This window comes from Moschus berezovskii, chromosome 27 (assembly GCF_049115385.1).
Source record: "Moschus berezovskii isolate FMDL1 chromosome 27, NW_MosBer_1.0, whole genome shotgun sequence".
Lineage (NCBI taxonomy): Eukaryota > Metazoa > Chordata > Mammalia > Artiodactyla > Moschidae > Moschus > Moschus berezovskii.
Window position 1 is genome coordinate 3,513,145 of NC_142486.1, and position 244,597 is coordinate 3,757,741.

The 244,597-nt window shown below is 49.8% G+C and overlaps 5 protein-coding genes, 2 long non-coding RNA genes and 3 pseudogenes across 10 annotated transcripts; 4 read left to right on the forward strand and 6 right to left on the reverse strand.

The window, feature by feature from the left end:
• Window positions 1-3,361: 3,361 nt before the first annotated feature.
• ACTB (actin beta) lies at window positions 3,362-6,808 on the reverse strand. Its single transcript, XM_055410376.2, has 6 exons — window positions 6,657-6,808; window positions 5,819-5,947; window positions 5,415-5,654; window positions 4,530-4,968; window positions 4,259-4,440; window positions 3,362-4,122 (listed from the first exon to the last, which is right to left on the reverse strand). The coding sequence occupies exons 2-6, from the start codon at window positions 5,939-5,941 to the stop codon at window positions 3,979-3,981; spliced, it is 1,128 nt and encodes a 375-aa protein (XP_055266351.1). The 5' UTR covers window positions 5,942-5,947; window positions 6,657-6,808; the 3' UTR covers window positions 3,362-3,978.
• Window positions 6,809-32,169: 25,361 nt separating this feature from the next.
• LOC129545771 (uncharacterized) lies at window positions 32,170-51,768 on the reverse strand. 2 transcript variants are annotated; one of them, XR_016036570.1, is made up of 4 exons: window positions 51,491-51,768; window positions 51,084-51,300; window positions 34,174-34,270; window positions 32,170-33,625 (listed from the first exon to the last, which is right to left on the reverse strand). It is a non-coding gene; the product is annotated as an uncharacterized LOC129545771 (long non-coding RNA). The 2 variants fall into 2 exon arrangements; XR_016036571.1 differs by having other exon boundaries at window positions 32,170-33,909.
• Window positions 48,455-57,861, forward strand: FSCN1 (fascin actin-bundling protein 1). Its single transcript, XM_055410375.2, has 5 exons — window positions 48,455-49,420; window positions 55,468-55,624; window positions 55,715-55,836; window positions 56,107-56,274; window positions 56,575-57,861. The coding sequence occupies exons 1-5, from the start codon at window positions 48,589-48,591 to the stop codon at window positions 56,775-56,777; spliced, it is 1,482 nt and encodes a 493-aa protein (XP_055266350.1). The 5' UTR covers window positions 48,455-48,588; the 3' UTR covers window positions 56,778-57,861.
• An 11,018-nt stretch (window positions 57,862-68,879) lies between these two features.
• RNF216 (ring finger protein 216) lies at window positions 68,880-190,676 on the reverse strand. Of its 2 annotated transcripts, none has more exons than XM_055410373.2 (17): window positions 190,527-190,676; window positions 181,047-181,168; window positions 176,391-176,524; window positions 172,295-172,978; window positions 171,291-171,367; window positions 165,013-165,115; window positions 162,974-163,138; window positions 157,521-157,635; window positions 153,644-153,783; window positions 150,110-150,160; window positions 149,053-149,190; window positions 147,583-147,731; window positions 147,009-147,087; window positions 93,214-93,311; window positions 86,536-86,758; window positions 72,519-72,588; window positions 68,880-71,820 (listed from the first exon to the last, which is right to left on the reverse strand). In XM_055410373.2, exons 2-17 carry the CDS (start codon window positions 181,111-181,113, stop codon window positions 71,498-71,500), a joined length of 2,616 nt encoding a protein of 871 aa, XP_055266348.2. In that variant the 5' UTR covers window positions 181,114-181,168; window positions 190,527-190,676; the 3' UTR covers window positions 68,880-71,497. The 2 variants fall into 2 exon arrangements, with proteins under 2 accessions (XP_055266348.2, XP_055266346.2); XM_055410371.2 differs by having other exon boundaries at window positions 172,295-173,149.
• On the forward strand, window positions 120,032-126,836 carry LOC148773606 (uncharacterized). Its single transcript, XR_016036580.1, has 3 exons — window positions 120,032-120,120; window positions 126,286-126,332; window positions 126,725-126,836. It is a non-coding gene; the product is annotated as an uncharacterized LOC148773606 (long non-coding RNA).
• On the reverse strand, window positions 165,132-171,280 carry LOC148773607 (small integral membrane protein 30). Its single transcript, XM_088832934.1, has one exon. It carries the CDS (start codon window positions 169,507-169,509, stop codon window positions 169,330-169,332), a length of 180 nt encoding a protein of 59 aa, XP_088689060.1. The 5' UTR covers window positions 169,510-171,280; the 3' UTR covers window positions 165,132-169,329.
• Window positions 190,677-197,265: 6,589 nt separating the features above from the next.
• Window positions 197,266-197,661, reverse strand: LOC148773608 (ATPase inhibitor, mitochondrial pseudogene; annotated as a pseudogene).
• Window positions 197,662-206,132: 8,471 nt separating this feature from the next.
• On the forward strand, window positions 206,133-206,562 carry LOC129545159 (large ribosomal subunit protein eL27 pseudogene; annotated as a pseudogene).
• An 11,540-nt stretch (window positions 206,563-218,102) lies between these two features.
• On the forward strand, window positions 218,103-227,797 carry LOC129545768 (uncharacterized; annotated as a pseudogene). The gene is made up of 5 exons (XR_016036552.1): window positions 218,103-218,660; window positions 219,659-219,701; window positions 222,988-223,114; window positions 223,533-223,628; window positions 224,754-227,797. The product of XR_016036552.1 is annotated as an uncharacterized LOC129545768 (transcript).
• A 3,670-nt stretch (window positions 227,798-231,467) lies between these two features.
• On the reverse strand, window positions 231,468-233,241 carry LOC129545041 (olfactory receptor 10AC1-like). Its single transcript, XM_055408839.2, has one exon. It carries the CDS (start codon window positions 232,712-232,714, stop codon window positions 231,668-231,670), a length of 1,047 nt encoding a protein of 348 aa, XP_055264814.2. The 5' UTR covers window positions 232,715-233,241; the 3' UTR covers window positions 231,468-231,667.
• Window positions 233,242-244,597: the final 11,356 nt, after the last annotated feature.

The window sequence follows — 244,597 nt, forward strand, 5'->3', positions numbered from 1 at the left end:
TGTCCTCCCAGCAGGCCAGTGCCATCCACTAGAACTTTCTGGAAGGAGGAGAATGTTCCACAGCTGTGCTGACCAGTGGGCGCTTGAGCTGTCACTTGTACAACTGATAAACTGAGTTCTTGATTGTAATTTTGTTGTTGTTCAGTCGCTAAGTCACGTCCAACTCTTTGCCAACCCATGGACTGCAGCATGTCGGGCTTCCCTGTCTGTGGGATTCTCCAGGTAACAATACTGCAGAGGGTTGCCATTTCCTTCTCCAGGGGATCTTTCTGGACCAGGATCAAACCCACATCTCCTGCATTGGGCAGGTGGATTCTTTACCACTGAGCCACCAGGTAAGCCCACAATTGTAATTTGTTTAAATGTAAATAGCGACCTGTGGCCCTAGGCCCCCTCGGGGACAGTGGGGCAAGACTGGAAGCCCTCTGAGGGCAGGGACAATGTCAGGATATCACTGCTGAACACCCCTTCCTCCGGAACTGTGTCAGTGCTCAAAATACAAGTTGAATGATCAATAAGGCGAAGCAGTGAATGAAGGCATCAGCCGCCGGCTGGGACCCTGAATAATCCCAGTCCCTGGGTCCCTTGGGTGACTCAAACCACCTGCCACTGGCCCCCTAGAGCTGCCCACAGCATCAGTTCCCCCCGAGGGAGATGCCTGGCCTCCAACAATGTCACCAGGGGCATGTGAGCCTCCCTCACCGCTGGGCTCCAGGAAGGCACATCGGGACGAAGGCAGTGACCTGAGGTTCTGAGCCCCTGCACTTGCCAAGACTCCCCTCCCCGCAGGACACCTGCTGGGGTGCAGTTCCCTCCAGGCAGAGGGTGCTTCTGAGAGGAGGGACGTTCTGGGCACAAGAGATGGTTTCGGTTCCTTAAGAAGGTGAAGCTCCGGTGTTCAGAGTGGCCTCACGGGGGAGCCAGCCACCTGGGAAAGCAGGGAGGAGACTCCAGGGTCAGAGCGAAGCCCAAGATCTGTACAAGAAGACAGCCATTTGGGGGCTGAACCTTGCCTTGTCTGGCCTGTTGATCTCTCAGGCTTCCCAGATGTCAAGGTCAAGTTCCAGTGTCCTCACTCATAAGGTGGATGACCTGGAGCCGGTGTACCTGGCCTCGCTGAGACTCAGTTTTCTAATCTGTAGAATGGGTATAGGAGGAAGGTGGGAGGCAATCAGCACCCTCTGGCTTAACCGGGATATCAGCCCAGCAGTAGGCCCTGGAAGGAAGGGATGGCACCTGCAGGGTCAAACGTGTGTCTCCTTTCAAAGACACCTGCTCACAAGCACCCTTCCTGCTATTACTGACGTTCCCATTTCTCAGATGGACATGTAGACAGTAACACGATTTTCCAGGGTCACATAGAAAAGACACGTGGCCCCAACCACCCTCCCATTCATCCCAGGCGTCTGTCCTCACTCAGGGCCACTGCCTGAGACGTGCACACCCACCCTCCACCTCCCCAGGTGACTCCTCGCCAGCTCACACACCCCTCCCACAAGAAGCCATCTGAAGAAACCTCCTACTCAAGAGCCATGCTACTCCCACCCCCCATCAACCAGGTTTATGGTCCTATTACTTTATTTGTTGTTGGGAAAAGGCAAAATGATGACTGCTGCATTTTTTGGTTACCTGTATTATTATTATTATTTTTTTTTAGCTTTGATGAGCTTGGATATATGGACGTGATGAATGGCCCCCATCTTCTCTGATCGACCCTGTGGTCTTCATCGCTCTCAGCCTCTGCAGTGTTTTCTTCTCGTTGCCACTGGGCGTGTACGTTCCTATTTATTCTATCTTCCCCAGTGAACAGGGCGCCTCATGAGGGTAGGAAACACAGCTGGTTTCTTCCCCACTGCAGCCCATTGTGGGGCACAAATAGTGCTTGGAAGGAGGAAAGAAGGAAGGGAGGAAGAAAAGGAGGGAGGGGGGAAGAGAGGAATGTCCAGACTGACAGCTCCTCCAGGACTGGGTCTGTGTGCAAGGCAGCAGCATACAGTAGGTGCCCAACTCTTACCTAAGGAATGAATAAGCAGTCCAAGATGGAAACTTAACTTGTAAGAGTCCAGGACTCACTACCACCCCAGAATTAGACCAGAAGAACTAAGTAGAACTGACCCGACCCGGGAGGGACTTCCCTTCTCAGCCCCTGCTTTCTGAGTCTGTCCTTGGCACCCTGCTCTTCCTCTGGACCAGGTGAAAGAGGCGGTTGGGGATGCCCTGGAGAACAGGACCCCTTCCGGATGGCACGCTCTGCACCCACCTACTGTTTCATGTGCTGACCCAGGAAAACCTGCCCGGCGAGCCCAGGACTGTGGGCTTCTGTTTGGTTTTGGAAGCCATCAGGAGGTCAGTCAGTCCCTTTCCCAGCTCAAAGATAACCACCTTGCACTCACATTTCTCCTGCTCCTCCAGACCTGGAGCTGACCACACACCCTCCAGATGCTGGGCAAAAGTACCTTCCTGAGGGTCTGCACTGTTTCTCCCCAAGACGGGAGGTGGTGGGTCGTCCTGCCCCCAGGGGCCGCAACTCCTCGTGGAATGGAGGGACCCCCAGGTTCACGGAGGGCCCCCCTCAAGGCTGCCTATCTGGATTGACTAGGGGGTCCGTTTCTGTGCCTCTGACTCCCTCTGAAGTTGGGGGGGCTCATTCCTCATAGGGGAACCTCACCCCTTTCCCTCCGTGTCAATTGCAGCTTCTAGCAGAGGGGAGGCCAGCCAGGATTGGAGAAGAGCCCCAGCCTGACCTGAGGTGCCAGGCAGACCCCGCCCTCCAGGAGTCAGGAATCAGGAGCTGGGAGGCAGGCTGTGGCCCCCATACAGGGTCTTGGGGGAACTGGGGCAACCTGCACTTGAAGTTGGGGACCCTCCAGTCCTAAAGATGGATCCAGACCTTGGCCGAGTTTCCCCAGAGCCATCTCTGCCAACCCCACAGCCCCTCACTCACAGGTTGGGGTGGGTGACCCACAGACCTATAGGAAGATCCTGTTCTGTGGGGGTCACTCCAGGTGAACGGGCAGCTGTTACCCTTGGGCTCAGCCTCAGAGCCCCTGGCCCGCCTCAGGTTCTGAAGGCCCCGCCCCCATTCCAAGAAGATAGTCACAAAGGTCCCCACCCAATCGCAGGAGGTGGGTAATGAAGACCCCAACTCTGGGGCTCCTCACTCTTCAAGCGTCTCAATATCCGAACTAGTGAAAAATGAGGATACCAGGGCCAGGCCAGGGAATTTATCTCAAAAAAATAGAAGAGGTTAGAATCCTTAACTCCTCCCACATGACCCTCCAAGAACCCCCAGGAAAAGAGGTGTCTCAGAGAGGACCCCGCTGCCCCACCTTTGTCCCCAACACCAACCAACCACAAGCTGTGTGTTTAAGGTGTGCACTTTATTGAACTGGTCTCAAGTCAGTGTACAGGAAAGCCCTGGCTGCCTCCGCACCTCAGCCCACTCCCGGGGGTGACCAAAAGCCTTCATACATCTCAAGTTGGGGGACCAAAAAAGGGGGCCATGATGGCTGACCATCCAAAATAAAACAAACAAAAAGAACAAGTATTAAGGCGAAGATTAAAAACAAAATTTTTTTGGGGTACATAATTTACACAAAAGCGATGCTATCACCTGCCCTGTGTGGACTCGGGCGAGGACTGGCCCCGTCTCCTTAGAGAGAAGCAGGGTGGCTTATTGGGAAGGCAAAGGACTTCCTGTAACAATGCATCTCACGGTATTTGGAATGACTATTTAAAAAAAAAAAATGTACAATCAAAGTCCTCAGCCACATTGTAGAACTTTGGGGATGCTCGATCCAACCGACTGCTGTCACCTTCACCGTTCCAGTTTTTAAATCCTGAGTCAAGCGCCAAAAAAAAAAAAAAAAATCAAAAAAGACAAAAAAAACCAAATAAAGCCATGCCAATCTCATCTCGTTTTCTGCGCAAGTTAGGTTTTGTCAAGAGAAAAAGGGTGTCACGCAACTAACAGTCCGCCTAGAAGCATTTGCGGTGGACGATGGAGGGACCGGACTCGTCGTATTCCTGCTTGCTGATCCACATCTGCTGGAAGGTGGACAGCGAGGCCAGGATGGAGCCGCCAATCCACACGGAGTACTTGCGCTCAGGGGGCGCGATGATCTGGAGGGAGAGAAGGGGGCAGGCAGTGAGGGCCCTGGCATCATCTCCCCGGTAGATGCGGACCCCGAGCAAGGCAGCTGCCTTGACAACCACCAGTGCCCATCTGCACCCCGTCCAGCTGTGGCCAGGCGCTCACCTTGATCTTCATCGTGCTGGGTGCCAGGGCAGTGATCTCCTTCTGCATCCTGTCCGCGATGCCGGGGTACATGGTGGTCCCGCCAGACAGCACCGTGTTGGCGTAGAGGTCCTTGCGGATGTCAACATCACACTTCATGATGGAATTGAAGGTAGTTTCGTGAATGCCGCAGGATTCCATGCCTGGGGAGAGAGAGAAGGCAGACTTAGCTTTCAGTGTGGCCACAGGGTGACCATTGTGTGGGGCGAGCAGGGCGGGCCTTCTCACTCACCCAGGAAAGAAGGCTGGAAGAGAGCCTCAGGACAGCGGAACCGCTCATTGCCGATAGTGATGACCTGCCCGTCCGGCAGCTCATAGCTCTTCTCCAGGGAGGAGCTGGAGGCCGCGGTGGCCATCTCCTGCTCGAAGTCCAGGGCGACGTAGCAGAGCTTCTCCTTGATGTCACGGACGATTTCCCGCTCGGCCGTGGTAGTGAAGCTGTAGCCACGCTCGGTGAGGATCTTCATGAGGTAGTCCGTCAGGTCCCGGCCAGCCAGGTCCAGACGCAGGATGGCGTGGGGGAGGGCGTACCCCTCGTAGATGGGCACCGTGTGGGTGACCCCGTCACCGGAGTCCATCACGATGCCAGTGGTGCGGCCAGAGGCATACAGGGACAGCACAGCCTGGATGGCCACGTACATGGCAGGGGTGTTGAAGGTTTCGAACATGATCTGTGGGGAGAGACGGGCCACGTCGTACTTGGGACGCCACAAGGGGCAGTCAGGCCAGACCGGGGACATGCAGAAAAGTGCAAGGAACACGGCTAAGTGTGCTGGGGATCCCAGGATGGGGATTCACTTCAGAATGTATTGTGCACCTACTGAATACACACTCCAAGGCCGCTTGGCAGCAGCCTCAGTTGGCTTTTGTCACACAAGCCAGGGTTAGTACCTACACCCACAGCACTTTATGCTCTCAACACCTAGTCAGAAAGGCAAACACCAGAAAAAGATTCCATCTGGGGAAAAGCAAATAGAACCTGCAGAGTTCCAAAGGAGACTCAGCTCAGAGAAGAAAGTCCTAGGAAAATGGCAGAAGAGAGAATAAGTGAGAAAGGGCACGGCAAAGAAGGGCAAGAAAGGACGAGCGCTGAGGCAAGGCCAGGCAGCCCACTGACCTGGGTCATCTTCTCACGGTTGGCCTTGGGGTTCAGGGGGGCCTCGGTCAGCAGCACGGGGTGCTCCTCAGGGGCAACACGCAGCTCGTTGTAGAAGGTGTGATGCCAGATTTTCTCCATGTCGTCCCAGTTGGTAACGATGCCGTGCTCGATGGGGTACTTGAGGGTCAGGATGCCTCTCTTGCTCTGAGCCTCATCCCCCACGTAGGAGTCCTTCTGGCCCATGCCCACCATCACACCCTGCGGAGAGAGGAGCGAGGAGGCGCCTTCAGCTTTGGCCAACTCCCACCGGACCCCCGCCCCGACCCAGAAAGCCAAAAAGGCCTCCTCCCATCCTCCTCCCCGCCAGCTCCGACGAGCGCAGGACCCACCCACCAAGCCAGACTTCCAGGCTGGCGCTATACCTGGTGCCGGGGGCGCCCCACGATGGAGGGAAAGACGGCCCGGGGAGCATCGTCGCCCGCGAAGCCGGCCTTGCACATGCCGGAGCCATTGTCGACCACGAGCGCAGCAATATCATCATCCATGGCGAACTGCGGGGGCAACCGGGGGGTGAGCCGGGGTGCCGGGCGCGGCCGCCCCCGCCCTACCCACTTCCGGCGCAGCGCGCCTTCGAGCCGCTAGGGGGCGCCGGCGCGCGCGCCCAGATTAGGGACAAAGGAAGCCGGCCGGCCGCGTTATTACCATAAAAGGCAAACGCGGGTTGGAGGCGGCCCCCGAGGCGCGCGGCAGGAAGCCAGGCCTCCGCCCCCTCCCCACCTGGCGCCAGGCCCGCCCCGCCCCGCCAGCACCACCCAGCCGGCGCGCGGCGGCGGCCCCGCCCGCCAGGCGGTCGGCGGCGCGGGGAGAACGTGCGCGCAGGCGCTCTCGCGCCGCGGCGGCCCCGCCCCTTCCGGCCGGCCGCCCCGCCCTCGCTTCCCGAGCCTAGCGCGCACGCGCACGCGCAGGAGCGCCCCCAGCCCCCACCCCGCCGGGCCGCGCCGCCGCGCCCGCCCTCCCTCCCCGCCGCCGCCCCGGGACCAGCACGGCCGCCCGCTCGCGGACGGAGATCCAGGGCGTCCCCAGTCGCGATGGAGCGCGCCTTGAGCGCAGCTCCGGCCCCGAGCGAGAGGAGCGCAGGAGCCCGCTCTCTGCAGCCCGGCGGCCGTCCACGGGGGCCAGGGAGCTGGGGGACCCTCCTGCCCGGAGGAGGCGCCGGCCCCCCGGCGCAGCAGCGGCCCGGCCGGCGCGGGGGCCTCTTACCTGGTTGCGGTGTCGACCGGCGGCGAAGGCGGAGCGGCGAAGGCGAGAGGCCTGTGCTGGCGGGGCGGACGCGGTCTCGGCGGTGGCTGCGCCTCGCGCCGCCGGGTTATATAGGGCGCCGCCGCGGCCGCTCGAGCCATAAAAGGCAACTTTCGAAACGGCGGGCGCTGATTGGCCCCGCGCCGCTCACTCACCGGCCTCGCCGCACAGTGCAGCATTTTTTTTTTTTACCCCCCTCTCCTCTCCTTTTGCAAAAAAAAGAAAGAGATGGACTGGGAGAGAGCGAGAGCGAGATTGAGGAAGACGAGGGAGAGAGTTTTGGCGTTGGCCGCCCTGGGGTGCTGGGCGGCCCACGGGCGGGGGTTGCGAGCCCGGGCCGCCGCCCCACCGAGCAGCTGCCCCGGGTCCGGCCCCGCGTGGCCAGGCCCGCACCCAGCCTGCCTGTGTCTCTGCGGGACCCCCCCCCCAGCCCCCCGACCTCAGGCACCTCCGGGTGTGGATGCCCCAGGGCAGTGAGCGCCCTGGTGGGCAAGGGTCAGCACGGATGTCAGAGTCCCTGGTCGCTGTGGGTGCATGCTTAGGGAACAGATGTGGGGGGAAGGGGTGGGCAGAGAACCCCCCACCCTTACCAACATTAGGTCAACTGTCCAGAAAGCCTGGGTTACAGGAAGGTCTCTGACTGGGAGTGCTCCGCTTGCTAAGTGGGTGTTCTCAGTGTGCTAAGGGGGCCATTACTACTCGGACCTGGGGCTCAGAGCTGTGTTGACACCGGAGACTCGGGACTTGTGGCTATTTAGCAGGGGCTTCAGGACCCCGGTTCCCAGGGACAGGGCAGCCCTCCCCCCACCCACCCACCCAGGGACCAACAGCTGGCCAAGCCTTCCCTGCTGCAGGACTGGACAGGGGTGGGATCTGTAGAATGGAGGAACAGTTTCCATGGAGCTGGGCTGCCTCTGAGAACTGCCTGGTCACACCCAGCCAAGGCCAACCCTGGGCCGTTAACCCGGGCAGCTGCCAAGCTCTACTGGGTGCAGGCAGGCCGGGCCATTCAGCACAGCCCTGGGGCCCGGGCCCCATCGTCCATCGTCTGCGTGTCACGTGCAGCTGAATTGCCCTGGACCATCTGGAGGCCGCCAAGCACTGGGGAAGGACACTCAGCGTGCCAGCGAGGAGTGAGCGAGCTGGGGCGGCAGTGACAGTCCCTGAAGACCAGCTGCCCTCAGCCAAGACCAGCACACCTACGCCTGCCCTGGGCCTCCCTCCAAACACTGGGCCAGACCTGGGTGCCCCGCAGTGTTCTGGGTGGTTCCCTGATCTGAACCCCAGCCAGTCTAGCAGGGAGAGCTTGCCCCCTCCCTGCAGAGGGTGGACAGTGGTGGTCAGCGTTAGGCAGAGACACCCAAGAGGCCGTAGAATCCCAGAGGGGCGCCTGGCCCAGCCTGGGGGAACACACAGCTTCTCAGAGGTGGTGACACGCTGAGTTCTCACGCAGAGGAAAGGGTGGTCCGGGTGGGGGCCCTGCCTGTCCCCAGGGGTCTGTCTGCAGGCGCCCCAGGCCTGCCGAGGGCTTTGCTACACACAGTAGGTGCTCACTGAGCGCGTGCTGAAACCAGCGAAAGATTAGTCCATATATGGACGTGGAATCTGGCCAGGGAAGAGGCAGCTTGGTCCAGCCCACTGCAGGCCAGTGGCTGGGCCTTTGAAGGTTGCCGAGGCCACAAACAGGTAGGAAGAGTGACCGGCTCTCACCACACAGCAGAGCCCCGGGGGCTTAGAGCTGCAGGCTGGCATTCCCAGGGAACTGCTCTCGACAGCTCCCCCAGCACCACCCCAGGCCTGGGTGAATGTTTCCAATCTGTCCACTCCCTGCCTCCCAGGGACCAGTCTGCCCTGCCCCTGGCCTTGTGTCTCAGTTACGGGCATCTGGCCAGCCACCCTGGGACCTGCCAGCCCTGTGATTCAGGAGCTGTGGTGGGGATCAGGGAAGGTGGGGAGTGAAGCCTCTTTGCTGCCTGTTGACAAAGGCTGTTCACTGAGCCTGGTGGGGTGCCGGACAGACTGGAATCGGGGCCATGGGGCAATGCGTGGGAGACTCGGGTGGCCCCTGGCAGCTCTGTGGGCTGGAGATCAAGGCCAGTCCCTGAGATGCAGGGCCTGGGCTGCCATCGCTCCTGTTCTCGAGGGGGCCCCACCCACCCACTGCGGGCTGGAGTACTCCTGGCCGCCTCTGTCTGCAGCAGCCTGGTGGTCTCTTATGCATCCTTCAAGGCCCATCCCAGAAGGCCCCTCCCTTGAGGGAGTCCTTTGGGATATGCAGCATACACCTCTGTCCCACCAAAGACCACTGCACAGGGCTGACAGAGGCGAATCCTTCCAGGTCTCTGTCCGGCGTCCACCTTCTCCCACCGAACCCACCCCTACCAGGGCTCTGGTCTCAGTGCATTAGTGACCCCCTCTGGGTGTCCTTAGCCTTGAGAAAGGACCCTGGGAAGATGGAGGGTTGGGGGGGCAGTTGGGTCGCCAGCCTGGGGGGCGGGGAGGAGCTGAAGAGAGAAAGGCAGCAGGAGGGAAAGAGGAAGTGGAGCGGCCGGAGGAAGAGGGAGGAGGCTCGCAGGAGGGGAAGTGAGCAGGTTCGCCACTCGCTCGCGGGAACTTTGCCCTTGCAGGGAGTTTTCCGAGCTGTCACTGGGGCAGGCCAGCACCCAGCCCCCGGGGCCCTTAGGCGGCTCAGCCAATGGGGACGGCACTTGCGTTTCTGGTGCTATTTTTTTTTCTTCTTCTTTCCCTCTTGCGGTTCCCCTCCCCGAGAGGCCTCCAGGCCAGTGGACCTTTACAGCCCATACCAGAGGACCACTCCCCGCCTTCCTCCAGAGCCAGCCCCCACACTGCCGCCCTGCCCTGGGGGACCCCAGGCTCCATGTTTCAGAGGGAGAAACTGCAGGAGACAGAGGGGAGGAGAACTCTCAGACTGTTGGCTCCTGGAGGGTGGTGACCCTGTGCACCATGGGTTCCCCAGACTGGTGAACCAGGGGCAACATTCCAGCAAGCACAGCCCTTGTTACGGATGAGGATGAGGCGACTGAGGCCCAGAGTCTAGTGTGAAGGGCTGTAGGTGTAGGGCCTGCAGGCCACTCACTGCCCCTCCCTGGGTAACAATGTCCCCAGGGACAGGGATCAAAGGCTGCTCCACAGTGTGAATTCCTGGGTCCCAACCCCCTCCTCAGCGCTTATCTCCCAAGACCTGGAGAAAACAGACAGTGGGTCCTCGGCCCCCAAGCCTGCTCTTTCCCTGCCACATCTCCTGCTCCCGGGATGGTCTCGAGAGGCGATTCTGGACCTCGGGTTTCTGAGGTCCTGGAAGGGCCTGGGCTTAAGGTTCCTTTTGTCTCCTGCCCAACTTTTTCCCTCAACCTTCAGGGCTAGCTCTTAGGCTGCCTGCCCCCTCCAGGAAGCCTCCCGTGACTGCCTCCCTCCTCTGCCATAACAGCAGAAGCTCTCCTGCTCAAGAGAGGGGAAGTGACCCAGTCAGGATTCCACAGCAAGAGCACAGACAGGTGTACAGCCTCCTGGATCACGCCACTCCTGAATCCCGCACACTGGCACCAACCAGCCAGGCGTGTTTCCAGGGACAAACAGCCCCAGACAACACCCCGAATAAAGCAGGTGTGATCCCTGAGGCAGGTCTCACAAAAGATGAGCAGTGTTGATGCCCCAGATGGAAGGAGAGAGGCAAGTCCCTCGGAGGAGGTGCCCAGCCGGCCAAAGGGGAGCCTGGGGGCGGGAGGGCTGGGTTGAGCCCTGTGCTCTTGGGCCTCAGCCAGGCCTTGGTCCCCACCCCGGCCAGGCCTCTAGCCAGAGTCTCTCCCAGGGCCGGTGCCGGGCGGCCTCCAGCGCCTCAGCCCGCTCTGGGCCTCCCCACCTCCCTGACGCTCGTCTACCCAAGGGGGATCCCTGCCCCGGAGAAACCGGGAACTTCTGACCCTCCTTGGGAGTGTTGTTAAAAAATCCTTCAAAACCACCCTCTCTCTTCCTGTCCCCCAGAGCAACCAGAGAACAGCCGCCCTCCTGGGAAGTTCCCAGCCTGGCTTATTTGGTTGAATTTTTTCAGAAACAGGAGGTTCCGTTGGCCTTCCCCCCTACACACAGGCAGCTGAGCCCCTACTGATCCCTTGGCCCTTCTGCCGGGAGGCCCAGTTGCCCCCCTCCCCAAGAAGCGGAGGTGAGACGAGGAGCCCCTGAGGGGGTCTGACAGCTGTCCCAGGCAGATCGGGGTCATCCTGGTCTCAGGTGCCCTCCCCGGGTGGTGTGGAGGCCTTTGAGGACCTGGCTCCACGTCCGCCCACCGGGAGTGGCTGGTGACCTGCCCCCGGTCACCTGAGTCAGTGCCCGGCAGCCTGGCGTCCCCTGGTTTTCCAGCCAGCGGCCTGAGAAGCCAGACGACCAGGTTGAACCAAGTGGGGTGGGGTCAGCAGCAACTTCAGGGCCAAGCGGGGTCCTTGGGCCTCAGGACCCAAAGTGTGGGCAGACTTGCCCAGGGGAAAGGCACAGACAGGAGGCCACAAGGGCCCCCTGCTCCTGGGGCCCCTGACCCTGGGCTGCAGAAAGAGGCTGGGGGTGGGGGGCTTCTGGCCCCAGGGGACTAGGGGCAGTCAGTGACCTGAACTGACGTGGGAGCTCAGGTCCCGGGCACCCAGCGACATGGTCAATGTTGGGGGCTCAGCCCCTCCCTGGCTGGGTGGCCTGTTCTCCACTGGGGGAGCGGAGGTAGGAGGGGATGTCCCCCCAGGCTGGAGGGGCCCGAGGAAGTGAAAGGGGAACAGGAAGGGGGACAGGAGCCGTTGGGAAAGTGCAGGCGGGAAGGGCAGGGGTGACTCACGAGCCACAGGCTCACCCACCTTGGGGTGCAGGCCGGCCCCGGCATCCACAGGGGGACAGGGCTGCAGAGGGCCTGCAGCCGGCAGAGGCAAGCCCTGCCTGGGCGCACATAGAAAGCTCAACGCACCCCTGCCGGCCAAACTGGAATCTCCCCATTTCTCAGAGGAGCAAACTGAGGCCAGTGAGAGAGGAGAGTCCATCACCAGAAGGTCCTGGCACACAGGACTCCGGGGCCAGGCTCCAAGGGGCCCCGTTCATCCGGGGGCCTCCGGACAGTTGCTGATCCCTGTGTTCCAGGAGGGCAAACCGAGGCCCAGAGTGACCAGTGGGCAGCGCCTCTCATCACTGGGGCGTGGGGTGCCCTCCTCAGCTGGCGCCGGCTCCTCCAGGCTTGGGGCCCATCCAGGTGGAAACCTGATCAGCTGGGCCACGCCACTGGGTAACCAGGCCCTCCTCAGCCAGAAATCTCAGCTGCCGGCTGGGCTGGTCAGGAACGCGAGCTTCCTGTGATACGGGGGACCACCCCTCCCTGGCCTGCCCTGTCCACTGAGGGACACGGTCTGTCTGGATCCGATGAGACTGATTCTGTGTGAGCCCGCAGCAGGCCCACATCTCAGACCTGGGTTTGATGGGCCAGGCGGGGAAGGGGCTTCCCCTGGCACAGTGGCCTCTGTTGGCCTCTGGGGCAGCAAGCAGGGCTCCCTCCGACCCAGAGGCCCTGCTCCCTCCACTTCCCAGGCCCCCAGGGAATAATCTGGCTGAGTCACCTGAGCCGTGGAGACCGGCAGCACTGGGGCACACAGCTGTGACCAGGTAGTGGCCAGGCTGGGGGGTCAGCCTGGACCCAGGTAGGATGCAGCAGTAAACCCGCTGTGCCCAGGGCCAGGGGGCTACGCGCCGTGCCCTCTTAGTCAAGCAGAGTGAAGGGAGCCCCAGAGCAGGTGGGTACCCCCGGAAAGAGTGGGCACCCTCCCCCTGCCCCGCCGCCCGCACTGTGAGGCCCCGAAGGAGCGGGCCGTGTCTTTTGGAGACCCTGGTCTCTCTTCTGATTCAATTTCAGGCGCTCTATTGAGTGGCTCTCGGTTCCGTCGCTCACCCTGGATGTCCTTGGAAAGGGACTCGGCACCTCTGAGCCTAGCAGGGTCAGCAAGACCCAGTGCAGACAGCGCCATCCGGGTGGGCTTTCTGGACCTTTCAGGGGCTTGTCACAGACAGTCTGGAAGCCAACCGTCACCTGCTTACTTACCAAAGGGGAAACCAAGGCCCTGAGATGGGCAGAGGCTCACCCATCGTCACACAGCGCTTGGTGCAAGCCAGAGGAGCCCAGGTCTGGAGGGCTGGGGCTTTGCATTCTGTGTGCCTGCAGGATGACAAGGAGGAGGACCAGCTTTCTGTTGGCAGAGCCAGGCTGGTCTGTCCAGGATGCATGCAGGGCCCTGCACCCCTCGGCCAAGGTGGCTCTAAACAGCCTGAGCAGGCCGATCTGCTGGGACAACCCTGGGCCACGTGGCGCCTGCCCCTTCAGGTGGACACGCACACCAGCCTGGCAGCCCTGGTCTGGCTGGACCCAGCCCTGCGGGACTGACGGCCTCGTCCCTCATCCGTCCCTTGGTCAGCTGCCTCCGGGGCCCTTGTGGGGCCTGGCTCAGGGGCCTCCTGCTGGCCCCACGTTGCTCCCTCTCTGCGGATGTGGGGACCCTGGAGGGCAGGGCCCACACTGGGCCATCCTGGTTCTTGGACACACAGGTCAGGGGACGGCGGGAGGGGGTGGGAAGTTATGTGTCCAGCCCTGCAACCTCCCCTCCTGGGGACACAGCTGAGCTGTGTTGGTGGCCTTGGCCTTGGCCACCTCGCTTCGCTACATTGCAGAGCTGCGGGAGGGGACAGGAGTGCGACAGACACGCCAGAGCTGGGCCTTGCTCAGAGTGGCCGTGGCTGGCCACTTGGGCCGGGCACACTGCTTGACTGGCCACATACCGCACTGTGTCCTGGGTCTGCCGGGGGGCTGCAGGAAAGGCGGGGGCTCCAACAGGGGCCTCGTCCACGCGTGCGCAGTGGTGTGTCTCTCCCTGGTCTGCGGGCATCCAGTCTGGCAGGGGTGGGAGGTGGGGACAACCTCGCTCTTCTTCATCTCCCACTGATTATTCTTCCACCAGAGAATACTGGCTGGCCTTTGGGCAAGAAAGAGAGGGGAAAGGCAGGGAGGGGAATGAGAAACAGACCAGGAGGGGCATTTTATTTATTTATTTATCATTACTATTGGCTGCACCGCACAATTTGCGGGAGCCTCCAAAATCACTGCAGATGCTGATTGCAGCCAGGACATTACAAGACGCTTACTCCTTGGAAGGAAAGTTATGACCAACCTAGATAGCATATTAAAAAGCAGAGACATTACTTTGCCAACAAAGGTCCGTCTAGTCAAGGCTATGGTTTTTCCCGTGTTCATGTATGGATGTGAGAGTTGGACTGTGAAGAAAGCTGATCGCTGAAGAATTGATGCTTTTGAACTGTGGTGTTGGAGAAGACTCTTGAGAGTCCCTTGAACTGCAAAGAGATCCAACCAGTCCATTCTAAAGGAGATCAATCCTGGGTGTTCATTGGAAGGACTGATGCTAAAGCTAAAACTCCAATACTTTGGCCACCTCATGCGAAGAGTTGACTCACTGGAAAAGACTCTGATGCTAGGAAGGATTGGGGGTGGGAGGAGACAGGGACGACAGAGAATGAGATGGCTGGATGGCATCACCGACTCGATGGACATGAGTTTGAGTGAACTCCGGGAGTTGGTGATGGACAGGGAGGCCTGGCGTGCTGTGATTCATGGGATCGCAAAGAGTCAGACACGACTGAGTGAATGAACTGAACTGAACTGAACTGAACTGAACTGAAGGCAATGGCAAGCCACTCCAGTACTCTTGCCTGGAAAATCCCATGGACGGAGGAGCCTGGTGGGCTGCCGTCTATGGGGTCACACAGAGTCGGGCACGACTGAAGTGACTTAGCAGCAGCAGCAGCAGCAAGTTCCCCAACCAGGGATCAAACCCGTGCGCCCTTTAATGGAGGCGAGAGTCTTGATCACTGGACTGCCAAGGAAGGCCCTGAAGAGGCTTTTTATTCCTGTTTTTTTTTGGCTGGACTGGGTCTTCTGTACTGTGCACAAGTTTTTCGCTGGTTGTGGCGAGCGGGGGCTACTCTGGTCGAGGAGTCGGGGCTTCTCATTACGGTGGCTCCTCCTGTCGTGGAGCTCAGGCTCCAGGGTATACGGGCTTCAGAAGTTGGGACTCGAGGACTTGGTCGTTTGGCTCCTCGGCCCTAGAGCACAGGCTCAGTAGTCACGGCGCATGGGCTTAGTTGTTCCAAGGCAAGTGGGATCTTCCTGGATCGGGGATCGAACCCACGTGTCCTGCCTTGGCAAGCAGTTCCGTTACCACTCAGCCACCAGGGAAGCCCCTGAAGGGGCATTTTAAACAAAAGTCCACCCAAATCTCCACATCACCAGGAAAGATAAGAAGAGACTTGACATCACGGGTCATCCGGGAAATGCAAATGCAAACCACAGTGAGCTCTCACTTCACATGCAAGAAGGGATGCTCTCTGATCCGTTTTTGTAGAGTTTAAAGACGGGGAGCCAGTCTATGTGCAGAAGACAGGACAGCGGTGCCCTATGCGGAGGACCACTAGAAAGGGCGTGATGGACGCTTCTGGAACCTAGGCCTGTCTGTCGATCTGGGTGCTGGGAACCTGTGAGTGTTAAGCTTGTGGCAATTCAAGGAGCTGCACATTGACAATGCTAGTTTGGGAGTGTGGCTCACCCCACCCTCATGCCCCTCCAGCCTTACTCTATGTTCCCAGACACTCTGCCCTCTAATCCTTAGAACGCCAAACTTCTATCTGCCTCAGGGCCTTTGCCCTTGCTCTGTCTGTAACGGACTCTGATCCACACACGCATCCTTTCTGCTTCTTTAAGTTCTGCTTCTCCTTTAGGGTTTGGTGTACACATCACCTCTTCCAGGAAGCCCCCCTGGATTCCCAGACAAGGGCAAGGTTCTCGTGGCCCCTGCACTTCTTCCTCAGGCTCATCACAGCCAATTACTGGATGTAACTGTGTGATCATGCTCTCTTCCTCCATGCTCCACTGGCAGAGACCATGTCTGTTTTGATCACTGTAGGGTCCCCCTCTCAGGGTGTAAGTGCAGTTTTGAGCTTCTGTCTTCAGACGGAAGGAAGGAGGAGAGGAAGGGAGGGGAAGATGAATGGATCCAGTTCTCCGCAGCGGGGACAGAGGTTACAGGAGTCGATGTGCTGTCTCTCCAAGGTGTGAGCGCTCTGTCCCAGGAGGGTGTGTACACAGCCCTGGCAGGGATAATGTCCTAGGACTGCCAAAGCTGATGAGGAGTAGGCCTGAGGAGGAAGGGGTTGGGCCAGCTCGGGGCTCACACCTTCCAGCGGATGTTGACGGGGAATATAGGAGGGTAGGTGTCACAGGAAGTCCTTGGGTCTCTGGGCTGCAGCTGAGTCACCTGGTGTTTGATAGCACTCATGGATCGGGCTTGAACGTTGTTCTCCAGGGGTCCCTGGGGAAAACAACTGTCTGATATCCTGTGAGGCGCAGAAATGGAGGAGGAGCATCCCAGTCCGAGGATCAAGCAAGGCTTTCTATAGGATGGGGCTTTGGGGGCTGGACTTTGACATGTGAACAGGAGTTCACAAAAGAGCCAACTGAACTGACAGAAGGGTATGTTGGGAGAACTGCAAACATTTGATGTGGCTGGGCCCTTTGGAGTCCATAGAAACCTCAGTACGGAGGTCAGGGCTCAACAGCATTTCTTCTCTGGTCAGCTCTCAGCAGACTACATGGACAGCCCAACTGGGAAAGACCCCAACTGGGCAAGCAGGGTTGGGGTGGGCGAGGGCTTGGGGGAGCCCTCTTAGCACAGCTCAGAGGGGGCTGTGTGTCCTTACCCCTTGAAAGGAATGTGCTGGGCCTTGAATTCAGGTCCATGTGTACAGGTGGGGAGATTGAGGTAGGCAGAGTCTGAGCGAGGCTCGCAGAGCTGGGTTAAGCTCAGGTTCTAGAGCCCATAGGAGCAAGAGACAGGCCCTCTTGGGAGTTGGACACAAGCTTACCAGGCCAGCCTCTGGTGCTCAGCGCTGGGGGTCCTGTGACACCCATCAAAGAACCAGCTGGAGACTAGGGACAAGAACTCTGCAGCAGGCGGCAGCTGCAGGGCCTCTGGGTTTTCCTCCCCCAGCGCGGCCAGGCACCCCTTCCTCTCCTCATCAGTCTCCACCTTGGCCCAGAGAAGGAAACAAGCTGCAGGGTCACAGAGCAAGAATGTCTCCTTGGAATTCAGCCAGGAGGTGGAAAGTGCTTCCTAGGCCTGGAGATTAGCTGGCGCCCAGGATGCCTGGGGCGGGTGTGTTCTCAGAGGACTGGGGCATAAACTCAGGAGCTGAGACTTTGTCAGCAACGGTAATGGGGAGCCATAGAGGGTGTGGGAGCAGGAGAGGGGTAGGGCCACGTCCAATGTTTCGGCAGCTGGCTCTACATTGTGAAAGGGCCCAGGAGGTTCCAAAGCAAACTGTAGCCTCAGATGTCAGATTTCTCTCTGCTTCTAGCCAAATAGAAGTTCGTGTTAGAAATAGTAGGGCTACACAAATACTGATAATAATAGTCATGAGAATGATTACTTGTCTGTGATACGCTCACTTTTCTGATGTTCTATAATTTGTCTCTGTCCCCATGGCAATGCCACGAGGCAGGAAGGGGCATACCTGTCATCTCTGTGATTCTGGGCAAGTCCCTTTACCTGGAAAGGGCCTCAGTTTTCTCACCTGTGAAATAGGGGTGAAAACTGTGTGGGACTGCTGGAAGGATGAAATCAGAGTGTGAGTCAAGCGGTCAAAAAGCATGGAGTGGCTGGGCTGTGGTCACTTCTGCTCTTTTTCCCAGGAAAGAATTGGGGACCAGTGGCCCCTCTGTGGTGCCTGCCCACAGTTGGTTTAGGAGGAGCGGGTTGGGGGTGTAGGGAGGAGGAGAAAGGTGGTCATGGATCAACTGATAAGCTAAGCTTCCTGCCTCTGCCCTAGCCCATTCCCAGGGTCCCTGTGAACAGAGCGCAAAGGGCCAAGGGCAGGGGCTGGAATCCGTCCTCTCCCTGTCATCAGGGGCACTTGTGGGCCTATCTAGACTTAATCATGACAGTGACCTTTCCCCAGGGTGTACTGGGTGTGGTGCCAGCCTTCCAACTCAGGAATCTGCAAGTCTACATGTGTTACCCCCCACCTGTCCCCACCCTCCACGGAACTGTCACCTCAGGCCTGGGGTTGGGGGCAGGTATCTGTTACAGGCCTGGAGACCTTAGCAGCCCCCACACCTAGGAAGGACGGGGCCAGGTCTTGCTGACCCGGGGGGAGGGAGGGGGCTGTGTGAGTGTCACAGGGTGTTCGCAGATGGGCTGGACCAGAGTCCTCGGGCCCTGCCACACCCCCTCTCTGTCACTCAGCTCCTTAGGCCTGTGAAGTCCCTTCAAGGCCGGGGGATCTCAGAGGGGAAAATGACATGGCACTCCTGAGGACTCTCTTTGGGCATACCCAGGCCAGCACTCCAAGACCCTCCGGTCTGGGTTCCCCTGGCCACAGGGCACATGAGCAGAGCCTCGGAACCACCCCGAGCCACGCCCTGCTCTGTCTTGGCCTCAGTGTGTCCATCTGCAAAATGGAGCCCAATGGCCTGGGACCAGCCTCCCAGGGTCCCAGCTGGACCCTGGACCACACGGATCAAGCGGAATGCTGGGTTCTCAGAACTCTATAGCCCATCCTGGCCCTCCTCCCGCAAAGCGGCCCGGGCTGGGGGTGAAGGCCTTCGAAGGTAGAGGAGAGCTTTCTCTGTTGGGAGTCTGGGCGGGGACACTGAGCTGCGGGACAGAGGCCCTGACTCTCCCAAGTCAGGGGAAGGGGGGGTGTCTAAGTCAAATCAGAGGGTGGAGGGTCCACCCGGATACCCCAGGTAAGCCGTTGTCTGGGGTCCCAAGGTGAGCGTTCTCAAGCCCATCCCCCGGGAGGCTGGAGCTGGGGTGGGCCGGCTACGCAGCCGGGGCACAGCCCCGCCTCCCCGGGCTCGGCGCTCGCGGCTCGGGTGGGGAGGTCATTATCTGGCGCTCCCAGGCCCGCGCGGCTCACGTGGCCGCGGCTCAGAGCCTCCCGGGTCCCAGGGACGCTCAGCTCGCGAGGAGATAAGCCCCGGCGCCCCCAGTGCGTGTCCGGCGCGGGCCGGCCGGGGCCGCAGGCCCCCACCCCGCCCCTCGGGCCGGCCCGGCCCACTTGGCCCAGCTTCCTCTCCATAAAAGGCGAGGTTTGGGAGCGCCCGGGGAGGGGGTGCCGGCCCCACAGGCCCGGCCGGAGAGGGTGGCCGGAGCTGCCCACCCCCTGGCCGCTCCCCGCAGAGAGCCGCCGCGGGCCTGGGGGGCTCAGCGCCCGAATTTTCTAAATCGCTGCCTCTCTCTTCCCAGACTGCCACCCCGAGCGGGCTCCTCGCTCCAAACCCGGCCCCCTGGCGTCCCTCCGTTGTGCTTGTGAACACGGGGAGGCCCGCAGCGTGGCAGGGTCGGGGGCGGGGCGGAAGAACAGCTGGAAACGCCGGCGAGGCCCAGGGCCGCGCTGCGACGCAGGTGCCCACAGAGATCTAGTTCCCGCCGGGCCTCTGTGCGTTCTGATACCCCTAGGATTGGGGTACCCGCTCCCAGACGTCCGCCTTGCCACTTAGCTCCCCAGACCCGAGCCTCACAGCCTCAGTTTCCCATCTGTCAAATGGGGAGATGGTTTTCATCTCCTGAGCTTGTGTAGATGTTAAGTACAACAGCCAGCCGGCGCAGGTGAGGGGGGAGGGAGAGGGGAGCTGCTTCCGTCCCCCCATTCCCATCCCCACCCGGCCCCCGAGAGGGCCCTGGGGTTCGCGGACCCAAACCCGCACTCAAAGGGCTGCGGGGAGGCCGGGAGACAAACAGTGAGTGCTCAATAAATGCAGCTCCGCGCCCTTAGAGGTGTGAGTCATGCCGTCCTGGCACTGGGCTGGGAAACAGCGCCTTTGGGTGTCATCGGGCGCCACCCCGCCGCGGTGCGAGGTGACCCCGGCGGGAAGCCACCCCTCCCCGGCCTCAGTTTCCCTCTGGGTGAATGGCGGGGCCGGGCCGGGCCAGCTGGAGGTGGGGAGGGGGAAGCGGGCCAGAGGACGGGCGGCCTTCCGGGGAAGTGCGCGAAGCTGACCCCCCGCCTCCGCCGCCGGCCGCCCCCTCCCAGCGGTGCCCGCAGCCCGTCGGCCGGGGGGCCCGGGCGGCCACGTCCGCCGCCGGCGAGTGCGCCATAAAAGGCAACCGGCGGCGCGGCGCGCGGCCAAACTTAGTCATCCGGCCCGCGGGCCGCGCGGCGCTCGCAGCGCTCAGCTTCCTCCCCGAACTTCCCGTGTTCCGCGGGGCCCCGGAGGGCTCCGAGGTGGGGCTGCGCCTTCCGACGCGTCCCCGCTTCTCCGAAGGGCCGGCCGCGGCTGGGCCCTGGCGGGTGGCACCCTCGGGGAGGCTGCGGGGAGGGGGCTTGGCCCGGGGGGTCTCGGGCTGGGGACCCGCCGCGGACACCCGTGGCCCGTAGCCTGGCCCCTCAGGCCGGCGTGCGGGCACTTTAACCCCAGAGCTGCCTGACAGCCTGTCGCCAGGGCGCCCTCCAGAAGATGCCTGCAAAGGAGGCCGGGGTCTGCGCTTAGATCAACCCCATCAAGCCTCGGGGAGAAAAGTACAAGGCGGTCAGGTCCGGTTTGCAAAATGTAAAAAATACTTTGTGAAACCACCCAATACCGGCCTGCAGGGGCGGAGATGCGACCTACGTGCAGGGTCAGGAGCGGCCTTAGGCCGCAGGGCTCAGGGTCCCCTTACAGCCAAAGCCAGCCAAGGATGACAGCAGTCAGGATGGTGGTCGTCTGGGGTGGGGGTGTGGGGGAACCTGCCTGGGACAGAAAAGGCCTGTGTGCTAATTAGGGTGGTGGTCCTAGGGCCTTCCACTCAGGACCCAGCTGTACAGTCAGGGCTGGTGACCTCTGCTATAGATTAAACTGCACCGAAACCAAACTGTAAAAAGGAGCGGGTGCACAGGACACTCCCATTTATCGTTCAGGGGCATCTAAACAGATGGCAAGGGGCCACCAGGGCTTCAGGGTGGAGGTGGCAGGGGGCGTGGAAGGGTGGAGCATCCATTGATTCTGATACCTTGTATTTCTTCAAGAAAACAGAGCTGAATACGGTGAAATAATGAGCAGATCTGGGGGTGAACTACATTCTTCTCTAGACTTCTCTGTATACTTGGAATATTTCACATTTTTCAAAAAGGAACGAGTGAAGCACGGAGCTGGGAGTTGCGCACGGCGGTTAACCTCTCTGACCCTCAGTTTCTTGTTCTGTTTGATGGGCCAGCATCATCCCTCGGGCAGGTGTGTTAGAACCATATGGAGGGGTGCATGCCACGTGCTGAGCCTGAGCCCGAGGCACCCAGTGGGTGCCCCACAAAGAGGAAGGGTATCAGGCCCCCTTTATCCTCAGTGCTTCCGGGAGAGAGCAGGACTTGCTGGGGTGGGGAAGGTCTTTAAGCCGTAGGCTAAACGGCCTATGATGGCTGGGTCCTGGGGCAGCTAAGGACATGCCTCTTGCCGGATGCTTTCCCATGGCCACTACTTGTCCAGCAAGGCCTGGGGGAGGCTGGGCAAAGGGGTGCCATGGACAGGGTTGCCTATGAAGGTGTCTGAGCTGTACAGGAGTGGCTAATGGCCTGGCCTGGCCTGGCCTGGAAAGGCTTGTGTTTCTGACAAACGGGGCCAGCCAAGCCGGGCCCTGCTGTCCTGTCCTGGCTGCCCTGTCCCTGGGGTGAGGGTCACTCCAGGTGAGTCTCGGGGCCGGCACGTTCAACAGGACACAGGCCTGCAGGTCGTCTGGCCTCGGACTCCAGGTGGCCGGGTCCATAGGCAGCTTCCGTGGGCAGCGAGGACACACTGGATGGTGCGTGCCACCCGGTCAGTCCTAGAGCCCTGCCTGCAGAGCTCAGTGCAGGGGGCTCCAGAGGGCCAGCTAAACCAGCAGGGAGGAAACGGGGGAGGGTGTGGGGTCAAGAAAGGGCCTTTGGGAAGGGAGAGGAAGAGAAAGTAAAACGAGAGTGCTTTTCCTCCCAAGACTTAGGGGCCCTCACAGGTGGGCGCCGCACCCGGGCGCTCTAATGAAAGCCACCATGACCCTGATGGGGAAGGAAGACCCCCAAAGGCAGCAAGGTTAAGTGACTAGGTCCAGGCTGACCCAGCTAAGAAGAAGTGTGAGCAAGAGAGAACTGTCAGAAGCGTGGCCAGGGACCACCTAGTAGGAAGGGGCCAGGAAGCAGACCAAGTTGAAGGGGAGGCCCTCGGAGTAGCAAGAAGGAGCAGGGGGTCCGGGAGAGGGTAGTGGTCCCGGGCAGAGAGAAGTGCAGGCCAGCCAGATGGGGCCAGCCTGGAGGCAGGACCAGTGGAAAGACACTGCTCTTGGGTGCCCTCTAGTGGGCACAGTCTTCCCTGGTGAGGTGACGTCCCCACAGGATGCACTGGGGACCAGCTGCATTCTCCCTGTACCAAGCCCAGAGTTTCATAGGCACCCCCCGTTCATGGCACCCCTTTCTTAACCAACCCTCACCCCCACAGGCCCTACCTCCCCCACGCCTTGCTGGATAAGAAGCGGCCGTGGGAAAGCATCCAGCAAGAGGAGCATCCTTAGCTGCCCCAGGGCCCAGCCATTATCCACCCGCTGAGCTCTCCAGCGGTAGCCTCCCAGCCACCCTACTGGGGTGAACATTTCTCTGCCCCTTTTCCGGGTGAGGAAGCTGAGGTCTGGGGAGTACCAGGAACGCCCACCTCTCATGCCCATGAATGCACCATGAAACTGGACGCCGAGTCTGGACACCAGGGTAGATGCAGATGAAGCTGAGAATCTGGGTTTATTAGTCTCCCCGCTGGTGAAAGCAGCCCCTCCGCCAGCATCTGATGAATCCAGCCTTCTCTGGGTGGAAGGTGCTCCAACGCCCTCACCTGAAGGGACCCATGTTACAGGCTTTAGCTCCACCATCCCTGGGGCCTTCAGCCCCAGAACTAGGGTCTGATTTCAGCATGTCCCAGGGGCTCAGTGGTCAAAGTTGACCCCAGAGGAAACAGTTTATACTCCAAGGGAAAGACAGATGTTGCTAATTTCCATCAACAGGAACCTTGGGCTCCATGGAGATGGGCTCTACCAGTGTCAGGTCCGCGGGGGTGACACAGGGGCACAGTGCTAGCGGACTAGGCTGGATTTGCAGATGTGAGCGTGCATCCCGGAGTCAGGATGTAACACATCAGCTGGCGCAGCTGAAAGGGCCTCCAATAATTCGCTTGGTCTGTTGTCTGAAGTTACATCCCATCCCATCAGTGGCCAACATTCACTGAGGCAGGCATGAAAGAACGTCCCAGGCATGATTGGAGGGAGAATCAGAGTGATTTAGCGTGTGTGACCTGCATGCCTCTGAGAAATATATCAGCAAGGCAATGCCAGCGTCCCCGGGCACCAGCAACCATCCTCTCTGGGCTGCTGTGAGGGGGCGGTGCTCTACTGCCATGGGCTTCTGATCCCAGGGGGCTGATGCCATCCTGAAGGGCAGAGGCCAAGCACCGACCCTTAAGTGCTAGAGTCAAGGTGGGCAAATTACACAGAGATGGGGCTATTTCCAGAAAGTTCTGGCCTGCAGGAATTTTGGATGGCAGCTAATGGATCATGCTGTTCTTAGGAATGAAGTAGATTTGCCACATACTAACTGATCACTTGAGTTATAAAATCAGAAAACTGGCGATCTGTTGGGCAGAAATCCCACTGGAGTCCACACACCCTGGAGTTTCCAGGGTCGGGGCATCAATTCAACGTATAATAAAGAAATACTTCTGTCGGTCCCTGTATCACACATTTGCGCTTTCAGCTTGTGCTTGCCGGTGCTAAGTCATTCAGTCGTGTCCGACTCTGTGCGACCCTATGGCCTGTAGCCCGCCAGGCTCCTCAGTCCATGGGATTCTCCAGAGAAGGATACTGGAGTGCGTTGCCATGCCCTCCTCCAGAGGGTCTTCCCAACCTAGCAATTGAACCTGTGTCCCGTATATCTCCTGAGTTGTCAGGGAGGCTCTTTACCACCAGCGCCACCTGGGAAGCCCCTCAACTTGTTGACAACTGCCATTGTTGCTGCTGCTGCTGCTGCTGCTAAGACGCTTCAGTCATGTCTGACTCTTAGCAACCCCACCAGCCTCCTCCGTCCATGGGATTTTCCAGGCAAGAGTACTGGAGTGGGGTGCCATTGCCTTCTCCAACTGCCATTGCTACAGAATCCTTTTGTAATTCCTTTGTAACTCTATGTGTTTTATTTTATTCACTGAAAGGCATGATTCTTATTGTCTGTGAATGGATGAGCGGCTCAACAAGATGGGTGTGGTGTGTAAATATAAGATAGAATATGATTCGGCTTTTTAAAAGGAAAGAAATTCTAACATACTCCACAAGGCCAATGAACCTTGAGGACATTATGCCAAGTCACAAAACAGTCACAAAAAGACAAGTACTGTACGATTCCACTGACCTGAAACAGCTACAGTCACACAGAAACAGAAAGTAGAAGCGTGGTTGCCAGGGTCTGGGCTCTGGGGCCAGGGTGAAAAGGGGAATTTGGGTACAGTTTCAGGTTTGCAAAACGAAGAACTTCTGGAAAGTTGTTTTGCAAGGGTGAATGTCTTACTGCTAGGAAGCTGCAGTTAAAATGGGCTCAGTCAGTTCAAATACTCAGTCGTGTCCGACTCTTTGCAACCCCATGGACGGCAGCACGCCAGGCCTCCCTGTCTATCACCAACTCCTGGAATTTACTCAAGCTCATGTCCATTGAGTTGGTGATGCCATCCAACCATCTCATCCTCTGTCGTCCCCTTCTCCTCCTGCCTTCAATCTTTCCCAGCATCAGGGTCTTTTCAAATGAGTCAGCTCTTCGCATGAGGTGGCCAAAGTATTGAAGTTTCAGCTTCAACATCAGTCCTTCCAATGAATATTCAGGACTGATTTCCTTTAGAATGGACTGGTTGGATCTCCTTGCAGTCCAAGGGACTCTCAAGAGTCTTGACCAACACCACAGTTCAAAAGCATCAATTCTTTGGCGCTCAGCTTTCTTTAGTCCAACTCTCACATCCATACATGACCACTGGAAAAAAACATAGCCTTGACTAGACGGGCCTTTGCTGGCAAAGTAATGTCTCTGCTTTTTAATATGCAGTCTAGGTTGGTCATAACTTTCCTTCCAAGGAATAAGCGTCTTTTAGTTTCATGGCTGCAGTCACCATCAGGAGTGATTTTGGAGCCCCCCAAAATGAAGTCGGCCACTGTTTCCACTGTTGGAAATGGGCTAGGAAAAGGCAAATGTTATGTGTATATTACCAGTTTAAAAAACACAGGATGCAATAAACACAACAGGAACACTTAAAATATTTGCTTTTTTTTTTTTTTTAAAGCATGATTCTGAGAAGGATCGCCTCAGTATCCTCAGATGCTAACGGCATCCGCGTGGGTGAAAGGTTAAGAGCTCCCGTGCCTCCAATTGGAGGATCCCGACAGGAATTCCGGAGCAACCAGGGATTCTGGGAATGGTAGTTCACAGCCCCCAGCAGGAGCCTCGCGGAGAAGAGCGGGCTTGGAGCTGGGAGACAAAAGCTCCGAGAGCGACATCGGGTGGGCGGGGGGTTCGCGGGATGCACGCTCGGCGCGCCCGGCCCCCACGCTGCCCGCCGGTCTCACACGTTCCCACGCGCACACACACCTGTGCACTTGTGCCGTGCGGCACGCGGCGCTCCCGGGTTGCATTCGCACATCTTTTCCAATACAGGTGCCCATCCGAACGTGTGCGGGGCAGGCTCGCAGATGCTTCCTCGTTCTTCCCGGAGACATCCCTGCTGGAGCAGGGGCCTCGGCAGTGACCGGGAAGGGCCCGGGGCTTGGGGGGTGATGCGCAGGAAGAGTGTGCCAGGCAGAGGGCACAGAGAGTGCAAAGGCCCTGAGGCGGGAGGCTGCGTGGCCAGCGGGATGGCTGGGGGAGAACGGCAGGGGACGAGGGAGGCCCGGCCTCGTCGGCCAAGGAGGGGCGTTTCGACAGGCCGGAGGCCGGGTCTCGCAGGTGAGCGCCGGGCCGCTGCCTAGTGAATTGAATGACACTTATTGTTCTCCGCGTGGGCGCTGCGGCGGCCTCCGAAGTGACTCAGCGGAATTCCTGGGCGCTGGGGGTGGGCGGCAGGGATGCTCCGAATAGGCTGGGGAGGGGGTGTTGCCCGCACAAAGGCCCCACCCCCGAGCTCTGGCCGCACCCACCCTGCAGTTCTCCACCCGCCCCCCACCCACACCCCAGCTTTGGGCTTCCGGAGGGACCCGCGGGAGCCGAGGAAACGGGGGTAGCGGTGGGGGTACAGCCCGAGGGTTCAGGGAGAGAGGGAGGGAGCGGGGAGCCCGGGGGGGCCTTCTCCGCATCCTCGGGGACGCCTCATCCTTGAGCCCAGACTTGGGTGGAGGTTGGGCTTCCTGGAAGGAACTGGGGTGTGGGGGGGAGACGGCTCTTTTTTCAGTCCCGGAGGCCCAGGCCTTTGGCGGGGAGCTGAGCTGGCCCAGTCCGGACTCCCTGAGTGACTCAGCTGGATCAGGGCCTCCCTGGGACTAACTTCTTCCCCTAAATAAAGGGAACCATTCAGTAAGCACGCTCATGCTGGTGCTAGGTCGCTAAGTCTCATTCAATCATAAAGTCGCACTTGGCATTTGGGTGGGTGCGGGGAGGGGGCCAGGGCAGGCTGAGATAAGAAGGTCTGAGCACTGGATTGGGGGCCCTGGTGCAAATATTCTAAGAACTGAGCCTCAGTTTTCCGATGCATAAAATGGGTATATATAACACCCCCAAGAATGAGACTTGCTGGAGGAAGCTGCACACACACGGTCCACGACCCGGGGTGGCCGGACTGAGAAGGTGAATAAGTGTACTTCATGACCCAGCTCCAACCTGCCCTCCTTAGAGAAGGCTACCACCACCACCAAGACAAAATGTACGGCCTGTTCCCTCCTAGGGACCGTACCCCCCCAGCCCCCAAGGACCCCATTGCCCTCTCCACTGCCCGACCGGGCTGCGGGCCGCCTGGCGGCCTCCAGGTGGCGCTGGAGACGCGCCTGCCACGCCAAGCTGGGAGGGGCTGGACGTGTCCTTGGGAAGAGGGGTGCTGGGGAGGCCACCCCAGGCACACGGAGAAGCCCTTTGGATACCCACCCTCTGCCCCCGCCAGAAGTACTGCGTTCAAAAAATGCAAAGTACGAGTAAATACACATATGTATTTATGTGGTCAAGTTACAACAGAACAGGCCTCATCCTGAATTGGGGTCTGGAGTCGGTGACAGATAACTGATTAGGATACTTATCGGAGCACGGCGGTTTAAACAGGGCCTGGAAAGATGAGTAGGATGTGGAGCGGAAGGGAGGGGGAATTCTAGGCTGGAAGGTGGGACTGGTTCCAACAAGTACAGAATTTTTACAGGAGTTCATTTCCCGGGTAAGAGGATGGAATTTCGCAAGTGGAGTCTAATAGGGGTGGGTGATGGCCTAACCTCACCCAGCTTGGGACTGGCCACGGTTTGTCTCAGAGTGGCCTCAGGGACATGGAAGGTGGTGATCCATCAGTGTGGTATCCTGGCCCCACTGGCATTGCACTCTGATGAAGAGATACTGAGAAGTCACCCTGGGGATACAGCCGGCTGGCCTGTCTTCCCCCAACCTGACATCATCCATAGCTCTCCAGGGCCCTTGAGACAAAATCTGGGGCCTCAGCTTGAACCTGCCTGCCAACGGCCACGGGACATTTCCTGGCAGATGGAGACCAGGAACTGTGTCTGTGGGGTGCTGGACCAGGGGCAGCCTCCCAGCTTCTTGGGTCAGAAAGGCATAGAAAGGGACTTCCCTGGTAGTCCAGTGGCTAAGACTCCGTGCCCTCTCAATGCAGAGGCCCGAGGTTCAATCTCTGTTGGGGAACTGGATCCCACATGCTGCAACTAAGAGTTCGCATGCGAACTAAAAGGTCCTGCATGCCGAAACTAAGAATTAAAGCGGCCATGAGAGAGAGACAGGCATAGATGAGGAGGTCTTAGCGCAGGTGCTCGGGTGGGCCGGCAGTGACTCTGGCCTTGGGGTAGTGTGTGTAGTGGGGTGGTGAGCACTGAGGAAGAGCGAGGCCTTGATTCCCCCACCACCACCTCGTGCAGACTTGATCAAGGTCAGGAGGTAGAAAGGCCCTGTGCTGGGAGGCAGGTGTCAAAGTATGATTTTCAAAAACTTAAGATCATGACTTTCATACGATTAGAAAATGAACATTCGTGAAAGATTTCATTCAACTCACTAATGAGGGAACAGTGAAATGGTAACATTGACACAAAGAGCATTTGTGGACCTGGGGTTTATATAGTCAGTTCAAAAATACTAGGAGGAGATTCCTAAATTCCTGGCTTCCCTAGTGGCTCAGTGGTAAAGAATCGGCCTGCCAGTATCGGCAGGGGACAAGGGCTCGATCCCTGGTCTGGGAGGATTCCACATGCCCCGGAGCAGCTAGCCTCGTAGGTACCAGTATTGAGCCCGGGCCGTAGAGCCCAGAAGGGCAGCTACTGATGGCTGTGCTCCTAGAGTCTGTGCTCTGCGAAGAGAAGCCACCATAATGGGCAGGTCAGGCCCTGCAAACTAGAGAGTAGTCCCCACTCTCTGCAACTAAAGAAAAGCCCGTGCAAAAATAAGCAAATAAATAAGTTTTTAAAAAAGATTCCTAAATTTGATTTCACAAACCACCAAAACTTGACTAGTATCCTGAGTAACCTTTGGTGTTATCTTTTGTCTTAGACACAAATCTACAAGTTAACCTGTAACTTCACCAAGTTTGAATCCTTAATTAAATGTAAATAAGCAAGGCTCCTTACACACAATGTAGTCCTGCTCCAGGCCTCATTTCTAGGTCTCAGATAATCTTTCTGACACAGGAGAGATGGGTACTCAGCTGGGCCCTGGCACATGCCAAGACTGGGAACAGTTTTCACTCTTTCTTGCCTCAATTTCCTTAACCAAAGGATTGGACCATATCTTCTTGCTCTGACAATCTCCTCCATCCCCCAAGATTGATTTTGCCTTCCAAATATATACCCAAGACCCCCAGTCCAGTCCATTCCCACCCATACAGTAGCCGCAGTTCAATTCAGTTCAGTCGCTCACATGTCCAACTCTTTGTGACCCCCATGGACTGAAGCACTTCCTTGTCCATCACCAACTCTCGGAGCTTGCTCAAACTCATGTCCATCGAGTCGGTGACGCCAACCAACCATCTCATCCTCTATCGTCCCCTTCTTCTCCTGTCTTCAGTCTTTCCCAGCATCAGGGTCTTTTCAGTCAGATCTTCACATCAGGTGGCCAAAGTATTGGAGTTTCAGCTTCAGCATCAGTCCTTTCAATGAATATTCAGTACTGATTTCCTTTAGGATGGACTGGTTGGATCTCCCTGCAGTCCAAGGGACTCTCAAGAGCTAAATAGCCCCACTCTTGTCCAAATGTCTTAGGGACCCCTGGGAAGCTAGTGACGACTGGGTTCAGAAGGACTTGAAGCAGTCACAGTCTCCAGCTCCTCCAAGGTGCTGTGTGATTTCAGGGAAATTTGGCCCCTCTCTGGGCTTCCAAGTTTCCAGTGGGGCAGAGGGCAGGCCTGCTGTTGGGAATTTGGGAATCCCCCTCCCCAACCCATCTCCCCCCTTTCAATTGGATGCCATTCAACTGAAATGGATTCAGCCCCTGGGGAAGAAAGAACTGATAAGCAACTAGTGGTCAAGAGCTCGGAAAGGACTTGTGATCTAAGAGAATGAGATTCCCAGGCGGCTCATTGGGAAAGAATCTGCCTGCCAGTGAAGGAGATACGGATTCAGTGGGTTCAATCCTTGGATAGGGAAGATCCCCTGGAGGAGGAAATGGCAACCCTCTCCAGTATTACACACATCTAGCACAAACAATGCTCAGAAAGGATCCAGGAAAGCCCCGCTTCTGGTCCCAGTTCTGCCAGTGCTCTCCTGAGTGAACTGAAGGTGTTAGCCACTGTGGCCCTCAGTCTTCCTACCTGTGAAATGAGAATGAATTATCTCCCCAGGGTTGATGGGCTAACATGTCAGTGAACGTCTTCACATTGCAAGAAATGGAAAATCCCAATGCATCTTTTCTAGAACAGCAAATACGGCTTCCGTAGCTGTCTAGAGGTAATGGGATGTCAGGGATGGTATGATCGGGGCTCTGGCTTAACTTCTGACTCTCTAAGCATTGTCTTCTCCCCCATGGGTCAGCTCTGCCTACAGGATGGCCAAATGCTTGCTGCAGGTCACATCCATAGGGCACATCCATAGCGCACGGTGACTTGGGGCAGAGGCAGTGCTCTGGGCCAGGGTGCCAAGCATGCCCTGGGATTGCTCCATAGGTTAAAGCATCTGCCTCCAATGCGAGAGACCCGGGTTCGATCCCTGGGTCGGGAAGATCCCCTGGAGAAGGAAATGGTAACCCACTCCAGTATTCTTGCCTGGAGAATCCCATGGACGGAGAAGCCTGGTAGGCTACAGTCCACGGGATCGCAAAGAGTCGGACACGACTGAGCGACTGAACGGAACGGAACGGAGGTCGGGCCCATTCCTGAAGCAATGACTGTGGACAGGGAGGTCAGGGTGTGGCCCCAGGCTCAGGAGTCCAGGGGAAGAGCACAGAGTGGAAAGAAAACCTGTGTGCGGTGCATGCATGCTTAGTCCTGTCACGGACTGTAGCCCGCCAGGCTTCACTTTCCATGGGATGATCCTGACAAGAATCCTGGAGTAGGTTGCCATTTCCTTTTCTGGGAGATCTTCCGGACTCAGGGATCTACCCGGGTCTCCTGCATTGCAGGCAGATTCTTTACCATCTGAGCCACCAAGAAAAACCTCAGCTGTCCTTAAAAAGAAGGGGAGGGTTGGATGTGGGGTAGGAGCCCTGGGAAGCATAGTGGAGGTGGAAAGGAGAGACTGACAAGGAAATCCTTCAGGCGGGTTGGGGATGCGGCCATCACCCAGCCTTGGGGTCTGTCTGGCTGGGAAGGGTCTGCAGTAGCTGAGGTGTGGAGGACGGAAGGGGCTCCGGATGAGTGTGCTGCTGGGGGGGGGACTCCGGAAACCACGCCCAGAAGGAAGGCAGTCAGGCCCTGCCAGGAGCCTCCAAGCTCGCCGCACCTCCAGCTGCGCGAACTGCCGCCTCCGCCAGCAGGAAGCGAGCGGGGGAGGGGAGGCTGCTCGCGGAAGGGGCCGGGAAGGGCCGTCCCGGGACTCGGCCGGGGCGGGAAGCGATCTGGAAGCGGGAGCTGCCAAGGGAGGAAGGACACGGGGGCGGACGGGGTGAGGGACGCGGGGTCCCCTGGGCCTGGCAGAGCGTGTCCGCGCAGTACCTCGCGGACCCGGGGGCGCCCCCTTCCTAGTCGCGCCGAGTCGGGGGCTCCCCCATCGCCGGCGGCGGCGCCTCTGCTCGCCCTGATCCCACCGCTGGATCCCAGGCCCCGTTCCCCCCCGCACTGCCCCCTCCCCTGGACCCTCCTTTTCCCCGGGGGCGCCCCGCGGCCTCAGCAGGACCCCCAAAGGACCCTCAACTGCGGCCCCAGGCAGGAGCCCCGCCCCGTCTCCCTCCTGGCCACGCCCACGCCCCGGCCACGGCCTCGCCATTGGCTTCGCAGAGCTGCGGCCTCCCCGGATTGGTCCGTCTTCGCTAGGCCACGCCCCCTCCCGCACAAAGATGGGGGCCGGCTCAGCCCATCCCCACCGCAAGACCCCAAGGAATTTGGGGGCCTGGTCCCCAGGCTGCGAGCCCAGCCTCATCCTGATCTCGGCGGCCCGCATGAGTCACAACCTAGGGGTTTTAATAATAACTGCGGTCGAGGTTGTTGTGAACCTCAGATGTGCAGACTTGGGGCTTCCACCTTGGGGAAAACCTGGGTCTCCTTACCCAGACCTCGCAGCCCCTACCTGGCTCCGTTCCCGCCTAGGCGCTTACCCTCCAGGCCCCGTCCTTCTGCTGTTTCGCCTCCCTGCCCCTCCCGTTGTGCTGGGGTGGGAATGGCTGGACTCAGTGATTACCGGTTACTTGATTATGAAGCTGATACTATTGAAGAAACGGAAGTTCAGAGAGGGTAGGTAACCTGCCTCAAGTCACACAGCAGTCAAGAGTAGCCAGGAAATAATAATGAGGTGTGGGAAGAAAGGTAGAAGCCTGTGGATGGTGTGATCATCTGTGCCTCCTCCCCACACACCTAAGACTCAGCAGTTAAGTCACCAGAAGGGTCTTCTGGGTGAGACAAGGATGACCCCAGCCAGGCAGTCAGCCTGCAGGCTGGAGGAGCCAGTTATATTTTATTTGCTTTTTAGGGTCAGAACATGAGCCATTTTAATGCAGCTCTGAAGAACTCAAGGTTCTTTGTACACAACTTTCTTTTCTTTTTGTTGGCTGGGCCAATGCAGCCTATGGGGTCTTAGTTCCCCTCTCCCCATGGGTCAAATCCACGCCTTCTGCAGTGGGAGCACGGCGTCGGAACCACTGGACTGCCAGGGAAGTCCTAGAATTTTATTTTTTTATCAGTGATTTACTTGCTCCCAAGGAATAGCACCATCCAACTGATACATAACACAAGCCATAAATGCAAATCACACATGTAATTTTAGATTTTCTTGTCTGGAGGAGGGGATTTTAAAAAGGAAACTTGGCGGTGGTGTCTAAAGAGCGTGTACAGGCTTTGTTCCCACCTCTACCTCCCAGGCAAGTTTGATCTCCTTGAAACTTGCCTTATCTGTAAAATGGGATGATAAGCTGTGAGGATGAGAAGAGACCCTGCCCGGTGCCAGGGACACTCTCGGGGCTGGATGTGCAGTACCTCTGGGACTGTGAAGAGTGAGGGGCTGAAGTCCACAAAACATCAGTGGGACCTGGAGGAGCAGCTGCCTCCGGCTCAAGGGTTCCAAGGGAGCAGCTGATGGGGCCTGTGGGTCTCGGGCTATGGGACCGCCAGAGCCTGGAGGGCAGGGCGGGGTGAATGTCCAGGCTGTCCCAGGAAGGATGGGTGTGTGGGGACATTCAGGGCGTGCCAGGCAGGGGCAGACAGGGATAGAGCCTCCCTGTGCCCAGCAGGGACCAGCAGAGGTGTGGGTGGGCGTCAGGCCCTCAGACTTACTGAAAGCACCTTAAACTCTTTCAGAGCGGCAGGTGCTTCTGTAGTTCTGGGCCAGGGTGGGGCGGGTGGTGGGAACACTGGCCAGGACCCCTGGGTTCAGGCTGGAGGCATGTGGCATATCTCCAGGGGAGGGGTCAGGGCTGTCCCTGTGTCCCCAGCCCGTGGGTGGCCTTGTCCTCCTGGAGGGACCCTCCTCCTGTTTTCTCTGCTTCCCTGGCTTGTCTCCGGGGCCTCTCCATGCTCTGTCCTGAACACGAAAATCCAACCCCCCCTGGCACCTCCACAGTCAGTGCAGGGCATAGCCACCACCCTCTGCCGCCCGGCTTCGGGCCCCCACTCCTGCGCACCCCGCATGGGAGCAGTGGAAGCCCACCGTCTCCGCCGCGGCCAGTGGCTTTAGGACTTCATTGTTCCAGAAGGGAAATGAAAGAAGGGCCAAAGGGGAGAGGAAGGAAGATGTCTTCTCTGTTTCTCGCTGTATCTGAAAAACTCCTTGGTGTGCACTTTTTAAAAATTGTTATTTATTATTGCTGCCCAGGGTCTTCATTTCTGCCCAGGCGTTTCTCTAGTTGTAGCAAGCGTGGGCTACTCGCTAGCTGAGGTGTGTGGGCTGCTCCTTGCGGGGGCTTCTCTTGTTGCCGAGCATGGGCTCTAGGGTGCACAGGCTTCAGTATTTGCGGCCATCTCTGTAGTTGGGGCTCACAGGCTTAGCTTCTCTGTGGCAGGTGGGATCCTTCCGGACCAGGGATCGAACCTGTGTCTCCTGCGTTGGCAGGTGGATTCTTTACCAGTGTGCTACCAGGGAAGCCCCAAGTGTGCACTTTTTAAGGGACACAATTCCTTTCTGTGTAACGTGAGGCAGAGTCCTCCCCGCTCATCGCCAGGTGGACCCACTGCCCTGGGAGGGGGCCTAGGGCTTCCAGGAGCAGGTTTGGGTCAGAGACTGGTGGGGAAGCTGGACAGGGACTTGGAGGAGGGTGGTGGGAGGGGGAGGGCGATGGCAGGGGCCTCTGGGCGTCTCCTCTTCCTTTTCTTCCAGGACAATGGCTGCCAGCAGAGGGAGATAAGGGGCTTGATTGGGTCCCGGTGGAATCATAGCCTCCTGCTGCTGCCGGGAGGAGGAGAGCTTCCCGGAGGATGCCCCGCCCCCAGCCTCCAGGGCCTCTGATCCCCACCACTCTGCACCTTCATGGAAGGGCCCTGTCCTGACTCCAGGACTCAGTCACTCAAGGACGATGTCTTTCTGTCTCTTTCCTTCCATCTTCCCCCACCCCCTTTCTCTGTCTTTCTTCAAATGCAGAGTGCACCTACCTTCAGTCTGCATCTGTGGAGAAGTTTGTCTGGCCAGGATGGGTGGGGGTCGTCTAGGTGAGGCTCAGCCAAGCGGAGGTGGGCCAGATGGCTTAGTCTGGAGGGGAAAGAGAACCTGAACTTTCTCAGTAACTCTTATATTAATTATATATTGAAATGGTCTTATTTGGGGCATGCTGCTGCTGCTGCTGCTGAGTCACTTCAGTCGTGTCTGACTCTGCGTGACCCCATAGATGGAAGCCCACCAGGCTCCCCCGTCCCTGGGATTCTCCAGGCAAGAACACTGGAGTGGGTTGCCATTTCCTTCTCCAATGTGTGAAAGTGAAAAGTGAAAGTGAAGTCGCTCAGTCGTGTCCAACCCTTAGCGACCCCACGGACTGCAGCCTACCAGGCTCCTCCATCCATGGGATTTTCTAGGCAAGAGTACTGGAGTGGCTTGCCATTGCCTTCTCCGTATTTGGGGCATACTCATGGCTTAAATGGGGCTTCCCTGGTGGCTCAGCTGGTAAAGAATCTGCCTGCATTGCGGGAGACCAGGGTTCAACCCTGGGTTGGAAGGATACCCTGGAGAAAGGAAAGGCCCCACTCCAGTATTCTGGCCTGGAGAATTCCATGGACTGTATGGTCCATGGGGTCACAGAGTCGGACGCTATTAATATACATATTAATATAGTCGGACACTATAAATAAAACACTATTAAAATTGATTTCCTGGGTTTATTTTTACCATTTTAAGGAGGCTGCTGGAACATTTAAACTTACATCTGTGACTGATAAAGAACATTTCCAGCTCCCGGAAGCCTCCTGGAGTCCCCCCTGGCCAGCACTTCCCCAACTACTTTGACTGTTCTTGAACTTCATAAAAGGACTCACTCCTTCCTATCTGTGGGGTCTTCCGTGGGCTACCCAAGTGGTGCTAGTGGTTAAGAACCCACCTACCAATGCAGGAGACGTTAAGATGTGGGTTCGATCCCTGAGTTGGGAAGATCCCCTGGAGGAAGCATCCCACTCCAGTATTCTTGTCTGGAGAATTCCATGGACAGAGGAGCCTGGCAGGCTACAGACCATGGGGTCACAGAAAGGCAAAGAGTCGGACACCACTGAAGATACTAAGCACACATGCACGCACGGGGAATTGAACAAACCAGACTCTGGACAGGGTCACCACAACAGCTGGGCCCTTGCCTTGGGCACCTCGCAGATGGTGGGAATGATGCCAGGGAGTCCAGTCCAAGGGGCTGCACCTGAGCGAGGCCCACATGTGGACTGGGCTGAATCAAACTGTGACCCTTGCCTGCAAATTCATGTCAACCTGGAACCGCAGATTGTGACCTTGTGTGCAAGTAGGGTCTTTGCAGGAGTCATTAGTTAAGGAGCTCGATTGAGATGATCCTGGGATGTGGGTGTTTTTATACAAGAAAGGAAAGGGAGGGGATGTCCCTGGTGGTCCAGTGGCTAAGACTCCACGCTCCCAGTGCAGGGGGCCTGGGTTCAGTCCCTGGTTGGGGAACTAGATCTCACATGGCTGCAACTAAGAGTTCACCACAACTAAAGATCCTGCCTGTCTCAACTAAGACCCAGTACAGCCAAATAAATCTGTATACAAATAGATATTAAAAAGAGAAAGGAGAGGGAGATGAGACTGTGGGACCCAGAGAGACACCAGGAAGGAGGTCCTGTGAAGACAGAGGCCAAAGATGCCTGGGGCCACCAGGGGCCAGAAAAAGCAGGGAGAAATGTTGCCTGGAGCCTCTGCACAACCCTGCAGGCACCTCTATTTCTGCTGTTTCAAGCCAGCTACAGTCCCAGGAAACCCTGCACGGAGCCTGTGGGAGCCCTTGGAGCAGCTTTTGGGAACAGAGGGGAAACTGAGGCTCGGGGAGGGCAAGCAAGTGAGGCCTCCTCACAGAACACAGGTTTGGGACCCACCCCAACTAGCTGGGCATCAAGTCCCTGCCCCTCTCTGAGCCCCAGCATCCTTCTCCTTGAAGGGCTCTGCTGAAGGTGGACAGACACCCTCCTGTGCAGGGCTGGGGGGCACCGGGGATGGCAGGGGGTTCCCCTGTGAGCTCGACTCCTCAGCGACACGGATGCTGCAAGCATCCGCCATCAGCAGCGCCCCAGGTGCCGGAGGCAGCGGTTTCTAAGGCATTCCTTGGTCAGAATTTTTGCCTTGCACAAGTTTTATCAGAAAATCCGTAACGAGGCCAGAGATCAGGCTGGGGACACTGCAGTCCTCTGGTCACCGCAGGATGTGGCCAGAGCTGCCGAAAGGGAAGTGGACCCTGCGGGCATTTCCCCGCCTCTGCACCCCACACCCCACCTTCCCTTCAGCTGCCTTCCGGTCTCCCGGGGTAGGGGTTGGGAGGGGTGGGAGTCCAGGACAGGGGAGGGGGCAGTGGGAAGAATTGTGGGGTCTCCTCCAGCGTGGAGAGGCTGGGCTGGGGGAGCCTGGATCTGAGGGGTTTGTGACTCCACCAAGGGCCTGCCTGGGCCTGCCGGTGCTGTACCCTCCCAGCCCCTCAGATGGTGGCAAAGTTCTTCCCCCCCAAGACAGAAACTGCTTTCTGAGTGCATCTGCTCAGTCCTCGTGATCCTCAGGATGTGGGGCTCCTGGGCCCCCACCCCCATCTTGCTGACTCACCCTCCTGCATGCGGTACCTCCTCCCCCATCTCAGCACCCCCCTCATTGTTCCTTCCCTCCATCTTCCCCCAGGCGTCAACAGAAACACTCCCACTCGAACCTTCCATGGCACCCGAGTGCCCTCAGGATAAACCCTGAGCACCTACCTGCAGGGGCCAGCCTCTCCCATACCCTATCCCTCCCCTGCACCCCAGACTGAGCCCCAGCTGGACCCTGAACTCCTCTTTCCCTGCTGCCTCCCGTGGATGTTTATCTTTTTAAGAACATTCCCTGATAACCCTGTGAGGTGGGTGGTATTGCACCCATTTCACAGAGGACAATACTGAGGCTCCAGCGGGAAAGGAAGTTAGAGGATGAGTGTGGGCCTGCATCCCAGCAGCTGCAGCTGCCCCGGCCCCACTTGGATGCTGTTGCCCCAGCTGTGTGCCAACCTCTAGCTCTTTCTTTGGCTGCCTGTGGAATGTTAGTTCCCCTTGCTCAGCTGCTAAGTCGTGTCTGACTCTGTGACCCCGTGGACTGCAGCACGCCAGGTTCCCCTGTCCCTCACTGTCTCCCAGAGTTTGCTCAAACTCATGTGCGTTGAGTCGGTCATGCCATCTAACCATCGCCACCTCTGCCGCTTCCTTCTCCTCCTGCCCTCAACCTTTCCCTACCTGAACCCACACTCCCCGCAGTAGAAGCGTGGAGTCTTAACCACTGGACTGCCAGGCAAGTCCCAAGTATCCGAATTTCATTCCCTTTTAAGGATGAATCATATTTCATTGTAAGGATGAGCCACACTGTGTTTACCTACTCAAGTGTCAGTGAACACCTGGCTTCCTTCCACTTTTTGGCTACTATGAATAAATGCTGCTGTGAACACAGGTGTGCAAATGTCTGTTCAGGGCCCTGCCTTCAGTTCTTCCGGACTTTTACCCCGAAGTTGAATTGCTGGACTGAATGGTCTTTCTCTCCCAGTGGAGTGGATTTGGAGAGAAATGTCAGCTTGGCTAAGAGAAACGAAGGAGGGTCTGCAGGAGGGCTTAGGAAAAGGTTTCTTCCATTTACACAAGCAGCCCTCCACCTGGAGCTGCTGGAGTCAGGGAGTCTGGAGTCTGTGAATGTGGATGAGAACACAATCACGTCCTGATGGTCAGTGACTGAATTCAGCATTTACCTCCTTTATGGGTGTGAGCAACAAACCCCAGGAGGCCCTCTGGGTTTGCCACCTAGGATTTTAGAACATACTACATCTATGGCAGAAATTCTAGAATGTCATTTGGACTCAGATAATGGTATTCTAAAGTCTACCACTAGTTATTATTTAATGTATTAAAAGGAAGCACATATTAACACTTCACCATTAAACAACAGGGTTGACAATATAATGCAATTGGTTTCCTTTGTAATCCCATGTATTTTGTCTCATGTGCTTAAAAACATGACACTAAGAAGGGGTTTGTCGAAAACCTGGCTTAGATAACTCTGGGGAAATGTGATGTCTGGAGCCCTGGTAGCCATTCTGTGACTCTGAGGGGCTCAACCTGAGGGTAAAGCTGACTTAGTTAGGATGGCAGTGTGAGGACGAGGGTAAGTTCCAGGGTCCTTTCCCAGCTATTATCAGGATTAAGATACCCAGGAAACTCCCCTCTTCAGGGCTTCTTATTTCTTGCCATTAACTACTGGCCTTGTTATTTAGCCAGTTGACTCCTTTTTTTTTCCTTTTTTGACTGTGCCATGGTGGCTTGTGGGAGCTAAGTTCCCCAACCAGCAATTCAACCCGGGCCACAGCAGTGAAAGCCCAGAATCCTAACCACTAGACCACTGGGAAATTCCCAGTTTTCTTTTCTTCTTCTTTTTTTTTGCCTTGATGATTTCATGACTGAAGAGGGTTGTGTCCTAAAGGGTCCTGGAAAGGCCTAGGGAAAACTGGGCCTGCATAGAGCCCTGTGTGAATTAGAAGGAGCTGCTCCTCTAGGGGGATAAACCGTACCCTGACCGGGGGCTGTGACCTCTGGCAAAGAGAAAAACCTCTTTTCCTTCAGGCTGACACAGCCCTGCAGCCTGGACACAGGGCTTGAGCTGGCTGGCCCCCCACCTCAGCCTTTTATACAGCTGTACATGAAGGCCCTGGGAGAAGACCCCAGTGGTAGAGAGCCAGTAGGTTTCGTGGAGGGCAGCGCCTGCAGAATTCAGACACCCAGGCACTCGAGGGGGAGCCTCAGGCCGCATCCCTGCTGTCAACTCCCCGCCCCTGCCCTTCTCTTCCTGCAAACTGCCCTGCAGTGTGCTCCTTGCTCAGGCCCCAAGACTGCCCTTGTCCCCATCCCAGGACCCCCACCAATGCCCCAGACCCTTGTAAAGGGTCCTGGACAGGCACTGAATTGGGCAGAGAGGGGCTGTTAGGACCTCTGAGCTGGACAGGTAGTGGAAGATTCCCCCCTCCTCGTAGGAGGGTTCAGAATTCCCCAGACGTCCTAAAAGGCCATGTAGACCCCACTCCAGCTCTTTCTGGGAAGAAGTGGGAGGGCCAGGGGCAGGGTGCCCACTTACGGAACCTTTGGGGTCTGGAGTCTGGGACGGTCTGTGGGCCAGGGGAGGACTGAGCTGGGAAAGGCCCGGCCCCTGGGAGAGTGAGCAAGGGTGCAGTCCGTGATCTAGGCCTCCAGTCCTCCTGCTTCTGTGTCCCTCCGTGTTGCCCGGGGCTGCCTGGCAGCTGGCGGGTCTCAGGGGTGCATTTGTCAGGGGTGTGTGCAGGGCCTGAGGAGGGCACCACAGCCATGGCACTGGGGAGGGCATGGGGGGCAGACACGGCCCTGCCCGCCAGCGGGGGACGAGGGCGGAAGAGCCAAGGCACCCCGACCACTGGCCGAGGTGCTGGACGCCTGCCGCCTCGTCTGCTGACCCCTGGGACATCACTCCAAGCCCCAGGTTCTGTTCTGGCTTCCCAGGAGGGCTGCCCCGGAAGTGCCCAGACCTGCCTTTTTGACATGTAGACGAAGCACAGTGAAGCAATATGCAAGGTTCCTCGGTGACCAGAGCCTCAGGCTCCCTTATCAGACAGAGCAGATTCCAGAACACTTCCTTCGCTGCCAAAGATGCCTGCCCTGACCCCTGGGATGCCTGGACCTGTGTGAACAGTGTCAGAGTTCCTCTCCACCCCTGGGCGCTCAGAGGAGCCAGGAACCTCCCCAGAGGAGGTGGGGGACGTTTGAGGTGTGTCTTTTGCATAAGCAGGGGGCTCAGCAGGTGGAGAAGAGAGACAGGAGGAGAAGGAGCAGGAGACTTGAACAGAGAGGTGGGCCCCCCGAGGGGTCCAAGCACTGGGAGCGGAGACGGCCAACTTCGCCCTGGAGGCAACGGGGGTGGGGATCAAGGCTGCTGTCCCTGTGGAGGTGCTTGTTGCTCTTTCTCTCCCCAGCAGCAGAAAGCAATCAGAGTGCTTCCCTGGTGACTCAGTGGATAAGAGTCCATCTGCCAACGCAGGAGACACAGGTTCGATTCCCTGTCTCGGAAGATCCCACATGCCGGGGGGCAACTAAGCTCACGGCCACAACTATTGAATCTGTGCGATCTAGGGCCTGTGCTCTGCAAGGGAAGCCACCGCAATGAAGAGCCCACTCACTACAAGAGAGTAGTCCCCTCTCACTGCAACTAGAGAAAAATCCACGTAGCAAGGAAGACCCAGCTTACCCGGAAAAGAAAAATAGCATCGCGCTCAGAGCCCACTGGGAGAGGGAGGCGAGGGGACCGTGATGCCCCTGGACTTATGGACGCGGTGTAGCAGGGGTTCCATGCAGGCTCGGGGAGGACAGATGACCTGGCCACTCAGCAGACGGGCCTGAGGCCAGGTTTCAGGGGCGCCAGGAGAGGGGTGGGGGGATCCCTGGAGGGTGGGCACAGGCTGTCGGAAGCAGGAGTGGGGCAGTGGCCAGGCTAGGGGGGAGGCTGAGGCCTGGCGCGGCTGGGGAAGCGGTCCTGCTCCTGGCAAGGACGTCTTGGCAGGAGACAGCTTCTGCCCAGGATGCTAATGCCCTCTTAATTAGCCGGGCCCTTGCCAAGCGCACTCCACCACAGCCTCACTTTGCAAAGCACACTCGGGCCTCAGAGCCGGTCCAGCACCTGCCATACTGTCGGACGGATGGGCCAGGTGCGGCCTCTGAGCTACCCGCTGAGGCCAGTCCAGGCCTTCCCCTCGGGGCATCATCGCCCAGATGACAGAACTAGAAATGCTTTGCAGGGACACGTGTTCAGAAAGACATAGGGAGGTCAGCCTGTGTACCTTTGCTCCAGCTGACCTGGCTCCACTCTGCTGAATTCCTATTCTCCCAGCCTGGTCACTGCTTCCTCCTGGAGGTCCTCCTGGGGGCCCTCCTGGATTTCACGGTGACCTCTGAGATTCCCCGCTCCCCAGGACAGTGCACCGCATGGGTCAGGTCCTGAGCAGCCCACCCCGGGTTTGGTTCCTGACTTACATGGCTTACAGCTTAGGACCAGGAAGCGGGTATTGCAAACCTCTTGGTACATCCGACAAGATCATGATGTAGGGCAGAAACCAACACCCTATTGTAAAGCAAGTATCCTTCAGTTAATAATAAATTAAAAAAAAAATCTGACAAGAGTCACGGCCTGGACCCCTGAGAACTGCGTGTCCCTGCTAAAATTGACACCGAGCCTCCCTGTCCTGCCCAGTCCAGGCCTCCGTTTGCCGACTGGTAACGTGAGGGCCCTGAGCCCAGGCCGGCAGAGTCGTTCCTGCAGACGGGGTGATGGGGTGACAGTTGGTCCTGCCCTCCTCGGCTCTGACCCAACGGTGCTGGGGGTGTAGCCCGTGGCCCTGGAAGGCACAGCTGTCCGAGTCCCGCCCCGGGATCGCTTCCTCCCACTGAGGGCGCCCGAGAGGGAGGCAGGCCGTACCAGGCTGACTCGAGGGGCCACAAGGGCGAATGACAAAGACGCCATTCATGGGCTTGGGTCCCAAGGCTGGGCGTGCACACAGGCTGGGCCATGGACATCTGTGCGTCTGCAATGTGGACGGCACTGCTGGGCCCAGGGTCCCACTCACCTTGTTCAGAGAGAAGGGAGGGTGAGGCTCGGAGAGGACGGGGACCCCCCCCCCTCCGGCAACCCTGAATGATGCTGGCAGGAAACTCCCAGGACGTCACACCCTGGCCTTTTGCTGATGCGGAACTGAAGCTTCAAGGGGCTGTGATCTGCCCAGTGCTGCCCCCGAGACCTCCATCCCTGGCCCCTGGACAATAGTCAGGACCTCGGGTAGGGCCCAGGCCTCGAAAGCCGGCAACACCCTGGGCAGGCGTGATGGGCTGTTTCTAGCATCTCGTGGGGATCCCGGGAAGCAAGGAGAGGGTGTGAGACTGTAGAGCTGGTGTGAAAGTGGGAGCCCCAGGAAGGAAGGAGGTGCAGGGTAGGGACAGCCTGAGGCCCTAAGTGACCCCTCCCAGCTTCGTGATTCTGTGTGCTTTGTTCCCCGCTAAGACAGATTGATTTTTTAAAACGGAGGTAAAGATTACATAACATAAAATTAACTTCCCTGGTGCTCCAGTGGCTAAGACTCTGTGCTTCCACTCCAGAGGCCGTGGATTTGATCCCTGGTCGGGGAACTAAGATCCCACATACTGCGAAGCGCAGCCAATAAATAAATAAAAATTTTAAAATTGCAATAATGAAAAAAAGCATACAGTCTCTGTGGCCTTTTGTCGTTGTTGTTGAGGTTGAGTCATGTCCGACTCTTTTGCAAACCCTGTGGACTGTAGCCCTCCAGGTTTGTCCGTCCATGGGAGTGAGTTGCTGTTTCCTTCTCCAGGGGATCTTCACCACTCAGGGATCGAACCCGTGTCTTCTGCATTGCCAGGTGGATTCTTTACCACTGAGCCACCAGGGAAGCCCCTATGTGGCCTTTGGTGCAATCAAAATCTCATGCACCCGCCATCTCTACTTAGTTCCAAAACACTGTGGTCTCCCATGAAGCAGTCACTCCCCATCCTACACTGGCAGAGGTGTAATGCCTGCCCCCTCACCAGATATTATACTTACTCTTAGCCAAAAAGCGGAGAAGCCAGTCAGTCTTAAAGGAAATCAACCCTGAATACTCATTGGAAGGACTGAGGCTGAAGCTGAAGCTCCAATACTTTGGCCACCTGATGCGAAGAGCTGACTCACCGGAAAAGACCCTGATGCTGGGAAAGACTGAAGGCAGGAGGAGAAGGGGATGACAGAGGATGAGATGGTGGGATGGCATCACTGACTCGATGGACATGAGTTTGAGCAAACTCTGGGAGATGGTGAAGGACAGGGAAGTCTGGTGTGTTGCAGTCCAAGGGGTCACAGAATCGGACACAACGGAGCCACCGAATGACAACAACTCCCACCAGAAACCAGCACCAGGGGCCTCAGGAGTGCTGGGCGCCAGGGCCCAGGTCTCCAGCCGGGTCTTGGGAGATGTGGGGCTTGGCACGATTTCCTCAAGGAGAAGCTATGGGGAGCCCAAGGTGCTGGAGGCCCCCGGGCAGCACAGCGCAGCCCTGGCCCAGGTGAGAAGGCCCAGCGCTGTGACAGGTTGGGGCCCAGCCCGTCCAGGGAGGCATTCGCCCCGGGGATCAAGCCTGAAGCCTCAGGCCTGGTAGAAATCTGAGGCCCTTCCGCACGCCAGAGAGAACGGGTGGACAAAGCCCTGAGGGTGGAGGGGGTGGTGCGCCGAGAGAAGAAACACCTCCTATCTACACATCTACCTGTTGGCGCTCCATCGCTACCTACAGAGCACATTTCTGAACAAACTAGAGAGAGGACCGGCAGGGTGAGTTTCAAACGTGACGCAACGGCACACGCAGGACAGGGACTAAGGCAGAGGCGAAGATCCAGGATCAGAATGTCCGGGCCCATTGCTGCAGCAGAAGCGTTCAGGCGGACCTAAGATTTGTAGCAGGGCATCCCTTCTGCAGCCTCCCCGCCGGCACAATCAGGATATCCTCTCTATCCCCCCTCCACCACCACGATTTTTTGGGAGAGGGGATGAAGAGAGGGGTATTTTATTTTTATTCTTAGTGTGCCTGTCTAAAATTTTAATTTTGGGGTTTCTTTGGCTGCGCTGGGTTTTTGCGGCCCCGCGCGGGCTTTCTCGAGTTGGTGGCGAGAGGGGCCCACAGCTTGTTTTGGTGTGCACGCTTCTCCTGGCGGTGGTTTTTCTTGTTGCAGAGCATGGGCTGTAGACGCAAGGACGTCGGTAGCTGGGGCTCCCGGGCTCTGGAGCACAGGCTCAGTAACTGGCGCATGCGCTTTGTTGCTCCACGGCATCCGGGATCCTCCCAGACCGGGGATCGAACCCGCGTCACCTGCATTGGCAGGCGGATTCTTATCCACTGCACCACCAGGGAAGCCCTGTCTAAAACTTTTTATTATGGGAATGTCCAAACATTTATTCAAGTAGAGACTCGGGACTTCCCTGGAGGGTCCAATGTTTGGGACTCTCCGCTTGCCCTGCCGAGGACCTGGGTTTGATCCCCGGTCAGAGCCAGGCTGAGTGGGCCAAAAATAAAAAGAGAGAGACTCACATAAGTCATCCCCACGTACCCACCACCCTGTCTGGAAGAGTTTAAGGCAAAACCCAGGCAGCGTGTCATTTCAGAGGGAATGTTTTGTCGCGGTTTGTGGGATCTTACTTCCCTGACCAGGGGTCGAACCCAGGCCCTCAGTGACAGAATCACCGAGTCCCGACCACTGGACTATCAGGGAAGTCCCTTCTCCTGTGACTTCTGTGAGGGGGGATGCACCGGGGATGGGACAGCCCCCGCCCTTCCATGGTGGGTAGGCACAGAAATTCTCTGAGGCTGTCGGGTGGGGAGGAGTCCGAGTCTCTGTGACTCGGGGACCTGGGCTCAGGCCGGGCCGAGCAGCCCCTCCTGGTGGCCTCGTTTCCCTCCCCAGACCAGGCAGGAGGGCGCCCGGTGGCCAGCCTGGGAGCGGCTCAGGCCCGGCCCCAGCCAAAGCACGTCCGTTCTCCCCAGGCCATGCCCTCGTTCCGGGCAGCTCAGGTGGCACCTGGGTTCCCGGGGGGCCCAGGGACACAGAGTCCGTGTTCCTGTCCTTCCCCTGAGGGACCCGAGGTGGTGCCTGCGGACAGGACCGTGTGGCTGCACTGGACACAGAGGTTCCCATTGTAACCGACACTCGGGGAAGGCGAGAGGAGGAAATGTGGGTGCAGAGCAGACAAGCAGTTTTGAAAATGTTCTTCAGCTAAACTGACCTAAGATTGTCTCGGTACATTGACATTTCAGCAATAACTAATAATAATTTTTTAAAAACCCAACTGATTCATGTTCCTCTACAGAGGAAAGTAACACCACATTGTAAAGCAATTATCCTTCAATTAAAAAAATCCTGCGATAAACCATAATGGAAAAGAATGTTAAGAAAAGAAAGTACATATATGTATGACCCAATCACTGCTGTAAATCAGGGACTAACAACACTGTAAACCAATTAAAAAAACAAAAACCCTGCGATGCTTCCCTTTCTCCTCATTTAAGGGGCTTCCTTGGTGGCTCAGTGGTAAAGAACCTGCCTGCAATGTAGGAAACACAGGTTCGATCCCTGGGTCAGGAAGATCCCCTGGAGAAGGGCATGGCAACCCACTCCAGTATTCTTCCCTGGAGAATCCCATGGATGGAGGAGCCTGGTGGGCTGCAGTCCGTGGGGTCACAAAAGAGTCGGACACGACTGAGCAACTAAACACAACAACAAATAGGCTTGGGACCCACTGGAGTGTGGGTTTACACAATTTTGTAAAGCTATTATCCTCCAATTTAAAAATATTCTGGGTTTGCTTGTCTTTGAAGTTCAAGGAGAGGAAAACAGTCTAATAGCAGTTATGCAGGTAGTGGGGTGGGAGTGGAGAGCAGTGGAGGACAAAGGCCTTTTTAGGTTTGGGGATATTTGAACTATGTGAACGTATTGTCTATTCAGAAAAATTAAATAATAATCACTTAGCTCCACATCTGTTGAAATTAACCTCAGTTCTTCATATATTGACACCTCCTTCCACACCCCTGGTCTCAGGACTAACTAACCTGATTCCCCAATGCCTCAGTCTCTATTCTGTTCATTTCACCTGCCTGCCCTCCTCCATGGGGAAATCGAAGGTTCCCTTTCCATGTCCCATCCTCCGCATTGCTCTATCTGAATTTAATTTATTCAGCAAATTGGCACAAGGCTTGCCCTCCTGGCCAAGTGATCCTAAAGCTGTGCTCCACCATCGCTCTGACTATACAACTAGGGTCCTGCGAATTCCTGGGGACTTTAGGGGGCTGGAGGGTGTCTGGCCCGTTGTGTCCCCGGGACCAGCTGGCGTTTATGGGCACTGACCACGTGCCAGGCACTGTCATCTAGGTGCCCGGTGTGTGGAGTCACCAACCTGTCCCCATCTGCCCAAGACCTTCCTGGTTCGAAAACTGAGTGCCACGTCCCAGGAACCCCTTGGTCCCATTTACGTGTGTGGGCTCCTGTCCTCTCAGCTTCTTTCCCGGGACAGATGTTATCATGATGCCCATTTTAGAGATGGAAAAACTGAGGACCAGGATGTGCATTCGACTGAAGGAAGCCCAGTGCAAGAAGCCAGGGCTACCACCCAGCTCTCGTCTTTGCACCCGTCAAAAGCATAACCTGGGGAGGCCTGGACCTGCTCCCACCCCGGCCTGACTGAGAGGCAGGAGCCCCCAACTCCAGCCCCACAGCAGGCGTGTCTCAGCAGGACCCAGCCCTCACTGTCAGCACAGGACTGCTGCCCCCAGCCTTTAGTTATTCAGCATCCTCTCCTATGAGCCGTGATAGTTGGCCAGAGAGTTGGCCCTAACTAGAGATTCTTGGGGATAGCAATGGGTTCTGAGGGTGGCCAGGGACAGGGTCTGAGCTCCAAGTCCTCAGGGAACTTCAGACCGCCCTGAGATGGGGGATATGCATCTCTTCTACAAAAGGTGAAACAGGCTTAAAGAGGTTAGCTAACTTGACTACAGTCACACAGCCAGGGAGACCCTGGGTTTCAAGCCTATTTGTCCTTGCTTAGTCACTAAAAGTCGTACCCGACTCTTTGCGACCTCATGGACTGTAGCCTGCCAGGCTCCCCTGTCCATGGGATTCTCCAGGCAAGAATACTGGAGTGGGTTGCCACTTCCTCCTCCAGGGGATCTTCCCGACCCAGGGGTCGAACCCACAGATTCAGGTTCGCCTGCATTGGCAGGTGGGTCCATTATCACCGAGCCACCAGGGAAGCACCTATCAGATGACTTCAAAATGAGAAACTTGGTTTCTCAGTTCTCCAGAGCTTTGTGGGAGGGGGTGCTATGGGCAGTGGCCGTCTGGGGCTCAAGGCCCTGCCAGTTAACCTATCTGACCTACAATAACAGGAAGGTAACACAGAATTACCCTGGAAGATAAAAGCCCCTGGAGGAGGCTGCCTGTGGGGAGGTAGCGGCGCAGACCAACCAGCCCGGGAGCTAGTTCAGTGCCCTCTGCCTTTAGCCTCGAGACCTTGTGGGCAGTCTGTGGTCACGCTGGCATTCCAGGGGCTTGCCTGGCATGTGGGGAATGTCCCAGCAAAAGTCTTGGCCTTTGGAGATGCTCAGAAAAGGGAAGTGCTCCTCTTCAGGGTGGGGGTGGGGTTGGGCATCTGTAGGAAATATCCCCTCCTGGGTACCAGGCTCAGAGTCCAGTGCAGTGGGACCTGGGGGTGGGTACAGAGTGGGAGGCGGGCTGGCCCCTGGGGCTGTGCTTCCTGAGTCCTAGTACATCTCTCACCTGATCCATAAAAGGGCTCACTACTCACTCTATAGCGAAGAACAGGGATGTCTGGCGTGCTGCAGCCTATGGGGTCGCAACGAGTTGGACACGACCCAGCGATGGAACGGCAACTCACTCTATGCCTGTGAACCTCACCAGAACCCTGTGACCTCTGCAGCCTCGGGATGGGAACGCCCTCACTACCCCAGAGACCGATTTGGCCAGGGGGGCTGGGTGCCTGGATCCCCGGGAGGGAAGGTGCCTTTCCGCGCGGTGTTCCGGGAGGGACGCTTCGGGGAACCACAGACCCCGCTTTGGAGGCTGCAGAGCCTGGGTTGGGTGAGTTGGGGTCGGTAGACCCCTTCCCAGCTCCTGGCCTGCGCCCACCCTTCCGACCACAGGCACTTGGAGGGTCCCCTCTCTGCCCCTTCAAGGCTCTGCGCTAAGTCCACCTCCTCCAGGAGCCTCCGGAGCGCTCCGTTAGTACTGATGAGCTCCGTGGTTTCCGAGGTCTCTAATCCACAACCTCTAATCTGCCTCGGGCCTTCCTCCCGACTGGGCTTGGGGTTGGGGGGGCCTCCGAGGGGTCCCCTGCTCTGGGCGAGCCCTCAGGCCGCGGCGCCGCGAGGGTGGGGCTTTGGTATTTTGGGTAAGGGGGCAGTGGCCCCACGTGGGGGGGACTGCAGAGGCCGGCGGTGCAGAAGGAGGGGCCGCTGCGAGCGCAGCCGCCGCCCGCGCCCCTCCGGGCCCCCCGCGCCACTCGCTGGCTCGGCCGCGCGCCCCCCGCTCGGCGAGCCCCGAGGCGGGGCGGGGCGGGGGCGGGGCCTGGCGGCGTGACGTCACCCCGCCTATAAAGGGGCTCGGGCGCCGCGAGCCGGCTTTGTAAAGCCGCTGCTGAGGGTGCGCGCACGGCCGCGGCTGCCGCCGAACAAAGGAGCTGGGCCCCGCCGCCGGGACCCGCCACCGACCGCCCGGGCCGCGCCGGCCCGCCGCCAGCCGCCACTATGACCGCCAACGGCACGGCCGAGGCCCTGCAGATCCAGTTCGGGCTCATCAACTGCAGCAACAAGTACCTGACGGCCGAGACGTTCGGGTTCAAGGTGAACGCCTCGGCCAGCAGCCTGAAGAAGAAGCAGATCTGGACGCTGGAGCAGCCGCCCGATGAGGCGGGCAGCGCCGCCGTGTGCCTCCGCAGCCACCTGGGCCGCTACCTGGCGGCCGACAAGGACGGCAACGTGACCTGCGAGCACGAGGCGCCGGGCGCCGACTGCCGCTTCCTCATCGTGGCGCACGACGACGGCCGCTGGTCGCTGCAATCCGAGGCGCACCGGCGCTATTTCGGCGGCACCGAGGACCGCCTGTCGTGCTTCGCTCAGACCGTGTCGCCGGCCGAGAAGTGGAGCGTGCACATCGCTATGCACCCGCAGGTCAACATCTACAGCCTGGCCCGCAAGCGCTACGCGCATCTGGGCGCGCGGCCGGCCGACGAGATCTCGGTGGACCGCGACGTGCCCTGGGGCGTCGACTCGCTCATCACGCTGGCCTTCCAGGATCAGCGCTACAGCTTGCAGACGGCCGACCACCGCTTCTTGCGCCACGACGGGCGCCTGGTGACGCACCCTGAGCCCGCCACCGGCTACACGCTGGAGTTCCGCTCCGGCAAGGTGGCCTTCCGCGACTGCGAGGGCCGCTACCTGGCGCCGTCGGGGCCCAGCGGCACGCTCAAGGCGGGCAAGGCCACCAAGGTGGGGAAGGACGAGCTCTTCGCCCTGGAGCAGAGCTGCGCCCAGGTCGTGCTGCAGGCGGCCAACGAGAGGAACGTGTCCACGCGCCAGGGTGAGTGGGGACTCCGTCCCTCGCCTCTTCCGGGCTTTGCACAAAGCGCACCCCACCCCACCCCCGTCCCCACCGCCTCCCGCCCTTCCTCGCCCGCGGCAATCCCGAGCGACGCCCGGTGCGCCCCCGCTGGGCGCGCAGGCCACTCTACCCGGCCGCTGGGCGTGCGCTCCGACCCCGAGAAAGGGGCGAAGGGTGGGGCTTTGCCCATCCTTGGGGGCCGTGGCGCGGCCCCCACGCCACCTTGGGCTTGGGGCTCCCTAGGCCGCGCTTAGGCCCCGCCCCGAGTGCCACCCTCGCACCCCTTGCCCAATCTGGGTCTTCCCGACTCGTGCGGATCCCTGGGCTCCGTGGGCCCAGCCCTGGGGGAGGGGACGCCCCTCGCCTGGTGCCTCATGCCCTTCCCCCCGTTTATGGGTCTTCAGTTCCAGGGCGGAGCGAGGGGTCGCACCCGCGCAGGGCGCGCCGGCGCTCCCTAAAGGCCGCCTTTCGCGGGCGGGATGGGGGTCCTTTGGTCTCCGCAGGGTGCGCGTCCATCTCCCCCGGGGCTGGGCCTCTCCCCACCCGCTCTGGCTGCTGGAAGGGGTTGGCCTCTGCTGGAGGGGGGCGCCCCGAGTGTCTGCCCTTCCCCCCCAGCCCCTCCTCCTGCGTCCGCCCCGCGCTTAGGGCCGCGGCCTTTGTGAGCAGGGGGCGGGCTCCTCGGCAGGGCCCTCCCTCGCCCCCTTTGTCCTGCTCGGTCTCTGCGGATGAGAAAACCAGATGAGGCTGGGCGGGGAGGGAGTCAGCTTTCTGCGGGTCGCCCCTGCTGGGAACCCCCCGCGCAGCGCCCCGCGGGCCGGGTGCTCCGTCTGAAGCCGCCCCAGGAGGTGGCCTCCCTGCTCGCGCCCAGGTCCAGAGCGGCGTGGCGGGGATGGCTGCCCGCCAGGCACCCCGCCCTGCGGCTCCCAGCCGGTGCGCTCTCCTCCGCGGGTGCCCGAGAGCGGTCCCAGCGTGAGCCGGGAGACCCCAGCCCGGCACCCTCGGAAAGCGCCCCCACCTCGAGTAAACCCACCCCCTAAGACTCCCGCATGGAACAGCTGGCTGCAACTCGCCGCGTCCTTTCCCGGGGCCTCCTGCTGGCCTGGTCATTTCCTACCGGCCTGCGCGCCAGAATAAGCCCCCTCCTGCCCCGCTCACATTCTCCCCCAGGCGGCTTCTCTTCCTTCTGGCACCCTCGCCCTTCTTTTGGCCCAGAAGGCAGTCTGTTCCTTCCCCCTGGGGGAACCTCTGGGCGTCTTGTTCCCCCCAGACAGGAAGTTGGACCCTGGCCTCTGGAGATAGCTGGGTGGGAACCCCAGGTAATGGCCCCCCTTTCTCCTGATGACCACCCGTCGGAGGTCCACACTCTGCCCAGGAGGTTGCAGCCCCATGGCAGCTCCCGCCGGAGGTTGCAGGCTGCGGACTGAAGTGGGCCAAGCTTCTTCCATCCTGCAGATGGACGGGTTTAGGCCCAGAGAGGAGAAGCCCCATGCCCAAGGTCACACAGCAAGTATGCAGCAGGCAGAACTGGGTTTGAGTCCAGAAAGGATCCTCATCTGGACCCCCTAATGCCTCCCAGCCTCTGGGGACCACAGGGTCTCCCCTGTCCAGTCTCACACAGCACTAGGTGGGGAGGACTCCTCACCTGCTCCTCAGACACGGGGCCCCTAGCGAGTGAGGCATGCTGAGGCCTGAGTGGTGAGCAAGTGGGCGCGCCCGGAGCCTTCCCTGCTGGGCGCTGTGTCCTCGTTGGGACATGAGCCACATCTTGGGCAGCAGAGGTGTCCGGGACTCCAGGCGGTCCACGAGGGCCTCAGGTTAGATGGGAGAGGTCCCTTTCCGGGGAGGACATTTGACCTGACCTGGGGGTGAACAGAAGGTGGGCTATATCAGGCGTGTGGGCCAGTGTTGCGGACACAGAGCACAGCTTGTGCAAAGGCCCCGAGGCAGAGAGGAGCAGAAAGCCCAGTGCTGGCCGAGAAGCAGCTTGTGAGGTTGGTCCATGGGACTGGATCAGCCAGCAGGGCTGCAGGACCCGGAGTGGGTGCTTACCAGTGACGGATGCTCCGTGCTTGCCAGCTGCATCCCGCCCCTTCCCTGGGAAAGATGTGGCAGGAGCCCCCTGGGGCCAGGAAGGGGCAGAGAGAGCCTGGGGTATTTTTGGCAGGTACCAGGCGGTGAGCCTGGATAGACACCCTCTCCTCTGAGTGAGGCTCGCTGGGGGTGTCATGCTGTGATTCAGGTCGATGGGGCAGGGACAGGAGGAGACGGGGCGGGAGGAGCCGCCGGAAATTGCAGCAGGAGAGCCACAGGCTCATCTGTGTGTTTAAAGGGGAGGGAGTTTTGGGGGCCAAGATTGGGGCTGCCTTGGCTTCAGGTTCTGGCGGCCTTTCTGACGTCGGGTCTCCCTGGAGGGATGGAGGGTGACGGGGTGGGGGGTCCCGGGGCTGCGCAGGGTTGGGGGGCGTGCCTGCAGAGGCCATTTTGGACAGGCCTGCGTGGCAGGGAGGCGGGGGCGGCTCCTCCAGACACATGTTGGGAAACGCAGGCCAGGAAGGAGGAGCCTCCTGGGTTTTGCCGGCGGGGGATGTGAGTCATCCCAGCAGCCAGGGCCCGGTGCGGGTGGGGTGCTTCCTGCTGAAGCTGCAAGCTGCTCTCCGGCCTCAGTCTCCCCACCTGTAAAGGGCTCCACCTTGGCACGTTCTTTGTGGCCAGACCGTATTTCTGGGAGGAGGTCATCGCAGCCGCCATTAGAGGCAGGGTCGGCTACCAGGGTGTGGGGGTCCCGAGAGCTGCTGTGACAAGGCAGATGGCATACATCCACCCCAGGTCCTGGGAAGTGGGGTCACCATGACCACACAGGCGGGGCTGCTGAGTGAGCCGTATTCAAGCTCCTTTGGCGCCTACCTGCCCTGGGCTCTGCTTCCCTGGTGGCTCAGGTGGTAAGGTATCCGCCTGCAGTGTGGGAGACGGGTTTGATCCCTGGGTTAGGAAGGTCCTCTGGAGAAGGGCATGGCAACCCCCTCCAGTATTCTTCCCTGGAGAATCCCATGGACAGGAGCCTGGCGGGCTGCAGTCCATGGTGGGTTGCAAAGAGTTCGACATGACTGAGTGACTAACACCTCCACACACTGCCCTGGGCTCCAGCCAGACCCTGGGTGGAGCCTCAGCACAGTTCCCACCAGATCTCACAGCCCCTTTGCCTCTGGCCAGCTGTGCCCTGGGGTCTCCGTGCTCAGGAAGTGCCCAGCCCCAGCGCTTGAAGGTGAGGCTGGCTGGTTGGACAAGCTGGGCTTTGTATGATGTGTGAGAGTCCTGTTGATAAGGCAGGTTGTGTTGGCCCCAGGGCACAGCGAAGGATGGAGTAGGGATTTAAGGTGGCCAGGTAGTGGCAAGAGGTGATAGCAAGGAGAAGTGAGGTGAGGCCACAGAAGCTTCTGGGCTCCCTCCCTTAAACTGAATGGGAGTGGTGGAGAGCGCCCGATTTTTGACCATCCAGAGGATTTGGGGACTGCCAAGGCTGCGGGGGGATGAGACCATGGGGTGTGCTGCAGGCGGGTCTGTGCAGGGTGGCCTGGGGCTGGAGACTGGGAAAGCCCTGATGGGCGGGGAGGGGCCTGTGGCTCTGGCCGCACCCCCTCCTCGCTCCAGCTTCAGTGGGCCTGTGGTTCTCGCTTTCTCTGCTGCTGTTGACGAAAAGAAAAATCCCAAAGAAAACCCTGTTCCCATAGTAACCCAGCTCTAATTAGACTCCCAAGGCCGAGTGGGGCCTTTCCCATCGGGGCAGGGCCTTGCAGCCAGGAGGGGCCCCCTGGATGGAGCAGACACTCCCCCCAGCCCCTCCTGTTGGGGGCAGAATACCCAGTGTCTCCTTGGCATCGGGCCCCTCCATGCTTTCAATCTCCTGGCAGGACGGAGAGACACCGAGCCAGGTTGACAGGGAAACTGAGGCTGGGGGGTGTGGAGTTCACGCAAGGCGCCTGGCCCCCACTCTGAGTACCTTGCTCGCTGGCCTAGGCCTGTTGATCACACCAGTTCCAGGACTGGACACAGCCAGGCTGGACGGGGTCTGAGTGACTGAGCAGACGGCGGTGGTCGTCATGTGGCCTGGGACAGGGACCCACTCTGCAGAATCTTGCTTTGTCCCCCCAGGGGTGGGACGGGAGTTGCTGGGAGGAGCAGGGGCGCAGGGCTGGCTGAGCGCTCGGGACCTGAAGTCTCCTGGAGAAGGGCCCCCGGGCGTGTCTGGCCTGAGCCTGGTGCACGTCTTGTGTGCCAGCAGGTAGGCTGGCAAGCGCGGGAGGGCTGACTGCCCCCTTGGCCCTTCTCCCTGGGGAGCCCCCTCTGCCTTTACTATTGCCGAGGTGTGCCTGGTGGGGTTTCTCCCGTTCTTTCCTGGCCATCAGCCAGCCTCCCATGCGTGGGGCGCTTGGTGCCCTGTGGCTGGAAGGTGGGGTGGGGCGGGCTGGCTGAGCCAGGAGGGACCCCAGCCCCGCGTGCTGGGTGTGGCCCCAGGACGGCCCACCTCTTGGGGACTGGGCGCCCCAGCAGGCCCAGCCCTTGCTGCTCCTCGCCTGGTGCTCCGCGGGGGATGTCGTGGTGGATGGCGCTCACCCCCACCCCAGGGCCCGAGTAGACAGCTGATCCCTGACACGGGCTCAAGGGACCCCGGCGGGCTGGGGTGTCGAGCCCAGCAGTGGTGAGGGTCTGTCCAGGGTGACCCTTGGAGGCCGCGGCCACCAGTCCAGAGGGGGAGGGAGGGTGGGGGGACAGGGCTTGGCACGAGGCCGGAGTTTGCCCCCTTCTCTCGAGAGCCCGGGGCCCCCTCGCCTTCTCTGGGTGACCTTGGGCAAGGGGACTGTTTCTCTGTCTCCCTGTCTCTCGTGAGGCAGGGTGGCGGTGACACAGGACTCGAGACCTGGTCAGCACAGGGCTGACACCTGTCAGGCCCTCTGGGTGGTGCCTGGAGAACCAGGAAGGAGTCCTGGGCCGGGGGAGCGGCGCCCGGCCCCCAGGCTTTGCCACCCGCCAGCCTCCTCTCATCTGAAGGGGCGCCTGCCACCGCCCCCGGCTTCCTAAACGCCTGGAGGCCCACCTCACCCGACAGCGAGGCTCTTAGACCCACGGTGCTTGGGGACCTGAACTTGTGGTTGTGACCAAAGGTCGCATTGCAGGTTTTAGCTGGAGGAGTCCACACGGGTGTGCAAAGCGATGGGGCTGCCGCTTGTGGGAACAAAACCCCGGAAGCCACCCCCTTCACAGACGATTGCAGGACGTGGACACGTGTGATGGTGTTAGGCAGGTCGTGTGCAAATCACCATCTGCTGCCTGCATGCACTTGAACACAGGGGAAACGGTTAGGAGGCTGTGGTCGCCCAGCGTTCACAGAGGCTCTCCGGGGGTGCAGTGGGCATGGGGGTGTGTGTGACTGCACTTTTAGAGGAGTTTTCTAGATTTCCTGAAAGGAACGTGTGCAATTGCTCTTTGAACTTTTACACGTACACAGAAGCAGGAGAGAACAATGAACTGCTCTGTATCAATATCCTGGCTGCCATACCAGCTCCCTGGGCCTCCATTCATTGTTTTTGGTTGTACTTCCTGTAGAACCCAGACATCCGGGCATTTCATCTGGAAATCTTTGCCTGTATCTCTATAAACAGCAAGGCATCCTCTTACCTACTGACAACATGATTATCAGTAATTAACCCTTCTCCTCTAACCCCGGGCCACGTTCAGATTCTCCCCGTTGGCTCTACAGTATCTTCTTGCATCTGGTTTGTTGCAGTTTTACTCTGTAAAACCAGGAGAGTGATGTGTAAGTGGACCTGGGAGACTTTGGTCCCTAACTGGTCCGGCCCGGGGTCCTGGGTTCTCCCTCTGATGTGGAGGCCGAGGGGTCTGAGCCGTGCGGTGGGTTCTCAGTAGCCCCCCCGCCCCCCACTGTACTGGTGTGTGAGGGCAGGGCTGAGGGTCAGCCAGAGCTGGGGGGTGCGGGGGTCCCTGGTCCTAGCTGGAGGCTCTCCCCACAGGTATGGACCTGTCGGCCAATCAGGACGAAGAGACTGATCAAGAGACCTTCCAACTGGAGATTGACCGCGACACCAAAAAATGCGCCTTCCGTACCCACTCGGGCAAGTACTGGACGCTGACGACCACCGGGGGTGTGCAGTCCACCGCCTCCACCAAGTGAGTGCTTGCTGCCCGCGCTCACCCAGGCCGGCCCTTCCTGGGGAGGGGCGCCTCTCCTGACCCTATCTGCCCCAACCCCTGCCCCAGGGACGCTAGATGCTACTTTGACATCGAGTGGCGTGATCGGAGGATTATTCTGCGTGCGTCCAATGGCAAGTTCGTGACGGCCAAGAAGAATGGCCAGCTGGCGGCGTCTGTGGAGACGGCAGGTAGCCACCTCGGGCACACCTCAAGCCGCAGTTCCCTGGGGTGGGGTCTCACTATGTCCTGGTCACCTACCAACCCCTCTGGAAGCCTGCTCTGTGCCGGGCGTCCTCCCAGACCGCCCCCACCCCGCCTCCCCCAGGGCTAGTGTGCTGTGTGATCCCGGGCTCCTGCTGTCCCTCTCTGAGCCACACATACCCTGGGCGTTGCACCTCCCCCTCCCCCCCACCCCGACCCCCCCTGAGGCTCACTGCCTTTCCCACCTCCTGGGCCAGGGGACTCGGAGCTCTTCCTCATGAAACTGATCAACCGGCCCATCATCGTGTTCCGCGGGGAGCATGGCTTCATCGGCTGCCGCAAGGTCACGGGCACCCTGGATGCCAACCGCTCCAACTATGATGTCTTCCAACTGGAGTTCCGAGACGGTGCCTACAACATCAAAGGCAGGTGCCCCTGTGGGCGGGACTGGGCAGGGCACCCCCCCTGTGCCCCACTTGACCCTCTGACATGGCTTGGGCCATTCCAGGCCCCACGTGGGAGCTCAAGCTGGTGGGGAGCCCCTTCCTTCCGCTCTCATGGGTACAGGAGGGAGACCACGCCAGACAGAGGGCTTCCAGAAGGGCTCCATCCATCCATGTGGGTGGATAGGGCAGACCCCAGCCGCACTCTGGGAGCTGTGATTGGAGGGTAGGGGGGCAGAGCCCGAGGCAGGGCCTGATCGGGTTCCCCCTGTGCCTCTGCAGACTCCACGGGAAAGTACTGGATGGTGGGCAATGACTCGTCGGTGACCAGCAGCAGCGACACCCCGGTGGACTTCTTCCTGGAGTTCTGCGACTACAACAAGGTGGCCATCAAGGTGGGCGGGCACTACCTGAAGGGGGACCACGCGGGGGTCCTGAAGGCCTGCGCCGACACCATCGACCCCACCACGCTGTGGGAGTACTAGGCCCCGCGCCCGCGGCCCCCTCCCTGCTCTGCCCCCCGCCCCCCCGCTAATTCTCTTCTCCTGGGGGGCTCCGCTGCGGGTGGCGAGCCCCTTGCCTTTCAAACTGGAAACCCAGAGCAAACGGTGCCCTCACTGGTCGTCCCCTGGGCAGGTTGGCGCTCTGACCTGGCCCTTGGCGGGCTGTCCCGGCCCTCTGCCCTCTCCTCTGCACCCTGGGCGAGGCTGGAACTTCTCTCTCCTGACCTCAGACAACTCTGAGCCTTATTTCCCCAAAGAGGCCAAGGAGGAGCGGGGGCTCTGGGAGGCCTTCCCGCGCCCCCGGCCCCCCGGAATGGCGGGGTGCATAACTGGAATCTCCTGTCCCCTCCTGAGCCTCCCGCCCCCAGGAGCCACACTCTTGCCCCAGGCCTGTCGGTGGCCCCACTTGCATCTGGACGGGTGGGGGCTGGCTCCTGCCTCTGCACACCCTGCTGTGATCCGGGGACCCTGCCCCTGTCTCTCTTTGCTTTCCCTCTGGCCTGACTGGAAGCAGAAAACGACCAAATCAGTATTTTTGTTTTTAATGAAATGTTATTGCTGGAGGAGCCCCAGGCAAGCCTGGTTGTAGCCATGAGTGGGCTTGAGGGGGTCTTGAGACAGTTGGCCTCTGCGCCCTCTCCTCCCACTAGCGGTGGGGCATGCGGGGTGCCTCCCTGAATCCAAACTCCCGCACCTTCCCACGGGGTTTTCCATCCCTGCCCTCCCGAGTGCCCACCCCAGGCCCGGCCCTCACCTGGTGGTGCTGGGCCCCTCACCGCCTCAGCCAGGGCCCCGTGTGGTCGGTGCTCCTTGTCTGACCAGACTCCCGGTCTCCGCGGGAGGAAACTGGGCGTCGCCCTCAGCCGGGACCCCCTGGAAGCCCCCTCCCCGGCCCCTGGCTCCCAGCCCCGCCCCTGCCGGCTCCCCTCCCGGTTAGTGTCCACCATGCATCTCACTCTGGGTGTCTTGGTCTTTTATTTTTTGTAAGTGTCATTTGTATAACTCTAAACGCCCATGATAGTAGCTTCAGACTGGAAAGAGCAAAATAAAATAACGCAAGTCTGCAGCCCTGAGGCTGTGTGTGTGTGTGCGCGCGCGCTGGGATGAAGGCAGACGCGAGGGGTGGGCCCGGGAACCCGACTGCTGCATGTTTAGGGGTTAGAGGTCAAGCCCACACAAACCAGCACACCTGGGCAGGTGTGCCTTGATTAGAGCGTGGAGGCCTGGGCTGCCCCCCTTTGCATACTGAAGAGGCCTCCAGTGCGTCCATCCACACCCCCAGACCGCAGGCTCCCACGGAGGTGGGGACCGGCCCTCAGAGGAGTCAGCTGGGTGGACTAGGCTTGTGGTCCAGGGTGGGTGCCTGGATCAGAAGACGCCCGCGCCCAGCTTTCGGAGGGACAGAGCCACTTCTCTGGCAGATAAGAAGCCCAGGAAGTTTCCAGCCTCGAGGGGTCACCTGGGTCCTGAGTTCACCCTGCCCTTCTTGGTCCCTGGCAGACCACGTGGCCAGCCCTGCGGGGACCTCCAGAGAGACAGGCGCTGGGTGGGCCCTCCTGTGCAGTCCGTCGTGTTACCCAGAGCCCGCCTGTTCCCATCTTACAGAGGGGCAGATTGAGGCTCAGAGCAGCAAGGCGCAGCCTTGGGGGTGGAATGGGTGCCCCACGGGTGTCCAACAGGCTGGCGGCGACCGAAGACGGACTTGGGCCTGCGGCCCTCTCGCGGGGGCAGAGGGGGCCCGAGCGGTCAGCAGAAGTGCTGATTGGCTGCCGATGACGAAACTGGGATGCCTGCGCTGTGATTGGTGGTCCCTGGGGGCGGGAGTCTCGAGATTGACAAGGACAGATGGCAGCCACAAAGGGATGGTGAGCTCCCAGCCGGGTCCTGGCGACCAACCCCCACCGCTGTTCAAGCCAGGCTGGAAGCCAGAAAAGTCTCAGTGACGTGGAAGGAACAGATGAGGATTCCGGAGCCAAGCGCTTACAGACCGCTGGGGGCGGGGGTCCCCAGTTGAGCAGTGGAGCGAGGTGGAGGTGTTCCCCGCGGTGCCCGGGTAGGGGGCTGCCCAGGAGCGGAATGACTTGTCCTGGAGAGATTTCAGGGGCCCCTGTCCGCATCCTCTGAGCCAGGCTTAAGGGCTGATTCTAAATTCCATGCATTCTGCAAAAATGAGCACCGGCTGTGCGCGTTCCAGGGGCTGTTCCCTCCCCCCCCACACACACCCCCCCGCCCCCGCCCCGGTCTTCTCTGCAAACGAGGAGCAAAGTCTGGTGGCAGAGGCGATCACACCTGGGGAGGAGGGGGGCCTAATCCAGAACCTGGGACGGGAAGAGCAGCCAGGCCAGGGAACCACCGCCCACGCAAAGGTCAGGAGTTGTGGCTGAGACCCGGCTGGGTACCGAGGAGTGGATCTGCTCAAGTGAGGCCTCTGTCTCCAGGCCCCGTGGAGGCAATAGGATGCTGCGGGAAGGAGGCAGACACTCCTGTGGCGCACAGGAGCACGGTGGGGACCTCCAGGTTCACTCCTCCGCCCCGGGGCTGCCCATGTGCTGACCGGAAAGTGTGCCCAACCCCCACCTCCCTATCCCGCCTCCTTCCCCGATCAGACCTGGCTCTGGGGCCCCACGTCATATTCCGGGGTGCAGTTCTTCCCCAACCAGAAGCATGTTTGCCTCCTCAGCGATTTCCAGTTCACAGGTCCCCGACCGCAGGACCCTGCACACACAGGCACACAGGCCTGTGTACACGAGTGAGTGTGTGCACACAGGAACACATGCAGGCACGTACAAGAGCCTAGTGCACACAGCACAGGTGCACACAGACCAGCCCCCACTCAGCCCACAGGCTGCCACCCTCTGTCCCTGGGGACTCCTTGCCCCTGCGTTCTCCTAGATCCTGACTGGCAGCTCCTCCCACCTCCAGCTGGGTGGGGGGCCAGCAGGGCCCCACAGTTCTGAGGGTGGGTTCCCCCCAAGCCTGCCGTGGAGGATGAGCAGGAGTCCAGCCTCCTATTGCTCAGATGGGGAAACAGAGGCCTAGAGGGTGCCCAGCAAGTCTGGGTAGGTGTAGCCAGTGCTCCAAGCTACTCCACTGGGGTTGATTGTGAGCCCAAATGAAGAACATGCAGTTGAACTTGTAAGGAAGGAAGAAGCAAGGAGAGACAAGCTTTCCTCCCTTCCATGAGTCCTTCCCTGGCAGGGGCAGGACTGCTGGAGACCAGGAGGGGAAGCTGGGGGCAGCTATGGTCCCCAAGATGCAGCCCGGCCAGAAAAAAGCGGGACTTTTTTTCACAGATGGCCATTCACATCCTTTTGGGGTGGGACTTCCAGCCCCACTGGGGGCTCCAGCCCCGGGAGGACCCAGGTGGGTCCCTCAGAGCTTCCCAGGGCCATCTCCACAGGACACTTCAAGCTCAGGCCCCCTGCACTCCCCAGCTTAGGCTCTTCCCCTGTTCTTCCCCGGGGAGAGCGCATTGGAGGACACCCCAGACCTAGCTGGGCCCCTATTCCTCCAGGGACACAGCGGCTTCTGCCAGAATCGGGGAGGTGGCCAAAACGCACTGAAGTATAAGGTGGGTGACGCTACACAGAGACCCCCACCCCTCTGGACTCCCTGGGGACCCTCTGGCCTCAGTTTCCCTCCTTCCAGGGACAGCAAGACTGACGGGGGAGGGGCTCTGAGACCCCTGGGGCAGCAAGAGGAGAAGGGGACAGATGGGGGCTCCTGGCAGAAGGAGGCTCAGAGAAGGGGCCCCAGCCCGCCCAGCAGGGGTGGGGCGGGGCTGAGCAATTGGCCTGGAGCCCCAGCCGGTTCCTGTGGGCCCCTGAGCTCAGCCAAGAGGAGGCTGAGCCTCCCTGAGGTGTGAATAATTAAGACCAAAGCTGCAGGAGATGGGGGAGGGGACCCTGCACCCCTCTCCTTGCCCCCACCCCCACCAAACAGGGATGAGCCCCAGAAGGGGAGGGAGACACACCTGCCAGGAACCTGGGACTGCGCAGGCTGCTCGAAAGAGCTACGATCCCCATCACAATTGTTGCTTTAAGAACTAAGAGGAGCCAGCAAGCAAGGGAATCTGGTGGTTTGTTCTCACTTCCCCTTGCCGCAGCAGTGCTCCAGTAAAGAAAATCTTGCCTGAAAAAAAAGAATTAAGAGAATAGGGGCTTCCCTGGTGATCCAGTGGCCAAGACTCTGCGCTCCCAGGATAGGGGGCCAGGTTTCAATCCTTGGTCAGAGAACTAGATTCTGCACGCTGCAAATTAAGAGTTTGCATGCCGTGCTAATAGATCCTGAAGGCCAAAATGAAGATCAAAATTCCCACATGCCCGTGCAGCCAAAGAAATAAATACTAAACAAAACAACAAAACAAAAACAAAACGTTATGCAATGGAATACTGCTCAGTCATAAAAAGGAATCAAATCTTGCCTTTTGTGACAACATGGCTGGATCTAGAGGGTATGTTGCTAAGTGAAATAAGTCAAATATTGTAGTAACAAGACAAAAACAGACTCACAGACACAAAGAACAAACAGGTGGTTGGCAGAGTGGAGGACTTGGGGGGATGAGTGAGTGAAATCGGTGAAGGGCACTTAGAGACACAGACATCCGGTTACAAAAGGAATCATTCTCCAGGATGCAATGCCCGACATAGGGGGTGTAGTTCACACTGTGACAGCTCGTATGGTGGGTGACACATGGTAACTAGACTTGCGCTGGTAGTGACTGTAACATGCAGTGCCTCTCTGTGTGACACACACTATGTACGTGTGTAGCCTACACTATGCTGTGCATCTGAAACCAGCGCAACAGTGTAAGTCAGTGATGCCTCAGTAGAGAACCACCCAACCTAACAGGTATGTCCAGGTACTGAAAGTCATGTGATCTGTTTCCCCAGAAACAAGCGGACATGGGCGTCCATGGGGAGGGGAGGGGATGAGAAGGAAGGCAATGCAGCGCCGTGGGCGCCGGGCTCCGAGCCCCGCTGGGCAGTTCAGGAGACCAGGGCAGCGCACTGCAGGCAGAGTCGTCCCCGACAAGCAGCGGCGCGGGCCTGTCACCCCTGCGCCTCCCCATCCTGGTGGGCTGCTTTCCAGAGCTGAGGTTCACAGGCAGCCCCGCTGTGACGGGGGAGCCGAGGGGATGTTATGCCCTGATTATCATGACCCCTCACTGTATTTATTTTATGCCAATTAATTAACCAAATAACTTTTAATTGTGATAAAATACATTAGCATAAAGGGGGCTTCCCTGGTGGCTTGGGGGTAAAGAATCTGCCTGCTAATGCAGGCGATATAGGTTTGACCCCTGGGTTGGGAAGATCCCCTGGAGGAGGAAATGGCAACCCACTCCAGTATCCTTGCCTGGAGAAATCCCATGGACAGAGGAGCCCGGTGGGCTACAGTCCATGGGGTTGCCGAAGAGTCAGACAGGAGCGTGAAATCTACAGTCTTAACCGTTCCTGATGGCTCAGCAGTGTGATCTTTATCCACATTTTTGGACCATCATCAAATCACCACCACCATCTCCAGAACTCTCTCCACCTTGTAAAACGGACACTTTGTCCCCATTGAACACTGACTCCCAGTCTCCCAGGCCCTGGCCCCCACCCTTATAGAGTCTGTCTCCATGAGTGTGACACTCAGGACCTCATCTGAGTGGAGCCCTACAGTGCTCATCCTTTTGGGGTGAGCTTATTTCACTTAGCATAGTGGTCCCAAGGTTCGCCCACGCGGTAGCAAGTGCCAGAATTTCTTTTTTAAGGCTGAATACAGGGGCTTCCCTGGTGGTCCAGTGGTTAAGAATTTGCCTTGTAACGCAATGGACATGGGTCCCTTGGTCTGGGAAGATCAATCCCTGGTCCGGGAAGATCCCACATGCTGCGGCGGAGCGACTCAGTCTGATGCTACCTTAACTAAAGAGGAGCCCCTGCTCGCTGCACCTAGAGAAAAGCCCAGTCCGAGCAGCAGTGAACTCAGCACAGCCAAAGAAAAAGAGACTGAACCCGTTCGGTTGTATTGATATGCCACATCCATCCATGGGCGTTTTGGCGGCTTCAGTTTATTAGCTGTTGCGAATAATGCTGCTGTGAACACAAGTGTACAAGGCCCTGCTTTCTGTTCTTTTGGGTACAGACCCAGAAGTGGACCAGCTGGGTCATGTGGCCATTACAACTTTAAGGTTTTGCAAAGCTGCCATAATGTCTCCCACGGCAGCTGCACCATTTTCACCCCCAGCAAGGCTGGACGTGGGCTGTGTTTTATTTTCCGACACACAGAGCATTGGACGTGTCCACTGCCCCCTCCACTCACTGTCCCCTAACAGATGCGTTTTCCTTATCTGCGAAGACAGCCCTCCCTCTGTCCTGTCACGCAGCCTCGCCACGTCCCGTCTTATCTGCCTCGGCCCCTGCTCCCCGAGCCTCACACCCTATCTCGTGTGTCCTGACTGGCACAGGCACTGCTGAATGGAACAACAGTGGCAGGAGCCTGTTTACAAGTCCCTGGGGTAGATTCCTGGAAGGATAATTCCTAGGTCACTTGACATTCTGATCGATGTGGTCTGATGGCCTCCCCTTAAGACCCTCTGCCCAGCCCCTGGCCGGCAGAGGGTGAGTGTTTCTTTACACCACCCCACCCCCCAACCTGGATGGAATCGCTCTTGAAGCTTCTGGCCAATCGGAGAGGTGGGGAGCAGGGCACAGTGTGCCCTGGGGAGTCTGGGCTCACCGGAAGCGCAGGGGTCTGCCCTGGGAGCTCCTGCTTGCTGGGTTTCCTTCTTCCTCGAAACACCACTGGCCGATTTGAGGGCTATAAGTAAAAGCCTCCTGCACCTCCCAGGGCTCCAGATGATGTCTCATCCAAGCACTGGTAACCAGGGAGGCCCTGGGTCCCTGCGGCTCCTGAAGTGCCCGTGGGGGCTCAGAAGCGGCTGGGGCACAGCTAGTTCCCCCGACTCATCCGGCCCGAGGCCCTCCTCACAAAAGCCGTCATCCCTGAGGGTGTAGGCGGCCCCCAGCTGGCCCACTTCCTCTTTTCTCTTGGGTTTCTTTGTTCGGGATAGTTTCTGTTGTTGTCTTCAAGTTCAGTAACATATTTTTTTTGACGCCCTGTAGCATCTAATCTGTTATGATTTCACCCGAGGTATTTTTAAAAAGATAAAACATTGCAGAGTTTCATCTTTATTAATTTTTAAAATTAATCTGTTTTGGGGGGCTGTGCTGGGTCTTCGTTGCTGTGCGGGCTTTTCTCTAGTTGCGGCGAGAGGGGGCTGTTCTATGCCGTGGTGCTCAGGCTTTGCATTGCGGTGGCTTCTCTTGTTGTGGGGCCCAGGCTCCAGGGCGCGGGCTCAGCAGCTGCGGCTCACGGGCTTAACTGCCCCACGGCCTGTGGGATCTGCCCGGACCAGGGATTGAACCCGTGTCTCTTGGACCTCCTGCACTGGCAGGCGAGTCTGCCACGTTATCATGAGCACCACCTGGGAAGCCCTTCTTCCTTTAGGACCAGATACTATCCTGTCTGGATAGACCCCATTTTGTTTGCCCCTTCATCGGACGGTGGACATTTGATTTGGATGGTTTTCACTTTTTGGCTATTTATGAATAATACTAAATTATTGTTGTGTGAAATTCTAGGCAAACATCTCTGTAAACTTATAACTCCAGCTTTTGATACCTGGGCCATTAGGACACCTGTAAAACCCCAGCCCTTTAGAGTGGGGAGGGCTTTTCAGGCTACCCAGCCAACCTCTCACCCGCACCCCTCCCCAGCCCCCGTCCCAGAGTTTACAGATGGGGAAACTGACACTCCAGCTGGCAGATGATTTGCCCACCATTCCAGTTCAAAGAACACTCACTCACAAACCAGTCAATCCTAAAGGAAATCAGCCCTGAATATTCATTGGAGGGACTGATGCTGAAGCTCCAATACTTTGACCATCTGATGCGAAGAACCGATTCATGGGAAAAGACCCTGATGCTGGGAAAGATTGAGGGCAGGAGAAGGGAGTGACAGAGGATGAGATGGTTGGATGGTATCACTGGTTCAATAGACATGAGTCTGAGTGAACTCGGGGGCATGGTGAAGGACAGGGAAGCCTGGTGTGCTGCAGTCCATGGGGTGGCAGAGTCAGACATGACTTGGCGACTGAACTGCCACAAAGAACAATGAAGGTAAACTTTGTGTGGCTCCTGTGGGTCAGAGTGCATCTTCACACACGCTGTCTCATTGGATGTCCCACCTCCCCCTTCTGAGGTGGGTCTTTTTATCCTCATTTCACAGATTTCTTCTTCCAGCAGTTATTTCCTGAACACTCCAGACTGTGAACCATGCTGGAGACGGTGAGCTGGGCAGAACGGTGCTCCTAGGATCTCAGGGAGGCAGGAGCTACAGAAAATCTTCCAAAGGTAGGGAATGAATCAAGACGGCCAGTGCCTCAGAAGCAGAGAGGTCTACGTCCCAGAGGCAGGAAACAGCGGAGATGGGTAGGAACGCCCTGCTTCGAGGTCGCCCTGGGCTTCCTTTTTGGCCTTTCTCCCCATCAGGAGGGAGAGAAAGGAGATGTCTGTGGGGGTGCCCCCGAGGGCTGAGGCTGGGAGCGGGCTGGGCCCCCAGGATGCCTGGGACAGGGCAGCAGGACTTCAGCAGGTCGCAGAGAAGTGCCTCTGCCTGCAGAGCGTCTTTCCCTTGAGCTGTGGGCACGTCTCCACCTTCCAGACACACTGACCCTCCTAACTCTTGCGTGTCCACCCGTGAGGTCAAGCTGCCTTTGACGATAAGGGCAGGGACACCTGGTGGAGATGCGTTTCAGAGCCCTAACTCTGGGCTGTGCTGGTGGTCACTTCACTTGCGTTCCAATTTGTATTTTCCATTTGTTTTTATATCATGTGTGTTTTGGGTAATTTGAGATCACTCAGTTGTGTCCGACTCTTTGCGACCCCATGGACTTAACAGTCCGTGGAATTCTCCAGGCCAGAATACTGGAGTACGGGTAGCCTTTCCCTTCTCCAGGGGATCTTCCCGACCTAGGGACTGAACCCAGATCTCCAGCATCGCAGGTGGATTCTTAACCAGCTGAGCCACCAGGGACGCCTGAATTTGGAGTAAGCCGCCTTCAACTTGGTAGAAAGGAGGAAAGCGGGAGAGACAGAGACAAAGAGGGTAACAGAGGGGACCAGACTCGGGGCCGACACAGGGAGGACGGCCAGGGAGGCCGCGGCCACGGTGCCCCGAGGCGCCTCTGGCAGCTGAGGGGGCGGGGACGAGGCTTGTTTTGGGGTGCCTGGGGCGAGGTGGTTATGTGCACTGGGCCCTGGAGAGCCTTTCACAGCCCCCACCTGCCGTGCTGGGGGGAAGCGGGGACCGCGGGGCCCAGGGGGCCACCTCGGGGCTGCCGGCTCAGCCAAACCGCAGGCGGACTCAGAGCTGTCCCTGGGCCGGCAGCGCGCACGGGGCGAGGAGCCCTGTGCGGTGGTTTCCAGCCGCGGTGCTGGTCGCTTCGTTCGCTGCTCCGGGCGGTTTCCTGTGGCTGCTGCGGCGGGGGCAGCTGGTCCGGGGCTGGGAGGAGCTCGGCTGGGCCCTGCTCGGGGGCTTGGAGGGAAGGGGCAGGGACAGCCCCCAGGAACCAGAGGCCAGAGATGGGGCTCGGCCCGGAGCTCCTCCCTTTCCCCATCCTCCCCCGTCGCCACTCCCCTTGATTTCCTCGGGCTTCCAGGCTGCCCTCCGCCGCCCGCCTTGCAAGATAGCCCCCCTGGTCCCCAGCCTCAGTCCTTCTGGACGCGTCCGCAAGAGAGCCTCCCGGACAACGCTGGGTGCCGGGCAGCACACCTCTCCCGTCTTGGCCAGTTACCCCAACCCTGCATGTCTAACCCCCGCCCTGCGCCAGGTCCCTTAGGACCCTCTTCCCACACGTGCTGCGGCCTCCACTAGTCCCCACACTGATGAGCAGATTGAGAATAGAGCCCCTGTGGACCAGCCCCCGCTCCCGTGATGCATAAGAGGGGCCAGCCCGGGGGCTTCTGTGGCCTCTTGCCTGGAGGCCCTGCCCCGTCACCTCCCCAGTCCCTGGCGGCTCCTGCTGTGCCCCTCGTTCCCACGGTCTGGTATTTTAGTGGCACGTCTTCTGTCACCCGTGCTGGGGAGCCTCACAGACCAAGCCCATCCAGTTGGGTGGCACCTTCCTGAAGCTCTGCCCAGGCCTGTCCCGCGTTAGTGGTGTACGCACAGGTGCCCACTGGGTGCAGGGCCTAGGGCATGGCCTCCATGCCACAATGGTTTTAACTGGCACCTTCTAAGGCCAAGCCCAGCCCAGCCCAGCCCAGCCAGGGATCAGTCTTTGCCAAAAATGTGCTGATCCCGACCAAGAGGGATGACACAGATGGGGTTTAGACATGATCATTACCCACCAGGGGTCATGGGAACAGAGGGCCAGCCAGCTGGGCACGACCAGCTTCCGGGAGAGAGACTTGAATAAGTCCAAAGAGAACCCGAACAGAGCCTGCGGCAGGAGGTTATACAAGAGTGAGCTAATTAAAAGCCACCTTCAGGAAGTCTTCGCTCATACCTGTTCCTGCTCCTGGTAGATGGAAAATTTGCACGTCTGGTTTACTAGTTTTGTGAAATACACTATGTATATCATAGGAAAAAACACACTGGGAGGAAACACATCAAAACTAACACAATACTGCAAATCAATAGACTCCAATACCGAACCCCATCGCCCACCCCCAGCCCCAACCTGGATTCACAGCTCAGCTGCTAGAAACGCGTCCACTGTGACATCAAAGGGAGTGTCCACTGAGGTGGTCTGCGCAGGACATGGAAAGCGCCCAGATTTCCCTTAACGGGGGAATGGCTGGATCACTCGTGGAAAATCCACACACAGAAATACCACAGAAGGCATCAAAGGCACAGGTTAGAGCTACCTGGACCCACAGACCTGGAGGGCACGGCACGATGGTGAAGAAAGTGAACTGCAGCCAGAGGCATGAAACCACTTCTGCAATGACAAAGGCCTGGAGCGCGGATAAGCAGGTGCCTGCGGAGACGGAGACGTGCTGGAGGGTGAGGAGGGGGGAACGCGGCTCTGGTGGACTGCAGGGAGGACAGGAGAGAGAGAACTGCGGACTGGGAGAGCACACAGGACGTGTCTACCGACGGCAGCTGGAGAGCAGTCTAGGTTAGTGCTGTGAACGTGTAAATACAGAACGTGTACAGGAGCGAGAGCTAGACGGCCTAGGTAAACGAAACAAGACACCGACTCAGAAACTGGGAATGCAGATTCAGTTTTGTCTAGGATTTACTTCAGTACGCCTTTTCCAGATGTGCAAAGAAAAAAAGACCATTCAGTAAAAAGTTGTGAATGGAGACGAGGACAGCGTGGTCTATCGATGTTCCGAACTGGATTTGAGCCCGAGCGTGCGGTGTCCGCCTGTGACCCAGGGGCCTCCAGGCCTGGCAAACGTGGCAAGCATAAGGAAGGGGCCGTACCCGCGGCTCCTCTGTCTTCTCAAGACTGGCCTCCTCTCTGAGTGAGGTTTCTCCCTTCTGCACCCAATTCCCAGGCTGAGTCAGCAGCCTGCCTGCAGAGACCTGGAAGAGGGACTGACCACGCTTTGTCAAAGGCGATTCTGTGCTGAGAAACACAGCGACTTCCCTGGTGGTCCAGTGGCTAAGGCCCTATGCTCGCTCCCAATGCAGGAGGCCTGGGTCTGATCCCTGGTCAGGGAACTGGATCCCACAGGCCTCAACTAGGGGTTTGCATGCCACAACCGAGCCCCAGGGCAACCAAATAAACAGTAAAACCGGACAAGAGTACCCCCTGTGCCCACCTGACCTGGGCAGCTCCCCAGGCAGGGTGAGCGGGATGGGTTGCCAGACCTCCCTCTTGGGCAGGCCTGGCCCCTTGGGCAGCTCTGGAATCAGATCCTGCAGCTCCTGGGCAGCCTACCGACCTCTGCTCTGGGAGAACAGTTAGGTGAGGTTCTATCTGTCCTGGGAACCCGCGGGCTTTCTGTCCAAGCAGCCCTGGTCACTTCATGGGGGTTGTGGGGCCGGCCTGGTCGTGCCGTGCGCAGAGAAAAGAAACCAGAGAGCAGTCTGCACAAACGTCTATTTACAAAAAAAAACAAGTTACATATGATACAGGCTTTTTACACACAGTAGTTCAAACAATTATGTATTTTTACTACCAGAGAGAAAAAAAATGTAATAAACTAATCATTTTTGCTGCTTTTATACAATGTGACTGGTCATGCACGCGTGTTTTAAAACCTTTCGCTAAGTGCAAATACTAGATTCCTCTCTCCAGTTTTAAGGCAAGAACAGGACTGCCACTGGGCAGTCTTTCGCTCCAGGGAGCAAGCCCAGCAGCCCGGAGGGGAAGGTGCCGGCTGCCTGCAGGACTGCTGTACCCAGACGGGGGCTCATCTCTGCAGGTGTCCTGGTGTTAGTGTCTTGAGGCCACTGACTGTCTTGTCAGATGAGGATGTCCCACTTCTCCCCCCACCCCATCACCAGGACAGACCACTTCTCCAGGAGACCGAGACCCAGGTGCTGCTTCCAGGACACAGGGCCATGCACAGGCTCATTTCGCAGATGCGCAGGGACTTAAACTTGGTGACGGTGCTATGTCCACTGACCTGCCAGCCACTCCACACCCTGGCTGGAGGAGGAACACTGGAAATTGGGTGCCCTTGGCTCAGAGAGGAAGGAGTGGTTCCCTAGCTGCCCTGTGCGGCTAAGAACCGCCAGAACTCGTCTCAGAAGACGAGCCTTCGGATTGGCCTTGAGGGAACCATCATTCTGGTCTCCCTGTGCCGGGTGACTTCTACATGCCAGGTCCTAGGGCAGTCGCCGGACCAGTGTCAGGCACATGACACCTGCCTGAGGTCTGTCCTTGCCATTGCCCCAGGCCCTCTGTGGAGCCACGTACCCTGGTTCGCAGGGCTGATGTGGAACCTGGCTCCCTCGTTGGATGATGAATTGGGTCAGAGACCTAGAAGGTTCTGGTGGGCTAGGGTGAGACTGTCACCAGTTGGGCAGGCAGACAGCACCTGGGGTTGCCCTGCCCGTCTGGTAGGACATCTGTGGGCAGTTCATGGCTCTCAGAGACCCTCCTGTGGGGAAGCAGGGGGAACGTGCCCTCCAGGTATGGGAGGAAACCCTGCGGCTGCACCCCGAGGGGCAGGGGCAGGGATGGGGGGGGGGTCGGGCAGGGAGGGCCTCCTGGCAGCAGAGGGTTGGTGTGGCCTCTCCTCAGGCACCCCCCCCCCTCAAGCCCAGGAATCCCCGATCTGCAAAGCCCAAACCTGGAGAAAAGAGCAAGAACGGGCAACTCAGCCTCATCTCCTCTCTAGTTTAATCTCTGAAAAACAGCTGAGGCTGGTGGCAGAGGGCGCCCAGACATGGAGCGTGTCCCCTGCACCAAGGTCTGTGTGTGTGAGCTTCGGGAGCCCACAGCCATCGGAGCGTCACCCAGAGAACAGAGGCTAACACTGGGGCCAGGCAGGTTCATCCCCACGGTGGCCGCGGCTCCGCACGCGGACTGGAGTGTGGTGACGTGCCGCCAAGTGCATGCTGGCTGAGGCTGGACAGCCAAAGGCCACGGATGGCATGGGGGGAGGCTCCCAAACGAGTCCTGACTTCAGGACAGGTCCGCTGGCCCTGGGGCAGCCAGTGCCCCCGCCACGCCTTCGGGGAGAACCTGGGAGTGGCGAATGCAGCTCCAAGGAGAGCCACCAGGCTGTCGCAGTTGCCTCAGAAAGGCCTTGTGTTTGACGAAGACTTTGGGATCCCCCACCGTCGGCTGCCAGGCATGGGGTAGGTAATAGGGACTGAGGGAAACTCGAGTAGGCCACGGAAAACTGGAAAAGTGAAAACTGAGTGAACAGCAAACATTTCTTCAGATAAACCACAAACATCCCACTGCACGAAGTGGCTCCCTGCGGTCTCACCCAAGAGGGCCAAGAGGGGAGACCCTGGAACCCCCGTGGCAGTAGGGGCCTGGGGGACACAGTCCACAGCTTCCCCCCAAGTGGTGCTCCCAGGCTTGTGGACATTGCTCAGTCACCCCCTCACTGGGAGCAACTGGTCAGGGCGGCGGGGCGCACCTCACGCTGGGCAGGCCTTGGAGCGGGGGACGGAGAACCAGGCCTGCCAGACCTGGGCCCAGTCTCGCACCTCTTCAAACTGCGCTGTTACTTCACTTTATTACGGGTCACACTGCTGCGGTGAGGAAGGCTTACATGGTTTTTAACTGAGAGACTTCTGTTGTCTGCCAGGGGCTAGGACTGGAGGCAAACATTTCCCTGCATCTACTCCTGCAGGGATATGAGTGACAGACGGGTTCCCTGTGGCCAGGGCCCCCACCTGGCAGCTAGAACGGCAGGACTCTTCAGGAAGAGGGCTTTGCTACCCCTGATCTCTGCCCAGCAAGTGCCAGACCAACCCTCATGGGCACCCACAGGGCACCACCACCTGCTGGTCGCTCTTGAACGGGCGGTGGCCCTTGCCAGGAAGAAATTCCGCCCACCCTCCCAGGAGCCAAGTCCACCACCCCTACTTGGCAGGTCGGGCACAGCCATCGGCCTGGGCCGGGGTGGGAGGGACCATCTGCGTCCAGCCTCCGCTGCCAGGCGCTCGGCAGGGCTCCCTGGAGGGGCAGGGCCCCCTGGAGGGGCAGGGCCCCCTGGAGGGGCGGGGCCTAGGTGTCAGAAGCGATGCCGAGGCTGGGGGCCAAAGTGCATGGGCAGGTTGTGCTCCAGGGGCACGTGGACAGGAGCAAATTCGTAGTTGACGCGCATGTTGGGCAGGGGTGGCACGTAGGGTGCCGGGATGGGGCCCATGTTGAGGGGGAAGTTGTTGAACACGGGCCGGACGGGTGGCAGGGGGAAGGGTGGGTGCACGAAGGCATAGGGTGGTGGTATCTGCGGCTGGTGCAGGTTCTGGGGCACGGGCCTCGGCAGGGCCTCGGTCCTCTGAACTTTCTCGGGGGGCTTTTCCAAGGGGGGCCCGATGCGCTTGAAGGTGTTCTCTGAAAAGGAGGCGGGATTTAGTCAAGAGAAGGGTTAACCCCACTGTGTGCAGACCTGCTGGGGACCCAGCAGAACTGCTGAAGGTCAGGCCAGGCACTGCCGACCTGTCTTCTTCCCAATGGATACAGGAGGGGTGGCCAGGCCAGACTAAGGCCTACTGAAGTCCCCATGGCAGCATGCACGCACGGGTGCAGCGCCCCACCCCCCACCAAGGACAAAAGCACACGTTCCCGCGAGCATCACAGCCCACAGGGGTCTCCTTAGGGGAAGGAGCCTCAGATCAGCTTAGAATGGGTGGAGTGGGTGTGGGAGCATCTCTTAGAGCCAGGGCCTGGCTGGCCGCTGACAGGAGTGCCATCATGTCCCTCCAACCTCAGAGGGGCCTCCTGCCTTTTTCAATTGGCTGTGGCTCCTGTCTGCTTCCTAAGTTCAATCTCACCAGCTGGGACCTGCCTCCCCGCCTTCATGGAGTGAATACTGCCTCTAAACTCTCAGGACCTTTCCCAAAGGGGGCTGGACTTGTGGGTGAGGTAGCCTGGGGCCTGCCTGAGGGACAGCCCTCCCTGAGGGACAGCCCTCCCTGGGGGTCCCTGGCAGGTAGGGGGCCGGGATTCCCACAGAGGCAAGCAGTGGGCGTCCTTTCCTCCCTGTGGATACGGACTGCCTGGGTGCAGGGCCTGTCCTGGGGAGAACTTGCCTCCATTCTTTCTTTTCTGTTCCTCTTCGGCCTCCTTCTGGATTTCCTCAATTAGCTTCTCGTCATCTTCCTGGAAGAAAAGCAAATGATGACAAGTTTGCTCTCAGCCAGCTCCACGCAGGGCTCAGGCCCTGCTGGGACATACGGGAGGCCGTGGGTCTGCACACCCATCATTCCCAGGTCTCCAAGAACCTTCTTCCTTCAGCACCAGATGGTGGTCCCGTGAGGCTGGGGCAGAGAGCGGGCCTGTGCAAGGCGGGTGGCCGTCTAGGGGCCAGGTTGAGAGCCTGCTCCGTTCACTCAGCTCAGGGTTAAGAACTTCCTGGCAGAGGGCTACCCAAGGGCTTGGGATGGGCTGAGTCTGGAGCGGGCAGGGCCCGAGGAGCTTTAGATCTTGAGTCTACAAGCTCTGAGCACAGAAACCCTTCTGCGTAGAGCCTGCAAGTCTTGCCGACTCCCTGAACCGGGCTGGACAAATGACCGTGTTGGCCCACTGACCCTGAAGCTGGTGGTGGGTGACAGACGGAGCAACATCCTGCCCACAGAGCACTGGCTGGGCCCCGAGGAAGGCACAGCAGTTTAGGAATAGCTTCCGGCAGACCCACGCTCGGGAGGCCTGCTTCGCTAAGGGGCGACGCAGATGTGGATGTTCCCAGCCTGGGGACAGGCACCGAAGAGGGCTCTGGGCACAGGCAGCCATGCGGGCTTCACCAGGGACGCTTCGGGGTCCCTGCCATGTACGGTTCCCCCACCTCCACCTGGCACAGGCCTGTCCTATGCAACGTGCTGGGGTTCGACCCGCTCCTCAGTGGGCCTACAGAAAGGCTGGGGACCCAGAGGACACTCACCGGACTGAAGACCCATCAATATGGTGCACGTCTTTGCTGCCAGCCACAGGGCTGCTGCTGCACTGGCATGGCCACGGAGGGCACAGGACTCAAGCCCACCCTGGGAACTGGGGCTGGATGAGGAGCAGAGTGGATGCGGCAGTCACAACCTGACCAAACCGAGTGACAGGCAGGTGTGCTCTGTCTCCTGGGGTCCAGCAGCAGCCTCTCCAAGAGTCCAGGGCAGTCAGGCTGGGCAGGAGTAAGGAGAAGGGCAGGGGTGCCCAATATGGGGGCGGAGAAGTCTGCTGGACTCGAGTGCTGCCCCAGACGAGGCATGAGGCAAGGCCTGGTGTGGTCTGGGCTGGAAAACTGTCAGTGATAACTGGATTTTTCATACCGACTGGACGCTGCCTGGCTGACATCACCCGTAGAACCCCTGGACCAGAGGAGAGCTTGGCAGTCTCAGTGTGGAGCCGGGCCGTGGGCAGTTACTAAGATCACAGCCAAGATGGTCACCTGTGACTTCAGACAGTGACGGCCCTGCCGTGATACTGGAGTTGTGAGGGTCACTCTCTTGGTGTGCATCAGACACCTACTCTACAAAAATCCTAAGACGTGGTCACCCAGCCTCTTTGCGAACACCCCAGGTGAGGCAACTTACTGCCCTGGAGTATAATCGCTCAGGCAATCAACACAAAGAGCTCCAGGAACACAGGAGGTGTTGGTGGACGCAGACTGAAGGTCTTCATGTGAAGGTCAAGATAAATTCTACTTATTGAGGCTAGGAGCTGGCCAACACCTGCATTTTGTTGCCAGCGGCCAGCCTAGGAAGAAACGTTAAGAAAAGAGTGATCTCGAATGGAACGTGGGAGAGCTGCTGCCCTGCCCTGAGAGACGTGGGCCTGCACATTCCTGAACACCTGAGTCTCTGCATCTCTTCTGTGAAATGGGCTGCTGTAAGGACTGCACCAGATGGTCAACACCGAAATCAGATTGATTATATTCTTTGCAGCCAAAGATGGAGAACCTCTATACAGTTAGCAAAAACAAGACCAGGAGCTGACTGTGGCTCAGATCATGAACTCCTTATTGCCAAATTCTGACTGAAATTGAAGAAAGTAGGGAAAACCACTAGACCATTCAGATATGACCTCAATCAAATCCCTTATGATTATACAGTGGAAGTGAGGAATAGATTTAAGGGACTAGATCTGATAGATAGAGTGCCTGATGAACAATGGACGGAGGTTCGTGACATTGTACAGGAGACAGGGACCAAGACCATCCCCATGGAAAAGAAATGCAAAAAAGCAAAATGGCTGCCTGAGGAGGCCTTACAAATAGCTGTGAAAAGAAGAGAAGCGAAAAGCAAAGGAGGAAAGGAAAGATATAAGCATCTGAATGCAGAGTTCCAAAGAATAGCAAGGAGAGATAAGAAAGCCTTCCTCAGCGATCAATGCAAAGAAATAGAGGAAAACAACAGAATAGGAAAAACAAGAGATCTCTTCAAGAAAACTAGAGATACCAAAGGAACATTTCACGCAAAGATGGGCTCGATAAAGGACACAAATGGTGTGGACCTAACAGAAGCAGAAGATATTAAGAATAGGTGGCAAGAATACACAGAAGAACTGTACAAAAAAGATCTTCACAACCAAGATAATCACAATGGCGTGATCACTGACCTAGAGCCAGACATCTTGGAATGTGAACTCAAGTGGGCCTTAGAAAGCATCACTACGAACAAAGCTAGTGGAGGTGATGGAATTCCAGTTGAGCTATTTCAAATCCTGAAAGATGATGCTGTGAAGTGCTGCACTCAATATGCCAGCAAATTTGGAAAACTCAGCAGTGGCCACAGGACTGGAAAAGTCAGTCTTCATCCCAATCCCAAAGAAAGGCAATGCCAAAGAATGCTCAAACTACTGCACAATTGCACTCATCTCACACGCTAGCAAAGTCATGCTCAAAATTCTCCAAGCCAGGCTTCAGCAATATGTGAACCGTGAACTTCCAGATGTTCAAGCAGGTTTTAGAAAAGGCACAGGCACCAGAGATCAAATTGCCAACATCCGCTGGATCATGGAGAAAGCAAGAGAGTTCCAGAAAAACATCTATTTCTGCTTCATCAACTATGCCAAAGCCTTTGACTGTGTGGATCACAATAAACTGTGGAAAATTCTGAAAGAGATGGGAATACCAGACCACCTGACCTGCCTCTTGAGAAACCTGTATGCAGGTCAGGAAGCAACAGTTAGAACTGGACATGGAACAACAGACTGGTTCCAGATAGGAAAAGGAGTACGTCAAGGTTGTATATTGTCACCCTGCTTATTTAACTTATATGCAGAGTACATGATGAGGAACGCTGGGCTAGAAGAAGCACAAGCTGGAATCAAGATTGCCGGGAGAAATATCAATAACCTCAGATAGGCAGATGACACTACCCTTATGGCAGAAAGTGAAGAGGAACTCAAAGGCCTCTTGATGAAAGTGAAAGAGGAGAGTGAAAAGGTTGGCTTGAAGCTCAACATTCAGAAAACGAAGATCATGGCATCTGGTCCCTAGGTGGGGAAACAGTGTAAACAGTGTCAGACTTTGTTTTTTTGGGCTCCAAAATCACTGCAGATGGTGATTGCAGCCATGAAATTAAAAGACGCTTACTCCTTGGAAGGAAAGTTATGACCAACCTAGATAGTATATTAAAAAGCAGAGACATCGCTTTGCCAACAAAGGTCCATCTAGTCAAGGCTATGGTTTTTCCAGTGGTCAGGTATGGATGTCAGAGTTGGACTGGGAAGAAAGCTGATCGCTGAAGAATTGATGCTTTTGAACTGTGGTGCTGGAGAAGACTCTTGAGAGTCCCTTGGACTGCAAGGAGATCCAACCAATCCATTCTAAAGGAGATCGATCCTGGGTGTTCATTGGAAGGACTGATGCTGAAGCTGAAACTCCCAATACTTTGGCCACCTCATGTGAAGAGTTGACTCACTGGAAAAGACTCTGATGCTGGGAAGGATTGGGGGTGGGAGGAAAAGGGGACGACAGAGAATGAGATGGCTGGATGGCATCACCGACTTGATGGACATGAGTTTGAGTGAAATCTGGGAGTTGGTGATGGACAGGGAGGCCTGGCGTGCTGTGATTCATGGGGCTGCAAAGAGTTGGACATGACTGAGCGACTGAACTGAACTGAAGGACTGCACGGGCTCAGTGTATAAAAGACCCAGCAGAGTGCAAGCACGCCTCACTAACAGGACGAAACTGGCCAAAACGCCAGGGATCAAGATTTCAGAAAGATGGAAAGTTTCAGAAAAGCCCCAGAGATCTGCTTTGATGGTTTCCTGTCCCTGATGTCTGACTTGAGAACGTGGCGGGTGTAGGAATTCTTTCAGTCAGGAATGTGTACTGAGTGTGCTGGATGCACGACTCAGAATCAGGGAGACCTGGCCCCTTCCCCAGGGAGTGTATACGGTTGTGCTGCAAACAGTTCCAGCTGGCCTTCCACTGTGGTATCTCCGTGGGCTTAAAGAGGACTTGCACAGCCTGAGGACCAACCCCTGACCCCCGCCCCTTCTTCCTCCTCAGAGTCTCCTTTGTCAGGGTGAAGAATGAAGGGTGAGGGGTGCTTTGTGAGCAGAGACTCCAGGTCTCTTACAGCACTGTAAATGGTATGGACGAGCAGGGCACCTGCCACATTTTTATCAACACCAAGTATCCTGTGATGAATCCGAATGGTAAAAGTTCGCCCCTGAATAAACAAGTGAGTAGGAGGCACTCGCACAGCAAGTGTGAGCGTCCTGAGCCAGGTCTGCCAGCTCCAGAAGACACAGCGGCTCGGGCGGACACTGAGCTCCTCGGGAGGGCGGGGCCAGGAGGAGCCCACCGGCTGAGCGCGGCATCGTCTGGGAGCAGCTGTGCCCACTCCCTTCCTACCTTTGTGCCAGTAACTGTCCTGATTGCTCAGTGGACTCAGGACCACCTGTCCTCAAGTTCTGGCATTCCCTGCTTCGGCAGTGCTCTTAAGAGTCTAAATACAGCCTGCATATCACCAGAAAATGTCAGCACTCAACTATTTTGAGCAGTGATTGTTACCATAAATAATAAGTGAATTTTTAGTTATACCTGGAATATGGGTTAGGACATTCAGATTCCAACTTTCTCCAACTGGCTGGAGTCACAGGGCACTATGCCTAGAAACTAAGAACTCAAACACTTTTCAGTATTTTCTTTTTAAAGAAAAAAATTACGTTTTCAGCCAAGTATGTTAGATTCTAAGGGGGAAGATTTTTTACTTTATCTGAGGTGGAATTCCCTTCCACAAGCAGTTTCCCTTGAACCCTTAAAATTCCTCAAGAGTGAAGGCAGGCTGAATCGTATACTTTAAAAACGTACTTTACACATATTTTACCACAACTTAAAAAATTAATAATGTTAAAGAAGAGAGAAGGCAGGTTCGGGGTTGACTCTGAGATAACATGTGAAGCCTGGCCCTCATCAGAACACTCCTGGGTTTGGGTAAGCGGCACGTGAGGCTGAAGTTTTTCTGGAGGTGAGCTCCCTTGGGAAACACTCAAGGCGCCCCAAGTGTCATCATTCACCGTGATCAAGGACACTGGTGAAGAAGGCTTGACATTCTGCAAAGCTGGGACACACTGAGGTTGCTGGGAACTGGGAACAATGGGAGGAAAAAAGATGCTGAGAGGGCCGGTGGTGCGTGGGCTGGACCACAGAATGAGCTGCCCTCCAGCTCCACACAGGGGCTGAGTCACTTACAGGAAATCCAGGTGGATGGAGGGCTCACTTGCTCGCTCACCTCCTCCCCCCCAACCCAACTAGGGAATTTTATCTCCCAACAGCACTGGCTTCCTAACAGAAAAGCAGCTGGCACAACGGAAGAACTCCAGCTTCGAGTCTCCACACACCATGGCCTGGGGACCCTCTGATAGACCGAGCACGACCCAGGAGGGGGTCTAATCATTTCCATAGCAGGCTTACTGTGAGAAGTTACGGCCTCACCTTTATAAAGTGCCAAGCACAGTGACATAAGGGCATTAGTACTGACTGAGCGCTTACTGTGTGTCAGCTCCTATTCTAAGCACTTCATGAATATTTCTTAACACCAGAAGTTTGGTACTACTGAGTAATCCCCATACTACAAATAAGGAAACTGAGGCACACACAGTTTTGAATCCAGGCCTTGCAATCTCAAAGCCTGAGCTCTCAAGCACTTAAACCACCCATGTTTGAACAGAAGCTTCTGGAACACTGTGACTGGAGGCAGTGTGACTGCCTGCCCTAAGAACTGTCAGAGGTGACTATTTTTAGGCCCTGCTTTGTTCTACAAAGAGTATCTCTTGCCCTCTTTGAAATATAAGAGAGTTCCTTCTCTTTGGGATGGACATAACTCTGAAATCTTCTTTCTCTACAAAATAAAAGAAGGGAACAGGGTAAAATAAAATACCTCTATTCAAGGAGGTGAACAGCCAGTACAGCAGAGAGGGAGACCCTTCCCTGAAAATTCTGATTTTTCCTAAGGTCCGCTCACCCAGGAGTGCATGTGACACCACTTGAAACATCAGGTCTCTGACTGGCCTCTGAGACCCTCTCACCCACAGCAGGAGCTGGGAGCTCAGGGAGCCCACAAGCCAGGAACTGAATGTACAGGCCAGGCTCCATCACCAAGGCCACAGGACTCACTGGCTCAAGGTAACGGAGTTGCTTACTGCTCCTGACTGGGGTGCTGTTCCAGGCCATCTCCGCATGTCCTTGCCTTGCTGACACGGTTCCTCTTGAGGCCACCAAGTTACCTGTATACCTTGGGGTCCCATGGGATTTTCTCCTTATGCCACAAAAGGCCAGGGTTTTGATTCTTATACACATTAAGGCAATCTTGGGAAAAAGAGTTTAAAAAAACACAAGTAAATCTCACCAAGTTATCTCAGCGGAGAGAACTCCTAGGAAGATTTTGGCCTAATTCCCGCTGGCTGTTTCTGTATCCACATCTCACTTGCAAACCCGAGGTTTCCTTCTAGAAAGCCTCGTGCTGCACACTCAGGTCCCACTCGCCTGTGTGTGCGCTGCTCTCACTCACACACGCCTGCACGCCACGTGTCTCTCCCGACCACGAGGAAACAGGCTCTGCAATGCAGTTACAGGCTGAAGGTCCCCGCGCGCGTGGTGAGGAGTGAGACTGGGACCAGGGCAGGGCTTCCTGTCCCCAGGGCCCCGGCAGACCCAGACTCTGCAGGCAGGCAGGAGCTGCAGCCTTGTGAGTGAGCAGTCTGCGCTGCTCTGCCCCCAGTGGGGGTGGAGGCTGAACCGTGCCCCCTGGAGACCTGAGTGCCCCTCCATACCCTGACTGCCTCCGTCACTGGGCAACTGCAGGAGGAACAGACTGCTCTGCCCACATGACCACACTGGACACCATGATAGGCCCTGGTGAGTGGCGATCCAAGGCAACATGCCCACCCCAGTATTCCTCTCTGTGGCCTTTGGCTCACAGACTAAGATGGACCCTGTTGGCCTTCTCTATTTTCTTTCTGCCCCCTCCTAAGCTTGGTGAACCCTTTCAAACAGATCCACAGAATGGGCACGTAAGCAAGTCTCAGACTGAGTGTAACGAAACAGCAGGCTTGAGAAGTGACTCTACAGTACTTCCATCACTACTTGTGGCCACATTGGGAGGGGAGCCCAGACGCCTCCTCCACCCGCCGGCCCGCGTGCCATGAGGACAAAGGGTCAAAGCAGAGAGGGACACGGCATCTCACCGCCCAGCAGATCTGGAAGAACACTTTATATGAAGAAACGAGCGGCTGCATCTTAACAGGGGGAGCGTTTTGTTTCCTTCCACTGAATTCCTCTGAGCTCAGCAAGATACAGAAACGCTGGCCTACCCCGGAAAACTCTGACACGCCTGCCTCACATGGTGGGTGGGGAGTGAGGCGAGCCAGAGCATTCGGGGGCTGGCAGTGGGCGGCCTCTCCCAGTACCAACTCAGCATGCCGGCAGAAGTGAGGGAGAAAACCACAGAGGCTTTCATGAAGAAAAACCACCCCAAAGCCCAACTCCTTAAAATGTATCCCCCAACAATGAAGCCCCACAGCTCTGCCCATGGAGCAGGGTCTGGATGGGAGAAGATGAAGAGAAATCGCAACTGATTAAAGGGAAGAAGAGAAAGTTTCCACCCATCAGATACTGACAACAATCGCCAGCACAGGCTGAAGGTTCATAAAATAGATGTCTGAGCACTCAGTGTGCAGCTGTTCTTGTGAAGCTTTTAAACATCCTTTTGAGCCTTTTCCTTCAACATGTCTGGGCACCAGGGCTGGCCACCCGCTTGCCTGCTGCCAGCCTCCTGTGACCACGAAGAGAGGGTGGTGACTTTTCTTCTTCACTTTTTTCCCCCTTAAAGAGGGGATTGAGAATTACAAGTCAACTGCTGCTCCCCTCCTGCCATTTTGGGAGTGGGGTTGAGGCTGGGATCCAGGTCATGTGTGGCCACAGCTGTTGTTAATAAACTTGCAATGATTTCATAAAAGGCTTCCAAAGAGCTGAGGATTTAGTTTCAAATTATTCCCAGATCGGCTGCAGATCGCCAAGCAACACCAGACCCTAACCCCCCAGCGCCAGCTGTCCCCCTGCAACAGGAAATTGGGGGGAGGAGGGTGCACTGCGGCCGGGGCTGCACGTGCTGTGCAGCTGGGGTCTAGAGAGGCAGGGAGGGGGCACGGAGGAGGCCTGGACAGAGTGCCGGGGAGGGGCGCAGGCTGCAAGGCTTGCAGCGGGTTCTGCGCAGACCTCCTTGGGGCACAGGGGCCTGGAACCCAAACATTCTGTCGACGCTCCCTGGCTGGAACCTGGAGGTGCATGGAAGGTGGCCATGCTGTGACTCCTGTCAGGCTCAAGGATGCAGCCTGGGGCCCACTGGCGTGTGCTGAATGTGACACAGGCCCACAGGCCGTGTCAAATGGACTGAGCCACACTGCTTGCCTCCTTGGTGCCGTCCTCGAGTCACATCTAAACTGACTGGGCACACTGTCGAGGCCCCTTTCTGCATCTGCGACTTGCTTGGTGAGGGCCCACCCCTCTATGGAGGCCTGCCTCTTCACTGGGCTCAGGGACCTGCGAGCGGCTCCCGGCCAGCTCCTGTATTTGTGACCTCATTTGGGAGCGTGGGGACTTTGGGACTGCAAGGAGCTAACATCTGCCTGAAAACCTGGGCTTGCATCCTGGTTTTCCCGAATCCTGTTTCTCAACTGTAGGATAAGAAAGGGGTCCCGCCCCCATGCTGTAACAGCAACAATAGTACTTAGACATGAGGCTCACCTTACCATCTTGTTTCTTCTACAGAATGTACATTTTAAAAGTTAAGGAAGAAAACACTGATACTAACAATCAGTTACCGACCTGAAGTCTGGAGTATCTTTCTGAAGATGCTCCCTAAAAGGGTCTCCACCTTTTGCTCCCAATCCTCTCTAAAGTACTTTTACCTCCTCTTCTTTTCCCAGGCCACTCAAACAAGAGTCTCAAAGAAGCCCAGTGCCCTCAGTGCCCCTGACCCATCAGGAAGACAGATGCTGGTCCAGGCTGGGCGGTGCTGGAGCCAACTGAGGGCAGAGGGCCGGTGGGCAGCTTTGTTTAAGATATGGAGAGAATAGAAGAGCTGCGATCAACATGGGCCACTTTTGTCTTTTAAGTCTGGCTGCACTACGCAGCTTCCAAGATCTTCGTTCCCCAACCAGGGAGTGAAGCCAGGCCCTTGGCAGTGGGAGTATGGAGCGCTAACCATCGGGGTTCCCCATGCCACATTTTACTGACTACAATCTTCTGCAAGTTTCTACATTTATACAACTGGGATGATACAGCTGCCTTAGAGCATAGTCACAGAATTAAATATATTAACACATATTAATGTCAGGTTCAATTCACTGCAGGTTTAGGAAAAATAAATAAGTCTCCTGACCAAATGGCTAGGCGATAATGGTACCAAATTGTAAACTGGCTGTAAAGGCCCTAGGGTTTTATTTGAACTGAACATGCCTCAAATTCTTATATTTAAAAAACAAAGAAGTTGTAGAGAACAATTCTGCGCAGTTTCTGGTAGCCAAAACCCAAGATAAAACCAACTTTGTTTTGTATTTAAAGAGAAAATGCTCTTATGAATTTTGTCCCACTTCTAGAATCCAGCCTGCCAGGTGACTGCTCTGAAGACAGCTTCTAACAACAGTAAGGTGTAACTCGTTAACCCCATTAGGTTACTACTCTTCTGGACAAGAAAATAGCACATTTGGGTCCAGTAAAGTCCCAGGGCAACCCATCCCCCACTGCAAAATAATGTCTTTTCATTTACAGGTTGTGATTTGTCTGTGCATTCTGACCCCTAAACTAGAAAACTGTGGTTTGTTGTGACTGGCTTGCCTCTGTTACTTTTTTCCTTCCTAAAAAGACATCCTGTTTTACGAGACTCTTGGTTGAATATTTTGAGCTTATTTTCAACAACTAACAGATAACTGACAGCTCTCTAATATGGAGTTAGTTCAGTTCCCAAGCAATCCGTAGTCATTAAGGACAGAAACTCAACTTCCCTCCAAACCACGAAGGGATAACTCCCTCACGGACAAATGAGAGATTCTTCCTGGCCTTGCTGGTTAATTAAGCCAGAGAGAAGGGTGGAGACAGGGCACGCTTTGTTTCCCTGGACTTCTGAATGGCTTTGTGTTCCCAGAAGCCCCAGCAGATGCGGGGTTGGAATTCAATCGGTCTCCTGGTGAGAATCAAGGAGACGGGGCTGATCCCAATTTTGATGGGAACAGGACAAGTGGAACAAAATCTCTGGCTGTGGCTGCCTGAGGAAATCGCAGGGATTTGTGTTGGCCTGACCTTCCTTTCGAACTTTAGTTTGAGCAAATACAGAACCTTTCTCAGAGTAGAAGACGACAGTTCAACAAGAAAACACAGGGCAGTTGCATGCTGTGGCGCCCAAACAAGGTAACAGAAGGAAACCTTTATAATCAACTCCACGTGTGGGAAGAAAAGAGGTGGCGGGAGAAGGAAGAAGGAGAAGGAGCAAAGAGGGAAGCCGGGCTGAGAGGAGGCCAGACTGCCTGCCGCTCACCCTCCTGCACGTGGCCACTCCCATGCTACTCTTTGTTTCCAGAGAGGAGAGCAGCCTAGGAAATGCTTCCTAGGAGCTCCAGCTGAAGAAAAAGACCCCATTTCTTCACCAAGTTCCTAGAGATGGGCAGGCACCCAGCTGCTGGCTGGCTGGGACCCAGGAAGCGAGTCAGCAAACGGCCAGGTCTGGGGTGGGGAGTTTTGCTACAAGGCAGCGTGGGGTACCGGGGAGAGCACATCCCACTGTGCCTGCACCTCCCCCTGCTCAACCAGCAACAGGAGGGTGACTGTCTAGCTACAAAGTCACCACTTAAGTCGATTACTTCCTCAGCAACAGGAGGGTAGGCTTGCTAAGGGTCTTGCTGGGTCACAGGGCCGTGGAGTAAGAGTGGTTCCTGGGTTCCTCAGCCTGGTTTTCCACCTGGAAGGGAGACTATTCTTGCCGTGTGGATACGGGATTTTCAAGAGTACTCAGTGCTTTTCTGAACCTGTGGGGAGCTCTGAGGATGAGGCCGCCTGCCTGGTCTGCCGTGGCTTCCAAAAGGGGCTGGCCCAACACCCCAGCACCTTTTCTTATTAGAGATGCTGGAGATGTTCCACACCAGGGTAAAGACTGGCGGCTAACAAATCTTATCTTTGACTTATAAAGTCCTAGGCTAGGACTCAGTGTTTTAGATTTGGATTAATGGTCAATCTTTAAAAACTGGAAGATTTCACATTAAAATACAGATCTCTAACCTCTCTGGGGAAACGGAAGCCATGGTAACACTGAGCAGTCTCATCTGGCAATGAACTACGGGGGCCAAGTAGCAGCCCCAAAGATGGTGTCCATCTCTCCGTGTGCCCCAGTCCCCACATCCTGCCGTCCCGCAGTCCTGGCCTACTCAACATTCACCATTGTTCATGTACTTGCCCCTGGGCTAACTGGGGTCTGTGACCCCATCTCCTTGCTATCTGTGTGAGTGTGAGTCTTTCCACGGTTTTCTTTTCCCCTCTCTCCGTGTTGGTATACACAGATACACAGCATCGCTTTTTACAGCTATATGCCGTATTGGGCTGTCCACCACTGTACTTAGACAGGAGGGAAAGAGAAACGTCTGTCATGTCTAAGCCACTGTTATTTCTGGGCTTTCTCTTACCCACATCCAAACTGATCCTTATTACTATAGGGATATTTACTGATTTCTAACTCAGTCATATTACTCTTTACATATTAACAATACATGTATCTACATAATTTATGTGTGACAACTATTTCCTCCAGTTTTTCATTTACCTTTACCTTTGTTTAATGGTGTCTTTTGCCAAAGAGGATTTATGTTTCTCAGTCTGGCTGAGGCAGCACTAAGAAGGACCATGCCTTCTCCAAGACTGTAAAAGTCATCTCTCCTTTGTGTTCTCGAAGCATTTTCAGATGGCTTGCCCAGTGCCCTCCAAACAGCTACTGGATATTTCCCTCTCCACAGAGCAGCCAGCATGACCTTTACAACTTGAACCAGGCTGAGGCACTTGTGTCCTTCGGGCCTGCAACGGCTCCCGCCAGCCACTTGGCGAGGCCCGCTCTCACCCCCGTCCCCTCGTGCGCCACCTGCAAGCCACACTGGCCGTTTCTGCTCCACACACAGGCTGAACCTGTTTGACTTCTCTGGCCTGCGTGCAGGTCTCACTGCAGACGCTACCTCTCAGAAAGGTCTGCCGAGATGACTTCCCACTCCACCACATCGCTCTGACTCTTCCTGCACTGCACCAACCACGGAAAAGGGTTTTGTTTTAAACTTAATAAGACTGTAAACTCCATGAAGACTAGTCCTAGCAACACTGAGTAGTTACAAATGGAAGAATGGATGAATCATTTCTCTAGGGATCTGAATGAAAATTTTATCACTTCAAATTGCCATGGGGCTGTTCCTGTCTCAGCTGTCTCCCTTTGATCTATCTGCCTATTCCTGCATTAGTCTACATGACTTTGATTAGTGCAGCTTCATAGTAAAAATTAAGTCTCATTTTAAAAATTATATGTAATTATTTGATTAAAAAAAATCCTACTGAATTTACACAAGAATTGCAGTAAACTTCTAGGTGACTTTAGACACAAGTGTGAAGTGAAAGTCGCTCAGTCGTGTCTGACTCTTTGCAACCCCATGGACTATACAGTCCATGGAATTCTCCAGGTCAGAATACTGGAGTGAGTAGACTTTCCCTTCTCCAGGGGACCTTTCCAACTCAGGGATTGAACCCAGGTCTCCGCATTGCAGGCAGATTCTTCACTAGCTAAGCCAAAAGGGAAGCCCAAGTATACTAGAGTGGGTATCCTATCCCTTCTCCAGCAGATCTTCCAAACCCAGGAACTGAACCAGGGTCTCCTGCATTACAGGTGAATTCTTTACCAACTGAGCTATCAGGGAAGCTCGTTATACAAGCCAAATGCTATACAGTTGCTGGCATGTGGCAAATTCAAGTTTTGCTTTTTGGAACTTTCTGGAAATGTTTTTTCCTTGAATATTTCTGATACATGGTTGGTTGAATCCACAGATGCAGAACATGAAGATATGAAGGGCTGACTGCATTTGTCTTTTTATCGCCCAAAGGTATCACAGAGTAAACTATTACGAATAGCTATTGATACTGAACCATTTCTGAACATCTGGAACAATCTTTCCTAGTCATGGTTTCCATTTGGTGATATTTTATTTACATCCATAAGTGAGATAAATCTGTAGCTTTCTTTTTCAGGGTTACCTCAGAGGTTTCGGGATCAACATTTGGCTGGCTTTATACAAATACATGTAAGACATCCCTTACTTTTCTTTGCTCAAAAATATTTTGATTGGCATACAAAATTTTATTCCTAAATGATTAAAAGAACTCGCTTATAAACTATAGGGGAATGCTGCTTTCTGCGGAGTGGCTTTTAGCTACTTTTTCAGTTTTCGGGTATTGTTATCAGTCTGTGCAGTTCCTTATCTTTTCAGGGGTCAAAATGCACTAGCTATGTGTAAGACCTCTTTTTGTTGTATCACAGTATGGATACTTGCCCCCTACAGAGCGACAGGCAGCCAGTATTCACTTACAGTGGGGTCGGTCCAGAGAGAGCATCGGGAACACTCCTGGCAGGGGGCTCCTGGGGAGCGAGGGTGCTGGCAGAAGTGGTCGTAGCCATTGATAGACACGCGGCAGAGGTAGCACATCTGGGCACCGCAGCGGCAGGACATGCGGTTGCAGCCTTCGGATTTGATGAGGCCGGTCCCACACTTGTGGCATTTCCTAATGCGGGCGGCAGTCATTTTTTCTTCACTTAAAAAAAAAAAAGGAAAGAAAACATGATTGGAGAGGGCAGCAAAGATGAAAGAAAAATATTATGGCTGTTAAAGTATTTCTTTTCACAGATAATGACTGTTTGGCTCTTCTGGTGACATGCAAAGGGTGAAAAGAAGCTATGTTTTGAAGTCTTAGAACTGGCTTCGCTTTTTCAGCTGGATGACCCTGCGTAAATTATTTAACTGACTGGAGACTCAGTTTCCTCGTTTTCATAGTGTTTTAAAAGAGGATTACAGATAAGAAACAAAGCATCCTGGGGCACAGTGCCTAGCACTAGGTGTTTAGAAAATGATTATTCTATTTGTTATAGGAGTCCCTAACAGGCTTAAAATATAGAGGAAAAAAAACTCAGGGTCTTCCTAAAGAATGTTTTTTATATACACAAAGCTGGATAATGGAGAGCCAGTAAACTTTAGTTATACACACCTTGTATTTTTAAATACCTGACAATAGGGCCAGGGTAGACACACCTGGGGCCAGTCAATAGCCACTTTATGACTTTTTCCTGTTGGCACAGCCCGCTTCCTCTGACAAACTGGCATGTTGGAATACTATATTCCCAGGTTCCTTGCAGCTAGGTGATGGGCAGGCATATGACTCAATCCTGGCCAATGGGAAGCTTGCAGGGAGGCTACTTGCTTCCAGAGGCACTTTAACTGATATCTACAGTCAAAATGACAGGTCTTGGCTCTTTTTCAATGGCCGGCACTGCTGAATTAGTTACTTCTAACGGTGCAGATGCTGATTGCAGCCATGAAATTAAAAGACGCTTACTCCTTGGAAGGAAAGTTATGACCAACCTTGATAGTATATTAAAAAGCAGAGACATTACTTTGCCAACAAAGGTCCGTCTAGTCAAGGCTATGGTTTTTCCCATGGTCATGTACGGATGTGAGAGTTGGACTGTGAAGAAAGCTGATCGCCGAAGAATTGATGCTTTTGAACTGTGGTGTTGGAGAAGACTCTTGAGAGTCCCTTGGACTGCAAGGAGATCCAACCAGTCCATTCTAAAGGAGATCAATCCTGGGTGTTCGTTGGAAGGACTGATGCTAAAGCTGAAACTGCAATACTTTGGCCACCTCATGTGACGAGTTGACTCACTGGAAAAGACTCTGATGCTGGGAAAGGTTGGGGGCGGGAGGAGACGGGGACGACAGAGAATGAGATGGCTGGATGGCATCACTGACTCTGTGGACATGAGTTTGAATGAACTCCGGGAGTTGGTGATGGACAGGGAGGCCCGGCGTGCTGTGATTCATGGGGTCGCAGAGAGTCGGACATGACTGAGCGACTGAACTGAACTGAACTGAACGGTGCTGTTCCTAACTAAAATAACATGTGCCAACTTTGCCTGTAATGCTCATGTGTCTGTCTTCCTCTGCTGTGCTGAATTCCTGAAGGTAGAGGGCAGAGGCTGTGCTGCCTGTACCCAGCTGGCATGAAGAACTATGGTCCTGATGGGAAGGAGCCAAAGGTGTTCCTGCTGAGACCAAGAAGAGCATGAAGGAGCCCAAGGGTGCACAGCCCTGAAGGCCTCATCCCGCTGCTCGAGCGCATCTCTCCTCTCCAAGTACGAACCCAGAGTGGTAACCAGGGAACTGCCTCAGTGTAAGGACTGCAACTGTCTGGGGATGAGCTCTGATCCACTCTCTCCCTCCTGGAGCTGAGATAATGCAGCCTGCTTCCTTCCACCACTCCCCATTTTTCTGCTAATAAGGAGGAGTAGCCAGGCGAGTGTGGGGCAGGCAAGTGTTTTTAAACACTGATGTTCAGAAGACTATTGTGGTATGCTCCTCAAAAGCCAGATCATAACAGACAAAATGCATTAGGAAATTGGCTGCTATTCACTGAGGTCTAATTCCTGAATGGTCCAAAATGAAGGTAGAACTCTGGCTTGAAAGAATTTAAATCCAGTTCAAGTTACAGAAGAACAAATGAGTTCTCAGTTTTGCTGAATAGGAAACAAGGTCAAGGAGACAAGGTTTTAAAAAAGTGAATTTATTACTGTCAACACTGTATACGTGTTCACAATTTCAGTGAGCTCAGCAGCTGTGAACACATTTCTCAATCCTCCATGGTAAGACTCACAAGGTTCTGATGAAAAGGTTTGCCATCTGAAAAGCTGTGACCACAACAAAACTGCAGTTTTCTACATAGCAGGAGCTTTCTGTGTAAGCACACCCTGGAGACTGAGGGCTGGCCTTAAGCCGCTGTGCTCCAGTGGCCTGGGACTGGCTTACTTCTTACCTGGGCAGCTCCTCAGGCTGTAGTGTGGGAGAGCAGTGGCTTCCTTTCTAGGAAGAAAGCACAGGCCTGCTCTGTTCACCCAGCTGTGAGTCGTCACTGTGAAATAACACTGGCTGTGGAGGGGGGAAGTCGAGGCAGTTCTAAATGGATGGAGGAATATAAAGAACCCAGACAACATCGTGGGGATGTTCAAACAGCTGTTCACACTGTGGGAACATCTATTCAAATCTGTTTCTGCAAAACAATAGTACTAGATGCGATTGGAATGACCTTGTCCCAAAAAAGGACTGCTCTTAAGGGGTGTCGTGACCACCTATCCAGTAATGTGAAAGTGCAAAATGGCACTGGGGAGAAATCATAGTTGGCTTTTTTGGGAGGAGGATGATTTGGCGAGTCAATTCTAAGCTAGGCAGGAAGCAAACAGGCCCACAGGATGTGATCGTTTGCAGGAAAGGAAGTAAGGCCTGAGCTGCAGCTGTGTGTGCTGACCTTGTGTTCAAACAGGAAGGCCCACTGCCTCCCTCTACACAACCAATCAAGAGTCTGTGATCCCTTGCTTATCTGTTCTCACCACTACTGAAGTGCGTTGGAAGCCCCTTCTGGGCACTGTCTGTTTCTTGTGGCACATGCTGTTTGAAATCTTAAATGGTTTTCCTTCATGAGCATGTGTATGTATATTTTTGGTGATGACATGACACAAAAAATTGACCATTTTATCCAGTTTAAGGCATACAATTCAGGGACATCCAGTATACTCCCAGTGTTGTACACCCATCACCCTTATTTGGTTCCAGAACACTTTCATCATCCCCCAAGGAAGCTTGGGACCTACGGAGCAGTCCCTCTCCCCTTTCCACTGCAACCGTTAATGTGCTTTCTGTCTCTAGTGGGTGTGCCTATTCTGCACACAGGCAAACATTCATATGCCTATGAGTACTTTTATATACATGGAATCATGTAAGATGTGGCCTGAGACTGACTTCTTCCACTTAGCCTGTTTTAAAAGCTCATCCATGGTGTAGCCAAGTATCTTCACTCCCTTTCTACAGCTGAGTAATACTCTACTCTACGGCTATAATACACTTTGTTGACTGTTCATCAGTTGGACATCAGGGCTGTTTCCTTCATCTGGCTAACACAAATAGTGCTGCTACCAACATTTTTGTACAAGTTTTGCTGGAACACCTGCCTCATCTCATACCACTTATTATGCTGCATCTTATGATTCAGCAATAAATTACTCGTTATGCCCTGTGTGTACCCCGCTGTTTCTTACTTCTGATAGTAGGCGACTGGGGGTTCCTGGGCTCTCTGGTCCCTGACGTAACGGCTATGGGGGGCAGGCGGCAGAGAAGTAGTAGAAACCCCTGGAGCACCCTCTCCCCACAAAAAGTGACACCAGCTTCCTGTGACCATCTTTGAGACTGGCGCCACCAACAAATGCTTCAAAGACGCAGGGCTGTTGATTCCCAACATATCTTCTTTACTCCTCTGACTGGCCTGTACCAAGGAATGGGTCCTGGAGAACACCACACCCCTAGAGGCCTGATCAGGTGCTAGCTCTCACTGCAGCTGCTGTTCCAGATGTCACCAGAGCAAACAAACAGAACCTCTGGCAACTGGTATGCAGCTATTGATCTGGAAAATGCTTTTATTTTCTGTCCAATAAGCCGAGAACACCAGAAGCAGTTGGCAAGGACCTGGATCATCTGTCACCCAACAGATAGCACACTGGACCACCATTCTAATGACACGCAACTAGCACCCAGGGAACAGCAAGCAGCAGGCACCCTAGCATACATTAGTGTGGTGTATGCATGCCAGAAGGTGGGGGACAAATCCCTTAAAAATACACGTGTCTCTAATTTCTATGAATCTCTGGTGGTCTGGAGGTCAGGTGTGTATATATATCAGGCTATTATTCCTCCCAAAGCTAACCACACATTGCTGTATTTTGTATTCCTACCATGAAGAAAGAAGTCAGACATCTGGGAGACCTTTCTGCGTTTTGGAATTAACATGTATCACATCTGGATATGTGGCTCTGATCCATTTACTGCTGAGACAAAAGGCCAGGTTTAAGCAGTGCTTAAACCAAGAGAACCCTTCCAAGCTATGTTCCAAGTGTCTATAACACACTAACATGCTGAATGGAGCTGGTAGCAGCAACTGACAGGAAAGTCAGAATGGGGGCTATGCTTTCAAAACGTAACCAACTCTGGGAATTCTCTGCTGGTCCAGAGGTTAGGACTTGGTACTTTTACTGCGGGAGCCTGGGTGATCACTGGTTGGGGAACTAAGATTCTGAAAGCCACACAGTGGGACCAAAAAAAAAAGTAACCAACTCTTCCAAGAAACATCTCTGGGTCTGTGACTGAGTCTTGGAGTAGCCCAAATGCCCAATCAGGGGGCCATCAAGAACCAGTTTATTGAGCTGGGCAAAACTCCATCACCAAGTGCAAGCAGAATACATACGACCAGGGCTGAGCAGGCCTTGAATGCAAGAAGTTGTCTGTTTATGTGCTTTGTCACATTTATAAATCAGGGCCTTCTACTTAAAAAACAACAACAAAGAGCTAATACTTACGGAAAACATCATGTGGCAAGAACCATCATGGATGCTTTAATCTGCACAACTCTACAAGTAGATATGATTACTCTATACCTCACAGATAAGAAAATTTTTAAACTTAATTTATTTTAATTGGAGAATAATTATTTTACAATATTGTGGTGGTTTTAGCCACTCATCAACATGAATTGGCCACAGGTATACACGTGTCCCCCAAACCTGAACTCCCTCCCCACCTCCCTCTCCACCCCATCTGGGTTGTCCCAGAGCACTGGCTTTGGGTGCTACCTTCATGCATCGAACTTGCACTGTCAACAGATAAGGAAATTTTTAGGCACATAAAGATTAAAAAATTTGCTCCAGGCTCTTAACTACAGGTAACCCCAATCTGATCACATGACTCCTTAAGAGCAGAGTAAGCTTATCTCTGGTCAGACAAAGATGGACAAAAGAATCAGAGAGACATGAGAAGAATTCCACCACTCTTGGCTGGCTTCGAAGACAGAGGAAGAAGGCCACGAATCAAGGAATGTGAGAGCTTCCAGAAGCAGAGAATAACTTTCTATTCACTGCTGCTGAGAAAATGGGAACCTCAGTCCTATAACCTCAAAGAACTGTATACGGTCACCTGGATAATTCAGGATAATCTTCTCAATTTCAAGTTCAATAACCTTACATTTGGAAAGTCCCTTTTGCCATGTAAGGTGACATATCCACAGGTTTACAGATTCCACCAATTAGGGAGACATGGGACACTCCTGAGGAACATTATTCTACACACTAAACCTGTGGCAGACAGCAAAGCCAGGGGGCGCCTCGCCTGGGCCCCAGCGCCTGCTCTGCCGAGCGCTGCTGCATAAGCGTGTTTACTTGGGCTCTGTGCCTCCGCTGCTGCCATCCGTAAGACGAGGGTAACAGCACCCATCTCTGGTGGAGACTTGGAGACTGTGAACCGCCCTAAACAGCCATTTCCCACTTCATCTTCTTGGTTACAAAACCCACTCCTTACCCTTCAAATTTAAGCTGGACCAAAAAATCAGCCAGCTAGAGACTACATATGGAGTCTGCCTTGGGGCCCGACTGTGAGCATGTGGCTCAGTGTAGACCAATAGGGTACGAGCAGAAATAATGTCTCTGTCTCTCTCCTCTCCTACGGACTGGAGTGCAAATATGGTTGCAACCTAGTCACAACCACGGAGGTAAGAACACTCCTCTAGGGAATGACCAAGTGATGAGATAAAGAGAACAAGGTTTTCGAATGACCTCATAGGACAGATGTGCCCTATCTGCCTGGCAGGGCTGGACTATTATGAGAGAGAAATAGACGTCTGTATTACGCAAGTCAATGCATTTAGAAAGTTAGTATCTGTAAAGTGCCCAGATACATAAGGAGCGCTATGCAGTGATGGTGATGGTTCTGACTGACGGCATTATGTTGCATTCCAGAGGTTGTAGTGGGGTTAGGTTGCTTCCTTGAGCTTATTCTGGACTGAAGTAGCTTGAGAGCTTGTTTTTTCACACAGCATTTACTGCCCACCATGCCCCGCCCAAAAGACAGGTTAATGGGGGAGTTGAAAATCAGTCAGTAGGCTCCCCGAACCATGTTACTCACACAGACGTTCGGTACTTGATGTCATCTTTTTCAGCCAGCTCCTCACAAGTGAGGCCATTGTGCTCTTTCCAGAGTCCTTGACACTTCCTACAGGTTTCCTGCGGATAAAGGAGAGACACAAAGACAGCTCTCGGTGAAGAGATACCATATAAGTTTCCGTTCAACAACAGGGAATGTGAAACAAGCTTCACTTGGCTTGAATTCTTTTGGAGGATTGCTCTCCCTTTCAGCAGGGATATTTTTTTAGACATCTCTCAACAGAAGAAGTAAGAATCATTAGAAGGAACCATGGGGAAATTTTTTGCTCTTTAGATCAAAATAAAGCACTGCTCCCATCACCCAATTTGTGTAAGGCTTTCTAAAAATTCCAAGAGTCATCTGAAAAAACCAGAGGATAGATTTATGTGGTCTTAGGCTTTTAAAATTAAAATGCTGTGAGCTGTTTCAGGGCTGGTTCCACCCACTATTCTAGCATTGGTCTGGCAGAGACCACTTGTGTTAAACTGAACCAAAGGACAGTCTAGATTAGGATCACTAGGGGTTGTTAAGGGAGATGTCCCCTCAGCCACCCCTCACTCAAAAAACATGGCTATCATCTTTCACAGCTTAACTTCATTTATAAATATAAATTTTAAAAAGTATTACTTTTATTCTAGGACCCTTCACAGTTTACAAAATATTCTCATGTATGCTGGAAACCATCTCACATCAACAATAAGAATTTAAAGAAACATGAATCCAATGTAATTTCCATAAAAGGAAATCGCCACCCTAATAAGTACGATGAAGGAAAAGATGGTGTCATCAGCTTTGTTTGGCCTGGGGGCCAGTGAAGGCTTGAGGAAGTGGAGTCTGAGATTAGGAAGATGAGTCAAAGAAAGCAAAAGGAGAACAGCATTCCAGACAGAGGAACAGTAAGAGAGAGACGCTGGCAGAGGAAGCCGGGTAAGTTTGGTCCCTGTGGCTGGACTGCAGACACTGAAAACAGGCCTGGCGAGGCCCACGGAAGCCTGTTCGTGTGAGGCTTTGTCAGTTCAGTTCAGTCGCGCAGTCGTGTCCGACTCTCCGCGACCCCATGAATCGCAGCACGCCAGGCCTCCCTGTCCATCACCAACTCCCGGAGTTCACTCAGACTCATGTCCATTGAGTCGGTAATGCCATCCAGCCATCTCATTCTCTGTCGTCCCCTTCTCCTCCTGCCCCTAATCCCTCCCAGCATCAGGGTCTTTTCCAATGAGTCAACTCTTCGCATGAGGTGGCCAAAGTACTGGAGTTTCCCCTTTAGCATCAGTCCTTCCAATGAACACCCAGGATCGATCTCCTTTAGAATGGACTGGTTGGATCTCCTTGCGGTACAAGGGACTCTCAAGAGTGTTCTCCAGCACCACAGTTCAAAAGCATCAATTCTTTGGCGATCAGCTTTCTTCACAGTCCAACTCTCACATCCATAAATGACCACTGGAAAAACCATAGCCTTGACTAGATGGACCTTTGTTGGCAAAGTAATGTTTGCTTTTTAATATGCTGTCTAGGTTAGTCATAACTTTCCTTCCAAGGAGTAAGCGTCTTTTAAGCTCATGGCTGCAATCACCACCTGCAGTGATTTTGGAGCCATAAAGTCTGACACTGTTTCCACTGTTTCCCATCTATTTCCCATGAAGTGATGGGACCAGATGCCATGATCTTAACTTTTCTGAATGTTGAGCTTCAAGCCAACTTTTTCACTCTCCTCTTTCATTTTCATCAAGAGGCTTTTTAGTTCCTCTTCATTTTCTGTCATAAGGGTGGTGTCATCTGCATATCTGAGGTTATTGATATTTCTCCCGGCAATCTTGATTCCAGCTTCTGCTTCTTCCGGGCCAGCGTTTCTCACGATGGACTCTGTGTATAAGTTAAATAAGCAGGGTGACAATGTACAGCCTTGACGGACTCCTTTTCCTATCTGGAACCAGTCTGTTGTTCCATGTCCAGTTCTAACTGTTGCTTCCTGACCTGCATATAGGTTTCTCAAGAGGCAGGTTAGGTGGTCTCGTATTCCCATCTCTTTCAGAATTTTCCACAGTTTATTGTGATCCACATAGTCAAAGGCTTTAGCATAGTCAATAAAGCAGAAATAGATGTTTTTCTGGAACTCTCTTGCTTTTTCGCTGATCCAGCGGATGCTGGCAATTTGATCTCTGGTTCCTCTGCCTTTTCGGAAACCAGCTTGAACATCTGGAAGTTCACGGTTCACATATTGCTGAAGCCTGGCTTGGATAATTTTGGGCATTACCTTACTAGTGTGTGAGATGATTGAAACTGTGCAATAGTCTGACCATTCTTTGGCATTGCCTTTCTTTGGGATTGGAATGAAAACTAACCTTTTCCAGTCCTGTGGCCACTGCTGAGTTTTCTGAATTTGCTGGCATATTGAGTGCAGCACTTTCACAGCATCATCTTTCAGGATTTGAAACAGTTCACCTGGAATTCCATCACCTCCACTAGCTTTGTTCGTAGTGATGCTTTTGCCTTTTCATACTGAACAGTATGAAAAGGCAAAATGATAGGACACTGAAAGAGGAACTCCCCGGGTCAGTAGGTGCCCAATATGCTAGTGGAAATCAGTGGAGAAATAACTCCAGAAAGGATGAAGGGATGGAGCCAAAGCAAAAACAATACCCAGCTGTGGATGTGACTGGTGATAGAAGCAAAGTCCGATGCTGTAAAGAGCAAAACTGCACAGGAACCTGGAATGTTAGGTCCATGAATCAAGGCAAATTGGAAGTGGTCAAACAGGAGATGGCAAGAGTGAACGTTGACATTCTAGGAATCAGTGAACTAAAATGGACTGGAATGGGTGAATTTAACTCGGATGACCATTATATCTACTACTGTGGGCAGGAACCCCTTAGAAGAAATGGAGTAGCCATCATGGTCCACAAAAGAGTCCGAAATGCAGTACCTGGATGTAATCTCAAAAACAACAGAATTATCTCTGTTCGTTTCCAAGGCAAACCATTCAATATCACGGTAATCCAAGCCTATGCCCCAACCAGTAATGCTGAAGAAGCTGAAGCTGAGCGGTTCTATGAAGACCTACATGACCTTTTAGAACTAACACCCAAAAAAGATGTCGTTTTCATTATAGGGGACTGGAATGCAAAAGTAGGAAGCCAAGAAACACCTGGAGTAACAGGCAAATTTGGCCTTGGAGTACAGAATGAAGCAGGGCAAAGGCTAATAGAGTTTTGCCAAGAGAACGCACTGGTCATAGCAAACACCCTCTTCCAACAGCACATGAGAAGACTATACATGGATATCACCAGATGGTCAACACCGAAATCAGATTGATTATATTCTTTGCAGCCAAAGATGGAGAAGCTCTATACAGTCAGCAAAAACAAGACTGGGAGCTAATTGTGGCTCAGATCATGAACTCCTTATCGCCAAATTCAGACTTAAATTGAAGAAAGTAGAGAAAACCACTAGACCATTAAGGAATGACTTAAATCAAATCCCTTATGATTATATAGTGGAAGTGAGGAATAGATTTAAGGGACTAGATCTGATACAGTGCCTGATGAACTATGGACGGAGGTTCGTGACATTGTACAGGAGACAGGGATCAAGACCATCCCCATGGAAAAGAAATGCAAAAAAGAAAAATGGCTGTCTGAGGAGGCCTTACAAATAACTGTGAAAAGAAGAGAAGCAAAAAGCAAAGGAGAAAAGGAAAGATATACCCATTTGAATGCACAGTTCCAAAGAATAGCAAGGAGATAAGAAAGCCTTCCTTGATGATCAATGCAAAGAAATAGAGGAAAACAACAGAATGGGAAAGACTAGAGATCTCAAGAAAATTAGAGATACCAAGGGAACATTTCATGCAAAGATGGGCTCGATAAAGGACAGAAATGGTAGGGACCTAACAGAAGCAGAAGATATTAAGAAGAGGTGGCAAGAATACACAGAGAACTGTACAAAAAAGAGCTTCATGACCCAGATAATCACGATGGCGTGATCCCTCACCTAGAGCCAGACATCCTGGAATGTGAAGTCAAGTGAGGCTTTCTAAGACATGATTACTGGTCTGACTTTTATACTAAGAGTGCTAGGAGGCATCACAAGGTGTCAAGCATGGAAGTAACATGAGCAGGTTGCTGATTTTAAAAGATGATCCTGTGTAGTAGCATTTCTATATCAAAAAAGGTGGTGGTGGGAGAATACGGTGATATACAAAAATCAACCTGAAAGGATACCCAAGAATTGGTAGTACTGATTATCCTGAGTGGCTGGAAAGAGGGCTGTGGGCTCCTTGTATCATACATTACATAAATGCACTAATTAAAATATAAAATTTTAAAAGAGAAACAGGATGGACTGCATGAAGAACTGAGAACCTGCATAGCTCTTTCTCATAAAAAGGCTTCAATCCACGGGATGGGGTGGGGTGGGGTTGAGAGGAGCTGGTCAGAGATTGTCTGTTAAACGGTGCTGCTTCCAAAAGGTCCTGATGCTGTCTGGTGTACACCTGTCAGCAAATAGACGCTAAGTCAGTGGTGACTTCATTACTATACACCCAAACGTAAAACAGCACAGAACCCATTGTTAGAAGACCTTGTGTCTGACTATTCTGGGAAACTGGGGGAAGAACAGCAGCTGGAGAGCAGAGGAGGTGGTGTCTAGACCCCGCCCTTCAAAACAAGAGCAGCCTAGCTGCCCGCCAGGAGTGAGAGGCCGCAGACAATGCAGAGCACTGAGAGAGCTTTCCGGCACTCCCGGTGGCCCAGTCAGTGATTCGTGGGGCCTTCTCCATAGGGGAGCACCCAGCCTCTAGGCGAGGCACAGGTCCGCAACAGTAAGGTGACCCGCCAAGCCAAGTCAGCTGTGAGCGAGGGGCCACTGTGAAGCCACCACTCGCGTCCAACGCCACAGTGGCTCTCCTGTGGGTCCACGTGTGGATTTTCAGGCATGGTCTTCTCGTTGAAGGGATCGGGGCCCCAACAAATAAAGTGAAATGTCTTTTGAAGAGACTCAGTTCAGTTCAGTTCAGTCGCTCAGTCGTGTCCGACTCTCCGCGACCCCATGAATCACAGCACGCCAGGCCTCCCTGTCCATCACCAACTCCCGGAGTACACTCAAACTCATGTCCACAGAGTCGGTGATGCCATCCAGCCATCTCATTCTCCGTCGTCCCTTTCTCCTCCCGCCCGCAACCTTTCCCAGCATCAGAGTCTTTTCCAGTGAGTCAACTCGTCTCATGAGGTGGCCAAAGTATTGGAGTTTCAGCTTTAGCATCAGTCCCTCCAATGAACATCCAGGATTGATCTCCTTTAGAATGGACTGGTTGGATCTCCTTGCAGTATAAGGGACTCTCAAGAGTCTTCTCCAACACCACAGTTCAAAAGCATCGATTCTTCGGCGATCAGCTTTCTTCACAGTCCAACTCTCACATCCATACATGACCACGGGAAAAACCATTGCCTGGACTAGACGGACCTTGGTCGGCAAAGTAATGTCTCTGCTTTTTAATATACTATCAAGGTTGGTCATAACTTTCCTTCCAAGGAGCAAGCGTCTTTTAATTTCATGGCTGCAATCAGCATCTGCAGTGATTTTGGAGCCCAAAAAAACAAAGTCTGACACTGTTTCCACTGTTTTTCCATCTATTTCCCATGAAGTGATGGGACCAGATGCCATGATCTTTGTTTTCTGAATGTTGAGCTTCAAGCCAACCTTTTCACTCTCCTCTTTCACTTTCATCAAGAGGCTTTTGAGTTCCTCTTCACTTGAGACTAGAAACCCACAATTAAAACACGACAAGCAAATAGCAGGCTGGGTGGATTTCACATTTGGAGCTTTCTCTGTGTTTTTTCTTCACAAGATACTCTCTCTTCCAAGCACAGTGTGCATTTTACTAAGAGGTAATCCTCTCCTCTCAAGTACAGCTCGGCTTTGTTCCTAATTGCAATGAATGCTTAAACAGTATTAGAAGGAATGTTCTGGAACACTTCTAACATGAAGATAGTCAATTCTTCAAAGTAGGGTTAATGAAAGTCCCAAGGACCATTTGTAAGGCAGAGTACACAGGTGACAAGGAACTTCAAAACACGTGGGACGTGCACACCCTGGCTCTCAAGTCTCATCAGGGAGGCTCTCCATCACCCTTGAGCATTTTCAGATCAGGAGGAAGCAGCTGAATTCATCACCATCACAAATACTCGCAGAAGTCGGCTCCTTCCTTTTTGATGAGGAAGGCGTGCACAGACTGGTTACCTCATTAAGGAGCAGCTACCAGTCCGTGTTCCTCACGGTATCAGAGAGATTTCTGGTTAAGTTTTTACGCTGCCCTTTAGCGCTCAAGATGCCTCAAGGTGCTCTGCCTATTCATTAAGGTCTTAACTTTGCATTATAAAGAAAGCACTTGATGGCTTCTCTTCATCCATGTTCTGCTGTTTAAATGTTTAATGGGTAAGGCAGAAGATCACGTTTAGTTTCAGATGATCCTGTCAGGGAGCTGACATTTCTTCACAGAAACAGCTTCCTCAAAGGCTAGTGGACGGGGTCCCGGCTCATCATCTGCACACAGCAGGGCCTCCTGCTGCTGCAAAGAGCCTGAGAGAGGAGACCAAGGGTGCCCTGGCCCTGTCACCAGACTCTGCTCTGTGCTCGTCCTGCCCCCAGGCCTGCTCTGAAGGCGATGTCCCTGTGAACTCTGCATCTTACCTGCCTGGCTCCAGCTTTCTCTCAGAAGCGGAAGAGCATAAGCTGCTCCTTGACTTCTGAATCGTTCTTCCAGGGAAACTTTCAGACTTACTCTCCTCGGGAGAGATGTCACAGGCCTGAGATATGGGGCATGGGGTTGTGGCCAGTTCAAACAGAATCTCTGAATGCCAGGTCTCTGCTCTGCCATCTCAGGTGCTCACAGAACAACGGGGCTGTAAACCCTGAGAACTCTCACATGAAAGATGAGGCCCGGGCATGTGACCACTCACAAATGCTTAGCATACTCTAGAAGCCATAGGGCTGTGGGCATCCAGACCACATGTGTCTTCCAGTTGCCAAAGTCACTGGTACTCCCCACCTCAAGACCCAAATGACACACGGATACGAGCCAAATCCAGTAAGGGTTTCATAGTAAGACAGAAAAGCAGACAGTGAGATGGATGAACCCCTGGGAATCAATAAAGCTTGGCAGAGTCAAAGTTCAGGCACAGTCACTGGGCTTTCCTTCCTGTCAGGAAGGGAATGTGAGAAGTTCTGTTTTCCCCATGGTAAGGATGCCGAGGAAGTTAGACACACGAGCACACACACGTGCACACACATGCACACACACACGAGCACAGCACAGTGGAGGTAAGTGTAACAGTGTACACAAGTGTGTGTGCGCGCACACAGGCACCCGGGAGACAGGAGGGCGGGGGAGCGGCGAGGCCAGACAAGGACTCTCTGAGGTGCTGGCGTCTTCACGGGACTGAACAAACCAGTATCATGAGTGATGACAACACACAGGCAACCAATATCCTATTTGGATTGACATCTTTTAGTGAAGCGCCTTTCCCAGCTACAACAGCCTGAAGTATGTAAAATGTGTGAACCGGGACTTCCCTGGTGGGCCAGTGGTTAGGACCCCATGCTTTCACTTTTGAGGCCATGGGTTCAATCTCTGTTCAGGGAACTGAGATCCCATAAGCTGCATGGCATGGCCAAAAAAAAAAAAAAAAGAAAGTAGAACCAGACTCTCAAGCATTTCAACTATCAAACATATTCAATGTGCTAATATTTTAGAAAGCTTTTCATATCATTAAATAAAAAAATGTTTTAAACTAAAATTATTTAAAAGTATTTATTTCATCCTACCCTTTAAAACTTTCTATATTTTGCAGTGTATGTTACAACAGTAGTACAAACACATAACTTACAAATAAATAAACACACACCCTGGGGGGAATTCTGTTGTGTACATTTTTTTCCTCCAATAGAGAGAGCAATCACAAATTCGTACATCTACTGCTCTAGAGATCGGACAGTCATGGAAGAAGGGAACTAGACAGGGCAGCAGTCTGCCTGGGCTTGCATTTCCAAAAGCTCTGATGGACTGAAAAGTCTGAGACAAGAGGCAGGAAGACAGTTAAGCAGAAACTGGAAGAGTCTGCGGGACTGGGCTGCTGGAAACATGGACTTGGATCAAGTGTTGCAGAAGGAGAAGCAGATCTGAGTGAGGGTGGGAAGCAGAGGTGAGAACACAACTTTAATTTTAGACTAGCTTATTTATTCACTCTCAATATTTGCTGAATTTTTATCATTTGTCAAGGGCTATATCAGATGCTGGGGATATAGCAATAAGCAAGTCAGACTTCTTGGGGTTAATGTTCTGGTGAAGAGAACATTAAACCAACAGGATATATAGCTACAACTGTGGTGGGAACATTTCAGAGGAAAAGCACTGGGTGCTATAAAGCAGCAGAGTTAAGAATCAGCCCAGGGACTAGGAAAGCCTCTCTGAGGATATGGTGTTGAAGCTGAGCCCTCAGGGATGAGCAGAGTGAGCCGGATTTGGGGGAAGGGTGCTCTAGGCAGAGGGAGGAGCAGGGGTGAGGGCTCTGGCATGGGGGCGGGGGATGGCCTGTCTCATCTGCGGGGCAGAGGAAGCTGGTATTAGCTGGAGCCCAAGGGGGAGAGCTGAGAGTGGACAGTGGTCAATCCTGGTGCAGCCGCTGAAGCAGGAGGGAGGCATTTGGAAAGCCAGGCTGATGGTTGGGAAGCGCAATGATCTAATTTACATTTTTAAAAGACCATTCTGGCTGATCATGGTGGAGGGAGGGATGCCTTGCTAGGAGGCAGGATCTTTCAGGGACCCCACCCCTCCCCAACACACACAGAACAAAGGCCCTATACACAACTTGGAGAACAAGCCCTAGAGTCTGGATTCAGTTCTGGGCCTAATTTTTTCCACTGCTGCTGCTGAGTTGCTTCAGTCATGACCAACTCTGTGCGACCCCATAGACGGCGGCACCCGGCTCCCCCGTCCCTGGGATTCTCCAGGCAAGAACACTGGAGTGGGTTGCCAAGTCCTTCTCCAATGTAGGAAAGTGAAAGTGAAGTCGCTCAGTCATGTCCGACTCTTAGCGACCCCATGGACTGCAGCCCACCAGGCTCCTCCGTCCATGGGATTTTCTAGGCAAGAGTACTGGAGTGGCTTGCCATTGCCTTCTCCGAACTTCACAGCCCTCCGCAACTTTGTTCCTTAACCCAGCGGGGCCAGCGATGAGCCGGCAGCAGTGAGGCTGATCTGTGACTGGCAAATGGCTACATGCTTATCATTTCTGGTCAGGAATAAGAGGGCCAGTTTCCCTACATGATTTCAGAAAGGGACTTTACAAAGGAGACTGTTTTTTCAGCTTTGGCTCTTTAGATGAGTTTCTCATTGAAATGTCATCTGCATGGTAGGGACCATCTTTAAAAAGCGTTTGGAACTCAGCTATCCCACTCCAGGCTTCCCTGGCTCAAGGTTTCAGACTTAGACGTTTTCTGGTACAGGGTGTCCCCATACACATCTATTCAGTCTTCACAGCAATACTACTTGGCCAGTATCCCCACCCCACCCGCTTTTTTTTGGTTAGGTAAATGAGAAAAGGAAAGCTCAGAGAGGCAAATAAACTTGTTTCTAAGGTTACAGAGCTATGGACTCAAGTCTGCTCAAATCCATGTATACTTTCCACTCTATTCTCACTGCTTCCCGGCATGGTGTTGCGAGCAAGAACAGGTCATTGTTCACTGGAAACCCAAGGGCATGAGGGTATGAGACAAGCTCTGAGGTTACAATGGGCATCTTATGTAGGGGAAACCACAGAGGAAGGGTCAGCGAGGTCATGTAGAACCCTGGCATCAGGGCACCGAGGTGTGGACACCCAGCTGCAGCTGCACAGGATGCCTGCGTGCCCCGTTTCCTGGAGAGCTGGGAAGGAACCATGAAGAGGCAGGATGGACTAGGAGTAAACCTGAGGACACGGTTTCTTAATAATAATGATAGGAATCTGCGAACCACAGAACAATCCCGGACTGGACACATGTGAGGAAGTAGCTGTTCCTGCCGCTTTCCGCCAGTTGCATCTCTGAAAGTGTGTCTTTAAAGTCCTATTAGATGTACACACGTGAGCCTTCCACACCAGAACCAATTACCAATGACCTGGTCCTTCCCTCAACTAGCCCCAGGCCTTTCCTTGCAAATATTTGCCACTCACTTCCCCAGAGGCGGCCGGGACCAGGATACGTGAAGACCTGCTGGTGACAACGGCTGAGACCATGCCCATCACAGCGCTGCCCTGGAGCAGCCTGCACTGAGAGGGGCAAGGACGCCTCCCCGCTCCCTCCCTCACCTGAGACCTGCCACGTGGACCAGGCAGGTTCTCAGCAGCCCACCGGTGAACAACGAAGGCCCTGCCCTCCTAGAGTCTACATGCTGGGGGTGGGGTGGGAGTGGCTGGACCACCAAACAGATAAAATGTCCACTCTGTCAGAAGACAAGGAACATCTGGGGAACTAAAGCCAGCTGAGGGGCAGGAGTGCGGGGAGGTGTGCAGAGGTGGCACTGCAGCTCACAGCTGAAGGACATCTGCTGGAGGAGGGGGAGCAGGACGGTGCAGGAGAGATGCTTCGACAAGCAGCTGTCCAGGGCGCGCCCGTTCTGAGCCAGCACTCAGGCTAGCACGCTGGCCTCCTGCCAGGGCTCCACGCCTGACACTTCACAGTCTCGCAAAGCTCTGCCGAGGTGTCCTTTCTCTGCTGGCAACACCTACCCATCAGCTCTCATTTCAAATACTAGGGGTTCCGGGAAACCCAACTGACTTGGTCAGAAGCTGGTACTTTTTCTCTGCACTCCCCGAGCCCTTGGCTCCAACGCTATTACAGCACCTTTAATAGTGCCTCGTGATTATCTGATTACACCACATCTCCAAGGGGTCGGGTACTCCTTGAAGGCATAGTCTATGCCCTGCTACTCACTATAGACAGGTTTGGAGTGGAGGGTCCACGTATTCAAAACATGTCATCCCCTGAGTGCCTGCTATGTGCCACACGGGGATCCACTGGTGACTAGGTCAGCAAAGATTCCTGATTGAAAGGAGCCTGTAATCTTCCATACTATGTCTCAATTATCCTCGGATTAATAGGGCCTTGTGTTAGGTCTGACACACGCAAGGGGCTGAATGGATGAAAAATCACAGAGATGATGGCTGGCGAGACAAAGTACACTCCTCTCCATAAAGAGTTACAAATGTAGCCAGCCCTACCCTGGGGGCTTCTGCATGTAACGCAGGAAAAGGCACACGAAACCTCCAGATCAATTGATCCCTTCCCCAAAGAACCCTATCACATCTTTTTCTTTAAAATTACACAAAAGGTGGCGATGGTTTTACAACAAAGTCAAGTTACGTGTGGGACAACTTCAAGTTAGTCCATTAAAGTTTATGCCTTGAGGATATGGGTTATGCCTTTTCCACTGCATTCCTTTCTTTGCTCCTTAAAACCCTTCCCCAACCTAATGCACAAAACTTACAGATAGCTTATTACCAAGAAGTTAATGGCAAAATGCCTGCAGAAGGTGCTTGAGAAAGTACTGCATGTATTTAAAATAAGATATTCTTGGTCAATTTTCTCCTATAGCTTCAATATGTGGAAATGGATCTCTCTTCACTTCCAACAAAAGGAGGTTCACCAAGTACACTGCCTGTGAGAGCCTCTAGTTTAGAGGGATTAGGACGCAAATCATAGTCAGTCAGGCTCTTCCCAGGGGGTCGGGAAGGTCAGTGACCACCTGAGGTCAGACCATAGGTTCCTCCTACCCAACCCTCACCCCAACAAGACAAGTCCAGCCTGCTTGGGCCTACTTTTCTTAATGATGAAGAAAATTCAAACATTAATTCTTCTGGTGATGTCTTGTAGTTACTGGATTACATCATGCCTCCTAAGAAGCCAAGGTGATTTCTCTCTATCCTTCAAATTAAATAATCTCTCTGAAACAGAAGACCCTTTTGATTTTTGAATGCAGAAATTAAAATCTGGGTGTGGCCAGGCAACAGCTCTGGGCAACATTACTGCAGAATGGGCTTCTCTGGGGAAGGTTCCATAGTGTTCCTTTCTTTTGATGGACAAACACACACAGAACTATTGGAATTTAAAAAAATGTGTGCACTGGAAGTACACCCTACCACTTCTATGCACACAAGGAGATTCTGAGAAAAGAAATCTCCAAATCTCATTCCTGTAGCATAGAAGGAAGCCAAACACCCCTTTTCTTCGGATTCACCAAGATCAGGTGACAAATCAGAACAGGCGGTTCATATCTGGTTTCTGTGCTGCTGCTGCCCCCTAGGGACAGGAGGCTATAAAGGCACGGAGACTTACAGAGCTGGGCTGCCTGGGAGAGCTCCCCGGGTGCTCAGCTGGGTCCGACTCTGCAACCCCATGGATGGTAATCCACCAAGCTCCTCTGTTTGTGGAATTTTCCAGGCAAGAATACTGGAGTGGGGTTGCCAATTCCTTCTCCAGGGGATCTTCCCTAGGAGAGGGTAACACTGAAACACTGACTGGGAAAGGCCATGGCTGCCTGTTTTTTACTACACTACGTGGCCAGGACGTCTAAAAAACAGTGGGATGTAATGTAAATGTAAATTATCCCCGGGGGTCCAGGAATAATAGAAGTCCAATTTTACCTTTATTGAAATAACCACAAAAATACCAATTTCCTCATAGTATTAAATAGGACTTTCTCTAGAATGTCCACTTGACAGAACCATGGGGACAATATGAGCAACACCCTTGGCAATGCCAGCTGCTGCTGCTAAGTCACTTCAGTCGTGTCCGACTCTGTGTGACCCCATAGAGGGAAGCCCACCAGGCTCCCCCGTCCCTGGGATTCTCCAGCATGCGCACGCTAATGCACTCTGGTGGCTGCCCTGGGTGATGGGGAATAAAATGGACAAATACACATCGCCCACCTTCCCAGAAGCTACTGAGGGAAAGGCCACCATATGTCATATAAGCAAAACACACAGGGAGACGAGATTATAGGTGCTCAGGAGGAAAATACAGCGCCGGGCTGCAGAGAGGCCTACTGTTCATAATTTGAAAGTGGGTGGTGGGGGAAGGCTTCTCTGAGAAGGTGTATTTAAGCAAAGACCTAAGAGAGAAGAGAAAGTAGGCTCTGTGATGTGTGGGGGAAGGAATTCCCGGCCATGGGAACAGCAAGGAGGGAGCTGGAAAGGCCAGTGAGCTGAAAGAAGGGAGGGGTGTGTGGGGCCTGTGAGACAGTGAAAAGGACTCTGGCATGCACCCAGAGTAAACAGGTTAAAGAGGGTTCTCTGAAAAAGGACTTAAGTGAGTGAAGTCCTCAAACCCCCTCCACTGGCAAGCTCACAGGTCTTGGAGCCACACCTCTACCTGGGCCCCCGGTGTCTCAGGCCTCGTGCTGTGCTCATAGCTTTGAAAGGGCAGGAGGGCAGAGGCTGTGACTAAGCCCTGCCCAAAGGGCTCTGCTCACAGTAGACGTGAAGCACAAGGCAAGTCTGGGGAATCAGCTCCTTACAGCTGTGAGTCATACAACTACGGACTAGAATCCACTGGTGGGTTATGAAATTATTGTAGTAAAATACAGTAAGTGGATTTTAAAAAACAAAAACCAGAACAGAAAAGATATGAGAGTGCATTCCATATGCCAGGTATTTATTTCGTAAAACTACTGCTTGGGTTATACATATACGTGTTTATGTATGCACTGATTTTATGGTTAAAATATATTCCTACTATACGTCACAGTCAAAACAATCTGAAAGCCATCAACTTAGGATTCAGTCAGTCATTCATCCATTCAAACACGAAAAAGCTTCTCTACAGGATGACTTACAGATGCACTGTAAGCCAGAAAAGCAGAGAAACCAGGCTCTGCCACGCAGGCCTGAAGGCCACCTGGGCACCTCTCCCCCGTGACCGGTCCAGCAGCAGGCGGGGAGGTGTACGCAGCTGGGCGTTGAGACCAGGCAGAGGCAGTGCTGGAAGGTCTGTGCACAGGAGGAAGGAGGGGCCTTAGGCCCAGGCCGCTCAGTGGAAGGGCCGAGTCTAAGGTGGGTGTGGTTCCAGGGGGCACCCTGTACACCTGGCAGTGGTCCCAGCACCAGAGGCAGGACTCAGGATTCACAACACCCTTGGTGGACACTGGACAGGATGGCTCCAAAAGTCTTTGACCCTGGCCTTCCGCCTGAGGAGCAAAAGTTTCCAAAGAGGGAGGCCCTGCAGGCCCCTCGCAGTGGCCTGTGTCTCCCGAAGGCGGCTTGGCTGCTCCCTGAGCCTGTACCGCCCCCTCCTTCCCACGCCACAGAGGTTCACACCCTAGCAGAGGAGCCCATGAGCTGAATATAACTGTAATAAATAACTGTGCTGCACAGGTCAGTCAGGCCCTCTAAGACAGGGAAGGCGTTGACTAGAAGCCACACCCTCTCAGATGTTAAACCTAATAGAAGAAAATGCAGACAAATACATGCTCTTTTGTGAGGAGAGGGTTTCTTAAACACATCCCCCAAAGTGCACACTACAAAGGCAAACGGAGTGAACGGAGTAGTTTCATCCTAAGGAAGACACCGCAGACAGGGTAACAGATGCCTGATTGACTAGGAGAAGACATCTGGACACTTGAAACTGAAAGCAGATTGACATCTACAGCGCACAGAGAATCGGCAAAAGCTGGGAAGTAAAAAAAACAAATCTGATATAAAAATGGGCTAAAGATATGAGAAGGGAGAAGTGCGACTTTAAAAGTTACCAAAGATAGATGACCGACAGGCACATGAAAAGATGTTCAACATCACTATTAGAGAAATGCAGATTAAAACTACCATGAGGTATCACCTCACACCGGTCACGATGACCACCATCAAAATGTCTACAAATAATAAATGGTGGAGACGGTGTGGACAAAAGGGAACCTTCTTACACTGTTGGAGGGAAGGCAAATTGATACAGTCTCTATGGAGAACAGAATGGGGGTTTCTCAAAAAACTAAAAAAACAGTTATTGCATGATCCAACAATCTCACTCTTGGGCATATATCCAGAAAAGACAGAAACTTTTAATTTGAAAAGATCCATGCGCCCCCAAGGTTCACAGCAGCACGATTCACAAAAGCCAAGGCATGGAAGCGACCGAAGTGTCCGCTGGCAGGTGGGCGGGTAAAGAAGAAGTGGTGCACACACACACACACACACACGATGGAGCACTGCTCTGCATGACAAGAAAGAGACAACGCCACCTGCAGCAGCAGGGATGAACAGTGCCACTTTGACGGTTCAACCATTCGGGTGAACTTGACAGTGAAGAGGATGCAGCTCACCCTTTTGTTGGCAACTCGCACTATGGTCTCAGTGTATGCCAGTCGCTCTGAGCTGTTACCAGCAAAGCCACAGGCGTCCACCACGGCCGTCCCTACCCTACCCGAGGGCTGCTAGGCCCTTGGAGTCCTCATGTTTGTTTTGGCCAGATGGTTTTTTTCCTTACTGTTTCTATGACTGCCCCCACATACTCCTCCTTTTCCCCCTTCTATGGTTAGGGAGTTGAAGACTAGATAACGAAGCATTTTAGCATGGGTCTCACATACAAATAGACTGATCTGAAGGTCGATCTCCAGGGTGAGCCCTGGAGGACAGAGCACCGCAGGCTAGGATGCTCACCGTCTTGGAGGCTTCAAAGGCTATTCTGATGAGCTCCTGCCACTATTTCAGCATGGAAGATGAAAAAAGGCAGCTGTGGGAAATTCTTCTCAAAAATGGTAATTATGAAATCTGCCCTGGCTTGACCGCCGGCCCTTTGCCAGCCAGACAGCCCTTGCCTACTGGGCTAACCCTGTATGGCGAGTGGTGCCCTCTGCCCCCAGAGACAGGTGCGAGGGGCTACAGGGACACCAGGTCAACCCCCAACTCTGTGTTCAGTTTCCCTGAGGGTGCAGCCTCCAGCCTATACAGACCAACACCGGTCTTTAGATATCAGGGTGAAGGAGAAAAGCTCCCACGTCTTCTCGTTTTACCAGATGACAAGCTTCTCTGACCAGGACATCTTTAGTCAGTTCTCATTAACAGGCTTTCTCACAAAGCCCAACCCATGAGATTAGTGCAGTTGGAGAACAGGCATGTCACAGTCTTTTCAGATCTGGCACGCAGGGCTCATCATACTCATCTGAGAATTTCAGGATCCATGGTTCATGAGAAGTTGTCAGTGTACTCTTATGAAAGCCCTGTTGAGAAAACAAGACCTAAAAAGAAAGACATTACAGAGACGTAGTATCTGCACCTGTAATAGCAAATGATGCTTCCTGATAGGATTAATCAAGTGGAGTCTGGATTTATCTATATTCCCATATTTGACGAACTAGAAAATGGGGACATTATTGTAATCATGCTGTTTTTCCCTCAGGACTCAAGAAGAATGGAGTTATTCATTGAAGAAAACGGAACAGATTTAGATTTTACGTGGTGGATTTGGGGAGTTCTTGGCGGTGTGGTTTGAACTTGTTAGGCTAGGAGTTTGGGGAGAGCTGGGGCTGGAATCCAGATGTGGAAGGCTCTGGCACGCAGAAGGAATTTAAGACAGCCTGAATGAGGTCACCCCGGGCAAGTGGGGACAAACACTAAGGGGCACAGGTCAGAGTCCTGGGGTGCTCCAGGGGTGGCGTACCGGGCAGAGACGGGGGAAATAGGAAGCTTCTGAGTGGTGCGGCCTTTAAGGTAACTAGACTGGGTTTCTTCAATGGAAACATGGCAGATGAAAGAGTGGGTAAGACTGCTGCGCTTGAGGGGCTGGCTGACAGCATCACAGCCAGCGCTCTCCGCCGGAGTATCGACACACATCCTACTTGCATTTCTCTCTGGTGAAGTCTTGCACAATTCATGACAGAATTTCTGGCATTCTGTAGTCCTACGGGGATAGGAATCCAAAGTCCTGTAGTGTCAGGCTTCCTGGAACCAAGACCTGGCTCAACTCGGAGCCCCATTCACCACTAGATAACACTCAGATAATTCCTGGCTCACATTTTGTTCATTACTGATGGCTTAGCACTGCACCGTTCACATAACCTGAGACCCCCGTTGGTAGCAGCGTCCTGGCACTACGAACTTTAGCTCCAGTTTACAGCAAAGGGCTCCTCATGGATGCCCACTGTGGTGTACCAGCACCACCTCCGGGCACAGCTGGGCTGGAGGCTGGCAGTCAGGCCTCGGAGAGGACGAGGAAGGAGAAGCAGCCGCCACACAGCTGTTAAACTGGCAGTTACAGCTCCTATGACCGTTTCTGATAACGAGATTGGTGATGATTTCTGGAAGACCTGGGAGGAGAACAGGTTCCTGGAGGGGTGGGAACGGCCAGAGTGCATCCAAGCAGGACAGGGAGCGACATCCTGTGCTGACTCCTTCCGGGGGCCGCCGCCTCCCCGCATGCCTGCATGGGCTCTGCACGTCAGCATCTTTCCACTTTCTTGCTCACCTCTCTGCTGACCCGTCAATCCCACTCTTTCTCCAGTGACGCTCACTTCCCCTTGCAGAAGTGGACTTTTATAAGGAAGCAGAGGTCACGGGTGAGCCTTCCCCTGTGGAGGCTACTGCCCCCTTGAATGTGGCCCCCACTCACTCGTTTTTGGACCCCTCGGGACAATGAAGTCTCTCTAATTTCCTTTTTCTTCCTCTTCCCTGAGACAGACACACAGACTTGCTCTACTGGAGAGATTTTATGGCTTACCATGCTGGGTGGACAGACTGGAGAGAAAAAATGACATACAGGAAGTTATTTCAGAAACTCCGGTAAAAAAGAAAATGGTGTGGTTTTCGGGTATACTTCCCGGCTGGTAACCAGAAAGTCCCATGGAGTTTCCTACACTTTTAAAGCTCAAGGCCCGCCCCACCTGTCGCCCCAGGTGAAAGGGACAACAGTGTAGCAAAAGGTCCGGAGAAGAAAAGGAAGCCTTTGTTGCTATTTACTGCTATGGGCAGTCTCTTCTCCAAGATGACCACTCTTCAGATCTCCCTGGAGGAGCACAAGGACTCACAAGCAAATGCAGCACCTCCGGTGGGTGCCTGGCCTGTGCAGGTTCTCCTCGGGCTGACCCCCAGTGGGGCTCCACTTCTCCCTGCTCCTCTCCCCTCTGCCATGTGTGTTTCTAAGTCCCTGGTGATTAGAGAGCACCAGCGCAGCCGGATGCTCCTCGGGGCTTGTTTTCTACACCAGCACATAGTCAGTCAGCACAGTTCAGGCGCTCAGTCGTGTCTGGACCTTTGCGACCCCATGGACTGCAGCAAGCCAGGCTTCCCTGTCCATCACCAACTCCCGGAGTTTACTAAAACTCATGTCCGTTGAGTCGGTGATGCCATCCCACCATCTCATCCTCTGTCATCCCCTTCTCCTCCTGCCTTCAATCTTTCCCAGCATCAGGGTCTTTTCCAGTGAGTCAGTTCTTCGCATCAAGTGGCCAAAGTACTGGAGCTTCAGCTTCAGCTCAGTCCTTCCAATGAATATTCAGGACTGATTTCCTTTAGGATGGACTGGTTGGGTCTCCTTGCTGCCTAAGGGACTCTCAAGAGTCATCTCCCAACACCACAGTTCAAAAATATCAATTCTCTGGCACTCAGTTTTCTTTATAGTCCAACTCTCACATCCATACATGACCAGTGGAAAAACCATAGCTTTGACTGGATGGACCTTTGTTGGCAAAGTATTGTCTCTGCTTTTTAATATGCTGTCTTGGTTGGTCACAGCTTTTCTTCCAAGGAGCAAGCGCCTTTTAATTTCATGGCTGTAGTCACCATCGGCAGTGATTGTGGAGCCCAAAGTCACAGCACATAGTGCCCTGTGGGTATGTCTCTCTCTTTTTCCGCTCCTAAGGTTTGCAAGGCAGATTCTATGCTGACATCATCCACTTAAACAATTTACTAAGTGCCCCCTGGGGGCCCAGCACCATCAGCAGCGCTTGCCGTTGCCACACTCTGGGCCTCAACCCTCCTCTGTGGACCCTGCAGTACTCTGCCTCCTGCGTGACACCTGACCACAAAGCTCTTTCCTTTAGTGCTTGGGGCCTTTCTTCTTCACTGCCCAGAGAGAGGATGGCCATTTATAAACATCTCGTGTGCCCACAGCCATACAGTCAGCTCCTGGAAGAGGGACAGGAATCAACGGCACCACACACTCGCAAAGGTGTTTGGAATGACTTTCCTCCAAAGAACTCAGAGTTTTCCCGAACTCTGTACATCCAAAAGAGACAGAAGGCTCACTGTTTTCCTGAAAAGGAAGGAGCAAACAGTGGTAAACAAATGAAAGAGCACTGTCACCTCTGGTCTTCACGGGCCCTTCCGCATTCCCTCTTCCTGTTCTGCTATCAACCAGGGGTGCGATCAGGGCTGCTTGATTTGGATGAAGCAGGTGTAGAAAGCCCAAGGGGACATGGCGTGCTGATGTGCTACCGGTGCCGGAAGGAAGGCTCTCTCCTCAGACTCGGCTGGGGGCAGTCACCCCGCCCTCCTTTACTGGTTCACACTGCAGGCCTGCACGGAGGGTCTGCTGCCGAGCTAGGCGCTTCTCACACTCTCATTAAAAACAACCAAACAAACCCCTCCTCAGAGGAAACAGCTCTGGTGGGCTTTCAACCTTTACCTCCTTGCTCCTAAGTGTGACAGGAAGGAAGGCCTCTCTTGGGCTCAAGCAACATGACTGAATACAAGCATCAGAAAAAGGAGGAAGAAACGTCACTTAACACGAGGTCATGGTGAAAAATGCACGTGGAAAAGTTCCAGCTTGCAAGGCGCGGGAACAGGAAAACGAGACCTGTCTCAAGGCAGAAACAACCAGCGCCGTCTCCCTCCCAATGCTGCACGCCCTCCACACCCCCACTTCACATGCTTTGGCCACTCCAGTGATGGTGTGAATTCTTTCAGATACTTCTGTTACAGCAAACAGTAAAACACTATGCATTTGGTTAGCACACTCACCATCTAATGTCTCCAGGCACTATTATCCTTAGACCCCTACTGCCATGCCCACATGGCTCTTTATCCAACTGAAAACTAGTCCTCTCCCTTAGAAACAAGAGCAGTTTAGTCAATGATTTTTAGTTCTGTGGGACACAATACTATAAAGGACATCAGAGAACACTTTAATGCAGACGAGTGGCTATAGATGGCTTCCTCAGGGGATGGTTACCTAGTTACTTGCTCCTCAGAGGAGCAGCAGCACTGTCTTTCCCAGGAGTGTGTCAGAAACGCAGAACGTCAGGCTCCACTGCACACCTACTAAGCAGATCTGAGTTTTGACAGGATTACTAAGTGATGAGAATACACAGTAAAGCTTGAGAAGTTTACACAGGTCTTGGTTTTGCTGATTCTTTTGATACTTCTGCTCAGACAAGAAAGTATCAGGTAATCTGAGTTCTTTAGGAGATCAGTTTTCACCACTGGCAATTTTTAGGGAAGCTGACTATATACATTATCCATTCTTTTCGACATGGCTATGGAGAGTAGCAGAGTATACTCAATGCTCATGAAATTATCACTTCGTCTTGCTTCAAGTGAAAGGCCATCAAAACATTTAATAGCGGGGGACAAAGAAGCATGAGAGAGTGAGGTGAGAGAAGGGACCAACAGTGTGATCTACAATTCTTTATGTCTGTAAATCAAGGTCTAAAATTTTCAGATTTGCTAAATATTCTGTTGAAAACAAGATGGTGAGCAGTGCATTTTGGGAAGCACCGTGCAAACACACAACGCTGGTGCAGGGTCCCCGGGGCCGCATAGAAACCATCCGCACCGAGCTCACACTCGCCTGACCACAAAGGCTAGAGCAGAGAAGGACCCAGCCAGCGGGCAGGCAGGGCTCACCTGACGCCATGTCGAGGAAGCCGCTCAGAAGAGACATTCAGAACCACGGGAGAGTGCGGAGCTGACTGGGACGAAGACAAACGGCCTTTTATTTTCTTGCCTACTTATTTTTGGACTAAAATGTTCAGCGCAGTTCGTCACTGAAGTATAAAACAAACCTTAGGATGCCACTATCTGAAGCACCATGAAAAAGGGTCTGATCAGGGAGAAGTTAATCAATGATGTGTCCCCACCAGCTGCCCCCGAAGCACGCTTAACCACCATCCCCGCTTTTTCATTCTTTTTCTTCGTGTTCAAAAATCCAAAGGTGACCTCTGCAAGGAAAAGTGCAACTAAGGTGTCGAAATGGGTCTCGTTGTAACACAGGACGTTGCAAATGCGATTTCCCTCTCAATGTTTTCAAGCTGTCTTTAGATTTCATCCATGGCCCCAGCTCTCAGTTCCAGTTATGCGGCATACCGAGGGGGAACCTGTACTGCTGGCCATATAAGGAGCCTGTCCACAGCCTTCCCTGACGGCAAGACGAGCCCAGCCCAGGGAGGGATAGTGGAAGATCACCCAGTAGGAACCATGTCCCTCACCCCGCTTTACGCCCCTTCCCTAGAGAGGCTAGCGATTGTGTGAACACCTGGCCCTGCAGAGAGCTGCCAGAGTGGTAGCCTGCACTGCTGTTGCCAGTATCTTTGTTTTTCATCCTTAATTCCTTCTGTACAGCAACTACTCAAAACAACAACAGATGGACAACAGGATAAAACTTCACCAGAAGCCATTTGCCTTTTGTCGGACTTCCCAAGCTCCGCTCCGCTTGGGCTCAGCAGCACCTGCCCTGTGTGCCTGGATAAAGGCTGGACAACCTGAAAATACTGAGGGCACGTCTGCTGAAGCTCTGACAGACCTGTCTGTGACTTACTGGGAGCCCAGTTATAACCACTCCAGTTTTATATGGCTTGCTCAACTGAATCGCACAGCCTAGAAAAGACACATTTTGGGGGGGCAGCTATTATGGACTGAATTCTGTTTCCTCCTACATTCAGATGTTGAAGTCCTGACTCCCAGTAGCGCAGAATCTATCTAGAGGGGCCTTCAGAGTGGGGATCGGGCTGAAATGAGGCCCTCAGGGCCGACCCTCAGCCAGTCTGACTGGAGTGCTCACTGGAGAAGGGTGTGTGGACACAGGGACACCAGCGATGTATCCACAGTGGAAAGGCCCTGTGACGACAGACGAGGTGGCGGCACCTGCAAGCCAAGGAGAGGCCGTGAAGAAACCAAACGTGCCAACACCTCGATCCTGATCTTTTGTTATGGCAACCCTTGCCAATTAATAGAGTGGCTTTCAATGGTGATCAAACATTAGATTGCAGTGGATCCAGAGAGGTTCTGACCTTTGTGCACACACTGCTGCCCTTCGACCTTCTTCATACATGCTGAGACTCTAAGTCTTGCTTTTGGGGGGACAGAAGGGAACAGGCTATGGAGACTGTGACTAAGTCCCAGAAAACTGAGAGTGCCACCAATTTATTTTCCATTCGGATGAACACGTGGCTTCCCAGAAGTGGGGCCTCTAAGTACATGTTGGCTTTGGGGGAGTAACAACCCTTTTTTTTTTTGGTTATGCTGTGTGGCTTGAATGACCTCAGTTCCCCAACGAGGGACTGAAGCTGAGTGGCAGCCTGCTCTGGGGCTGTCAGTATCTTTTTCATTCTTAATTCCTTCCTTATAGTAACCACTCATAACACTCAAGGGCCCCCTCAGTGACAGCACCGAGTCCCAGCCAGAGCACCACAGGGAAGCCCCAACAATCTTGCAGTTGTGTCAGTTACTTCTGTCCTTACTAATGAGCTCACTTCCCAAAATGGTTGAGTTGAAGAGTTATGTTTGCTGCACTTAGTAAGAAGCAGCAAAGCAACCAGCCTCAGAATACACTACCCCCCAGGGCAACGTATGAGGAGAGCGCTTGTGCTACTGACCGATTTCAACAGAAGAGAGCCGGGTGAGGCCACCCTGAGCCAGGGCCATTCACGGAAGGCTTCCTAAGGTGCATCCGAAGAGCCACGGGGACTGTGGAAGTTTTACACAGGGAGACCCCATGACCAAGTTTGTTCGGTATGATGATCACTCCAGTGCAGGTGCGGAGCATGAGACCAGAAGCAGAGCCTCGTGGGGAGGCTGCTGTGCTGACCTAGGCAACAGCGCAGGATGGAGGAGAGCAGTGGAGAGAGCTCTGTGACAGGCTGCAAGGAGGGCTGGGGAGGCAGTCTAGATGGGAGGTGAGAGGACCTCTGTGCTTGAGCTTTTCTCTCTGGATTCCATCTGACCTCTGGGGATCTTTTGGTCAGAAAATCGACAGCACAGCTGAGACTTCCTGGGCCTCAGCTCAAGCAGCTGCATTTATGGGTCTGTTCTGTCTTAAGAGAGACATGGTGTGTGGGGGTACTTATCGGCCTCCACCCACTTGCAGTGGGATGGGGACATGCATGCACAGTGTGGGTGTCTGCTCTGCTCTGCGTGGGCTCCCTGAGACCAGTCTCCTGAACACTCTGTGCTGAGAGAGATGCCTTCTCGCCAACACCAAACTCCACCTGTGGGCAGCACTGCACTGGGGGCCAGCCTTACTTGAGTGGGGGAAGCAGGCTGAAGTCAGAGAGGTTACTGAGATTCTCCTGTGGAGCTCCAGAGTATGTAAGGGCCTCTGCCTGCCTACCTGCCTGACTATATATGGTAATCCCTGTGGAAAGGATCCACACGGCAGGGTGGACTGGAGAGGACTTTGTGGAGACAGCAGGACAAGAAGGGGAGAGAATGGTCCAGGGGGAGGTTCAGGTAAAGGCATGGTATGAACAGAGGCAGGCAGGTGGGGGACCTGGTCTGGCTTGTGAGAAATCAGGAGGGAGAGGCTGGAAAAACCTGGGCTCCAGAAGCGCTGCACACTCGAACTGGGTGACCTGAGCAACAGCAAGGCTGACAACATTATAAGGCAGACTGGGAGGAGGAAGTGTCAGGGGCTGAGTGCAGGAGGCCAAGGCTGCATCCCAGAGACGGGTCCAGACCAAGTGAACTGGGGGCAGAAAAGATTCTGAAGACGTTCTTCATATGGCGAGGTTTAGAGCAAAGAAAAAAGAACCCCAAACCCAAATAACGCTAAGTCATCACAGGCTACGAGAAAAATCTGCCCGACAAGGAATCCTTGGGAAGACTGTTCAAAGAAGGCTGACACCCACTTGCAGGAGCACAAAGAAGGGAGCCTTGAACGCAGTGTGCACGTAAGATGTCTCATGTCTGAACATGGTAGCTTCACATGTAACAGAACTCCCACAATTTAACTGAAAGGTGAGAATTTTAAAATCACAGCGCCTCTCGAACACTTGGCTGCGGCACTGCTTATGAAGCAGCTGCTACGGGCTAGCCACCGCACTGGGTGCTTCCTGCCCATCAGCCTGTCAGCCCCGGGCCCTGCAGACGGGAGGGGGTCACAGACAAGGAGCCAAGGCTCCTGTGAGCGGAGCGGCTTTTCTGGGCTCTGCCTCCGCAGGTGGAGGAGAGAAGCAGGCCCGCACGGATCATAAAGCGCACTGCACCACCTCAAAGAAATTCCTTTTCCCCCAGTTTCATACCTTAAAAACTTATGGAAACTTAAACACAGAACAAAGCTGACAGGAAAAGTGTTGACAGCAGGTGCAAAAAAATGAGTACGACTCCAAGACAAGATGAGCCCTCAGGACCTCCCCATAGCGCCTTCAGCAGAGCCAGTGATTGCGTCCCGGCAGCCTTCGCGTCTGTGGAACAAATCTCAGTCTGCGCCAAGTCTTCGGCCCCTGTCCTGTCTGCCTGTCTGCACGGCCACCACAGCGTCAACGGTGCGCTGGGACCCCAAAGAGCGCCCCGGACACCCTGAGAGGGCACAAAAGGGGACAGGTGCATAGTTGGCACAAACAGGCTCATGCCGGAAAAAGCTGGTCTAATCTAAGTCCTTATTCTTATGGAAGAAGGGCCCTTGAGGCCTAACAACTAGGGGAGAAATAAAAGACGCACAACAGTGTGCTGTGAGAGCCTGGCTGGGCAGAAGAGCCTCCAGCCTGCCTTGTGCTCTGGTTCACAGTCCTTCCCCTCCCGCTGTTGTCCTGTGCTATTATCCCAGGCTGGCCGTGGTCTTCAGCAGGGGTGCACCCAGCTGGGACGCTCCAGAGTGGACCAGTAAATGCTGGATATGCTCTCATCTGAGGCCCCTGTGTCCAGGGGGAGGGATCATTGTTTCTTAAAGACAAAGCCAGGCAAAAGCAAGCCGAAACAAACCAGACCCTGCGCAAAGATCTTCCCAAGAAAACCTAACCAGTAGCCAAGTCTAAATCAAACAGACACCTCTCTCTCTCATATACATACATGCGTGGAGCCGGCCTGCCCAAGTTTCACGGCACTCTGATGTTACCTAGATGGTGTAAAAAGCTAAAAACGGTCGTATTTTGTATTGGTATTATTTCCTAACTGTCGGGTGTTCATTTCAGGGCAAACATATATTATTTAGAGACATACTATTAATCTGGCTCGGGGGTGAGGGAAGGAATGAAATATAAGATCCAGGCTACGATTCAAAGGTCCACATACAAGCAATTCCCTGGCAGTCCAGTGGAACACCCTGCTCTCACTGCCAAGGGCTCAGGTTCGATCCCATCAGTGAACTAAGATCCCACATGCTGTGTGGCATGTCTGGAAAAAAAAAAAAGGTCCATATACAACTTTTGGTAGATTATAGCAACAACAAGCACTTATAAAGACATTATTCTAAGCGGTTTCCACTACACCTACCACCAGGATCCAATAACCAGTCTGGAATCTGGCCACTCAATCACTCACACTGAGGGTTAAGAGCCAAACAGCTTCACCCTCTGCCGGGTGTGTCTGGTCACTGCACTCTGCACCCACTGTCCTGGACAGCCATTCAGGACTTTCCAGGAAAAGGGTCAGCCCAGAGGGCCGGCCACACATGCAGAGGCCATGCAGGTTAGTGCAGCAGAAACCAACACAAATGAGGGCAGGGGGAAGCCACGCTGTGAAGGGGTTAGATAACCGCTTCCTTTCCCTTCCCGGTTCCCGCAGAAGCCAGTGGGTTTCTCTTTTACACACACAATAGCACACCACACAACCCTCTGCCCCACCCGCAGAGCAAGACTACCCGTGTTCCCGACTATCAGGTCACCGGATTCTGCATGGTCCTTCTGAAATTACTGGCTCTATCTTGATACCAAAGCTGCTGGAGTTTCCTCCCAAGTTCAGAGATGGGTCCGCCAGTCTGGGCTGGCCTCCGGGAGGCCCGAATCTAGGCTTTATCTGTGAGGTTCGGTGGCCCTCTGCTGGCTGCCTGCTGTAATTGTTAGTTTCTCACCAGACCAGTGAGAAAACGGCCCTCTAAAACCTTCTCATTTCATTGCCATCTACAAGGCTTTAGATTTACTGAAAACATCCACATGCACAAAAAATACGCAATACAACTTTTTGTCATCTGAACTTGTGCAGCGTAAATATTGTTATCCACATTTCATAAGCAGGATCTACAGAACATTAAGGCTTGGGCTCAGGAAAGGAATGCATTTGTGGCCGAGGATCTGCCCGAGAGGCCCTCTGAGCAACACTGCAGGCCTCACCGAGGCATACAGTTCATCCCCTTCTGCAGCTGAGCGACGGGAGAAGCACACAGGCTCCCCACACAGCCTGCTGGTCAAGAGACTGGCTCTGGGCAGATCTGGGTGGTCTGCCCAGGCCATTCACTCAGTGGTGACAGCAGGCTAGTGGCTCACCTCCCAGCTTTAGTCTCCTCGTCCATAAAGGGGCAGAACAGAGTTGCAGGCAGCACCCAACGTTGACTAATTGATGCGTCAGCTGCTTCCTGGCCATCACTAACGTCATATCTGTCACAGCCCGGCCTCCAGGCCTCCTGCCCTCCCAGCACAGCTTCAGGAAAACCCTGGCTCCTACCAGGAGTTGGAGAGGCCCCTCAGAGAAGGTGCAGAGCCTACTGCTGGTCACCAGGTTACAGGTGAGAGCTGGCTTCCCTCACTGGAAAGGTAAAGGGAAACGGGAGGACAGAGTCAGGAGTACATACGTGGAGTGGAACTGAGGTCTGCAGCCACTGTTGAGGCAGATGAGGATGCCAGTGAGCAGAGGATGAGCCCCTGGAGACGACAGGGGTGGTGTGGTTGGTTTCCAGTTACTTTCCAGTAACCATGACCAGAATTGGAATGGCCCTTGGAAAAGCAACAGGGAAATTTACGGGAGCCACAAGTATAGCATATTGAAAAGATTAGCGAGTAAAGTCGCCAAATCTAAGAGGAGGGGAACTGAGGAACCGTGCAATGAATAATAGTAACAGCTAACATTCATTGAGAGCCTATGGACTAACTAAACACCTTACTTACATCAAGTCACTCAGTCCTTACAGCCAATCTCCTGGGGGGGCTATTCTCCTCCCTATTCTTCACAGTAGGGGAAACTGAGGCCAAGGGTGTGGCGGGCTGCGTAAGGCCACAGACTAGTTAGTGGAGGGGCTGGGATGATCCAGCTGCCCCGATGAAGAGCTCTAAACTAACAGCCTGCTTTGCCACTGTCTAGTGGCTGTGGGCAAATTCTTTAGGCCCAGATTGGACGGCACAGAGAATATACTACATAAACACCGAAGAAACGTATTTGCTGGAACAGACCGTCGGGAAGCCAGAACCTGGGTGAGGCCTCCCAGTACTGGAGAGCCCCTGGACAGACCAAAGTGCCTCCTGTTCCCAGGACCCAACATCTTCACAGTTATCTGATAAGGTTTAGCTCCAGGCGCTGGGGCAACAGACCACAGAATCAAACCACTGAAGTCAAGCAAGTGAAAGAACATTCCTGTCCTGGAATCTGCAGTGGAATGTGCTGCTGCAGGATACAATTAAAAAAAAAAAAAAAAAGAAAGGAGGAAAGCCACTGAGAGAATCAAGAGTATTTGTGAGAGTGAGTGCATTTTCAACAACCCATCTCAGGGGACTAGGAATAGGCGTGTATTTAGAACAGCCTGGGGTAGGACAGAATCTGAGCAGCTAGACCACCTCATGAAGAGCCAGCCCCCTCATGACACTGGGGTCTGCAAAGCCAGAACCCCCAATGCCCACACGGCGGGCTGGCCCACTCACAGCCTGCGCCCCGGGCAGGGAGTGCGGAAGCCCCACCGTCACCCGAAGACGACAGCAGCTGCTCAGACTGCACCGTGCCATCCCCTACTGCCCGCTGACTTCAATCATTTCTCACCTGCATGTCTTTTTTCAAACTGCTGCCAGAATAATCTTCTGAAAAACGTGATTTGATCACATCACCCTCAGTTCCCGCCCTGGATGGACCTCCTACTGTCACCAGGAAGAGGCCCACACTCTCCACAGGGACTTCCCCTCCCCAGCTGGCTCCTCACCTGCCACCGCCTCACTCCTCCCTCAGAAACACACCTCAAATACCCTGCGTCCTCTGCTGGGAGGTCTCTCCCCACCCCTCTGCCCTCGCTCCCCAGCAGCCTTCCAGGTGCAATCCTGAAGTCCCTTCTAGAACGGCTGCTCTACTCCCCCCGCTCACCCCTCCCCCTGCAGCCCACAGGCTCTGAGGCTCCCCTGAGGCAGACAGAGTTGGGCAGGACCCGCAGGAAGGCTCCGTGGGGCCTGGCTCTACCGGGGCTCTACCGGGGCTCTGATGGCTTCTCTAGGCAACAGGCCTAGGTATGCGCCATTTCCACCTGGAGGTCTAAAAGGCATCACAGACAAGCCTGAAACACGAATTGTGACCCCCCGTCTCCCCAGAGCCACGCTTAGCCCCTTCTGTATAGCCGAGGGACCCCGCCACCCATGGGCTGCTCAAGGAAAAACCCTGGACCCTTTCTCCCCACCCCGACACTCACGCCACCTGCCAGTCCTCCCTCTTGTGTGTCCAGAGTCACCGCCAGCCTGGCCCATGGAAGGAGCTTGGATTCCCCACAGGCCCCGAGGATCCCAGCCTGCCCACCCACCACATACACAAGCCTCACTGCTCTGCCTCTCCCCGACTCCTCTAACCGCTCCCCGTACCTCAGTTTGGCCGGTTCTCCCCAGCCCTCTGCTCCCCAGGTTGGGCACTCTCCTGCTAGAACATGGGGACTGTAACCAAAGTGTGTGCGACCACCCTGGGACACGGAGAGCCAGCTCAGCCATGACCAGCACTCTAGATGTTTACTGTTACCACCCCTAAAGCAGACCCTATCTTTGCTGTTTATGAGATCTACTATTATCTGAATTCTAATCCTGTTTTATCTTCTCCTGTTTATCTAGGGTATTTTAGGAAAAAACAAACTATTGTTAGCTTAATTCTGAAACAGAAAGGCTTCAAACAAGTGTCACATCTCATAGCTCAGATCACCATGTCCAATGGCTTCCCTGGTGGCTCAGACAGTGAAGAATGTGCCCGAAAGAGGGAGACCCAGGTTCAATCCCTGGGTCAGGAAGATCCCCTGGAGAAGGAAATGGCTATCCACTCCAGGATCCTTGTCTGGAGACAGAGGAGCCTGGCGGGCTACAGTCCCTGGGGCTGTGAAGAACTGGACGCGATTGAGCCACTGACACTTTCAATTTCACAGCGGCTCTTAAGCTTTGGACAGGAACACCGCCAGCCCTGCTCCAGTGCGCATGTCTCTTTTACTGGCCAGGAAGCAGCCTCAGCACCGAGGGCAGGTGTCCTCCTCCCTCCTCCTCAAGCCCCCAGCTGACCGCGTCCAGGGCCGTTCTATCCTTCCACTCAGAAAGCATCAGGGACAAACCCTGCGAGTTGATCTGGGTCAGTCTTCTGTCTGGCGCACGGGTCCAGGCCTCACTGGTCACAAGTGACATTTGCCACAGACAGCACTGCCCAGCTCTGGCCCGTGTCCCCCAGCCCCGGCACCCAGTCCGAGGCCACCACCCCATCCTGATTTTACAACTGGGCAACAGATCTAGGACAGGACAGGACAATACCAACCTCACAAGCGAGTTCAGTGCCGAGACAGAGTACGTGTGGCCTCAAAGGGCCGCGGCCCGGGATTCTTCTAAAGGATGCCACTGAGGAGACCAAGGGAGACAAACTTCCCGAGACAAGAGCAGCCACGAGGGAACATGTTCGCCCGCCCTCATGGTGACAGCTGCAGAGGCACACCCCTGTGTCGTGGCTCCTCTCTGGCTGCTTCTTTACCGCAGCAGCTGCTCTACTCATGGCAGGACAATCAAGAAATGCCTGCACTAAAATGCTGGCACAACTGTCCACTCAGAGAAGGACACTGTAACCGGAGTGGGCGCCAGGCTGCCAGGAGAGGTGTGCGTGCGTGTGCGCACCCCCTGCTTTCCTAAGCTGTGAAGGTGGTGGATTCTGTGCCTATGTGCTGGCCCACACTTGCTTCTGCTCAAATCTGGACTCCCCAAATTCCTGTTCTGTCTCAAAATCCTCGGGATGTCAAGTGAAATCCCCCACTGAAACCCAGGGCCTGTGCTCTGGCTGCGGAGCATAAGCGGAGGGAGGGGCACTAGTGGTATCTTAACAGCTATTCCAATGGGCTCCCAAGCAGCCTGTGTGCAAACGGTACCTCACAAACAGGAAGGAAAAACAGAGCTTTTACTTTTGTAGCATCCCTCCTTTAACAAATAGAATGATGTGCCTCATTATTATTACTTTTTGAGGTGGATAAAGAAGGAAAAGTGGGGGCTTTCCATCCATAGACTCTAGCTGCCTGGGGCCGGCCCTCACCCCACAGCCTGCGCACCAGGCGGCCAGGCTGCTGAGGTGAGCCCGCCCCGGGTGAAGCCAGCCTCAGCCGGCCAGGCCTCTGCCAGCCCTCCACTGGGCCACCAGGTGCTCATGCCACACTCTGCTGCTTTCAGGAGGAACCAGACAGAGCAGAAAGAGAGGCGCGGCTTTGGGGGCCGGGCTCTGGGTTCAGGCACCACGGATGCTCCTCCGATCGTCCCCCACCGTAGATGTGCAGACTAGAGGAGAGGGGGTGGGAAGGGGGCCCACTGGCAGAGGTGGCCCGAGAGGGAAAGGATACAGTGCGCTAGAACAGCTGCCCCCGTTCTGTGCCCCGCTGGGTCCCGGACGTCCTCTGCCTCCAGAACTAGAAGGATAAATGCAGTGAAGTTAGGAGAGCGCGACCCCCTCTCACTGATCCCTGTCTCTTCTGTGGGCCTGGGCCTGCTCTTCTCCTTCAGGCAGGCCACCAAGGTTGGAGGAACCAGGGTGCAAGAGAGGATGTTTAAGTCTGGGAGAGCAGGGCTGCAGAAACTGTTCTGTTACTGCATTTTCCTGGACACAAGGGAGGCATGTTAAACACTATTACTTTGAAAATGCAGCCAGATACAAGATGAATCTCATACAGGCAAACTCTACCACTTTTCCTCTTTCCACCCAAATGAAAAGGACAAAGCAATGAGCTGAAAACGAGAGGGAAGGGTGTACAGTGGGAGGGAAGTAAAAGCCAAACGCTGAACCTGACAGAGGTCATGGCTGAGCCACTCTCCCCTCACAGTCACATCCAAATGGCAAATCACCAAGGCTGCAAACGTCTATCTCAGGAGCAATTAAATCAGATTAATCTCAGAAAAAGAGCTTTAAATGTTCAAAGCCCCATTAATTCTCATGCCTTGTAATTAAATATGTACGTTAAGAAGGCTTGGACAAAAGCAAAACATTTTCAAATGTGAATTCTTTATGTTCATAGATGGCATTATAATGCATTCTAATTACTGATCTTGCAGAAAACTATGTAAAAAATTTAGTGAAGCACACACTGTAAAACCATGGCACAAAGAATGCAGATATCATCTCAGTCCATACTGAGCTGTAGAAAAATGTGTCTTGATAAACATCTTCACTTTTAAGGCTCCACACAAGTTATTCAATGATAATCTCCACTTGGCTTTTAAACTCTCCCTGATCCTTGCCCCCTCTGCTCCTGAGGCGCGGCCCTCAAATGCATCTTGGAAAAGTCCTTGGCTTCTGCTGCACTGGGATCTACTTTATTTCCTTGTTCGTGTCAATCTCTCAGGGTTAACCTTCTCTTAGATCATCAACCATGAAAGAGCCAGGTCACCCCGACATGCTGTGTGTCTTGAAGGGAAGGTATCAAATCCTGCATTTCTAAAATGGGGAGTACTCGTCAAAAATCTCAAGAACACTACTGCTGCCACGTGGCCTCTTGACCGCTCTTGACGCTCCTTTGTCAAAGTGCTCTTGCCTCGCAGAACTTTGCTTGCTTCTCACAACCTCCGTACTTCAAAGGAGGAGGGAAAGGAATTACTTGTCCATGTTTCTGATGAGAAGAGTCAGAGTAAATGATCTGCTGACAGACAGTAAGCAGTTTAGAGTCTGAATGTTATCAGTTTTCTGATTATGTGCTACTGGTCAGGATCGCCAGTGCCTCCAGTTAAGGCTGTCACAAGGCAGACCATACACCCACAAAAAACTCTGCTCCCACGATTTGTCTATACTGCGTGGTTCTGTTGGTACTGGAGTTATCAATTATTTTTTTTAAAAGCAATGTGAGTTGGTGTTATGGACTGAATGTTTGTGTGACCCCAAGTAATTCACACATTGCAATCCTAATTCCAACGTGATGGCATTAGGAGGTAAGACCTTTGGAGGCCTTGAGGGTGGGGCGCTCATGGATGGGATTCACTACAAGAAGAGGCAGGGGAACCTGCCCCTTCTGCTCTTCCTCATGTCATGATATATAGAGAAGAGGGCCCTCATTTGAACTCAACCTGCCAGGGCCTCGATCTTAAGACTTTCCAGCCTCCAGAACTATGTGAAGTAAACGTCTATTGTTTAAGCCACCCAGTCTGTGCTTATGTGTTGGAGCAGCCTGAGCGAAGACGGCCGAGTTTGGAAAATTTATTGACAAAGTTTTTAAAGACAGGGATGTTTGTGCTTAAGGAATTTTAACTACAGAAGATCTTAAAAGATAAAAGCAGAAGCCCTGATGATTCTAACTGGATCCATGACCATGGTCAACTGAATGTATTTGTCAGGACTATCAGGTTCCAAATCAAAACCGAGAAATTAAAGGAAGAGGCAGAGCATTCAGACACAAAGGAAAGGATATACTCATATCTAAGTTTTGGACAAAGATAATGTTGAAAGACTGTTATATTGACACCAGTGGATCTAACTGACATTTTTAAGTTTCTTCTAGGTCCAAAAGTCTGTGTGAAGCTCCTCTGCTGCTTGAAAGATTCTGAGGTAAGTAGATCTCATTCCAGGAGAAATCCAAGTGATTCAGCAATACCATTTCAGAGAAAAATGAAGTAAAGAAATCAAATGCCCCAAATAAGGAAGAATTCGTAACAGTAAAAACCTTGTCTTTTATTTATTTCCTAAGTCTGAGGGGAGGGAGAAGATAATTGAACCTACCTACATTATCAAGATTAAGGGTGCTGTCTCAGAATTTTATTAATATTCCTTCCTTCGATCCTCAGATAGCCCAGAGTGTCATCATATCCACTCACATATGAGGAAACCAAGTCACTAAGAGAATGAAGGACCTGTCTAGATCACCTAGGTTATGACCAGAATTCTCACTATATTTAATATTACATTTAACTTACTATCATACTCTTTCCCCTGTTTTCTAGCAAGAAAAAAAACAACAAAAAACACAACAGCTGTTCTGACCATTTTACTTATGTCTGATGAAAGGTGCTGGCTTTTGGAAATGAAACCAAAGAGATGATTGGAGCAGTAAATAGATGATTGGAGCAGTAAATAAACATCAGAAGAACAGGTCTGTTCAATAACAAAAGTCTTTGTATTCTGTGTATTGACTGTGTTCCCTGAGAAAACTTAAAACATTTAATGTCAGAAGTTTTTGACTAATGAATTTCACGTACTTCTACCAGCGAAGACCAGATACAACTCGAGGTCTACCAGATGGAGGAAGCACTTCAGTTCAGATGAAGAAGATGGCATTTTACTATCTAAACGGCACAAAGCCCTGCCAGGTTTTCCCAGAGGAGCCACGGAAGTAAGCAGAAGGCACTCCCTCTCTGAGTCCTGGATTCCTCCAGCTGACCTGTGAGGACATCAGGCTTTCTATTCTGCTGTTAAAGTACAGAACTGTGTAAAACCAAAATAATTCAACAAAGATTGTCTTCTTTCAATTATTTTTATCATCTATTGAGAGAACAAGCAGAATAAGAAGGTATGAAAAGTACAAGCAGACAGTAAACACAGTAGGGTAAACACCGTATGTAATGCAACCCATTAATATATTCAGAAATAAAGAAAGAGAAGCGGAGTTAGCTGACTGGTTCATTCCAAACTAACTGAAGATCAGGGGAAAAAATGTTCAGCTAAAACTCAGAATTCCATCCTGGAGTAGTTTTTGTTTTTTAAATCTCTGTGGAGTTAAAGAAAGAAAAAAACACGTACACGCTGAGAAACACGAAAAGGCATGAGTGAAAGCCTGAGTTTCAGCCCAGAAAAAAAGCTAAAACTGAACCCAAAAAGTACCTTGCTTTTTGTACTTGACAGTACAAAATCTCCTGGAGAGATTTCCTGATCCGTACTAACAGGCCTTTCCGTATTTTAATTTTCTGGAATGGGTTGCACAATTTTGTTGCTCACTCTTTCTAGGGGTGGGCCCATTCTCAATTTATCTATCTTCCTTTATTATCAACAAAAGGGCTGCTTTTGATAAAGTATGACTCAGGCTCCTAAATGAAGATAACAGCCAACATTACTATGCAGATCACCGCCTTTTAATCTTTTTTTTCCCCCCTGCTCTGCAAGGCTGGCAGGATCTTAGTTCCTTGACCAGGGACTAAACTCAGGCCCTGGCAGTAAAAGTGCTAAGTCCTAATCACTGGACCGCCAGGGAACTCCCAGATCACTGTTTCTTAAAGTAAAAATTGAAGAAACTCCAAAATCAAGAGTTGACTGAGAGAAGAGAAAAACAAGTGAAAACATTTTAAGAACTGGATTAAAGAAACAACACTTCTTCCTCAAGTGGGTCTGCCGTGGCTCCGTCCTTCATGAAAGCACAGAAGTCAAGACCTTAGGACAAAACGAGCTCCTAGGAGGCAGCACCGCCGCCAGGAGCCCAAGGGCCCACTGGGGGAGCCAGGGCCGGGGAGGGGAAGGGGTGCCCGCCCTCCCATTCGGCCCTGCTGCAGCACCGTGCTGGTGTGCGTGGAAGGGAAAAGCGACGGGACTCACTTTCAGTTTTGAGAATCATGACTCACTCTCCCTCCATTCCCTCAACTCTGGCCGTTATCGATAGAAATATAAAAGAAAAGAGAAGCAGCCCATGAGGCAGGGGACATAGAAGCCCACATCCTTTCAGCTCTACCGTCAAATGATTAATAATTCCTCCCCTTCTTGAAGCAGTTTTCTTTTCAGGAAAAGTATAAGCTTTGTGTCCTCTCAAAATAGTTTTTCAACAATTAAAAAATATTATTTCAAAGCAGTTTCTCTTTTCCCCTGGGCTCAGCTCAGGGCTGTGATTCCACAATAGCACTCTTCAGTAAAATAATTTAGATGTAAAGAGCTCAAGAAAATGACAGGGCAGGTAACCCGTGTTTGCAGAGTTCAACCGCATCACAGCTGACTCGCATCTGTAAAGTCCCTTTCTACTTCCTGTCCCAAGAGGACACGGTCAGTGTTCTTCAGGAGAGGGATGGGCTTCTGAATAGAGGTCGGTCTGATGAGGCCCCCCAGGCAACACTAAGAGCGGCCCCGGCAGCATGATGTTCTCTCTGTGAAGCAGCCACAGGAGGACGCGCCGCCCTTGCCTCTCAGGAGCCACCACACCAGCTCACGGGGGCCTATCCACCGAACACGTCCTCTGCAGGGGCAGGGCTGCTGTTACTGTCCCCTGCTCCACGGGGAGGGATGGTGCGCTCCGACAGGGTGTGGGTGTGTGGGGAGGGGGAGAAGCGGCCTGCCGCCCCCTTCTCTGGCTGCTGCCGCCCTGCCGCCCAACAGCTTGTACATTAGGTGAGTGCACTGCCAAGCTCACGTCTTCCAACAACACTGATGTGTCTCACTTGCTGCGGAGTGTGGGTCCGGGGGCTGGTGGAGACTTGACTCAGTAAGTAAACTCAGGCCTGGAGGGGAAGGGCTGATGCCAGCACACGACTCTGCACCCCCAGAAATGCCTCTTCTGCCACCCGAACGCAGTCCCATCTGGCTCACACCACAGCACGCAAAGAACCTGCCTTCCAAGGGGCTGCTCTGCCATAACGAGTTCTGGACGTCCCTAAGTTCTGAGAGCAGTGAGCCCTGCTCTCTGACCCTGCACACAGACAGGGAGGCTGGGCTGGCCCACTGATGGGGTGAGGAGCACCTCCCCAACTGCCGACAGGGTCTCTGCTGGGCTGACTGCTGGAGAAGGCCCGTCTCCACCCTGAACAAACAAGCGCAGACACCGAGCAATTCCGCCTGACAGCACTATATTTTTGTTACGACACCGTCTCGTGACCCACTTTACTCCCTGCTCCTTCCTTCTCGGGTATAAGCAGTAATTAGTAATGTCAGTGCTCTGGCTGGATTGCTCCAGGCCCATTAATAATGCACGAGCAGGAACAGGATGAATGCGTAAGTGTACAACAGAGGTTTCAAGGTTAAAAGCAGTAATGGAGAGAGCTGGCGGGAGGCAGGTGGTGTTGGTGGAAGAGGAAGGCATGTGTGTGAGAGAGAGGGAAGGAGGGAGGGAGGGAGGGAGGGGACAGGTGATGGGCAGTCAGTTTTAAATCTGTTTTTTAAAACGCCCAGCTCCCCTCCAGGGGCAGTGTGTACAGTGAAGTGTAACTTCCCAGGGCCCTTCATCAAGTAGCGCACCGCCTCTCCTCTCCTTGAGTGGACACAGGCCTCTGACCGCCTGGTGGGGAGGGTGTCAGCGTTAGGTCTCAGGCACTGAAGAGCTACGAGTGTATGAAACTGAGGTCAGAGGAAACTGTACCAGCATCTTTCAAACGTATGTTTGGTGTTTTAGATGGCTTCTCTTATAGAAGGCAGTGCTTGCTTGTTTAGCCCAGCTAGCACCTCCACACTGAAGCCTACACAGGAAAGTCCAGACTGGTGACGCCGGGCCCTCCCTCATTCACTGCACGGGCAGAAGACAACGTTACAGCTGCCGCCCCTTCTCTGCCAATCTCCATCCCACCAACACAACATCCAGCATTCTAACATGGAGCTCTGGATCAGAGCTCAATGACAGCAAATAAGCCTGCAAATCAGGCCTGGGCAAGGATGAGCCTGGTTATTTGAAAAATATCTGCCTGGGAGATGGGGGCGGGGCCCTGAAGCCAGGTAGACAGCCAGCTGTGACTCCTCTGCTGTTTCTATCTACTTGACCTTCTAAGTAGAGACAGCCTTTCACTTGTCCCTCACCAACCAAAACTGAACTGCTTTACTTACTAGGAAAGTAACAACTTTATCTGCTGGTTTCACAACCAAAACCAGACATTTTAAAAGCTGGTCACAGTGATGCTTGGGTGAATCAGATCCCATTCTTACTTGTTAGTCAGAAACAGTCTCTGTGGGAAAAGGAAGCAGTTGGAAGCAGTCTTGAATCATAATTACTGAAAGTTGTATTTATACCCATGGGGCTCTGACTTCTGCCCCAAGGTTTTCTCACTGTGCTGGAGACAGGGCTCCTGCAAAAAGGCCAGTGAGAAGAAAGGCAGAGCTGTCAGAGTTCTAGCTCTTTCCACTGGCTACAAAATTGCATCACGTCACCTACAACCTGAGGCAAAAAGCTCCCCTTCTGAGGGTGGTGAAGTCAGCCCTCCCAGGGATCCAGGAGGAAGGTTTGAAAGTGGGCAAGCATATTTTTAAAATCATGTTTATCATTTTTTCCCCCCTCAAGTTCCCTAAAAGCAAAAAAAAAAAAAATTCCTTTTGTTTTAGAAGTTCAGAGATGACTAGGTTGATGAAAACAAGCACAATTATTTAATTGGAAAAGTAACACACACACAGTACTCCCTCTTCCCTTCAGAGAAAGGCTTCCCCAAAGCAATTCCCTGCAACCAATTTCTTATCTACCCTTCCACACAGAGCTTCTGCACATGACCACATACAATTCCTCCTCCTCCTCCCATTTGAGATCCAAATGTAAGCGTACAATATCCACTGTTCTGGCTCATGGCTTTTTGATAGGACAGAATAAAATAAGTCTTATTTAAAAAAAAAAAAAACCACTGTTCCACACTGTGCTTTTTCTGTTTTAAACTCATATATCCTGGTGACGGCTTCAGACTGGCACAACTGGACCTGTGTCATTCTCCTTAACGCTATGGGGTCCTGGCTCCCAAAGCAAGTCTGCTCTGTTGCCTCTTGTTGTAGATATGATCTTAACTATATCACAGTCCTATCCATTTGTTCATGTACTGTCTATGGCTATGTGCAAGCTACAAAGGCAAAGCTGAGCATCTGTGACTGGTCCAAAACTCCTAAAATGTTTAATATTTACTATCTTGCCCTTTATATTAAAAAAAAAAAAAGCCTGCCCACCTCTGGTGTATGTCCTTGTATAAACATCCACATGTGGTCTGTTCTGTTTCCTGCTGATGAACACTCAAGTGGAAAATGGGTGTCCTTAAGAATAAAACTGTACTCTAAGTATTGGGAGGCACCAAGGAGGAGGAGGAGGAGGAAAGGGCAGGAACCAGCTGGAAGAAGCTGGCATGAAGAAGCAGGCTTAAAGAGGGAACTTCAGGGTAAGCCATAACCTCCCAAAGTGTTACTTCTTCTTTTTAGAGGAAGTAAGAGGCAAACTGCAGGTCTCTTGATAAAAGGAAATTCCCCTTTGCTGCATCAAAGCTGCTCCCTGTGTTTGTGTTCTTCTTAGTTAGGCAAGGCTGCCTGAAGCACACTCTGACCAAATTAGGAAGCAAGCAGGCTGATGTCTCTAAGCTGGTCACCACATGGCCAGGACGCCCAGGCATGCGTAGACAGTGATGGATGGGGAAGGGGAGACTCAGTCCAAGAGAGAAGTGCTGCTTGCTTGAGAAATCAGCCTTATCAAAATTACACTTAATAAGAATTAGTAATTGTTCTTGGAGATGAAATCCACTTCCTGCTTCTCACAAAAAAAAACAAACAAGGGCTTCCAAGGTTTCTACAAGGAAAGACTGTGTGAGCTGCACAGTAGCGAGGAATTCTGTGTGGGACTGCTCCATTTACTCCAAGGGCACTGACAGTCTTGAGTGGCATCAAGGAAAAACGTACCAGTTAGCTCTCTGATAGATTAACAGGATACTCAACTTTACACCATTGAGAAAAAAAGAACTTAGGAAGGTCATACTAAGGAAGAATTGTGTGCATTTCCATTTGAAGACCTGACTACTTAGCTGCGTTACCTCCTGGAAGGACAAGGTTTTAAACTAGTCCTCCACTTCCCAACGAAGTCGAGGGATGTGATACTGAACTGTTCACACTGAGCTTGCTCCTGCCACCTCCATTCAATGATATTCTCCTTCAGGAATGACTTCTGAGTTAACCTTTGGTTCTGAGCCAGTGAGCTCAGAATCTACTCTGACCACCAGCACTGTCTGGGCAGTAAAATTTAACCTTGAAAATCCTTGCTTTCCTCCCAAGTTTTCAGATCAGCAAGATTTTTGGACATGATTTTTATTCCCTTAGGAATGTGCTCAGCTCAGTTCCAGCATTTGCTATGAAATCAGATGTGCAGTTAGAGTTAAGGTAAGTTTAAATGATAAAACAAACCTCACAATGTATGGCAAAACCAACCAATATATTAATGTAAGATAATCTGCCTCCAATAATATGAATTAAATAAATAAAGTGAAAAAAAACAAAAACAAAAAACACAAACCTCAGTTCTCCTTTACGGGAAAATCTTTAAGGGAGCCGGGCACTGCTCCTGGCTCAGCCTGAGCACCTGCCCTCCCCGGGGCGGCGGCCGCTCCCCTCGGAGAAGGCAGAGGCCCTGAACAGCCGTCCGTGCGGGTGGCCGTGCACTGGCATAGGGCTCCTGTTGAAACACTGCTTTCTGTGCTGCCGCTCAGTTTGTGTTGAGCTGGCATCCGGGCTCCTTTGCCAGGTTGTACGGGGCAGGAAATTCGCAATCACTATCTCTGGAGCGCTCCGTATGTTGTCAAAACTGCTAAGCGTTTGCTTTCTATCTACCCTTTACCAACTCTGCAAATTTAATTTGAACCTTACTTATGAATTTAAAAGATACATGAGTGAACACTATACAGCACAGGTATTTTTCTGAAACCCTGGTCGACATACAAAGCCATCAATCAGGAACTGTGTTTCTGTTAGTCAAGATTTCTGCGACTCCCCTGAGTCAAACTGTGCACCAGTGGCCCGCTGAGGGCACAGAGAGATTAGAGCGGTCCCTGATAAGGCATTCACATGTGCCTCATAGACGACAGTGTGATCGCTTCCTCAAGCTGTGTGAACCGCCTGCTTTATCTGCACAGTGAAGATGCCTGGGCTGTATGACTCCCCTCTACCCCTCATAAATCCCGCGTCTGCAGTTACAGACGGAGAGAAGCAAATGCCAATAGGCGAGTCACCCGGGCAGGCCCAGTGCTGGCCCCTCGACAGGGCTGGAACTACACCTTTGTTCCCCACCAGATGAGTGTGAGTGTGATGGCACCCACGGGGCTGGCAGGCCCTCCATGCCCTGCTCCCTGCGATGGAAGCTGCTGCTCAGCAGCCTGGCCTATGCAGGAACGTGGGCCGGGCCACCGGGCCGCTGCGCCTACCGTGGCGCGGTCCTCTCCCAGCGTGTCTTCTGCTTTCTCACTGCAGTGCAGAAGGCACACAGCTCTACGCGAGCTTCATTGCCCTTTTATGGTAGAAAAATGAATTGCCTGCCCAGCAGTGGAGCTGAGAGATGACAGAACGGAAAGTTGTCATTTGTTGTGGTTTTGGCAGCAAGCAAGTGTTCTCCTCTCAGCCACCCTTGGATGGACAGTGCATGCCTGGCATTCGGCGAGGGAAAAGCAAAGCCCCAGCCACACAGCTCCCTGATGAGGGCCTAGCCTGCACAGCGATACATTTACTGAGCAATGGCATCAAGCCTCATTTTTATGAAAATGCACCTTTTACAAAACAAGGCATCAAAAGGTTTGTGTTTGTGAGTCCCAGAAAACACGGTTCCAATCAGATCACATCTGAAGAACAGACCTCACTTCCGTGTACAACGAGGATGTGGGCCTGGAGCTGGGCAGCGAGGTGACCTCACTCTGGAGGAGGGGCTGTGGCTCTCCTGCAGCCCAGCCAACCTGGGTCCTGTCTCCCGGATGGCTCAGGGGGACAGGGGAGGCGCCACCAGCCCCAGATAAATGCAGCTCCTGGGAAAACACACCGAAATCCAAGTCCCTGTGGTAATAAACAGCAGTTGGTACCACAGGGCCGTAAATAGTTTGCATTTCTGTCAGGAGGCCCACAGGAAAAAAGCAGGCCTCCCAGCAGCTGGGAAAACATGCTGTAAGAGGAAAATTTGGCAAATCTCTGTATGCACATCAGAGTTAGGGAAATTAGGCCCATCTGAGTGAGAAATTAAGCGTAATCCAACATGCTTTCGGCTGGAAAACAAGTCTTTTTAAATATGTGGGGAAAAAACTCTGATGGTTACGTGGTTTCTTCCATGTTTAAAGAGCACCCAGGACTAAGAACAGCAAACACACTGGTGTGGAGCCACCACAGAGCAGCAGCAGCTGCTGAAGGACGCGCCTGGCCTCTCGTCGGGCCCCCTCCCCAGCACCCCTAGACCCACGGGGGGCTGCGCGCAGGGGAAGCCCCACTGCAGGGAGGAGCCTCTGGGACAACCGGGCCAATCGCGTCCACTGCTGGCCCCAGGCAGGCACCTCCACTGTCCTTCCTGACCGCTGCTGCCCCTCCCCGACAGTCCCTGACCAGCCCTCAGAAGACCATGTTTCTTCAGCCAATCCAACCTTCTGGAGAAGGAAGTCACACAGCACTCGAGGCACTACGAAAACAAACTGGCCTCGGGATTGGAGGGTTTGTTAACTGAGGCCACGGGAGTGCCGTGTGGCCCAGGTCTTGGGTCACCAGGTCACCCCCTTTATAGTAACACCACTGACAAGACTGCCCAGTTCCCCTAATGCTTGCTACCTCAGCCCTCCCCACCTCCCACTCCCTCCTTCATGGTGCTCAGGGTCCACCCTTCTGGCACTGTGATCACTAACATCCGGGCTGTCAACAGCTCTCTGGAGTCCCCAGAACCAGACCCACTGTCCTCACTCTGCTCTGCGAAGCCCTCGCAATCTGGGGTCGGACTCTCTTCCTAGTCCATGCCCTCCTGCTCCATCACACCACCTGCTGGCTGACCACTCACACTGCTTCACTCACGTCAGAGGCCCGGTCCCCTGCTCCACCCACTTGGCTGCAGTCAGGCCGAGACCCTGCTCCTGCACAAGCGTTTCCTGACTCTGGGAGCAGCCGCCGTCACAGCTCCCGTCCTCGCTGGGCTGGCCTCCCCGGCTCAGAGCTCAGGAGGGCTGTGGCTGCCCCTGTTGCGTTTCTCCAAGCCCGGCAGTGCTCGGTCAGTATCTGAATGACCAGATCTGACCATAGCCCCACAGGGCAGAGTCCTACCTGCCCTGCCACAAGTCGAGGCTGAGGGGGTGGCTAACGAACGTGTTCAGAGAAGAGGGAAAAAATGCCAGGGACAACAAGCCCTGTGGGGGCTTCTGCACAGTGACCAGACAAAAGTTTCTAGGAAGGACCAAGTCCTGAGAAAGGGAAGAGCCCACACGCAGGCAGAGCCTGAGAATGAAGGCTTTAGGGGCAAGGGTGCCACCTGGAAAAAGACCCAAGCTGGCAGAGATAAGGTCAGGTCAGAGTGGGTGCTGGCCTCGGAGAGAACAGGAGGCCAGAGGGCCGAGGTAACAAGACAGGAAAACAACACATGTTTTTAGCAGCAAAATGTGACAGAAGAGGGGACAGGAAGGCAAAAGGACAAGCTGTTGTCAAAGACAAGAGAAAAAAAACGATGATTTGTTTCACTCTCTTTGGGCTAAAATGTAGATCAGCTTATCAGACGTAGGGAGCTTTTGAAACTTAAAATGCTTTTCATATTCATGCTTCTGATGGGAAATAAAACTGAAAAGTGCTTTTATGGGGCTATAGGGATCTGATCTGAGAAATTCTCTTAGCCTACTTCTCTTTGAAAACCAAATGTCAATGCCAGTTTGAAAGTCCTCACTATTCTAGAAATCAGAGACTCTGGATTGGAAGGACACTCAAAGGCTCATCTGGTCTCCCTCCTGGCCTCTAGGGTGGACTGCAGGTAGCAAGGCATCCCAGAGGAAGAGAATCTGTTGAGGGCTGTGCCTGAGCCTCTGGCAGGGCTCTGCGCCAGGCCCCAGGACCCCATTTCACTGGTTATGGGATGGTCCAGCAATCCATTCTGGATTCCTGACAGGCAGCTCAAGTCTGTTTTCCCAGGGAGGCTGGAAAACATCAGGGCTCCATCAGGTGTACAGAAGAGTTTCACACCCACAGAGGAACCCCACACACGCAGCCCGCACTCCGAGGGGATGGTGAGCCCTTTAACCTTCCCACGAACAGCTGCCGACATTGTCCTGTTACGTCATGCATTCTCCTCATCTCTTAAGGAAGGGACTACGCCATGAAACAGAACACTTCAGTGAAGGGTCTCACCCGTTTATTTCCAAGAGTGAGTGCTTTCAGAGCACAGACACAGAATTCAAACCCATCTAGATTTCTATTTGTTTTTCAAATTACCTTGCTATGAAAAAGCGGAAATACACACAAACATAAATAATATAATGAATCCCATGTACCCATCACTCGTGTTTATAAACTACTAGCTCACAGCCAATCTTGGCTTCCCTAAACTCTGTCTGCTCTGCCATTCTCCCTCTTTCAGTACAATTTCAAAGCAAATCGCAGACTATACATCACTTCATTTGTAAATATTTCAGTTTGTATCTCTCAAAGACAAGGACTCCTAAAAAACCAACCTATCATACCTAAACCACACCTAACAACACACAAATAATGATAAGAAAACCCCGGATTTGATTCCTGATGTCGACACCTGCTGGCTACGTGACTTTGAGGGGACAAGGGGCAGAAGGCCCCTCAAACCCAGCAGGAGCTCTACTGGCAGGCACCGGGACTTCTGCGGTCTCAACTCTGATGCTTCTGGGGCTTCCTTTGTGGCTCAGCTGGTAAAGAATCCGCCTGCAATGTGGGAGACCTGGGTTCGATCCCTGGGTTGGGAAGATCCCCTGGAGAAGGGAAAAGCTACCCACTCCAGTATCCTGGCCTGGAGAAGTCCATGGACGGTACAGTCCACTTTCACCCCAAGGAGCCCTGACAGGACGGGCTCTGACTCTCAGCAGGGCAGTACACCAGCTTTCTCCTGGGCTCCTCCCGCTGACCTCGGCGGACTGCCCTTGGTTTCCCAGCGCTGCTCTGAGTTACCAAGGCAATTCCCAGTCCATCTTCTCAAGGGGCATTAGCATGTAATACAGACGCAGAGCACACAGCTGCCATGCAGCTTCCAAAGAGATGGCAGAGCTGGCTCCTTAGCCTGTTACACTGGAGATGAAGGGCAGTGGGTGACGTGGGTCTGGGTGGTCGATCCCACCTGGCCTCTGGAGACGAGAGAGGCCCTTCTCATTCTTGGTATGTTTGTCTCAAAGTCAGGGAGGACACTGAGGAGTAAAGACCATTTACATTCTCAGCGACCACACAGCAATCAGAAAATGCCCTTGAATTCAACAGTAAACACAAGAAATTCCACCCAGAGGCAGCTTCAGCAGAGGCTCCATTCTGATTTTGCCTGAACATTCCTCTCTGCTACCTCTTCCCTTGCCTACATTCCTTCTCCCTGACACAGGCACCCAGGAGGATACAGGGTTTTTCGTGCTTGTGTTATTACCATAGCAACAATTTCTCTTCTACCTGGAAGGCTGGAAGCCCTGCAGTGCTCTGTGCTGAGAATGCAAAGAGAGGACACTATCACTTTGCACTCCAACATACACGCAAGCCCCTCCCTCCTCAAGGACATCACGATGAGGATCACGACAATTAAGATGCGGACAGCCAGTAACACACTTAGTGTAAAGACAGAAAGGAGGCAAATGACTCTATAAAAAGATATTTTGTAGATTATCAATTCTTGAAGGATTTTTAACAGGAGGACTTTTTTTTTTTAGACATGAGATTTCTAAAGACTCTGACTTGAAATGGATCTTTCCTTTGATGAGGCCACAGGCACAGAAAAATGCATTAAGTGATATTAGCAAAATGTCTGAAAGCACTAAACAAGTAATGTGGTTTCCAGCAAGAGAGGCACTCAAGAGCTTCTGATGCCCGAATGGTGTGTGAACACAGGTAGGCTGTTAGGAGTCTGATAAGCAATGGCCAAAGGCGGCCAGAAAATCCACAAAAAAGGGTCAGAGTTTCTATTTAATGAAGTGCGCAAACAGACCTGTTAATCCACAGAATCTCTTTAAGTACCACAGTGTATTTTAGGAAAACAACAATAGACAGACAAGAAGCTGTGTCCTTCTGCTAAAGGACAGTAAAAGGAAAGGCAAGCAGCCCCCACCTCCAGGCCTGCTGGCTGCCCTGCACGGGGGTCAAGACACAAAAGGGCAGCACCCTCCCACGAAGACAACGACCAGCGAATGGGCGATGGGGACGAACCGCAGACTGTTAAAAATCTTCCCCTTGTGACTGACTCTGAGTTCTCCAGCAAAAGGTACTGTTTTGTCTCCAGGCCTTTCCCACACTCATTTCTTTGAGTATCATTCCCTGGGATGCCAACCCTTCTGAACAGGGATAAATAAAAAATCAACAAGAAACCTGAAGGGAAGAGACCCGGCAGTGGAGTGGCTGAGACACGAGGGCAAACCCACGAGCAGCCCGCTTTAAGGCACAACTCTCCCAGGGCGGGGAGGGGCTCTCCTCTCAACCTGAACGCTGTGGGCTCAAGTGACAACAGTCATTTCTGACAGAATAGACTGGTCAGCAAAAAATTTAGCTTCAAAACCTATTCCCTCTCCACTGTGACATGCTAGTAAGAAATGAAAATTTTTGAGTACGTGATTTGAAAAATTAAGTGGTGCTGTTCAGTTGCTACTTCGTGTCACCAGGCTTCTCTGTCCTCCACTATCTCCCAGAGTTTGCTCAAATTCATGTCCATGGAGCCAGTGATGCTATTGGAGGTAAGGGAGGAGTCCTCTTTTGGCCCTCTGACGGGCCTTTACAGCTGTCCCCGTTAGGGGAACTCTGTGATTCTGCGGTAGCAGGTTCTGCAAACCTGGGGGAGGAAGCGCCTCCTGTCCAGGAGTTCCTTTGCTCACCCGAGCCTGCACGGCACCTGCACACACTCGGCGTCAGTCTCCGCCTTCCCTGAAGGGCAGCGGCTGCTTTACTGACTGAGACAAGTGATGGCCAGCAGGGTAAGCACCTCAGTTACATTGTGTCATTTAATGCAAACCATCCCACCCCAGCCCCAGGTATAGATTTATATAGAGATACAACTGACAAGTCATTTACAGAAGCTCCATCAAACAGGTGCAACTGTTCTCATTTTACAGATAAAGGAAACGTGGCTCAGGGAGATGACGTATCTACCTAGGTCATGATGCCGAAAAGAGGAAGAGCTCGGATTAAGCAAGAGAGGTTTAAGAGCAAAAGCCTCGTGTTAACCACTCCTTCAGACCGTCTGCTTAGTTGCCTCGCGAACAAAAGCTAGGGCACCCAGCAAAGGGCTGGCCCTGGAGCAGAGCGTTGAAGAACACTTCTCATGCAACTGTATTAAAAAAGAATTCTCAAAACAGAGAATTTACCAATACAGCCCAGCAAAAAAAGTACCCGTCCCACACAATGCTGACACAGGAGAAAGGAAAGACCACCGCAAAAGCAAATACGCAGCAAAGTGAGTCTCATGAATGTTTTCTCAGTGGATATAAAAGTTATGTTGATACTATACAATGTACCATTATGTGTACAATGGCACTGTATCTAAAAAAGTTATATACAGAATTAATTAAAAAATACCTTATCAGCAAGTCATAATCCTTGTGTGATAGTAATATCAAAGATCACTGATCACAGACCACCATAACAAATATACTAATAAAAGTCTGAAATAAGGCAAGAATTACCAAGATATGCCGCAGAGACACAAAGTGAGCAAATGCTGTTGGAAAAATAGCAACAGACTTGCTCAATGCAGGGCTGACAGAAGCCTTCCATTTGTAAAAAAATAAAAATAAAAAACTGCAGTATCTGTGAAGTGTAATAAAATGAGGTATGACTATATAAGAATACAAACTATTTCTGTATGGTTGAGGGGAAGTAAAAATAAATGTTTTATTCATATTGGCATTTCAGTTTAACGCAAGCATATTTTTAGCTTTCCCTATTTTGGGCACATATCTATCTCCTTTTAAAATAACTATTGCAAACAACAGTAGAGATGGCATTTATTTAAGTTTTATTAGGGAAGGCAGAGTAGGAAGAAGTAAGCAATATTTGCTTTTCGTTGCCTTTATTCTTCCTGGAAACACACAAAAAAACACACATCCCTAACTGGAAGATCTAGCTTCTCAAACACAGTGTTTAATGTGCTAAGATGTCAAGTAAAGAGGTGTGTGGATTTGAGACGCCTATGATGAACAGACTCACTATGCTATTCACTATGGGGAATTTTAAAAACTGGAAGTTGACAAAAATATTAAGACAAAGAGAGTTAAATCCTGAAACCTTGCTGCTGTAATGCCAGCTCCACTCAGCGCTCAGCGGGGGATGGCTCACAGGGCTGGCCTTTGGGATCCACTCTGGGCTGTGTGTGGTGGCAGGGAGGCCCCACTTTGGGTTCTCAGCACCACCACTTTCCCTCGATGGACACTTCCGTGGATGACTCCGGACCTATGAGAGCCTACAGCCTCGCAAAGCATCCTTCCTGTCACACCTGCACACCACTGCAGCCTGGGCTCTTTAGGTGGTTCAGCCAGAGCCCCCGGGCTCTGAAGGAAGCGACACCTCGGAAGAAGCAGGGGCAGCTGAGCGCTGAGGAGGAGTTCCCACCCCACCTCACTCCTGCGTACTCGCATCATGCAGCCTGGACTTCCACACCAGGAGATGAGCCCTCATCTGGTGATTTAAAAATCCTTTTGTTATCCAGACATTTGGTTCTTCTCAACATTACTCCCTGAATAAAGGACCTCCCTGAGAGTGGGAACAAGAAGATCAGGCTTCATTCACATTTAGATAAATGTAAAGGCCTGTGCTCAGCACAGGAGTCAGCTGACTGGCTGGGCCTCAAATTATAGTGTGGCCAGTAAGTGCCAACCATCCACTGTCACAGCTGGAGCTGCCCCGGCACTGACAGCTGGTCCAGGTTCATTTACATTCTCTCCACGAAGCTACTGAGCTCCTGCAGGCGGCTGCAGATGCCTGTTTTTTAGCAACAAACTGGTTCATTGCAGATGTGAATTTTGGTGATATTTTTACTGCTGTTGAGTCAGTTAACACTGAATGCTACCAAGGACAGGATGGGGCCTAGAAAGCATGAAAAAAGATGAGCAGAGAAGAAGCTGGCAGGTGAGAAAGCTACATAAAAACAAGGGTAAGTGACACTGGGAAAAGATGAGAGGTTACACAATCACATTCACATTCTTGGGCTCCACTAAAAGACATCAAGCAAGGGGGTCTTCACGGTTATTCTGATTAAAGTGTCACCACACAGCCATCTCCCTAACAGCACCAGCTTCATGAGTATTCCTAAACCTCTACCTTGTGGCCCCAGCTACCTTTCCGGAAAGCTCTACTTATACCTCTGAGTTTATGAAGCAAAGTCATGATTCTAGACAGGTAGAAAGAGGTCCAACAGGGAAATTTCTGACCCTAAAAAATATTCCAGAAGCATCACTTTCAAATCTCTTAATGTAATACCCCGCAGTCCCAATTCAAACACATCCAATCCACTCCTAAAAGCAGCATGTTAAAAACAAACTGATGAATTCTTATCTGAGAACACACAGGACACAGGGGGCCTTGACAGAGGCACTCCATCGCATCAATAAAACAAAGGCTCTCTCCACATCTCATCAAAGATGCAGTGTCTTACTCTTCCGGGGTCTCAGGGGAATGATTCCAGGCATTCAAGCCCTCCTCCAGATAACGCATCCATATAAACGCCTCATCTCGGAGTGACAAGCTCCTGGAAATTTAACTGGAGTTCAGATTACTGGCAGTGACACTGCAATAGGGAAACAGATACCCTTAGTCTCAAAAGGGCCAAACTGGCTTGTGGCTCATTTCCTGAAGAGGAGGAATCCTCAAGGATGAATGGCTGGTTCAGCCATCTAGCTGAAGAGAAAGTACGTTATCAGGAGAACAGGAACAGGTGAAAAAGGTAACAGCATCTGCCCTAAAAACAATGACATGTCTGACGTGAAACCCTGAATGAGCAGAGTGGTCTGCTTTGGTACTAAAAGAATTCTGTCAGCTCTCCTTACGAGACTGTTTCGCTGACACACACACTTCTGAAAAGCCCAGGAAAAAACCTTTCCTCATGGAGTGTGGGTGCCACCTTGTGGCGAATCTCTCCATGGCTCCCAGAGGAGGAAATATGAGCCCATTCCAGTGTTCTTGCCTGGGAAATCCCATGCACAGAGGAGCCTGGTGGGCTACACTCCATCACAAAGGGACTGAGCATGCACACATACACAGTCACATTTTACTTTTAAGTTCTCCCTTCTTTTCAAAGGACAGGTGGCAAGTTCTTGGTAAGTATTAACTGTTAACCGGCTGTCACTGCCTCAGGTCCCCTGAGAGCTTTCCCTTCATTTTTCACACTGGGCCAAACACAAGTCTAGAACGTGAATGGTTCTGTGCTCAGCTGAGGATCAAGTCCTGAAGCACACTGCAATGGACACACTGTGCAATGCAGCCTCTTCACTGTAAAGCACTACTGAGGGGCATCAGAAGTTGTGAACCACTGGAAAAATTATTTTCAACGTAGACAGCAAGACTCGTCAGGTCATGCTTCCCTAAACTCACCCATAAACTGCCTCCGGTGACCTAACTCCTCCAGGGCCCCACTCCAGCCCCCTCGAGTTCCCACACTCCATTCTGTTTTCCCCCAGGACTCCCTCCTTTCAATGTTTCTGACTCCGGACTCCAAACCCTCCTACAGCCTAGACCTCCCGTGCTCCTGACCGTAGTCACGTTCCAAATAAATACTGAGCGCCTGCTGTGTGCCAGACCCTGGGAAAAGGACACTTCTGAATACTTCCCCTCTCAAAACTCAACATGTCCAGAACAGAGTTGATTGCCTCTCCTGGAACCTCTTTCTAGTCTGCTTCCAGTCCTGTGTGGATAGTCCGTCATCCACTCAGAGGTTCACACCAGAAAGCTGAGCCATCCAGGTTTCTCCCCATCCAGTCAGGCCGCCGCCTCCGCACCCGATCTCCCCACTGTCTTCCCTCTGCTCTCCCACCGTGAGTGCTGGTTCTCACGATCTGTGCCAGTCAGAACGTGCTGGGTTTGCTGCCGGGACAAACTCAAAATGCAGCAGCTCAAACTTATTTCTACATGTCTATCTTGGCAGAAGGAAAAGACAGTGAAAGATATGCTCTCTCTCCTTTTGAAATTGCGGTAAAAACAACATAACATGGATTCCACCGTATTAAAGGTAGATTGAAAGACTGAGGGCAGGAGGAGGGGACGACAGAGGATGAGATGGTTGGATGGCATCACCAACTCAATGGACATGAGTTGGAGCAAACTCCAGGAGACGGTGAAGGACAGGGAAGCCTGGTGTGCCGCAGTCCATGGGCCTGCAAAGAGGCAGCCACAACTTAGGGACTGGACAATTACCTCATTAACACATTTTAAGCGCACAGTTCAGTACGTTAACTACATGGGCACTGCTGTGTGGCACATCTCTAGAACTTCTGCATTTTGTGTGACTCAAGTTCAGGGAACCCATGTCCCCTGCACTGGCAGGCAGATTCCTAATCACTGGACTGCCAGGGTTGTCCTAGACTGGCCTTTTACAGGGAAAAATCTTCACCAATCAGGCAGGCAATAGATAACGGAGGACTCTCAACCTTCTCTGGATGCATCTTCTCTAGACCTAAGCGTGTAAATTTCCAGTTTAGAGAGGTTTTCTACGTCGGGAGCGTGCAATCTCTTGCTCCCTCTGGTGTCCGTCTGCAGTACTGCAGGTGCTCCGGAGCTGCTGTCAGACGCCCAGCTCCTTTTTCTTCTCAGCAGCCTTTACATGAGCTTCCCAGGTGGTGCGGTGGGTAAACGATCTACACGCAGTGCAGGAGGAGCAGGTTCAATCCCTGGGTCAGGGACACCCCCTGGAGGAGGGCATGGCAACCCTCTCCAGCATTCCTGCCTGGAGAATCCCATGGACAGAGGAGACTGGCGGGCTACGGTCCTTGGTGTCACAGAGTCAGACACGACTGAAGCAAGCAGCCCGGGGCATCGAGAGCATGGTGGGTCTCATTAGCGCTCCGAGTTGGGCAAGAGAGGAGCCAGTTGTGTACAAAAGCTGGAACACTGGGTATGTATGTCCCACTTTTCGTTTTCCCTCGAGGCAAAAGCCACAGCAATGTAATGGCCTCTGTCTGCTACACTACGAGTCCTTGGGAACAGCAGCAAGCCTCTCAGCTCTCTCTTGTTCCCAGAGGCCTCCAGGCATCTGGAATATGCAGGGCCCTGTCAGGGCTGAATCAAGTGAGACAGAAACCAGTCCCCTGGGCAGTAACCCAAAAAACTGTAACACTGGATGCACGTTCCAACTCTTCCCTTCTCCAAGCGGAAGCTGGGAACCGGGTTTTTCTCCTGCTCTCTCTACACTAAGCCAAGGAAACTGGCAAAGGTGAGTGAACGTTCGCTAGTCCAAACCACTGCCTTTGTCCTCGGAGATCTGAAACCTGGCGCTCCCTTCTGGCCGTGCTTACTCAGGAAACAAGCCAGCCCCTTGGGGAAGTTCTCTGAGAAGTCTGAGTGCGAGATGTTTGTCCCAGTCTGCTCGTCCCTCCCCAAGGGGATGTGAGGAGTTGGGTGTTTCCTCCATGTGTGCCGCATGGGCTGGGGGAAGGACTCTGGGGGTGAGTTCCATTAATTTCCCTACCAGCTGACTGCGCTGTCTGGAGTACAGGAGCCGTGTAACTGGTTTCGAGATTTCTCACAAGGGTCTGGTCCATGTATTGTTAAATCAGTGTTTCTGGGGGGGAGCGGGGAGGAGAGTTTGGGGCTACCTGTTCCACTACCTTGCCGACATCACTTCTAAGCGTATGTTTTACCACACTTCCTGCATGTGACCTCTCATCCACACTCACACTGCATTGGCCCACAGAAACTACACAGGCCTCTCCAAGTTTGGCAGGGGGTGTATGCAGCTCCCACAGAGAGGAAGCAGAATACTTGGTTTTTCTGCCTAGGGTCTTAAGAGCCTGAAGGAGGCTTTTGCTGACATCCCAGGTTGGATGATCTCAGATACTCACGGGGCACTGTTTCAGACTCCCACGTACCCTGACACCTTCCTGTAACTGTCTTTGGCCTTCCAAATCATACACAAACACTTTCACTGGCAGAGTCTAATTTGGCATCATACCAGGAAATGTAATTTCTAGCTCAAGCTTAGCAATTCATGGAGACTCCCGAGGTGGGCAGGTGACAGTGATGTGCAGCTCTCCCCTAGATCACTCAACAGCCAGACCAACCTCTGCTGTTTCAGCCCCAGCCCTCGCCTCAGGATGCTGCTGAAGGCCTGCATGCACGGCCCTGGCCCTTCCCAGCTCGCGAGCCTGAGCCCTTCTCGTCACACTCCCAGTGCCAGTCGCATCCAGGCGGGGACCGCTCCCTGGACCTGGAACATTCCACATCCTCACTGTCACGTCACTCCCGCCCTGTCCTTCCGGTGGCTACTGCCTCCTGCTCTCTGCGTTCACGCCCCACCTTCTCAGGCATTCCAGTGGTGGACACACTGGAACCACGCAGGACAGTCAGCTACTCTGCTTTCTTAGTTGCAAGATGCCAGAGGCTACAGCCTGGGATGGGAACACATTACTAAATGGATACATCAACTGTAAGAAAATGTCCAGATTTTACACAGAAATATTATGTTGAAAACAAAATGAGTAGCTTCTCCTTCCTTTTCCAATATCCACTTTCATTTCTTCACTTTCCAAAAGAGCGGGGGGTGGGGGAGATTTTAACATTCAACTCTGCTCATTCTATTTTAGGAAAATGGCTGAAAATATACTTGTCTAGCTAGATGCCAATACTATATTCCTTAAAAACTTTTAAGTGGCTTATAAAAACGGCTGACAAATTTCAAGACACTCTCAGTTCACAAAGTAGGAGTCAAAGAAGAAAGACTTTCAGCAGCAAGGTGACTGGACAGCTTTGGTCTCACCCTACACGACTAGTCCACATGAGAACAGCTGAGGAAGTCGTTTACCAGATGTGACAGAGATGCCACCATGGTGCCCAGTTCTGTTAATCAAAGAAATACCACATGGACTTGGAAGGTGGCAGGATGTGTGTGAACGCATGTGTGAAAAGAAGTGTTTGAGCACAACAGGATGGCGAGAGAGTGAGCAAGAAACACACTGGCCCAGTGGAGAAACACGAAAGTCTTCCCAGCCTACACCACAGGCCTTGAGCAAGACGGCACACACCAGCGATCCAGACCTACATGAGTAAATTCGGCAGGTGGCCCCCAGCTCTGAAGCAAAGTCAACCACCTCACAAGGTACCAAATTCAACTGCTTTCACGCAAAGGACAGCACTCCAATCCTTCTCAGGGGTCAGCATGCAGAGGGCCCGCAGGGACTGTGCCACTAAGGCAGTCCATAATACCAAATTCAAATGTGAGTCTAGAAAAGGCATTTGCCTCCCTACCTTTCGACAGCGAGGATTGGGACAACTGAACCTCTTCACGTCACTGTCCAACAGAGCAGGGAAGCTGCAGGAGGGGCACCTAGAATCACAACAGCAGAAGGAAGGTGATTCAGAACACTGAAGTCTGACTGTTCATTCAGAGACGGAGTTTTCAGCGGGAGAGCCACACCTCCCTTTACTCCTTACTTCTCATTAAAACACAGACTCAGGTTCTCTGTGCTGCTCTCACCAGGAAGTGCAGGTGCCATTCTGAGTCCGGTCTCAGTGCAAACCACTCAGCAAACACCTTCCTGAGAATTCTACACACGTCATGTCTTCTAACTCAATTTTGCACAAGGACTATAGCTAGAAGCCAGATGATTAAGAGGTCCCACGGAATGGAGGTAAAAATCTGAACTGCAGATTTTTCCATTAATAAAATTAGTCTCTCATTTCAAAGCAAGAAGTGCCAGCAAACCTGCAGCGAGGGCTCTGCCGTAGGACCTCACCGCCACAGTGAGAGGGCCCAGGCGGTCCCAGTCTTCCTAACGGGGAGCGAGGTGACAGACGACACTCTCTGACTCTGGGAACTCACCTGACAAGCTCATCAGCGTAGGCTGCTGCCACTTCTTCCTCTGCTTTTCGCTCATAGTATTTATACAGGATGGTCTGGGGAAGCACCTTCTCCAGTTCACTGGCTGGGAATGAGCATGTGCAGCTGCCCTCCATGCAGCTGAGCTCTGACTGGAATGACACCGCCAGGAGAAAAAGGGGGAAAAAATGTAACCCACGTTTTCAGAAGCACACACACAAAAATTTCAGTGGTTAAATGCATCTTTCAAGGGAAAGAAAATAAACAGTGGTTCAGAACACAGGCTCTGAGATGGTGAAGGTCCTCTCTTCTTTGAGAAAGCACTCTCAAAATAAGAAAACCATGAAATAAAAACACAAAGTCCATCTCTGATTCCACCTGAGGACCTCTACCAGCCGAAACCAGAATATATGAAGACGGGAAGTAGATGAGGACAGGTAAATGGCTTAGCAGCTTAAAGGAGGACAGTTATAGCTCAGGTCTGAAAAGAAGGTACTCAAGACAAGCACGCTGACTCTCTTTCTAGTTCCTGGAAAAGATGGAGGTCCAAACCTCTCGCACGGCAGAGGTGAGTGGGAGGAGGGGCGGGGACTGACACAAGGCTACTGCACACTCCAGAGAGGACAGTACAGTGTAAACATGACTCTTCTGTGCACTGGGAAATTAAACAGTCGCGTGACTCATTTTATTGTGATACATATTATACTGCAGTGGCCTGCAACCGAACTTGCAATATCTTTAAGTATGCCTATATTCTGCTAATCACAACCACTCTCTAAGTAACTGCTACTCAGCCCTTGACTAAACTACAACTGATTTTAGAAAAATTGATGTCAAGTAGTTTGATTATTGGTGGGGCACTTATGAAAACGAATTGTGGTTTTCAAGTGTTCGTTAAGACAAAACTCTGAATTCTATATTGTGTTACGTTAGTGTAAAGAGAAATTGACTTTGCACAGAGAAATATAATCTTGCATAAAATGTTATTCATTTTAATACAACTGTATAAAATCTTTTAAAATTTTTGTTAAAAAAATAGTAATTTGAAGCCTCATATATTCAATACAGGCTGCAGGATTCTCTTTTGGTGTTTATCCTTCATTTTATTTAGGAACAGGAAGAGGAGTGAAGAAGTTGGTGCTCCTATGAGCCAGGCATGAGAGCATGAAGAATTAAACCATTCCCTGAAAAGAAATCTAGTGCGCTTAGGACCAACGTAATCACACAAATCAGAGGCTGCAGAGGAATCCACACATCAGCATGTCTTTGCAGAGTCCCACCTCACTCCAAAAAAGGCATCTCCATGAGGCACACACACTTGTCTATAATGCGGTCTCCACAGACGCTGTGTGGACACAGCATGTCTTTGCAGAGTCCCACCTCACCCCAGAAAGGCATCTCCATGAGGCACGCACACTTGTCTGCAAGTGTGGTCTCCACAGACGCTGTGTAGACACACTGCACCGTTCTTACCTTCCCAGACCCGAAGACTGCCTCTTGGGCGTATCTGATGAGACACTCTTTGCAGAATAAGTGAGCATCGGCACACTGCGTCAGCTCCTCGAATGGGAACTCCCCATAGCAGCAGCGGCACTCAATCAGCTGGCCATCCTGGAGGCGGGCAGAAACACGTGAAGTTCCCTACACTCAAGTAGAGGCGGCAGTCATGCTTTACATTCCCCCACCCCAAACACATTACGAGGTGAAAAGCAATCCCTGGAAGCCATAAAACAATGATGAGCTGTTTTCTGCTGTAGAAATCTAGCTTAAGATGCCAGTACAAATATGACTACATATTAACAGCTAAAGACAGTACAATTTTCATGGTTTTTTGGGGGTATTCTTTGGCATCATCCTTTGTATAAAGTTACCATATTCATGAATTTCATCGTACTGGCAGGATTATAACATCTATAATCAGATGCTAACAGTCAGGAACAAGTGGCATGTGGGGTATTATCTTAAAATGTTTCAGAAGTTGCATTTTGCATCTTGTTATAAGACAAGAGTGTGATGGGGTTGTGTCTCAGTTCAAGCTTTGTCTTAAGGGACTACTGAAGCCATATAAAGCAGCATTTCAAGTACTGTGAGTACCAGGAAACTTACCCTTTTTATTAAGGGCAGTAACTGATCCAGTCATTAGTTCATTTCTACCATGTTAGAAAAGGCCACGATGTGAGGATGGCTGATATCACACAAAATCCATCTGGTCCTGAGGTTAAACATATCTCTTCTTTCTAACTCTGAAGTGACATGTGAATTCTAAATTTTGCTCTAAGAGTCTATCTAACGGATTCCAAGCAATGTTTAAGACAAACAACTCTAACAATATTATCTTCCCTCCAAATCTAATTCAATTTGGATGCAATGGTTTAATACCTGATTTTAACTTAGTTGAACCACAAACTCAGCAGGTCAACAGCTGAGTTAAGGGAACCAATTTGTCATCAAAATGCGTAGGAAATGTGAGATGAGAAAAACAGCTAATGAAAATACCCAGAATAAGTTAATTAGATGAAATTTCAATTACCTTTTGATACTGTTCTTCATTCATCTGCAGGGCAAGCAAAAAGTCTTCATGCTGAGGAACAAAAAACCAGACACACAGATGCAAATTTAGTCAAGATGTCATAAACCATTTAGCATTTATTTTCATAAACATAAAATAACAATTAATAGTCATCTCTTCAGTTATATAGTTTACTAGTTTAAAAAGTTAACTGATAATAAATTTAAAATGCATCAGAGTGCTGTATGTAAAAACGGAAACTTTACAAGTAGGAGAGTATATGGAGAAAACACTCTTAAATCTGACTCAAACTACAGAAGAAATAAAAGACTGACATAAAACACTTATTAAGAGTGTAGAACAGCATGTGAGTAAACAAAAAAACGGAATGGGTAAAAACCAAGTTTGACAGCATACTTTGCTGGTAAGGCTATCGAGAAACGGGCACTCTTCTACATTACTGGTGAGAACGCAAAAGAGTGCAACCCCCACGGAGGGGAATTTGGCATGATGTTAACAGTGACCTAACTATCTACACTCTAACTCATCAATCGCACTTATAGGAAATCTATTCCAAAGTTACCCTGGGGCAGAAATACGAAATGATATATGCAGACAGTTATTTATCATGGCACTATCTGTAACAGCAGAAACCTGGAAAGAAGCCTGAATGTCCAGTCAAAGGGCAACAACTGAGTCAACTCTGGTACTGCAGACAATGGCACACTAGGCAGTTTTTAAAGGAAGGAGAAAAATCTCCATGGATTGCTGTGGAGTCATCATCAGGATGCACTGTTAAGTGAAAAGGGTAAGGGCAGAACAGTGTGTACCTTTTAGGTAAGAAAAAAATGTTCTATATATATACACACACACACACATGCTTTTACATAAAAGAAGGAAAATAAACAAAAAACTATAAAACGGTTATAAGAGATCTGACCTCGCAGATATCCTAAAGAGTCTTGGGGAACTCAGGGGTCCATGGGCCAAATCTGAGTTTGAGTTTCTGGTCTAGAAAATACATACAGGCACACTTCATTTTATTGCACTTTGCAGATAGTGCTCTTCAAAAAAAAAAAAAAAGGAAAAGAAAAAAACCCACAAAAACTGAAGTTTCGTGCCTTGCATCAAAGCAAGTCTGCTGGTGCTTTTTCTCCAACAGCCATTTGTTTACTTCATGTGTCAGTGTCACTTTCTAGCAATTCTCACAATAGACTTTTTCATCATTACTATTGTATTTGTTAAGGTGATCAGTGACCTTTGATGCTACCACTGCAACTGTTTGGGGTGCCACGAACTGCACCATAAAAGCGAACTTAACCGATAAATGTCACGTGTGTTCTGACTGCTCCACTGATGGGCCATTCCCCATTCCTCTCCCTAGTCCTCGAGACACAGCAATACTGAAAACAGGCTAATTAACAACCCTACAATGGTCTCGAAGCATTCAAGTGAAAGGAAGAGTGGCCCATCTCTCAGCCACAATATTCTCTTAAACCAAAGTCCAACCCAGAGCAAGGCCCAAACTCTATTCCAAGCTATGAAGGATGAAAGACATGAGGAAGCTGTAGAAGAAAAGTCTGATGTCAGCAGAGGTTGCTTCATGAAGTTTAAGGAAAGAAGCCATTTCCGTAACATAAAAGTGCAAAAACAAGCAGTGGGTGCATGATGTTGTAGAAGTTGCAACAAGTTATCCAGAAGATGTAGCTAAGATCATGAATGAAGGTGGCCATACTAAACAAGATTTTCAAATGTAGATAAAACAGCCTTCTATTGGAAGAAGATACCATCAAGGACCTTCACTGACAGAGAGAAGTCAATGCCTGGCTTCAAAGGACAGGGTGACTCTCTTGTTAGGGGTTATGCACCTGATGACTTGAAGCTGAAGCCAGTGCTCCTTTTACCGTTCCAAAAATCCTAGGGCCCTTAAGAATTAGGCTATCTCTATTCCGCCTGTGTTCTATAAATGGAACAACAAAGCCTGGATGATGGTACATCTGTTTACAAGATGGTTTACTGAATAATTTAAGCTCGCTGAGAACTACTGCTGAGAAAGAGTCCTTTCAAAATATTACTGCTCACTGAAATGCTGCTGGTCACCTAAGAGATCCAATGGAGAGGAACGAGACTAATGTTTTCATGCCTGCTAACACAACATCCATCCTGCATCTCATGGGTCAAGGAGTTAGTTTTTAACTTTCAAGACTTATTAAGAAACGCATCTTGTAAGTTTATATGCCATAGTGATCCCTATGACGAATCTGGGGCAAAGTCAACTGAAGATTTCTGGAAGGGATTTACCATTCCACATGCAATAAAAAAACATTTGTAATCTATGGGAAGACATGAAAACACCAACATTAACAGGAGTTTAGAAGAAGCTGATCCCAACTCTCACGGCTGACTTTAAAGAAGAATTAACTGCAGATGTGGTATAAACAAGAAGAGACCTAGAATCAGAATCGAACGGCTGCAATCTCGTTAATAAAACCTCACAGTATAAGGAGCTGCTTTTTACAGAGAACCAAAAAAAAGAGAAAGGAGGAGTTTCTTGAGATGGAAATTACCGGTAAAGATACTATGAAGATTGCTGAAATGACAACAAAGGATTTAGAAAATCGCACCAACTTAGTTAATAAGGCAGCGGCAGGATTTGAGGCGACTGACTCCAATTTTGAAAGCTGTGGGTAAAACGTGACCAAACAGCATAGCACGTTACAGAGAAATCAGTCATGAAATGAAGAATATTGATTAATTCGGCGAACTTCATTTTTGCCACATCTTAAGAAATTTGGACAGCTACCTCAACCTTCAGCAAGCACCACTCTCATCAGTGAGAAGCCACCACCAAAACTGAGGCAAGACCACCCCCTCCCCACCAGCGAAAAGATTATGACTTGCTGAAAACACAGATGATGGTTAGCATTTTTTAGCAATAAAGTATTTCTTAATTAAGGCTTGGACACTGTTTTTTTAGACATAATGCTACTGCACACCTACTACACTGTAGTGTAAACATAACTTTTCTATGTACTGGGAAGCCAAAAAATTTTTATGATGAGCTTCACTACAATATTCACTTTATTGTACTGGTCTGCAATTGAACCCACAATATCTCTGAGGTCTGCCTGTATTAAATAACCAAATTTGTATCTTCCAGCTGACTTGGACATTTGATAGTACATTTCTGGCCTGAAGAATTCAATGGACTATATAGTCCATGGGGTCAGAGAGTCAGACATGACTGATTGACTTTCACTTTCACTTTTGGAAGAATAAAAGAGCTAAATGGAATCTGTTTTTTCCTCTCCCAGTAGAGGGAGAAGGTGAAACAGATGTGTTTACTAAGTGCCAATTAAAAATAACGTAAATCTGATTCGTGAAACTGTGAATTTTAGTCAGTATTACTACAAAACCTAGCTGTTTTCCTTTTAAAAACTTCATAGCTTATTCAAATTAATCACTTAAAAGAGGCAAATCTTCAAAGACAGCTTTACACTGAGCCCTACCAGCAAACCAGAATCCTAGAAACACACTCCAAACACAGCCTCCCACCTCTGCCATCTCTTTGATTTTCTGCTCGTAGAACTCCTGCTCCTGCTGCACAGCTGGAAGGAGGGCACGCCGGTCATAGGACCTACAGTGTCGCCGCTTATTTTCCAGAAAGAACATCCTCTTCTCTATTTTTTTGTCACCTAGAAGATACATGACAATGCAGAATCATGCAGACAACTGTTTTGCTAGGAATCCAGGCAGCCATCCCAGTCTTATGTGGCCTGGTCCCCTGCCTATTCCTACCAGGATGTTAAGTTACGTGACTTTCCCGTAACGTTCTTTTTGGGAAAACTGGGCTCCTAGCCATTCCCAACATTCCGTGCAATTTCTGACATTCTTTCTCTCCACACCCACCCCTCATGATCCAACTGGAAGAGCCCCCTGCCCTGTCCGTGCAGCACTGTGTGTATGCACCGCAACTCATCGTGTGCTCACTGCTGAGGACAGGCGGGCTAACGGGCTGGGGTCGCCATCCAGAGCTGCTACACACGTGTCTGCAGTTCAGCGGAGCACACAAGAAGGAGCGCAACTGCTGGGTCAGCTTTAGAAAACAGTGCTAGTGTTCGGCAGTGCCTGTTCCAATTCACACTCTCCCTCTGCCAGCAATGTCGTCAGCTTTTAGTCTGAGCCATCCTGGTAGGTGCAAATGTGTTTCATGCATGTTTTAAAATTTTTTTATTCTGAAAATGCGGTACCCAGATTTATAATAAATAACACTTAGAACACAAGCTAAGAAAAGGACAAATGTCAGATTTTGCAACTGGTCTTATTTATTTAGGTTTTGTATTTCTTTGGTTGATTTAGTAATGTACATTTTTCTAGAAAACTATCCATTCCATCCAGATTTTCTATTTACTCACAAAAGCCTGTTTTTTGGTGATCTCTATACCCTGATACGTTTTTTTATTTTTCTGCTTTCCTCTTGTTCACTCTTTTAAAAAACTAATACATTTTTTCATTGACTATTTAGAAAACCAGTTTTTGGTTCTCTGTTCTGTTCCATCTATTTGACTATATTTCTGCCAAGACCACCTAGTCTTAACCACCGTAGTTATGGAGTAAATCCTGAAATCCAGGAGACTGATTTCTCCCACTTTACTCTTTTTTTAAAAGATTATTTTAGCTATTCTAGTACCCTGCCTCTCCATATAAACTTCAGGATAATTTCAGGATACCTTGCTTGTATCTGCAAAAAGAAATCTTGCTGGGATTTTGACAGAAATCACACTAGGCACGGGCATCAATTTGGAGAGGATTTATATCTTCAGTGAGTCTTCCAACCCATGAAAACAGTACATGTCTTCATTTATTTATATCTTTTTTTATTTTATATTTTTTCTTCAGTGTTTTGCAGTTCTCATCATAAGTCCCACACATGTTTTGTCAGATTCACACTGAAGTTATTAAGTTTTTCAAAATGACTTTAAGTGGTATTGTACTGAAAACCTTGATGTCCATACGCTCACTGCTAGCATATAGATACATGCAAACACTGGCTTCTGTAGGCTGATCTTATACCACGAAACCTTACTGAACTTCCTGGAAGCTGTATATATCTACAGTCATGTCATCTGCTTCGGAGCAGTTTTGGAAGAATTTTCCAGTGAAACCAAGTGGGGCTGGAGATCTTTTTGAAGATTTAAAATTATGAATTCAATTTCCTTAACAGCTATAGGATTATCCAAATTATCTATTTTATATAGGTAAGTTTATTGGTAGTTTGTTTTTTGAGGAAACCATCCATTTCATCTAGGCTGTCAAAATTATGTATGTACAGATGTCCACAGTATTCCTCCTTGGATGTTTGTAGGGTCTACAGTGAAAGCCCTTATGAAGAGTAACTCCTGATATACAGGAGTTACCCTATAAAGAGTAACTCCAATTTGCATCTTCTTTTTTCTGTCAGCCTTGCTAGAGTGGACATGCTGCATTTTTATTGATGTTCCGTTTACATCCAAGTTCTATCCATACTCCTTATGAGAGGCTATGTGGTGGTCAGCTCATAACACAATGAAAAAGGACACTGGAAGGAGAATCTGGTCTCTCTCTCTTTGCCAGCTGATGTACAGCTCAAACAGTAATGCTTGGATGGAAAACAGTTGAAAAAGTAAAGAATGGGATTCCCGGAACAAATGAATGAGTCTAAGCTTATGTACTTATAAACCCCTTTCAAAAAAAAAAGACTACTTATAAGTCATAGATATAAATGTAAATCAAGTGTATTTTCTATTTCTAAACTTTCAGTGTCCTTAAAGATGATCTTGGTAAGACCAAGTTAAGAATCAGAATCTTGGGACTTCCTTGGAGGTCCAGTGCTTAAGACTCTGCACTTCCACTGCCAGAGGCACAGGTTTGACCCCTGCTCCAGGAACTAGGATCTCACATAATGTGTGGTGAGGTAAAAAAAAAAGAAAAAATTTCAGAGGTATACCTGAAAGAATGGGCTGAAACTAATGAGGTGATGTTCACAGTGAAAAATACCAAATGCATCAAAACTGAGAGGTCTACGACTTAAAAAGCAAGGTGGGTAAGAAGATGAAAGTTTAATGTGAGTCAATGGCGGGACGTAGTTTGATTTTAAGAAGTTAAGGTGCTCTCAGGCTGAATGGCTGAAATGATAGAACCTGAATCCCAGCTGCTGCCTTCAAACAGCAGACCTCATTTGTTGGAGTACTCTGTCCAGCCTTGTATACCCAACCTCTCAAAGAGATAAAGACAAGCTAGAGAAAGACAGAAGGGCAACCGGGAAGATGAAGAGGCAACAGATTTTAAACCCAAGAACCACAACCGTGGCAGGAAACCTCAGGAGGCACATTCCTGGCGTGATATAAAGGAAAAACTTTCTACAAGACACAGCTGACCGAGAAGGGAGTAGCCCCCCTTGTGATGTGATGCTTCCTTTTCTCTGCCACTGAACGCCAGGAACAAACGCTGAATGACTGCGTGTTAGTGTGCCTGGCGAGGCGCGCCTCGTCTCAACAGGGGTAAGTTCAGCAGGATGAAAAACTGCCCCTGCACTGTCCTCACTTCCGTTCTGCCACAGATCTGTGAGAACATCGTCAGGAGAGCACTGCTTCACAGAGCAGCTTGGTGCCCTCACAAGTCAGAACTTCGGACGTTTTCTTTTAGATCCTGAAGAGCTCAAAAATTCAGATACTTTCCAACTCTATAGCTATCTCATGAATTTTCCATGTAGACACACTTGAAGTTATGAAATTAATTACAGGTGTAACAGAAAGACAAACAGGAGAAAAGGGAAACATTTAAGAAATAATCCACAGGAAAAGCTGAAGTGGACTCTTTTCTTGGACATAAGCAACTAAGATCAAGTCTGTTGCAAAATTCAGCAAGTTTACCTTTGGGAGGGTGGCAGCGAGGAGGGGAACGAGACCGGAAGTAACCTCTTGGGAGAGAGCTTTCAGCAGTTATTTCATCAATATGAATAACAGAACTTAAACAGATTAAGTGGCAACTTAAGAGCTGTGTGGCTTTTGCTGTGCAGAACCCACCCTCTCAGGTATGTACCTGACTCCTCTGCAGTAAGCAACCAAGCACTGGTCCACTTTTTACCAAGTAGTCATAAGGTTAATTCTTGTCAAACCGTCAAGATCCATTTTCCCCTCAAGCTTAAAAATGTCCCTACACACAAATCTCTAACACCACACACAATGTTCCTTTCATGGTGTATCCCAAGCAGAAAGAAGATGACAGACGCAGCCACTTTCTAAAAACACTGCCGTGCCATCAAAGCAGCCGCGTCAGTGATACTCCTCAGACTGCTACGACAGGGCACTTGAGGCAGCCGCAGCACGAGGCCCCTTTGGGTTGTGTGGGAGGGGACCGCTCACCATCATTAACAGTCACATTTGGCCATTACCTTGTTCAAATTTGAAATCTATGTAAGAATACTGATTCATTTCTTTTCTCTTTTTTCTTTTTCCACTGGTTTCTGGCGATAGCTCCTGCCATTTTTTAATGGCGTCAGAAAAGGCCTAAAAATTGAGAAAGGGAAAGGTTACTGCTGTAAATGGGACACAAGAATACGTGAAACACAGGCAATCCCAAATCTCATTGTGACTCACAGTTTCAGCTACCTTCCCTATATGGCTTACCAGAAAAGGCAGTGGCAAAGCAGGCAGGTAGCATTTCGCTATTTCATTTTCTCCTTCAACAACTGCTGTAATGGCAGAACCAAGATGCTGACTGATAAAGAGGTGTGTGAGAAAACAAACTACCAGAGGGCTCCATGAATACGCACAGGTTAACCCAGGTAACAAGCGGCTGCAAGTCGCGGGTCACAGGCACCGCACTGCCTGGTGCTTCTCGGGTCCAGTCCCGTCTCCATTACCCCCACGCTCTCGCTGCTTTCACCCACTCTGTACTCAACACTGGACTGCAAGACGCTTATGCCAGAGACACTCCCTTCTCTTCCACAGCTTTAGCTTCTCCCTCTTTTTATATCTTTCCAATAGGCATTCAAAGGTGATCAAGTCTCTGCTATCTTAAAAGAAAACCTTTCCTCCCAGACCACCTTTCTCTTCCAACTACCAGCTCCACTTTCTTCCCTTCTTTGTAGCCAAGCTTATCAAAAAGGCCATCTGCACACACCACCGCCTCGCTTCCCAGGAGCGCCAACCCCCTCTGCCTTGGCCTCTACCCCCCTCTCCACTTGCTCACCTCCCTAACACAGGGCCAAGTCCCTTGCCTCCGCTTCGGCCCTGCCTCCCTGGACCTCAGCGGTGACACCAACGCGGCCTGGCCCGCTCTCCTACCTTCTCTTCCTCGCTGCCTGCGCCTCTGCCTGGTGTTTCCACGTGGGTAGTCCTCCAGGCAGGCCTGGCTCTCCTCACCTGACAGTCTCTTCAAGTGCACCTCACCCAGGCTGGTGAGGTCCCTTTCTATATGCTGACCAATCTCAAAATCCCTTCTCCAGTCCGTTATTTCCCCCACTTCTGGTCCATTCAGCCACTCAATGAATTGTTTTAACTCAGACATCTGAGGCCCACCCCGCATGCTGGCAGTTCAGTGTTTCCCAGACAGAATTCACTACCTTCTCCTCCAAATTAGCTCTTCCACAGGAATCCTCATCCCAAGAAATGACATGCCTCTCTTTCACACCCTGCCCTCCCTCCCTACTTTCCTCCTGCTTATACAACACTCAGGGGTGTGATTAAATGTCACTTGCTCAGAAAGGCCCTCCTGGAGTTGCTCAGACCACCCTCCAGTTATATAACTGGGGCCTCTCGTTATACTCTTTCAGAATAGTTATCACAGTTGTAATTACATACTTTTTTGTGACCTGTTTCATGTTATTTCCTCCCCTAGACTCTGAGCTTCTAGGACAGGGACTGTTACAGCAGCCCAGAGTGTACCTTCAGCAACACGCACAATCTGATCTAACGCACATTTGGTAAATAGAAGGTTACAGGGATGTGCATCTGTATAAGAATGCTGCTACTAAAGCACATTCTGAAGCTGCTTATCTTAAACAGTGTGCATCCCTCCGGTAAAATGGTAACAAAACAAGTATTTTAAGAGAGAGGATCAGCCCTGCATCTTAACCTAACTCCTATCTCCCTTCCTTTTCAAAGCTCCTCAGTGTGGGAATCAGAAGGGAATTGACATTTGCTGTATGCACCTCCTATAAGCTGAGCACTGCATGCAGCCCTTTCAAGTCCTTAACTTATCTCATTTAATTCTCACCGCAGTCGTCTAAGGGAGGTTACTACTTATTTCATGGTTAAGGGAAGCAAGGCTACAATGAAGGGCAAGCCTGAATTAAAGCGAGGACAGGACTCAGGCCAGTCTTGGAACTACAGCTCCTCTGCTGTCACTGTGTGCTCAGTCAGATTCAGTGAAACTCCACCAAGTTTCATCTTGCTGCCTCTCTATATCCCTGGTCAGCGTCCTCCACAGCTATAGTGCCTCCTCCCTTGCTGCCTTTCTGGAATTCCCACTATACAAGGTATTCCCCACAAATTCTTAGGCACCAATGCTTGTACTCAGCTGCAAGACTACTAATTCATACCAAATTTTATCTACAGGTAAAATGCCCCACCCTTGAACGAAGGCTATTCTCTAAAACCCAGGAAAGGGAACAAGACAAGTTATTACGACTTGCATTTTATAAACGTGGTAACTTGCAAATCAAATACCCAAAGTACCAGTTTTAACAATCAAGGATTCAGGTTGGTTACAATTTTCAGGGCATCTGTGACAGCAGCCAAACTCCCTTTAAAGGATGACCTAAAAACACGATAACTGGCATCTGCTGATGTAAAAGCTGAGAAGTTAGAGACTCCTCTGTGAAGCCTGGTGGAAAGGTCAAGTCCAGAGATAGAGATATGTTACCTGTATGGAGATAAAGGTGACCATCTAAGGAGGGAGAAATCTAAGAAGCCCGGGTAAGACCCTGAGAATGACCACTTCACACAACAGAAGTTAAAGGATGGGTTAAAAAAGACGGCCCTGTCCAGCAGCATTAAGTTTCACGAGGGAAGAAACCTGTATGCGCACTGTGACACTCCCAATGTGCGACCGCCTGACAGAAAGAGGCAGTCACACCTGCGGCAGAACTTCTGGGAAAAACTAGGAGGGGAGAATTCCACCTACTCGAACTGTCAGTCAAGTATGAGTGTGTAAAGCAAGACACAGAAAGTTGTCAGGATCTCCGGGCTGGCCAAAGAGTTGGTTCAAGTTTTCCCGTAAGATGGTACACAAATACCTGAACGAACTTTTTGGTGAACTCAACAAAGAAAATTTATCCTTGTCAAAGGCAAAGTGAAGGACAACCCCGAGATGACAGTCACAAGGCAGGCATGGAGAAAGCAGCAGGCATAAAGCTCTGCAAGTTTAAGACCGACAAGTGGCAGAACTAGAATTAAAATATAAGTGAGAAATCAAACCTAAGTTTGATCAAGATTCTGTATGTAACCAGTTTACAGGAAACAAACAAACTGTTTAATTACAGTGCAGGGGTACAGTCAGAAAAACTCAGACCATGGAAGCCTCTAAGATAAAACAAGCCAGTTTTCTTCCAACAAATAAGCAGTAAGGAAAAACAAAGGAGAAAGAGAGCTTGCAGACTAAGAGATTCAAGGACTCACCAGCCACATGTAATAAACATATTTTACTTGGAATTCTGTGATCAAACAAGCTGTTTAAAGATTTATGACATATTCAGAGAAATCTGAATGCTGACTGGATATCTGACGATGTTACTTTTTAGGGTGTGATAATGGTATTTTGATTAGATTTTTAAATATTTTGTGTTTGCCTTTACGTTTATCTTTTAAAAATTAATATTGAAATACTTTATGGATGAAAAAAATGAAGCCTTAGAATTTACTTCAGGTAGGGGTAGGCGGGTAGGGGTGGAAATACAAGACCGGGCCGGAGCTGGCGACTGCCGAAGAGGAGTGACAGTGTGCAGGGGCTTGGTACAATACCACCTCTACTTGTCTATGTGTCTGACATTTACAGTAAACAGGGAAAAAAACAGGAATCCGTGGAGAACTGACTCTGCCTTAGTCAGCACATCTTCCCTAAGCTATCACCATGTTTGCGGAGTGATGCAGAGAAGACATGCCACTGCTCTAGCGAGGAAGCCCCTCAGGGCGTGTTTTCTACCTCCCTGTCCATGTGAGCACGACTTCCTACAAGGCACAGGTCTTGTGCACCCTATGTGTACAACAGGGAGGCGTTCTAAAAGGGCACATCAGATTTTAGCTTTTGTCAAACATTATTTCCCCTTAAATACCTGATGTTCATTCAAGTAGTCCAACCCATCGCTTTACAAAATCTTGTAAAATCTTAGATTAACCACCCAAACAGACACCACAAAAGATATAAAGGGCCAGACAAATGAGGAAAAGGATAACGAAGCTATGAACAAGAACTGAGCCATAAAACTCTACAATTTCCACCCAAATAATGACAAGCTGAGGGATGATCAGACTTTCAATGTGGAGAAGCATCTGCTGGCGAAGTCACTTCTACTGACCTCAGGATGTAAGCAGAGACATTTCTAATGAGGACCAACCCACCTCCAGATCATGGGAGCTGTCTCCTGCTGCTACCCTTTTACTTTTCATCTGGGCTTCCTGGGAGCTCAGAAAATGTGTAAGGCACCACAGGATCACTAAAGATGCCACACAGGGCCCGAAAGATGAGAGAGCCCCTTCTTTCTCAAGGTCGTTAATTTGGAAGGGGGAAGCTCATTCATTTTTGAATGACAGTACAGACATTCCCTCTTTAGCAGGGGGAATGAGAAAGCATTATCTATCAGAAATAGAAGGCATTATCTCTGTGATCCCTTCAGAGTATTTTAAACTAAAATGAACCTGTAATTAGGAGTTTGCTGACAGATGCCTGGACCTTATCAAGGTAAAAGTGGAAGGGGCCTAGACTCAGCACATTCACCGATGCTCACCTTCTTTCATGCTAAGACCTAGTGGGTGTTTTCACAAGTAAAGTAACTCCACATTTGCTTGTCTTCTGGAAAGCACACTGTCTGCTAAGAGTCACCAGAACTTCAGCAGAGAAACCGATTTAAAGGCAGGAGAGAAGAGGAACAGGTCAAGGACCTGCTGGTGCTTGCTCTTCTGTCCTGGCTGTCATCAAAGGGCCTGTAAAGGGGGCTGCACTAAATGGAGCATGTCTGCTACTCACTAGCAGCCAGCGGAGAAGGCAATGGCACCCCACTCCAGTACTCTTGCCTGGAGAATCCCATGTACGGAGGAGACTGGTGGGCTGCCATCCATGGGGTCGCTAAGAGTCGGACATGACTGAAGTGACTTAGCAGCAGCAGCGACCAGCACCCTTCTAAGATCTGGAACAGAGGCCCTTAAGTGGAATCTTATTTAGAGTCCAGAAAGAAAGAAAGAAAACCTTGAGAGCTTTCAGGAATTGCCCACTCTCTTCTGAGGCAAACTACCACTCCCTGGGGAGTGCTGGGCTCCCGGCCCTCTGGACTCTGCCTCACGTTAACTGGTAACTGAGCCTTCTCAGGGAGGATCGTGGGACCAGCCCCAAGACAGAAAGCACACCAGGGAGGAACAGCACTGGAACACACCCTTCCACTCCAAATTCCATGGGGAACTCCATGTCCTTATGGTCATACCATAACGTTCCTGCTTCTAATCTGTGTTTCTTTTCATTCAGTTCTTTCAGATCAGCAAATACCTTTGTCTACATAGCTTCACCCTGACAAACTCGTTAGCTCTTTGCCATCATAAACCATCCCAACTTCTGCAAGCTGAACTCTTCATCCTGTTCTCACAGGAAGAAGCAGTCGAGAGGTGTGCCCCACCAGAAGACCAAGGAGAGCACCTTCCGGGTGATCGCATAGTGTCCTTTGAGCTCGTGCAAGGCCCACTTGATGTCCTGGCTGCTAAGCATTTTGAAGTCGGCCATCAGGAGGTCAGCAGCTTGGATGAAGCAGCGCTGGTCAAGAGGAGCCAATTTAGAATAGTCAAAAAAGTCTATTGTAGGCAACTGAAACGAGAGAGAGGCACATTAGAGGCCAGACAGTGCATTTCCAGGGGGAAAGCATCTGAAGAATTACTGAAGGACAGAATAACCTGACTTGTACTAATTACTCTAAAGGAGGATACCAGCCCTGAACAAAGATGCAGAAACGATGTTCAGAGAGCTTAAACAAGCTGTCTGGGAGTCTGGAGACTAGCTTTGCTAGTTGGAACTATGAAAAAGTATTGTTGGGGGTTTGAACACAAGTTTTTAGCCATTTTCTTTCCACAAAATCTTTGGAAAAAACTGAGTTATTTTCCCCCAGCTACAAAATACAGGCATACTTCAGGAATACTGTAGATTTGGTTTCAGACCACTGCAATGAAGTTAATATCACAATAAAGCGAGTCACACAAACTGTTTGGTTTCCCAACTTTTACAAAAGCTGTGAAAATCACACCATACTATAGTCTAGTAAGTGTGCAACAGTGTATGTCTAAGAAAAAAAATGCACATACCTCAATTAATTCTATAATTTGTTGCTAAAAAATGCGAACCATTATTGGAGCTTTCAGCAAATCAATCTTTTCGCAATAGTAACATCAAAGGTCCGGAGGAGGCAATGGCACCCCTCTCCAGTACTCTTGCCTGGAAAATCCCATGGGCGGAAGAGCCTGGCAGGCTGGGGGTCACTAAGAGTCGGATACGACTGAGCGACTTCACTTTCACTTTTAACTTTCATGCATTGGAGAAGGAAATGGCAACCCACTCCAGTGTTCTTGCCTGGAGAATCCCAGGGACGGCGGAGCCTGGTGGGCTGCCGTCTATGGGGTGGCATAGAGTCGGACACGACTGAAGTGACTTAGCAGCAGCAGCAGCAGCATCAAAGGTCACTGATCACAGATCATCATAACAAATATAATAATAATAAAAAAGTCAGAAATATCCTGAGAATTACCAAAATGTAACAGAGACACAAAGTGAACAGGAGTTGTTGGAAAAATGGCACTGACAGATTTGCTCAAGGCAGAGTAGCTACAAACCTTCAATTTGTAAAAACAAAAACTATAACATCTATAAAGTGCAATAAAATGAGTAATAACCATACATGAAACAAACAGTCAAAAAGAATTTGTGGGAAGTGGAAGGATGGTGCAATAGAGACCAGTGAAGCAGTTCTGAACTACACTTTCCTTCAACCACTGAACATACTAAATGTTAGTCTGAACCACACATGAAGACAATGATTAAGATTTTTAAAAACCAAACTGCTTATATCTTGACATAGGATTTGGTTACACAGGTGTATGCCCTGTATATAAATCTTACTCAAAAAGAAAAACAGATATTAAACTCTAGGCAACAATCTGCATGCTAAAGTATTTATGTGGCGGAGTACTGATGTTTTTGCAATTTGCTCTGAAGTGAGTTATAATAAAATATAAGAGGGATGTGCTGATGGACAGAGGGATGGATATGGGAAAAACTGGACACAGTAAAATGTTAACTTTTAATAGTACTGGCTGGTGTGTATACAGGAAATCAAGAGAAAGTTCTTTTGGCTTTACTATGTGTTTGAAAATTTCTTAATAAAATGATGATACAAAGAATCCTGGCCAATTCTTGATTCATCTTAGGAACTTGCTTTGTAGCATTAAAGATATGGAGGATTTGTTTAATTCTCTGTAGGAAGGGAAGATGGAATTACAACGAAAGAAGTCAAATACAGAACTCAAGGTGACTCAGACGGGGAAATCCCACTAAAATATGTATTATGAAAAACCTATTTTCCTGGATAGTCTTTAAAAAATGTATCTTGACAAAGCACTTTATTCCCTTAAAAATGATGAAAAGAGGAGAGAATTTCCAAGTAGACACTGCAAAACAAGACCACCACTTGCCTTCATCTCATCTTGGCTGGCAAGCAGGCTGCTATTGGGATTCATAAGGACTCTGTCTTCTCTCTTTGGATAATCTGGATTTTCCAGAAGAAAATTACAAAGTCTGTAAAAATAAATGATGTTTCTGTCACATTGCTTCCAAATGCTACACTTGCTCATTGATTCAAACATAATGTATGAAAATAAAATCTCTAGTCACACTGTAATTGACCTATCAGGGAATGAAAATATTTGCAGATCAGAAAAACATGAACAAATAAGACATTACACTGAATTTCTATTTTTACTTGCTAATGTGAAAAGCAATAAACATACCGAAAAGATAAACCCCTCTGAAATTTCTCTATTAATTCCTACTGGCTGAACTGTACGGAACTGGAGAATTTAGATGAAAGTATCTATCATTTGTCAGGAAAACTATTAACAAATAAGGGATGGGGGAAAAGTCTGTATTCACATTCACAATTAAAAACAGTTTTCTAAGAGTTAATAAACAGAACATAAAAGACCTGTGCTAATTCATTAATACTTTTTTTTAACCCTATGGTAAATAAATCCCCATAACGATATGAGGGATGCTCAGTTTACTGTAAGGTTGAAGGAACAGACCATGTGTGCTTAAGAAAAAACTCTCCATTTCAAAATCACAGCCTTGTCTTTTTAATTACTACCATGAAATCTTTCAAAAGTAAGGATAAGGAGAATAAAATAACCCATAAGATGTATCACTGCCCAGATTTACAAATTTAACTAGCAAGGCCCTTCAGCCTATAAAAACCAAAGGCGGTAACACTCTGTGCTCTTGGGATATTCTACAGTGACAAGGACAGTTGGGGGGTGTGCAGCATGAGCCACTTCAGCAGCAAGACAGCTGCCCAGTCACAGGGCAAGCGGGGCTTCCCCTCTACTCCAGCTTTCTTCCCTTCTCCTGCAGACTGCCTCGAAGCTGCCCCACCATGAGTCTCCCCAGGTCTTCTCCTGTCCAGTGTCAGGAATACAGCCTCTAATTAAGACAGGTCCAGCAGAAAGAAGTCAGAGAGAAAGTGCTCACCTCCCGCGCCTCTTCTCACCCGGCACCAGTGTTCAGGGACTGAAAACTGGGGAGGCCTGCCTCTTGCACAAACCCCCTCAGGACCCTCAGCACTGGCCCAACGGCAACACACCCTCTTGCTCCAGGACCGGTCAAGCACCCCTCAACACCCTTTTCTTCATCACTTGCAGGAACCCCGCATGCACTTTCTTGTTAAGCTCTCTTCCTATCACCACGCCTAGTTCTCTGGAACACATGCCAGAAGGCATGAGAGGGAAAACCCCTTTCTCATATTACAGCAGTAGCAAGGGGAGACACCCTCCTCAAGAATTCTGAGCACATTTCCCTTTAAAACCATAGTCACTGGTGGTGACTCTTTGTTCCAATACAAACCGATGAGCACCACAGGTTATACAATCTCTGAAGGGTACCTGAGAATCAGTCACCATGAAGAACTCAGTATTTGTGGAGAAAGGCACAGAGTTCCAAACAGCCCCTTTCTCATGCACACCTGGACATATTATAAAAAAGGTGCGGAAGAGCTCCTCCATTTCAACCTACTTTGTAATGTTCAGATAAGTGCAGCTATCACAGGCCAACAAACGGGCAAAAACTAGGAATTTGGGGAAGAATAAAAAGGTCAAACAAACAAGAATCTTCTTTGATAGACCAGCCATGCGTGAATGAAGCCAGGTGGCTCAAATGGGGTGTATGCAACATGATCTTGGAAGAAAGCATTAAAACTCCCATTTCTAGTTTTTAAAATCTCATCCTTTAAAAATTTCTATTTCTATACATTTTCTAAACCTATTTTAGAGGTTCTTTTCTTAGCAATTCATTTTGTATTTTCAACACTATGAAAAACTTCTCAGATCGACATGATGCAAGATGTGAATTCCACCTGTCTGGTATCAGAGGTTCTCGCTTTGAACTGTCAAAATTCATTTCCATTTTAAAATCTCCTCTACCCTCACCAACACAACTTTCCTGGAATTAAATGATATTCAGTGTCACAGATAATTCAGAACAGAGTTTCCTTTCTACAGATATATGCTACAACCAAATACGTTAATATTTACAGCCTGGGGCAAAGGCAGCAGGAGGCTTGTCAGAACTCAGATCTGCCCACCTACTGATATTATTTCATGCTTGATCTGACCTGACAAGCTAAAGGGTTTCGAAAAGCACTCCCACTAAATAAGCCAGGCTAATATTTCTAGCTTTTGTTCTTTAATAGTTGTTGCTGCCTCAATCCAATTTAAGTTGCATCATATGTGGGTAAAGTCTTAGTTAAAGAGAGCAGGTTACTATCACAGGAGGTTCTCTGGGTAACAGGCTTCTCCTGCTAAAATGACCAGCTGGCTACAATTAAAGGTGACAAACACTGGATACAAAATGTTGGAGAATCAGCCTCACAAAATATCAGCCTGCTCAATTCTGCTCTGGGCTTCCTTTCAGCCCTACATTAACAACATATAAGTTAGTTGTGAGAATTAACATTTCAGTCTCAAAAGTCCAGGGACAAAAGGAAAACAGTGTCAGGAAAATCAAACAGTAGGACTTCCTGGTAGTACGATGGATAAGATCTGCCTGCCAATGCAGGGTATACGGGTTTGATCCCTGGTTCGGGAAGACTGCATGTGCCATAGGGCACCTAAGTCCATGCGCCACAACTACTGAAGCCTCAGCACCAGAGAGCCTGTGCTCCGCAATGAGAAGTAACTGCAAAGAGAAGCCCAAGCACTGCAACGAAGAGTAGCCTCCGCTTGTCACAACTAGAGGAAGTCCCTATGCAGCAACAAAGACCCAGTACAATAAAAAATAGACTAATAAATTATATATATTAAAAAAATCAGACTGCAGGTCTGAATGTATTCAGTACAATTACTGAACATTCCCTTTCCTCTGGAATTCATAAGACTGCATTAGGGACAGAGTCGGTAAGTCCCAAGAGAAAAGGCTGTGTGTGAGACTCAGGAGGAAGGAGGACAGAATTGTCATGGGATCTGCCAATCCGATCACGTTTTACTGACACTGCAGACAACTCACCTTGTCGGTACTCAGAAATCAATATATTCATCCACAGAATGAGAGGGAAACATTCAAGTGTACGAAATTTCTAAAGGGTTACTTTGAAATTTACTAAAAGAGTCAGACACAACTGAGCAAGTGAGCATGGACCACCGAAAAGCTATTTGGAAACATGTTTCAAGCACCATGAATCTATTTATAATCCCTGATTCCAAACTTTAACTTCAGGGTTTCAGGATCTAGAGTAAAATTTTAAAAAAGGAAATTACTACATGGAATAATGTAGAATAACATTTATCAGAACGTTAGTGAAACGATGAACAAGGAGAGTAACAAAGAGGAAAATTCAATAGAATAATTTTTAATTAAAGGTGATCATTAACACCATGAAGAAAACAATGAAAAGTATTTTTTACTTAACATTACTTCATTAAAAACCCAAAATTATATTTGCTCTGAAAAAAAGTATGTTTTCATTCCAAGAACTAAAAAGGTACATTAAAAAAAATTAGTTATTTTTTAATTTAGTGGAAGTCGAGGAGATATTTTTCACTGTAAAACTGTAGTGATTTTCTTTTTTTTTTTTTTTTTAACTTACATAATAGGTTTATACTTAACATAGTACTTCTCACCATGGAGATGTTACTCAGTTAATATAAACATTTTTTGTTTTTGTTAAACAATAAATCTCTTCTCCATTTCAATGTCAATATAAAGTATTTTTTTTACATTAAATCTTCTCTACATTTCAATGTTAGATACATTGAATACATTTTCTGAACTTCTTCCCACACAGAGATAAGTTTTAATTTCTGACCAACTGTATTTAATGTCTAGGTACAGTACTAACTTGGGAGATAACAAAACAAAAATCCAATAAAAATAGAGAGAAAAAATTCCTCAATGATGCAGGAGGCAGTGATTATAAATGAATAATGGCAATTTCCTAGGATTCTGGGTAAGAGTTTTCTTCTTCTTACTGAGAATTCTGAAGCTATGAAATATTACTTATGCAAATTTCAGCAAATGCAAATTACAGATGGCATTTTCCAGTGCATTATCTGTTGTGACAAAAACATGTTGTTTTTCGTTTAACACAGTATATCAATTTGTTTCTTTTTATAGGAAAATAACCAATAATATGAAACTTCTCTATTAACTGTTTCTTGGGAACTTTCAGACACCAAAGCTCAGTTCTTAAACTCAATAGCACAAAGGTTTTCTGGGGAAGGTTTGATTCAGGAGGCCCTTCAAAGTCACATCTGTCCATTTCTTTTTCGTGCATACACCCCCAAACAAGCACAAATGCCTGTAATGCTGAGAATCACACCTAACAAGAGAGCAATTGCATCTCCAGCTTCTACTGCTTCAACAACAGGCAGCACCAAAAGCAATGAAAAGAGGACTAGGAACAACTGTGTTGAAACTGAGATCATGATGTGGCTGGTTCTTGAAGGGTGAAGATTTCAAAGAAAGTGGTACTTAATTCTATCTGACTCCCTTCCAGCAGCTCCGGATGCTGAGGCTAAGAGATTCCACGTGACAGCGCCTACTTCAAGGAAGCAGCCATTACAGAAATCTGTAGTGATTTCTGTTCAATTTTGTCATGACTTTAAAACTGCTCTAAAAATAAAGTTTATTAATTTAAGAGCTCTTACTGGTCAAATTTAGGATAATCCACTATCAAAAAGAAAAATAACTATAAACTATTTAATTTATATAATTGTAAAAAAACTAATTATAAAACACCACTTATACAAAACCTCTATGTCTACAGTAATTTAAAAAACAAGCAAGTGGGGAAAATAGCAAAATCTTCCTTATAGCAGAACATCAGACAATAAGATAGGTGGTGGATATAGGGTATTCATTTCACAGTTTTTCAACTTTTTATGTTCAAAAATTATAGGGGGGAAAATCTGTAACCAAAACAATGTAAGAGGGGACTATACTAGATCAAGAAGCTTAAAAGGTCAACAAATACATTATGAAACCTTGATTCCAGCCTGATTTAAAAAACTGAAAGCAGTGGCTGCCCCTCAATGGAGGGGACAGACAGGGCTACCAATGGCACCAACAGTGCCTTGGTATGAATCAGAAAAAAGCATCTCCTCTGGGCTGCTAATCTCAGAAAGAGGGCCCTTCTCACTTGGTCATGGCAGCCAGCTCCCACTCACACCCCTGCTGAATTCTACCGTACACAATACAACCTATGAATACTCTTTTGTTAATTAATCTGTATTAAATAGTTGAAAATATAATTAAATTCAATATCTATTGTTCTTTATAAATTTACAACTGTTCCACCTTTGCAGACTAGAAGGAGGTGAAAGAATATAAGCAGAAGGAGACTTGCCCGACTCTTTGCAACCCCACAGACTGCAGCCCGCCAGGCTCCTCTGTCCATAGGATTTTCCAGGCAAGAACACTGGAGTGGGTTGCCATTTCCTTCTCCAGGGGATGGAGCCGGCATCTTCTGTGTCTCCTGCACTGCAGGCAGATTCTTAACACACTGAGCCACTGGGGAAGCCCCGAGCAAGACATATGTAGTATCAATGCTCAGAATTAACATCTTAATTCTATAACCACACATGATTGTAAGACCCAGAAAACAGTCTGCATACAATTAAAATTAGAACTCTTCTAACAGGATGATTAAAAAAAACATAATGCTAACTGAAATAAGCCAGCCATAAAAGGACAAATATTGTGTGATTCCAGCTACATGAGGTCTCTAGACGAGCCAGATTCGCAAAGACAGAAAGCAGAACAGTGGTTGCCAGGGGCTCAGGAGAGGGGCTGGGGCCAGAGCTCCAGTTTAGGAAGATGAAAACACTCTGGAGATGGGTGGCGGTGACAGCCGTGCAAAAATGTAAATATACTTAGTGCCCCCGCGTACACTTAAAAACAGTTGTGTATGTGCATGCTAAGTCGCTTCAATTGTGTCCAACTCCTTGGGACCCCATGGATTGCAGCCAACCAGGCTCCTCTGTCCATGGGGTTCTCCAGGCAAGAATACTGGAGTGGGTTGCCATTTCCTCCTCCAGGGGATCTTGCCAACCAAGGGATCAAATCCGAGTTTCTTCAGTCTCCTGCACTGGCAAGCAGATTCTTCACCACTGAGCTATCTAGAAAACCCTAAAGATGATTAAAATGGTAAATTTTTATGTTAAGTACATTTTACGACAATAAAAAAAAGGCATAGTAGTATACTTACACATTCAAATCATAGTAATTCTTCAAATGAATTATTTCCTCAACATACCCATTTGCTACATCAGGAAATCTTACTTCCTAGGAAGGAATAAATACATTATTTATATGTCATCCCCTAGAATGATTTCAAATTGCAATAAAAATCAGATAGCAAAAAGTATATGAGATGACTAAATGCTAGAAAAGGACGATAAAGCAGGCTTGTGTCTGGCTTAAAATTCCACACCAGGTGCCCAGATTCATCTGTCTACACAGAACGTGGAAAAAGGTCCCTGGAGACCACCCGGTCCCCGGCCCCCTTCTCTGTATTCACTGTTCTCTCTTCAGTAAATACTGGGCATCTCAGCCCAAGCAAAGGGCACCTAGAGATGAACATGGCACTTTCTAGTGTGTATGTACCCTTCAGAAGCACACGACCCAGGGAAGAATGGCTGAAAGACTGCTCAAAGGCAAATGGCTGCCCACAAAGGCCTACATTCACTGTCCTGGTCAGTGGTTCCTAACACAACTTGGCATAAAGACAGAAATGCTCTATTCCGTGCTTTCCAGCATAGTGGCTGTTCAGACTCATGTGGCTATTGAGCACTTAAAATCTAACTGGTGCCACTGGAAATGAAATTTAAGTTTCATTTAATTTTAAGACATTTAAATTTAAACAGCCAAACGAGACGATCATATTGGACAGTGCAGCTCTAGGTCATCTTATAAACCTGCTTGAAGGGTTTGAATTTGGAGTTAACTCAATTCCTTTTTAAAAACTGTAGGGACCACTCATGACAGCACGAGGGAACCCACAACCTGCAGCTAGAATCCCAGGGGGCATGCTGAGGGGGTTAAGGCTAGATTAAGGAATCCTGATTTAATTTTTGTACCTTCAGGTTTTCTTCTTCTCATCTGTAAATCTAGGAAATTAGGAAAATGAGTCCACACACACAACGCTTTGGTAATAAAAGGAAACAATATATTTAGTGTGTATAATTACTCACTTATCAAAATAAAACTTACTGTCTCTTTCACCAGCAGTGCAATGAGTTCCTGGTCTACATCAGAAGCTTCTTGCCCCCAAAGGTTTTCCAAATTGGGCTCCTGAGTTTCTTGTAGTGGAAATGCTGGGCCTGGCTCTTCATCATCTATTGCTAGTTGTTGGTCTTCAAGCTCTCCCAGAGGATGGGCATGCTGAGGAGAAGCAGGGTCTGGAATCCAATCCTGCTGGGGCTCTGGTCTTGCAAACGCTGGTCTTGGAAAAGCTGACCCCCGGGGCTCATGCTGATACAGCAGTGGGCCCAGCTCTGCTTCAGGATGCCGCTCCTGAGGTACAACCTGGCTTGGTACCTCACGGGGCTGCTGGTTCAGAGACTGGAAGTAAGGGTGGTCTAACCAGCAGTCTTCTTCGATGGCCTGGTCGTCAAGGATATCAGGTGATTCTTCGAGGTTTGATAAAAGCTCTGTCTCTGACTCTTCAGATGACTGGTTCTCAGTGTCCAAAGGATCAGCTTCTGGAAAAAGATTCCCTTCTTTTAAGATAATGACTTTCTGCTCTGATCTGGGGTTGATGAGGTCATTGGTTGCTTGGTTGTGACTTGGTCCAGGCTTAGGTTCTCTTTCTGTTTGGCCACTTGGCTTCATGAATCCAGAAACTCCAGGAGGCCCAAGATCTAGAAATTCACCGTAGTCATCCTCAGAATCATCCTGCGTCCCAGAATCAAACAATGAGCTGTTATACACGGGAAAATAGCCATTCGTATCTGATTCAAAGGCTGCTCTAGATTTTTTAGGCCTTTCTTCTCCCAATCTTTTGAGATCTTGCCATCGGGCAGCTGGTTTGATGAGATTGGGTCGTGATGTCTGAGGTTTGTATGTCTAAGAAAAAATGAAATTTTAATAATAACAATTCAATTTTTTTCCTGTGTCTATACCTCCTTATGTATTATATTGAGCTTGAGGTAGGACAGGTAAGAAACAAAAACACCCTCCCCCATAAGACCTATTCTTCAAATTTATCTTCATATTGAAATCTGATAACACTATAGTAACTATAAGAATCAAAGCAGCCATTCAGAGATTGAAGCCTGACTTATAGTTTGAATTATAATTTCACTTGCGACCAATAAAACAAAAATAACTGCATAGTAGAGAAAATAATGAAAGAATGATGACACAGCAGAGGAGTGAGAAACGGCCAATAAGCACATGAAAAAAATCTAAATCTCACCAGTAATTTAGCAAAATGCAAATTAAAACAAGATTCTACCCCCTCGCAAGACTGGCAAACAATGTTTTAGTTAGACAACATTAAACACAGATGTGTTCAATGTGGGACAGATGTGGGAAAATTTACTATTACTCATTCCTGGTGAATTTAGGAAAGGAATTTGGTATTGCTTATTTTTAAAAAAATGTATATCCTTATCATCTATCAATATCACTTTTCAATATCAATCCTATACACCCTTATGCATCCAAAGGGGGCATATATAAGGGTACTCACTGCCACACTGGTTGCATCATAAAAACAGATTACTAGAGACATTCTTAAGTTTGTCCCTAGGCATACAGTTAAGTAAACTATTTATCTGCTTTACAAAATACTCTCCAACTCTCCCCCACCCCCACTCCGAGAGGTGGTTTTACATGTGATGACATGGAAACTTCACCAAGAAATGTTAAGTGAAGAAAAGCGACAAAACAACACACACAGACTGACTTCTATTCTTTGGGGAAAAATGGAACACAGACATAAACATACCATTTCTAAAAGCATGTAGTTGTATATATACATTGAATATATATATACATGCATGAACCCACACACGTGTGAACTCAAAGAAAAAGATTTGGAAGGATATGTGCCAAACTTGTGGCAACAGCTCCTCTGGGAAATCTCTGGGGCAGAAAGGGCTGGTGAAGAGAGACTAGTTTTCTCTGTATTGTATCAATTTCTACAGAGAACACAACCATGTGTTACTTGTAAATTTAAAAAGTAAAATGCCAAATTTTAAGGTAGCAGAATAAAGATGTCTCTGACCCTGATCTTTCCTGAAGTCACCCCAATCCAGAGGCAAAGAACTGAAACTCTCTGGATAAACCAGCACACACTTGTGATCCCGAATCACAGCATCTGTGGGGAGGGGCTGATAAATGCAGTGGAAGAAGTGCACCCAGCTTTCAGGCGGGCAGAGAAAGCCTCAGAGAGGCAGCGTTCTCCAAAGCAGGTGGCGTGGCCTGCAGAGGGAAAACCAACAGTCCCTTGTGTGAAACTCTGCGAATCTGCACGCTGTTAGGCAGCAAGCAATTTCTGAGGAGGTTAGACTGAATGAAGACAGACGTCCCTGCTGAAGGCAGGCAGTCAGTGAGGCGGGACAGAGAGAACTTTGATCTGGGCTGCTCTGGAGGTGGCAATCACGGTAGGCAGCAAGAAAGAAACTTCCCCGCCCCATGCAGCCCCAACATCCTGTCATAGGAAGAATTCCTGCTAGCCATGAACAGTGCCTGAGCCCTTCCCCAACATAAATACCTACAAAGAGCTGGTCCAGGAGAATTTCAAACGCATTCAAAGTTGAGTAGTAACAAAAACAACCAGCACAGGAACTACAAGAAGATTTCTAACTACTGACAAACGAAGTGGTAGATGAGTGACACGTATGGTGACATCTGTGCCACACAGTGAATGAGATAAGAAGAGAGAGGCAAGGACACAACGGAGTGACGGAAGAATCAGCTGTTTAACAGACATGTTTTAAATCATGGTTTTGTAGAAATACAGTAACTATCAAAAGTTGGGAGGGGAAATAAGAGAAGCTGAGGATCAAAAGATACACTTAAAGCTGATAAATCAACATGTAAGGACATAGGGAAGAACAGCATCTGAAAGTATAAGAGGAAGTACTAGAGTAACTGGAAAAAAAAAAAAACCCTCAGGATAAAAACCTTTCAAATCACCAGCAAGAACAGATGACCCCCAATATAAATAAAACAAAACCTCAAAGATGCAGGGAACACAGTGAAAGATCATTTTTAAAAGCAATAAAAATGTAAAGCATATTAAACACTATGAGAGAACTAAAAACAAAGTATAATAGTCATGTTAATAAACAAAAGTTAGATGAATTCACTCACTAAATTTTAGTCTCTTAATTTAGCTAGAACCACTAGGCAAAACCCAACTATATAATCAACTATAGGCACACGTCCACAGGAAAACATCCACGTGAATATTCATAGCAGCATCATTCATAATGGTGAAAAAGAAGAAGCAACTCAAATGTCCATCAGTCAATGAAACAACACGTAATACAGCCACACACGGAATAGTATTAGCTATAAAAAAGGAACTGAAGTACCAATTCATGCTACATCATAGATGACCTTGAAAACTTATGCTAAATGAAAGAAGGACCAAACAGTATATGATTCCATTCATATAAAATGTCTAGAACAGGCAAATGTATAGAAACAGTCCATGGAATTCTCTAGGCAAGAATACTGGAGTGGGTAGCCATTTCCTTTTCCACGGGATCTTCCCGACCCAGGGATCAAACCCACGTCTCTTGCGTTGCAGGCAGATTCTTTACCATCTGAGTCACCATGGAAGCCCTATACAGACAGAAGTGGTTAGCTGTTCTTAGGACTGGGTCAAAGAGAAGAGAGAAGGGAAAATAATGGTTAACTCACCAAATCAAGAAAAAAGGCAAAAAAATCCCACAAGTACACTAAAACAGAAAAGGAAAATTGGAGGAGCCATAGATTCAGAGTAAGGAGAGTAAATAGAAAGAACAGGCTATTTTGTTTAGTTCTATTAAATACATTTTAAAAACACTGAAAAGTATCAGTGAACAAAACTGATAAAAAGCAATGGAAAATCTACACATGTCGATCACCACAGAGGAAGTTGAAACAGTTTCCAACTACTGTCCTTCATGAAAATAAACAGGCCAAATGCCTTTAAGGCAAATCCTACCAAATCTTCAAAGAATAGGTAACTCCAACATTATTTAAATACTGCTGTAAGAGTACTTGCAGCTATTCTATTAATACTGAGTGTCCGAAGAATCAATTATTAACTTGAAATATATTTCATCATGGTAAATTTCAGAAAACTCACTTCCGTCAGGATGACATCATCATCCAGGTCCTCTTCATCATGTTGCTGTGGAGCGGGGGTGACCAGCATTGGAACCCCCTCCTCATCAGAGGAGTCAGATATGGTGATGGGTCCATCTCTGAGATTGATCCAGTCTACAAGCAGGCAGAGAGAACACTGTTATCAGGAGGTGGGCATAATCATATTTAGTCCTTTAATTCAACTCTGGCATGAAAAGGGTCAAACCTAAAGCCAAGTTCATGGCTACTGGAGTGTTAACTTATCTCCTCAGGCAGCATATGCACCTAAGCATTACAATGAGCTATTTTTCTGTGCTGATCTTTGCCAATAATTCATTTTGGGAATCATCAGAGAATATCTGATAATCACCATGCTCAAGATTATCAACTTTTTCTTACACTAGACTGGAGGAATCTGTTGATAAAATCTTCTTGACTGGCAACTAAACAGTGAAATCACAGCCTCCCATCTCACCTCTATTCCTCCAAGGGAATATAAAACACTGTTTTATTCAAACTGATAGGTCTGAAAAAACTCACTCAGAAACAATAAAATTTTCACTTAATATTTGATATTAAAGTTTGCTCATCTTAGATATAAATCGTGAGTATTATTTATGCAAATATATTTCAGTGGTGTAGTCAAATACCCATTTAGCATCTACAACAGTAAGCAAGTTAAGCTTTCTAGTTTCCTTTTTAAATACAACCAGAGTTCAACCAGCCATCTAGATGCAATAATTCTGTTCAAGGTCTCTAACTCCTTTTATTCATTTGAAGACAGATCACATTTGATATGAATTACTGGATAACACAAACTGATAATTCCTTCATAAAGCACAATTATTTTTCTCAAGGTTAATACCTCATGTACTTTTATGGTATCCAACAATTTGAAAAGCAATATAAAACCAACTATCTCATTTCATCCCTGTAACAGGGCTGTGGTGACGCCAAGGACAGCAGTTTAAAACAGGTAAGTCCATGGGATCTAAGGTCAGACTGCCTGGATTCCAATCTCAGCTCTACCACATACTAGCTACATGAGGCCATTATTTACTTCTTTAGGCATCCATTTCCTCATCATTCAAGAAAGGTTAACAATAGTGCCTACTGTAAGTAGCTACATTCGCTTAGAAAACCCACATAAAACGTCTATTTATTATGGTACCTGACACTCAGTACAGCTGTCTGATCTCCAGTCCCAATGCTGCCTACACAGCAGACTGATGGACCCAACAGCTGACTGAACTGAGGGCCTGCAGGAGTGCACTGCAGGACTGGCAGAATGAACCCAAGTGACCAGCACCACTGCTTCTGAAACCCCACTTAAATGACAGTAAAGGAACGAGTGAAAAGTAAAAAAGTGTAAAAAACGAAAAAGTAAAAAGTGTCCTTCTTTTTAGGACACAAAGAAGAAAAAAGGAAATGATAGCTAGCAAGAGATTTAAACAAAATTCTGGAAACAGCAGATTTTCAGAGGCAAGAAATCTAGAGGAGTGGAGAAGGCTCAAACCCACAGCCTGCAGAGGGGGCAGCTGACCAGGGGTGGCTTAATTCATGTTGCAGAATCATAGATTTCCTTGAAAAATATTCTCAGTTATTGCATGCCTTTGTTCATTTCCAGTCTTTAAATGGCTATTTTAGACAACTCTAATTTTACTGTTAATTCTGGGGGGAGGATTTGCCAGGTTTCTCATGCAGCCATTCCAGAAGGCCCACCCTGCGGAGGTCCATTCTGAAGAGTCACCAACACAGGGAGTCACTAGACACCAGGCCAAGAGAGAAAAGGCGTGTCACTGAAACAGCCAGAATGAGGGAGACTCTGGCTGCCTGATGTTAACTGGCCCCTCGAACGCTGGCAGACAGTCTTGGATTCTATATGCAGGAAATTGTAGGTTCCTCTGAGGAAGAACTGGCCCAGGAAAAAAAGACAACAAGCCTGGGGCACCCAGCAAAAAAGTTGGTTTTAAACCTATCACCTGGTTGACAAGATACGTCCCAAAACACCACATATAAACATACTAGCTTCGTAATACATACTTTAAAAACCTAAAGTATAACAGAACAAAGTTTATGATTCATACAAAAGGCTCCTACCTGTGTGACCATCACCAACGTTGAATACATTTCTAGCACATTAGGAGCCTAACTCCACAGATCAGTTTCTGAATATATATTCTTTCGTTTCTGGCTTCCATGCAAATAACATGTCTGAGATATATCCATGACACTGATGTTGCATTATGTAGTTTCCTCTGTGTGTAACCTACTACATGAATACGTATGAACAAGTTACTTATTTTTCTGTTGACATTCAGCATTTGCGCTGGTTCCAGTCTTGGCTATTTTGGACAATACTGTTATGAATATTCTTGTATATCTATCTTGGTATACTCATTTCAACTGGGTACATTCTATAAGTGCTGAGGCACAGGGAAAGCATATGTTCAATTTTAGTGGACAATATCAAACAGCTTCCTAAATTGTCTGTGCCAACTTACGCTATCCACCAGTAGTGTAGGAACTTGAAACTTGTTTTGTACCTCAAAATACGGTCAATTTTGGCAAACATATTAGGTGCAACATTCCCATGTCTATTATATCAAAGTTGTTGATAATGTTCTTCCAATGTTCTATATTCATACAAATGTTTGTGTGTGTTTGCTCTCTCTCAGTTATTGAAAGAAGCATGCTAAAATCTCCCATTCTGACTGTGGATTTGTCCAGTTATCCTTTCAGTTCTGTCAATTTTCTTTTTGCATATTTTGATATCATATTACTACACATATAGGGATTAGAATTGCTTTATCTTCCCAGACTCTCTAACTTTTTAAAAACTTTTATCTTTATTGACACTTCTGGCTGAATTGTGTATGTTATCTGATAATTTATAGACTTACTTAAAGGCTCTGTTTTGAGGGTTACTATTCACATAATGTATCTTCTATTCATTCTTGTACTTTTAATCTTTATTTCACCTTCATTTTTAGGCGCCTACCTTCACTGGATATAGAATTTCCAGGTGAATAATATTCAGCAACTAAAAAGAATTGAATTACTGATACATGCAACAATATGGATGAATCAAAAAAATGCTGTGCTGAAGAATTCAGGTATGAAGAGCACATACTGTATGGTTCCATTTATATGAAATTGTATAGTGACAGAAAGCAGGTCAGGAGTTGGGCGAGAACTGCCTGCAAAGGGGCATAAAGGAATCTTTCTGGATATATTCTACATCATGACTGAGGTGGTAGTTATATGGGTATATTCATTTTTCAAAAGTCACTGAACATACATACAGTTAAGATGTGTGCAATTATATGCAAATTGTACCTCAATAAAGATGATTTAAAAACTTAAAACACTTCAGGGGATGACACACAGAATTTATTAATACAGCTAATAAAAACTCTATGTCTAAACAAATCCTCACTATGTGTGCAAAATAAAGTTTGTTGAACAGAAAAATGTATCTCCAAAGTTAGGAGTTTTCCAGAATTAGTTGTTCTTAAAGAAACTTTGTTCAAGTATATTTAAGATTCGATTTAGGAAAAAAAAACACCCACAGCATTAATTTGATATGCATGTTTGGAAAATATGGAAATGATCATATATACAAATATAGCTAGGATTTAAAACTTCCTAAATAACAACAAATTATGGCTATAATCTCTACCAACTTAGAATACACTATTAATAATAGCTTAAAAAATTGTTATTTCTTCTATTTTTGTAATTTGCATAGCTTAAGCAAATTTATTTTTCTCTATTTATCTGCTTAATAAAATTTGCTAAATTTTATTTATTTATTCTTTGGCCGTGTCTCATGACATGTGGGGCCTTGGTTCCCCAAACCTGTGCCCTCTGCAGTGGAAGCATGGAGCCCTAAACCACTAGACCACCGGGGAATTCCCTGCCCATTTTTAAATGCTCTGAAAGCCATATATATAAAATTTTACCTTTCACTGGGAAAAAAGTCTTCATAAATACAAAGTACTATCAATAACAAAACATAATAAAAGGTGCAACCTCTTCTATGGACTTTATACTTGTAATCTTCTACTCATCAGCACAACTGTTTTCTGTTTAGCCTAGGTGTAACTGTGAATTAGGATCTGATAGGAAACTTCACATGCATTTAGAAATCTTAAAGAAATGAAGGGTCCCTTCCCTTTATGAATCAATGAATTTCCCCATATTTTAAACACTGTAAAGTCAAGGAATACATGTCCTAAATTTCCCTGAAAGGCTAAACCAGAGTCTTCTGGCAAAAAAGAAGCTAGGCCTTGTATGAGGGGCCAGAAATGCATTAGCAGCACCTTAAGTACGTTCAGAACATACAGGCCTAGAGGAACTGTACTCCTCTGTGATCACCATTCCTTCAAAAACAGAGAACTACCACTGTTCCCACCCTCTTATCTCTTAACATTCACTCTTCTTGTAATGGAAGATTCTTAAACTTCACTCATGCCAGCAGGTATCACCATTTAACACAAAATTCTAGTCTGATGAGTCCATTTAAATCTGATGTTCTGAGGTCTGAAAATGAAACATTTCTGGATTCTACATGGTGCAAAACAGATTAATTTCAAATATGATGTAACAAAACTAAGGGAAAAAGCAATGATGAAAGAGAGAAACGGGCACTCACCTTGTCCCCGGTGGCAGTGGAAATTGCTCAAGTGAATCGCCTCTTCACTGCTGTTTCCCTCTGCCATTTTCCAACGCAGACATACACCTATGTGCTTGCTAATACCTAAACATGGCGACCACCTATTCCAAAGGGTGTGAAAAAGAAAATTATTAAGAATGAAGAAGTATCAAAACTCTTCCCACATATCTAGTCAAAATAGCATTCTCAGCTTATAAAGTGAAAACACCACTAAAAAGAAAAATTCTTTCAGTCTTTTGAATGAATAAAGTTAACAGAAGAGGAAAAACTAAAATTTTTAAAAATTCCTGCAAAAGAACATACAAAAGATGAACAAAGGATCAAAGAATAGATGGGATATACGTTTTTAAAAAGTGAAATTAAACAAAAAAATAAAAGGAAATAAAAGATTTTCTAGAAAGTAAAATTAAAAACTCGATCATTACAACCTACTGAATAGGAGAAAAATATTTGCAAATCATAACCCCTAATAAGGTGATAAAATCCAGAATATATAAAGAACTCATACATCTCAATGGCAAAAATCACAAATAATCCAATATCCCAAATTAAGATATTCGAACGGCTAACAGGTATATTAAAAAGTGCTCAACATTACATCAGTGAAAGGCAAATCAAAAACACCTCTGCCTGTTTGAATGACTATCATTCATTCAAAAAGATGAGAGATAACAATGCTAGCAGGATATGGAAAAAAGGAAAGCTCTGTACACTGTTGGTGGAATTATAATTGGAATAGACACTATGGAAAATAGCACGGAAGTTCCTCAAAATTTTAAAAACAGAACTACCACATGATCCAACAATTCCACTTATGGGTATATAACTGCAGGAAATGAAATCACTATTTTGAAGATATCTGCACTGCCATGATCACTGCAGCACTATTTACAATAGTTAAGACATGGAAACGACCTAAGTGTCCAATGACAGATGAATGCGTAAAGAAAATGGAGTAATATTCAGCTACAAAAAAGAAGGAAATCCTGCTACCTGTGACATGGATGAACTATTCTGTCTCTCCAAGGAAACTGTAAAGCATCACTGAGAAAAATTAAAGAGTGAAAGAGGAAGAGACATACCACATTCATGGGTTGGAATGTTTGATTATGTAAAGATGTCAGTCCTCCCCAAATTGGTGTACAAGTTTAATACAGCCTTACTCAGATTTTTTTAATGGATGTGCACTGCTGCTGCTGCTGCTGCTAAGTCACTTCAGTCGTGTCCGACTCTGTGTGACCCCATAGACGGAAGCCCACCAGGCTCCCCTGTCCCTGGGATTCTCCAGGCAAGAACACCGGAGTGGGTTGCCATTTCCTTCTCCAATGTGTGAAAGTGGAAAGTGAAAGTGAAGTCGCTCAGTCGTGTCCGACCCTTAGCGACCCCACGGACTGCAGCCTACCAGGCTCCTCCATCCATGGGATTTTCTAGGCAAGAGTACTGGAGTGGCTTGCCATTGCCTTCTCCGATGGATGTGCACTAGATGATTATAAAATTTACAAGAAAAAGCAAAGATCCCAGCATAAGCAAAGCATTCATCAACAAAAAGACATAGAATTTATACTATCAGATATTAAGTCTTGTTATAAAGCTATAATTAAGACAATGTGGTATTGGCAAAAGAAGACCAATGGAACAGAATCCAGAAACAGATTTGTTCACGTGTGGACATTTATGACAAAAGTAGCCCTGCAGAGCAATGTAAAAATATGATTTTTAAACTGTATGACACTGGACTGGAAGGAGGATAGGGAAAATCAAAGAACTAGACCTCATCCTTATGCCTTAGACAAAATAATTTTTATGTGAACTGTTGATTTAAATGGTAAGGTAAAATAACAAACTTTCTGAAAGATAACATAAAATACCTTCAAAAATCAGAGCTGGGAAAGGTATCTTTTTAAAAATAATAATAATTTATTTAAATTGGAGGCTAATTACTTTACAATATTGTGGTAGGCCAACTCCAGTTCTCTTGTCTGGAAAATCCCATGGATGGAGGAGCCTGGTAGGCTGGGGGTCGCTAAGAGTCGGATGCGACTGAGAGACTTCACTTTCACTTTTCACTTTCATGCATTGGAGAAGGAACTGGCAACCCACTCTAGGGTTCTTGCCCGGAGAATCCCAGGGCCAGGGGAGCCTGGTGGGCTGCCATCTATGGGGTCACACAGAGTCGGACACGACTGAAGCAACTTAGCAGCAGCAGCAGCATTGTGGTGGTTTTCGCCGTACATTGACATGAACCAGCCATGGGTGTACATGTGGCCCCCCTCCAGAACCCCACTCCCGCCGCCCTCCCCATGGAAAGATATCTTAAACAGGATAGAAAAAGTGTTGTCCACAAAAGCAAAGACTGAAATATTGTACATTAAAATTTTAAAAAATATTCTATTCACCAAAAAATTAAAGTGTGGTGGTCCAGTGGCTATGATTTTGAGCTCCTGATTGCAGCCATTAAATTAAAAGACGCTTACTCCTTGGAAGGAAAGTTATGACCAACCTTGATAATATATTAAAAAGCAGAGACATTACTTTGCCAACAAAGGTCCGTCTAGTCAAGGCTATGGTTTTTCCCGTGGTCACGTATGGATGTGAGAGTTGGACTGTGAAGAAAGCTGATCGCCGAAGAATTGATGCTTTTGAACTGTGGTGCTGGAGAACACTCTTGAGAGTCCCTTGTACCACAAGGAGATCCAACCAGTCCATTCTAAGGGAGATCGATCCTGGGTGTTCGTTGGAAGGACTGATGCTAAAGCTGAAACTCCAATACTTTGGCCACCTCATGCGATGAGTTGACTCACTGGAAAAGACTCTGATGCTGGGAAAGGTTGGGGGCGGGAGGAGAAGGGGACGACGGAGAATGAGATGGCTGGATGGCATTACCGACTCTGTGGACATGAGTTTGAGTGAACTCCGGGAGTTGGTGATGGACAGGGAGGCCTGGTGTGCTGTGATTCATGGGGTCGCAAAGAGTCGGACACGACTGAGCGATTGAACTGAACTGAACTGAACTGAATGCAGAGGGTCCAGATTCAATTCTTGCTCAGGGAACTACAGCTCACACGCCGCAACTAAGAGCTGGTGCAGCCAAACAGATACGCTCTTTTTCTTTTTTTGTAAATGGCAAGGTTAGAGATGAAAAAGGTCACCATCAGGGAAAAAAAGAGTGTTTGCCTCTCTGCAACAGTATTTGGGGGTCAAGAGGAAAGGATTATTTAAGTCTTTCTGTAGTGAGATTTTTCAACCATTTTCTTGTTTTACTCTGATGGACATCAGAAGAATGAAAATCAAGTGAGAACCAAAGGGGGACAATTTTAACTGCTACGGCACCTTTTTAGTTCCAAGATTCTATCTGTAACCTACTGACTCAAGGTTTTTCCTCCTAAGAAAATCTGTTTTCTTTGTCTTCCTGAGAGAAACCACGTGCTTCAAAAGAGGTAGGCCCTAGACCATGTCTTCTCATAATATGATGTCTACAAAGAGACAATCAAATAATGTCAGCATTTTTCAACTTAAGATACTACAGTTTTATAGCAAGACTATGTTTAAGTATTACAACAGAACTTTCTGGTATCTATAACTGGACAAAGGTACCTCAATGTGTAAAAATTATAAATCCAAGCATAAGCTTAGGTAGCTTATCTGAAATAATAATGATGATGTTATTTCCAAACGGCACAGTATAAAAGAAAGGACTCTGGTGTCCACTTTCAACTGCCTCTATTCAAGTGCTTTTCTTTCCAATACAACTTTCGAAAAGTACTTTGGACACTTAATTCCAATAGCCAAATTTCCTATTTCTTCTTTTACCACAACTAGATTCCTTCAATTTTACACTGGAAATCAAAGGAAAATGTGATTTATTTTATAACTAATTTGGTTAGACTGTCAGGTTTGTAGTTAAGCAGATTACCAGTGCTGCTTTAAAAGCAAGATTCCTCACGAACGGCATGTACAGTGGCCCCAAGCTGCAGTGAGAAAAGAAGTCTGATAATGAAATTTCTACTCCTGACTAGCTTCTCTGTAAAGGTCATTTAACTTGCTGACATTCAGTCCTCTCATCTGGGCTCAGATCAGACTGTCTAAGTGTGAACCCAGGTTTCACCAACTAGTCAATCAGTGACTATGCATAAACTGCTTAATCTTTCAGACCTAATTTCTTTCTTCATGAAATGAGAATATAGCTGTTCTGAAACTGAGTTAAATATATATAAAGTGTTTAGTATAGCACCTGGCACACACTAAGGGCCACATTATGAGTTATTATTACTCATGAAATGGAAAGAGCAGATGTACAGTTTTTGTTAATAATAAGGGTTGATAATACAGCCCAACCAGGATGGGGGTGGGAGGGAGTTATTCTCCTCTTCCAAGCTACTTTTCACTAGTACTATAACTAGTCACATAAAACTTTTACTTCCTTTTTTAGGAAATTTCATTTTCCCTCTGGAAGTAACAAGAACCTATATATGTCTTTTCACTTATTGATCAGACACCAAAGTGGAGTTCAGAAATAGGAAATGCCTTTCAAGAAAGAACAGTTCAATTATTTCTTGCCTTTAATTATAAAAATCATCACATACATTTATGATTATACTTTATAGTCAAATATACCAGTTAAAGCTTCCAAATCAGAACCAAAAATTAGCATGTAATCATCAGTTCATTACTCAGTGGAGAATTCTTTTTTTTAAGAATCTCATGTGGTAATATTGAGAGTTTAAGAAAACTGGATGGTACTTCTATGTTCTCTTCCACCTCCCACAATTGTCCCAATGATCTTTTTTAAACCCTTCTGTTCCGTGCACGAATGAATCAACACGTGATGAGAAAGAGCTCACATCTTGTTTTCTCCACACGCCCTTGACTCCGTCTTATCTGTAAGTGTGCTTTCAGTGTCTCACAGGTGCTGAACGGACGAGTGACTGAAAGTGACTTCCTCTGCCAGAGACTGGAGCTGTTCATCACAGCCATATCTAAGCAGGCAAGTAACGTGGTTTACAGGACAACAACCAGTTTCTCAATCGCCTCTTCAGTTATAAAGTATTACACAATGTAGTGTAATAAAAAATTACATCACTATGGAAAATCTGGAAAACAAAGGAAGTCAGGAAAAGATGGGACTCATCCAGGGTTCTCTCATACAATTTTATTATTGTCAAAATTGCATTCTTGCTTTCTTGTGAGCAGAGTCCTTGGGTCTGTCTTAAACGAACTGTTTCCTTCTTATTCCTCTATTCACGTCACTTGTCCACTTTTCTTTTCAGATGCTCCTAATATAATAGTGCACGGTCCTGGGGTTCGTGCTTTCCAGAATAATCTCCAAAAATATGCCCGTCACTTTTGCAACACTGATTCTGAGGTAATAAGGGAAAGGAGGGCAAAGGAGAGCCAGGCTGGGAGAAGCTGACATGCCCAGGTTATACCAGCCCCCACAAAACCACTTCCAAGCATATTTTTAAAAAATGTCTATAAATGATTACTGCTCTTCATTCAAATACTAGTTTCTCATCTTAATATTTAGACAGCCATTCTTTGTAATCCTGTACTAATATGTAATATCAAATTAACACAAAAAAGTTGACAATGGTTATTTCCAAGCAGTAGGTTTATATTTTTGCTTCCTGAAATTTTGATTTTTCTACACTAAACTGGTATTATTTACTTAACACTTAAAGAATCAGTGTTATGCATCATGGGGAATAACAAGGAAAATCCAACATGGATCTTGCCTCGCAGAACTTCTATCAGTGAGAGAAAATACACACACAAGTGAGTGTACTACGAAGTGTAGTCTTCACTGCAAAACAAAGACGTTCACAGTTAAGAGAGGGCAGGCAGGCAGGGAAGGCTTAGGGGAGACAGCCCTATTTAAGCTAAACTGAATGCTCTGCCACTTCCACGCTTAGTTTTAAGACAGTTGCACTTCCATCAAGGGCTCTGGAAGCCCAGAGTGACCATGTAAGAAGTGTGACTACCCTGTTGGAGAGACCACATAGAAAGCTCTGACACTACATGCAGAGAGAAAGGCAGCTGGGCTGTCTTCCAGCAGACTCAGACAAGGCATTTGAATAAAGAAGTCATTCTGGAAGTATATCTTCCGGTCCCAGCCACTGTGGCTGACAGCATGTGAATAAAAAAAAAAAAAAGTCCCAGGTGAAATCTTCCCAACTTCCTGACCCACAAAACTGCCAATAAATAAAACTGTTGTATTAAGTCACTAAGCTCAGAGGCGGTTTGCTAACAGAAAAGTGAAGCAGAGCTCTAATTTCTATTTTCTAACCCAATGGGAAGCAATGCAGAGCTGTGCTTTAGGAACGACCACGCTGCAAGTGTAAGACAGACTGCAGAAGACATCTAGAGGCAGGAAAACCCAGTAAACAAGAGCCAGTGAAGTGGGAACCAAGGCCAAAGGCAACAGCAAGCAGAGGAGGGAAAAGATGTAAGACACTAATTACAAAGGTTAGAGTCAATGGGATTTTTGGTTTTTTTTTTTTTAAGGACACAGCACATGGCATGTGGGATTGCAGTTCATGAGTTTGAGTGAACTCTGGGAGTTGGTGATGCACAGGGAGGCCTGGCGTGCTGTGATTCATGGGGTCGCGGAGAGTCGGACACGACTGAGCGACTGAACTGAATTGAACCAGGGACTGAACCTGCACCCCCTGCAATGGAAACTTGGAGTCTTAACCACCAGACCACCAGTGAAGTGCAACAATGGGATTTCGTATGTAACTGATCATCAGGGCAAGAGGAAGCAAGGAGTCCAAGTTGACCTTGATGTTGTGATCAGATGACTGGATGATGGTGATACTATAAGGAAAGAACAATGAAGTTGATGAGTTCAGAATAAGAGAATGTAACGCATGTTAATCTCAATATACATACAACAGTAAAGAACGAAAGTAAAATAGCATCCATAATTAGAGATGATATGCAAACAATTCATATGAAGTCCAAGTGGTTTCAAAGAGCTCTAAAAATTCTGTTATCAGCATCTTTTTACAACACGAAAGGTTTTAAACCAGAAATGATTCAAAATTTTCAGTGGGTAGGCTAACGAAGCTTAACATACAACATTAAGATTTTTTTCTGCAATTTTCAGAAACTGGGATGGATAAGCAAGCATATCCTCAATCCACAAGGAAGAAATAAATGTTTTCAACGATATTTTTACAGTTGAATCCTCCGTTAACTCATGACATCCTACCCCTTCTATCCCAATACTGTCTACAAGTTGTACCCCCCAGTGAATTTTCATAGAGCACGGAGTTTTGTTTTTTAAACCACAAATCTCTCCATGGCAGAACCAAAATCCTTACCATGGCCTATGAAATCCTGCCTCACATGACCTTGCTGACACAGCCAGCCCCACCTCATACTTCTTCCCCTATTCACCATTCTGCAGAAACCACGGCTCAGGTCCTAGAAAGTGCTGTGAAACTTCAGGCTCTTCTCTCTGCCTCTCTTTGACCAAATTAACTCTATTTATTCTTCAGTTCCTCACCTTAAAATTTCACTTCTCAGAGAAAAACCTTTCCAGACTATCCCCAGTGTTCGTTCATAGGTCTTTCACTCCTTCCAAGTATTACCACAATAAAATATTTAGGAAGCTATGCTTAATATCCACCTCCTTTGCTAAAGAGTTGCAAGAAGGTAGGAAACTGAAAGTTAAAGTGTTAGTTGCTCAGTCATATGCAACTCCTTGCAACCCCACGGACTGTAGCCCACCAGGCTCCTCTGTTAATGGGATTCTCCAGGCAAGAACGCTTGAGTGGGTTGTCATTTTCTTCTCCGGGGGAATCTTCCCGATCCAGGGATCGAAACCCAGTCTTCTGCATTGCAGGAAGATTCTTTACTGTCTGAGCCACCAGGGAAGCCCCAAGAAGGTAGGACTTTTGTGCAATTCATTTTCAAAGCCTCAGGACACTGCACACAGCCTGGCAAAAGTAAATACGCCAGAACTTCTTGAATATTCACAGGTATAGCAGGATAATTAGGAGTATGAACTGGAGTCAAACTGGGTTCGAGTCCCAGCTTAGACCCTTACAAGGTAAGTTATTTTTTCAGCGCCTCATTTTCTCCCTCTTGAAAATAAGGGACGACAAAAGCCATGTTATCGAGGATTCAGAGTTACTATGTGGAAAATCCTTAGAATAGTATCTAGCTACAGAAAACTATGACGTCTGTAACGCTCTTACCACAGCCTAGAACACTGTAAATACTCATTAACATGAGCACAGGCTCTCTCATCCACCCTATTTCATAAACTTTCAATCTTCCAGACTCATAGCTCAACTTCCTTCGTTACACTTCTCCAAAGGCTTCTTCTCTTTCTGCAGTTACTGCCTGCCTTCAGGAGGAAAGTATAAAGCCTCTGTTTACGTTAACAGGGAGCTCCGAGAGTCTGGTCCCAGGCTTTCCAGCTATTTCCTTAAATCCAGCCACTTCCTACTCCCAGCTACTATAAACGACTTTTGCAGAAAAAAAAAATATAAACAACAAACAAACCTAACGGAGCAAGGCCGTTTCTCCGCGGTCTTCCTGCAGGCCAGCGTTCGGAACGCGGCCGTGCCCTCTCCCAGCAGCGCAAGTCATCTTCTCGTGGTATCAAAAAGCCTAGGACCAGCCCCCTCAAGGAACTCCTCACGACGCACCCCGACAGATCACAGCGCCCCACTCGCTGAGGTCGGCACCCTGCCCTACGGACGTCGCGGAGACCCCGCACGGCTCTCAGCGAGCTGGGTCACGAGACCCGAGCGGCCCAAAGTTTTCGACAATCGTCCCACGCGGCATTCGAGCCACAACCCACGCGGGAGCAGCGCCTCCGTTCGCCGCCCAGCACTCCGGGCACATTTTGCGGGGCGGAGGGGGTTCGCGTTCCCTGCGCTGCCCGGGGTTCGGGGAGTCCTCACGAGGGAGGGCAGCAGCTGCGGCCGCCTTCCAGGGAAGCCGCCCCTCGGGAGGTGGGCCGCGAGGGCCCGGGGCCGCGGCCCGCAGCTCCGCCCCCGCCCCCACCCCTGGGCGTCGGAGCTCCAAGTCCCGGCGCGGCGCCCCCCGCGCGCTCCGGGCCGCGCTCGGCGCCACGGCCACCGCTCCCCGGGAGGTGCGGCCGGGGAAACGCGAGTCCTTCGGCGCTTTCGAGTCCTCGCGCGGCGGACCCGCCGACCGGCCCGAGAAACTTCCCGAAGTAACGGGACCCGCAGCGGGGCCGCCGGCCGCCCGTGCCTTTGTCGCTCTCGCCTGGCCGCCGGCCCCGCCGCGCCGGCCGCCCGGCGCTGCCCGGAGCCGGCCCGGGGCGCGCTCGCGGCGGGGCAGCCGCCCGGCCCGGCCCGGCCCGCGCGCCCCCGGGGCCCGTCACGGTCGAGCCCCCGCCCCCACCCCCGGCTTAATGGAGGCGCCCGGGGAAGACGCCACTCGCCCCACAGCGCCGGCCGAGGGGCCGCGGCCGGTACTTACTCGCCACTCGACTCGCCGGCTCGCGAGGCAGGCTCCGGGGCTTCTGTCGCCGCAGTTTCCAGTCAGCAGAAGCGGCCGCGACTGCCCGCTCGCCGCCGCCGCCGCCGCGCTCCTTCCGGCCTCGCCGAGGCGTCACCGCGCGCCTGCGCACAGCGCCCCCTCCCGACTAGCGACAGGAAGAACCATAGAGGCACGCAGGGGGCTAGGGAGGAGGGGTCTACGGAGTACGACCATAGAGAGGGACGCCCGTCCTCCGTCCCGGCTCGCCGTGGGCTGCGTCCTGACCTCGCCACCCGGCGGGAGGACGGGAGCCCCGTGGGGTGTCGCTATCACTCTGGGGTTTTCAGCTCCAGGGCGTGAAGCTGGTGACCGTAGAAATCTCCCGGGTCTGCAGTTATTTGCACCCATTGCCTCTGGCGAATCTTTCACGGAACATATTTTCAGAGGGCTCCCAGTGTGCCGGGCACTGTTGTAGGAATTGGAGCAAAAGCAGTACAGGAAGTCCCTGTTCTCGTGAAACTTTTAGTGGGCAAATTAATAACTGATGAACTAAGGAACCGATTAAAATCCTGGCTCAGGCTGGAAGTGTTCGGAAACACGCACACACGCGGATGAAAAATAAAGCAGAGGAAAAGAGTGACGGGGGTAATTGTTGTTTAGTCACTAAGTTGTGTCCGACTCTTGTGACCCCAAGGACTGTAGCCCACCAGGCTCCTCTGTCTATGGGATTTCTCAGGCAAGCATAGTGGAGTGGATTGCCATTTCCTTCTCCAGGGGATCTTCTCCACCCGGGGATCGAACCCATGCTTCCTGCATTGGCAGGCGGATTCTTTCCAGCTGAGCCACCAGGGAAGCTGTGGTGGAGATAATAGTGTGGTCAAAATCAAGTGAGGAAGTGAGCCATGGCAACCACCTGAAGAAAGAGCTCCAAGCAGAGGGTATAGAAAGAGCAAAGCCCTGAGATTGTGAATATGCCTGGTGTGTTAGAAAAACAGGGTGATGTCACGTGGCTGCAAAGCAGTGAGACGGAGTGCTAGGGAATGGGCTTGGCAAGCTGGTTAGGAGCCAAATAGTAGATGGTCCTAAAATATATTTGGATTTTATTCAAAGTGTGATGGAAAGCTGCTGGGGAATTGGGGACGGGTATGAGTTGATTTGCTTGTGTTTTCTGAGAGCACTCTGGTGGCTATTTGGACACAGACTACTGAAAGGTAACAGCAGAATCAGGAAAACCAGTTAGGAAGCTATTGCAGGATTCTAAATGATAAGAGATGGTGAGTTGGATCAGCACAGTCAAGGAGGAGGTGATGAAAATGGTCAGATTAGGGATTTTTTTTAATGTAAAAAAGATTTGTTGATGGATTGGATGTAGACTGAGAGAGAATGAAAGGAATTGAGGATAACTACAGGTTTTTGGCTTGTGCAGCTGGGTGAATGGTGATCCATTCACAAATATGGGAAAAATCAGGAGGAACAGATTTTGGCTGGAGTAGGGAGACGTGAATGTGTTTTTGCACGTTACATTGCAAACTAGACCCTGGCTATGCCAATAGGCAACTAGATCTATGAGTCTGTAGCTTCAGAAAGATAAGAACTCAGAGGCTGAGGACTTAAATTGGGATTTACTAAGATATAGATAATATATGAAGCCTCAGGACTGGCTATACTTATACCCGGGGAATGAGTGTAGATAGAGGAGAGAGGACAATTGAGGGAGGCCAGGGTCACCTAACATATAGGATCTGGAGGAGGATGTCAAGAAGGAAAGGGCAGTACAGGGGGAGGAAACACAGAAGACAGTGGGACCCCAAGGCTAGAGAAAGAAAATGTCCCGAGGAGAAGGGAGTTATCAACAGTGCCAAACGCTGCTGCTCGTAGATTCAACACAATACAACTGAATTTCAGTAAAACCAGAAGGAGAGCCGTTAGCTGAGAGTGAGATCAGGGAGGGGGTCTTGGAGGTTTGTGAAAGAAAACGATGAGAGAGTGAAATGATAGCAACTGCAAAGGGTTGCTGGTCTGGAGTTCTGGGATTACAAACTTAAAGTGAGGCCAGGTAGCAAGGAGGTGGATCCTTCTCCAGCCACTGGCATAGATGCAGAGGGAAGAAAGAAGCTAGAGAGATAGGAGGGTGTCAAAGCGAGGGATTCTTGAAGCTGAGGTCTTAGAAATTGGTGCAGTTTTGGTAATGATGAAGCCTGCTGCTGCTAAGTCACTTCAGTCGTGTCCGACTCTGTGCGACCCCATAGACGGAAGCCCACCAGGCTCCTCCATCCCTGGGATTCTCCAGGCGAGAACACTGGAGTGGGTTGCCATTTCCTTCTCCAATGTGTGAAAGTGAAAAGTGAAAGTGAAGTCGCTCAGTCATGTCCGACCCTTAGCGACCCCACAGACTACAGCCTACCAGGCTCCTCCATCCATGGGATTTTCTAGGCAGGAGTACTGGAGTGGCTTGCCATTGCCTTCTCCGATGATGAAGCCTAGGGCGTAACTATATTTTTGCAACCAAAAATGGAGAAGCTCTATACCGTCATCAAAAAACAAGACCAGGAGCTGACTGTGGCTCAGATCATGAACTCCTTATTGCCAAATTCAGACTTGAATTGAAGAAAGTAGGGAGAACCACTAGGCCATTCAGGTATGACTTAAATCAAATCCCTTATGATTATACAGCAGAAGTGAGAAATAGATTCAAGGGATTAGATCTGGTAGACAGAGGGCCTGAAGAACAATGGATGGAGGTTCATGACATTGTACAGGAGGCAGGGAACAAGACCATCCACAAGAAAAAGAAATGCAAAAAGGAAAAATGGTTGTCTGAGGAGGGCTTACAAATAGCTGTGAAAAGAAGAGATGAGAAAGGCAAAGGAGGAAAGGAAAGATATACACATTTGAATGCAGAGTTCCAAAGAATAGCAAGGAGAGATGAGAAAGCCTTCTTTGGTGATCAATGCAAAGAAATAGAGGAAAACAACAGAATGGGAAAGACTAGAGATCTCCTCAAGAAAATTAGAGATACCAAGGGAACATTTCATGCAAAGATGGGCACCATAAAGGACAGAAATGGTATGGACCTAACAGAAGCAGAAGATGTTAAGAAGAGGTGAAAGGAATACACAGAAGAACTATACAAAAAAGATCTTCACGACCCAGATAATCACGATGGTATGATCACTCACCTAGAGCCAGACATCCTGGAATGTGAAGTCAAGTGGGCCTTAGGAAGCATCACTACAGACAAAGCTAGTGGAGAGGATGGAATTCCAGTTGAGCTAGTTCAAATCCTGAAAGATGATGCTGTGAAAGTGCTGCACTCAATATGCCAGCAAATTAGGAAAACACAGTGGCCCCAGGACTGGAAAAGGTCAGTTTTCATTCCAATCCCAAAGAAAGGCAATGCCAAAGAATGCTCAAACTACTGCACAATTCCATTCATCTCACACGCTAGCAAAGTAATGCTCAAAATTCTCCAAGACAGGCTTCAACAGTATGTGAACTGTGAACTTCCAGACATTCAAGCTGGATTTAGAAAAGGCAGAGGAACCAGAGATCAAATTGCCAACATCTGCTGGATCATCAAAAAAGCAAGAGAGTTCCAGAAAAACATCTACTTCTGTTTTATTGACTATGCCAAAGTCTTTGGCTGTGTGGATCACAACCAACAATGGAAAATTCTTAAAGAGATGGAAATACTGGATCACCTTACCTGCCTCTTGAGAAATCTGTATGCAGGTCAGGAAGCAACAGTTAGAACTGGACATGGAACAACAGACTGGTTCCAAATAGGGAAAGGAGTACATCAAGGCTGTATATTGTCACCCTGCTTATTTAACTTACATGCAGAGTACATCATGAGAAACGCTGGGCTGGATGAAGCATAAGCTGGAATCAAAATTGCCGGGAGAAATACCAGTAACCTCAGATATGTGAATAACACCATCCTTATGGCAGAAAGCGATGAAGAACTAAAGAGCCTCTTGATGAAAGTGAAAGAGGAGAGTGAAAAAGTTGGCTTAAAGCTCAACATTCAGAAAACCAAGATTATGACATCTGGTCCCATCACTTCATGGCAAATAGATGGGGAAACAGTGGAAACAGTGGAAACAGTGACTTGATTTTTGGGGGCTCCAAAATCACTGCAGATGGTGACTTCAACCATGAAATTAAAAGACGTTTGCTCTTTGGAAGAAAAGTTATGACCAACCTGCTGCTGCTAAGTCACTTCAGTCGTGTCTGACTCTGTGTGATCCCATAGACGGAAGCCCACCAGGCTCCCCCGTCCCTGGGATTCTCCAGGCAAGAACACTGGAGTGGGTTGCCATTTCCTTCTCCAATGTGTGAAAGTGAAAGTGAAGTCGCTCAGTCGTGTCCGACCCTTAGCGACCCCATGGACTACAGCCTACCAGGCTCCTCCATCCATGGGATTTTCTAGGCAATAGTACTGGAGTGGCTTGCCATTGCCTTCTCCAATGATCAACCTAGACAGCATATTAAAAAGCAGAGACATTTCTTTGCCAACAAAGCTCCGTCTAGTCAAAGCTATGGTTTTTCCCGTGGTCATGTATGGATGTGAGAGTTGGACTATAAAGAAAGCTGAGCGCCAAAGAATTGATGCTTTTGAACTGTGGTGTGTGGAGAAGACTCTTGAGAATCCCTTGGACTGCAAGGGGTCCAACCAGTCCATCCTAAAGGAGATCAGTCCTGAATTTTCATTGGAAGGAGTGATGCTAAAGCTGAAGCTCCAATACTTTGGCCACCTGATGTGAAGAACGGACTCTTTGGAAAAGACCCTGATGCTGGGAAAGATTGAAGGCAGGAGGAGAAGGGGATAACAGAGGATAAAATGGTTGGATGGCATCACTGACTCGATGGACATGAGTTTGAGTAAACTCCAGGAGCTGGTGTGGACAGGGAAGCCTGGCGTGCTGCAGTTATGGGTCACAAAGAGTCGGACACGACTGAGCGACTGAACTGAAGTGAGAGTGTACCTGTGAGTGTGGATTAACAGGTGAAGTCTTGATCATTGACAGGGAGGGATCAGAAAGCTAAGAGCCTGGGAGTGGAGAGATAATTTAAAAGGATGTTAAATCATCAAGAAAGATGTCAGAATGGCAGGTGGAGGGCATGGAGTAAGACAGGCCCTAAACTCATCAATGAATGAGAAGAAATGACCTGCTGGCCAGCAGACAGCAGGAAAGAGAATGGCTCGTGCTCCCAAAGATTCAGTTAGTTGTCATATTTGTTGTTGTTTTTGGCTGCTCCACCTGGCTTGTGGGATCTTAGTTCCCCAACTAGGATCAAACCTGTGCCCCCTGCAGTGGACTGTCAGGGAAGACTCACTGTTACTACTTATTTGATGCTGCTGCCCATCTGAATGAGATAACACAGGTGAGCCCCCACCAGTCCTCTCATCGACCCACAAAGCAGCAGAGCTGTGAGAAGAGAGCACATGCCCAAATCTCAGACATTTGAGCAGCACCACCACAAACAGTATTTGCCTAATCTACTTGTTGCCCATTAATGATATTTTCCTTTAGACTGATTCATTTTTGTTAAAATATATTTAAGATTGATTGGGAGTCTGGGATTAGAAGGTGAAAACTATTACATATAGAATGGAGAAACCACAGGGGCCAACTGTAGGGCACAGGGAACTCTTTTCAGGATCCCGTGATAGACCACAATGGAAAAGAATACAAAAGAATGTGTACACGTATGACTGAGTCACTTTGCTGTACAGTAAAAATTAACACAACATTGTAAATCAACTATTTAATATATTTTTAAAATATATATTTATGTCAAAAAGAAACAGACTTACCTCACAGAGATAGAAAACAAATTTATGGCTATCAAAGTTTAGGGTTAGCAGATACAAGCTGCTATATATAAAATAGAGACACAACAAAGTCTTACTGTATAGCACAGGGACCTATATTCAATATATTATAGGAAACTATAATGGAAAAGAACCTGAAAAAGAATATATATGCGTATATATCAAATCACTTTGCTATACACCAGAAACTAACACGATGTTGTAAATCAACCAAAATCCAATAAAAAATAAAAAGGAAACTTTATTTTACTGCTATAAGTAAAAATATCTCACTTTCCATAAGTAGAAGGTAACAGGGAAAATGCGGTTTTTGAATTTATAATTAAAGCAATGACCTAAGTAAAAGTTAAATCAAGACGCAAAACAAGAAACATAAAACATGCTTTGTTAAGAGAACGAAGTGGCCGTGGCCCGAGCTCCAGGAGGGTTCGCAGGCCCCGTTGCGGGTGTGCTTTTTGGGGCACGGTGAAAGTAGTGGAGTTCCCTTATCGAGACTGAGGCGATGTGAAACCGGCGGCTCCAGTTCTGTTACATAAAACACTATGTTCATTTCTGCTGTACAGCAAAGTGATTCAGATATTCATGTATAAATATATATATACGTGTGCACTTTTTCATATTCTTTTCCGTTATAGTTTATCATGGGATATTGAATACAGTTTCTTGTGCTATACAGAAGAACCTTGCTGTTTATCCATTCTATATACAACAGTTTGCATCTGCTAACCCCAAACTCCCCATCCTGCCCTGCCCTGCCCTGCCCCTGCCTGGCAACCATAAGAAGTCTGTTCTCTGTATCTGTGAGTCTGTTTCTGTGTCAAAGATGTGTTCGTTTGTGTCATATTTTATTTCTCTTCATTGAGGACGATTTATTATAATTTGCTGGGAGCACACAGATGGTTAACCCAGAACCATGTCTGCACAGAAATGGGCAATAAGAGGCAGCCATTCTATGGAGAACCGCGTCCACTTGATCACCGTCATCACCATGTTTTAGTTTCTTGATGGACCGCTTGTGCCGCTCAGTTTCTCTCTGCAGGCACTCAATCTCCTTTGTGTGATGAGAGATCTCATCTTCATGGTGTTTCTTCAAGGCTGTGAGCTGTAATTCTCGAGCACGAGCTCGGAAGGAACGCTTCCCTTCTGCCTGCTCTCTTTTTCCAAAGGCCCCACCTGCATCCCAGACCCAGCCGGCACTGATTATCTGCCAGTTCCAAGCTGAAGCCTCAGGACTTGCAGGGCCCAAAGGCTTTGCACGCAGAGCTGTGTTTGTGTCTCCAGCCCTGTCTCTGCCATTACTGCCAGGGAAGCCCTGCTCCTGTGACCTTGCGTCACGTTTTAGATTGTGCATGTGTGCTAGCATATGGTATTTGTCGTTTACTTCCTGACTTACTTCACTTAGTATGAAAATCCCTAGGTCCATCCATGTTGCTTCAAATGGCATTATTTCATTCATTTTTATGAATGAGTAATATTCCATTGTATATATACATCACATCTTCTTTATCCATGTATCTGTCAATAGACATTTAGGTTGCTTCCGTGTCTTGGCTATTATAAACAGTGCTGCTATGAACATAGGAGTGCACGTATCTTTTTGAATTAAAGTTTTATCTGGATGTGCACCCAGGAGTAGGATTGCTGGATCACAGGGCAACTCTCTTTTTCATTCTTTTGCGGAGCCTCCATACTGTTTTCTGTAACGGCTGCACCAATTTACATTCCCACCAACAGTGTAGGAAGGTTCCATTTTCTCCACTCCCTCGCCAGCATTTGTTATTTGTAGATTTTCAATGCTAGCCATTCTGACCAGTGTGAGGTGGTACCTCAGTGTAGTTTTGATTTGCTTTTCTCTAATAATTAGCATCTTTTCATGTGTCTATGGGTCATCTGTACGAATCACGTTTCTGTAAGTTACTGACCGTGTCCTTAGCTTGGCTGCAATGTCATGAAGATTTACATGGTTGCTGTTTTTACTTACTTTATAGTATTTGGATTAACACTCTGCTTGGAGAGTCAAACATTCCCTCTTCCCTGACCAGAATCGGCCCTTTAACTACAGTAGGAAAAATGAAAATACGAAACAAAACCCATTTTTGTGTGAAACTTGGTGATAACTGGCACTTAAGTTAAAAAAAAAAAATGTCCTTTATACTTGCTGCCTTAAAAAGCTATCTGCCCAAAGCTCTGAAAGACTTAAAGGCAGCAATACTACAAGATTACTGAGTTTTTGTAGAATGGTTACATTTGATAATAAAACTCGCCTATTTAAAAAAAGAGAGAGAGAAAAAAGAACGGAATAGTCAGTGATCAGTCAGCAATCAAGGAATATTTGCTCCACGTTTATAGTTTAAGGGAAAATGAAGTTCTATATCAACAAGAGGAATTGGGGACTTCCCTGGTGGTCCAGTGGTCAAGAATCTGCCTTGCAAGGCAGGGGTCAGGGGTCTGGTCCTTGGTCATGGAACTAAGACCCCACAAGCCTCGGGGACACAAAGTCCGAGTGCTGCAACTTCAGAGCCCATGGACCACAAGTGCAGAGTCCGTGAACGGTAATGAAGGGCCCCGCGTGATGCGAGGAAGATCCTGCATGCTGCAGCCAAGACCCAATGCAATCAAGGAAAAAAAAAGAAATAAACAAGAGGAGTCCTTGGGGTTTTTTGGGTTTTTTTGCTTTTCGTGTTAACCAGCACCACAAACCAGAAAGGGAAAAAGATACATAGCTACAGACAAAACTATTGACAATAAATGATGTTTTGTTATTTTCTTGTGAAGAAGCATGGCCATTCCCATCAACCGTGCTGGCTATACTTGCATGTAACAGGGCAGGTGGTGTGACACAGACACCCACCCTCCAAACCTTCCAGAGAGCTGTGGTACAATTCGTACATTGCTGTGAGTCATCACAGCAGTGTTCCCTTGATTTCATTTTCTGGTTTTAAGCAGTTAATGTGGCAGCGACCTATAAGACAATTTATAACAGCAGAGGCCTGCGTTTTCCTAATTTGTGCGTCATCACTTTGTTCCCAAGGGGCTGGAAGTATCACCATCAGCTTTATCTAGATGAGGCTGTCTCATCTGGCCATGAAGGAAATTATTCCTGAACTCTGCCTGCATTCAGAAGTAGTCATCTCCTGCCATTCAGGCCCAATGCAGTAACAGTATAATTTGTATTCAACACAACGCACCTGGTATAAGTGTACATTCCCATGAGTTTTGACAGATTTATATGCCCATGTAACACTCACCATAATCAAAACAGAGACCATCTCCATCACCCCAAAACATTCCCCGTGCTCCTTCCTTGCCAGTCCACCACCCCATCCCTGGCGCTAGGCAACCGCTTATCTGCTTTCTATCACTTTAGAGGAGAATTGCTTTTCCTACGGCTTCAGATAAATGAGCTCATAGAGCAGGTACTCTTGGGTCTGGTTCCTTTTGTTCAACATATGTTCACTTATTGCTAATTTTATTATAGTAAAATACATATAAAACAGAACTTACCATCTTCACCATTTTTAAGTACACACTGCAGTGGTATTAAATACATTTTTAACGTTGTGCAATCACTGTCACCACCTATCTCCGTCACTTTTTTGAAAAACCAGAACTCTATACCCATTCAACCATCACTCCCCATTCCCCCCAGTACCTCTCAACCACCATTCTACTTTCTGTCTAAGTACCTCAAGGCTATGGTTTTTCCCGTGGTCATGTACGGATGTGAGAGTTGGACTGTGAAGAAAGCTGAGTGCCGAAGAATTGATACTTTTGAACTGTGGTGTTGGAGAAGACTCTTGAGAGTCCCTTGGACTGCAAGGAGATCCAACCAGTCCGTCCTAAAGGAGATCAGTCCTGGGTGTTCATTGAAAGGACTGATGATGAAGCTGGAACTCCAATACTCTGGCCACCTGATGCGAAGAGCTGACTCACTGGAAAAGACTCTGATGCTGGGAGGGATTGGGGGCAGGAGGAGAAGGGGACGACAGAGAATGAGATGGATGGATGGCATCACTGACTCGATGGACATGAGTTTGGGTAAACTCTGGGAGTTGGTGATGGACAGGGAGGCCTGGCGTGCTGCGATTCATGGGGTTGCAGAGTCGGACACGACTAAGCGACTGAGCTGAACTGAACTGAAGTACCTCATTTAAATGTGCTCATGCAGTATTTGTGTTTTTGTGACTGATTTATTTCACTTAGCATGGTGTCCTCAAGTTTTATCCATGTTGCAGAATGTGTCAGAATCTTCTTCCTTTTTAAGGCTGAATAGTATCCCATCGTGTATGTTACCTTGTTTTGCTTATCCAGTCATCGTCAGTGGACACATAGGTTACTTCCGTGTTTTAACTATTGTGAACGATGCAGCTGTGAACATGGGTATACAAATATCTCTTCCAGATCCTGCTTTCAACTCTTTCGGGTGTATGTTTCCTATTCAGAAGTGGAATTGCTAGGTCATATGGTAATGCTGGTTTTCATTTTTGAGGAACATACTGTTTTCCACCATTTTGACATTCCCATTAACTGTGCTCAAGATTTGCAACTTCTCCACATCTTCGCCAATATTCACTGTTTTTTAAAAAAAATGTTTCCCATTCTAGGGGAATGAGGTGGCATCTCCCTGTAGCTTTGATTTACATTTCCCTAATGATTATGATCTTCAGCATCTTTTCATGTGCATGTTTGCTATTTGTGTATTTTCTTTGGAGAAATATCTGTTCAGTCTTTTGGCCATTTGTGAATGTATTTGTTTCTTCATTATTGAGTTTTAGGTGGTTTCTATATATTCTGGATACTAATTCCTCATCAGATATATGATTTCTATATATTTTCTCCCATTCTGTGAATTGCCCTTTTACTCATTGATAATGGTTTTTAAATTTTTTAAAATTTATTTTTATTATATTTCATTGTTTTATTTATTTAATAATAACACATTGGGTCTTAGTTGTGGCAGGATCTTCACTGCAGCACTGCACCTCTCTTTTTTTTGTGGCACCTGGACTCTGCTGCCCCAAGCCACGTGGAATCTTCGTTCCCTGATCAGGGGTCGAACCCGAATTGGAAGGCAGATTCTTAACCACTGGACTGCCAGGAAAGTCCCTACATTAGTGTGGTTTAATTTTTGTTTCTCTAATGGTGAATTATGTTCAGCATCTTCTCTTGTACTTATTGGCCTTTTTATTTCTTCTTTTGTGAAATTTTTGTTCAATTTTTTTGCCCATTATTTACATTGAGTGCTTCATCTTCTTACAATTGAGTTATGAGTTTTTTTTTAATTTTTCAATAAAAGTCCTTAGTATTGTGCATAATTTCTCTCAAATCTCTTGCCTTTTTGCTTACTTGATGGTGTCTTTTGAAGAATGAAAGTTTTTAGTTTTCATGTATTTCTTAAAGTTTCCATTCAATTCAAACATTTTGTTATTTCCCTTGTGATTTTTTAGTTGACTTGCAGATTATTTAGGATTGTGTTTTAAATATATTTATTATTTGGAATTAAATTTCTTTATTATTATTAGATATCTTTTTCTAATTGACTTCTAATTTAATTTTTTTTGTGACTAGAGAACACATTCTATATGCTATCAACTCCAAAAATTTTTCAAGAATTGGTCAATGATGTTACATGGCCAATGATGTGGTCTATTTTAGTGAATCCATGTACATCTGGAAAGAAAGTGTATTCTTTTGTTCTTCGGTGGAATGTTCTGGACAAGTCAGCAAGGTCAGTGTTACAATATCCATCCTGATTTTCTGTCTCTTTGTTCTTCCAGTGAGAGAGAGGGGAAGTCTTGAAATTTCCAACTAAAACCTAGATCTTGCATTTTTATCTAACCTGACAACCTTTGTCTTTTCATTCAAGTGGTTAAGCCGTTTTGATTTAATATAATTATTTATACGACCAGGTCTAAATCTGCTGTCTCCTATTTGTTTTCTATTTTGGCGCTTTGATTATTTGTTCTCTTCTTCTCCCTTCTTCTAGATTTAACTGAGTAATTTTGAGATTTCCATTTTATCTCTACTGTTGGCTAATCAACTATTCCTCTCTGTATTAATCTTTTAATAATCTTATTAAGGTTTATAACATGAATACTTACCTTATCATAAGCCATTTCTTATCATGTTATACCTTTAAATGAAAAAGATACTTTCATTTCCCCCTCTTCCATCTTTTATGCATTTTTTAAAGTCTTTATTGAATTTGTTACAATATTGTTTCTGCTTTATGTTTTGGTGTTTTGGCCACAAGGCATGTGGGATCTTAGGTCCCCAATGAGGGATTGAACTCTCCCCCCCTGCCATTGGAAGGAGAAGTCTTAACAACAGGACTGCCAAAGAAGTTCCCACTTTTATGTTTTTACTTCCACATATAATTTGAACCACAATTCTACTCTTTCCAAAATCATGTCCTACAATCTCTGGCTGCCTGAGTTTCCCTGAGTTCTGATATCTATCTCCTCCACTTAATGAGGCTCCTGAGTTCTGGTTAGGTCTCCCCTCCTCACACCTCTGGTCCAGAAATTGCTTCTGGGCAGAAGTTGGGGTGGTTATAGGCCTCGTTTCCTTTGTCATCTGTCTCTCGGCATCCAGTCCTGTGTTTCGTGCTGTCCAATGTATGCAAACTGCTGTTTCATTTATGTGTGTGTATGTCTATTATATATAATATGCATAGATATGTTATGAACCATAAGAGGTTCTTGCCATTCAAGGGATGCTGTCCGAGCTCTTACAGTACCATAAGAGGTGGGAGGCTCAGCACTACTTACTTGAATCTTCTCCTGAGCAGTAATGTTTTTGAAATCATGGGGGTTTTATGGTACTTTTATTGAGTGTATTCAAATGATTACAAAGTTCTGTATAGTCAAAGCTATGGTTTTTGTCCAGTAGTCTTATATGGATGTGAGAGTCTGGACCATAAAGAAGGCTGAGTGCTGAAGAATTGATGCTTTTGAACTGTGGTGTTGGAGAAGACTCTTGAGAGTCCCTTGGACTGCAAGGAGATCCAACCAGTCCATCCTAAAGGAAATCAACTGTGAATACTCACTGGAAGGACTGATGCTGAAGCTGAAGCTCCAATACTTTGGCTACCTGATGTGAAAAGTCAACTTATTGGAAAAGACCCTGTGATGCTGGGAAAAACTGAGGACAGGAGGCGAAGCAGGCAGCAGAGGATGAGGTGGTTGGATGGCATCAGCAACTAAATGGGCTTGAGTCTGAGTGAACTCCAGGAGACAGTGAAGTGCAGGGGAGCTGGTGTGCTGTGGTCCACAAGGTTGCAGAGTCAGACAAGCCTTAGTGACTGAACAACAACATGCAGATATGTATCAGTTAAAATGGTTTTGTTACTGCAACTAGAGAAAGCCTGCCTGCAGCAACCAAGAGCTGGTGTGCCACGAGGAGGATGCAGTGCAGCCAAAAATTTTTTTAAACGTTTTTGCTTAGCACAGTGATACATGTAGCTGCTTCGGAAAACCCTGAGCCAATCTAATCTCAGTGTTATAACAGGTGGAAAACAGAGGGTGAGTGACATGCCCAACATCACACAGGCTGTTAATGTCAGATTCTGATTGAAAACTCCAGAGAGTTTTGGGAATTCCCTGGCAGTGCAGTGGCTAGAACTTGGCACTTTCACCACCACGACCTGTGTTCAGTCCCTAGTTGGGGAAATAAGATCCTGCAAGCCACAAGGCACAGCCAAAACACACACACCCTATTTAGGAAGTTTTTCAATTTCCAGATGATTCTTACTGTACACTTTGCCTCCATTGCTTTTTCTTCTGCTTCCTCTATCTTTTCCCACATTCAAATTTGAAAAGGAAGCATCCAGGGAAAGAATTAGATTCCACAAATACATGCTGAGTGCCTACCATTTACTTAGTCATAATTCAGTTATCAGTTCACTTCAGTTCAGTCGCTCAGTCGTGTCTGACTCTTTGCGACCCCACGAATCACAGCACGCCAGGCCTCCCTGTCCATCCCCAACTCCCGGAGTTCACCCAAACCCATGTCCATTGTGTCGGTGATGCCATCCAACCATCTCATCCTCTGTCGTCCCCTTCTCCTCCTGCCCTCAATCTTTCCTAGCATCACGGTCTTTTCAAATGAGTCAGCTCGCCGCATCAGGTGGCCAAAGTATTGGAGTTTCAGCTTCAACATCAGTCCCTCCAATGAACACCCAGGACTGATCTCCTTTAGGATGGACTGGTTGGATCTCCTTGCAGTCCAGGGGACTCTCAAGAGTCTTCTCCAACACCAATTCAGTCATCAATCAAATGCTATTTTTCTGACAACTTTCTTTGACAATTAGGGTTAGATCAACCTCCTCTGAATTATTCCTTTACAGCCCATTTACAATTTGTAGTTATGTATGTATACAACTAGCTGTGCTCTCCTGGTGTCTCAGTGGTAAAGAATCTGCCTGCCAATGCAGGAGACTTAGATTTGATCCCCGGTGGGGAAGATCCCCTGGAGGAGGAAATGGCAAACCACTCCAGTATTCTTGCCTCGGATATTCCACGGACAGAAGAGCCTGGCAGGCTACAGTCCATGGGGTTGCAAAAGAGTTGGGCATGAATTACTGAGTAAACAAAACATTTGTATCAACACTCCATTATAAACAATAAAAACAATGGATAAGCACAAGGACATGAAGGCTGAGTAGTAAATAATATTTTTTAAAGGTTTTGTTTTGTTTTCATTTCTGTTTTAATCTAAGGGGTTAGATCAGTGAGCCTTTTTGCCACTGGGCTTCAAAAGATCAAGATTCTGTGATTCTGTGTTGCTATGGGGATGAGAGTACGTGACTCAAATGCACAGCATGTTCAGTTGCTAAGGTAATTATGAGCACCCTCTCAATCAGGGCCTGCTTTGTCACAGATATTAGCCATGGGATAAAATAAGCCTAGGGCTTCAAGTGCCATGAAACAGAAGTGAAAAATCAAAAAAAAAAAACCTGTGGAAGGTTTTAGAGGAAGTGGAAAATTCCACTTGCTGGTAGACTTGGCCGGCCTCATGATGACAGCCGGCAACATGGATGGCATGGTTACCGCTGTCTTCAGAAAGCTAGCTCCCAGGCAGAAGGGGGATTGCCATTTCACAGGTGCCTGGTGGTGTGAGGGTTAGATGGCTTGTTCAGAGACTCACCAGCAAGTAGAGAGACCCAGAAAGCTTGAGTGCTCCAAAAAATGTCAGACTTGTGATGCAAAGAGGGGTGGAGGTCGAGTCAAAGGGATCTGAGGGAAACCTCTGTACTGATTGTTCTTCAGTTGCTAAGTCATGTCTGATTCTTTGCAACCCCATGGACTGTAGCACACCAGGCTTCCCTGTCGTTTGCCATGTCCCGGAGTTTGCTCAAACTCATGTTCATTGAGTTGGTGATGCCATCCAACCATCTCATCCTCTGTCGTCCCCTTCTCCTCCCGCCCTCAATCTTTCCCAGCATCACAGGGTCTTTTCCAATGAGTCAGCTTTTCACATCAGGTGGCCAAAGAATTGGAGTTTCAGCTTCAGCCTCAGTCCTTCCAATGAATATTCAGGACTGACTTCCTTTAGGACTAACTGGTTGCAGTCCAAGGGACTCTCAGGAGTCTTCCTCAGCACCACAGTCTGAAAGCATAAATTCTTTGGCACTCAGCCTTCTTTATGGTCCAACTCTTATGTCTGTACGTGACTAACGGAAAAATTATAGCTTTGACTATATGAACATGATATAATGGTTTAAAAAAACCTGCTGTAGGCTGTAGTCCCGAGTGGTAGCTGCCCAAATGGGCAAGTTCATGAAACCTGGGAAGGTTGTGCTGGTCCTGGCCAGTCGCTACTCCGGACGCAAAGCGGTCATCATGAAGAATATTGATGACGGCACCTCAGACCGACCTTACAGCCATGCTCTGGTGGCTGGAATTGATCACTATCCCTGCAAAGTGACAGCTGCCATGGGCAAGAAGAAAATCTCCAAGAGGTCAAAGATCAAGTCTTTTGTGAAAGTTTATAATTATAATCACCACATGCCCACAAGGTACTCTGTGGATATGCCCTTGGACAAAACTGTCGTCAACAAGGATGTCTTCAGAGACCCCGCTTTCAAATGCAAGGCTCGACGAGAGGCAAAGGTCAAGTCTGAGGAGAGATATATGACTGGTAAGAACAAATGGTTCTTCCAGAAGCTGCGGTTTTAGGTCTGTCTCAGTTAATAAAAATATTAAAAAAACAAACAAAACAAAACAAAAAAACTGCTGTAAGGAATTCTCTGGTGGTCCAGTGGTTAGGATTTTGTGCTTTCACTGCCTAGGGCATGAGTTCAATTCCTGGCAGGGGAACTAAGATCTCACAAGCCCTGAAGCACGGAAAAACAAAACCCAGAAAACCCTGCTATAAATTGGCTTTTAGTAATATAATCATTCGTTGTTCAGTCACTAAGTTGTGTCTGACTCTTTGCAACCCCATGGATTGTAGCACACCAGGCTCCTCTGTCCACGGGATTTCCCAGGCAAAAATACTGGAGTGGGTTGCCATTTCCTACTCCAGGGGATCTTCCCAACCCAGGGAAGCCTGGGGGGCTCAGATGGTAAAAAATCTGAGTTAACTAGTTTCTCTGGTTAACTAGTTTCTCCTGAGGGCAGACCTTGTTAAGAAAACCAGAATGCTCTGGTGTATTTAAAATGGCCATGTCTCCCCTTCCCCTGCAGGAGGTATGGGGTGATTTTTCTCCTATCTTCACCTTGAGAAACTGGTCAAACTCTGGAGGCAAAACTCACAGAGGTGTGGGAACCTCCCTGGAGAAGCTGAGTCTCACACTTGTCCACACTAAGCCTCCGGTGATTTTTCAATTACGGCTCTGGTTTTCTTTCCCTGGGTCGGTAAACGTGGAGATTTCGGCTCTGGTAAGTTGCGATTCTGGAGAAGGCAATGGCAAGCCACTCCAGTACTCCTGCCTAGAAAATCCCATGGATGGAGGAGCCTGGTAGGCTGCAGTCCATGGGGTTGCTAAGGTTCGGACATGACTGAGCGACTTCACTTTCACTTTTCACTTTCCACTTTCACACATTGGAGAAGGAAATGGCAACCCACTCCAGTGTTCTTGCCTGGAGAATCCCAGGGACAGGGGAGCCTGGTGGGCTTCCGTCTATGGGGTCACATAGAGTCGGACACGACTGAAGTGACTTAGCAGCAGCAGCAAGTTGTGATTCTCTATATTCACCTGTCTTTCCAGTTTGGGGGGCCGTTTTTTGCCTTGTGACCTCATTTTTCTGATGACTCTAAGACTGCTGATTTATCAGTTTGTTTTGTTTTTTACTTGTGTGGATACAGTGGTGACTTCTAAGCTCCTTACAGCTGCCATGTGTTTTTAAGATAAACAGTTGACTCGTTGGGAACGCAAGTGGGAACACAAGGCTTGGGGGAGAATTAGTCCACCTCTGGAGATATTGAAGAAAACATTAATTTTAATGGAAGACAGGGCAGGTTTTAAAAGAAGGAATACAAATTTTTATCTAGGCACCTGAGGCCCACATGAATGGGGTTTTGCAAAGTTTTCTTTGAAATTAAGAACAAGAGATTTAGTTATTTCAGTTTTTCTAAGAGGAGATTTTATTATGGGACGTTGATTTCTCTACTGAAGCTTAACGATAACAAGGGTTCATATTACTGAAGTCTGGGACTTTTTTTTTTATAGTGTTGGCACTGTATTATTTTAACTGTGCTGTCATTGGTTAATTGTTAAATAATGTCTCAAGACCAAAAAATCAGAACATAAACAACAGAATCAATATTTAACAAATTCAATAAATTATTTTTAAAAAGATTTACTTATTTTATTTTTTGGTCCCTTCCCCATCTATTTTAAACCACTTTCCATGGAATTTTGATGTGAGAAGGTGATAGCTTTAACAGGTTTATTCTCAAAAGAAAAAAAAAATAAAGCTAATGTTATCTCTTTGGGAAAAAATAAGTGATAAACCTCTGGTTGTGTTGATCGATACAAAAGAGACACTAATTCTTGGAAAACTTTCTAGAAATACATCTGGAAATTTTAAATAATTCAAAGTAATAGATTGATACAGTAAATAACACAGTAAAAAACTTGAGTGTACTGAATTTAAAGAAGTTTGGATGGAAAAATATATTACTGAAGTCAATTAAACAGGAAGAGAAAAACAAAAGACATAAAACCCTCAAACAATTATCCTGTAAAAGGTTCTGTACTCAGAAGGTTTGCAAATGAGTCTTTTCAAACTTTTTTAAGGAGATGATTTCTGTTGTTAATAATTCTCTCTAGAACAAACCAAAAGCTATTAATAGAAAGCTATGTAGCTGAATCTGCAAAGGACTCAAATCCCTGATGTCCAAATCTAATACAAGAATTAGAAACAAAAGGAAAAGCAATTTCATGTTACAAAAGAATAAGATTACTTTTCTCTTTTTTTTTCAAAAAGAGCATGAACTGAATCTAATATTTTTTAAGTTCTTAGGCATTTTGTTCAATAATGAAAACAGGCTGATATGAAACTTACTATTTGAACATATTAGTAAGTAGCTTAAATGATAATAGGTTTTTCATAATCACATCATGACATTCCTTACCCCTAACATCCTCTTTCAATACATACACACTTACAAACATACACACACACACAGTATATGTGTCATAGAGAATATCTGTTTTAGGCCAATATCATATTTGGTTTTTCAAACTCTACAGACAATACTAGCGACACTGTAAAATGAGTCATTTATTAACATTATTATGTAATAAGGATCCCCTACAGTTTTCAGATTTAGTAACTTTAGCAGTATAAATGTTAGATGCGTATGAAAAGCATCATTTTATTTTTATTTTTCATTTTAGTACTGTTTTATTTAACTCAGTATGTCCAAAACATTGTTCCTTCAGCACATAATCATTATAAACATGCTAATAAGATATTTTCTATTCATGTTTTTCATACTTGAATTTTTCAAGTCTTCAAAATTCACGGTATTTTACAATTAAAGCACATTTTAATTTAGACTTGGGCTTCCCAGGTGGCACTAGTGGTAAAGAATCTCCTGCCAGTGCAGGAGACGCAAGAGATGTGACGCAAGAGATGTGGGCTCGATCCCTGGGCCAGGAAGGTCCCCTGGAGGAAGAAATGGCGGCCCCCTCCAGTATTCTGGACCAGCCACCTTTCAAATACTCAGTAGTCAAAGGTAGGTAGTGGCTGCTAGTGCTGACCAGCACATAACTACACAATCACAAAGGAAAATTTTCTTCCAAAATGACCCTCCACCTGAAACGTATTACACTTTTCAACAGCTCTAGGAATCAGAAAGTTCTTCTTTCTGAAAAGCATAATTTTAAGTTTACATTCTTCTTACTTTCACTTAGTGAATTTTGAATAATACATTTTAATGGAAAATAATGAGGGAAGCCACACAATACAGTAGTTAGTCAAAATATGCAGAATGTACAGAAAAGTATTTACCATTGACTGCATCTTTGAAAATAAATGAAGACCAAACAAATGAGAACAGGCCAGGCTGTTTATTCAGAGCTTATCAGAGGAAAGGAGTATAGACTTGGATTACCGTGATGTTGAATGGTTTGCCTTGGAAATGAACCGAGATCATTTTGTTGTTTTTGAGATTTCTGTGGGCACAGGACTGGAAAAGATCAGTTTTCACTCCAATACCAGAGAATGGCAATGCCAAAGAATTTCAAACTACCATACGATTCCACTCATTTCACATGCTAGCAAGGTAACGCTCAAAATCCTTCAAGCTAGGCTTCAGGAGTATGTGAACCGAGAACGTCCAGATGTACAAGCTGGGTTTAGAAAAAGCAGAGGAACCAAAGATTAAGTTGCCAACATTTGTTGAATCATAGAGAAAGCAAGGGAATTCCAGGAAAACATCTACTACTGCTTCATTGACTACACTAAAGCCTTTGTCTGTATGAATCACAACAAACTGTGGAAAATTCTTAAAGAGATGAGAATACCAGACCACCTTACCTGTCTCCTGAGAAACTTATATCCAAGTCAAGAAGTAACAGAGCTGGATATAGAACAATGGACTGGTTCAAAATTGGGAAAGAAGTACAACAGGCTGCATATTGTCACCCTGCATAGTATTTAACTTACATGCAGAGTACATCATGGGAAATTCTGGATTGGATGAATCATAGCTGGAATCAAGGTTGCCAGCAGAAATATCAACGACCTCATATATGCAGATGATACCACTCTGATGGCAGAAAACGAAGCGGAACTAAAGAACCTCTTGATGAGGGTTAAGGAGAGAGGGAAAAAGCTGGCTTGAAACTCAACATTCAAAAAACAAAGATCATGGCATCCAGTCCCATCATTTCATGGCAAATAGACAGGGAAACAATGGAAACAATGACAGACTTTATTTTGGGGGGCTCCAAAATCACTGCAGATGATGACTGCAGCCATGAAATTAAAAGACACTTGCTTCTCGGAAGAAAAGCTATGACAAACCAGGACAGCATATTAAAAGGCAAAGACATCACTATGCTGACAAAGGTCTGTGTAGTCAAAGCTATGTTTTTTCTAGTAGTCATGTATAGATATGAGAGTTGGACCATAAGGAAGGCGGAGCGCAGAACTGATGCTTTCTAACTGTGGTGCTGGAGAAGACTCTTGAGAGTCCCTTGGACTGGAAGAAGATCAAACCAGTCAACCCTAAAGGAAATCAATCCTGAATATTCATTAGAAGGACAGATGCTGAAGGTGAAACTCCAATACTTTGGACACCTGATGTGAAGAACTAATTCATTGGAAAAGACCCTGATCTGGGAAAGATTCAAGGCAAAAGGATAAAGGGGCAGCAGAGGATAAGATAGATAGCAACATCAACTCAACGGATATGAATTTGAGCAAACTCCAGGAGATAATGGAGGCCAGTGGAGCCTGGCATGCTACAGCCCATGAGGTCAGAGAGAGTCAGACATGCCTTAGGGACTGAACACCGCCACCAGCAACAACAAAAGCTAGGGAAACTCAGTAATTGACGAAGTCCTGGTCATTTGGAGCTGACTTCTATAAAAGTTACTGCTTAGCTTCCTGGAGGTTGGCTAGAGGTAGTGGCCTGGCTTCCTAGGCTTTTTACTGAGTTGATTCCTTGGGTAGATCACGGGGGTGGTAGGTCAGCGTTCCACTGTTTTTTTCTGGCCCGCCATGGGACATGGGGGGGTCTTACTTCCTCCACCAGGGATAGAACCTGCGCCCCCTGCATTGGCAGCAAGGAGTCTTAACCACTGGACCTGCCACGCGATATGCCTCCCCTTGCCACGCGTACCTGCCCACGCCAGCCACCCCCGTGCGCTAGGCGCCTCACTCAGGCTGACCGGAAGGGCCTTGCCGCGGAGCCTGCCGGGAGTTGTAGTTCCATCCTGGTCCACGGTTGCCTACGCTGGGCAGGGGTAGAGGGGCGGGGATCGACTCAGATATGCGCATTTTCGGACATCGGTGGTCTTGTGGTCTTCAGACTTGAGTGCACCTCGGACCTGGCCGGTTTTGAGGTCTCCGCGGCACCTCGGACTGGTGTTTCCCTCGGCTCCTGGCTGTAGAAGGGACTCACGTGACAGAATCCACGGTTGCAAAGCCAGGCGGGCACTGGGGTGGCGAGGGGGTGGGGTGGCGGTGCTCCGCGCGGGGGTCGCTCCATCCGATGTCTTCTTAGGAGGGTCAAGGTTTCTGTCTGGTCCGAGGTAGGGGCCGCAGGCTGGCTGGGTTTCACTGCTTCTCTGATCTCCAGCAGCTCAGCCTCGTCTGAGCCCACCATTCACAGGGAGCTATTCTGGGACACAGTAGTGAAAGCGTTGGCCCCAAAGAGCTGGGGACTAGCTCTCCCTCGCACGGTTGCCCCTTTTTCCTGACGGTGGATTTGTTTCTGATGTTTAACTTGGAGTTTCTCTGCCTACCCAGATCCCTAAACTCCACTTGGGTGCCCAGACCTCCTGTGGGTGAGGAAAGTCTCTTCTGACACCGCTCACCCGCCCAACTCCTGCGGACCCTACATCCAGCCGAGGGTAGGCGCTGAGCTATGAGGGCAATTGAGGACGGCTATGAAATGACTGTTATTTCATAAGTCTACAGTGTCAGTCTTTAGAGTGTCTGGCCCTGGGGGAACACCGGGTCCCTTTCGCGGCCAAAGACTTTATGGACATGTCAGTCAGGTAAACAGATAAGGGCCCCTGTGGGTGTGAGTGCCCCGATATCTCTACTGGATGAATGGACCCACCCCCAACCCCCACCGGAGGGAGGGAGGTTCCTGCGGGGGGGTGGGGGGGAGGCGGGACTAAAGATCAGACTTCAATAGGGTCTGCTAGGTGGAAAGATGCAAAAGGTATTCCCAGATGAGGGAACAGCATACCAAAGGTAAGAGGCTTAAACCGAGGGGGTACTGCTAGGTTGGGTGCCATTGCAAAAATCTCGAGTGGAATTTGATTGGATCTAATGTTTCTTTGATGGGTGCATTTTTGAGTATGGATCCATTTCATGTAAAGTTTAGTGATTTATTTGGTTTTCAATTTGAGTAATTTATATATTTTCTGGAAAGTTGTCCAATTTAATTTCAGTTTATGGCATTAATTTGTAGTACTTGCCTGATTAAAAAAAAACTTCAGTGTATCTGTAATTGTCTCCTTTTTCATGTCCAAAAATTGTTTCTTTTTTGCCCACTCTTTTATTGAACAGTCCTGCCTGCAGTTAGTCTTTTATTAGTTTAAAATACAAAACAATTATTTTATTAGTTGTAATAAATCCTTTACAAGAGTTGAATTTAGTTTTTTGTTTAATTTTTCATTTGGGCACAATTTCAGAATTAAAGTCATAATAGTAGAATAGCACAGATAATTCCTAAATAGATTTCATCTAAATTCCCTAACATTTTGCCACATTCGTATAGGAGGTTCCAGAGGGATTTCGGAGCCAATTAAGGAAAAAGATGTAACTGTGAATTGCAGGAGCACAATGGCATTATTTATGCAGCGTGTGAGGGATAAGGGGGCCGCTTTCAGCATGAGACCACCTAGCGGCTAGGGCCCAGAGGCCGTTTCCCAGAGGAGAGGAGAATAAGGGAACCCCTGGGGTATATAAAGCCACTTAGAGTCTTTATATCTTTATAGCCACTCATGGCGAAGGAGTTTGTGTAACTCAATGAAGCTATAAGCCATGCCGCGCAGGGCCACCCAAGACGGAGGAGTTATAGTGGAGGGTTCTGACAAAACGTGGTCCAGTGGAGAAGGAAATGGCAACCCACTCCAGTATTCTTGCCTGGAAATTCCCATGGACAGAGAAGCCTGGCAGGCTACAGTCCACAGGGTCGCAAAGAGTTGGACACAACTTAAGCAACTGAACCAGCACCACCAGAAACTGGGTGCGGTTTCACAGGGCAGGTAAAGTGTGCAGCTTCTGAGTGACTACAGATGTGCTGATATTTAGACTGTTTAAAACATTCATGTGTGTTGATATCTGAGTTTGGGGCTGCTGGTCTTTTGAGCTAGAGATCTCAGCCAGCTGTGAAGAAATAAACAACCCAGGGGCCAACCTTCAGAGGACATCTTTGGCTAATTTATATGACAATTTGCTTTACCCTTTTTTTCCTTCCTCCTCTCTATATATTTGTGTGTAAATACTTTAATGTGCATTTCCCCAAAACAAGGGCATTCTGTCACACAACCACAGTATAATCAAGAAATTAGCGTTGGTGTAATGGCCCTGTCTAACCCATGGATCTCACATTTTACTAGCTGTCTCAGCAGTACCTTTTCTAGCTAAAGAAAATCTAGTATCACACACTGCAACCCCCTCCCCCTTTGGTCTCCTTTAATCTGGAGACTTTTAAAGCATTGACAGTTTTGAAGAATACAGGCCAGTTATGATTGTTCCTTAAGTTTATGTGATGCTTTTGTCATGATTAGATTCGGGTAATACATTTGGGGCAGGATTTATTAAAAAATATGTGCTTATTTCTTTTCTTCTAAAATTTTTCATACTTGTTAATTTCTTAAAACATCTTTTGAGTTTACTCTTCTTTTCTGTGCTTGCTTCCTGCATTGTATGTCATCAATTTCCATTAATTTAATGCCTGTCTTAGGGCTGTAAATTTCTTTTAAATATCCACCAATTTTGGTATGTAGTATTTTTGTAGTCATTGTTATAAATATTTTTGCATTCTTTTTATTTTCTAATTTTATTACTTTTTGGTTTAGAGAGTAGCATCTATGAATATTGATTTTTTTAAAGGTTTGTTGAGGTTTATTTTTAGCTTGTCAATTTTATAACTCTATCAGATGGCACTTTTAAAACTGTATATTCTCTATTGAGTTCACTCTGTCTGATCCAATGTCAAGCTTTTGTGTATTCACATCATATGCTATTTTTTTTTTTGTATCCTAGATCTTCGTTTCTAAAAGTGTATACTAAAATCTTTCTGCTGTGATGACAACTTGTCAGTTTCTCCTCGTTGTGTCCAGTCAGTGTTTTAACCTCCACGTGCATTTGCTGGGGTGCACCGGACCCAGGATCAAGCTGGCTTCGGGTCATTGCTCTGTTTCCTTCCAGTGGGTTGTTCTTTCTAGCTTTTTGTCTGTCTCCTAATTTTTTAAATGAATGCCAGACATTGTGTTTGGGGGATTTCTGTTGGGCTGTTTCTGTGTTGGAGCTGGGAGGACAGGAGTTGTGAGTTGCACAGAGCTGGCATTTCTTGTTGCTATGGTTATCGTGGGTCTCTGCTCCGGCTTAGAGCTGGCTAGTTACTTGCTGGTTCCCCACTCCGCCCGCCACTGGCCTCCCGCCTTGACTCTCTCCTGCTGGTGACTCCGTCTGCTCCTTGTGCTGGCTGACCGGGGAGGAGGGGCAGGGCACTCTTTCCCTCTCAGTCTTAAGAGGGCCCTGGGCCCTGGGGATATGTCTCTCCCATGGAGGTAGTGTAATAGGGAGTTACTGGTCCTGCTCATCCATTGGTCAGCGCAGCAGTGGGCCCCCACCTTCAAGCAGCCAGCTGTCAATGATGGCAGTGTTAGGGGGTGATTCAGCCAATGGTTGGTGGACTGATGCTCTTCAGGTAGAGTGAGGTAAGAGGTGGATTCTCGCCTTCTCCAGACCTGCAGGTGAGCTGGGGGGCCCAGGGAATAGGCTCCAGGGCCTTCCCCAAGGCCACCCCCTAGCCAGGCCCAGGTCTTGAGGTGGCAGTGACCCTCTCCCCCGTCCCCAGCTCTGACTGAATAGCATGAGACACAGACTTTGAGACCTGGTCCCTGCCAACTGGGTGGCCTGAGGGTTGGCTGGGTCCTGGGCGCCTGTCACCTTCAGCGATGACAGCTGAGCAGGGTCTGAGGCCCTGGCCCTGAGGGGGCTACCCGCTGAGCTCTGCCTTCTCCTTATCCAGGACCGGGACCTTGGAGGGCGAGCATTGTGCCTGGTGACCTGCCCCTTTCTTGTCAGGACAGAGAGTAACATTCATTTGGTAGAGACTTACAGGAACAACGTTACCTGACCTCAAGGACAAAGGATGTGATGCGGAGAAGTCTGCATCAACTGACCATGCTCCTCCCTCACCTTTCCTAGGAAAGGGCTTTGCTGAGAGCTTTTGAGGAGTTTGGGGTTTGTAAGGCATAAGCCACCCATCTCCTTGAATGACTCTGCCATAAACCTTCATCTGTCCCAAACTCTTGACATTTTGGGATGGTTTGCCTCATTGTGCGTTGAGGGCATGGACTTGTGTTTCAGTAACAGTAGGAGGTGCTAAAGTCTGAGCCGAGGACCTATGTCTGCCCCTCGCCCATGGGGATAGGGTTTTTTTTCCTGCTGCTGCTTCCTCCTGCCACATGTGGTAGGTATTACCCATGATCTGGGTGCAACAGAAGGGTTTTGCTAACCCTTCCTCCAGCAACATAGGACTTTTGTTCCTCAGGAGAGAAATTTCTGGAAGGATGGGGCTTCCTGCGTTCCCACTGCCCTCCTCTGGCCCAGGGGAGTCTCCGTGTGATCTCCAGCCCCGCCATGTGTTCCTCCTCTCTATCTGTTTCACATATCACCACCAATTCAGTGATTTAGAGCAGCTCACAGTTCCGAGGCCACGTGACCCGGTGGAATGGCCACACATGCTGCTCGGTTTTCCAAAACAAAATCAAGATGCTGGACAGGCTGGCCTCTTCCCCGGAGCTTCTGGGGAGAGTCCACTCCTGGCGTGCAGAGTCAGGGGACGTGGGTTTCTGGCGGTCTGGGCCGGAGGCCCTGCCCTGCTGCCCGCTCTGGGCCGAGCTCCTCCTCCAGCATCTTCTCACACTCACAGCCACCTCCAAAGCCAGAGACGATGGCCGGGCTCCTCCTAGGGTCCCTCTTCATGTCTCTCCTCTTCTGCCCCCATCCATTTCCAGCTCAGAGATGAAGTGTCCTGCTGATGTTTTTACATGAGTCTCAACGCCTCATCTGTTTATTTCTAGGTTTTCTTAAGTGTCTTTGCAAAGGCTTAGAATTGGACTATAGCCAAGGCAGCTTGGTCCTGTCTGCATAGTCAAGCTTGTTTCTACCCCTAAAGAGTCTCGGAGGCCAGAGCCAAGCCTCCAGCTGCCGGTAAGTTCTCAGCAGGAGAGCAGAGCTTTAGTGCTCAGAACTGGCCCCAGTCCTCAAATGCCAGGCGTCCCAAATTAGAATAACTCTCCTAAGAAAGGTGACCCAGGGAGCAGCCTTCTCCTTGGAAAGAGGGATCCCTTTCTTATCCCACTTGGTAGCTTAGGGCTGAAGTTGGAGGCTCACCATGTGGGGCAGCCGCCGCCCCCTGAAAAGGGCCCCTAAGAGCAGCCTGGGACCCGCTTGCAGGCAGAATTGGGTGATGTCATTGCCTTAGGGCATCACCTAGTATTCGGTCTAGCGGGGAAGATTTCCAGGAGGAGAGGGGGTCTCCTGCCTTAGTGTGTGAGAAGCATGAACTTGGAGGGAAGGGCCTCCCATGGTTCTGAGAGTGTGCCCCCACCCCCAGCCACCGATTTCTCTCCATTCATCTGCATTTACTTCATTTTCTGCTCTCCACCCAGCTAGATTTCTAGCTTGTCATCTGATGTCACCTACATACCTGACTTCTCGTGACCCGTAACCTTCCCTCCTAGTTGAGTCAAGGCCCAGACGTTGCTTTCTTAAACTAAACGTATTTCGTTTTTCCTTCTCCTGTTAAAGATGAAAGAAAATGGGCATGAGAGGGGTGTTCAGAGCCACCCAGCTTACTAGAGGTCGAGCCAGCACTAGCACCCAGGGTTCCTGTCCGGAGGAGGCCTGGCGGGGCCCTCCTCGCTAAACCCTGCTGAACCCTGCCCCTCCCCACTCTCCACCCCTGCAGACCTTCTCATGGATTTCAGCTCCTCTGGGTGCAGGACTCTGATAGGAGGTCACGGAGAGAGGACCCAGTAAGATGATACATGTAAATTTTTATGAAATACGTATGTTTTAAACAATGAGCATGTTTTACTGTTGAAAAACTTAGAAAACAAATCCTATGATGCAAAGGTAACCACCGTTCACATTTTGCCTGTTTTCTACAGAAGTTTTTTCTTGATGTGTTTATGAAAACCCATTCTATGATAAAGCAGCAGGAAATGGGGTAGCAGGTCACAGGCCATAGGGCATAGAGGGGTTTTGACCCAGGCTCTTGACCCAGACTGTTCAGTCTGCCTTCCCGGGTTAGCTTCCTGGGGCTGCCATCACAAAGCACCACAAACCTAGTGGTTTACACAACAGAGACTGAATCTTGCCCAGTGCTGGAGGCCAGAGGGACCTGCCCCAGGCCTCCCTCTAAGCTCCCGGAGGCCTGCCGCCCATCCGTGGCATTCCTCGATTTCTGCTGCATCATCGGACCTCTGGCTTCCTCCTCTGTTACCCATCGCTGAATCACATGCTATGTGCCCTGCTTATCTCAAATATTTATACTATTTTATGTTGATTCATAGCTTAGCATGCTTTAATTTGTATCATAATTTATCAACCATTCTCTTATTTTTCAGCACTTCAGTAGCCTCATTTATTAAAAACAAAACAAAACCCTCAGAATTCTTTATGGAGTTTCCTGTCATTCCAGAGTTTTAGTATCTCTGCAGAATTCTTGGATCAAACTCCAGCGTGTCTCTGTCCTGAGTAGGAAAATACGTAGGACCAGGAGAGAGATAGGTGTGGGGTCCAGTTGATGCTTCCAGCCAGAGTAAATCTGCTCCTGAACCTTCGTGTTCCTGTTCCCTGGGGAATGAGGAAAGGAGGAGCAGGGCTCAGGAGAAGCCATCAGATCTTGTCCCGTATCTGGTAAGTGGCAGAGCCTGACCGGGACCATTTCCTGTGCAGGAGTCAGCACAGTTGAGCCAGGACAGGTCTCCGTAATGAGTGACTGTTGACAAACTGCAGCCATGAGAGGAGAGCTGAACAAAATGTAGCAGGATCCACAGACAGAACCAAGTACCCCAGGTTAATAGACTTCCAGTTGCTTGGCTGAGTGACACTGAATGGACCCTGCCTTCTGGTACCCATTTCCATTTTTTCCCTGTGGATTTCCTCTTTGGGTTAGAAGATTAGTAGGCTACAGATATTTTAAAATAATAATTTAAGAGACATGATATACGAATGCCTGTTTGTCATAGAAAAGCTTAGAAAATTCATCTAAGTAAAAAGAAAAAAGTGAAAATGGTTATTATCCAACTATGCAAAGCTAACTACTACTTGCATTTTGTCCTACATCATTTCAGAGATTATTCTGTGTTGGGGGGGGAGAGAGAGAGTTCATGATGCTTTCAACCACCTTTTTCAGTTGCCAGTATACTATCATAAATAGTTTTCTATGATTTTATTTTTATTAGCTACATCGTTTATTTCCCTTTGGCTGTGGTATATTGATTTAATTAGTCCTATATAGTTGGATATTTAGTTATCTCTGCTTTTTTGGAGTTTTACCAAAGTGTAATAAATATCTTGGCCGCTAAATCTTTGCCCAAACTCATGACTGTTTCTGCAGAATAAACTTCTATGAATTAAATTTCTGGGTGATGGCGGGGGAGGGTAGTAAACTGCATGGTGATGATTGAGATGCAGAGATGTATATTCTGTTAAGCAGAAAAATAATTCAAATTCAAACCTCAAGGTCAGGTCCCCATCACATTCCAGGTGAGGGCTTTGCTCTGATAGACGGGGTTCTTGGGAGGAGCCCCTGCCACCCTGAGCCTGGGGTGTTAGAGCAGTTGATTCTGAGGCTGGAGTCAAGGTCGGCCTCTCACATCCTCTCCTCCCCACCCCAATCTCTGCCTCCACAGGTGTCTGCTTTTCCCAGACCAGCAAGGAAGGATCATGTGCCAGGTGAGTGTGACACTTCTTTACACTGAGCTTTTCGTTTTACCATGGATTTCAGGATGCTTAAAAGAATTCGTCCAGTAAAACACAATGCCAACAGAAATCAGGACCAGTGAAAACAGGAAGAGAATGGAAGATCAAAGCCATGGGGAGGGCAGGGTGGGCATACTACACAGGCTGCTGGAGTTATTAGCTGCCCTCTAAACTTGCGACTCTGATGCTAGGAAAGGTTGAGGGCGGGAGGAGAAGGGGACGACAGAGAATGAGATGGCTGGATGGCATCACCGACTCTGTGGACATGAGTTTGAGTGAACTCTGGGAGTTGGTGATGGACAGGGAGGCCTGGTGTGCTGTGATTCATGGGGTCGCGGAGAGTCGGACACGACTGAGCGACTGAACTGAAACTTGCGTCTGACATGTCTGTCACTTTAAAGAGACAAATTCCATCCAATACATCACTTGTGTTGCCTGGGACAAACATATCACCCTCTTAGGGAACATAAAAGCTTTCCAGAATATTTAGACATTTAAGTGATGCGTCTTCACATGTCAGATGTCATAGGCAGGGTCCTCAATAACAACATCCAAATAAATGCGGCAGCAGATCTCCCGTGAGTTCCCCCCGCCCTCACAGTATCAAGTATGTACTATATCAATAGAGAAATTCTGTGGTTACAGTTGTTGCAGGGAGAGTCAGAATACTCAGGTCTACATCCACAGCCTTGTTAGGGTTCACACTGACCTAGATAAAACACTCCACGATCCAGATGAACGAACAGATGAGTGGTATGTTCTTGGAACTGCTGTTTGTGATGATTCTGGACACAGACAGAGCCTGAGCAGCGCCGCGCTCCCATGTTCAGCAGGGCCGGGGAGATGGCCTGAGCTGCCCTGCCTCCTCTCTCTGTGACTTTGACCTCACCCACTGCCCTTAACCCCACTTGTGTCTTTCTCAGTGGCCATCCATATCTTTATTCAGACATCACGACATCATGTATTCTATTGCCGGTCACCGTCAAATGCCTCCAGTCCGAAAGGGCCTCCCTCTTTACCCCAGGCTCCAAGGATGCATGAACTTGAAGTCCACTGGTCAGAGTTCCGGAAGTTACAAAGCCTGAGACCCAGAGCTAGTTGAGGACAAAGGCTTGAGGCAGCATCCCAAGCTGTGGGAAGAGCAGGCGTGCTACTAGGACTCAGAACGTTCCGCCCAGGGACCCAGACCTTGCCAGGGGTCTCCCTTGTTCCCGTGACTCCTTTTCTCATACCAACTTATCCACATGACCAGGAATAGGGCTCCCACAGCTCACATTTACAAATTCTGCCACACAGCGGGAATAAGTCTCCTTCCGCAGTTGGAAAGATCTTTGGGAAAGGTTGGGATCGGTTCAGCTTAGTTCAAGGGCTGAGGGGCTGAGTCTGCAAAGGGGAGCTCCCAGGAGCACCACGTGCTTGGAGTGGAGGTGGGGGCCAGGGGAGGGAGGAAGATGAGACCTGGTAGATAAACATCACAGCGGTCCACGCCAGGAAGACAAGCATTCACAGGTTTCTAGCTCAGGGCTCTCCCTGTTAGGGTTATGTGTGATAAAAACGACAATAAAGCTTGTAAATGTGTCCACTGAGCACTTACGTGCCGGTCTCTGGTTTTAGTATATTATTGCATGAATAAACCCGTGAGATGATATCATTAATCCCCTCCTCCATTCTACAGATGAACAAACTGAGGCTAGAGATATTAAAATCCATTAGGTTATGGAGTTGGGATCTGAATGCAGACAGATAGACAGACCTAGAACTGGGCCCTTAATGATTAAACTAGTTTTATCTGCCAATAGCAAATCCCCAGCAGAGGAATCCAGTAGTATTGATGCGTTCTAGACATGCATTGTCCATAATGGCTGGAGAAGGAAATGATAACCCACTCCATGATTCTTGCCCGAAAGATCCCATGGATAGGCTACAGTCCATGGGGTCCAGAGACGACTGAGTGTACTCGCACACACAGACATGCATCACAGTAGCCAGTAACCTCAGGCAGATACTGAGCATTCAAAGTGTGGTTAGTGTGACTGTGGATTTGAATTTTTACATTATATTTCAATTTAAAAACTTCAGAGTAAAATCTTTTTTCAGGAAACACAACTTTGTTTTCATAGGACTACATTTCACCAAAGTGAAATTGAAAATTATGTCTAATTGAGACGTACTTTAAGTGGAAAATACACACCAAGTTTTGACGATGTGGTATTTAAAAAGGATGACAACTCGAGCCTCCTTGGTGGTCCAGTGGTTAAGACTATGCTTCCAAAGCAGGGGGCACAGGTTCCATCCCTGGTCAGGAGCCTAAGATCCCACATACCATGCAGTGCAGTCAACACATTTTCAAAATTAAAAAAGAATGAAAACTATACCTGTATACATGGACTCCTTTATCTGCTTTCCTCTTGTTACCACCTTAACTTTGCCTGTATCTCATGTTGATGATTATAACTGTGCCTGAATTTTATTTATTCTCTCCGTGATTCCCACCTCATGATACAGCAATCATCTACATCAGATTGTCTTTTGTAGCTCCCCTTCTTAAGTACTGTGATGGAGACCCTCTTGCCTGCAGGAGAAAAATGTCATTTGTTCCATGATCTGATATCTACGCCCGCCACCCCCCTTATACACACACCTCTACACTATCATTCCCAGTTTATTCCTACTTCCTACCGAATTTCCCCATGACTTCTTGGGCCGTGCTTCTTGATAGGAATATCCTTCCAACATCAGAACATGCTTTATTTTTCATGATTCTGCTCATTTACAAACTCCAATGAAGCTTAACTTAACATCAGGATGTTGAATCTGGCTGCTGTCTTCGTGTCCTGTACTTAAACGTCCTTCCGTCATAGCCTTCAGTGTACTGTTACCACACAGCAGTCTCTTACAGTCATCTCATGGCACCAGGCAACAAGCACCCTTGAACAGGAGCACTGTGGCATTCAGCTTTCAACCCCAAGCATCACGCAGAACACCAGTAACATACCTGGTCCCCCACCAATGCTTGCTCTCTAAATGGAAGGATGGATGGATGGATGGATGAATAGAGATCCAGAAGGCAGACACTTTCTAATGATTTTTTTTTCTCTCCCATAAAATGCAGTACAAAGTTAGGGGCATACTAAGCTTCCTATGTAACTGAACATGGGGAAACCTGCCCTCCGAAGGTGGTAAGATCTGTCTCCTCTACACCTCTGCCGTAATACCCTGTGTCAAGCACTCCGGATTAATCAGGAATGTGCCGTTCCAGGGGTCCTTGTCATTCAGAGATGTGGCTGTGGGCTTCACCCGTAAGGAGTGGCAGGAGCTGGACCCTACACAGAGGACCCTGTACCGGGATGTGATGCTGGAGAACTACAGCCACCTGGTCTCCGTGGGTGAGGAAGGCTTCCAGTTCCCCCCACCCCTGCCTATGTCTGAGCGCCTTCCTTTCCAGTTACATAAGACCCCTTAAGTACTCAAAATGTTTGTCCTGGGGTTTCAGTCATCAAGTCCTGTTCTAATCTCACCTGGATTATTGGTGAATTTTCCTCCCAAGTGAAACAGCTATTCTTTGGCCAAGAGGTAAATATTCATTGAATGACCTGAGCCTTCTATTTCCTTGGCTGTCCCAGATGGCTCAGCATAAAACTCTTTTTTACAATAATCTTTTGGCCATGCCATGAAGCATGTGGGATCTTAGTTCCATAACCAGGGATCAAGCCCATCTTCCCGCATTGGCAGCATGGAGTCTTGACCACTGGACCGCTGGGGAAGTCCCTCAGGATAAACCTTGTAACTGTTTCTCGTGAACAGGGTGTCAAGTCACCAAACCAGCTGTGATCTCCAGGTTGGAGCAGGGGCAAGAGCCGTGGATGGAGGAGGAAGAGATCCTGAGATGGAGCTTTCCAGGTGAGAGAACCAGTGTGCGGGGGCAGAAGACATGGGATCCCAGAAGGTCACAAAGGAGAACCTCTGATTTTTATTTCAGGCAACTGTGTTAAAAGCCTTGAATCTTTGCAAGCAACTGTGGACAGCTGGCCGAAGACCTTGAGATGCCCAAATGAGTTCTGCTACCTGCACCCATCACGTCACTGGCCATGATGTGTGGCATGCAGGATCTTAGCCCCCAGATCAGGGATCAAACCCACGCCCCCTGCAGTGGAAGCAGAGTCTTCACCACTGGACCGTCAGAGAATTCCTGTACCACTCACTTTTATTTTAGTTTTCTAAAATAGTTTTCTCTGCTTCACTGTGAAATGCCTCAAAAAATGTATTTGCTATCTTTCACATGACTTGAAATTCATCTTTCAAGACCATGCATGTACTGATAACATCCCCATTTTGCCCGATAGGTTATAACTAAAGCTTCTCTGCCATCTCAGTGCATTCCCATGGTGAGCGGAGCCTTTGTTTTATTCACCCTTGTTTCTGCAGGATACACATAATGTGTATCAACTAACTCTTTCTCCCTTCTAGGACAAGGATCCTTTAGCAAGCATCCATTCAGGGTGGTTGTTTTTAATCAGGGGCGTGCACCAGAATCACTGGCAAAGCTTTAAAAATGCCCCTGGCTAGCCCCAACCCAGAAAACTCTGCTGGGAAAGATCAACCAAGGGAGTAGGAAGTGTGTGTAGTAGGAATAGGATTATCATAATTTAATCTGGGCACTCAGGTTTGAAACCACAGTTAATCCTCCTTCCAAACACTACTTTTTAAAAAAATTTTACTTTTTATTTTTTCCCAAACGTTTCTGAAATAGTTTAGTCCTACCGTGTGCTCCTGAAGGCTCAATCGGTAAAGAAACCGCTTGCAATGCAAGAGACCAAGGTTCGATCCCTGGGTCAGGAAGATCCCCTGGAGAAGGGAATGGCAACCCACTCCAGTATTCTTGCCTGGAGAATCCCTTGGACAGAGGAGTCAGGTAAACAACGGTAGTCCATGCGGTGGCAGAGTCGGACATGACTGGGTGACTAACACTTTCATGGTGCTCCTGGAAAGATAAACACATCTGTGACCTTATTTTTTTTTCCCTAGAAGTTTCCCAAGTTGATAGGCAACGGGAACACGGAGAGGAACCTCCGAAGCAAGGAGAACTCCCAGACAAGAAACAACTGACCCCAGAAGGGCACCACGCACCTAACACGGTTGGGAAAAACACCTCTCAGGACACAGATGTCCCTTCAGAACAACAGGCCCCTCGGTGTGAGTCGTGCGGCGCCGCCTTGCCAGGCAAGGCGGACGTCACTGTCACTCCCAGCGCGTACCTTGCCAGGAGGAGGTTCGAATACGATGCACAGGGGAACCTGTGTCTCTACTCAAAGCTGGACGCTCCCCGTGCCGGGGCGCGCCCACGCCAATGTAACCGGTGCCGAGAGGCGGTAAGCCGTGCCCAAGCCCTTAATGCCGACCAAGGAACCCACAGCAACAAGGAACCCCGCAAACGCACCGCAGGCAGGAAGGGCCGCTCCCACAAGTCAAGACTCACTACCCGTCAGAGAGTCCACAGGGAAGAGCCACCCTCAGGGCGGAACGACCAAGGGGAAGGCGGGCCGCGGCGGCAAACATCCGGGAAATCAGGCGGACCGGAAACGCCACCGAAACAGGAAATGCCGTAGAAAGCTCTTGCGGAGACGAACCTATGCATCCCCCAGGCCGTTCTGACTGGAGAGAAGCCTTACAAATGTTCTGGCTGTGAGGAGATCTTCTCCCACAAGCCGCGCCTCATCGAATACCACAGATGCCACACGGGAGAGAAGCCCTATGGTTGCCCAGAATGTGGGAAGTACTTCTCCCGGAAATCCTGCCTGATCATCAGAGGGCGCACACCGGGGAGAAGCCCTACGGGTGTGGCCTGTGCGGCAAGGCCTTCTTCCGGAAGTCGCACCTCATCCTCCACTAGAGGACGCACACGGGAGAGAAACCCTACCAGTGCGGCGAGGCCTTCTCGCAGAACTCTTGCCTCCTCATCCACGAGAGGACCCACATGGGCAGGAGGCCCTACAAGTGCTCTGCCTGCGGGAAGACCTTCGCCCAGGAGGCAAACCTCCTCCAACACCACAGGTTTCACACCGGGAAAAGCTGTACGGACAGGGTGAGACAAGGCTTTCATCACAAATTCCGGCACACTGAGAAATGAAAACCCTGTGGACTTTGTGAACGTGGAAAACCCCTTTGCTGGGAAGTCCAGGGCCAACTGTGGGCAGAGCGTCATACCAACATGAAACCCTAGCAATTTAGAGTCGGGAAAAACTTATTCTTTTTTTAAATCTTTTAATCTTTTTGCCACACCGCCATGGCATGTAGGATCTTAGTTGCATGACCAGGGATCAAACTCATGTGCCCTGCATTGGAAGTGCAGAATCTTAACCACTGGACCCACCAGGGAAGTCCCGAAAAGCTTATTCTTTTAAAACTAAGAAGGGTAATGACGCTCTAGAGGGATTTATTTTTATCAGTTCAGTTCCGTCGCTCAGTCGTGTCCGACTTTTTGTGACCCCATGAAGCACAGCATGCCAGGCCTCCCTGTCTATCACCAACTCCTGGAGTTCACTCAAACTCATGTCCATCGAGTTGGTGATGCCATCCAGCCATCTCATTCTCTGTAGTCCCCGTCTCCTCCTGCCCTCAATCCCTCCCAGCATCAGAGTCTTTTCCAGTTAGTCAACTTGTCGCATGAGGTGGCCAAAGTATTGGAGTTTCAACTTTAGCCTCTGGCCTTCCAATGAACATCCAGGATTGATCTCCTTTAGAATGGACTGATTGTATCTCCTTGCAGTCCAAGGGACCCCATAGGATAAACTTAATTATGAAGTGTATCTGTGTCTCATAGTAACTGTAGCTGTTGAGCTCTGAAGTCAGTGAATAATTTAAACCGTTAAGACAGCATGTTGAATAAGACTGAATAAGGCACAGAACAATCCCAGGGGTATACACGGGCTATGTTCCTGGAGATGCTCCATAAAAATAATTTTATTTTACTTATTTTTGAATTGCATTTATATTTGAACACAATTGTGAACTTGTAGATGTAGGTACCATAATATGGAGGATGACATCTATCAAGAGTTTCCACACTCATTACACCCTTTTGTCTTTAATATATGTTATAACTGGAACGTTCCAAATTTACTACTCAATCAGAAGTCCATACACAGTACCACATACCGTTTGGTTTTTTGTTTGCTGGCAGATATTACAGAGCACCCCTTGGATCAGGAAGCCAGCAACTTCATGAGGTACCCTCATCTCTGTCATCTAGTTCATAAGTCATGTTAAGTGTGCAAGGTTGGGGCTCCCTTTCCCGGTAGTATAGTGGACCATCTAAAGTGAAAAATGTTCCACTAAAAGAAAAGTGAGACTTCAAAGATGTATTGGCTCAGATTTAACAAAAGACATGCATTAGCATGCATGTATGTGTGCAGTATATATGTGTAAATATGCATATGTATATACATGCAATATATGCCTAGCTGAGTAATTAGAAATATTCACATCTAGATGTACTCGATGTATATCTGTCGAGAGTTTAGCTACATTGCTCTCTGGTATTGCTGCCTCGTCATCCATCATATTTGGTCAAGAGGCTGCAGAGACCTTAAGCTGATAATAATAGCCCCTCAAACAAGGACATGCCTGATGACAGCAATCAGCCACAAGCAGATATAAGTCCCAGATGTGACTTGCTCCCAGCCCTTATGATCAGCAGCCTGCCTCCCAGTGTCTGTGTGCCTTACACCCCTTAGCTGGGACCCTGTGAGCTGATCAGAACCCTGCTCTGTGGGTTTGAATTGGCTGATCTGGTCCTAACCCAGCAACCCCAGAGCATGCCTCCTGTGGACCCTAATAAAGGCATGTGTGCCAAGTTCAGCCTGTTTGCACTCTGTCTTGACCTCCCCTCCAGGCATGCTGTGGACTCAGTCCAGGCCCTGTGAGTGTTAAACAAGTCTATTTCAATTTCTCTGTGGTCTGTTGTTCGACCCACTCATCGTCCTGCACCCTGTGCTCCACTTAGTGAAGTCTCTTAGTCACGTTTGACTCTTTGTGACCCCGTGGACTGTAACCTATCAAGCTACTCTGACCACGGGATTTTCCAGACAAGAATGCTGGATGGGGTAGCCATTTCCTTCTCCAGGGGATCTTCCTGACCCAGGGAACGAGCCCGGGTCTCCTGCATTGCAGTCAGATGCTTTACCATCTGAGCCACCAGGGAAGCCCCTTAACAAGTGTTAATTTAACAGAATCTTGACACCTGGGAACAGGATGGTGACAATTGACAATGGGAACAGTCTTGCAGTTGGGTGCTGGAAAAATACCTTTCAGTTGTGAGAGCTCCAGGGTTCTTTCAGCTGGGATGTTCCATCTGGGGGGCCCCCTGTGCTGCCCCCCGGACCCCCAAGTGCAGATGCTCCAGAATCCCCCTGGAACACTGCTCTTGGGGGCTGGTTTGAGGGGCTGTGGGTGTGTCTCCTGCCTGTTACCGCCCCACAGAGGGTGAACTCCCCCAGCGAATGTTAGACTTGGAGTGTGTTTCCCCACTTTAGGCACAGACCCAGCTGTCGACTAATAGCAGAGCTGGCCTTGGTTTTCCGAGAGGTCTTGTTGGGGCAGGTGAGGGCTGGAGTGCTCAGTGCCTAGAACCACCAACTCACCAAAGCATGGGTTCCAGGCTCCGAGGTCCCAACTCTGGGGACCCTGCCACCTCTGCCCTGGTGGGGGTGACCCTAATCCTGCTGAGGCTGATGGGACCACCCTGAGGGGAAGCGCCCACCTAGGAGTCCGGTTGCCAGGGAGACCACTGCAGACCTTTGTGGCAATGTGTGTTACTCAGTTGCTCAGTTGTGACTCTTTGGGACTGTAGCCCGCCAGGCTCCTCTGTCCATGCGATTCTCCAGGCAAGAATACTGGAGTGGGTTGCCATGCCCTCCTCCAGGGGATCTTCCCAGGGATTGAACCCGAGTCTCTTGTGTCTCCTGCTTTGGCAGGTGGGTTCTTTACCACTAGTGCCACCTGGGAAGCCCTTTGGTAACACCTCTAAGGCCAAATCGTGGGTGGGGAGTGGGGGTGGCAGGTAATAGAGAATTAGAAGCCAAAATCTGAAACTGGATTGCATCTTTGAAAGCTGCTAAGAGAGTAAATCTTGAACATTCTCATTACTAGAAAATAAAATTTGGCAGCTACATGAAGTGATGTTAACTAGAGCTATCGTGGTGATACTTTCTCAATGTATACAAATCTCAAATCGTATGCTTGAAACCAGTGTGACGTTATGGTTCAGTTATCTCTCAATAAATAAGTAAACTGAAAATTGAAACCTGATGTGTCTCAAGATTCAAAATATTCTGAAAGACTTTGTACAGCAGGAGGGAGAGAAGAGGTGCTGCTACTCCGCACCATGGAATTCAGCCAAAGACCCACGGTGCATAACCTTAAAGAAATCAGGGGACCTCCTGGTGGTCCAGTGGCTAAGACGCCGACCTCCCAATGCAGGGGGCCTGGGTTCAATCCCTGGTCAGGGAACTAAATCCCATATGCTTCAACTAAGACCTGGTGAAGTCAAAGAAATAGGTATTTAAAAAAAAAGAACCCAGGGATGGAGGACCACCATTAGTAAACGCAGGCTGGGTCCCCACACAGACTCATCTTGGCTCTAAGGCAGCTGCAGCCACCCATGCTCGGCATCTAGACAGTTCCAAGGCCCTTGCCGCCCAGTCAAGGACCAAGGCTTCCTCGGCAGTGGCCAACACTCTCACCTCATGCAGCCTGGATAACAGGGCCACTGGTGGCCCTTGGGACTAACTCGGTCCCAGGAGATGCACTGAAACAAATCAGCTGCAGACACCGGGCTGTTAGAACGGCCGTCCCTCAGCATCTCTGGAGTGAGGACTTCCTCACAGCTGTAGGATTTGGGGAAGAATTGTGGGAAGGGGCTTCCTGTGTGCTTCGGGTTCCTGAGCACCGGCCTCAGAGAAGCAGAAGGTAAGAATGGAGCTGGCACAGACAGATGGCCAGAGACCCCTTCCATAAGAACGTTTTTTTCTTTCTTTCTTTTTTAGTCTCTTCCTCCTGTCCTCCTTTCTTTTATAAACCGAAGTAAAATTGGTTTACGATGTTGTGTTTCAGGTGTATAACAATGTGGTTCAGTTATAGGTTTATTTTTCAGATTCTCTTCCCTTATAGGTCATTATAGAATATTGCGTTGAGTTCCCCTGCTATACGGTAGGTCCTTGTTGGTTATCTATCTTATGTATAGTAGGTGTGTATCTGTTAATCCCAAACTCCTAATTTATGCCCCCCGCCCTCCGCTTTTCCCTTTGGTAACATTGTGTGTTTTCTGTAATCTAGAGATGATCATACTAAGTGAAGTGAGCCAGACAGACGAAGACAAATACGGAGCTCTTCGGGGTCTCTCTCCTTTTTTTTAAAACATGGTTTTATTTTAAAATTATTTTTATTTATTTACTTATTTGACTGCATTGGGTCTTCATTGCAGCATGTGGGATCTTTAGTTGCAGCATGTGGAATCTAGTTCCCTGACCAGGGATCGAACCTGGGCTCTCTGTATGGGACGTGTGGATCCTTAGCCACTGGACCACCAGGGAAGTCCCTGCGTCTCTTTCATAAGGGCACTAATCTGATTCATGACGTCTCTGCCCTCACGACCTCATCAACGCTAGAGACCCTCCGACCTCCTATTAACAGACTAATAATTTGGGAGCAGTTTTCAACATGTGAATTGCGGGGTAGGGGGGATACATTCAGTCTGCAGCAGGTATGGTGATGGGGCTTACTGCTGAATTATACAAGGGATTTTCATAGATGGAAAAAAGCAGCACAAAGCAGTATGAGTACAAGTGTGATCATTTGAAGCTTATCTTGGTGAATGGCTTGAACCAGTCGCAGTTCATCTCACATAAAACAAACTCCACAGATCTTAAGGATGCATCTTGATGAAGTTTTGCACATACATAAACCCATGGAATCACCACCCAAGTCGACATATAGAATGTTGCCAGCATCCAGGCAATCTCCCTGTGCCGTCTGCCAACCCAAACCCTTCCCCCAGTTAACCACGACGACAACATCAAAAGCCACACATGAGTTTGTCATTGGCCTTTGCTTAAATGGGAGCCCCCAGGATTCTGTGCATCTTGCTCCTTACACTATTACATCTGTGTTGCTCCCAGGTTTGCCAAAGCAGTACTTCGTTCTTTTTTGCTGTTCGCAGTATTCCACTGCATGAACATGCCACAAGCTAGGGTTTTTTAAACATTGTTTTGATGTAGATCATTGTTTAAATTCTTTATTAAGTTTTTTTTAATAATATTGCTTCTGATTAATGTTTTGGTTTTTTGGCCGCGAGTCACGTGGGATCTCAGCTCCCCAACCAGGGATTGAACCTGCACCCCCTGCATTGGAAGGCAAAGTCTTAACCACTGAACCGCCAGGGGAGTCCTGCCACAAGCTGCTTGTGTCTACTCTGTGTTCATGAACATCTGGATCATTTCCAGTTTTTGTTTATTATAAGCAGTGCTGCCATAGACTTCTCCTACATGAGTACTCACTCCTTTTCAAAAGATACTGTGTGGCTACGACTCAGAGCAGTAGTTCTCAACCAGGCGTGACTTTGTCCCCAAGGCATGTTTGCCAATGTGTGACGACATTTTGGATCATCACAACTTGGGTGGCGGGCTGCTGTGTGCCATGTGGGTAGAGACAAAGGATGCCGTTGAGGGCCCTACAATGCACAGGTCGGTACCCCACTCAGAGAGATCTGTCCACTCCAAATGTCCATAGAAGCAGAAGAACTAGGCTGGAGCCTGAGTTTGGCGACCTTGTCTGCTCCCTCCAGGTTGTGTCTAGTAGGCCTTGGGGAATCATAGATGGTTCTGGAATGTGAGGTTTCCATCCAGGAGAGGGGATTTCAGAATAGGCCCCACCTGGCATCAGTGTTAGGTGACATCAGCCTGACGGGCAGCGCCTGGCGTCCTGGGGCCCACGGCCCGCCACAGCGCACCCTGCACGTCGCGGTTCCTCAGTGTGTAGATGGCCGGGTAGAGCAGGGGGGTGAGGTTGATGTAGACGAGCGAGACTAGCCTGTCCTCCTCCAGGGAGCGGCTGCGCAGGGGCCGGGCGTACATGGCCGTGGCACAGCCGTAGTGCAGCACGGCCACCGTCAGGTGGGATGCCACGGTGCTGAAGGCCTTGCGGCGGCCCGCAGCCCCACCGACCCCGAGGATGACTGCCAGCACCCGGGTGTAGGAGAGCAGGATGAGGGCCAGCGGCAGCACCAGCAGCAGCAGGCAGGCTGCCAGCAGGACGCGCTCCTGCAGGTCCCGGTCGCCGCAGGCCAGCACCAAGACCACCGGGAGGTCACAGAAGACGTGGTTGACCAGGCCCCCGTGGCAGAAGGGCAGCTGGAATATGGCTGTGGTGAGGCCCAAGGCCAGGAGAGAGGCCCCCAGGCCGCAGCAGGCCAGGAGGCACCAGCAGAGCCCCGCAGTCATGATCTGGGGGTAGTAGAGGGGGTGGCAGATGGCCAGGTAGCGGTCCAGGGCCATGGCCACCAGCAACAGGCACTCGGAGCCCCCCAGCGCCACAAAGAGGCCCATCTGGGTGGCGCAGGTGGAGGGGCTCACCGCCTGGCCCCCGGGCGGCAGGAAGAAGCCAGCCAGCATGGGCGGGGTCAGCACCAGTGTATAGGCCACCTCCACAGCAGACAGGGCCCCCAAGAAGAAGTACATGGGGGTGTGCAGGGCGGCGTCCACCACAGCCAGGCCCACGATCAGTAGGTTCCCTGTCAGCGTGGCCAGATAGAGCGGCAGGAGGAGGGCAAAGAGCAGCGCCCTGAGCTCTGGGGGCCACTCCGAGAAACCCAGGATCACGAACTCCCATGGGGCGCTCCAGTTGGACGCGGGCCAGTGGCTCATCGTCAGGACCTGGGCAAGGAGCAGTGGGGCCTTCTCTTCTCCTTGGTTTGTCTGCCTTCCCTGGCCCATCCATTGCTTCCCCTTCCTGCACCCACCCTAGGGATGCAGCGCTTTCTCCCCAGCCTAGTGTTTTCCACCTCATTTCCTGCAGCCCAACGTCCTCCAGGAAGTCAAGACATTCGGAGCCACGGTCCACCCTCCCTTCTGGCCTCCTGTGCCCCATTGTATTTCCAGGCACCCAGGGGTCTCCTTCTCACCTGCCCACTGCCCTCTGGTTCTATCCAGCCTTCTAAACCCCACACCACCTGTACCCCGGGGCCATCCTCCTGGGTTCCAGCCTATGATGACAACCCATATGGTGGGGCTGAACCCCGGACTGGAAGACTGAAGGGGCCCCCGTTTCCACCAGCTGACCCTGAGCAGCATTAACGTCTTCGGCTCTCAGAGGCCCCACCTTCCTCCCTTACCCGAGGTCGCAGCTCCTAGATCACTGCTGATAAGACGCGTGTCCTCCTTTCTGACCTGCCGCAGCCTCTGTGTTCTGTGTCTTTATTTGCCATTCCTTTCTCTTGGCAGGATTTGGGACAAACCCCTGGTAGTCCTGGGCCTGTTGTTTCCCTCTGATGCAGTTACAGGGAAAAAAACAGGCAGGGAAGATGGCCCATCCCCTCTGTGCTGTGATGAGCCTTCCTGGGCAACAGCATCCTGTTCTCTGACTTAAGTGAGTCCCTGAGCTCTCTCATGACCCACTCCCTTCTCTTAGCAGAAGGCCCTAGTCATTCCACCAGCACTTCCAACCCAACAAGTCCTGAACTCACTGCATTACTTCAGACCCAAACTCCCCCTCCTTCTGTGGACGGAGCTAGCCCAGCACTGAAACTGGAAACCAGGAAGGCATGGCCGGTGAATTCCCTCTCCTGCTCCTTCAAGTCCAAGAGGGTATTGTGCCCCGCTGGGCACTACTGACAGCCTCCAGAATCTTTTCTCCCCAGACTCCTGTTTTCTCTTCCCTGAATGATCCCAACGGATACTGCCTGGCCCTCCTACTCCTGGCTGCGTCTTTCTAACCACTTTTTTGTACCACCAATTGGAATGACCCTTCAAAAGGATGGATACCAACTCTCCCTTCTTACCTTCAGGTTTAAGTTCACAAAGTCCTCAGCACAGTGTGCCATCCAGCTTCATGTCTGGCTCATCCAGGATGCCTTGGAGTCCCGGTATCATCTTCCTAAAAAAGATGGGAGGTTCCATTCTTCCTTCAAGGAGGAACTCACAAGTCACGTCCCACGTGGGTGAAGACTCCTGGCCCCCAGGCAGGCTTGGTGCCATCCTCTCATTCCATGGTTGCTATGGCAACACCACTCAATTCAGCCTCCTGGAACCAAAGATTCGAGTTGTCCTTGTTGCTGGGCCGAACGATTATAAGTGAAGGAGTTAGTTACTCAAGCCTCATTTCTCCCACAGATATGCCTCCATGTCCCAATCACATCCCTAACCTGGGTTTCTGGCTCTGGAACCACAGAGAGAGTCAGAGGCTCCCCCTGTTTTCACAACAGCCACTTGCCCCAACTTCTGTGGGCTCCTCTCCCCAAAAGCTCCTGGCCATTTGAAATCCACGTTGCGGTTAATCTCAGGTGGGGTCCATGCAGTCAATCATCTTCAATGTCAATGTTGTTATTGTTGTTCAGTTGCTAAGTCGTGTCCAACTCTTTGTGACCCTGTGGACTGAAGCACGCCAGGATTCCCTCTCCTACACTGTCTCCTGGAGTTTGTTCAGTTACACGTCCATTGATGAATTTAGTCCACTGATGAGTTGGTGATGCTATCTGACCATCTCATCCTCTGCCACCCTCTTCTCCTTTTGCCTTCAGTCTTTCCCATCATCGGGTCTTTCCCAATGAGTCGTCTCTTCATCAGGGCAATGCCCCCCACCCCCAGAAAAACCCTACTAGAATCATTGTTCATCTCCCCACCCCGGTACCAAAGCTCAAGTCAGAAAAACAAACATTAATGCATAAAACAAACAAAAGTGCATATATGTGGGATCTAGAAAAATGGTACAGATTAACCTGTTTGCAAGAAATAGAGACACAGATGTAGAGAACAAATGTGTGGCTGCTAAGAGGGTAAGGGAGGTAGGATGACTCGAGAGATTGGGATCGACATATATACACTAATATGTATAAAACAAAAACCTAATGAGAACCTACTGTATAGCACAGGGAGTTCTACTCAGTGCTCTCTGGTGATCTAGATGAGAAGGAAATCCAAAGAAGTATGGATATATGTATATGTATAACTGGGTCATTTCGCTGTACAGCAGAAGCTAACACAACATGTTAAAGCAACTATAACCCAATTTTTTTAAAAAAAGGGTCAGTGGTTCTGCCATCTGAAATAGCTCATCTGGAATTCCATCACCTCCACTAGCTTTGTTCGTAGTGATGCTTCCTAAGGCCCACTTGACTTCTCATTCCAGGATGTCTAGCTCTAGGTGAGTGATCACACCATTGTGGTTATCTGGGTAATGAAGATTTTTTTTTTTTTTTGTACAGTTCTTCTGTGTATTCTTTCCACCTCTTCTTATATCTTCTGCTTCTGTTAGGTCCATACCATTTCTGTCCTTTATGGTGCCCATCTTTGCATGAAATGTTCCCTTGGTATCTCTAATTTTCTTGAAGAGATCTCTAGTCTTCCCACTCTTGTTTTCCTCTATTTCTTTGCATTGATCACTGAGAAAGGCTTTCTTATCTCTCCTTGCTATTCTTTGGAACTCTGCATTTAAATGGGTATATCTTTCCTTTTCTCCTTTGCCTTTCACTATTTGTAAAGTCTCCTCATTTTGCCTTTTTTGCATTTCTTTTTCTAGGGGGGATGCTCTTGATCCCTGCCTCCTGTACAATGTCACGAATCTCCGTCCATAGTTCTTCAGGCACTCTATCAGATCTAATCCCTTGAATCTATTTATCACTTTCACTGTATAATTGTAAGGGATTTGATTTAGGTCCTACCTGAATGGTCTAATGGTTTTCCCTACTTTCTTCAATTTAAGTCTGAATTTGTCAAGAAGGAGTTCATGATCTGAGCCACAGTCAGCTCCTGGTCTTGTTTTTGCTGACTTTATAGAGTCTCTCCATCTTCGGCTGTGAAGAATATAATAAATTTGATTTAGGTATTGACCATCTGGTGATGTCCATGTGTAGAGTCTTCTCTTGTGTTGTTGAAAGAGGGTGTTTGCTATGACCAGTGCGTCCTCTTGGCAAAACTCTCAGGGAAACAATGGAAAATGGTGAGACACTTTATTTTGGGGGCTCCAAAATCACTGCAGATGGTGACTGCAGCCATGAAATTAAAAGATGTTTGCTCCTTGGAAGAAAAGCTATGACCAACCTAGACAGCATATTAAAAAGCAAAGGTCCATCTAGTTAAAGCTATGGTTTTTCCAATAGTCACATATGGATGTGAGAGTTGGACTATAAAGAAACCTGAGCACCGAAGAATTGATGCTTTTGAATTGTGGTGTTGGAGAAGACCCTTGAGAGTCCCTTGGACTGCAAGGAGAGCCAACCAGTCCATCCTAAAGGAAATCAGTCCTGAATTTTCATTGGAAGGACTGATGCTGAAGCTGAAATCCAGTACTTTGGCCACCTGGTGTGAAGAGTCAACTCATTGGAAAAGACCCTGATGCTGGGAAAGATTGAAAGCAGGAGGAAAAGGGGATGACAGAGGATGAGATGGTTGGATGGCATCACCAACTCGATGGAGGTGGGTTTGAGTAAGCTCTGGGAGTTGGTTATGGACAGGGAAGCTTGGCGTGCTGTAGTCCATGGGGTTGCAAAGAGTCAGACATGACTGAACGACTGAACTGAGCTCAACTGTCCTGCCATCTCAACAAGAGACACATTCTTCCTCCTTTCTTCTCTTTCCATACACTCCCCATTCCTAAAATGTCACCCCTGTGAGAGCTAATTCAAGCTCACCTTTCCCAAGGAGCCCTACCTGGCTGGATCCAATCACTGCTTCAAGGCAATTACATACATTAACAGCACAGCAGACATCCATTGACACATATCAAACCACCCGGTCAGGACACTCCAGCATCCCTGAGCTGTCTCTTCATATCTAACCAGTGTTTCCTCTCCTCCTGCCTGAGGTCACATGATAGAATCCAGACCAACAGCCAGCATGTTGTGAACCATGAAATACGTGACCATCCACTAAGCTGGTCACGTGTCCCTGTCTGCTTCCTCACCCCTAACATAACAGAGTTGGACCAGATGGTCTTGAAAGTTCCTTCCTGTTCTGATACTATATGGTTCTATCAAAAGATGAGTTTGTGCTTATGCTTTTACTCCCAAGCAGAGCCATTTTTTGAAAGATATTTTGATGTTTTAGGAATCCATAAAGAAGTTGTAAGAGGTCAGTCTAATTTAGAATCACTAAAGGAAACAATTTATGGATCTTAGAGGGGCCTTAGGCCAGTGTACTTATCCATATAGCTTTACTTAGCTACACCTGTGTGTTTGTGTGTCTATTTGCACACTTGTGTGCCATGCCTTTTTGGATGTGTTCTGCCTCATCATTCAATTTTGAGGGGGCGGTGCTCAGATAACAGGGATGTGGGAGGCTGAGGAAGGAGGTCTGCTTTCTAGTCCTTTCTGTGATGCTGCCCAGGTCACGTCTTTTCTCTGTAGCCCGAGAGTACCCCCAGGTATCAGGGTCTAGTTACTTTGTCCTCTTGAAGCCAGGATGGTGTGAGGACACGCCAGGCGTCTCGTCTCGCTGGTGGAGAGAGCCCGGAGAGAGTTTTGAACCTTTGGAAGCACCAGCGGCCTTCCCCAACCCTAGAGAACGGTTTTCATGATGGATCGCAAGTGTCTGGCACAGCAGTCCCTGCTATAGCAGGTGGCTTTGGAAAAAATACCAGAACATCAAGACAAGCTTCGTCCAGTCATTTGCTTCCTGCTGCCTGCGTATCTGGCACGTTCGGCCCTGCTGAAGCGCTCTGGACGGGGAGTTACCTGGAGAGGTGGGGTAAGCCGTGGAGGGAGGAGAGGCCGCGTGTGGACCGGGGCAGCAGCGCGTGCCATCCGTCAGTCAGCATTGCCTCTGCCGTCTGCTCTGATTCTGATTCCAAGACGGGAAATGCCGGCAAGCTGGGGCCTGGGCCTCTCTTCCCCAACCCCTGGCCCCAGCTCTTCCTCCACCGTCTCCTGGGAAGCTGTCCAGAGACCCTGACCCTGCCTGACTCTTCACTGGCATTGCCCCCTCCCGCCTACACCATTCCCTGTAAACACAGATGGGCGTGAGGGATGGCATCGAAGTCACCACTGCGGGGGCGCTGTTGCTGTTTGTCGAGTCCTCGTGAGGGGCAGGCTGCATCCTCAGCGCTCAGCGTGCACCGCACTATTTAATATCCGTGAGACCAGCATGGAGCCATAATCATCATCATTACTGCTTGTATACAGGGGAGGAGGCCGAGATCCGCAGACACGGAGCTGCTGAAGGGGTCACACAGCATCCTCTGGAATCAGGACCTGGAATCAGACCCCCGGGGCTGGCTGGTTGCAGTCTGTGCTCTTCAGTGGGGGAATCCACTCTTCTCTGGGGCTCTCACCTGTCCCCCATTCCCCCCCAACGAGGGGAAACAGAAAGGCAGGGAAGGAGGGAGAAAACAGCAGACCCAGAGGCTAAGAAGCAGCCGCAGAGTGAGACGCGAGACCAGAAATGGGCAGGGCTGCGCCTGCCGAGGGGCCGCAGACGGGTGAGCAGTGAAGACGTGTCGCTCGGCCGTGTCCCCAGCTCAGGGTGTTCCCAGGCTCTGGGCTCACAGAGAGAGATGGAGCAGAGAGGGAGGGAGAGTCAGAGAGAGACAGAAAGGAGAGAGAAGGGAGGAGTGATGGGAGGAGACAGAGGAAGGGAGAGGTGGTAAGAGAGACGGGGGGGGGGATGGAGAAATAGAGACAGAGGAAAAAGTGGGAAGAGACAGACGAGACAGACAGACAGGGAGCCAGAGAGCCAGAGGCGGACCGAGAGGAATGGAGCGGGCAGAGACCCGGGCAGAGACGGAGAGCCTCCTACATCCCCAGCTCTCTGGACCTCAGACTCAACCCTCACCACCCCCAGCACGGTTTTCTCTCCACTGCAAACGTGGATTGCAGGTGGTGAATTCTAGCATGAGCTTGGCACTCGGTCCCCACCACCTGCACCCACGAGGTGCCCTCTTCCCTGGCATCCCAGGAGAAAAGAGGCCAGAATGTGGAGACAGATTTAGAGGAGACACCCAGACCCCAAATTCCAGCTGCATTTCATCCTTAGCTCCTCGGTTGGCTGGGTGTATGGCCCACCCTCTGATCCTTAGCCATGATCTTAGCCATGACTCCTGACAGAGGGAGCGAACTAGTTGGGGTCGTGCAGAAAGTGGCTCGAATTCTGGTTGGAAGAAGCAGAAGTTCCAACCATCACAACGTGGACCCAGCACACCTTTCTGGCCTCCTCTCCAGCATCCTTTGCCCCTGCCCCTTATTCACAAGCTCCCCCCCAGCCACCTGCATGTGCCCCGGCCACTCCGACCTCCCTGACCTCATGTATCCTTCTCCATGTCAGAATATCCTTTCCCCACCTGGAAATCTATTCATTCAAGGCCAGGATCAAACAGCAGCTCCTCTGCGAATAAAAATGATGGGGTAGCAGCGGAGACTGGAGATGGGTTTTGTAGGAAGTGAGGCGCCTACAGCTTCCACCTCCTCATCTTCCCTCTTCGCCCGTCATCGTCCAGCTTCTGTTCCCAGGGACTCTCAACAAGAAAAGGGGCGCTTAATAGGTTTCCCAGGGCCCACTTAAGGGTCTGGCTGGATCCAAAGCCCCAGGGCCTCATTAGTGATCTTCTCCACCTGCTGGGGCACCTAAGGAGCTTGATGGTCTCAGAAGGTTGGAGAGGGAATTGGGACCCGGAACTAGGGTAGTCCTGAGAGAGGCTGAAACTGCTGGGCCAAGGGGACAGGAAGCCACCACCCTGATGTGATCAAGAGACTGTCTGCTGCAAGAGTTGGGGGTAAACTAGAACCCGGGGGGATGAACAGCCCAAAGCAGGTTGGCAGACGGCTCCCTGGAGAGGAGAAAGGGAGGTTCCTGCTCACTCCATGTTTCCCCAAAGTTTGAACCCAGGGGCGGCCAAGAGACTGAAGATCTCAGGATGGGCTGATTGGTGTAACTGGTGGGGGTAGACATTTTCATCCTTATCCGCGTCTTCAGCATCACCACCGCCATCCCATGTTCAGCCTCAGAAGCTCTGGACAGCAAAATCCAGCTACACAAACTTCTTGGGTTCTTCTGCCCCCTTACACAGAAAATCATAGCATTGCAGAATACCTGGTCTTCTATCCTGCTGTTCCCAACTAACACTGAGTTACATACATTTCCCACGTTGCTACCTATTTTTGTAACTAACGGTTAATTCTACTTCTTTTTAAAAATACAAAATACTTGGCTCAAATTTCAAAGGGTATACAAGAATACAGTCTGCCCCCTGCAAGAACCCTGACTCCAAACTCACCCAGTGGCAATGGATTTTTATCAGATTCCTATTTCTCCTCACAGAGATCTAGATACATACACATACATGTGTGTTATTTACTCTTTAAGACTTTTCTGACCATTTTAAAAGTCTTTATTGAATCTGTTACATTACAGCTTCTGTTTTATGTTTGGTGTTTGGCCATGAGGCATGGGGGATCTTAGCTCCCAGATCAGGGATTGAACCTGCACCCCCTGCATTGGAAGGCAGAATCTTTAACCACTGGACCACTAGGGGAAGGCCCTGATTTACTCCTTTTAATTGACAAAACACCAGCGCTGTCCCCAAACTATTATGTATATGTCTTCTTTTATTTAGCAATATATCTTGGAAATCATCCTGTATTGGTAAAATTTTAGTTTATTGAATAAACAGTTATATTGCTATTGCACAGCAATGAAAACCAAGAACAGCCAACAATAAATAAATAAAAATTTAAAAAATTTCTTGCCTACGCTTTCTTATTAAACATTTATGGTTTGGTTTAAAAGAAACAGTTAAATGTTTAATCCATATGCAATTTATTCTTAAAGTCAGGACTATAAATACAACTTTATTTTAGTTTTACCAGATGTTGGCCATCATTTAAAATATACATTATAACTGATACATAACAGACCTACAGAAAAGTGCACAAAATAATGGTAGAGTTGAATGAATGCTCACAAAGTGATAAAATGGAATACTGCCAGAATTCCAGAAATCCTTGTTACCCCCCTTCCTACTGTTACCCTCCCTCTTCCCTGAAGGAAAACAGTAGTCCGGTTTTTAGCACCTTATATTAGTTTTGCTTGTCTCTGAAGTCTACAGTACATATTCTTTTGTGCCTAACATTAAAGAAAAACTTAAAAGACACTTGGTTAGCTATCAGCATGCTGTTTACTCATATACAACAGAGATCACAACCATGAATTGACTTCTAAGTAACTAAAAACAAAACCCACCAAGATTTAAATTAAAGAAAGAGGGAAAGGAAAGAATAAATGCTGCAGACAGTCTTGAAACGGTAAATTTTGTTTGCACATTTTTTTCCCCAGATACACTGATTTGCTTTGAAGGAAATGGCAACCCACTCCAGTGTTCTTGCCTGAAGAATCCCAGGGACGGGGGAGCCTGGTGAGATTCCGTCTATGGGGTCACACAGAGTCGGACACGACTGAAGTGACTTAGCAGCAGCAGCAAGGAGGTCAGAAAAATCTGTCATTTATCAGGTGGATTAATGAGTGGTATCAGAGAAAACAATTTCAGTGGTTTGTAGATTCACCAAAAACCTTGAGAGTTTAGCTATGGAAAATAAGTATAAGCCATCTTTCTGTAATGCCTTCTGCTGCTGCTGCTGCTAAGTCACTTCAGTCGTGTCCGACTCTGTGTGACCCCATAGACGGAAGCCCACCAGGCTCCCCTGTCCCTGGGATTCTCCAGGCAAGAACACTGGCGTGGGTTGCCATTTCCTTCTCCAATGTGTGAAAGTGAAAAGTGAAAGTGAAGTCGCTCAGTCGTGTCCGACCCTTAGCGACCCCACGGACTGCAGCCTACCAGGCTCCTCCGTCCATGGGATTTCTAGGCAATAGTACTGGAGTGGCTTGCCATTGCCTTCTCTGTAATGCCTTATCTGCAATCAAAAATTACCCAACATGCAGGCGCGGGAGACGCCCGGCTCCTGCGGCGCAGATGCGGGAGACGCCCGGCTCCGGCGCAACCGACCACGTGCAGAATCGTGGCTGAGATGAGCTACCCCGCGCCCAGGGTTAGGGTGGTGGCCGAGAGGAGCTATACCACGTTCAGGAGGCGGTGGCTGCTTGGGCACCGGAGGGCCTAGAGGAGCTGATCTACATTCAAAGCAGGAGGCGCGGCCTTGAGGAGATACCCCTCGTCCAAGGTAAGGTACAGCGGCTGCGCCTTGCTGGAGCAGCTGGGAAGAGATACTCCACGACCAAGTGAAATATAAGAATCCAGTGTTCTGGGGAGGAAGGAACAAGATGGTGGAGGGATAAGATGGCAAGACCACTTTCTCCCCCACAAATTCATCAAAAGAACATTTGAACGCGGAGTAAAGTCCACAAAACAACTTTTGAATACTGGCAGAGGACATCAGGCTCCCAGAAAAGCAGCCCATTGTCTTCTAAAGGAGAGATAAGAAATCCAGCTCCACCCACCAGAACACTGACACATGCTTCCCTAACCAGGGAACCCGGACAAGTCACCCGTCCAACCCCACACACAGCGAAGAAACTACGTAATAAAGAGAACTCCACAAACTGCAAGAAGAGGGAAAGGCCACCCCAAGCAAAGCAATATAAGCAAGATGAAGAGGCAGAGAAATACCCAGCAAGTTAAGGAACAAGATAATTGCCCACCAACACAAACAAAAGAAGATATAGGGAATTTACCTGATAAAGAATTTCAAATTTTGATGGTGAAAATGATTCAAAATCTTGAAAGCAAAATGGAGTTACAGATAAATAACCTGGAGAAAAGGATTGAGAAGATGGAAGAAAGATTTAATAAGGACTTAGAAGAAATAAAAAAGAGTCAATATACAATGAATAATGCAATATATGAGATCAGAAACACTCTGGAGGGAACAAACAGTAGAATAACAGAGGCAGAAGACAGGATAAGCAAACTAGAAGATAGAATTGTAGAAATAAATGAAACAGAGAGGAAAAAAGAAAAACGAATTAAAAGAAATGAGGACAATATTAGAGACCTCTGGGACAATGTTAAACACTCCAACATTCGAATCATAGGAGTCCCAGAAGAAGAAGACAAAAAGAAAGACCATGAGAGAATACTTGAGGAGATAATAGTTGAAAACTTCCCTAAAATGGGGAAAGAAATAATCACCCAAGTCCAAGAAACCCAGAGAGTCCCCAACAGGATAAACCCAAGGCGAAATACTCCAAGACACATATTAATCAAATTAACAAAGATCAAACACAAAGAACAAATCTTAAAAGCAGCAAGGGAAAAGCAGCAAATAACACATAAGGGGATTCCCATAAGGATAACAGCTGATCTTTCAACAGAAACTCTTCAGGCCAGAAGGGAGTGGCAAGACATACTCAAAGTGATGAAAGAAAATACCCTACAGCCCAGATTACTATACCCAGCAAGGATCTCATTCAAATATGAAGGAGAAATCAAAAGCTTTACAGACAAGCAAAAGCTGAGGGAATTCAGCATCACCAAACCAGCTCTCCAACAAATGCTAAAGGATCTTCTATAGACAGGATACACAGAAAGAGTGTATAAACTTGAACCCAAAGCAATAAAGACAATGGCTACGGGATCGTACTTATCAATAATTACCTTAAACGTAAATGGGTTGAAATTTTCAAAAAGGCTAGGAAACAATTCTCATAGCCATCAATAGTTCAGTGTTGAGTTCATGAATAGTTTTTAAAGTTTGGGACAAACTGTAGTATTTGCTATTTGAAGTACTATTTGTAATTGGCATATTACGATGTAACATTGGTCTTCATTTCCATCTTAAAACGCCTAAAAATGCCTAACAGGTTTTTAGATTTGTGAATTTTAGTTGAAATGTATTTTACGATGTACTTTGGCCACCTCATGCGACGAGTTGACTCACTGGAAAAGACTCTGATGCTGGGAAAGGTTGGGGGCGGGAGGAGAAGGGGACGACGGAGAATGAGATGGCTGGATGGCATCACCGACTCTGTGGACATGAGTTTGAGTGTACTCCGGGAGTTGGTGATGGACAGGGAGGCCTGGCGTGCTGTGATTCATGGGGTCGCGGAGAGTCGGACACGACTGAGCGACTGAACTGAACTGAACTGAACTGAAACCTGCAGAAATATTGAAATATTTCAGAGAACTTATTCACTGTACATTTATTTTAATTATAAAAGTTATGAACTGTAGAAAGTTTTACTTGTTGGGTCAAATGCTTGTTGCTTCAAATGCTTGTTGCATTTGAAGTGCTAGTTACAAGAAAATCAAATACCTTCAATGTATAAATGCTATTAAGTTTTTAAAGGACTCTGGAGTATAAGTAAGTTTGTTTAAAGAAATTTAGTCTGTTCAACTTGAAAAAAATAAATAAATAAAATTGGAAAAAAAAATTACCCAGCATGCAAAGAAGCAGGAAAATATGATCCATAATCAGGTGAAAAATCAGTCAGACACCAATCCAGAAATAACACAGATGATAGATTTTAGCAGACAAGGACAAGTTATAATAACTGTATTCCATATATTCATGAACTAGAGGAAAAACTGGACATGTTTAGGAGAAATATGGCATATATTAAAAAGGTGAAAAAAGAAACTTCTAGAGGAGAAAATAACCATGTCCTAATGAAAAAATACACTGGATGAAATTAGCAGCAGATTAGACAATGCAGAAGAGA

Excerpts from the sequence above, each read along its gene's own strand:
- ACTB (XM_055410376.2), bottom strand. The coding sequence starts at position 5,941 with ATGGATGATGATATTGCTGCGCTCGTGGTCGACAATGGCTCCGGCATG. Across the intron at positions 5,655-5,818 it reads TGGGGCGCCCCCGGCACCAG|GGTGTGATGGTGGGCATGGG; the intron begins GTATAGCGCCAG and ends CTCTCTCCGCAG. Across the intron at positions 4,441-4,529 it reads CTTCCAGCCTTCTTTCCTGG|GCATGGAATCCTGCGGCATT; the intron begins GTGAGTGAGAAG and ends CTCTCTCCCCAG.
- FSCN1 (XM_055410375.2), top strand. The coding sequence starts at position 48,589 with ATGACCGCCAACGGCACGGCCGAGGCCCTGCAGATCCAGTTCGGGCTC. Across the intron at positions 55,625-55,714 it reads CAGTCCACCGCCTCCACCAA|GGACGCTAGATGCTACTTTG; the intron begins GTGAGTGCTTGC and ends CCCCTGCCCCAG. Across the intron at positions 55,837-56,106 it reads GGCGTCTGTGGAGACGGCAG|GGGACTCGGAGCTCTTCCTC; the intron begins GTAGCCACCTCG and ends CTCCTGGGCCAG.
- LOC148773607 (XM_088832934.1), bottom strand. The coding sequence starts at position 169,509 with ATGATCTCAGTTTCAACACAGTTGTTCCTAGTCCTCTTTTCATTGCTT.
- RNF216 (XM_055410371.2), bottom strand. The coding sequence starts at position 181,113 with ATGGCAGAGGGAAACAGCAGTGAAGAGGCGATTCACTTGAGCAATTTC. Across the intron at positions 173,150-176,390 it reads ATGATGTCATCCTGACGGAA|ACATACAAACCTCAGACATC; the intron begins GTGAGTTTTCTG and ends ATTTTTTCTTAG. Across the intron at positions 150,161-153,643 it reads AAATCAAAGAGATGGCAGAG|CATGAAGACTTTTTGCTTGC; the intron begins GTGGGAGGCTGT and ends TTTGTTCCTCAG.
- LOC129545041 (XM_055408839.2), bottom strand. The coding sequence starts at position 232,714 with ATGGGCCAGGGAAGGCAGACAAACCAAGGAGAAGAGAAGGCCCCACTG.